The sequence below is a fragment of the Trichosurus vulpecula genome, chromosome 4, assembly GCF_011100635.1.
Source record: "Trichosurus vulpecula isolate mTriVul1 chromosome 4, mTriVul1.pri, whole genome shotgun sequence".
Taxonomy (NCBI): domain Eukaryota; kingdom Metazoa; phylum Chordata; class Mammalia; order Diprotodontia; family Phalangeridae; genus Trichosurus; species Trichosurus vulpecula.
The window spans coordinates 442182415-442465765 of record NC_050576.1 but is presented as its reverse complement, the minus strand read 5'-3'; the positions used below and the strand labels follow the sequence as shown (position 1 = coordinate 442465765).

Sequence of the window (283351 nt, the reverse complement as noted above, 5' to 3'; positions counted from 1 at the left end):
GAAAGCCAACCCCTGGTTTTATACCTTTTTCAGGGTCAAGAGTGAGTCACACATGCAACTCACCCATGTGACCTAAAATCATCACAAAGATGTGACTTAAACCCACGTGGTCTAAAAGACTCTGATATCACAAACATGTCACTCAAACCCATGTAAACTAGGCTTTCCCTTGAGTCAAGGAGGTCATCCAGGACTCCTCATTTAATCAAGGAAATAAAGGCCAAACTCTTCAAGGGCACTTGGTTGAACTAAGTGCTAAGAACCCATTTTGATTGCCAATACACAATTACAGTTTTGTGGTATAGTTTGAGATCTCATATCGCCACGTCTCCTTACTGCCCTTTTTTCATCTATTCCTTTGATATTCTTGACCTTTTTGTTCCTCTAGATTAATTTTGTTAGTATTGTTTCAGGTGTATAAAGTAATTCTTTGATAATTTCATTGGTATGAAACTGAATAAGTAAATTGATTGATGTAGTACTGCCATTTTTATTCCATTGGCTTCGCCTACCCATGAGCCTACATGGAAAAGTGTTTCGTAATTGTGTTCATATAGGTGCTACTATTATCCCCATTTTACAGTGGAGGAATCTGAAGCAGAAGTACAATGACTTATCCAGGACCACACAGCTAATAAATGACTAAGGTCAGACTGGATTTCAGGTCTTCTGGACTCCAAGAACAGTGCTCTGTCCACTGCACCACCTCAACTACCAAGCTTTCTCTAGCCTGACTTCTAAGCCTAAAATCCCAGTACCTTTTGGAGTCTCTTACCTCACACAGCTGATTCCTATTAAGATTAAGTATTGAGACCCCTAGGTTTGACCTCTATCCTCCAGCTGGGCTAATCTCTTCATTCCAAGATGCACCCCAACCCCAGTTCATGCTCATGCACAGTCCACCTGGAATGTCCTCTCACACTTTCATCCCAAGACTAGAGCTTCCCAGACAGGCTTCTTTTCTTGGTGTCCAAGTATTTTTGAAGAGATGGCCTCTGGCAGAGGCTCAGAACAGAGGCAGAATAATTCCTCCACTCCCTCACCCCTCTCCAAGGAACGCTCCATGACTCCTAGCCATGTCCTCCCATGCTACGGCTATTGCTGACAAAGAGCACACACCTCATGACCCACTGTCTTTATTTTGACTCAATCTGGTGCTCAAGCAGGGGGTCTCCAGGTTCTGTCTTGGCAGCCCCCCAATCTGTGCCAGACCAGAAACATCAGTGTCCCCAGGGTGAGGAGCACTAGTCCAGAGAGGCCTATTTGAATGAAGTAGTTTGGTGGAATCCTGGGGGGTGAATTCTAGAGGGACAGATAGGACTCTTCAAATCATTGAGTACTGGAGAAACTAGGAGGCTGGCTATATGAATCTTTAGAGGATATAGGTGGCTGGGAGAAGGAGAGGGTACATTTCTGGTTCTGTTTCAATCTTAGAGAGAATCGAATACGAGGATGTTTTTTAAATATTCAGAGCTAGAAAGAGTGCCAGGTTCCCAAAACACTTGTGGGCTAGGATAGCTGGCTATAGGAGAGATAGGGAAGGAAATGAAGGGCTAGAGGCTAAGATGCCTAAATACCAAAGGAGGTCGAAGGCCAGGGGATGGGGTGCTAGGTACCCTGAGAAGTCTATGGAACAGCAAACATGGTTTCATGAGGGGTTAAGAGGGATACCATTCCAGTTCCTGGGGCCCCTTACCTGACCAGCTGATGAGCAAAGGGTCACTTTTCTGACACAGGAGCTATGGAGCAGAAGTGATATGATAGCAGCACCTGGAAGTGCCAGGCTGAGGGGCCCTGAAGGGGAAAGTCAGCCCAGGGCTGGGTAGAGCTGAGGGACTAAAAGGGGCCTTTGGGAAGCTCCCAGGTTAAAGAACAAAACTCCCTCCCAGCTGGCCATCATAGTGCAGGCTTACATTGGTGCCTGTTACCATGACAGGACTTGGCATTGCCTGTAGCCAGGGCTTAGGCAAGACTGCTGGAGAAGGAAAGCAGGGCTGGGTCCTCCTCCACCCCTGCCCCTTTGTCCCTCAATCCCAAATTGTTTGATTCTTTTCTTCCTCAATATCTTTATGTCCCAATGTGGGGTGATAGAAAAAGCCTGACTTAGGAATGAAAAGACTGAGCCTCCAGTCCCAGCCCTGATCCTGACCTGCGGGGTGACCTCAGACAAATGACTTTCCCTCCCTTGGAACATAAGTTCTTCATCTGTAAAACAAGTGGCTTAGCCTAGATCTCTGTAGCCCCTTCCAACTGGAACATCTGGGACTCGATCATTCTGTGTATGTCTCTGCCTTGGTCTCTGACTCCTTGATTGTCTTCCTGTTTCTCGAGCCTCAATTTACACATTAAGAGATGACAGAGTTGGGTTCCATTTCTAAGGGTCCTTCCAGCTCTGAAGTTCTGACATTTTTAAGTAGTAACAGGAGCCACTGTGAATGTGAAATCCCCTCTTTCCCATAAAAGCCCCTTGTGGAAAACTGCAACCATTGCTGGCCTGCCCTACCACGGTCTCCACAGGTCTCTTCCGTATCCTAAAGATCACCTTTCCTGGAGCTTGGTTTCCAATACTATCCCCACTTGGGTCAACCCCTTTGGGACATAGCTCAGCTTGTCCATGTCCATACTCATGTCCGTGTGGAACTAAAATCCAGGCTTCTTGATCCTGAGGGAAGTCAGAGCTCCTCCCTCCATCTCTCCTACATATGACCCCTCCCCTAAATGAACACTTTCCTCTACATGTGGTCTGAGCAAGGCAGAGACTCAGTTTGCTTCGTGATTAAATAGAACATGGTACAGCTCTGTACTCTTACTAGGTCCCTGAATCTCTGCTCTGGGACTGTCCTCAGGCATAAAGTCCTTCCTGGGAGGGAATTAACCCTTGCTATGATTGAAGTCACCCCACCATACCTAGGGGAGGGGTGGCTGTCAATAAGCTAAGTCCTTTCCAGGTACCCAAGTGATGTCTAGGGAGAGGCCCCTGGGCAGCCAGAGACTTCAAACAACTTTTCCATGAGTTCCAGTGCTGAGAATAGCAGGTAAAACAATAGCAATCTATTTGATGCCAAGCTTTATTGGCAAATGGGGGAGAGGGATAACAAGGCAAGGGGAAGAGGCCCCCATTTCTAACTCAGATGTACACAATGACATGGAGGATAAGTCACATAGGAGCAGCACTGCACCAGGGAGCACAGAGACCTGGGCTCATTCTGCAGGAAGGGGGAGCTCCAGGGGGAAGGTGTGTTCCTGCTGGGAGGGGGGTGCTCCAGGGGGAAGGTATGTTCCTTGGGGAGGGGGGTGCTCCAGGGGGAAGGTATGTTCCTTGGGGAGGGGTGCTCCAGGGAGAAAGTGTGTTCCTGCTGAGGGGGGAGTGCTCCAGGGGGAAGGTGTGTTCCTTCTGAGGGGGGAGTGAGTGCTCCAGGGCAAAGGTGTGTTCCTTCTGGGGGGAGCTCCAGAGGGAAGGTGTGTTCCTGCTGGAGGGGAGGGGGTGCTCCAAATGCTCCTCTGAGAGTGCGATTCTTATACAGATAATTCTTGCTTTACATAAAATCAAATTATACAAATTGGACTTTTAGAATTCTGAAATTCACCTTCCATAAAACCACATCTGTTACCTGCATTGTACAGTACTGAGCACTTTCTCTCTGTACTTCTTCCCTAGGCTTGGCTCAGTGCTTCATACCCTCCCACCCCCAACAAAAACAACACCCCCCCCCAAAAAAAAGACTTTTAAAACCCTCCAAGTGAAAGCAGAAGAATTGCAGAGAGACCAGGTCTGCTGCTGATGCCTGCTCTGGACTGTGGGCTTCGCTTGATTCCTCAGGTGCAGAGAGAGGAGACCTTTGTCCCACTCTAGCACATCTATCCATTCACTCCAGGGTCCACATGTCTGTCTCCAGCCCTGCGTGTTTCTCCTCCTGCTCTTACTTCTCCATCTCAGCCTCCATGTGTAAACCATGTTCAGACCCCTTCCCTCCAAGGATGGGCAGGTCCCCTTCCTAACACCCTTCCTCCCTCACCTAAGCAGTGTTAGGCAGAGATCTGCAGAACAGGGTCCACTTTTGCTTAAATAAATGCAGAAGGGTCTGTACAGTGGTCTGATTTGGGGTGCTTCCCCTGCTGGTTAATTAGCATATCAACGATCAGAGCAAAATATTATTTGGAGGGTTTGTCATCAGAGAGAAAAACAAGCTGGTGGCAGACAAAATATTCTTTGGAGCAATGGGGCACACAGCTGTACTAACCTTCAAAAATATTATTGTCCATGACATTATTTTCCATGAGTATGAGTATGTTCTACAAGTTTACAGCCGCCCTTTAGGAGAGACCATCATGATGGCCACAAGACCAGTAGGTCTAATCTTATAACAATAGTTTTCAGGGATAGATTCTATAAGCTCCAGCCTCCCTTAAGAAGAGACTACCATGGGGGAGTCTCAAGCCTGCCAAGCTCAATGTTACAACAATCTCCTTTCCCATTCCCCTGCTTCACCTGTCACCCACTCCTCCAGGGAGTCACTAAGAAGAGACCACCATGGGGGTCTCAAGCCTGCCAAGCTCAATGTTACAACAATCTCCTTTCCCATTCCCCTGCTTCACCTGTCACCCACTCCTCCAGGGAGTCACTAAGAGGCATGGGTCTGGTAGCAGCAGCTACCAGCTAGCAGCAGCATCTCATGCCTCCATGAGCAGAGGTCAGTCACCTTTTCAAAGAAGAACTTAGCTCCCACCTCTGAGCATTCCTGGATTTCCCACTTTGTACGAGAAGAATCTGGTGCCTGGAACTAAAGCTCAGCACCCCAAAGTTGTGATCCCACCTGGATCCTATATAGTCTCTGGCCTAGCACCGAGGGTATATTTGGAGTAAGAGATCTCCCCTAGGAAAGAAAAGAATTTGGAGGAATGCCATCAGTGATCCTCAGTCCCCTAGGCCTCAGGGAGCCTGAGTTTGGAGTGAGAGGACCTCTTTGTACCTCAGTTTCCCCATCTGTAAAGTGGGTCAGTTGAAATCAATGATCTCTTTGTCCCCTCCTCATAGGTAGGAACTTGAAGTGAGGAGGGAAAGGAATAGGGAAAATTTCCCGTGGGGTAAGGGTAAGAAATGGAGAATGGAATCCAAGGACAGGCTGAATACCTGGTTCCTAGATGGTATCAGAGACTGAAAAGATCCAAGGGAGAGTCAGGGACAGAGGAGGAAGAGGGATGGGGTGAATACAGTTACTCATCAGGGGATGTGCCCCTATATTCTACAGTGAGCATAAAAGGTCACCTCCCAGTCTTCAGCCCTTGGCCCCCCATCAAACCAGGCAGCTGGCACTTGGTTGGCACCCCCTGAATGACCTACATGTCTTCCTTGCAATCTGAGGCTCTCTTATGGATCTGGGCATCTGGCCCCCTACCTCTATTGCCCCAGAGACCCAGATGTCCATCCTCCCAACTGTCTAATTAGGAGCCAGCTCTCCTGGCCCCTGCTTCCTTCACTCCTTGGGAACTAGACTAGAGGAAACCACAGAGGACTAGAGAGGCAGTAAGAATGAAGAGGATGTCTAGATGGACTCATATAGGCTCCATAGTAGGAGAGGGGACAAGACCAGGGCCATGGTTGGTGAATGGAAATAGTTGGACAGACTCGAAGAATAGTAGGCAGGGAGAGGCCCCTTGATGACCCCTCCCTTCCTGTCCCCTAAGAAATGAGCCATTGGAAGAGTATAGCCTGGCCTGGCCCAGGTTTCCTATGGGTCAGGTTCCTGGGAGCTTAGAGATCATCCCACTATACTCCTTCATTTTTCAAAGAAAGAACCTCAGCCCCAGAGAAGGAGAGAAGCTTGCTCAAGGCTATACAGAGATGCAGAGGTCAGAAGGAGAAGAATCACAAGATGTCAGAGTCAGAAGGGATAACAGTGGCCATTTAGTCTGGTCCAGACCTGAAAAGGCAGCTGGCAGCTCAGTGGATCGCACACCGGGCCTGAAGTTAGGAAGTTGTTGTTGTTCAGTCCTGTCCCACTCTTCCTGGCCCTATCTGGGGTTTTCTTGGCAAAGATTTGCCCTTTCCTTCTTCAGCTCATTTCACAGATGAGGAAACTGAGGAAAACAGGGTTAAATGATTTACCAGGTTTAGTGTCTGAGGCCAGATTTGAACTCATGAAGAGGAGTCTTCCTGACTCCACGTCAGGGGCTCTATACACTGCACCACCTAGCTGAGTTTAGGGTCCTTCAAATTAAATTGAATGTTTATACTTACCTGCTGATATACTTTGCTCTACTCTGGAAACTCCCTACTGCCTACCTGTAGCCAATCAGGTCAATGTTCTTATGCCCTTCTCTGAACTCCATGCAGTGTAACCTCACGAAGAGTTGAGGAGGGAGCCACATCTTTTTCCAGCCTTCTCCTTTGCCAAACAAGCTAATAAAGTGCTTTCTAAAACTACTTCAGGTTTGGGGGGTTGTTCTGAACTAATAACATTCACACACATGCACACACACAACACACATATACATACACAAACACACATTACCACAACCACCAAAAGGATGGTCCCTTCAAGGCCCCAAAGTCCCAGGCTTTGTGTGACTTCCCCCCACAGAGCAGCTCCCAGATCTCGGGGATCTCCTCCATAGGGTGGGGCTGGGGGATGTCAAGGTCAGTTACAGGGCATCTCCATATGAAAAGTAGTGATGAGGGGCAGGAGGAGCATCAGGGTCATGGTGCTGAGAAAAGCAGGACCTTGGAACATGTAGGTAGCACACCAAGGTTGGCAAAGAGTTTTTACCAATATTGGCTCCTTTATCTCCATGCAAACCTGGGAGGGAAGTGTCATTATTATCCCCATTTTAAAGCTGAAGAAATTGAGGCTAAAAAAGATGACTTGCCCTGGATCAAGCAGCCAGTAAGTTCCCAAGGCAGGATTCAAACACAGGCCCTTCTTGACTCCAAGCCCAGCACTCTGGGCACTGTCTGATGCTTCTGGTACAGTGGCATGTGCTCATTATATTTCAGGATTATCTCCAATAAGAAGGTCACAGTGCTAAGAAGTCGTGGTGCCCTCAAAGACAACACAGACACACCTGAAACACACCTGATTGGCTGTGAAAATTGGCCACATCCCACCATCCCTGTGGTGTTCTTGGCCCACCAGCCAGTACTGGCCTCTCCCTGAAAGTCTCAACAGGGATGTGAAGGAGGTCAATGGAGCTAGGATTAAAACCAAGAATCACCTGCCCAGCAAAACTGAGTATCATGCTCCAAGGCAAAATATGGATTTTCAATAAAATAGAGGACTTTCAAACTTTCTCAATGAAAAGACCAGAGCTGAATAGAAAATTTGACTTTCAAATACAAGAATCAAGAGAAGCATGAAAAGGTAAACAAGAAAGAGAAATCATAAGGGACTTACTGTGTTGGCAACCAAAAATGGGCTCCTTAGCACTTAGTCAACAAGTGGCCTTGACTAGTTTGGCTTTTTCCCCTGAACTGAATGCTGTTTGTATGTTGGACTGGAGTAAGCTTGTCGGCCCCTTCACCTTGCTTCCCTTGCTTAAGCTGATGGAAAGAACCTGTGCTTTCCCGGTCAACCCCTTCACCTTGCTTAAGCAGATTGAAAGAACCTGTGCTTTCCCCGGCGTACCTTACACCCCCGCAGAAGCTGGATGGTTAAAAGCAGCTCCCGTTGGAGCCAGAGGCTACAGCTACAGCCGCAGCCGCAGCCGCAGCCACAGCCGAAGCAGGAGCTGCCAGTAGCAGAGCTGGCCTACGGGAGGAAGCTGAACAAAGACTTCAGGCCAGTGGGTAATCTTTTTACCATAGAGGGGGAAGCATGATTTTGCTTTACGCAATCATGCTTCTCTGTAGCCTCCTGGTTACTCTTTCAAGGCGTACTTATTGGGCCTGGAAACTTTTCATTAATATGTCAAAATGGGGATGCTGGTTCATGGGTTGGTTACTGTGGAGCCTAAATATATGTTTTGATTCTTCTGCCTTCTACTTTGAGAGTTTCTTATATCCGGCGGTTCCGAACCTTTCAGACATGTTTATGATCCTCTTTGAGATTATAAACTCTGCCCTCCTAATACACTTACTAAAGTGGAACTGTTTTGCTTACATTCCTACATGGAAAAATGATGTGTATGATTCATGAGACCTCAGTATTGGGGTAGCTGAAGGGAATATACATATATACATACATACATACATATATAATATATACATATACATATATATGTATGTATAGACAGAGGGCACAGGGTGAGTTGAAAATGAAGGGATGATGTCTTAAAAAATAAAATAAAATTAAGGGATAAAAGGAATATATTGAGAGAGGGAGAAAGGGAGAGATAGAATGGAGTAAATTATCTCACATAAAAGTGGCAAGAAAAAGCAGTTCATTGGAAGGGAAGAGGGGTCAAGTGAGGGGGAGTGAGTGAATCTTGCTCTCATCGGATTTGACTTGAGGAGGGAATAACATACACACTCAATTGGGTATCTTACCCCACATGAAAGCAGGGGGAAGGGGATAAGAAAGGGGAGATGATAGAAGGAAAGGCAGATAGGGGGAAGAAGTAATCAAAAGCAGACACTTTTGAAAAGGGACAGGGCCAAGGGAGAAAATTGAATAAAGGGGGACAGGATAGGATGGAGGGAAATACAGTCTTTCACAACATGACTATTTATGGGAGTGTTTTGCATGATGATACATGTGTGGCCTTTGTTGAATTGCTTGCCTTCTTAGGGAGAGTGGGTGGGGAGGGAAGAGGGGAGAGAATTTGGAACTCAAAGTTTTAAAAGCAGATGCTCAAAAAGAAGTTGTTTTTTGCATGCACCTGGAAACAAGATATATAGGCAATGGGGCATAGAAATCTATCTTGCCCTACAAGAAAGTAAGGGGAAAAGGGATGGGGGGAGGGGAAGTGGGGTTACAGAAAGGAGGGCTGACTGGGGAATGGGGCAATCAGAATATATGCGATCTTGAAGTGAGGGGAGGGTAGAAATGGGGAGAAAATTTGTAACCCAAAATCTTGTGGAAATCAATGCTGAAAACTAAAAAATATTAAATAATAAAGTATGGAATTCAAAAAGAAAAAAAAGTTGTTACCATTGATCCTAGTGACAATAAAAAAAGATGAAGGAAATTAACTTCAAAAAAAAAACAAAAAAAGGTTTGCAAATCCCTTTACATATGTATTTTATTGATTAGCCAGTAACTAAACATTTATTAAGTGCCTACTACATGCCAGGCACTGGGGACATAAAGATCAATATGACCGTCCCTGCCCTCAAGAAACTCCTGACATATAGAAACAACATATAAAAAGAAGCTCAAAGTATGTGAAGGAGGGTAGTCAGTGAGGGGTCATGATGAAACTGAGACGGGAAATTATCTGAAGAGTTGCAAGTGTCAGAGCTGATTTCATCTTGCTGAATGGTGAGTTTCTAGGGGTTATGAAATCAAGAAAGTTAGCAGGGTAGGAAATGATGAGCTCAATTCCCCGAGTGTCCTCACTAAATGCTGGATGATCAGGGAGGATCATAATAGAGATCACTTGATCTCTACTTCCTAAGGCAGCCCATCCCACTTTTGGACAGCTCTTACTGTTAAGAAGTTTTTCCTGACTTAAAAAGCATCTCTCTCTATCATGAACTTTTCTTCTTAGTTCAGTCTGTGGTCAAGCAAAACAAGTCTAACTCACGCAAATAAAGTCAGATCTAAATAAATGGAAAAATATCAGTTGCTCATGGTTAGGCCGAGCTAATATAATAAAAATGACAATTTTACCTAAATTAATCTATCTATTCAGTGCCATACCAATTGAACTACCAAAAAATTATTTTACTGAGCTGGACAAAATAATAACAAAATTCATCTGGAAAAGAAAGAGGTCTAGAATATCTAGGGTACTAATGAAAAGAAAAGCTAGAGAAGGTGGCCTAGCCATACCAGATATGATGACCAGCAGTCATCAAAACTACCTGGTACTGGCTAAGAAACAGAGGTGTGGATCAGTGGAATAGGATAGGAATACAAGATGGAGAAGTCAACAACTATAGCAATCTACTCTCTGATAAACCCAAAGAGGCCAGCTTCTGGGCTAATAATTCACTATTTCACAAAAACTGTTGGGAAAATTGGAAAATGGTAGGGCAGAAACTGGGCATAGACCAGTATCTTACACCATATACCAAAATAAAGTCAAAATGCATTCATGATTTAGGAGTAAAGGCTGATACTATAAGTAATTTGGGAGAGCAAGGAATAGTTTACTTATCAGATTTATGGAAAAGAAAAGAATTCATGACCCAACAAGAGATAGAGAGCATTACAAAATGCAAAATGGATAATTTTGATTATGTTAAATTGAAATGTTTTTGTTCAAAAAAAGCCAATGAAACAAAAATTAGGAGGGAAGCAGAAAATTGGGAGAAAATCTTTACAACTAGTATCTCTGATAAAGGTCTCATTTCTAAAACATACAGGGAACTGAGCCAAATATATAGGAATACAAGCCATTCCCCAATTGAGAAATGGTCAAAGGATATGAACAGGCAGTTTTCAGAGGAAGAAATTAAAGATATCTATAAGCATATGAAAAAATGCTCTAAATCACTACTGATTAGAGAAATGCAAATCAAAACAACTCTTAGATACCACATCTCTCCTGTCAGATTGGCTAAAATAACAAATCAGGAGAATGATAAATGCTGGAAAGGATGTGGGGAAATTGGAACATTGTTGCATTGCTGGTGGAGTTGTGAGCTGATCCAGCCATTTTGGAGAGTAATTTGGAACTATGCCCAAAGGGCCATAGGAATGTTCATACCCTTTGACCCAGCAATACCACTTCTAGGGTTGTATCCCAAAGAAATCACACAAGCGGGAAAGGGACCCATATGTACAAAAATATTTATAGCAGCTCTCTTTGTGGTAGCCAAGAATTGGAAATCAAAGGGATGCCCATCAATTGGGGAATGGCTGAACAAGCTGTGGTATATGAAGGTAATGGAATACTATTGTGCCATAAGAAATCGGGATGATACGGACTTCATAACAACCTGGAAAAACCTACACAACATAATGCTGAGTGAGCGGAGCAGAGCCAGGAAAACATTGTACACAACCACAGATATATGGATTCTGTGAGGACTAACCCTGACAGACTTCGCTCCTCTCAGCAACACAAGGTACAAGGACAACTCCAAAGGACTCACGATGGAGAATGCTATCTACATCCAGAGAAAGAACTATGAAGTTTGAATGCAGATTGAGGCACACTTCATGCTTGCCTTTTTTTCTTCTCTTTTGTTTTTGTTTTTGGGTTTGTTTGGTTTTTTTTGGTTCTGTTTCTTCTTTCTCATGATTCATTCCATTGGTCATAATTCTTCTCCACAACTTGACTAGTGTATAAATTAATTCAATGCGAAGTTAAACGTGGTAGTTATATGAGATTCCATGCCATCTTGGGGAGGGAGGGGGGAGGGAAGGGAGAAAATCTGGAACTCAAAATTATGTAGAACCATGTGTTGTAAACTAAAAATAAAAATTAAAAAAAACCCAGAAGTAAACAATAAAAAAAAACAAGTCTAGCTCTTCCATCTGACACCCCTTTGGATACTTGAAAACAACCATCAGGTCTCCCCCAGACAAGAGATCCCAGAATCCTTTAACTAACTTTCTCATGGCATAATCTGAAGGCATGTGTTCACCTCTATCTGGATGCTCTCCAGCTTATCACTGTTCTTTCAAAAAATGTGGTACTCAGAACTTAACATCAGCTGCCACCATGCACTGGTGACTTGAGATCATAGATCATTTGTCTTGAGTTTCAACTGTTTAATAAAGTTTGTTTATTAAAAGCTAAGTTTATAAATACTATATAAAGTTTATGTTGTATATAATACATTAATATATAAAATACATGTTACATATAAAAATTATATAAAGTTTATTGAAACTAAAATGGTTATTTTATTGATAGATTTTGCATAAATATAATCAGTGAAGATAAAATAAGAGTAAAATGAGTATAGGAAAAGTGTATCAAATATCGCTAGTGAAAATATGATGCAATTGATTAGAAAAGAAAATCAACTTTTGTTATCTTGAGAAAAAAAAGGATTTTTTTTTCTTTTTGCCGAGGTGGTGGGGGGCAACGTTGGAAATGGAGCTCCCTTAGAAGGAAAAGAAGCATTCCTTATCCTGGGTTGCCACACCTCTGATTCACTTTTCTAAATCACGACAATCACCAATGATCAGGCAAAATCTGGGAGGGACTTGCGTTGGCCTTGGGGGAGAGGAAGGGGAGGCCATATAGGAAAGGCCACAATCTGGAGGTTTAGTTGAAGCTGGAGTCGGGGCAGGGGAGATAGCAAGCTGCGGAACTGGAGATCTCCCAAATGGGGCGAGGGGACCTCAATCCTCTACCTACCCCCCACCCCTGGTACAGATGCACAATCCAATATCTAGTGAAGAAATGCCAGTCCCTCTACTCTCCCCCCAGCTCCGTTTCTCTTCTCCCCCTCCCCTCCACCGACTCCACAAATTAAAGATGGGATGCCTCAGCCTTGTGGATAGGGAGGTAGCCACCTGCATGATCAGAGAGCTCCCTCTGCTACCTCCGGCTCTTCTCAATGCCATACTACCTAGGCTAGCTCTCAGAATACGGAGGGAGTGACAACAGTTTCCACAAGAGCATTGCCTTTGGGTTAGTTGGTTGTATTACCAGGCAGGTCACCAGGCATTGGCCCCTCCGAGAAATGGGCATATTTGGGTGGATGATTTCAGGAAAGCCAGTGAATTAAGAGACAAAAAATCAGTCAAGGGACTAGTAGAGAAAGGGACTGGAGGAAGACCAGTAGAGCCCCGCCCCCTATGGCCCCTCCAGAGAAAGATCTCATGGGGGCTAAATGCAGATGGAAACACAGTAATTTAAAACAAACAAAAAACTCTTTTTTCCCCACCCCACCCCCAAATGAGACTGTTATACCCTGCCCCCCTCAGTTTCTCCATCTTGCCCCAGCTCACCCCACTGTTTTTACTCCCATCTCCACGGACCCCACTGTTTGTACTCCCATCTCCACAGAAATAATCCTGCCTCAGCTTGTTGCACTGTTTGTGTTCCCATCTCCACAGAAATCAAATTATGTTCTTTCCCTTTAAGTACCCTGTCTCTACCCCTGCTGGGGCTGTTGGATTTGAGTCTTTACTCTGAACAGTCTCACACTTGAATAAATCCACATCCAAATTTATATCCGGGGTCTCACTCATTTTTTCAGCACATTTCTGGAGGCCCCAGCGAGATTTGGGGGTGGCCTGTGGCACCCCCCGAGACCTGGGCCAGGTAGGGTCTCGTCCTCAGGTAGTGGGTGTCTCCTCCTCCCGACCTTAAGGGGAACTGGCCTCTGAGATGTTAATAATTGGCTTTTAGGCCAGACGTCCCAGAGCCCCAAAGCTCAAGAGGGAGGAGAACTAACCCACCCCCTGATGCCGATCTGCCCTCTATTCAGACTTTTGTGGATCCAGACCTCTAGGGAAACCGGTCTCGATGTTCCAGAGCCCCAGGAGGTAAGTTAGGTTTCTGGTTTCTGGTTTCTGTTGGGAATTCCCTTCTGGTTCTGGTGGAGATTCGGGGCCGGACGAAGCTTAAGTGGTCAGTAAGGGTGGGGGGGGGGGCGGAGAAGACAGACCTAATTACTCTGACAGACCCTCCCCTCTGAAAAAACACCAATCTCCCAGGCATGCACTAAGACATTAGGCCTCTGCCCATTTCTGGTTTCTGGTATCTGTCCCGAGGAGTGTCTCTGTTTTGTGTTTGTGTGTTTTTGTCTGTTTGTGCCTGTGCGTGTGCGTGTGTGCGCGTGTGTGTGTGTGTGTGTGTGTGTGTCTGTGTGTCTGTGTGTCTGTGTGTCTGTCTGTCTGTGAATGAGTGAGAGTAGCCTGTTAGCCGCTGCAGCAGCAGGCAGTAAACTCCCCCTTGCCCCTCTCTATCACACTGGCATTCCTGAGGAGGGAGCAGAGCAGGCTATGTGTCCATAGTCTGGTTAAAATTTACCATCGTTAGGAGAAATACTCACAAGTTAAAGTCAAGTTGTGGGGGGAGATTGATTTATGTTGAAGATGGGAGAAAACAGGGTATGTGAGAAAAGAAAGCCTGAGAAGTGTTAAGACCGAGTTCTCATGGCTCTGGCATAACTTCCGCTCAAAAAGGCAGAGTTATCTGAGCAGGAGGAAGACTTAAAGGTAACCGAGTTCTCAGGGCTCAGGAGGAAGACTTAAAGGTACATGGGAAAAGTTCCTTTGAACTTCTCTGCACTAAAAAAGTTTCAGGATAAGGAAGGGTTAACTGTTCCCTAAGATCAAAAGGGAAACAGCTACAGAAGTATTTTAACCCTTTTTCTGCCTACATAAAGGAGAAAAAGTTTTTGTGTAATGGGACCCAACCAGAAAAAGAATTGAACTAAATGTGAAAAGTGAAGATGTAACATTCCTAATTTAATGCTTAAGATAAATTAGAGTTCATTTTACTGCTTGTCACTAAAGTTTATGGGAAAAGGAAAGGAGAGACTGTGATAAAAGTGGAAGATTAGTAAATTAAAATCTTGAGCAAGCAGCTTAGGGTAAAAGGCTTGATAGCCTGAGTTAAAAACCCAATAGATGAAGTTATAGAGACATGGAAGGGATTATGCCCACCCACCCTTTTTGGACTAGATCTGTGAGTAGGTTCTATTAAATTTAACATGAATATTGGTTCAGTATGTCACTTTAAACTAACCTGGTTATAACAGGTGATTCCAAATTGTAATAGTATTCTTAATTGTAAAAGAATTTAGTATATTGATTGGCAAAAAAAAACAAACGTTCAAGTTAAATAGAATTGCTTCATATGTGAATTTTCTAAGATGTGAAGTTTATGTCAATGGTGATAAGATGAAGGTGAAAATACATCCAGCCAGATTGGAAATCAATTATTATGATTTTAAAGGTTTAAATACACGACATCTCTTTATGGTATTGTTGTATTTCTAAAATTAAGTTCATATTACTTGGTAACAACTGTTAAGTTCATCTGTGTTGTTAGAGAAACAATTTCTCTAAGTGTTGTTAGATTGACAATTGTACTGTTAAAATAATGAAGGGATTAGAAAACTGTCAAGTTATTTTATATGACCATGTCTTTTAAAGAAGTTTAATTTCAGAAGTTATAAACTTCCAGGTTTTGTAGCAGAAGTACTGGGATCCCTATTTGTACAATAAGTTGGGAAAAGCCTGGAAGTGGAATTTTTACTGAAAGGAAGAGAACAGTGGAGTCAGAAACTAGCCGACCTCTGAACCTGGCTTTTAAAATAAGTAGGACTAATTTTTAATAATTGGCTTTTAGGATATTCTTTTAAAAATTAAAATTTGATTCTGAGCTCCTGGTAAAAGTTTTAAAAAGAAAAGGTATTTGTCAGAAAATGCTATTATTGTCAAGTTGTGATACCCGAAGACCATGGTGAGTCAGCCTCCCAGGACCTAGCCCCGACATCCCCTCCTGATGCCCTCCCCTCCCCACCTGCCCTTCTTGTGCTGAATTCCTCCTTCATGAGCCAACCGAGTCAGCTTCTGCCAGCCCCCACCTGGACCACTTTTTTCCCTGGTCCCTGGGGTTTGGGCCGAATCTAACCCTCCGGGCTTCTAGCCACAGCCTCTCCGGTTTCTAATCGTCAGTATCCCATGTCTTCTGAAGCCCACAAGGGCATAGCTCTCCACTTTTCTCTCCTCCAGTGACCCTCGCCCAGAACCCGAAACTGCTTTTCTAGCCTCCAGACAGATTCGTTCTCTTTCCTCAGTAGCTCTCCATATTTCCCGCCTCAAGGAAGCTGGCATCCTTGTCCCGTGCCAGTCCCCCTGGAACACCCCTCTGTTTCCTGCTAAAAAGCCTGGCACTTCTGACTTTCGGCCAGTGCAAGACTTCGGGAGGTCAATAAGCCATCCTTACACCCTCCTCAGCCTCTTGCCACCCACCCACACTGTGTGCACTGTCTTGGACCTTAAGGACGCTTTCTTCTCCATTCCTTTGGCTCCTGCAAGTTAGCCCCTTTCGCTTTTACCTGGGTCGACCCTTCTTCAAGCTTCTCCGGCCAGCCGACCTGGACAAGGTTGCCTCAGGGTTTCAAAAATTCCCCCACCCTCTTTGATGAAGCCCTCCACCGGAATCTCTTGTCTTTCCTGGAATCTAACCCTTCTTGCTCCCTCATTCAGTATGTTAATGATCTCTTCTTAGCTACATACACTTAGGACGGTTCCTTTCAAGCTACTCACTCTGCTTCCTGACTCCAACGATTTTTCTACCTATTTACAAAGAACGGGGCCTCCTCTGACGATTTTTCTTCCGGTAAGACAATCAGAAACAAAGGGGAGATCCTCACCCTCCTAGACTCTATTTGGCTCCCCTCTCAAGTTTCTCTTATCCACTGCCTGGGCCATCAGCCCAGCAACTCCCCTGAAACAATTGGCAACCGTGCAGCTGATGCCACTGCCGGGGCAGCATCCCTCTAGGAAGCCGCTGCTCTTCTTCTTGTTTCAGACCCCCTCCCCTCTGCCACCCCTCCTCCTGCCTATTCACCCTCGGATGATTCCTTCGCGGCAAAAGAAAAAAGTGGTGGGTTTTGGGAGATGGCCAAACTTTTGTTCCTGAGGTCTTGGGGAGGGATTGGGTGGGAAGACTCCATCAGATCACACCCCTGGAGGGGAGCTACTCAGGGACATCCTTACCAGCGCAGTCACCAGATGCAGTCCTGCCCCCAAGTGAACGAAAAACAGGCAGAGACAGCTCCACTGGGGGTAAGGCTGCGGGGAGCACAACCAGGGGAACATTGGGAAGTAGATTTTACTGAAGTCAAACCACCAGCAGCAGGTTTCAAATGTCTCTTGGTCTTTGCTGAAGAAAGAGACAGCCCCAGTGGTTGTAAAGAAACTCTTGAATGAATTGATCCCCGTTTCCCCTTAGCATTGGCTCAGATAATGGTGCTAGCTTTGTTGTCAAAATTTCTCAGGGTGAGGCCAGAGCTTTAGGGGAGGAAAGGAAATTGTATTGTGCCCACGGCTCCAGAGCTCCGGTTAGGTTGAACGAGCAAACTGCACCCTTAAAGAGTTTCAGGAGAACTGGGTCACTCTGCTCCCTCTGGCCCTGCTCCGCAGCTGATGCACCCCTAATAAACTAGGTTTGACCCCTTTCAAATTCTTTTTGGGCGGCCCCCTCCTATTAACGCTTTCCTCATTAAGTTCCTACAGGGTCTACAACATACCCAGTCTCAGCTTCATAAATCTGTCCGGGAAGTCCTGCCTACTCCAACTTCTGACCACCTCCACCGCTTCCAGCCTGGGGACTCTATCATAGTCCAAAAACATACAGCCTCTGGTCTCGAGCCTAAGTGGAAGGGCCCTTACACTGTCATCCTGACCACCCCATCTGCAATCAAGGTTAACTCAATTCCTGTCTGACTCCACCACAGCCACGTGAAAGCAGCTACATCCACACAATGGAAGGCAGAGCCCCTCGACGACCCTCAAAGGCTAAGATTGTTCTGACCCCCTTCTTGATCCTCCTATTATCCCCTTATGCCAAGCTCTACTTGGGCAATCACTACAGGGAACAAATAGTCCTGGACTTTCCAAAATCCTGAAGTCATACATCTCCCCCTCCCCCTTTCTCCCCAGCCGTGCTCGTTTGAGGGCCCACCAGTAGGCGCAGGCTACCTGCTCTGCTCTACTTCAGGATGCCCAACCACATGCACCTGCCCTTGTGTCACAGCCTACAACCTCCCCCCAACTGACCCTAGTGACTCCCTGTGTGTCCCAGTGGGCAGCATTGGGGGCTCAGACCCGTTACTCCATATCCGTACAATCAGGTCAACCCCGGGCACCCCAAACTCAATCTTATTGTCCTAAACCCTTTCGACCCTGCCTGGAGAGGTCAGGTCTCTTGGGTCCTGGATCTCATCATTATCCCTTGGGATCACATAGGGTTTCCAGGAGAAACGGTGACCCTGACTGTGACCAAGAAGCCTTTACCAGGTCCCCATCCCATTGGCCCAATAGGGAACCTAGCCATCCCTGCCCCAACACCTATTACTCAGGAACCCCATACCTATCAGGTTTCCCTACTTGTCCTTTTATTGGCTGTTCATAAGACACTTAACAGTTCTAACCACATACTGGGCAAGAATTTTGGGATCTGTGTTAAGCCCCAGCCTCCTTACTATGTATGTAGTGGTAGCACTAAAGGCCTCCGTCACCCCTACCTCCAACGTGGAGAACTCAAGTGGAACTAACCACAGCTCACCCTTGGGGATGTGCAGGGAACAGGCCTTTGCCTTACATCATCTAACACCACTTTATCCAGTTCTCAGTATGGCTCCATTTGCAAACAAACTCAGGAGATTCAGGCCTCCAGCTCAGACTACTTCCTGGCCTCTCCAGGAGCCTGGTGGGCATGCCACAATGGCCTTACCCAGTGTGTCTCTGCTACTGTGTTCCTCAGACACCAACAACACCCGGAGGGCCCCCTGTGCATCTTGGTGGCCATAATTCCCCGGGTTTCCCTCCTCCCGGGTGAGGAAGGCTGGTGCTATTTTTCCCCCCAAGGGCAACTGAGTTACCATCAAAGGCGAGCAATACTACTCCTCATCCCCATCTTAGTGGGCCTGGGGCTTGTGGGCTCCGCTGCCACTGGAACAGCAGCCCTAGTCAAAGGGGATCTCAACTATAAGGCCTTAAGTGCACAGGTAAACACTGACCTCTCCCACATAGAGCAGTCCATCTCAGTCCTAGAAAAATAAGTGGACTCGTTGACGGAGGTGGCCCTCCAGAACTGCAGAGGCCTTGACCCTCTTTTTCTCAAGCAGTGTGGCCTATGTGTGGCCCTGGGAGAGGCTTGTTGTTTCTATGCTAACAACCCTGGGCTGGTGCAGGAAAGCCTGAGGTTGGTACACCAAAATAATGCCAATAGACAAAGGGAGCTGGAAAACTCTGAGAATCGGTATCAGTCCCTGTTCTGTACATCTCTTTGGCTCACTACCCTGGTGTTGACCCTGGCTGCACCACCCCCCCTCCTCATTATAGCTCTGGTTGTGGGCCCCTGCCTCATTAATTGTTTTCTGCAATTTGTCAAGTTCCACACAAACTCTGTTTAACTCCTATTGATTGGGAATCTCCATTACCAATTTGCAAATCCCTGTCCCCCTGATTCTTGTAACAAATCCCCTGAAAATGTATCAAGGAATTGAAACACTTTGAAAAAAAGGTGGGGAATGTTATGCCCTGCCCCCCCCTCAGTTTCTCCATCTTGCCCCAGCTCACCCCATTGTTTTTACTCCCATCTCCAGGGACCCCACTGTTTGTGTTCCCATCTCCACGGAAATCAAATTGTGTTCTTTCCCTTTAAGTACCCTGTCTCTACCCCTACTGGGGCTGTTCGATTTGAGTCTTTACTCTGAACAGTCCCAGGCTTGAATAAATCCACATGCAAATTTATATCCGGTCTCGTTAGCTTTTTTTCGGCACAACAAGACCAGGGAGTTCGGGGTGGGAGGAGAGGAGAGGAGAGAAGCCCCTCAAAGTTCTGGGCTGGGGCGATCCACGGGAAGCCACCGCTTTGTGGCCAGAGTCGCAGCCGCCTCCAGGTTCCAGGCGCACTCCGGGTGGACCACCCTGCTGGACTTGGAACCCCCTGGTGACAGCCTCCCCCTGCCCGCTCCCGCTGCTGTTTGGCCGGTGGCCGGGGTCGCGAGTGGGAAGGCCACGGGTGCCGCGGTGAAGAGCCCGAGCTGGGATACCACAGGGAGGCGAGGCGGGAACCGAGACGGGAGCGAGGCCGCCTTGTCTAGCTATGCCTCTCTCCTAGGGTGGGGAAAGCCCGGCGATGGTCATCTTCCTCGACACCTGTGGGGCGACAGCTACTGCCGGGGACTACATCGAATTTATTTCATTCAGGGGGATTGGGCCGGGAAGGTGTAGAGGATGACAAAGAATCCTTTTGCCATAGATACGTGACGCCCACCGGGCCTGAGCCCCGGACCCGACCGCATCGAGGGACGACCTCAGGACTTGAGAAGCACTGGCACGATTCCCCCTCACCTGCCGCGGGTTATGGGGCGGTGAGGGAGGGGAAAGGCCAGCAGAGTTGCGGGTAAGAGCCCAGGCGGCGAGCACACTGGCGGAGGGGGACTATGGGGAGGGGTGTGGGGACAGAGCCTTGTCCAGCCGCGGGTCATCTTCCTGATACCCAGGATGACGCGACGAGAGCTACTGCAGGGGATGCGAGGGGCGCTATATGCGACACTGGGGGCTACAGCAGGGGAAGACCCACGAGGGGCAAGCGCCCAGCGAAGACAAGGTCAGACAAGGGGGAAGAGCCAGGGAGAGGACGCCAGCACCCCTCCCGCCGCCCCCCGCACGGCGATCAGAGCTCCCTCTGGCCCCCGCCATCCCCGAGCCACCTTCCCCGGGTAAAGCCCAGCCGTCCCCGACAGAGATGGTCGCGGCACACAGCCTCGGTGGAATCAAAATGATCCATATGACTTCGCTTAACGCCCTCTCTTCTTTGTTCACGAATTCTTCTGCCGTAGACCTGACAACTATACTTTTTCATGATCCCCTAATTTATATTACGCTTTATATCTAAATCAGGGACCCATTTTGATCTTATTTCGGTATAAGGTATGAGCTATTGGCCTATACCTAGGTTTGTCAAAATTGTTTTCCAGTATTCCCAGCAATTTTGGTCATATAGGGGAAGGAAGGAAGGAAGGAAGGAAGGGAGGGAGGGAGGGTGGGTGGGTCCCTTGGATGAGATAAAATGGTCATGTGGGAGTGGGCACCTTTTGTTCGGCCCTTAGGCACTGCAGAGGTTGGCCCTTCCTCCCCTTGACCTTGTTAAGGGGTCCAGGCCATCATTTCACCACTTTCTGGGAGCTAAACCTTAGGAGGTAGAGGACAGGTGCTAGGAGGATGTGAAGGTGTGGGGAGAAGGGGTGTGGAATGCCCTTGTGAAGATTCCTGTCAACTAATGTGAAACGCCATTCATTCTTTCCTACCCTCCAGAGCAGCCAGAGAGGCATGAAGGGTCATATCATAAGCCAATGAAAGGAATTTTTAAAAATGTACCTGTCAGACCTATGAATAAGTGAAAAGTTGAATGACCAAACGAGAAAGAGGGGCTCATGGGAAGTAAAACAGATCATGTTAATTCTATGAAATTTAAGAGTTTTTGCACTTGGCACATGCAATATAACCAAAATGAGAAGAGATCTTTTTTTTGTTCTGGTTCCCCCCCCAACACACACACACACACATCCTCTCCCTCTATCTCTTATAACAAGGATAAAGTGTAAATACATTTAGCACAACTTCTTATGTAAAATGGAGTATCATTTTTTTTTTCTTGCCTTCTCAATAGGTGTGAGGAGGGCAGTCAGAGCATTAGAGTTATTGGAATTTAAACATACGTTTTACTGAGGGATGTAGCACCTTACTGTAGTTTCTCTTTACTATGGATTCTCTAACAAAATTTAAGACTTTTCTCACCAAAATCCTTCCTAATATCATTATATTTCTGAGATTTCTCTCCAGCACTGTGACAAGAAACAAGGGACAGCCTGTAGTTGAGTACCTTCCTGTATTCATTTTAATCATATTCTCCAATATGAATTATCTGTTGTTTAGTTCTAGGCTAGAGCAAAATAACTTCTCACAACTACATTTCTATCCATCATGAAAGATTAACAGCTTGGATTCTCTGAGGGGCTCTATACATTGATTATATTAATAATTCCAATATGAATTTTCTAATACTGTATAAAATTACTTTCTTATGCATTTTTCTGGTGTTGCCAGAAGGTCTGGTCTCTACCAAAGGACTGCTCACATTCAGTACATTAATAAGGTTTACCTCCACTGTGAATCCTCTGATGTTGAGTAAACTGGGAGCTCAGGCGAAAAGATTTCCCACATTCATTACATTTATGAGGCTTTTTTCCAGTATGAATCATCTGGTGTCGAGTGAGTCCGGCCCTCAGACGGAAAGCCTTTCCACATTCACTGCATTCATAAGGTTTCTCTCCAGTGTGAACTGTCTGGTGTCTGGTAACTTCTGCCCTTAGGCGGAAGGCCTTCCCACATTCATTACACTCATAAGGTTTCTCACCTGTATGGATCATCTGGTGTCCAGCAAGGTGTACACTCTGGCGAAAGGCCTTCCCACATTCATCACACTTATATGGTTTTTCTCCAGTATGAATCCTCTGATGTAGAGTAAGCTCTGTACTATGGTAAAAGGCCTTCCCACAGTCTTTACATTCATAAGGCTTCTCTCCAGTATGAATTGTCTGATGGCGAATAAGATGTGCACTGAGGCGGAAGACCTTTCCACATTCATAACATTCATAAGGTTTCTCTCCTGTATGAATTCTCTGATGTTGGGTAAGCTTTCCACTCACATGGAAGGCCTTCCCGCACTCATTACATTTATAAGGTTTTTCTCCTGTATGAATTCTCTGATGCCGGGCAAGCTGGGCGCTCAGACGGAAGGCCTTTCCACAATCATTACATTCATAAGGTTTCTCACCAGTATGAATCCTCTGATGCTGAGTAAACTGGGAACTCAGAAGGAAGGCTTTTCCACATTCGTTACATTCATAAGGTTTTTCTCCAGTATGAACTGTCTGATGTCGAGTAAGTTCTGCCCTCAGACGGAAGGCCTTCCCACATTCATTACATTCATAAGGCTTCTCTCCAGTGTGAACTGTCTGATGTCGAGTGACTTCTGCCCTCAGACGGAAGGCCTTCCCACATTCGTTACATTCATAAGGTTTCTCTCCAGTATGAATCATCTGATGTCCAATAAGGTGCACACTCTGGCGAAAAGCCTTCCCACAAACATTACATTCATAAGGTTTCTCTCCAGTGTGAATCATCTGATGTCCAATAAGGTGTACGCTCAGGCGGAACCCCTTCCCACATTCACGACATTCATAAGGTTTCTCCCCAGTATGGATCATCTGATGGCCAATCAGGTGCACACTCTGGCGAAAGGCCTTCCCACATACATTGCATTCATAAGGTTTCTCACCAGTATGAATCATCTGATGCCCAATAAGGTGCACACTCTGGCGAAAGGCCTTCCCACATACATTACATTCATAAGGTTTCTCGCCAGTATGAATAGTCTGATGACGAGTGACTTCAGCCCTCAGGCGGAAAGCCTTCCCACATTCATTACATTTAAAAGGTTTCTCTCCAGTATGAATTTTCTGATGCCGGGTAAGCTTCCCAAGTACAAGAAAGGTCTTCCCACATATGTTACATTCATAAGGTTTCTCTCCAGAATGCATTCTCTGAGGTTGTGAAAACTGTGAACTCAGGTGGATGGCCTTCTCAAATTCATTACACTCATAAGGTTTCCCTCCAGTACAAAATCTCTGGTGGTAATTTAGTCCTGTGATCTGGCAGAAGATCTTTCCACAGTCATGGCATTTATAAGGTTTCTCTCTAGGATGAACTGTCTGGTGGCAAATAAGATGTGCATTCTGATAGAAGATCTTTCCACATTCATTACATTCGTAAGTTTTCTCCTCACTATGAATCTGTTCTTTGGGTGTAACAGCTGGATTGTCCTTAGGCTTTCCACATTCACTGTGTTCATGAAATCTCTCTTCACTGTGAGTTCCTTTATATTCAATAAGTTGTGGAATCTGGGAAGAAGCATTCTCATGCTCATTGCATTTATAGGGTTTCTTTCCAGTATCTATTATTTGATGGGAATTAATAGATGAGCTGGGTTTGTAGATGAAGTCTTTCCTGCTTTCTTTGTATTCACATAAATTCTCTCTAGGGCATAGTCTCTTGTATTTGATGTATTCTAATTTGGAGCTCAAAGATTTCTCACTTTCATTGCACTTTGGAAACATTTTCTCTGAACAGATTCTGTTACATTTATTTACGTCTGGACATAGAATAAAGTTCTTTTTCTGGGCATCATATGCACAAAGATTCTCTCCCACAGACACTTTCTGTTGTGAAAAAAAGACTGGCCCCATATGGAGATTTCTTCCATACTTACTACATTCAAGGCCTCTCAATTTATTCTGAGTCTTTCTTTTGGTAATTCTGACATTATCAGAATGTACCTCTTTATTATTCTTCTGCATCTCTAACCTAGCCTCACATTCCCAGACTTTTCTCAAGCAGGAGACACAGAAATCATTCCTTACTGATCTTTTATGGTATAATGTTTCCATAGAAATTCCCTGATTTGGAGTTGGCACCTCAACTTCAGGCCTAGCCTCCCAATCTGGAAGAAATAAAAAATGTAAGTATCCCCTGTATCCATCTGCTATTTACTTAGGCCTGTCTTTTGTCTGCACCAAAAAGAAATATTGTCAAATATTAAAGGGCAAAACAAATAATGATTATGGTTGCACAGTCATTTCTAGTTCTTGCGATGTGGGGAAGTTAATAAATTTTCTAAATGGCAAAAGAAGTGGCTAGATGGCCACCTGGATAGAGGTCTCAAGAAGGAGTGAAGAAAACTCTTGGCTTAGGTGCTTACTAGCAGTGTGACCCTGAAAAATTCATTTAACTTCTTCATGTCCCAGTTCTCTCATTTACAAAAGGAGGAAGTTGATTCTAGAAAGCAATTTTAAACTGTACAAATAAAGTGGCTAAAATACCTATATCCTTTGACTCAGGGATTCATTTGTTAAGCTTGTGCTGAAAGGAGAAGAGGGGACAGAAGAAGAGAAAGAGAGGAATGAAGAGGAGGAGGAGGAAACTCTAGATAATAAATGTAATGGAAAATTACCATGCTGTGAGAAATGACAGACATGATGAATGCAGAGAAGCATGGAAACACACACTTGAGCTGATACAGAGTAAAGTGAATCAAACCAATAAAATACACACAAATTTAGGGTTAGAGTTGGAGGCAATGACTGAACCAACAGAAATGAAAAGAACAACCATCACAAAACAATAAAAAATTAAAAATGAGAGTTACCTAACGAATGTTGCCAAATTTAAAAGAAACTTGTATCCAAATATATACATATATATGTATATGAGAAGACAAACTTTCCCCCACTCCGCTCACTTTAGTATTCAATCTATCTTCATCTATTCATCCAGTGGTCCCTACCCTCCTGTCTATTAACATGGCTAGATCATTGCTATCTTTAAAAAAAAAATTATAACTCTCTCTTTTCATCAGGATCCTATCCTACACATCTCCTCTTTTCTCAAAAAAATTCCTAGAAAAAGACATCTACATTAATTGCCTGCACTTTCACATCTCTTACTCCTCTCCAAACTTTGCAATCTGGATTCCAATCCCACTCAACAAAACCTCTTATCCCACGGCAACCAACAAATTCTACTGATATCATTGCCTCTGAAACATCTGAGACTTCTGACCACCCCATGGGTTTTCTTTTCTTTTCCTTCCTTTATTAAAAGAGGGTTTTATTGAGATCATAGTCCCATCAAACACAGGAACAAACCCTTCTTAGGACAGACTACTCAAAGGTACCTCAGTCAAGGGAACCAGACCAAAACTCAATTCAAAAACTGCCTCTTTATTTGGTCAGCTTCTTGGGATGCAGATTGATGGAATAACCATAGTTCACCAAGCAAGTGCTCAGTGCAGGTATTACAGAGACAAAAAACCAAGTTCTTGACCTCAAGGTGGGGTGGAGGGAGAAGGGGGAGAATGATATGTATGGACATAAGTAAATAACAAATATGAGTAGTTAATACATCATTTCCAAATGTAGCCACGAGAAACTCAGAACATCAAGAAAGGCTCTGTTTAAAGTGTCACCTGAGCTGAGACTTGAAAAGAGGCAGAGGGGGCAGAAGGGAGGAAGGATGGGGCCCAGCTGGTATAAAAACACGGCATATCTTTCCTTTCTCCTACTACACAAAGGGCCCAGGGCACTGAGCTTTACCTGCCGGTCCTTCCCTTTTTACTGCCACCTTTCCTACAATAGGGACGAGCATATCCTCTCTATTTCCTGCAGCAACTGGTACTTCTAAAAGTGATGCACTATAGAAAATGAGAGCTGGGGATAGGATCTATTAGACAACATAAACTGTTTAGAAGAGGGAACTCAAAATAGGTATGTTAGAAACTTTAATTTCATGGGGAATCCAGTGACAAAAGAAGGAATAATTAAGTATGAGGAACATGAATCAAAGAAGAGAAGTCCAGAATAAACAAAAAGGGAAGAGAACAAGAGAATCCTTTTTTAGAAAAAGATGGAGGAAATGAAAGTTTTAAAACTAACCAAAAAAAGTTGGAAAAGGGCAGAGGAAGAGGTATTATACTAGACTCCTTAACTCAGAGATAAAAACGAAAAAAGGGAAGAATTAGGTAATTAGATAAAAGGAACAAAGAAAAAGGAAGAAAGAAGAAAAACTAAGAAAAGGGGTAACAAATGGGGAGAAGTAACAGTATAGGAAAGAAGAAAATGAATTGCCTGAATAGACATTAAAGAAAACTACTAAACCAACAAATAAATAACACTCAAAATAAACACAAAAGAGGAGATGATAATAATTAGAGGAGAAAAAGACAAACTGGAAACCCCTTCTCCACTCCCCCACAAAAAACTATAAAAATTATAAAGCTAAAAGATGGCTCTTTGAAAATATAAAATTGATAAACCTTTAGATGATCTGATTAGAAAGAGAGTATAGAAAATTAAATCAAGCAAATAGCAAATGAAGGTAAAAATCACAACAAAACAAGAATAAAAAGAATAATTCAAACTCACTATGTATATGCTAACAAAATTGAGAGAAAAAAAGAAATGAATACCCTCAAAAATATAAAATACTCAAGCTATAAGACCAAATAGATCTTTTAAATAATGCATTCTCAGGAAATAGAACTAGATGTAAAGGAAATACCAAAGGAAAAAAACTTCTGATCTTGAAGGATTTTCAGGAGAATTCTATCAAACTTTTAAAGAACAATTAATACCAATACATATTATTCTCAAAAACTAAGAAAGAAAGCACCCTACTGGGTTCTTTTTGTGAGATAAAATATATACTATGTAATATACACATAAAATTAAACTAAGGAAGAATAGTGAACAGAACTAAAAACCATAATTATTAATATCAATCCAACAACTTTAAATAAAATCCCGTCAGACCACAGTAATTCATCCAAGAAACCATCCATTATGACCAATTTGAATACATAACAAGACTACAAGGATGGTTCAACATTAGGAAAACAATCAACATAATCATATTAGAAATAAAAAACATGTAAAACCACATGATGATTTCAGATGTGGGAAAAGTCTTTGACAAAGTGTAATATTTATGAAAAACATAGGCAGTGAGTGACCATAAAGAGTATTATGATAAAATAAAAAAGTCACATAAAGTATCTAAAACCAAAAGCAAGCACCATATACAATGGGGATACACTAGAAGTGGCTGTTGTTCAGTCGTGTCAAACTCGTTGTGACCCCATCTGGGTCTTCTGTATCTGGATACTGGAGTGGTTCGCCATTTCCTTCTCCAGCTCCTTTTACAAATGAGGAAACTGAGACAAACAGGATGAAGTGACTTGCCCAGGGTCACACAGCCAGTGAGTGTCTGTGGCCACATTTGAACTCAGGAAGAGCAATCTTCCTGACACCAGGCTACGCACCTTATTCACTGCATCACCTAAATGCCCCATACACTAGAAATTTTCCCAATATATGAGTAAAGCAAGGATGGCCCACTCTCTCAACTATTATTTTATATAGTTCTAGAAATGTCTCAATAGCATAACTTAAAGGTGCAAAGACAGACAAAGAGGAGACAAAACTATTTGCTGATGGTTTGCATAGAAAATCCTAGGAAACTGGTAAAGATGCTGAGATACTTAATGGTTTCAGCAGCTTTCCAGGCTAGAAACTAAGCCCATAAAAATCAAAAGCATTTCTATATAATAACAAAATCCATGAGGCCATAAAAGAAAGAGAAATTCCACTGCAAATAATTACCAAATGCATAAAACATTTGGAAATCGATATATCAAAGCACCCAAAATATTTGCATATATTCCATTACAAAGTGATCGTTAAAGAAATAAAGGACAACTTAAATAGCTGAAGGAATATTCAGTGCACATGGCTGGACCATGTCAATAAAATAAAAATGACAATACGACCAAAGTTCCTCTACAGTTTAAATGTTAGACCAATCAAATTATCAAAGGTATATTTTATAATATTCAATAAAATAATAATAAAATTCAATGGAAAAAAGTAAAAGAACTAAAATATAAAGAGAAATAATGAAAAGAGGTAGATATAAAGGAAAAGGAGCACTCAGTAATCAGAACTAGCTGGTATTGGTTTAAAAATAGAGAAGCAGATTAATGGAACACAGTAGACAATAGAGACAACGGAAGCCAACAAACCAGTTTTTGTTAAACCTGAAAACATTAACTTAGAAAAGAACTTACTTGATAAGAACTGCTGGGAAAATTGAAAATCAGTTAGGCTTAGACTTGCGCAATTTTCCATAATATACTTTAAATGTGTATCTTAAGATTAAATATCATATTATTTAAAAATTTAGAAGAGATTATACAATTTTCATGTATCTTTCAAAGCTATAAATAGGAGATCTACTCTTAACCAAACAAGGGATAGAGACAACTGAGTGAGTGAGTGAGTGAATGAATGAATAAATTATTTATTAAGTGCTTACAACGTACAAAGCCCCATGATAAGCACTGGAGATACAAACAGAAAAGCAAGACTGTGTCTGATCTCAAAGACCTCACATTCTAATGGGGGAGACAATCCATATGGAAAGTTTCAGCCACAAGTAGGATGGATATTATGACTTTGATTACATCAAACGAAAATCTGCACAAACATAATTAATGCACTTATGATAAGGGAAATGTTCTACTGGAAAAAACAACTTTGTAACAAAATTGCTGATAAACCTAAAAGATATATAAACAATTAGTGGGGAAATACTTTTATTCATATGTATGTATGTATAAATATATATACACACAATTATTCATATATGTGTGTATATATATATATATATGTTGCTACATCTATATATCTACATATATAGAACTAAAAGCTATTCCCCACTAGATAAGTGGTCAAAGGATATAAAGAAGCAGTTCCACAAGGAAGAATTGCAAGCTATTAACAACCACATGAACAAATGTTCCAAATCGCCAATTTTTAAAAAATGCAAATTAAAACAACCCTGAGGTCTCACCTGACACCCCACAAACTGGCAAAAATGGGAATTACTCATGTGGTGGGTTTGTGGGAAGATAGATGCATGCATTGCTGGTGGAGCTGTGAAATGGTACAACCATTTTGGAAAGCAATTTGGAATTATGCAAATGAAGTGAGTAAAGTGTCCATGCCCTTGGACCCAGAGATTTCACTACTAAGATTATGCTCCGAGGAAGACATTGATAAGAATAAAATCCCCATATACAACAAAATATTTACAGTAGTACTTTTTGCAATAGCAATGAATTAGAAAAACTGTGGTCCGTGAATATATTGCAATATTACTATACTGTAAGAAATGATCAATGAGATGAATAGAGAAGCATGGAAAGGTTGATATGAACTGATATAAGCAGAGCCAAGAAAAGAACAGACACAACAACCACAACAATATAAAGAACCACCATGAAAAAAAGATTTAGACAACATCTTGCAATTATAAAGAACAAGCCCAACTTCAAGGAAGAGATGGGAGAAGTCCTGACCCTCTATCCCTATGCAGCAGTTGGAGGTCTACAAGTACTTTACACTGAATATATTTTTGAGACATTTCCAATGTGTTGATTAGTTTGTCTGATATTTCCCCTTTCTTTGCTTTATTTTTGGCTTTAAAAAAATACTATTTGTTACATGAGATGGCTCTTTTGGAGGGGAAGGGAAGCTGGAAAGAATTAGTGGAGATAAAAATAAAAGACATCCATAATTTTTTTTTAAATTTGAATGAATGTTTTAAAATTACAAAGAAAAAGCATAGCTCCAAAACATGTCCACCCACAGGGGTGAGAGTCCTTTGAGTGTCACACGTTACAAATATTTATAGACTCTGCTGATGAATCAGCCAGTTATGTCGGTTTTTTCCTTTTTATTATTTGTATACAAGGTGGCTCTCCAAGAGGGGGAGGGATAATGGGGAAAGTATGATGATAAAACAATAAAATTAATAATAAATAATAAAAAATTAATAAAACCTTGTTAAGGAGGAGAAAAAAGTAAGAGGCTATCACAGTTTAATGACCAAAGCTTGTGCTGAAAGAGAACAGATGAGAATCTCAGCAGAGGTGGCACTGCACAGAATGGTGGCCTTTGTGGATGTGTGGGTTAGCTTTTCTGAGCTCTTTCTTCCTCTCAAAAAAAAATTCTCTATTATCAGTTTTTCCAGCCCATCTTGTCTTCACTCTGACAACACTGAGAAGTGTGTCCCAGAGGCAGATATCCAAGACACGTCCAAAACACAACTAATTCCCTTTCCCACCCCCCCACCCCCGACCCTCCCTTCCTGTCCCCAGCACTGCCGCTGCTCTCAGCTCAGTAACCTGGGCACTGTCCTCCACTCCTTCCTCTCCCTTTCTCCACATCTGGCTGTCATTTTTACCTCTGCATCTCCTTCATCTGACTCCTTCTCAACCCTGACAAATACAACCTTCGTTCAAGTCCTCATTGCCTCTCACTGGATTACTCCAGCAGCAGTCTCAGGGGTCTCCCTGCTTTGAGGTTCCCACCACAACAATCCCTTCACCTTGCCTTAAGTTCAGATCTGCCCATCTCACTCTAAATCCCAAGGATTCCTTATCATCTCTAGACTCAATTATAAACTCCTCTGTTTGGCTTATAATGCCTTTCAAGGTAGACTGGATATCACTTCTCTTTCTGGCCATTTTTCTGCTTCCACACAACACTCAGTCTCACATTACAAGAATTTGGAATTGATTCTTATTTCAAAATATGACATGAACAAAAATATTTTGAAGAGAAAAAAATTCTCATCAGAATGAGAGCTAGAAGTGATACAGAATAAAGATGGCAGAAATAGACTCTGCATAAGCCCCACAACTAAAGAGGAAGACAAGGTGGCACATCACTAAACCCTGAGAGAACCAAGAGCTTGGAGAGTGATACACAAAGATGTAAGTTTATTCTAATTTTGTTTGAGTGAGGAAATGATGAAGAGAGGTGAAGCAGAGGATGAGCAGTAATAACTTGCAGGGGAGAAAGAGAGAAACAGAAATAGAGAGAGACAGAGGGCACAGATAGGATGAGAAAGGGGACAGAGGGCCAGATTTAAATCCTGGCTCTGCCATTTACTGTTCACCAGTAAAACCTTGGCTAAGTCATTACATTCTATTGGTTTCAGTTTTCCTCATCTGTAGAATGTGGACATCAGACTAGATGATCTAAATTAGGCCTGCACAACCTGTGGCCTGTGGGCCGCTGACAGCCTTCAGGTCACTTGCAACATGCCAAAGGATTTCCTCTACTTACACAGGATGTTTTCCTCTACATTTTTCGCTGGCAACCTGAAATCCTTTGGCATGCGGTGCATAGGCTGCAGGTTGTGCAGGCCTGATCTAAATCTATGACCCTGTGCTCTGTTCCCTACTGTGGGTCCCATTTTTTCTGAGGCTGAAGGGACAAGTAAGTCAAGAGTTGAGGAACCAAATTTGTCCTGGGAAAAGACCAGGCTCCCCAAAGGAGCTCATCCTACACTGCCTTAGCTCTTCTCCACAGGCCAGGGACCTTAGAGGATGGCTCCCTGTCTAATACTTTAAGAGTTTCTTTTGCACTAAGTGGTACAGTGGGTAGAAAGCACTGGACCTGGGAGTCAGGAAGACCCAAATTCAAATCCAGCATCAGACATTTACTAACCATCAGATACTTCTCTAATCCTAGGCAAGTGACTTAACCTCCATCAGTATGTGGATATAACTGCATCTCCCAGGATTGTGAAGATGAGAATGAGATTAACACCGGTAAAGTGCTTTAAAAGCCTTAAAACACTATACAAACGCTATCATTATGATCATTAAGGACCCAAAGAACTGTTTTTTTTGCAATGACTAATCTGCCCGGAGGTCACTCACTCACCTGTACAGTGGCCTCCTGGGACTTCTCTCTGAGACGTCCAAGGTGCTTCCCCTCGCTCCAACTGATGGATCACATCTGGCTTGGAAATGGCAAGTCCTGCTCATTGGAAATGGAAAAGTGCTGGGGACAGAGAGCCCCCTCTGAAAAAAGTGAGATCCATCCCAGCCCCTCTGAGAAAAGGTGGGCCTGCTTGGAAGGTCCAGATCACTACCAAGGCCCACTGAAGGGGGCTCTGTACTACATCCCTAGGAATCATGGGAAATTTGCCTCATGCCCTCTAAGCGGCAGGATTCTTCTCTTGTTTCATGTTCATCTTCACATTGGGACTCTAGGGGACAATCTTGGACCTGAGGAAATAAGAGACTGGGGGAACCAGAGCCTCAGGTCTAACATTATCAAGCTCCCAGTTTCCCTCCTATAGAATGTCAGCTCCTTGAGGGCAGCCCCTATGTCTTTCTCTCTTTGTATCCCCAGTGCCTCGCACAGAGGAGGTGTGCCTTTCCCCTGGGGCATGGAGGTGGAGGGTTGGGGGGGACCGGTGGCACAAGGCACACCAGATAGTAACAGCTCAAGAACCTCACCCAGGCAGACCAGGTTCCTGTAGTTCTCCAGCATTACCTCCCTGTAGAGCTCCTTCTGGGAAGGGTCCAGCTGCCCCCATTCCTCCCAGGTGAAGTCAACAGCCACGTCCCTAAATGTCACTGATTCCTGAAACACCAAATGCATATCCACTTACCCAGAGATCATTCCTCCAACGGAGCTCAGGAAGGAACAGAGCTGGCAGAAACTAGAGAGGGTTCTCCTTGTGGTGCTGAGCCTTCAGTGTGCGCCAAGTTGGTAACAAGCCAAGTAAAAACACAGTTAGCTGAAGCTACCCAGTGTGCCAGAAAGAGCGCACAGCCCAGCCCGCCTCTGCCCCAGGCCAGTCAGATGAGGGAGTCAGACCCTCTGAGAAGCTTTGGTTTGTGGTCCTGGGCACAACAAGGTGGGCAGGAAGGACAAGTCTTCCTTTTTCCTGGAAGCTGCAAGAGCCCCTTTGCCTTGGAGCCTGTTTTCTTCAGGAGCTGCTGAATTTCACAGGAGCACACCCTGCCTCTCTGTGTCTCCTGCTGACTTGTCCCTGAGGCTCCTGGGTAGCATTCCCAATCTATCAGTGGGGCCCCTTTCTGTCTTTTCTTCTTGTTGTCTGTTGATTCCTTGCATTTCTTCTTTTGAGACCTGCCTGCTCCTATGTGCTGGGGAAGGAGCCAGTTACAGGTGAGAAAGGCTGAGTGCCACACTCCCAAGCACAAGACTGTGCATCTCAGAGCTGAGATTGAATCCTGTCTTCTGATTTCCGGGCCCAGCTTCCTCTGTTCTACCAACCTCCCTCTTGCTCTAGAGGTTAAGTACACAAGTGAGCATTATTTGCCTTTGAGTTCTTCAGTTTGCACCTTGTCTTTAACTTTTCATCTTAGAAAGCTGGGAGTATAGGAGGGGGTGGTAAAAAGTGCTCAGCATCCCTTAGCCAGGGTCAAAGGGGAGACGAAGAGGCCAATTATCTGAGCTTCTATCCATTATGCTGCACGAGAATCATCCAATCATAGGTCCCTCAGTCCAACTTCCTAGCTTTACAGATCAGGGTCAGAGACCAGCAACTCACTGGAGGTCACAGGAGAACCACCTGATCTGAGACACAGCCTAGATGCAGCCTGACCCTAATCAGATAGGGGTCCCCCAGGTAAGTGTTCACAGAGCCCCCAATGAGGGGGACCCCATTCACCTCATTCTAGGGTCTCCTTCAAAGACATGGAGATGGTTCCTCATAAAGAACACATTCAAGGTTTTTCTGGACTTCCACATGTCTGTTCCAGGAAATCAGCTTGCTTCAAGCCTAGGAGATGACATCATATACCCCTCCTATCCAGGGTTAGTTCCAGACTTTATTTTAGATGCAGCTATCATTTCGCTAAGCCCCTGGGCGGGAAAAGTCCTAACATACAGACAGGACCTTCTTTCTCCAGGTCAGTTCTGGACCCCACTTGCGATCCGACAGCAGCATCTGATCCAGATGCACAGACAGATGCTTTAACTCAATGCTGGCTTTTTTCATGACCTAGGTGAGCCAAGTACCTCAGAGGCATCACAGAGGGGGCTGCATGTTAGGGGCCCTGATACAAACAGGACAATGCCTGGGCAAACACAACATCTGGAAGACCCCAGAGAGGATTCTGGGAAGACGGCATAGGTTAGAAAACTTGCCACTCTCCAAATCTCCTCCACAGAAAAAGAGAGAATGTTGCCTCAGAAGGGATGTAGAGCAGCAGAAATAAACAAAGGTCAGGGAAAAGCAGTTGTTCTCCCAAGATAACTGAAGAAGGCTCCAGAAAAGACCCGACCTCTAGGGGCAGAGGCTCAGCAAATTCTGCAGAATCAACAACAAGCCTTGGAGGCCTCAGGGGTTGGGAGGCAGCCTCAGCCTTAGATGCTTTCATCTCATGAGTAGAAGACTGAAGGATCTTCCACTGTTGAGGGATGACCTGGGCCAGCTTCAGCTGCAGAGGCCAAGGTGTTAGCACACACCTGGTGAGTGCAGGAGCAGAGAGGCGAGGACCTTGCAGGCTGTGCCATTTGGGGGACCTCAGGGAGTTAAGATCATTGCAGGACACTGTGACTGGGGGCTCTGCCCTGGCCCCCCCCCCACCGTGGCTTAGGAGTGGAAAGGAGAACCCAAGGTTGGGCCCCAAGACAGACCTCAGGAAATAACAGTAAGAAGGGCCTGAGGCTTGGGACACTATTCCCCATACCTCGGAACTGGAGTTTGAGCACACTAATAACTGCTAAAAATAAAACAGAAAAAAAATGATTAAGCAAAGAAGAAAGAACTCAACTGTAGATAACCATTATGGGGATAGAGAAGATCTGGGTTCACATTCAGAGGAAGATAACGAAGCTAAAAAAAAGCCACTCCTTTTTCTATGAGAAACGTCAAATGATCTCAAGCACAAAAAAAGTTCTTAGAAGAACTTAAAAAGTACTTTAAAAATCAAGAGACATTGAGGAAAAAGAATAAGAACAATCCAAGAAAATCAAGAAAAAAACATGAAAAGAAAGTCAACCAATTTAAAATAAAGAACAAAAAACCTAAGGAAGAAAATAATTCCTTGAACAAAGGACAAACAACAACAGAACTGGGGAAAGGGAAGGTAATGATGTTCTAAGACACAAAGAAATAATAAAACAAAAATCAAAAGAATGAAAAAAGAGAATTTGAAACATCTCATCAGAAAAACGACTCATCTGGAGAAGAGACTGAGGAGAAATAGTATTAAGAATAGTCAGACTGCCTGAAAATTATGATTAAAAAAAGAATACTGATACACTATTACAAGAAATTATCAAGGAAAAATGCCCTGAAGTTCTACAACAAGAAGGCAAAGCAGAAATAGAAAAAATCCTCCGATCACCACCTGAAAGAGATCTCAGGAGGAAAACCTACAGGAATATCATAGCCAAGTTTCAAAGCCTCCAGGTTAAAGAGAAAATATTGGAAGTAACAGGAAAAAAACAATTTAAATTTCATGAATCTACAATGAAGGATTACACAAGACCAAGCAGCTACTATACTGAAGGACCATAGATCTTAGAATACTATATTTCATAGAGCAAAAGAGCTGGAGTTACAAGCAAGGGTAACTTACCCAGCAAAGTTAAGTATAACCCTGAATGAAAAAAAAATGGACATTTAACAAACTGAAACACTTTCAGGTAATTGTGACAAAAACAGCAGAACTTAAGGGAAAATTTGACATACAACACACAGGAGAAATATAAAATAAACATTAAGGACCAATTATAAGGGACACAATACTTCTTATATACAAAAATATTGTCAGTTGTTTTAGGATTGTCATTTTTATTTGGGCAGTTTGAAAGAAAGGTTTGGGCTGAGCTGAGTATGATGGGGGGGTTAAAAAAAATAAAACTAAGGAGAGATAAAAAGGAGCAATAATCTATTACAAATGAGGCAAAAAAGGAAAAAGTGATACAAAAGAAGCTAGTGGGGAGGAGGGTGTGTAGTGCTGGAACCTTACTCTCATCGGGAATGGGTTAAAGAGGGAACAACATAATATCTAGAAGGGTACAAAAGTCTTCTAAACTCAGAAAGAATTAAGAGAGCAAGGAGATAGGGTGGGGAGACAGGATTCTTGGAGGGGTGGGTAGGTTAAAGAAAAGGAGGGCAAGGTAATGGGTAGAAATAAAACAGTGGAGTGAGGAGGGTTAGGAATGAGGGATGGGGTGAGGAGGATAGTGAGGAAAAATAGGATGGAGGAAAATATTCAACGAATAATTATAGCTTGAAATGCGAATGGGATGAATTTACCCATAAGATGGAAACTGACAGCAGATTGAAAGTTTGAATTTAACAATATGTTGCTTTCAGGAAATGCTATAAAAATGAAAGATAAACATAAAATAAAGGGCAGGAGTAGAATTTATTGTGTTACAAAAGCAGGGTTAGTGATTACGATTTCAGACAAAGTTAAATCTAAAATAGATTTAATCAAAAGAGAAAAACAGGGAAACTATGCATCAGCCATATTATTCAATACAGTACTTAAAATACCTAGACAGTATAAAAAACCTGAGAGTGTGCTTGCCAAAACAGACACAGGAACCATACGAATATAAACATAAGATACTTTTTATACAAATAAAGTTAGATCTAAATAACTGAAATAATAGTTATTGTTCATGGGTAGGTAAAGCCAATACTTAAAAAATAACAATTTTACCTAACTAATCTATTTATGTAACGCCATCCCCATTAAATTACTAAAAAATTATCTGAGTTAGGAAAAAAAATAACAAAGTTCATTGGAAGAACAAAAAGTCAGGAACTTCAAAGAAACGGGCGGTGGGAGGGGTGGGGAAGGTATAAAGGAAGCAGATTCCATAGTATCAGATGTTAAACTATGTTGTAAGAGCATTGTTGAGGTGTAAAATAGATAATTCTGATTAAGTTAAAATATTCTTGTAAAAATAAAACCTATGCAGCCAAGAACAGAAGGAATGCAGAAAGTTGGGGAAAAGAGACGATCTCTCCAACAGAATGTGACTGGGTTAGAATATTGTGGTGGCATAGGAAATGACATGCTGGCTGATTTAGAAAAACATGGAAAGATCTGAACTTACGAAAGACGATAATATCTACCTTCAGAGAAACAAATGACAAGTGGAAATAGGCACAGTACGGTCTCACATATATGTGAATGAGTGTGTACATGTAGGTTTATCTACATACATATGTGTGTGTATGTATCTGTACTTCATTGTGGGGGAGGTGTTGGTAATTAAGTAAGAAGTGCACAACAGAGAACAAAAGAAAACCTACAAGGAAGCAAAGAAAAGCTGTACGGCTTTGAAAACAGTGTATAGTATTTATGATAAACGTTTTCTTGAAATGCAAATTTGTTGCTTTATATTGGATGCTCTATTAGGTTCTGCTGTGTACATGGCAATGTTTCTTACTTCTTTTATTATTTTGTACTTAAATTTAAAATAAATTTTAAAACTCCAAAAAAAATTTTAAAAATTAATAAAAAATAAAATAAAATGATCCCATAGAATCCTTGTCCATTTAGACCTTCCCAAAAGGGGCCAGCACTTCTAGCGGGCACACACCACCCTGTTTTATGCCTCACTTGACCCTGACAGTCATGTATTCGAGGGACAAACCTCACCTACTCTGTCTCTCTCTGTAGGTCTATCAAGAAACTTGGCATCATCTTAACCTGTGTCTGAAAGAACCATTGGGAAGTTCCCTAAATACTGACTTTCCATCTTCCAAGTCATTTCCTTTTTTTCTGGGGAGAAGAAACAGCTGCTTTTACAAGAAAATGTCAATGGTAAAAGGTGGCACGTCTCTGGATGTGAGCTGACCCCACAACTAAGCTATCGATTCCTCCCTCACGCCTGGGCCTAAGGCAGCAGAGGCTTTGAGTTTCTGGTCAGGTCACAATCAGCCTGTCTTTGAGCTAAATGTGTAAGGCAGTTGATGTGTCTTAAACCTTGGTGTTCTGGCCCTGCCAAGTCAGACTCATCTACATGTCTACTCTCAAAGGCTTCCAATACCTCCTGTTGGTGTCTCAGCAGCTCAGCGTTTTCATCAGCAGAAACAGGGGCAGCGTTCCTTATAAGGCTTACTAGGTTTTCCGAGGAAAGTGTGTTGTAGACTAAAAAGCTTTCTTTCTGTGGCTTCCTTTGGCATTTCTAGTAGCACAATTAGCACCCAGAAGAGGCCCAGACCTCTTGGTAAATGAAGGGGTGAATGTTGGGTGGAGAAGGGAGGTGCATTCCTATGAAGTCTCTCGAATACAGAGGCAGGGAAGGGAGTCTGAGCACAAAAAGAAGCTACCTTTGGAGTCCACAGACCTGGATCCAAAACTCAGCTCAGCTCTTCTCTAGCTGAGTGCCTTCTGGCAAGGAGCACTTGGCCCAGTGCCTGGCACCAAGTAAGAACTTGATGAATTGTCCATCAAGTGGATGATTGTCTGACAGGTCCAGTTCCTTCTGCTACAGGATATGTGATAGATGTGTAAGTGCATTGTGGACAGAGATGCCCTTCCAGGAAACATAGATTTCCCACTCACCTGGGGGGTCCTGGCTGTCAGGAGCACAGGGGCCATTTCTGCCTCTGGAGGAGAGGCAGAGTGCTCCAAGGCAGATCTGCGGAGGAAAGGGGAGCCGTCAGAAAGGAAAGAACAGCCTGCTCTGCAGGTGCCTGGAATACTTATCATCCAGAGTCGCCAGCCCCACCACCCACTGCCCCTGCCCACTCATTCACTGCCTGCTGCGGGCGGGGGAGAGACAACCTAGGACAAAGCGACAGCTTCAGAGCCACGGAGACCAAGGGTCAAGCCTGACATTTGGCACATGCTGGCTTTGTGACCCTGGGCAAGTCCTTGAACACCTCCTGGGGATGATAAGATTGATTCCTCTGTCCTGACTCAGGGGAAGGTGAAATCCTCAACACTGGGGCCCAAAGAGGAAAAGGAAATAGTCCCTGGCCCAGAGGAGCTCAGAATGGGGGGGGGGGGGATGGAGCAGGAGGGAGAGGGGGGCACAAAGAAAAAGCAGGAAGAGAATGAAGAGAAAGGATGGGAGCAGGAGAGGGGGGAAAGGGGATAAAAATTATAGATAGGAAGGAGGAAGAGGGGAGAGGAGGAGGCTGAAGAGGAGGAAGGAGGAAGAGGAGAAAGAAGAGGAAGAGTGATGAAGAGGAGGATGGGGAGGAGGAAGAGGGCAGAAAAACAAGGAAGAAGAGGAGAGGAAGAGAAGAAAGGACCGGAGAGGAAGAAGGGGGAGGGGTGAAGATTATGGGGAGGTAAAGAGGAGGAAGAAGAGGATGAGGAGGGCAGCTCTGGGGGGCGGGGAGGGGCTCGGGGCGTCAGTTCTCGGGCCCCGCCCCCACCCTCTGGGGCCACCTCTGGGAGTAGGCGAAGGGGCGCGTCGGACGCCGTGGGGGGGGCGGTTCCCTGTGACCGTTAGGGACCAGCTCCCGAAGGCTGACCCCACGCTGACCCCGCGCTGACCTCCGCACAGACCTAGGCCTCCGGGAGAGCGCCCGCCCCCGGGGCCGAAGCCGATGACGTCAGAGTACCCTGCCGAGGTCTCGTGAGCCAAGCCGGCGGGGACTCGTCCGTCGTCTGCAGGCTCTGGAGGAAGCGGAAATGCCCCCCCACCCCAGGAGCGCGGGACCTCGGAGGCGCGCGCTGGAGCCCCCTGCTGGTGGAGGCCGGAGGCGACCTCCACAGTGCTTCTGGGCGAACCGCAGCGGGGGCGACCCAAAGACGCCTCTGACACAGCCTAGGGGCCCCTGGCAGATGGAGCAGGGGGGGGCCTGACGGTCCCCAAGGGGAAGAGCGCACCCTGCCAGCCCCTCGGATGGACAACGTCGAGGCCGCCACGGAGAATTAGAGCTGGAGGCCCTGCGAGGCTGAGGCCGTGCAGAGGCTCCTGGGGCTGTCAGTGGGCCGCACCCTGTGAGGAGTCACGTGGCCAGAAGAACAGCCGGACTTTGGCTGAAAAGAGGCTCACTGGATGGAAAGGTGTGGGCATAGTGAGGTCCTTCGTAAGGACCAGGAACCGGAGCGCCTTGGGAGTGAAGATCATGGCTTCCAGCCCAGGACCATTCACCTGAGACCCACCTGCCCAGCAGCTGCTACTGAAGACTGGGGAAGGCTCTTGTCGTCAAAGCCCATGGACCTGCCAGCTGATCAATGTCAGAGACTGGCACCCTTGTATAGATGAGATGGAAGACGCATCTGGGCCCTAAGCACCATGGGACCTTTCCATTTGACTCACGGCTGGAACTTCCCATTTATGTTGTTTCCTCTGTTAGAATGGGAGAGCCCTTCAAGTGTGGACTTCTGTATTGGCAATCAAAATGGGCTCTTAGCACTCAGTTCAACCAAGTGCCCTTGAAGAATTTGGCCTTGGTTTCCTTGATTAGATTGGGAGACCTTGATGACCTCCTTGCCTCAGGGGAGGGCCTAGTTTACATGGGTTTGAGTGGCATGTTTGGGATATCAGAGGCTTTTAGACCACTGTGGGTTTAAGTCGCCTCTTTGTGACATGTGTGACTCACCCTTGACCCTGAAAAAGATATAAAACCCAGGGGTTGGCTTTCTCTTTTTAGGGGCTCTTACCCACAGTCTTGGTGGCATGCGTGATTTTGGGCCAGCCCTTGCTATGAGCTCCCGGGCTGAACCTAGATGTTGGTAACTATGAATTGTATTTGGTCTGTCTGTTGATGTTTGTAATTTGTATTTGCTCTGAAGTCCAGGATGCTGGCTTTTTTTCCCCTGAACTAAGTGAATGGTATTTGTATGCTGAATTAAAATAAGCTTGTTAACCCCTTAACGTTGCTTTCCTTAGTAAAGCAGATCAAAAAAATCTGGGCTTTGGCAGTATTCTTGTTGTTGGGCTTGTGTTGGTCTTTCACCCCCACAACATCTACTAGCCAGATTGTTGAAACAACTGCCTTTTCTTTTTGTATCCCCATCACCTATCATGTTGTTGTTCAGCCATTTCAGCAGGGGGCCTACTCTTCCTGCCTCATTTGGGTTTTCTTGGCAAAGACAGAGGACTGGTTTGCCCTTTCCTTCTCCAGCTTATTTTACAGATGAGGAAACTGAGGCAAACAAGGTGAAATGACTTACCCAGGGTCACACATCTGGTCAGAGGCCAGATTTGAACCCAGGAACATGAGTCTTCACTCCAGGCCCAGTGCTCTGTGCACTATGGGGCCATCTAGCTGCTCTCTTCTCATATAGTAAGTGCCTAATAACATTTCATTAATGCAAGTGTGAAGGGAATTATGATTTTCATGTTAATCAATAAGATATGTGTAATGCATATACTAATAATTTAGATTTCTCAAAGCTGCTTCTTCTGGCTTGGGAGTCAGAAACTCAGGATGTAGCTCGAAATGATCCATCAAACCCTTGACAACACTCTCACAATCACTGAGTTCTTGCGCTGTATTGTACCTGTATTCGACAAGTGAAGCAGAACCTATTCCTGTCACAGAACTCTGGTTCTGGGGGGTGGGGAGTCCCCTAACCCTAACTGCACTGGACCCTCAAGATTTGAAACAATCCACCTAAGAATTGTTGTATTGTCCTCCACTGGTGGGCTTGCGAGCCCTAGGGATGACTGTATTGTAACCCACCTTCCCCACTCGTGATTTATGTATATAACCTGTGCCTATCGGGCATTCCTCACTCTGAGAGTAATGAATTAAATGGACACTTGTTTCCTGGCCCTCCTGTCTCTGGCCTGGGTTTAAAATTCTGTTAACTGAAGCAAATACTGCTATGTCAATTTCAAATCAAATCCTACAATAACATAGAGCCTTTTTGATGAGGTCCACAACCCCAAAAGACAGAAGCTTATTACAACAAGAAGAAAAGAAGATGGGGAGGGCTGTCATCCAGATTCTACTAAGCGGTTGGATTGATGGTCCAACAGTACCTCTGTCTTGAACGGACACTGCAAATACACAAAGATCTAGGCCCAAAACTGATGTAGAAAAAGGAAGGCATTTAGATAATTCTGGGTGATTTCGATCATCCCAAGCTATTCCATGATCCAAAAGTCTTTTTGTAACATCAGTACTCTTTGATGGATAAAATACAGCTCTGGAATATAAAACACAAAAATCGCTGAAAAATCAAAATTGAGAGTAACCCAAAGGTCAAAAGGAAGGGCATGTGATGGCCTTCGAAACATTGCAGAATATTCTCAGTAGTGGACTGACTTGCAAGAAGCAAGGGGAAAGATATTGACCAGGAAACTACCATTAGAAAAGGAGGCAGGTGCCTGTGATAACAGGCCAAGTGTCCCACTAATATCCACAGAATGTTAATAAATATCAGGAAAGGCTTCCAACACGTTAGGCAAGTGCCCTAGAAGAGGTTGAAGTTCAGCAGGGTGCCAAGGACCTTTCCAGGAGGTCAGCTGATGCTTCATACTCAGAGCCAGGGTGCACCTAAGCTTCAGGTGGGTCAGAGGACGTCCCAGGGCAGGACTCCTTCAGGATCCCAGAAGCCCAGCTTGGAAGGCAACGCCCTCCCCACCCCTAGGTCAGGAGTCCTGGAAAGGTGGGGGTGATCAGCAGGGGCCAGGTGTCAATATGCAGAGCTAAGGCACACCTGGGTACCTAGAGCATCTCTGCAGCTGGAAGGCAGAGGGCATCCACAGGCTGTGGGAAGCGGGGAGGGGGTGATCTCTGGAGCCCAGCACGCGCGAACAAGCAGCCCCTGATTCTAGACTACGATTCCCAGCAGGCCTTGCACTCCAGGGCAGCGGTTTCCTTTCGTTACTGGCTGGTTGTCATGGAAACAGTAGCACGCACCTCCCGAGAGAGAGGGAAAGAAGTGCGCTATTATGTAACGTCCGCTTCCGCCTCCTCAGACTCGTGGGCTGTGGTCCTACACCTGCGTTTTGCGTTTGCTCCTGCCACTAGTGGCTCCCGGGGCCGAGCCCTGCGGAGGGGTCGGTTGGACCCCTCCCACTTTCTCCCTTGGCCCCCCTCCCCCACCTGACCTCCCACCTCGTGCCCCGAGTCCCGAGGCTCGCCCGCTTGCTCCTCCCCTGCCCCCACCCCGGGCTCTGCCCGGCATCGCGCCCCTCCCCCTTCCACGACCCTCCTCGTTTGACCTTTTCCTTCCCCCACCTTTGACCCCCATTTGGTTCGTCTCTTTCCCTTATTTTCCTCTTGTCTCCTGCCCTTTGCACCCCCGCCTCCCCCCTTCCCTCTTCCATCTCCCCTTCCTCGCTTCTCTTCCCTCCCCCAGCATCTCCTCACCTCTCTTGCCGCCTCCTGTGCCCATTCTCCGCGTGTCCCTTCCCCTGTTTGGCGGCTCGCTCTCGCCTAGCTCCATGGACCTCCCTTCCTTTCCCTCTCTTCTTTCCTCCCCGTTCAGAGGTTGTGTAGCCACCACCTGGACCGATGGAGTTACCAAGTCCTAGCTAGTTGGCCGAGATCGCCAGGTCAGGAGTCAGGAAGACCAAGTTCAGATGTGGCCTCGCCCCTCTTTGCCCGAGTGTCCTCCTCTGTAAAATGGGATAATAGCAGCGCCTACCTCCTGTGTCTGCTGTGAGGAGCAAACGAGGTAATGACCATAAAGCCCTTAGCCCCGTGCAGGCACACAGTAAGCGCCGTGTGGATGTTAGCTATTGTTAAGTCCCCTTCGTTTTCTCTCCCCAGTATTCTTCGTCCATCTCTTCTATCTCCACTCCCAATAGGATCACCCTGGCTTGGGTCCTAATTCGATACCTGCATAAAATACGGATTTCCTAGCTTGTGTTAAATGACCTCCACAGTCCACCCGTTGCCTAACCCTTCCAGCCCTGTTGGATGCTCTTCCCTGTCGGGCAGTTCACATTCCACCCACACTGCAGTACCAGCTGTTTGTTCCCATCTACGTACCGCCTCCTTGCATCTTCCCAGGCCACTTCTGGTGCTTGAAATGGGTTTTCTTCAGATCTGCCTTTTGGAGCCTTTCTGACCTTCACACCTCAATCTCAGCAAAAGCTGTATCTGAGGACCCTTCCTTGTCTTCCCTGTGTATTAGTGGTTTTTCCTTTCTCAGTGATTTTGTCTTGCTGTATTTGTACGTAGTAATAACAGCTGGTTTTAGGCACCAACGCCTTCATTTCCTGGCTCACAGTAATCCTGGGTGCCAGAGGCCCTGGGGGAGGTTAAGTGACCGCAAGGGACATAGATCCATTTTGCTGAGGGACCGCAGGTCAGGGGTCTTTAGGCTACACAGTGCTGATGTTCCCTCAGTGTGTTTCTTAGCAGACCTAGGCTTCTCGAGGGCAGGGACTTTGTGCCTCGGCATCTAGTCTAGGGCTTGTCCCTATTGGGTGCTAAATAAGTGGGGAAGAGGCTTGGGGGGCAAGGGACTTAGTGTCCCAGACCAGGTGTCAGGGAGCTGCAAGATAGGCCCAGCCCTGCTCATGGTCTGTTTTTCCTCCCCAGCTCTGCCTGACACTCTGCCCTTCCCTGAGAAGTACATTCTGGAAGTAGGAATGGCCCCCATGCTCCTGACAGCCAGGACCCCCCAGGTGAGTGGGAAGTCCCATCTCCTGCAATCGGTATCGCAACTTTGTAATATCTCCTCATCATCACCACCACCCCCACCACCACACACAGACATACGCACGGGGCCATCAGAGAACTTAGGGCTGGAAAAACCTGAGAATTCAGATCACCCATTTTATACCCCAGGAAACTTGAGTCCCTGACCACACTGGTAAGAAGGAGCAGAGCCAGGATTTGGATCCCCAGGAGCACTTTGCTCACAACCACTTGGAGTCTGGACCATTCTGCAGCAAGGGGGAAGGGCATTCCCCTACCAGTCCTACCAGTGACAAGTATAGGAGCCAGAATATCAGGAGGGCTTTAAATGAGGTCTCAGTAACCTAGAGAATGGCACCAAGTCTTATTGGATGAGAGGTATCAGGTAAAGTCTCACTCTTGGGTTCAGAAAGTCCACTTCCTGATGCAGGGTGTACTAAAAGCACGCTGCCAGAGCTGACTGCCACCCTAAGACTTTTGGGACACCCTGTCTGAAAAAGACCCAGGAGTTTCTGTGACCCACCAGCTCCTGGGACTCAGATCATGAGGCAGGCCCAAAGCTGGTGGGCTCTGGGGCTCTGGACTTGGGTCAGTCACATTGGGAATATTGGCCAGCAGGTGTTGGTCCTCTGGTAGATGGAAGTATACGTGGCCTCATGTGTTCCCCTTCAACAAGGAGTATGTTGTGTACAGGGTCCAGCCACATGGACTTCTTGATCCAGGCAGAGAAAAGAGAACTTTTTAAGAAGGGAAGCTGGGCCCTGGCCACTCTGGAGAAGAAACACTTCCCCAAGGGATTCTCTGGGACTGCTCACACCAGGCCCTTCCATGAGATCCAGGATGATGCAAGCTTGGCCTGAGTCCTTGGATTATAGCAGTCAGATGGGTCTGTGGTCCCAGCGGTGAGTGTTTCTCCTGGGCCACAGGGGTTCGTCCCTCAAGCTGTGGAGGACATGGGCATCCATCACATCTCCTGGTCTCCTGGCATGTGGTCAGCTCACTTTCTATTTCTAACATACGTTGTTAAGTGGAGCCAGCTTCCCCATATAAATCCACACTTGTATTGGACTGCTCACACCCATCACACACCTTCAACTCCCTTGGGGAGACTTGCTGTTCACAGTCCCCAGAAGAACATCCCCATTGGAAAGATGAGCCTGCGTGTAATTTTAAGAAAAGTTCGGGGCCAGTGAAACACATGTTCTGTTCCCCTTCCATTCAGTCTTGGGCCAAACTAATGGTCCTTTTGCATTGATGATCCAAAACAAATACACGTGGAGGAGATCCCCAGGTAGCTGCCCACCCTCATGCATTATTTCACGTCTGGAGCATAAGTGCTCTGCATTGCCTTGGGCTGAAGTCTGGAGGGTGGTCGTGGGTCTAAGAGGCTCTGCCGTGGTCTGGAGTGTGACACTGTCAGCGCCCCTCCGCCCCCCTTCCACCATGAGTCCTCTTTGGATTGTGAAAGTTAAAGTTAATGTTGTATATCTAAAGATGAGATATAATCTGATGAAAGCTAAGGTACAACCTGGGCATGTCAGAGTCCCATTGCAACTTGGTGGAGCTCCTAGGGAGAGAAGGTGTAGACTGGCAGCATTGAGCTTTGCAGTGAGAAGAAGCATGAAGCCAAGGGAAGAGGATCTAATGGTGTGACCGCAAGCTTGCCGACTAGCCTTTGCTAAACTCAGTTTTCCCCTTTGTACAATGGGGATACCACATCCTGACAGTAACTGTCTTACAGCATCGGTAGGAGAGAAGCTTTTCCCAGAGCAGGTATGGGTCATAGGACCTTTACAACAGCTCTGGAGAGGCCTTAGAAACCACGGTGTCTGACACCTCATGCTGCAGATGAGAAGGTAAGGGACTTGCCCAAGGTCACGGCAATAAATAGCAGATAGGCAGGATTTGAACCCAGATCTTCTGGCTTCAGATCAAGCCCTGTTTCTGTGACATGCTGATTCCCTGACAATAACTGCTGTTTGATGACATGATTCAGTGTCCTAAGATTCTGGTACATATTTCTCTGCATCACAGTGAAGCCAGAATACTGAGAACTACTCCCTCACCCTTCCTCTCCCCCTCTACCACTAGGGCCATTGGAGGGCTGGTCCCTGGCTCATCACAAATAAATTCATTTGGCATTTTAGGGGCCAGTGACCTTCCAGGATGTGGCAGTGGTCTTCACGCGAGAGGAGTGGCATTACCTGGACCTTTCTCAGAAGGAGCTGTACCGAGATGTGATGCTGGAGAACTATAGAAACCTTCTTTACCTGGGTGAGGACGGCCCCACGGGCTTCAGGCCCGGCATCCTGACCCCCCTCCTTCGAGTGTTTCCTCTTCTGGCCAGGGGATTCAGTCGGTCAGTCAGCAAACATTGATCAGGCAGGTGACGCGGAGGCTAAGCCTTACAGGAACCTCCAGATTCTGCCAGGGACATGTGAGGAGAGAGAGCAAGCCAAGCAAAGGCATGGAGGTGGGAAGAGCAGCCTTTAAAGCCTGCGAGTGACGGCACTGTGCTCAAAGATCTCTGGAAGCAGTGCGAAGGACATAGGTTCTGCTCTTTTAGCCCCTTTAGATGTATTTTCAGCCTTCTTTTGCCCAGTTTAGAAAAGATTAAGGCTCATGACAAGCCTGATTTTCCCCCAGCACCATCTCACTGTTTGATTACTCTTTTCTGGCCTGCCTCAGTTATGAGAAAGAGTCGATTCCTTCCTCTTCCCTGTTTCTCATCCTTTGAGCAGGACTTGTCGTTTCCAAGCCAGATGTGATTTGCCAGTTTGAACAAGGAGAAGCTCTCTGGAGGCCAGACAGGAGAGTCCCAGGAAGCTTCTGCCCAGGTGAGTGAGTGACCACCAGGCAGATGAGTCCTTGAGAACAGTCTCTCTACTGGTCAGTAAGGGAAGGCTCCTTTACAGTGTTGGAGCTTCCCAGGGTGCCAGGTGCCATCTCCCTGCCCAGAGGCGCCTCTGGTCTCAGAGGAGAAGAAGCTACTCTCACCCTCTTTGAGAGCTGGAAGAAAAGCTAGGGAGAGAAGGAGGGAGAGCATTCCAGGCATGGGGGACAGCCGGAGGAAATGCCCAGAGGCAAGAGCTGGAGGGTCTTGTTCGTGGAACAGCCAGGAGGCCCAGGTCTTTGGGTCAAAGGTATGAGAAGACTGGAAAGGGCTTAGGGGGTGAGGATACAAAAGACTTGAAAGGCCAAACAGAGCGTTTTGGTTTTGCTTCTGGAGGCCATAGGGAGCCACTGAAGTTTACTGAGTGGGGGTGACATGGTCAGACTTGTGCTTTAGGAAAATCCCATCGGTGGCTGAATGGATGATGAACTGGATTAGGGAGAGACTGGAGGCAGGCTGACCCCCCAGCAGCTACTGCAACAGTCCAAGTGTGAGGTAATGAGGAGAGAAGGTGGAATCAACAGGCCTTGGCACCATATTGAATGGGGTGGGGGAGGAGAGACAGAGAGGAGTGAGGGAAGACTCCTAGGTGGGGAGCCTGAGGGTCTGGGAGGAGGGCATTGCCTCCACAATAATAGGGAAAGCAGGAGTAGGGGAAGGGTTGGGGGAAAGACAATGACATGTTGAGTTCAAGATGTCTGAAAGACAATTGGAAATCAAAGATTGGAGGTCAGTAGAGATAATGGGACAGGAAACATAGATTTGAAAATTGTCGGCATGGTAATTAAAACCATGGGAGCTGAGGAGATCATCTGGGGAAGTGGTATAGAAAGAGTAGAGGAGGGGGCCCAGGACAGAGCCCTGCGGGACACCTGTGGTCTGGAGGAAGATCTGGCACAGGCTCCTGAGAATGGATGGTCAGAGAGGTCAGAGGAGAACCAGGAGAAAATAGTGTCGAAAATGTAGAGGGAAGAGAGTAGGAAGAAGAAAAGTGATCAGCAGTATCAGAGGAGAGGCTGAGGAGAATGAGGAGTGAGTCATTGGCTTTGGACACTAAGAAATCATTGGTAACTTTGAAGAGGACAGTTATGGTGGAATAATGAGGTCAGAAGCCAAGAGTGTAAGGGGTTAAGAAGAGAGTCAGAGGAGAGGAAATGGGGGCATTCCTTGTCAGCAGCCTTTGGAGGAGTTCAGAGATAGAAGAGAGATGTAGGATGAGAGTGGGGATGGATCACATGAAAGTTCTTTGAGGATGGAGGAGACAAGGGCATGTTTACAGACAGAAGGGAAGGAGGCAGAGGACAGGGAAAGGTGGAAAACGAGAGTGGGGATGGCAGAGGCAGTTGTCTGGAAGAGATGGGATAGAATGGGATCACTTGTGGAAGGCGAGGAGTTGACCTTGGTCGGGAGTGAGGCTGCCTTAGCATGTGAGACAGGAGAGAAGGGCAGAAGGCACCTGAGGAAGAGAAAAGGGGGAGCTTATGGCAAATGACTTCAGAATTTTCTGTAAAATCTGAGGCAGGGTTCACAGCTGAGAGGGTGGGGGAGGGAAAGCCCTGAAAGGTTGGAGGAGTCTGTGGAGAATGGGACAGGGAGTTGATAAGGAAGGTATAGTAGGATTGCCTGGCATCAGAGAGGGTCCAGGTGAGGTTGTATTCTGTAGGGGACCAAATCAGAATGGTTGAGAGATTTTCTCCAGCAGGTATATGAGAGCAAAGGTGGAGGATGTGGATGGGATCCAAGGCTGAGGTTTGGCAGAGTATAATCAATGAGATGATCAGAGGACAGTATAGAGTTGGATTGTTTCACCAAGGGGTCAAGATGGGGAACAGGGGAAAGAGAGGGCCTGGGAGAGAGTTGAGGGGTCAAGAGATTGGAAGTCACAGTGAGGATGAAGGAGTAGGGCTATGTAAGGGAGGGCCGAGGAAGAGGTGGGATGCCGGTAGATTGTGTTCAGATAAGGGGATTTTGGAATTCTTGAATGTAAAGGTAGTACATCTGTGGTTAATGGCGCAATCCATCTTTGACTACCTTTCTGTGAGGTTGAGGTAGGGTGGAAGAGTAGGTTATGGGAAGTGAGTAGGGTGAGAAACTGAGTGGTGGTTAGGGTTTCTGGGAGAGGATCAGTAAAGTACCGTGGTAGGAAGAAAGAAACATGGCAAGCCATGTACCATGTAGTTTCCTCATTGAGGAAGGAAAGGAAGTGACTTGGGGATCTGATGACAATAGGCACCTGGATTTTGATTGAGTGCCAGAACCTCAAAGGAAGAGAGGTTGCTGAGTGAGGAAAAGAGGGGTAAGTGGAGGTGGCAGTGGGCAGCCAGGGGATTCCAGCTCCCCTGCCTTGACCTTTGGACTGAGGAAAGTGAGTGAAGGTGCAGCCAGTACTGGAGGGGGTGGTCAGAGAAGCTGGGTCATCAGGGAAGGAGCCATTTCAGTGAGAGCTTGGAGATGGAAGGAGTGGGAGAAAAAGAGGTTTAGGATGAAGGGACATTTATTGCTATGGAAAAGGCATTCCGGAAGGCACAGTGACAGTGGCAGGTGATGTTTGGGTGGAACTTTGGCATGGGAGAGTTGAGGGGGTTGGGAATAAGGAATTGGGTGGTGGGGACTGGGGAGGAGGGTTTGATTGATGATCCCCAGGGGTTCAGAATTTCTAGGATGTGGAAAGTATGGCCTGATATAAGAGTAGAAGGCAACCCTCTTCTCAGAGGATAGTGGAGATCGGGCTGTAGACAAGTGCAGTGTGAGATGGAAGGCATGATGAGAAGTCAGATGGGAAGCCCCCTTTAGCTACAATTTGTTCCTTCTGAAGCTTAAGGAGGAAACAGTAGTGGAAGCAAATCTCCCCCCCCCCCCCCGCCCCCGCCCCAACTCTTTTCTTCCTTTTCTTCAAGAGACAGACACAGCAGAAGAGGGAGGGTAAGCAGGAAGGTTACTTCTCTTTACACCAAAGGTTCTCCACATTGAGGTTAGGAGATCAGAAGGTGGACGTTGCCCTGTGTTGGCACAGGTGGAGGTCACTCTGCCAGCCCCTACCTCCTTCCTTCAGAGGACATGGCAGCAGGAAGTGGAAGGCAGAAGAGGGTCTCACTATTCTCCCCTTGGCCTGAGGGGAGTGGTCTCCCAGCACATAGGGAAGGTGCTTTGGGACATGTAGAGGTCCCTCAGTCTAACCCCTACATGCTATGCCATACTATAATAAAGCTTTATCTTTTCAATAGAACTAAACTACACTTTCATCCATGTCTCTTAAAATAGCCTGTTGTTAGGGTGTGGTGCCTCCCTTAGTTAATTCCCTTTTTCCTGTACATAATATATGTGGAAAAGAACTAGTGTTAATCAACTCCTTGTTCCTCTTTTTCTGTTCTAAGCATAAAAAAGATTTAGAATCAGAATCTTATCTATGATGAATTGCAGAGCAACCCAGTCAGGTTAATTCAGGAGGTTCTCCCTAACTGACAGTTTCCAGCTCCTAATTAAATTTTTTCAGATACCATAAGCTGTCCCTGTCAAAGCAGAGCACAGTGTGGCAAGAAGACCTTGAGGATGGAAGGGAGCAGCCTCACGTTCTGGTTGTGTGCTACGAAAGTCATTCAATTGTTCGGAGTCTCAGTGTTCTCTTGTAAAATGTAATGACTATCCTGTCTCCCTCACAATGTGGTCGTGAATCTCACTATGAAAGTTGTTTTTCTTTTATTAACTAAAAGACTGAAAACAAGATTTTATCATTCTGTTGTTTAAGGTTTGACGGTACTTATTTCTGGAAGATATACAAAAACAATACTAATTGTTTAGCAGGTGAGTAAAGGGTCTGCTTCTGTTTTATTTCTTTCAGATGGGGACACTGGGCCTGAATGCAAGGAGTCAGTTCCAAAGCAGAACATTTCTGTGGAGCCTTCATCCCCAAACAGACTCACAAGCTCTGGTCTTTGTGTCGTCAACCTGAAAGAACCCTGGGCATTTGATGTCAGGCTAGGGGAACAGAAGAACATTGAAGAGAAAAATTCCCAGGAAGAAAAGAAAACTTTCAAACAAATGATAATCAGCGAATGTAATAAATATAGCCAAAGCTTCAATCTAGAACCAAAACTTTTTCCACAAGAAGTATCTATAGAAAAGAATCTTTACAGATGTAATGTTCACAGAAAGAGCTTCATTCTGTCTTCAGACTCAAGGAAATATAATAGAATTTGCCCAAAGGAGACATTTTCTCAGTATGATGAATGTGGGAAATACTTTGACTCTAAATTAGATTTTATTGAATATCATAGACTGTATCCTGGAGAGAAACCTAATGATTATAATGAACATGGAAAAGCCATCAATCTCAGTACATTTACTCATTCCTATCAGTCAATTGATGTTGGAGAGAAAATCCCTAAATGCAGTAAGTTTGAAGAGGCTTCCCCCCAAACTATAAAACTTATTGAACAGAGAATTCACACTGAAGAAAAACCTTATGAATGTAATGACTGTGGGAAGGCCTTCCGCCTGAAGGAGTCCCTTCTTCAACATCAGAGAATTCATACTGGAGAGAAACCTCACAAGTGTAATGACTGTGGGAAGGCCTTCAGCCAAAGAGGACATCTTACTCTACATCAGAGAATTCATACTGGAGAAAAACCTTATAAATGTAAAGACTGTGGAAAGGCCTTCCGACTGAGAGATCCACTTATTCAGCATCAGCGAATTCATACTGGAGAGAAGCCTCATAAATGTAATGAATGTGGAAAGGCTTTCTCTGTGAAGACAGATCTTACCAGACATCAGAGAATTCATACTGGAGAAAAGCCTTATGAGTGTAATGAATGTGGAAAGGCATTCCGTGTGAGGGCAGAGCTTACTCGACATCAGAGAGTTCACACTGGAGAAAAACCTTATGAATGTAATCAATGTGGGAAGGCCTTTCGCCTGAGCAAAGACCGTACCCGCCATCAGAGAATTCATACTGGAGAGAAACCTTATGAATGTAATGATTGTGGGAAGGCCTTCTGCCGGAGAGAACCTCTCATACAACATCAGAGAATTCATACTGGAGAGAAACCTCATAAATGTAGTGAATGTGGGAAGGCCTTTGGCCTCAGAAGACAGCTTATGGAACATCAGAGAATTCATAGTGGAGAAAAGCCTCATAAATGTAATGAATGTGGGAAGGCTTTCTTTGTGAGGACAGATCTTACCAGACATCAGAGAATCCATACTGGGGAAAAACCTTATGAATGTAATGAATGTCAAAAAGCCTTCCATGTGAAAACAGAGCTTACTAGACATCAGAGACTTCATACTGGAGAAAAACCATATGAATGTAATCATTGTGGGAAGACCTTCCGCCTGAGCAAAGAATGTAGCCGACATCAGAGAATTCATACTGGTGACAAACCTTACAAGTGTAATCAGTGTGGGAAGGCCTTCTGTGTGAAGACAGAGCTTACACTCCATCAGAGAATTCATACTGGAGAGAAACCTTATAAATGTAGTCAATGTGGGAAGGCCTTCCGCCTAAGCACACAGCTTACTCAACATCAGAGAATTCATACTGGAGAGAAACCTTATAAATGTAATCAGTGTGGGAAGACATTTCGCCTGAGTACACAGCTTACCCAGCATCAGAGAATTCACATTGGAAAGGAGCTTTATGAATAACTAATTGGAAATACTAATGATATGAAAAGCAAACATTTTACCTAACAATTATATTCATGCCTGATAGGAATATCATCTTTAATGAGTGTGAGAAGGCCTGCCTGGATGTATATATGGCCTAATATAAGCTCATAGTTTTAAAGGTCATCAAATCTAATCTCTTCATTTTGTAATTAAAGAAACTGGGCCCTAGGGAGATAAGTGACTTGGGGGGAATATGAACTCAGGCCTCATGACACACTTCTACTGAATCATGCTGTCTCATCCTAAACATAATGGAGAGAAACCATTTCAGTAGCATGAATGTGAAAAGACTTTCTTCCAAAGTATAGAACTTTCTTACACCAGAGAAGGCTTCTACATTAAATGATTTGGTAAGACCTTCTGCCTCATGTATCTGATCCAGAATCAGAGAATTTATCCTGAAGAGAAATTTTATTAATGTAATTAATATGGGAAGGTCTACCTGAGAGAACAGTTTACTCAGCCCTGGAGAATTTATGAGAGAGAAAACTTAGGAATAAATGAGTGTGGGACAGTGTTCCCTATGAATGCAGAGCTTACTTGACATCACAGAATTCATACTAGAGAAATTTTATTCTAAAGAACATAGGACTCTTAATGCAGTAGAGAGTTTTATCAGAGCATAAGACTGCATGTGGGAAGGTTTTGTCCATGCAAGCTTATGCTGCATCAAAGAATCTGCTCTGGAGAAGAACCTTATGGATGAAATAAACCATAGGCCTTCTGCCAGGGTAAATAGTCTACTCAACCATTAGTTTATACTGGAGAAATAAATATGATAAACTTCAATCAAAAGGTACACCTTTATTCAAAAGATACAATTTGCTCTTAAAAAGGCTTTTTTGCAATCATTGGGTTCAGAATGACTTTTTTTCCTGCTCTATGAAATCATCCATGAGGGTTTTTCAAAACTCCTCCAGCTATATCACATCAGCTTAAACACTTATACAGTTCTAGGGTGTTTATGTAATTATTGAGGCTTTAAGGGGGAAAAAAACCATTGTCATTTCCCAATAAGTGGATGAATAAAAAACATTTATTAAATTCTTAATAGGTGGGTATCAATACAAAAAGCAATCAGGGTTAGAGTTAGAAGACTGACTTCAAACTGCTTACATTCTAAGAGGAGGAGACAATGCAGACAGAGGTGAGAGGGGTTTTGGTCTGGAGAGCGGAGCCATAGGGCCATTGATCACACATCTTTTTCTAAAAAGCAGTGTTGGTTTGATTGCCATGTACCTAGGCTTATCTGGGACAATGCTGCAAATACACAAATAGATAACTAAGTGGGGCCAGAATCAATGTAGCCTGTCATATGACCAATTATGAAATATACATAAAAGCAATTTTGTGGTACCCCTGAACTGTACACATGGTATATCATTGGTTGGACTAAGTAACGTGTTAATGTAATTGAATGTTTTTGTCCTGTTACGAATGTGAGAAATTTTGTGATTAGGGAAAGGGGTACGAAAGAATCACTGATAATGACCACTATGATGTAAAGGGAAACAGCCCTAAAAAGGTTCAGAATTCCTCCTGGTGGCTTCCAACATTAGTAAGGTAGTGGACTGTGGTTGCATTTTCAGATGTGGCCACTGTGTTAACTTTCACCGAACTGTACTTTGTTACAAAGGAAGCTCCCATTGGTGGAGGAAGGTAATTAACCATATTGACTCTCTATTAATGGACAGATTATAGGCTGTCTATATAACTCCAATTAATAATCTGGATAATAGTTACTGTGCATATGTGGGATTTTCCTATGTCGATGCCTGGGGTATACTCTTCTGAGAGATTATGGTTCTTGTCCAAGAGGTCCTGCAGGGACAGTTCTGGGCTTAATTTGAAAAGCACAGTGTCATTCACAAATGGAAGCAGCAGAGGACCTCCTCCTCAATGGGAAGTCCCTCTTCATCTTTTTGTGAAAAGTTGCTTCCATTTTTGCCTTTGCTGATAATAATAGAGGGTCATTGAACATATTATATAACAAGAAAGAAAAATCTAAAAGCCAATAAGGAAGAGAAACGGGGTCTATAGGGGTATCACACCTCCAGGAATGTCAGAAGCCAGATATAGGACAGACAAAAGGGATAGCTGAGCTCTCTGGGCCCTGTGGCTACCAACAACGACAAATACTGAATATTATTATTAGGGTAAGTTTTCAAAGCACTTTGCATAGAGTTTTCCTTTGAACCTCTTCCAAAAGTCTGGGAAGCAGATGACACTATTATTCCCATTTTACAGATAGGGAACTGGGGCAAACAGGTTAAGTGACTAAGTGTCTAAGGCCAGATTTAAATTCAGTCTCTGTCTCTAGGCTCAGCTCTCTAAACACTGTGCCACCTAACTGCCTGATTTGCCATAGTGCATGAACTTAAGTAGTTGCCTTGTGCAACTCTCCAGCTTCTCAATGACCTTCCTAAAACATGGTGACCAGAATTGAGCACCACACTTCAGATGAAATCTGATGAAATTGGGAATGCTCTAATGAGGTCAATACAGCCTGAGATCATTTGAACTTTCCTGGCTGCCATCTCATACTTATCATGGAGCTGAGATGCTTGTGGCCTTTGTAGTCCACCCAATGCCCCAGACCTTTGTCAGTCTAGCTATGCCTCTCCCATCTTGCACTTGGGAAGCAAGTTTCTTGTTCCTGTGTGTGTGTGTGTGCGCGCGCACGCGCGCGTGTGCACATGCGTTGAATGGAAGGATGAGATGTGACATTTCTCCTGATTGAACAGCATCTTATTGACATTTGTCCTGTGTCCAATCCTCTCAAGGTCTTTCTGAATCCTGACTCTGTCATTCAGTGTGTAAGCTATTTCTTCCCTAAAACCCTAACCTCAGTTTTGTGTCATCTGCAAAATTTGATAAAGATGCCTGTGAGGCACACTCCTCTGCTGTCTTCTTTGAACTTGACATTAACCAGTAAAACTGAGTGTTTAGGGTGACTAGGTGGTAAAGTGGATAGAGTGCCAGCCCTAGAATCAGGAGGACCTGAGTTCAAATGTGGCCTTAGTTACTAGCTGTGTGACCCTGGGCAAATCAATTAACCCTATCTGCCTCAGTTTTTTCATCTGTAAAAGGAGCTGGAGATGGAAATGGCAAACTACCCCAGTATCTTTGCCAAGAAAACCCCAAATGGGTTCCCAAAGAGTCTGGCACAACTAATTGACTAAACAACAAAAGATGAGTCTTTGGATCTAGTCATTCAGCCAGTTACCAATCTATCTTATTGTTGTATGGTCTAACAAACATTTTTTTTAATCTTAGGACTCCTTAAAATCAAATATTATTGAGTAGCCCTCCCCAAACACCATTTTGTTTATAATGGATATTTACTATAGTAGAAATTGAAACATCTTAGTACTTTTCTTATGAAAATGTTTTTGACATTGCAGACATTCTGAAAGAGGGTTAAATCAATCAATAAACATTAAGCACCTACTGTGTGTCAGGCCCTGTGCTAAGTACTGGGACAACAAAGAAAAGTAAAACAGTTCTTATCATTGAGGAGCTCACAATCTAATGGGGAGGGGGAAGAAAATTCAAATAGAGATTCCTAGCCCACGCTTCGAGAACCAATAATCTAGCCTGTATCTCTCTACTTTTTTCCATAATAGCATGAAAGACTATCAAAATTTGCTAAAACCTAGGCCAACATCTCTGCAGTCTGTCCAAGAAGATTGATCCAACATGCCCTGTTCTTGATGAAACCACATTTGCTATTTGACATCACTGATTCTGTTTCTAGGAATTCAGTAACCAATCTTTTAATTTTGACAGAAAACAACGTCAAGCTCAACAGACTATCAGTTGCAAATTCTGTTCTTTCCATTAAATTAGGACAAATTTCTTTCCTTAGCCTGAGATTCCTCTCCCATCCTCCAAGGTCATTTTTTCAAAGTCCCTTTCCCTCCCCCTGAATCAGTGGCCCATGCCCAGGGAAATTTGTCTCTGAATCAAGGATTTAGGATGAGGGAGGAAAAGGGTCTAAGACAGGCACGAGAGTTTCTTAGTGACCTAATGGGTATGTGTGGAGAGGGATATAAATATGAGTTGGACCTGGTGGGGTTTTGGTGTAAGAGGGTCTGGGAGCAGGCTTAGATTTATTTGACTTGAGTATAGCAACAATTTGGCTAGCAGCAGCTGTTGAGGTGTAAGACCTAACAAGACTAAGACCAAGAGCTGCCAGCACAGGTTCTTTGATCTGCTTTGGTAAGGAAAGCAATGTTAAGGGGTTAACAATCTTATTTTAATCCAACATACAAATATCATTCACTAAGTTCAGGAGGAAAAGGCCAGCAACCTGAACTCCAGAGCAAATACAAACAAATTACAAACACATGCAATATAAACAGATCAAATCACAAGTCATAGTTACCAAAAAGCATCAACATCTGGGTTCGCAAGCCAGGAGTCTCTTAGAGCAGCTGCCCACAGTCCCATGCCACTCTTCCAGTGGCTGAGAGTCCCAAGGGAGAACATCAACCTCTGGGTTTATATATCTTGTTCAGGGTCAAAGGTGAGTCACACATGCGACTCACTGTGACCTAAAAGCAGCACAAACATGCATCTAAACCCACATGATCTAGGCTTTCCCCTGAGGCAAGGAGGTCATCAAAGACTCCTGATTTAATTAAAGAAACAAAGGTCAGACTCATCAAAGGCACTTGATTAAATAAGTGCTAAAAGAGAAAACAGTAGAAAGATCCCACCTTAATTAATATTACAATGAGTCATACAGAATATGAGCCAACATTCTCTGCCTGCTTCCAATTGACCACTTAGGAGGTTGAAGGAGCCATTTCATGACCCTGATACAGAAAGAATGGGGCTTGTCTGGGGCTTTAGGTGAATGTGGGAGATCAGGAATGTGAGGAAAGGTTGTCCTGGGGTCAAAGAGGCTAGGACCCAGGACCTGAGTGTGTCCTTTCTTCCTAGCATCTCATTAGCTTCACTATGACATCTGTGACTTCATTTTGGCATATAAGAATGTCTTCATGCTCTCGATCCAGTCCTTGGCGGCTGGCTGATTCACTGAATCTTTGTGAGATACTCCAGCAGAGGTCCTAGATTGGTACCCCAGGAAACCTGGAGTAAGACAGAGAATGGGACACAGGATTCTGATGTTGTTACAGTAATTAAGGTGGGACTTTTTTTACTGTTTTCTCTTTTGGAGCCTTGAAGAGTCTGGCCTTTGTTTCTTTAATTAAATCAGGAGTCTTTGATGACCTCCTTGCCTCAAGGGAAAGCCTAGTTTATATGGGTTTGAGTCACATGTTTGTGGCACTTTTAGGTCACAGTCGCATGTTGTGACGCCCTTTGACCCTGAACAGGGTATATAAACCCAAAGGTTGGCATTTTTTCCTTTGGGGCTCTCACTCACTGGAAGAGTGGCATGTGACTCTGGGCAAGCCATTGTAACTGCCCCCCCACCCCATCCCGGCTTTGCTAACCCAGACCCCTTGGTTCTTTGGTAACTATGAATTGTGATTTGGTCAGTTTATTTTGTCTCTGTAATTCGTTTGTATTTGCTCTGAAGTTCAGGGTGCTGGCTTTTCCTCCTGAACTAAGTGAATAATATTTGTATGTTGTATTAAAGTGAGATTGTTAACCCCTTAAAGTTACTTTTCTTAGTAAAGCAGATCAAAGAACCTGTGCTGGCAGCTCTTGTTGGGTCTTATGCCCCTACAATAGCTGCTGCTAGCCGAATTGTTGCTACAGAGGTCCGGGAGAAGGAGCCTTAGTCCTTAGGAAACAAGGAGCAAGAATTCAGGGGAGACCCTTCAGAAGATAGTGAGCCAGCCCAGTATAATGTTAATGGGGGTGGGGGTGGGGGTGTAAGATCTTTCCTGCCCGTTAATAGGCCTCACGTGAAGCCCATTAAGGGAAGCTTGCTTGCCTGTAGGAAGGCTTGCACACCTTTTTAAAATAAGCTAATTAGGCTTTGAGTCTATTAGCTGAAAGAGTATATATTGTGAGAGGTGAGCTTTTGCTTTGGGGGCTCATTTATGAGGAAGATGTTGTGATTCCTTGGTCAAGACTCTGAGGGGCCATATGTTCAGAACACCCCAATTGCTCAGAGGTAAAGGCTCTCTCGATTCAATAGATGTAAAGCTTTGATTCAGGCAGTAGAGCCCTATGTGTTGGTCTTTATTTCTCTTCTCTAGTTCCTGTGTTTGCATTTTATGTGATTAAAAAAGATCATTGACCCCATTTTAAGTTGCTTTCCTTAGTAAAGCAGATCAAAGAACCTGCACTAGCAGCCATGCTGGGTATGCCAGTGTGATTGCCATTACACCCAGCCAGAGCCAGGGTAAGTGTGGGCTGGGAAAATATCGCTAAGCAGAGCCTGGGGCCCTAGGTGTGAAGGACAGAGCACTGACCTTAAAGGGTTTGAGGCTCAGGGTCTCACCTCCTCCAGGTCAGGCTGGGCTGGGAACTCCAAGAGGATAGCAGCCCCAAGGGCTTCTGGTGCTATGATGACAATGGATAGGACTTCCTTACCTTCCACCCTGAGACCCTGAGCCTGACAGTAGCTCATCCAGAAGCCCAGAGATTGAGAGAGGCAGGGAAAGGAACAGGATGGAAATGAAGCCAATGCAGAACTGCTGCTCGTTTCCAAAGGCTCCTAGAAACCTGGATGGGGATGATCAAATGACCGGCCTTGCCCAGCTCCCCGGGATGTCCAACACTGCACCTCCCTGTCACTCTCTCTTGCCTGTGAATCACAGTGGAAGAGGAGTCTAGCTCCTCATGGTGCTGTCCATGGTCCAGGGTTCCTTTAGGGACCAACATTTGCCCTTCCCCTCTGGGGGACTGGACTCTTGGTAATGGTGGGTTATTTGAATTTGGGTGTAGATTTTGGGAGACATCAGGAAGCCGAGGCGAGAGGCTTGTCCAGGGCCAGCTCTGAGAAAGTCCATTCTGGGATAAGATACAGGCCAGAGGCCTGTTCTTGCCCTTGGGCTGCTAACTCAACACATGGGCTCTCCGCCCCTCGCACCACCGTGCCCCCCCCCCCCGCCCCCACCCCCACCCCCCAGCATACACATGCTGCTCAGAATGAAGGCTCTGCAAGCCTCCTTGGTACACACGTGCTCTCTCAAAAACTCCCACAGCACACACTGCTAAATACCACCTGTGGGCTATTAACACAATATTGTTTACGGCAAAAGGGGAACAAAAGCAGGAGGAAGTCATGCAAAGGGGAACTAAGCATGAGGAAGTCATGCGTTATGCAAATGCCTCACACATGGATTTGTTGATTCTGCTTGCCTAAAAGGTATATAAGCCCTGTCCCTCAGTTAAATAAACAGAGCTGTTCTTTACTCTTCTGCCTGGCTCGTGCTTTTGTTTTCATTCTCCATGCATTCGGCAGTCTCTGGCCATTTCAACGCCACAGCCACTGGTGGCAACTGGCACTGGAAAGAGGGACCCTGAGGCAAGGACACCCGAAGCAGACAAAACAAACAGACCCGAGGGGGACACTCGGAGCAAATACAGATGAACCTGGAGCAGAGAGGTTGGGAGGACAGAGACTCTGAAAGAGTTGAGTCTCCCGCCGTAGAGGTCCTAGAAGAAAAAAAAAAAAGGAGGGAGGTTCTGGTTGACATACACAGTCGATAAAGGTATAAGGGCAGTAATCTTTTCTCCAGTACTAAAAACTTTCACTTTCCTTTTCACTTTCCTTTTTTGTTTTTTCACCAGGCTTATACGAGGATTAAGGAGATGGGAGGGCCGATAATCTTTCCTCTCCTTTACTTTCACTTTCCTATTCTAAGGTAATCACCAGGCTTATACCAGATCGCAGAGATGGGGCAGACGTATTCAATGGATCTTAAAGAATGGAAGGAGGTAGGAAACCAAATGAGTGAATATTTCAGAGAAGTAGGACCTGCAGCCTTTCCAGTAATAGTTTTGTTTTTTTTTTTTAATTTGGAACATACTAAAAATTTGCCTACAAAAACCAGAAGTTGTACTTGTAACTACAAAAATGTTAAAGATAGATGTAGCCACAGGAACATCTGAGGAAGAGCAGTCAGTCGATATGTTAGAACATCACTGCAAAATCACAAAAACACTTGATTCACAGCAGAAACAAGTCATTCCATCTGCCCCCCTGCCCAAGTATAACTCAAGATCACAAATCGTGGGTATCCCGTGAACCTGAGGGAGTAGTAGAAAGAATATTTAGGATTGCTTGAGAAGGGGGAGAAGACTTGCCCATAGAAATGACACTCGCTTTACCAGTATCTGAAAGACCTAATCCTCAAAATGCTCAACAGGTCATTCGAGAGCATACAATGATAGATTTAAAAATACTTAAAGAACTGAAACAGGGGGCCTCCAGCTACGGAGCCAAGAGCCCCTATATGCAATCTATCATAGAAAACATAGCCAGACAAGCCATGTGCCCCCAAGACTGGTACACACTAGCAAAAACCACACTTGACGGAGGAGATTACTTAGTCTGGAAATCAGAATTTTTTGAAAAGTGCCTAGAGCAATCAAAAAGAAACCAACTAACAAATGTAAACATTTCGTTTGAACAACTTACGGGCACAGGGCAATTCATTGATCTGAGAGATTGGATCACATATGAATTACACGCCTATGAACAGATAATGAACTGTGCCAAGGCAGCTTGGCAGAGAATACCCAGCAAAACTGACCGGAACTTTTCATTTACTAAGATATTACGGGGGGCAACAGAAACATTCCCAGATTTTCTTAATAGACTCACACAAGCCATCCTAAGGAGTGTAGGGGGGATACTGAAGCTGCCAATATATTGTGACAAAAATTGGCAGTTGAAAATTGTAATGCAGATTGTAAGAGCCCTGTTAGATGGGGGAACCTCATATAACCTTCTCTGAGATGAGTCAAAGATGCCAAAAAGTGGGCACACTGGCATACCACGCTGAGGTAGTAGCCACTGCTTTTAATCAATAGCTGACAAAAACCACTTTAAAATGCCATAACTGTGGAAAGTTCGGACACGTGAAAAAGGAACGTAGAGTGCCACATAAAGGGATACATAAAAATTCTGCCTCCCGACCAACCACACAGTACCCTAGGTGTAGAAAAAGGGAACCACTGGGCATTCAGAATGCCATTTGAATTCGGGAAACCGCCCTTGGGCCAGCCCTGGCCCCAGCAAACAATAGGGGCTGCCCTTTCCCTAGTTCCCCCTCAGATGGTTAGAAATCAAAACTTTATTATATGCAACCTTGCCACATCCCATACATATAGGAAAGGGGGAGAGAATAGCACAATTGGTTTTCATAAAATATGAAACCACAGGGAATTATTTTCAGAAGGTTCAGGGCTCACAAGGATTTGGAAGCACAGGAAGAGAGGCTTTCTGGGTACAAGATATTACAGAAAAAAGACCAACTTTGAAAATAAAAAAATAGAAGGCATAGAATTTGAAGGATTGATACATACTGGAGCACACAAATCAATCACTGCAGACTGACTCTGGCCAAAAGCCTGGCTACTAGTAACAAGTGATATGTCACTGCAAGGAGTAGGGATGGTTACCATGCCAAAACAAAGTGCAGGATGATTAAGTTGGGAGGTAGAGAAACAGAGGAAAATTCAGACCGTATGTTTTATCACATCTACCTATAAATCTATGGGGGAGAGACCTCTTAGGTATATATGAAGGTCACTATACAATCTCACTCCCCCCCCCACCTCCCCAGATTTTTAGGAAGGGCCACTGTCATAAATTCTAAGAATAGGATGCCTAAGATAACCTGGAAGGATGGGCTCCCGGTATGGGTCAAACAATGGCTTTTAACATCAGAAAAACTACAGGCCCTTGTTAATGAACAGTTAAAGGCGGGGCACATTGAAAGCTCCAACGGTCCTTGGAATTCCCCTATTTTTGCTATAAGAAAGAAATCTGGAAAATGGAGAATGCTTACTGTAGCCAGAATGGCCTTTGTTTTCTTTGAATGACTCAGCTTACCTCATTGAGCCTCTGGACACTGTGGCTTGCTCTTCCGGGGCAGGAAGCCCAAAGAGCATTCCAGGAAGCAGACAACTTCCTGTGTGATGAGTCATGGGGCTGGCTGAGGGGAGGTGTTAACGGCTACGCTAGGGGGAGGGGCCAAGTCAAGAACCAATCGGCCCTGGTCGTTCAGGCAGTGCTTGATGATGTCAAAAAACTCTATAAGAGGGGAGAGGACAGCTTGAAGATCCTCTTTTCCTTTTCCGGTTGGAGCCAGCGACAGTTACAGCGACAGTTACAGCGACAGTTACAGCGACAGTTACAGTTGCAGTCACAGTTACAGCCACAGCCACAGCTGAAGCAGGAGCTGCCAGTAGCAGAGCTGACCTACGGGAGAAAGCTGAACAAAGACTTCAGGCCAGTGGGTAATCTTATTACCATAGAGGGGGAAACATGATTTTGCTTTACGCAATCATGCTTCTCTGTAGCCTCCTGGTTACTCTTTCAAGGCGTACTTATTGGGCCTGGAAGCTTTTGATCAATATATCAAAATGGGGTTGCTGGTTCATGGGTTGGTTACTGTGGAGCCTAAATAAATGTTTTGATTCTTCTGCCTTCTACTTTGAGAGTTTCTTATATCCGGCGGTTCCGAACGTTTCAGACATGTTTATGATCCTCTTTGAGATTATAAACTCTGCCCTCCTATTACATTTGGCGACCAGGATGGGATCGCTAGGTATAAGATCTCTATTTAGAAGCAGAACAATTCCAGAGGAAGAGATGAATATCCCAGGATGGGAGGATCCATTTTATTCCACCCTAGCAAAAGAATTGGCTAAAAAAGCTGGACCCTGTGAAAACTGGGAACCAAGGCTACGGAGAGGAGATCCTAGGGATTTGGAAAAGTGTTTACGAGAAGTTGGGATTCAGTCAGGGGCATCACTATCTAGGCAAAGCTGGATGGTGTTATCAGCCTATCGGCTAGTATACGAAAGATTGAGATTAAGTGAAAGACATGGGGGCACTCCTACCCCACAGGAAGAAGGGGAATCTCAGATAGCAGGAGACCAAACTGACTCAAATGAGAACTTTTCTATTAATGTGGCTAAGAGCAACAGGAGACCAAAAAAGCCCAGAGTGCATTTCAACCCAGCCCAGAAAGAGCCTGACTGCCTGCTTCGTCCTAGCCATGGTGGCAGAGGAAGTGAGTGGGGAGAGAATGAGACAATGTTAGGGGCTGAGGCACAAAACACTACTGGGGTTCAGGATGTGCCTCACACAGAGAATAGGAGATGGTTAAATGATCAGACAAGGGCTCGACCCATACAAAGGAGGAAGACAGAAACCCGAGGTGAAGATTCAGTTACAAGGGAAATTCAGGAAGATTTCTCACCGCAAGAGGTCACAGATATTTTGAGTAGATTCAGCCAAAGAATAGGAGAACCATTGATATCTTGGATGGTAAGACTCAGTGATCAAGGGGCCAGTGGAATATCAGTAGATAGGACAGACTGCATGAGATTCATAGGTATCAGCCATGATCCTCTAGTTCAACAAGCTTTTAGGGAACATCATCAGCAAGGAGATGGTGATAGCAGGACTACTCTGTTGGCATTAGCCGCTGTGGGATGCAATAAGAGATATGCTACTGATTCTATGTGGCCCACTGAGCACAGACCCTGGTATTCACTTAGAGATTGTATCATGAGACTAAAGGAGGAGGTAATGAAGACTGCCATTATGATAGGAACTGCAGACAAATATTACAATGATCCAATGGAACTGCCTCATAGGAATTTAATAATTAGGACAGCTCCCCCTGCTTATAAACAACTAATTTTGAATTTATTACTTGGAGAAGTAGGGAGCCGTCTTACAACAGTGATAAATAAGATTTTACAGTTACATGACTTAGGTGACTGGGGAAGGGATAGATCTCCTCGAGAGAGAAGGGTGAATAACCAGCAAACTTGGCGCCAAAGGAGAGTAACAAGGAAAGAAATGTTTACTGCTTTATTGAGAGCAGGGGTAGGTTTTGAAATGATAGATGGAATTCCAACCAATGAATTATACAGAATGTATAGAGGACTTGATAACACGAGAAATAGGGAAATAAGAACTGCTCCTGCAAGCCCACAAGCCACTCAGACTGAAGGTGACCTTGTGTGATTAACGGATGAAAACTTGTACATTTGGGGAAAGGCTGGGAGGACAATCTTAGTCTCTATCTAGGGTGGGATCCTCTTGGCTTCCTCATTATGTTCCTTTTGAAAAGAAACATTTCCCACCTGAGTTTGGCTCTGATGTTGGATCTTTGCATAACTGAAATCTCAACCAAACTTGAGATGATTTTATTTGAAGAATTATAGTCCATCCTTGTCTATTCTTTTTGTCCTTTGTTTTGGCTAACCTTGTTGCTAGTTTTGTTTCCTTCAGGCTTAAGCACCCTGCACTTTCCGGTGACTGCCTAAGCATGTAGCATTCTTGGAATTCCTGCCAGCTTGTTAAAGAAATGACTTCTGGAATGGGACTTTTTGGGGGCAGGGCCATCTCTACATCCAATTTCAGCATGAAGAAGCTATGGAAAATGAGACCTTCACCCCTCACCCCAAGATTTTGAGCCCCAATCGTTCAAGGGGGGTGGAAATGATGATAGTGTTCTGTTTACTTATTTTGTGTTATCCTTGCTGTGTTGTTTTATTGTTATGATATTATTGATCCTATGTAATGGATACAAGGATTTAGGGGTGGACATTTGAATTATTAATAATTATTTTGGGGATGATTGATTGAAGAGATTATCTTGCTGGGACCTAGGGGTGGATCACATTTGAATCGTAAACCAATATTTAGGAATGTCACCAAATGATATGTTTTGCTTTATAATGAATGATATGTTTTAGTTTCCTTTGTAATTGGATCACAATGTATGTTCTAGGATACATGGCTGATTAGATTATGTATCCTATAACAAGGGGTGGAGTGTAGCCAGAATGGCCTTTGTTTTCTTTGAATGACTCAGCTTACCTCATTGAGCCTCTGGACACTGTGGCTTGCTCTTCCGGGGCAGGAAGCCCAAAGAGCATTCCAGGAAGCAGACAACTTCCTGTGTGATGAGTCATGGGGCTGGCTGAGGGGAGGTGTTAACGGCTACGCTAGGGGGAGGGGCCAAGTCAAGAACCAATCGGCCCTGGTCGTTCAGGCAGTGCTTGATGATGTCAAAAAACTCTATAAGAGGGGAGAGGACAGCTTGAAGATCCTCTTTTCCTTTTCCGGTTGGAGCCAGCGACAGTTACAGCGACAGTTACAGCGACAGTTACAGCGACAGTTACAGTTGCAGTCACAGTTACAGCCACAGCCACAGCTGAAGCAGGAGCTGCCAGTAGCAGAGCTGACCTACGGGAGAAAGCTGAACAAAGACTTCAGGCCAGTGGGTAATCTTATTACCATAGAGGGGGAAACATGATTTTGCTTTACGCAATCATGCTTCTCTGTAGCCTCCTGGTTACTCTTTCAAGGCGTACTTATTGGGCCTGGAAGCTTTTGATCAATATATCAAAATGGGGTTGCTGGTTCATGGGTTGGTTACTGTGGAGCCTAAATAAATGTTTTGATGCTTCTGCCTTCTACTTTGAGAGTTTCTTATATCCGGCGGTTCCGAACGTTTCAGACATGTTTATGATCCTCTTTGAGATTATAAACTCTGCCCTCCTAATACACTTACCTATTTGAGAAAAATTAATGATATAATGGAAACTATGGGAAATCTTCAACCGGGACTCCCCACACCTAACATGATACCTAAAAAAAGATTATTTCTATATATTCTATTACATCCCACAGATTCTGTTAATCTCAAGGAACCTCACAAGGGATTCCAATGGAAAGTCCTGCCACAAGGGATGAAAAATATTCCCACCATGTGTCAACAATATGTTGCACAAGGTTTTTTAACCTGTGAGAGAAATATCCCAAAGCTTATCTCATTCATTATTGGATGACATACTGTGCTCATATCCACAGGCAGAGATTTTGAGCTTCATTTTACAGGAAACTGAGGCACAAGTTAAAAATTTCAGACTTGTCGTTGACCGAGACAAACTACAACTTGCTCATATTTAGGGCAGACACTGAGTCCCACATCAGTAACACCTACGAAAATCTCCATTTGTAGACAAAAGCTTAAGACATTCAATGATTTTCAAAAGCTGCTTGGAGATATTAATTGGGTTTGTCCTCACCTACAAATAAGTACCCAAAAGTTGGGAGAACTATTCAAGATCTTAAAGGGAGATCCACACCCCAGTTCTCCTTGACAATTGACCCCACAAGCCTCACAGCACCTGACAAAAGTTGAAGAGGCTCTCCAAAAGTGCCAAACATATAGGATTGATCCCAAGCACCTGCTAGAAGTTACTATCCTCCCTACACCAAAAATTCCTTTTGGGGCTTTACACCAACAAAATGATATCATAGAATGGATTTATTTGCCATTTCAAGCCTCAAGAAGCATTTCTCCTTACCCTCAAATGGTTGCTCAACTCCTTCAGAAAAGCATAAGTAAGAGTCACATTGTTGACAGGGAATAGACCACATGCTGTTCATCATCCATATACTAAAGAACAGGTTGAAATTCTGCTAGCTAATGACCTTGACTGGCAAGTTTTCCTAGTGATGTGTCAAGGTCCCATTGATTCAATAATTAAACACCCCATATTCCAATTCTTAACACCTTACCAGTGGATATTTCCCACAGTTGTTAAGTCCTACCCTGTATTCCATGCTAGGACAGTATTCACTGATGCAACTCAGCACCACCGAGCATGCTGTTTCTCCCCACCAAATGTAAAGCAAATAATTACTACACCATTTTCCTCTACACAGCAAAATGAGCTGTGTACTCTAATAGCTGCATTAAAGGACTTTTCTGAACCACTTAACATTATCTCTGATAGCAAATATGCTGTCTACATAATCCAATATATTGAGACTGCCCAAATAAAATTTGCTGCAGGCCATCGTAGCTTCGAAAAACAAAAGAAAGGGGGAGGTAGGCAGGAAAAAAAGGATAAGAAGAAGGTTGATTCTGCCCATTCAGAAGAGCCCTCCTGTATGGAGGGCAGCAGGCAAAGGGCACCAGTATTAACCCCTTCCTGGAATCCATGTTAATTGCCAAGGCCCCTGGAAACTATCTGCACGGGCAAGGTCATCAGCCCTGGGAAAAGAACTTGTTTGAGTTATGTAAATTCTAACAATGAACTTGGCTTACTGAGAAATTGCAGATTTATGTTCAAATAGATAGAAAAGATTCTAATGATTAGCTTTTATCACCAGGACAAGTTTAAATTTAGATGTTTAATTAAATATGTGAGTCCTGGTAAATCTTTATTGCTTATTGCATCTAAAAGCAATTGTACCTGGCTCTAAGCTGTGACTGGTTGTGTTGGCAATCAAAATGGGCTCTTAGCACTCAGTTCAACCAAGTGCCCTTGAAGAGTTTGGCCTTTGTTTCCTTGATTAGATTGGGAATCCTGGGTGACCTCCTTGTCTCAGGGGAAAGGCTAGTTTACATGGGTTTGAGTGGCATGCTTGGGACATCAGAAGCTTTTAGACCACGTGGGTTTAAGTCACCTCTTTGTGACTATTTCAGGTCACGTAGGTGAGTCACCTGTGTGACTCACCCTTGACCCTGAAAAAGATGTAAAACTAGGGGTTGGCTTTCTCTTTTTCGGAACTCTTACCCACAGCCGTGGTGGCTCGAGTGACGCTGGGCCAGCCCTTGTTATGAGCTCCCTGGCTGAACTTAGATGTTGGTAACTATGAATTGTATTTGGCCTGTCGATGTTTGTAATTTGTATTTGCTCTGAAGTTCAGGGTGCTGGCTTTTTCCCTTGAACTAAGTGAATGGTATTTGTATGGTGGATTAAAGTGAGATTGTCAACCCCTTAACATTGCTTTCCTTAGTAAAGCAGATCAACAAAATCTGGGCTTTGGCAGCATGCTTGTTGTTGGGCTTGTGTTTGTCTTTTACCCCCACAACAACTGCTAGCCAGATTGTTGAAACACTGGTGAATAGGGGCAGCTAGGTGGTGCAGTGAGTAAAGCACCGGCCCTGGAGTCAGGAGTACCTGAGTTCAAATCCGGGCTCAGACACTTGACACATTTACTAGCTGTGTGACCTTGGGCAAGTCATTTAACCCCAACTACCCTGCCTTCCCCCTGCAAAAAAAAAAAAAAGAAAAAAAGAAGAAACACTGGTGAAACTTGCTGTTTAGGGCAAAAGGCACTTGGGACCATAACTAATTTTGCTTTGAGTTTGAATTTGGGTCTACATTAAATCAGTATCTGAGAGAAATGCCACAAGCTACTCAGAGGGAATGTGATCCTGTACTGTTAACAGGTGCAGGTCTGATGAGCTCTTTTGGTTATCCTACTGGGCAATATCTAGAACTAGAACCTGTGCAAAAAATTATACAACCTGCTTAAAACTCACCTTAAGATGTCCTACTGTTACCAATGTGACATTCCATTACAACACCTTTTTGACTAGGAAACTTTGTGACATCTAGGAATTCTGCAGTAACTAGAAACTTTGTTATTACCAACTTAGCAAAACTTTATAAACAATGGTAGAAATGCATGTGAGCCACTTAGTGCTCACTTTGTAAATATTCCTTAAGCAATGTGAGAATGTTATGCATTGTGCTAAGATCACTTTTGTAGGAGAATGTACAGAAAGCTGGTTCCTACAGGAAGAGAAGAAGAGGATGCTGGGATGCAGTGCTGAAGATGGCTGGAGCAGATGCTAAGGACCAGAGGATTTCACTGACAATGTTCCTTGCCAGACAGCTGTGTAAGTGAATCTGAAAGAGACAATTGCTTTTTTACTTTCTGTATCTATATTCATAAAGGGGACTGCCCCCTTTGATTTGTCGATGTGTCGATCAATCCTTTTCATATTTACTTAAAAGGGGTATTACTATGTACAAACTTGTCTCTCATATCCCTATTTCTTTGTATCTACAAATTTATGGCATAATCATAATGTGACACAAGATATATGTGACTTAGAATTTATCACCCACAGCAAAGCCCCAGAAATTGATCCTGAGGGCATCACCAATGAGTTATTGCAGCTCCTAAAACAAGTCAACCCATTAAGCAACATTTGTTGCCACTTTCTTCCCTTGTTTGCTTTCCTAACACTATTGTGTCTCATAAGGCCCTGTCTTCTACAGGTCATTATTTGACTCATCATTAGCTTAAGCTCCATCTTAGTTAATAGGGGGGAGATGTAGAGGGCCAGCTCTGAGAAATTCCATTCTGGGATTAGAGGCCTATTCTTGCCCTTGGGATATTAACTCGGCACATGGGCTCTCCATCCCCACCCTCGGCATACACGTGCTTCTCAGGATGAAGGCTCTTCAAGCCTCTTTGGTACACACGTGCTCTCTCAAAAACTCCCACAGCACACGTGTGCTAAATACCACCTGTGGGCTATTGACATAATATTGTTTACGGCAAAAGGGGAACTAAGCATGAGGAAGTCAGGCATTATGCAAATGCCTCACACATGGATTTGTTGATTCTGCTTGCCTAAAAGGTATGTAAGCCCTGTCTCTCAGTTAAATAAACAGAGTTATTCTTTACTCTTCCACCTTGCCCATGTTTTTCTTTTCACTCTCCATGCATTCGACCATCTCTGGCCATTTCACCACCACAGCCACTGGCAGCAGAGGCTGTGGTTTCTTTTATGCTCTTGTGTCCCCTGGAATGGAGGGGATGGAAGGGGTGCTTATTCTCTCAGCCCTCTCCCCTTTCTCCCCATCACTGCAACCATGAATGTGACTTGGAGAAAGGGTCAAATTGGGGAGATGCTCAGCTTTTGGCTTCTCCTCCAAGAACATCAGACTGTTCTTGCTGCAGGAGAGTTGGGTCCCCCAGAATGGTGGGGAGGTGCTGCCTCAGGGAGATGGGTCATACCAGGCTTGGGTGGCTATAAGAATCCCTCTGGAATTTACTTTACAAACTATTACTTTGCTAAAATTATTCATTGTTTCAACTAACTTTTTAGTTGAGTCTTTGGTATTTTCCAAGTATATCATATTGCCTGCAATTACTTCATTCCCTATTCTAATTCTTTTTCTTCTTTTATTGCTACTGGTAATATTTCCCATACAATATTGAATAATATTGGTGACAGTGGACATCCTTGTTTCACTCCTGATCTTACTGGTAAAGCTTCTAGCTTATCCCCATCACAAATAATGCTTGCTGATGGTTTAGGTAAGTGCTTTTTATTAATTTAAGGACAAATCCACTTATACCTATACTTTCAAGTATTTTTTTAATAAAAATGACTGTTGTGCTTTCTCAAAAGCTTTTTCTGCATCTGTTCATATAATAATATGATTTAAAATTTTTTATTATTAATATAATCAATTATGTTAATAGTTTTCTTTATGTTAATCCATCCCTGCAATCCTGGTATAATCAACCAAAACTCCTCTATATTTGAGGGGTGGGTTTTTCTGGTGTCAGAGGTAGGATTTGACAGGAATGGAGTAGACCACTGACCTTATTCTGAAGATGAGGCTAGGTACCACCAGCAAGGACCCTTTGTGTCACATTCATCTCCAGGATATTTTTGGTTGATGAGTATTGTTTCCTTGCTCAAATACCCCTCTCTCTTTCTGGTCAAGTTTTTATTAAAAGGGGAACCTATAAAGTCCCATGGGCAGTGCAGAAGAAAAATCCCCATCTCTGAAAATTTATAAACCCTTCAGGCAGTGAGGAAGAAATTAATAAGCCCCGGGTGCGGTGAGGAAGAAAAATCCTCATCTCTGGAAATTTAGAGAGCTCTCAGGTGATCCAAGCCCTGTGCTTGAAGCAAGGACCAGTGCCTAGCTGGGCTTTTCAGCTTTCATTGACCTGGAGGTTACTTTTGTTTCCTTGGAATATCTTTGTCCCAGATAGCCTATCCCATATTTACAGAAGGAAATTTTTCTCAGGTTCCTTGGTTTCTCCCATGGGGACAGCTATAGACCACATGTCACTACAATTTGGTCCAGAAAATGTGCAGGTATTTAATTGGCAGAAATTAGCCAAAGACAACACTCATCACTGTTGGCCAACCTGGAGTAATCTTGATCAGGACAAAATTAATTACATTAAGTAAATAAATAAATTAAGAAACCATTTGATGAAGCTGGCAAGAAAATCAAATATCTTGAGTGAGATGCTTTTTATTAGTGGCTACTCAAAACCACCAAGCAAGAAGCTGAAAGTAATTTGGCCTCTGTTAAAGAAACATCAAACAAATTAAAACAGAAAGAGACAGAAGATCCAATTTGTGCATTCCAAAGCTATGTCCAAACTCTTTCCCTAGACAAGCAGAAGTGTATAACTCAGTTAAAATGGATCAGGAACTTGCATGTTTGACAGACCAAGCTACCTCTCCCAGAAAAGATTTATCCACTCCTCCATGGAAAAGATTCACCCCTTCACTCTGAGGATAAGGAAGGTAAAGAGCCTGGGGTCAACGCTTCAGCTTATTCTGATGGGGTGCTTGGGAGCTTGTGCTTGGACCCCAATTCCAAGATCACATTTCTCCCTGGCTTCAAAACACTATCCCTGATGGTTTTCTCCCCAGCCCAAAGACATTATGTCTATCAGTGGCTCATGAGTGGGCCCCAGTAAGAAAAACTAACTTTCCCCACAATTCCTCATAAGCAGATCCCCAGTAAAATAAACTAGCCCCCTCACAAGAACAAGCTGACCTCTGAAGAAATTCTCTTGCAAAAACAGGACTATCTTGTAAACACAGAATTATCGTGTATTGATTCCCAAACTTATCATATTCAATCCAGAGGTCAAGCCACAGTCATCAACTCTCGAAACTATCTTGCTACAGACAGACCAAAAGTACAGCCCTGAGAAACCGCTTCATCTGTTTCCAGTAGTGAATGAGGCCAGTGACCAAGGTTGAATGTTATCACCTAATTAGCATATCTGTCAGATAATCCACTACTCTTCCTATATAAGCTTTAGCATCATTCCTGTCAAGTTGAAAGTTCCTTAAGGAATGAAAGTTTCCTAAGGTGCTCTGCCCACTATGTTGGCAATACAATAAACTTTTGCCACCTTGGCCACCAAACAGTCACTTTGTTTGGAGTTTTCTTTTGTTCCTGATTTTTATTGTTTGCCTTGGGCTCTGTTGCCTATCTGTTTTGTGGACCCTTCCAATTCCATCATAGCTCCACCCCTCCTCACAATCCCCGCCACCCCTTTCTGCCTTCCTCAGTGCTAAAGAAGGGGAAGGAACTCAACACCCCTTCAGGAGTCCCCTTCTTGGATATATGCAAGGGGAAACCACACAGGGTAACAAAACTGTGTTTCAACAGATTATGCCGCCTTGGTCAGCAGTGGGCCCTGTGGCCACCCTGACCAAAATGGGGATGTGAAAATACTCTTGAGACTAACATGTCTGTTTTCCATGAGCTATCTTACTATACAGATGTAGTGGACCCAAAGTCAGCCTATTTGCCAAAAGGAGCCAATCTGCAGCGAGTCAAAAGTCTTGTTCACTTCCAGATGCCTTTGCTGGTGCTGAACCATGTACTTCAAATCAGCTTAAGCCAGCCCTGTGGTCAACTGTTGCTGCAAAACATCCTACTTCTATGACCCACCTGTTCCTGGGAAAGTCTGTCCATCCTCTACCCTAAACCCTCCTTAAATGTCACCTTTGTGGTTTTCAAGCACAAACAGCCCCTGCCTCTCCTGGGCTGTGCGATCCATCACCTAGCCCTGGGTGCATGTCTAATTTCTCTTTTTTAAATAAATAATTCTGTTCTGACTCCACCAGAACTCTTCTCTATTTGGGAGGTGTGTTTTTCCACAGTTTACAACAACTACCTCCATGATCTTCTAGGCCCTCAGACCTGGCCCTGTTTCCCCTGCATAGAAAGTTCCAGTGCCTTGCTAGGCCTTCTAAGCTGACTACAAAGTCTTCTTTTTGGCATTCACAGCCCCATTGTCACCAGGACACATACGGGCCATGATGCTCACTTGCCTGCCCTTTTTTTGTTTTCCTTTTAAAATTTATTTATTTTTAGTTTACAACATTCACTTCCAGAAGTTTTTGAGTTCCAAATTTTCTCTCCCTCCCTCTCCTCCCCCCTCCCCCCCAAGATGGCATGTAATCCAACATAGGTTCTACATATACCTTCACATTCAACTTATTTTCATTAGTCAAGTTGTAAAGAAGAATTATAACCAATGGAATGAACCATGAGAAAGAAGAAGAAGGAGAAGAGAGAGAGGGGGGGGGAGAGAGAGAGAGATAGCACAAATAAGTTTGCTTCCTTTCAGACTCTAATTCTTTCTCTGGATGTTGATAGTTTTTTTCATCATAAGTCTTTTGGAGTTGTCCTAGAGCTCTGCATTGCTGAGAAGTTAGTCATCACAGGCACAATGTATCTGTAATTGTGTACAATGTTCTCCTGGTTCTGCTCCCCTCACTCAGCATCAATCCACGTAAGTCTTTCCAGGTTATTATGAAGTCCTTCTGCTCCTCGTTTCCTATAGCACAATAGTATTCCATTGCATTCATATACCACAACTTGTTTAGTCATTCCCCAATTGATGGGCATCCCCTTGATTTCCAATTCTTTGCCGTTACAAAAAGAGCTGCTATAAATATTTTTGTACATACGGGTCCTTTTCCCACTTGTGTGATCTCTTTGGGATACAGCCCTAGAAGCAGTATTTGCCTACCCTTCTTAAAGTAAGAGGCAATGTACCCATGGCAACAGCATGATACCCTTAAACAGGGGGTCCCTACCTCTGATGCTTCTCAGTTGCCCAGGTAAGGACCAATGAGGAAGTCAGGGGAGGAAGCCCCATTCAGCCCATCCCTTTCTTTGGGTTCATTAAGCTTGACAGTGCCCGTTTGGATTGGGGTGGAGAGGGGGACAGGTGTGGGGGATAAGGCCTGAAGTAGAGAGCAGTCACAAGAGACAAGGTGCTGGGAGAGTCTGTGGTCCATGGGAGGAAGGGCCACAGATCAGGTCCTTTTTCTCTTCTTCAAAGTCCCCATTTCCCTCTCCCATTGTGCTTGCTACCCAGATCCTAGAAAGGAATAAAGATTAACTCAAGAAGGTTCTCTCCCTGAAGTACTGGTTACAAGGGCAAGTGTTCTCTCCAGGAGATGCTGGCTGCTTCTTCTCTGAGTCCTCTTGTGATGAGTGAAATCTGAAATAACTGAGGAAACAAAGGTTCAAGCTTCCAAGCATATCGCTGTATTAAGCAATGTGTGCCAACTACCTGACACATGGGAGCAGGCCTACTCAGCTTGGCACTGGACCCCAAATATGGGGGAGATCGATTTTTATACATTAAAAGAAAACAATTAACAGAATATTTACCAGAATACAAGATTAGATGATCTGATTTCTAACTGGAGGAAAAATGATGGATTTCCCAATTTGGCAGGGGGGAAGAGTGAGTTTTGGTCATGTTGGAAGGGGGCAACTGGGTTTTTTGAGTCTTTCTTTTCTCCTGGAATTGGGAGATCCTGATTAATTATATTCATCTATGAAACAATAGATGACTTCTATCATCTAATTTCCCATGAATAATTGGCAGAAAAACAATAGGACAGATTGGTAATACATGTGGCAGCACACGATAGAATCAGATGCCGTAGAATCTGATTGGTTCTCTTGATTCCACCCCAAACCAGCCTCACTTGATCTCAACAATTTCCCCACTTTGATTAATGTGGGAGTGGCCAGCCCACTTCCCCATGAATCACTTACCTGTAAGTGAAATCTATAAGGTTTTTTTATAATGATAATCAGAATTACATATCAAGAAAAGACCACTAGGAAGTATCCTCTCACATAGCTTGGTACAGCTAACAGAGAATCTAAAACCAATGATGATCATGTACAGACCTTGTTAAATAGACTCTAGAGGTAAACTAAGTCAGGCTACAGATCAGACTACTTGGAACGCTCACAATGGATTAATTTTGAGAGGGGAGATTTACATGTCACCAATATAACTGAAAAGGCCAAAGCTATACAATGATGATCATCAGTAGTAAATAACATGAAGTCTCTTTGTATCTTAGGAACCCACTCCTGGTGTCTATTTAATCAGCAAATTTGGAGTCCAGATGTCCCATGTATTCATCTGGTGCCCGGAAATATCTTCTCTTGGGCATTCTGGAATGGGCCTCATTCTTGGGGCATCTGCAAAAGGAGCTCTGCTTCTCTGGTTCCAAATCACTTGTAGAGATTCCTGGATAAACCTGCTAAAATCTTCCAGTAACAAGACTTAGTACAGTTTAATACAACCTACTACATTTGGTTTTCCAGTAAGTAGTTCATGTGGTAAAACCCAGCTCAAGCCTTATGGAGCTGATCGTATTAATAACAGAGCTAGAAGGACACCAAATTAGGAACCCAAAATTCTCTTTGAGACTTCAGAGAATTTCGGTTTTTATGTACCATTTGCTGTTTCTATCTTACCTAAACCTTGTACCTGATATAGGAATCCAAAAAATAAAAAATCATGAGGGTCTAACTTGTAAAATGAAGCCTTCTGTCTTTTAACATTAGCACCCAAATACTTTAAAATGGAAACATAGTTTCACTTTCTTTACAATTATCAATACAATGTTACATATTAAATCCTTAATGTAGTTGTGAGAACTTATTACTAAAACACAAGCAAAGCCCAAATTTTCATACCAAGTGCTTTAGGAAGTCAATCATATATGTATGCATACAGTGCTTATACAAAATAGTCTAATTCTGCTGGTTTCTCAAAATTTATTATTCCATTTAATTAGAAAACTTTCACATTCCATCTTTGTCTTATTAGTTTGTCTCAGATTCCCCCTTTAGGAGGATATCATCTATATATTATAATTGACCCACAAATACAGATTAAAATTGTAAGATTTTTCATACTTGCATCCTATTATAGAAATGTCATAGTATCAATCTATTAATTAATAGATTTAGTATTGTACTTACAAAACGTCTACTACTCACCTGTTCTGATTATAGAACTTTGCTATAAAAGGAAAAGGTTATGTTTTAGGTATGGTTATATAATGAAGTTTAAGAACCTAGACGGGCAAAAATAGGATCCTCTCCTCCACTCCTTGTCCAAAGTTTGCTATGAGAAAGAGTGAGTTTTCATTTGAAAATATTTGGTTCTCACTTATAAAAATTATAAAAACGTATAGGGTGGTTTAAAGATGTAACTTCTATATATTAATATGAGTCAACTCTCAGGTGTTTGCTGTATGTCTGAAACCCCAGAATATGGTTTATTTTCATTTATAAGTAAAGGATAAATGAAATGTAATTATTAGGGAAATATGAAGGAAATTAACAACATTCAAGCTCTAAGCTATGATTAATGAAAATTTTCTATTTGAGGTAAAAACTCTTGGGACTATGATTTAATACTGTTTTGAATTTTGATTACAGGGATGGTTTATCTGAATTGTAATGAAACCAATAATAGAAAAATGGCATGACAGCAGTCTGAGAACTGAAATAAATGGATGTCTGTCCCTGGGAAAAGCTGAAGGGACACCTTGTCATGACCTAAGGTAGGATCTTCTCTCAGTTTCTTCATTGTGCTATTTCCTTTCTAAATAGGAAATTTCCCCTCATTCATCCTGAGCCTGGCTTTTGATACTGTATGAATAATGTGGGATTTTGGGACAGAACTCCTGAGACTGTAAAATCCCTCCAGGAGCTCACTCTTGCTAAAACACTCTCCCAATGCTGATCACTTAGGTAAAGTTTACTTGAGTTAAAATCATTGAGATCTTTCACCATTGTCATGTCTCTGACCGAGCCAGAGCTGCAGTAAAAGTCAAAGCAGCTAAAACAAACTCCTTTCCTCCCAGATCAGATTAGGAGAAGATAATGCAGGAGAACCGTAGGGAAAACTTAAATCATCCTTCCCCACCTGGCAAAAAGGAAGAGAAGGACAGAAATTCACAGACTGACAGTATCATGACAGTCCTGTGCCCCATGGGTACCTTTGTGGCCCATCCTTTTGGGCAAAGTTTGGAATTGTCACACAGGTCCTATGCATTCTGCCCACTCTGTCCTCAGCAGCTGCAAACTGCCCTAGGCTCAGTAACTTCTGCAGTTGTGGGGGAAGGGTGAGGTAGATGGATTTGGACTTTCTGACTCCCAGAATTGTCACCACTGGGATACTAGCTTCTGCTCTAGGTAACTTCACACTTCTTTGTTCCAATTGCAAAACTGTATTTTAATCTCTGTTTGACCTGTTTCCTGATTTGTAAAGGGAAAGTAATAATGATGGTTGTTACGGGATCAAAATGATAATGATTATAAAATGCGTAACATAAAGTCTGGTATGTGATAGATACAACATTATTATTATTATCTCTCTCTGATTTAATGTAATTGTTAACTTTTGAAGTGGTTTTTAAAATACCAGAAGTAATAAGCTGAATAATTTCTATATGTGGTAATCTGGAAATGCAATAGATGTCATCTGAAAATTATTGTTTCTGTATTTCTAAACTTGCATTGTGTTCCCAAAATTCTCTTAGATTGTGGAATTTGAGAAGACCATTGTGTGGTAAGAAATGATATTATAGCAATTTTAATCTGATTTTGATATATGTGAATTGGGTTTCCAAAGGGATGTGATAAAATTTGGAACTGTTATATGTGGGTATAACAAGTAAATAATTAATAATACTAATCTTTAACCATAAGAACAGACTTTCTGTGTGAAAAAGTTTTCTATTATGAGAATATATGTGGTGATTTAAAGTTATAGTTTCAAATGATGAGATGAAAGATTCTCTGTGCATGGAGATTTAGAAATGTATTCACCTAAATTGATAAATGGGTTGTTTCAAGTTTTAAAATGCATAATTATGTTTAGGGCGCTGTTACATTTCTAAATTGTGTAATTTGACAAACAGATGTATCAGCAATATTGAAAAATGTGGTAATCTTTTACAATGCTAAGAGTATTGGGCCTTAGAAATTAAAATGTTACCACTAGTGATTAAAATAATTCCTCTTATAATCTGGATGTTGTTAGATTAAGAATTGTAGTTAATTAAGAAATTGAGGTTATTAACTGAAACAAGAACTTTTGAAACCATCTAGTCATGAATTCTTATCAATCTTGTGTGGTTTTCTGTGTAGAGGAATTCTTATGGAAAAAAGTTTTTAAAGTCCTGGTAAATGTTATTATGTGATAAAGCTAATTAATTGGGTATGTAATTTATAGAAACTAAGTGTCCTCCCGTTATAACACTTTTTGACTAAGGAACTTTGTAATATCTAGGAATTCTGGGCAATATTTGAGAATGAGGACATTTGGCACCAACTTAGTTAATGAATTCCAGCATTTAATGGTTAATTTGCTTTAAGGAAAAAGAAGGAGATGTCTATCATTTTAAAACCTTCTAAATAATTGTCTTCAGGAAAGTTTAGTGAGCATTCCTTTTAACATCAGGATAAAAACAAATTTAAATTGTTTTTTGAGAAAGGCAAATAATTCTAGAAATGTTTTGGAAAATGTGTTGTGATTTTAAGCAAAAGTTAGAACTTATCAATGTGTATAAGATTTGATTCCTGAAGTGTCCCTTTCCTCAACCTGTGAGGTTGGTCATTAACCTCTTTGCTTTGTTTAAGCTGGAATGGATTCCAGTACAGACAGTTATGTCAGTAAAAACCACTAATTTATGAGCTATTTTGTCTTATGGTTGAAATGTAAAGGGAGACTGAGTAATAGGTTTGAAAGATTTGGAAAGGTAAATAAAAGCTTGAGGGGATACGAAAGGCAGATAAGAAAGTTTGGGGACAAACGGGAGTTAGCTAAGCCTCCCCTGTCCTGGGAATGATAGTTTCAGATGGTTTTAGCAAGTTGAGAAAGAGTGTGAGAAAGTATTTAGAAGATGGAAAAGTTATGTAGCTTGATTTGATAATTACTAGCTCAATAAAATTTGGGCAGTCTTATCTGAAGGATATTTATTTGCTATTTAAGATTTTTTTGGGACTACAATTTAATATTGTCTTAAGCTCTGATTACAGGACTAGGTCACATGAAGCCAGTAATGGCATGGCAGGCATTACAAGCTGAGAATTTTTTAGGTGGGTCTGCCTGGGAGCAGTCGTGAAGATGACCTTGGACACAACCTAGGTAGGATCTTCCTGACTCTATTTCCTAATTCTGCTATTTCCTTTCTGAAAAGGAAAATCCCCACCTGGTTACTCCTAAGCCCTGCTTTCAGCACCTAGTGACTACATGATTGACTATCAGATATGACTCATGCCTGGATTCAGACAGAGCTAAGGAAGTTCTTTCCTTCTGTTAAGATATATGACATAGTCCCTCGTTTCTTTCATAGCAAATTTATATTATCAAGAAGTTCTGTAAGCACTATTCTAGATCTATTAGGTAATAGATGAATATTGGAATATCTCTGAGTTATTATAATAGGATACAGGAATGAATAGCTTACAATTTTAACCAATGTTCATGACCAAATAAAGATTAGAAGGATATAGAGATAACATCCTCCAAAAGGAGGAAATGATTAGACAAAGTAATAAGACAAAGATGTAATGTGATAAATGTCTAATTAAATAGGATAGCAAATTTTGAGAAAAAGCAATAGGATCAGATTGATTCCTCTAAGAATTATATACAGATGTGTATGACTGGCTCCAAAATTTATCAGTCATGGAAATTTAAGCTAATAAGTGTGTTTTGGTAATAAGATCTTAAATTTGGATTTTTGCACAAGAAAATTGTATAAGATAGTGGTACAAGTGAAATTGTATCTCCTTTATTAAAGTATCTGTCTGATGATTTTAAAAGGAAGATGAGTTCAATTTATGGTTGGACCTTCACACTTTCAAGGTCTCTTATACCAGGTACAAAATTTAGGTAAGTACAGAAACAGTAGATGATATATGAACTGAAATACTCTGAAGTTAAAAGAAGAGAGCCAAATTTAAGTGATTGTACTAAGTTATATTAAGTTAGAATTGTCTGAGAATTTCTAGATCTGAACCAGAGAAGCAGAACTCTCTTTTACTATCTAGGAACCAGATAACTACAATCAGGCATCTGAAACTTTATTGTAATTGTTTAAACTCAGCCCTGTGTGGCTGGGATACTGAACCATTTATTGTATTTGTTTGAACTTAGCCCTGCGTGGCTGGGACCTATGTTGTGCTGTTTTTCTCTCAATTATCAAATTATATGTGTTCTGGGAGCGCCTGTCAGATATGACTACTTCTACAGCGGCCAACTTGTGGATATGGACTCCTTGGTCCTTCTATCACATCTGATGATTGCCTGTGCTCCTGAGTGGATATCTGAGCCCATAGGACGCCTTGCCCTCCAGTTTCAAAGAGCCTGATGGGGACAGCATCAGACTCAGGCAACCTTCCCAAGAGCCCGGACCAGAACCTGAACGAAGAACTGCTCTTTCCCTTTCTGAGTCCGTTGCGTTCCCAAGACTGTTTACTTGTACCTTTGGTGTCTTTAGCTTATTTTACTTAAGTGCTCTAGTTTCCCCATTGTGCTCCCTACTGATCCCCCTTGCAACTTGCTCCCCTTGCTTGTTTACAAGTAGTTTACAATTACTGTCCATCTCTGGGGATGTCCAAACACAGAAAAAGAAAAAAAAAAACCTGAATCCACCTAGATAAGGATTTTTAGAACTTTTAAGGTAGAGGTTTTTCCATACCTTAATTGGTCTTCAGGTGAAGCTTTCAGCTTACCTTTGACCAAAAGGAGGAAATGTGAAAAATATTATACTATTTTATATCATTTTCTAATTTCAACCAGACCCAGAGCCTGAATTAATGAGTAACTGGATGAAGATCCAGGACCTGGGCTTCTTTGTCCTCTCTAAAAGTTTGCTCAGGAAATACCCTTACCTCTGTCAACAGGGCCAGATCATTCAGGACATTACCCTAACCCCAAGAGAGATTACCTTGCTTAATATTCTACAGGTATATACTATGTTATGGAATGTAATGAGACACAGAGATGCTGGGCTGTAGTTTCAACTGACTTTTGTCAACATCCTTTACAACTCTATTCCATTAAGGAAAATCCTCTTCTTGTATCATGGTTAAACATACATGAGGGTCATAAAAAATGAGGTAATACAGGCTTGCTAGCTCTGCTAAAATAACATATATAAGTTTTCTCATTGCTTTGTTCAGCCAGCCAGAGTTTATACTCTGACTCCTTGTACGTACAAGTAAGCTAGCTTCGCTATGCTTTAAGGGGAAAATAATAAACAACATGGATTTTTCTATCACCTAGCTCTGTTGTTTCCTTCAACCAAATTTTCAGGTTTAACAGTTATCAAATAGGACAGAGAAGGGGACGAGTTCCTGGAACTCCCCCAGCAGTTCTCCCTACAATCTTAAAATGATTCATCTCCAAACATCCAAAATCCAAGATGTTTTTTAGCAGTTAGCCTCTGAAAACCTAAAGTGGGGTTTCCTCCTGCTTATTGGGACAATGTTTAGCATCCGATTACAAGCTTCAATGATGGAAGTCATTCAGCTTCCCCAGCATGCTCAACTCTTGGACTGCATCTTTTCAATAGTCCTTCTGGCTGGCTGCATTTTCCCCTCAGAAATCTTTCAAGATAGAAGAATCTACAAACAATAATAAACCCTACACAAGACAAAGACTTTCCTACATTTTACAGACATAAAACACATACTTGTTAGCCTCCTCATCTCCTACTGAAAGTCTAATCTTAAAGCCTTTCATTTGCCACCAAATTTGGGGCCTATTTAGCATAATTTGAGAATTCTACCTTTTAGTCACCCCTGTATGGAAGTTCCAAGCCAATAAGAATTTTCTTGAGTGGGGGAGGGGTCAATTTAACAACAAGTTCTTTCCCTGGTTTCATTCAAAAAAGACTTTTTTTTCCCAAAGGGAATCCTTCTGTATTTTATTATTACCAGAGTCTATCCTTCCATTAAAGGAAGTATCTCTTAACTCAGAGTTCCCTTAAAGGGACTATCTTTTCCCCAGCAGGGTGGAGGTAAACCATCACCAGCAGTATAGGGTAAACTTTGCCTTAGCTCAGAAGAATCTGAAGTTGAGAGTGAGTTCCACCACCAGGGGGAGGCTTCCATTAAAAATTCTCATGGAGAGAGTGCTCCAGAGAGTTTTTCTGAAAGGTTGTCACCCCGGATCAGAGTCCTGACTCAGCCTAGCTTGGCTCACCAAAAACTGTGATGGGTGAAATCTGAAATAACTGAGGAAACAAAGGATCAAGCTTCCAAGCATATTGATTCATTAAGCAATGTGTGCCAACTGCCTGACACATGGGAGCAGGCCTCCTCAGCTTGGCACTGGACCCCAAATACAGGGGGAGATAAATTTTTATAAAAGAAAACAAATAACAGGATATCAACCAGAATACAAGATTAGGTCATCTGATTTCTAATTGAAGGAAAGATGGTGGATTTCCCAATTGGCAGGGGGGAAAAATGAGTTTTGGTCTTGTTGGAAGGGGGCAACTAGGTTTCAAGGTCTTTCTTTTCCCAGAGTTGCTGATTAATTCCATTTGTCTGCATTTATGAAACAGCAGATGATGTATACCATCTAGTTTCCCCTGAACAGTTTTAGAAAAAAAACAAGACAGAGGATAATACACGTGGCAGCTGTATGTGAGCAGGCCAGAGCAGAAATGTGACCTATGACTCCACAGGAAAATGTCAACTACCTGGAGTAAATGTAGACAGCAAAAGAAACTCCAACTAGCCCATGGGAAAGTTTGCACATGACCCTGGGACATCCCTGGCAATATCCCTTCTTTGTTGTGTTTCTATATCACGTCTGACGCGGCCTGGGGTTGGTGCAGGGATCCATAATGTTACTTTGTCTTGCTGCCATTCAGGACAACTAGCCTCTTATGAGTAAACTCCCTTGAGAAAACCAATCAACTCAATTAACCCTAATAGAATCTATTAATTTTCTTGGAGGCTATGCCACCTACAAAGGGCATAATTCGGGCAAAACAGAATAGTCTGCCCCTTACATTTGGCATAGTGGGAATGATAGTCTGCCTCCTTACACAGCACAACATGGGGTCAGTGTTCATGGGAAAGAATCTGAATGGTTCTCTTGATTTCCACCAAACCAACTCCACGTTGTAACTAGCCATCATTCTTTCTTGTCACGCTTGTATCAGTCAGTCTGTTAGCCAACAAGCATTTTTTAAACACCTGCTGTGTGTCAGGCACTGCTAAGCACTGAGAGAATGAAGAAAAGAAAACAAGGTCCCTGGATATGGGCTTAAGAGGGCCAGAGGATAACCATTCTGAGCTATCCAACAGACAGGTGGAGATGTGAGATCATCAGTGTTGATTGGATAATTGAAAACATGGAGTTCATGAGATCAGCAAGTGACATAGTATAGAGAGGAAAAAAAGGGGAGGGCCTGCAGGTCACCCATGGTCAGCAGGCATGACCCTGGTGAGGATTGGTGAAGAACACTAGACAGAGGTAGAGCAGTCAGGCAAGCGGGAGGAGACCCTGGAGAGAGCAGTGCCACAAAAACCCAGAGTGGAGAGAGTGGCAATGGGAAGGGGGTGATCAAGAGATGTCCAAAAGGGTGAGCTCTGAGAAAAGGCCAGAGTTTGGCAATGAGGAGATCATTGGTAACTTGGGAAAGAGCAATCTGGGTGGAAGGGGGAGGTTGGAAAAGTGACTGGGGAGAACAGTGAGAGGAGCGGAAGCAGAGGGTCATATTGTAGACAGTCTTCTCAAGGCGGTTAGCCAAAAAAGGGAGGAGAGATGTGACATCATGGCTAACAGGGATAGAGGAACCAAGGGAGGTTTTCTGAGGATGTTGGGATCCCATGAACTGTTTGAGGGTAGAAGGAAGCAGCCAGTAGGTGAGAGAGATTGTAGATAAGTGAAAGGGCGATCTACTGGAATGGGCTCACTTGTGAATGCAGAGGGGTTTGCCTTGACAAGGGGAAGGGTCACTCTTCATATGAAACAGGGGTGAAGGCAAAGACAGTGGCTAAAACCACGTAGGAGGCATAAGATGAGGAGGAGAGCATTAGAGGGAGCTCTCATGGGGAAGTTTCTCAGCTGAGAGGACCTCCTAGCTGTTCCTCTCTCTACCAATTCCAGGCATTTTCCTGGGCTGTTCCTCATGCCTCAGAATTAGGGTTAGGTTTCCAAGTTCCAGATAAAGTTCTGCCTTCTACAGGAAGCTTTTCCTGATCCATTCTCAATCCCAGCGTCTTCTCTCTGCTGATTATTTCTGATTTATCTTGTACATAATCTGTTTGTACACGGTGGTTTGCGTGTTGTCTCCCCCATCAGACTCTGAACTACTTGGAAGCAGGGACTGTCTTTTGTCTTCCTTTGCATCCCCAGCACTCAGCACAGTGCCTTGCATACAGTAGGCACATAATAAATGTTTATGACTAACAGATTGACTGAATGACTGTGGGAAGGGTGGCTATGGGGGAGGGGTCTGAGGGGGGAATGAAACTGTGTGGGACGAGTGAAGACCTCTCATAAAAGGGAACAAATTAAATAAATAGAAATAAGTAGGATAGTGAGTCCCATTTCTCTACTTAGATATTTTCCCCTCCACAAGCCTAGCTAGTGACCATAAGGCCCCCGAGGTTAAGAACAGGTCCTGTGTATTTACCTAATGGCGAGAGGCCTGAAAGAAAGAAGGGTTGAGGTGAATAAGTCAGCAACCATAAAATTCTCTGAGGATAAGGATAAGACACAGGATACTCACCCCCTGTACATTGACCCCAAGATAAGAGAACCTCTGTTTGGGGAAGAATGGATGGAAAGCCGAAAAGCCAGGTGCAATATAGATGTGCAGGATTAGGTAACTAACAACTAATTCCTGCTGTCACCGATAACCAAACTGTTTGTTTAATCATCATTGTCATTGTTATTAAGACAGATTTACTACCTTGAGATTGATAGTAGAATGAAACAAGGATGGTGGGAAGTTTATGACTGTCTCCTGCTTGTAAAAATAACCATACTGTTTGTTCCTTGCCATTGTCCCTGGGTAGATTTATCGCGTCTAGATTGTACCCTCAAAGCTTACGTCTGCAAGCTGAGAGGAAGGAGGTTGGGAGGGGGAATTGCGGTTAGGGACCTATATAAACACCCCAATTTTCTGTGTCCAGTGCGCTCTGACACTGAGAGGACCCCCAGTCCTTTCAATGTCCGGGTTGCCCTTTTCTGCAGGATCGTAATAAATTTTCCTTTCTACTTTCACCTTGAGATGCCTCTGTTGTTAATTTTTGGATTCGTAAAATCCATCCCACACAAAACGGTTTAGAAATGAGTGGGATAGCAAGCCTTGCTGCAGTGAGTGCCCAGAGTTTGAGGGAGTGTCACAATGTTTGTTAAAGTCCCCTAGAGTGAGGGCAGCAGCTGGGGAGGTGTGGACTCATTGAGAAGAGGAGAATGTTGTGGAGGTCTGTAGACTCCAGCTACAAGAATTTTGATTGGATGGTAAATATGGCTTGTGTAAACCTCTAAGGTGGAGAGGTTACTGAGTTATGGTGGTCGAAAAGAAGCCATTGACTTGGTAATGGGGAATAAGAAATATTACAACCTCTCTGCCGATGCTACAGTGGATAGAACCCTAAGCCTGCAGAGGAAGATCTGAGCTCATTTTAGGTCTCAGACACTTCCTAGCTGTGGGACCATAGACAAATCACTCGAGCACTGTCTGCCTCAGTTTACTCATCTGTAAAATGGGAATAATACTAGCACCTCCTTCTCAGGGTGGCTGTGAGGCTGAAGCAATACAATATTTGTGAAGCGCTTAGCCCAGTACCTGGCACATAGTAGGTGCTATGTACATGTTTACTCTCTTCCTCTTCCCTACCTTAACTCTAAGCCAAGGGAATGAGTGAAAGCTCAGCAGTTGCCTAAGGGCAGTCAGGGGAGCTGGGTCCTTAGGAGAGAGTCGAGGCTCAGAGAGAACCAGAAGATGGAAGGAGTGGGAAAGGAACAGATTTAAGGTGAGAACAAGTTTGTCAAGTTTGTTACCTGTGGAGCCACTGTGACCTTAGAGGGTGTTGGTGTGAGACATTGGGAGCGAGGGGGGGGGTTGGATCAAAAAGAATGGAAATGAGGCAGGGCGGGAGGAAGAACAGGGTTTGAATAATGACACAGCCCAGGGGTTCAGAATCACTGGGTTGAGGAAGATATAACCATGTGGGAATTTGTTAATCACTGATAAATTAGTTCATGTGGGTTATTAATAGCACTTAGGGATTCAGCTTTGAGGATGGAGTCTTCCCAGAGGGTTGGGCAGCTCAGGCAGGGGAGCAATGGGCCGGTGGGATGGGGACCTGATGGAATATTTCTCTGTTCTCCTGCAGTAAGGCCAGGTCAGGATTTAGGAAGAAGCAATGGTGTCTCTGTTGCCTGCAGGCAGGAAGAACAACCAGTATGCCTGGTGCTACTCGATCTCAGATCTCAAATATACAACAAAGCAAAACCATTTGGTATTGATTAAGAAATTGTGACGTTGATCAGTGAAACAGGTTAGGTACACAGTATACAAAAGGAAATGAGGATTTGATAAACCACACTCATCAAAATTAAATGCTGCTGGCTAATGTGGAGATATGTTTTGCATGACTTCACATATATAATCCATATCAAATCACTTGCCTTCTCAAGGAGCGGGAAGGACAGGAGGGAAAGAGAGAATTTGGAACTCAAAATTTAAAAACAAAGTTGCAATTTGTTTACAAGTTATTGGAAAATATTTAACTATATATACACATATATTTAAAAGAAAGAAATTCAACGTTTCAAAATTATGAAGAACAAGCATGTCTTGAAAGAAGACATAGGAAAGGAAGCCCCCAGCCCAGCCCTGTGGAAGTGGAAGGTCCACCAGCGTTACTACACATTGCACGAGATTCGGACTGCATCGTCTGGATGGCCTCCCCTCCCTCCCTTCTTAGCCTCCCTTTTTGGGTTATCACGGCTGAGAGGGTGGAAGCAGGTCTAGGGGCTCGAGGGTACCCCCATTTCCAAGATTCTAGGGTTCAGAGTCCTGGGCTGCCTCCAGCGGGGCCTGAAGGAAATTGGTGTACGAGGTGTGGGCCGGAGTCCGACCTGCCGGATCACATGATTTTTATCCTGACATCCCCTGCTCTCACAAGGAACGTTTAACTTCAAGACTTAAAATATCTGGCGCAATGAATACCACTCGACCTCTTGGTAATCGGAAAGCAAAAGGAGCCAGGATCGCTTTACAATGGCCGTCTTCCAAAGGGAGAGTTCCAGAGGTGGTAAGAAGTACAGGTGAACAGTGGGTGGGAAGGGAAAAGGAGCCACCTGGCAGGCCCCAGGAACACTTCTAAGAGGTGAAGCTCCTCCCCCACCCGCCCTTCCCACAGGCCCCGCCCCTCTCCCATGGCCTCGCCCCCAACCTGCCCCTCTCCCGACTCTCCCACACTCCTCCCTCCTTCTCTAGCCCCGCCTTTTCCCTGCGTCTAGTACGGTCAGCCTGTCCCCTTTCCTAGGGGTCCCTCCCTCCCGCCCCCTCTCCCTCTCTCAGCTGTCGCTCTTCTCTATCCCCGCCTCTTTTCGTATAGCTCCGCCCCTTGCTTCTCCCACGTTGCCTCCCCAGTAGTCTGTCTTCTGTCCCCGCCCCTTCTCCTCCCACTTTGCATTTTCCTGCTGTCGCTCTCCTCTATCCCCGCTCGCTCACATGTAGCCTGCCCTCTCTCTGCTCGCTCTGCTTCTCCCAGCTGTCGTTCTCTTCTATCCCCGCCTCTCGAGCGCTCGTCCCTCCCTCCCTTCTCCCCGTCCCCCCCTCGCCCCCGTGGGGCTGGGTCACGTGCTCCGGCGGCGGCGCCTGCGCAAAGCGCGCCCCGGCGGCTGTCAGGATGAGGAGGCGGCGGCTGCCGGCGGCCTGGCCCCACGGTTCCCGCGGCGGCCCCGGCGCCCGCTGAGGCCACGCTGTCCCGGCTGTCCCGGCCCCGGCCCCGCTGTCCGTTCGGGCCGCTCATGGCGCAGCCAGGCCCTGGAGGAGGAGAGGCCGCTTCCGATGGTGAGACCGGCGGCGGCGGCGGCCAGGCTAGGAGGGACGGAGGGAGGCCCGGGCCGGGCCCGAGCTGGAGCCGGAGCCGGAGGCGGGGCGGGGCACCGGGATTCCCTCCGTCCGTGCGGGCGGCATTCAAGGCCCTGCCCGAGTTGGGGGTGGCGGGGGGAGGGAGGAGGGAGGCCGAGCCTCGTGGCGTTTCCCGCCCCCTGGCCTATGACCTTGTCGCCGCCAGAGCCTCCCCTTCCCTCGCTCCGGCCGCTGCAGGACGTGCTGTGGCTCCCAGGGGCCGGGCGAGCCCCTCCGGTGGTCCTGTGGGTCTTTTCTAGCGCGGGCTGGGCAGCCTGAGGCTCACCCCCTGCTTCCCCCTGGGAACCACTTGTTCTCTTCTGCTCCCTCTGGGAAGCCTTCCCGGATTGCCCCTGGGCCCAGAGGGGTGCCCGGGAGCAGTTTAAGTGCTTGGCCCGGGGCTGTAATCTGCATCCTTAGAGTAATTGGATCCTGGTATAAAGGAGGAGAGCCGCGTCTCCCGATGCTTTTGATGCTTTTAGCCTATCTGTGCCTGCTTGAGCACGGAAGGCTGGGGACGTGGGTTCGAGTCCCACGCGGGGGAAATGAGGTGGCCGAGCTGCCTTGCTCCCTTTGCGCAGCCCACTGGGTGCCTTGTTGTGTAAATGTCACTTTGTTCCAGCCTCCGGGACTGGAAACAATGTTATCAGATCTGCAGGCCGGCCCCCTGGGGAGGCGTTGGCTTGCTTTGGCGTCTACCTCCCCTGGGACTGGGGGAGCAGCTGTCACCTCCCGTCCTGTGGAGGGGGGTGGGGGAGAGCAGGATGGCATCTCCTGGGTCCAAAAAGGACTTGATGGCGCTGAAGGCAAGCTTGGCCGTCCTCCTTCAGTGCCCTTTGATGCCTTGTCCTGGGGGACCCAGGGGCCGCTTGGGTGCAGTTAAAGGGCTGACTCTGGATGGGAGGGTTGTTCGTTGTTGTTTTTAAATTCAGTCTTAAACTTCATTGTGCAGTTACATTCGGAGATCCAAAAATGCAGTTACACATAGAATTACAACTCCACACTTAAATGAGATTCTGTATCTAGTATATTCCCAACAGCTTGGGCTGTATCCCCTTCCATTCATTTATGTATTCGTGTCTATATTTAGAGCATAGCTTTGTGGCTGGAGGGAACCTTTGATCTAGTGTAGTCTACCAGCCTCATTTTACAGATGAGGGAACTGAGGCTCCCAGGGGCCAAGTAGTACATTGCAGAATGATATTGGTCCAGGCTTGTTTTTACCGGCACATGCTGAATTTTTACTTATATAGCCTAACAGCGCCCTAGTTATCCTTCATTGACCAGTCATCTGTTGCTATTTGTAGGTACGGTTGTCCTTTCACATAGCTCCAGCCTGCACCCTTGGCTGCTGGGTTCTCAGGTTGGCAAATACCTCAAGTGTTTGTGGCTAAACTGCCTTTTTTTTTTTTTAAAGCTCTTTTGGTCTCTTCATTGTGCAGGCTTATCCATGGGAGTCAAACTTGTGTGTGGAATTATCCTAGTTGGTGTAGATGTCCTTTCTTCTGTCCGTATCCTATTTTCTGGCAGTAGTAACTTAATAGGTTAGACCAGAAGTATTTTAATTGCATGTCATCACTTTTTTTTTTCCATTTTTATGGTAATTTTGATTTTTGTTCAAACAGGTGGTTTGACTGTTATAGCCAGTTGACTCTCATATCAATAAGAACTCATTTTCTAGCTATTCAAATATAATCAATCCCATCTTTTGTGAAATTACTTGGTGCCTTCTGATTCTTTTCTAGAAGAGAGGGAGACTTGTTTGGTTGTTTATAAATCTTTGGCTTTTCTTATTCATTATTTCTTAGCCATATTTTCTGTCCAACATATACATATACATACATACATACATATCATATATGTTTGTGCATATATATATGTATTATATATATTATGTGTATACACACACACATATATATTTGCAATTCTCAACCATTCTTACTGGGGCATTGTATACATCGATTTAACTTGGGTTAGGGTCTTCTCAAACTCTTCCTTCTGTACCTCTGTGTCATCTGCAGATGATGCTGGTGACCATTTGCAGTTATTTTCATGGTGGTCTCTGCAGAAGCATTGTAGTGAAAGATAACTGAGGGCTCCAGAAATTGTATTTTCTGTTGCCTTTGGACACAGGAGAAATCCAACTCTGTCAGCTCTGTTATTTGCCTCAGAGGAGAACCTATGAGCTCTCAAATAGAAACATTGTTGTAAAGAGCTATGGAGGAGGCTGATGGAAGAACACGAGCAGTATTTTCAGATTAAGGAAGAGAAGCTAGACATTAAACCGGTTTAGAGAAAGCTAGTGAGAGACCCAGCTAAACAAAAACACACTGAGGCCATTGAAGGTTGAAACTGGAAAGATGGCAGAAAAAAAGGGGAAACATCTGCCAATCTCTGTATACATGTGTGTGCACATACATGTGGATGTATGTATGCCCACTTAACATATTTATACACATGCATATTTGTGGATGCAAAAACCCATGTGTACATAGATACACATGTACCCTGTGTACATAAACACACATATGCTGTGTGTACATAGATATACATATACTGTGTGTACATAGACACACATATACCAGGCATCTCAAGTGTCTTAGTGAGATTGAAGCTTTAATAGTTTAACTCTCCACTAAGACTTGAAACACCTTCTGTTTATTTATAGCATATTAATAATGAAGATGATAGTGCTCATTCATAGGGCACTTTGACATTCAAAAAGTACTTTACAACTGTGACCTCATTTGATTTCCAGACAACCCTGGGAGATAGATCCTCTCAGTATCAGTATTTTACAGATGAGGAAACTGAGGCAGTCAGGGGTTAAGTGACTTGTCCAGGGTCACACAGCTCAGGTCCAGGCTCTAGACCCTGTGCCACACAGCTCTTTGTCCTCAAGGACAGTGCACCTGCTACGTTTGGACTCCACCATCATGATCCTTTTAATGCTTAGACAGAGAAAACAATGGAAAAAGCAGCTCCAGCCCAAATGTTTCAAAGAGGAGGTCCAGTGCTGGAAGCCACAATTGGAGAGTGATGAGAGGTTGCTTTTTAAAGTTTCTGATTCTGGGAAAGACAACAAAGTTTTGGAAAAACATCTCAGCCTTTCCTAATGGGGAAAAGGTGCATAGAAAGCATCAGCCGCTAAACTCCAGGTGCTGACTTCCCCATCCATCTTTACTGTCAACTCTTCAGGAGAATAATCCACCCAAGCATTGATTAGCAGCCTCCCTCAGGAGAGAGTCAGAAAGGCAACAGTAGCCTTTCTCATCTCAGGGGATATTCCAAAGCAGAGCATCACACGATTAACTGGAACATGGAGAAAGTACAGGTCCCAGGGCGTTTCTTATTTGTAGATTGTAAAAAGCATTTGGTTTGATGGATCGCTCTCACACCCCCCTCTCTACTGCCCATAAACAGGCCTGAGTCTCCTCCATCCTTCCATCTCAGTCCTTCTGGCGCCCTAACAATCGTCCTAGGTCCCTTCTGCTCTTTGTGGGTAAACTCCTCAAAAAGCTGGTTACAATTGGTGCCTCCGCCTTTTCTTTTTTCTTTGTTGTTCAGTTGTTTTTTAGTTGTGTTTGACTTTTTGTGACCCTGTTGGGGGTTTTCTTGCAAAGATATTGGAGATATCCGCCATTCCCTTCTCCATCTCCTTGGGGTTAAATGATTTGCCCAGGGTCACACAGCTAGTAAGTGTCTGAGGCCAGATTTTTTTTCTTAAGCCCTTACAATCTAGCTTTGGACTTCATTCCACCAAAACTGCCCTCTCCAAAGATCTCTCAATTGGCAAATCCAATGGCCTTTTCTCAATCCTCATTCTTCTTGACTTCTCTGGAGCCTTTGACACTGTTGATCACGTTCTCTTCTCTCTAGGTTTTCAGGACACCACTTTCTCCAGGTTTTCCTCCTACCTGTCTGACTGTGCCTTCTCTGTCTCCTGTGCAGGATCCTTGTTCAGGTCATGGTTTCTGTTCTGGGCCTTTCTCCTTCCTCTCTATACTGTCTCACTTGGTGATCTCATGAGAAGCCTTGGATTTAATGACTGTCTCTATGCTGACTGTCAAATCTACCTTTCCTGCCCTAGTGTTCCTGCTGACCTCCAGTCTTGGATCTCCAACTGCCTCTCAGACATTTGTCTTAAATTCATAATGTCTAAAATGGAACTCATCCTTCCCCCAGACCCTTTCCTATCATACAGGCCAACACCATCTTCTCCACCCCCCCCCCTTGAAATCTTGGAGTTACCCTAGATATCCCACATTGCCAAGACCTATTAATCTCACCTTCCTCTGCAGTGTCTCTTTGGACCCTGCCCCTGCCCTGGTGCAGACTCTTTTCTCCTCAAACTTGGACTGTTGCAGTAGCTGCTGGGAGTTCTGCCAGCTTTGGGTCTCTCCCCACGCCAGTCACCCTCCATTCAGTCACTGAAATGATTTTCCAAAAGCATAGGTCTGACCATGTCACCCTCTGCTCTATAGACCCCATTGATTCTGTATTGCCCCCTGCAGCAAATACGAAATGCCCTCTTTGGAGTTCAAAGCCCTTTATAATCTAGCCCCCTCCTACCTTCCTTATTCCTCAGCGCCCATGCTCTTCCATCAAGTGACCCTAGCGTCCAGGCCACAAATAAGACTCTCCATTTCTGGACTCCAGGCCTGGAATGCCCTCCCCCCTCATCACTACTGTCTGCCTTCCCTGACTTCCTTTAAGGGCCAACTAAAATCCCATCCTGTAGAGGAAGACTTTCCCAACTCCTCTTAATTCAATTGCCTTCTCTCTCTTAATTACTTCCAACTTGTTGGTGCATATTTGTTTGCTTGTTGTCTTCCCCATTAGATTATAAGCTCCTTGAGGACAGGGACTGTCTTTTGCCCCTTTTTGTAACACCAGCTCCTAGCACAGTGCCTGGCATATAGTAAGTAGGCACTTAATAAATGTTTATTGATCGACTGACTAAACTTGGGAGATATTTAAGCTGCCTTGAGGAGCTTGCGGTCTAATGAGGAAGAAAACAAACAAATATGTACAGGAGAAATAGTAAATAATAAACAGAGAACATACCCTAGAATTAAGATCAATTGGGAAAGAATTCTTGTAAAAGATTTTTAACTGGGACTTAAAGGAAGCCAGGAAAACCAGAAGGTAGAGATGTTTCCATCAGATTTTATCCAACAGATAGAGAGAACCTCATTCAGTGCTCTGATCATTATTAATCTGTCTGGCATAAAACTGGGAGATGGAAGCTCGCCAAAGGCTTTAATCCTGCCCCTGAGATCTAGAGCATTGTCCAAGTCAAGGTACGGTTTCCTACTGATGGGGTGGTCCTTCAGGTGCTCAGTTTTGCAGATCTTGTTGTGCTGGATGCACCAAGCTGAGAAGTTTCCAGAGTTTCCTGGATGAGATCTAAAACATTCTAGTAGTTGGGCCTAACCATCTAAAGGGAAAAACCAAGTGGATGAAGAGATGCCTGTAGTTTTGGTTTTGATTTGCAGTTAGATGGGTAATCTGTAAAAGTTGTCCATTTGTGTGTGATTACACACCTGCATGTGATGAACTTTCCAGTTACCCAAAGGCAGTCAGACCTACCCCCACCCCCTCCACCCATGCTGGATTGCCTTTGGGAAACTGCATCATTTTTTAGTGACCCCAAACTAATGTTATATGGCTAAGAGTCACAGGATATTAAGCTTCTTGGTGGAGACAACTTAGCACTTAGAGCCCAAGAGCCTGGGAATAGCAGTATCCAGGAGACTACCTGTCCTACTTTGAGTTTGGCCCCCACAGAAGGGACCCATCAATACCGACCCCTGACCAACTGCCTCCGATTTTAGCCCAAGAGTCCCCACCCTCACGCTCTGCTTTCAACTTGGCCCTGGCAGCCCTCATCCAGGGGAGGGACCCTTGGCTCTGGCCCGTCCAGTTTTTGTATCTGAGCTGGCCTACCTAGGTGTGGCATCTGATGATTTAACAGGGTTGTCACCATGCCTTAATTCAAATCATAAATCAAATACAGGTGGATTCCTGAGCACCTTTTTGGAAACCACCTTCCAGGCTGTGAATGAAAGTAGCCTGAGCATCTTTGTTATGTGCTTTGCCAAAACATAGTGTAATGGCAAGCAAAGCGGGACTTTTCCCTATTTTTTTCTTTTGGAATGCTTTTCAGCACTAAGGCAATCAAGTGCCTTTGATTGAGTCTTCCCTTTGTTTCAATCAAGAGTCTTTGATTGAATCAAGAGTCTTTGATGACCTGCTTAAGTCACAAGAAAGCCTGAGTCACATGGTTGTGATGCCCTCTGACCCCGAAGAAGTGTATATATATGCTGAGGTTAGCATTTTACTTCTGGGGCTCACTCATTGGAAGACTGTTTGTATGATTTGGCCAGATGAAACTCTGGGTAGCCATTAAGGAGCCCCCTCCCCATTTGAAAACCCAGATGTTGGTGCTTCGCTCTCTGGTAATTATGTATGTATTGCTATGATCAGAGAGAAACCTGCCTGTTGATTTGTGTTATTTTACCTGTGATTTCTGTTTGTATTTGCTCTGAAGTCCAGGGTGCCGACTTTCCCCCCAAACTAAGTGAATGATATATGTATGTTTAATTAAAGTAAGATTGTTAATCCCTTAAAGTTGCTTTCTTTAGAAAAGCAGACCAAAGAACCTGTGCTAGCAGCCCTCCTGTGTGCTGGTGTTATTGGCCTTATACCACCACAGCAGCTGCAAGCAACATTGTTGTTACACATAGTAAAATGATTCCTATGAGATTCCCCCAGTGACTGATAGAATAGCTAGCTGTCTGCCAAACCGTGGAGGGGAGTCTAATATTTGATGCCTGGCTGATTCGGTTGCAGGTGCTGCTTTCTTCCCAGCCTTTAGGGTTTGGACAATATCAGCCCTAGAGATCCAGGTAGCTGGTTCTGTCAGTATCCTGGGGGAAGAGAAATTCAACTAGAGGCATCTGGGAGGTGACTTAGCAGACCACACCCAGGACTGGGAAGCCAAGGTGGCTCAGTCATCTTTTCCCCTAGGTCTCTTGGGACTTTGGCATAAAGTTCATCTGTGTCTGGTGACACGGCCTCATCCAAGGCAGCCAGGTCCTCTTACCGTCTTTGTCTTATCTTGGATATTGACTCCTTATTAGTCATTCAGGTTCTGACCTTTACAGTCCAAAGGTCACTTGGCTAAGCAGACGGAAGCACAGTGAGGTGGTCATTTGCTCTCCACTCCAGAAGCAGGCCTCTCCCTTCCTGGAGCCTCAGTTTTGTCCCTCAGTAGAGATTTTCAAGAACAAATTTGCGTTTCCCTTGACTTTCCTCGTGACCTCAGCTCCTTTGGGCCCTTGGAGATGCTGTGCCATGCCTCAGCACGATCCTCCATCAGGCCTTCTTTGATCAGGGATCTTTTCCTGTGTAATTTCTTTCATTCTCCTCTAACTTGACTATGGTGGGATTTATCATAGCCACATCATCCATCCATTTGTCTTACGGTCTGCAGAATGAGACGCTGCCCTCTGCCTCGGCTTTGTGAGGCTCCTCCACTGTGTTCGGTTGTTTCTGGGTCCTACATCCTTTCTTTAGCTGGGCCCAAATTGTTTTGATTGTCGCTCTGCAGCACAGTTTGGGCTCTGGTACAGGGAGACAAATTCCTCTGTGCTTTTTCTTGTTGTTGTTTCCTTGAGATATTCTACCTTTGTCTCTTCCAGATGTATTTCGTTACTATTTTCCCTATAAAGTTAGCCTTTGTTGTTGGGCATGCTGTTGATGAGGTACACTAATTTGGGTAGGGTTGTCACTTTTACATTAGTATGGCCCAGCCCATGAACAACTAATTCCTCTAGTCTTTGCCACTCTGGTGGAAATCCAGGAAGTTCAGCAAGGACCTCACACTGCAGAGTGTGGATTAAAGAATGGAGGGTATTTTTTTTCCATTTAAACAGTGCCACAATTTGTGATGTTGGATCCTAGTAGAACCATCCAGCTTTTTGGGCTTCAAGGATGAGTTGAGTATATTCCAGGTCACGGAAATTCCAACAATAGTCATCTTGTGAGTACAGGGTGCCTTTTATCTTGTCCCATAAAATGGTGAGGATATTCTGATCTCTTCTGGTGTGTGCCCACATTTGCTCATAGATTGTAAACGCTTTCTCCGTGGCAGCGCGATGGGACTTGGAGTCAGGAAGACATGAGTGGGAGCCCTTTCTCACACGCTGATGAGCTCTGTGACCGTGGGCCAGTTATTTAATGTCAGTCTCAGCTTCCTCACTCGTAAAATGGGATCAAGACACGCCCACACCTCTGGGGACGCAACCCTGCACAGAGCTTGGCAAACCTTGAGGGTTATTATTGCTGTTAATATTGTCATTAGTCGATTGTTGTAGTAGTGCTATTGTTCTTCTTAATGTTATTATGACTAGCTAAGTCTTATTCATTCCTTAATTCCAGCTGTCTGTAAGTTTGAGACAGAGTTGGAGTTGGAGAGCTTCCTCTCCCTCTCAGGCTGACCTGCCCAATTAGATAATTAGTTCATGGCACCTTACTGAATGTTTTTCTGAACTCGTTGAAATTCATTCTTCCAAAATTGGAATGTATGTCTGATTATGCCGAGAGTGCTCTCCTCTATTACAAATTCTGAGATGGAGTGGTTGCTTCTTTTCTATGAGATTCTTAATCCAAGACCATCAGCCCACATAGTTTCTGATCTTTGGTAAGAATCAGAACCTGACAGATTTTTCTCTCATCGACTGGTTCTCCCCACTCTTGAAAGATGAAGTTATCATGAAGACAAGATAGGAAGTCATTAAGATTATAGTCAAAATCTATTTTTCATGAATTTTCTAGGAGACATCTGAGGCTTTGTTTCTTATTACAGGCTCCTTTCTTGGCTTTTGTATCTTTTAAATTTGAGTGTCTTTACTGCAGTTCTATATTTATTTGCTCTGTATGGTATCTTTGTTTTCTTGGATTAGAGTAGATAGTTTTCCCTCTCCCCCTTATTTTTCAATTTAAAGCCTTTTTGCTTGAATTTGTTAGATTTGGGGCATATTCCTTAATTTTTTAAATGATTTTTATTAATGTCTTTTGCTATTACATTCGCTTCTAAAGATATCTTTCTTGCTTCCCTCTAAACCCACAAGCCCTCCCTTATAACAAAGATTTTTAAAAAGGGAAAAAATGCAGTTCAATGAAGCCAATGTATCAGCTGTGTTTCATAGTATATACATATTCCATTCACCTAGTGGGCTCCTCCCCCTCTATCTGCAAAGGGGAAAGGGAGGAGCAGTTTCTCTGTTCTTCTTTGGGGCAAAGCTTTTTGGTCATGATAGCATTCACAATTTTTTTCTTTCTTGTTCTCTCCAATTATTTTGTTTTTGTGTATATTACTTTTCTGGTTCTGCTTATTTTGTTCTCTTTCAGTACATTTAAATCTTTCCATATTTCTCTTAAGTTAATGGATTCATTGATTGTTATGAGGTAGTGGTATTTCTTCAGAGGAAGAAATATAAGTTATCAATTGTCATATAAAAATGCTCTAAATCACTATTAGAAAAATGCTAAATTAATATAATTCTGAAATACCACCTCACACCCATCAGATTGACTAAGATGAAACAAAATGGAAATGACAAATGCTGGAGGGGATGTGGGGAAATATTCCACTGTTAGTGGAACTGTGAACTAGTCCAAACATTCTGGAGAACAATATGAAACTATGCCCAAAGGGCCATAAAACTGGATTCCCTGTGACTCAGCAACATTTCCATTAGCACTATACACCAAAGAGATCAGAGAAAAGAACCTGTATATACAAAAATATTTATAACTGCCCCTTTTGTGCCCTATTTCTAGTTAAAAAAAATGGAGGGGATACCCATCATTTGGGGAGTGTCTGAGCAAGTTATGACCCGTATATGTGTTGGAGTACTATTGTGCTGAAGAAAATGACAAAGGAGACAGTTTCAGAAAAACCTCAGAAGACTTGTAGGAACTGATACAAAGTAAAATGAGCAGAACCATGAAAATAATCATGGTAGTAAGGAAAATCAACTGTGAAAAACTTAGTAACTCTGGTCAATACAATGTCCTACCACAAATCCAAAGGACTCGTGATATAAAATGCTATCCACTTCCAGAGACAGAAGCGCTGGACTTGGCTTGCTAATTGAAGCATAATTTTTTTTACTTTATTTTTCTTTTTGTTGTATAATGGGTATCAGACTAGTTCACAGTTTCACTAACAGTGGAATATTTCCCCACATCCCCTCCAGCATTTGTCATTTCCATTTTGTTTCATCTTAGTCAATCTGATGGGTGTGAGGTGGTATTTCAGAATTATATTAATTTAGCATTTTTCTAATAGTGATTTAGAGCATTTTTATATGACAATTGATAACTTCTATTTCTTCCTCTGAAAACTGCCTGTTCATAACCTTTGACCATTTATCAGCTGGGGAATGGGTGCCTATTTTTTATAAATTTAACTCAGTTCCTTATTTGAGAAATGAGACCTTTATCAGAAAAACTTGCTGCAAATCTCCACCCCTCCTCCCCAACCTGCACCATGGGGGTTGGGGTTGGCGTTTCCTACTTCTAATTGTGGCTGCATCAGTTTTAATTGTGCAAAAACTTTTAAATTTTATGCATTCAATGTATTTTACTTCTTGTGAACCTCTCTAACTCTTGCTTGGTCATAAACTCTACATTTATCCATAGATCTGACAGGTAAATGTTTCCATGCTCCCTTGATTTACTTATGATATAATTTTACCCATTTTGACCTTTCTTGGTATACAGTGTGAGGTATTGGTCTGTGCCTAGTTTCTGCCAGGCTGCTTTCCAGTTTTTGCAGAAGTTTTTGTCTAATAGTTTGTTCTTGCCCCCAAATCTGTGATCTTTGGGTTAAACACTAGTTTACTGTGATCATTTGCTTCTGTATATTTAACCCTAAACTTGATTTGTTCCATTGATCAGCCACTCTATTTCTTAGCCAGTATCAGATCATTTTGATGATTACCGTATTTCCCCATGTATAAGACACACCCTTTTTGAAAAATTTGGGGTCTAAAAGCTGGGTGCGTCTCATACAGTGGTTGTAGATTTGTTTTACTTGCATTTTGCGCTTTATTGCGCTTGTTGTCTTTGCGCTCATTGTTTCGCATTTGTTACTGGTATACTAGGTTATGTTTTGCCACATTCTGCCCACAAATGGCTCAGAAAAGTTTTTTGTACAGTGCTGAATTCAAGTGAAAAGTGATCCAGTTAGCAAAAGTGAATGGAAATTGTGCTGCTGAATGTGTTTGGTCCTCCTCCAACTGAGAAAACAGTCCTACTGAAAATGCCATGGCAAGAAGAAGGCCATGAGAGGCAAGTCAGCAAAATGGCCTGATTTAGAGAGGAAATTGAAGAGATGGATTGAAGAGCAAAGGGCAATTGGAATGCCTGTGTCCACAAAGATGGTTCAGCATGAGGCAAGAAGAATCACTGATGAAAAAGAAGTTACTTATTTCAAAGGAGGACACAGTTGGTGCTTCAGGTTCATGAAACGAAATGGACTAAGCATGCATACAGGCACCAGGCTTGCCCAAAAGATGCCTGAAAGCTATGAGCAGATGAATAAAACTTGAGTTCAATAACTTCATGTAATACTTTTTTTTCCCCAAATTTCGGGCCCCAAAATTAAGATGTGTCTTATACATGGGGAAATACAGTATTACTTTGTAATATTGTTTGAGATCTACCACTGCTCAGCCCACTTCCTTCACATTAAAAAAAAAAACTTGATTCCTTTGATGGTCTTGACATTTTATTCCTCCAGGTAGATTGTTATTTTTTTCTAGCTCTATAAAATAATTCTTTGATAGGCTGATAGGTGTGGCACTAAATAGGTACATTAATTTAGGTAGCATTGTCCTTTTTAATTATATTAGCTTGGTCTACTCACGAGCAGTTAATATTTCTCCAGTTATTTAGAAAGGTCTTTGCGTGAAGAATGTTTGGTAATTGTGTTCATATAGTTCCTGGCTGTATCTCGGCAGGGAGACTCCCAAGTATTTAATATTGTCTGCAGTTCTATTAAATGGAATTTCTCTTTCTGTCTCTTCCTACTGGTTTTTGTTGGTAATATATAGAAATGCTGATGATTTATGTGGATTTATTTTATATCCTACAACTTTGCCAAAGTTGTTAAGTGTTTAGACTATTTTTTAGTTGACTCTAGAGCTCTCTAAGTGCACCATAATATCAGCAGCAAAAAAGTGATAGTTTAGGCCTAGTTTCCTCCTAACCTCTGCTAATCCCTTGATTTCTTGTTCTTGTCTTGTTGCTCTAGCACACATTTCTAATACAATATTGAGTGGTGATGATGGATAGCCTTGTTTTACTCCTGCTGTTATTGGAAAAGCTTCTGCTTTATCCCCATTACAAATAATATGTGTCCTTGGTTTTAGGTAAATAACACTTGTTTTTTTTTTTAAAGCTCCATTTATTCCTCTGCTTTCTGTGGTTTGTATTTTGTCAAAAGCTTTTTCTGCATCTGTTGATAGAATCGTGTGATTTTTGTTGTTTTTGTTATTGATGTGGTCACTTATGCTTATCGTTTTCCTTATATTGAACCAGTCCTTCACTCCTGGTATAAATTGTACCAGGTCATAGTGTAAGATCTTTGTCATATATTACTGTAATTTTCTAATTAGGATTTTTTTTTAAATTTCGCATCAATATTTTTTAGGAAAATGATCTGTAGTGTTTTTTTCCCTCTGTTTTGGCTCTCGCTGGTTTAGGTATCAAAACTATATTTGTGTCATAGAAGATATTTAGTGGGGCTCCTTTACCTATTTTTCTAAATAGTTTATACAACATTGGATTAATTGTTCTCTAAATGTTTGGTAGATTCACTTGTAAATTCATCTATCTGGACCTGGATTTTTTTTTTCCCTTAGGGAGCTCATTTATGGCTTCAATTTCTTTTTCTAAGATAGGGTTATTTAAATATTCTATTTCTTCTTCTGTTAATCTGGGCAAATTATATTTTTATAAAAATCCTGTGTTTTAAAACGTGACCCAGAAATTCAAATCCTTTTCTTATACATCGTTTGTGATTTGCTTGGGTCACAAAGCCAGTATGTATTTGAGACTGGTTGAATTCGAACCTTCTTGACTCCAGGCCTAGTGTTCTAACCTCTGTGGTTCCATCTAGAGAAATAAAGGGTGGTAGAAGGGTTGGAATGGATGTACTTGGTGTGAGCATGGTTTTGAAGTCATCAGAACCAGGAGGGGGAATGAAGGTTGCCCAGCCTGGGCCCTTCCACACAATGGAGGCTCCTGAAAGAACTCACCAGTGGAAGAAGAGGGTGGGCCTGGTAGAGGCATTCTAGTGGGAAAGCCCATGGGGCTGTTGGATATTCCAAGAGGAGAAGGGCCCAGGAGCTGAGGGAAGTTCCAGGGTGAGAAAGCAGCTTCCATGTGGTTTGGAAGTCAAGAAGTTGACATCAGAGCTGGGAAGGGAATAGAATTTACCTTTATTTAGCCTTTTCCCAATGCATTGGCATCTGTTTTGTTTCCAGTTCTTTGCTGCTACAGATTTTGGTGTATAGGAGGCAATAAGCTTTTCAATTGCATCTGTAACTTCAGCATAAAACAAAATAAAGCCCAAAGAAATTTAAAAGTCTGGTACTCCTCTAGATTTTTGTCATGATCTTGATTGAGATATTCAGGCTGGGTGAAAAAGTAAGGCAGTAATAACAATGTAGATGATAATTCTCAAAATGCCTTTGTAGTTCTGTATGGCAAAGTAGACGAGACTCTCCACATAGAAGGCAGAAGAAGTAAGCCATTGATTCAGACACCAGAGAACCACATCCCACAAGCCATTCATCCAGCCTATCGCAGTAGTAAAACATTCTACACACAATATAACAACCTTGAGACTCACCATCCCCAGACCTCTCTGACCCCCTGCTGGGGTCTTCCTCAAAACAAACTCATAGCACAGATAAGTCAGCCTGTTCAGTTCTAACAATCAGGAGGGTGACCATTAGCAGCCATAACATCTTTCTCTCTCTCTCAGTACTTCCTGTGACATAACTTCCTTTTCCTGTCAGGAAGCTCCTCCTCCCACATATGTCTTAGGCTTCCTATGATGTAAGCAGGTCACCTGGCCTATGAATGGGTGGGAAAGATCTTCAAATCCACATTGCTACTACATTTGGCCCCAAGATTTCTTATCCATTACATAGGGCAGTGGGAATTCTGGGATAACTGGTGTCAACAGACCTTTATACGACAGTATAACAGGGATGAACACAATGTCATCATTCCCCCCTCGATTGAATGGGGCTCAAAATCTTGGGGTAAGGGGTGAAGGTCTCATCCTCCAAAGCTTCTTCCTGCCGAAATTGGACATAGAGCTGTCCCTACCACAAGAGATAAAGAGTCCTATTCGAAAGGTCAGTTCTTTAGCAAGCTGGCATCTGGAACTCAGTTGATGCCAGGTTCAGGGATGACACATCACAGTTGTGGACAGGTCCAGAGATGACACATCATAGTTGTGGACAGGTCCAGAGGTGACATCCAAACACATCAGAGGGTGACATCTGGGTTAAGTGATCAGGCATCTGCAGGGGGATGGTACTAAGCCTGCAGGAAACAAATCTCACAAACAAATTTTGCAGACGAAAATCCAAAAAGAAACAAAGAGACTATCATACCCTCATTTAAAATAGAATACACCTAAATTCTGGAGTGTCACAATAATTTCTCCTTGATAACTAGAATCTATCACTCCAGCCAATACATGTATTCCTTAAGCTGCTAATCTTGATTTAGGTAATACCCATCCAAAATGATTCTGAGGGATTCTCATACGTATGCCAGTAGAGATTTTTCTTATCTTTTTTCTATCCAACCAAAAGTTCTATAAACAATGTAAATCATATCTTACCAAACCAGGTATTCCTGGATACGGTGGTGGGATATCTTCCCTGACAGTCCAATACTCAGTATTTTGGATCTTATGTGTTTGCTGTTTTCTAATTTGCAGATTAGGGGTCATCATTCTGGCTAGTGGTGTACTTCCTCCTAATGGTCTGTTATTCCAAATATGTAAAGCAGTGACCAAATTATCCTTCCAATGTTGATATGAATTATTAAAACTTAACTTTCTTAACTGTTCTTTCAGTAATCCATTCATTCGTTCTATCAATCCAGAGGCTTGTGGATGATATGGAATATGATATATCTACTCCATATTGTTCAGTACACAATATCTCTTCATCTCATTACCTTTGAAATGTGACCCATTGTCACTTTGAATCTGCATTGGGGTTCCATAGTATAGACTTATAATATCTAGAGTTTTACAGGTGTTTTTTCTGGGTTGCATTCTTATAAGGCCAAGCCACTAGAGCACCTGAATAGGTGTCAACACAAGTACATATAAATTTGCATCCTTTATCTTGGGGTAATGGTCCAATATAATCTGTCTGCCATATCTGGGCTGGAACTTTTCCTGTTGCTATTTTGCCAGTTACTAGCCAAGGAACAGTTTGTTCCTTTTCCAGTTGACATATATGACATTCTTCTGCTACTTGCTTTAACATGAATAAGAGATACTAATACTGTGATCTTGTGCCCACCAGTGTGTGACCTGGACCCCTAATTGGCCGGCCGTTTGGTGGACCCATTTTGCTAATACTGGATTATCAGTTGGTGTTGAAGTAGGGACAATATGTTCAGTAGCAATCTTGGCTAGTCTATCAGCATGTGCATTGTACTCACGTTCTGGCATAGTGAGGGGCACCTGAGCATCTACACGAAAAACTGACAAATTAGTAACCAAAGACATGTCCCGTATATCTTTCCATAGTCCTTTGCTCCAAACTTGTCTACCATGAATTTCCCAATTTTGATTTTTCCACATGGGCATCCATGTAGCTAACCCATTAGCTACTGCCCACGAATCAGTAAATATATGACATTGTTTTCCTTTCTCTGTTTTAATAGCTTGATGTACTGCCATAAGTTCAGCATGTTGACTACTTCCACGTATCCCAGTACTTTCCAAAGTTCTCTTGCTTTCCAATGTCTTTTATGGCCCAAATATTTTGCTGTCCCATCTGTAAACCATGCATGTTTCTTCTTTTCTTCCATCAGTCCATTATATCCATCATTCCATTTTACCAAGGATTGTACCAACTGTTGCCTTGGTTCAGGTCGTTTTTCATTTCCGTCAGTGACTATGCTTGAGATAGATTCATGTAGAGCAGGAACTCCACTTTTGCCTTTCTTTGATCTATTCTCAATGTATCATTTCCATTTACTTATGCTAGCCTCTTGCGCATGTCCAATTCTGAGATACTGGGGTACTCATTACCCAAGTCATAATCAGCATTCCAGGCCTGAATATCACTTCATGGCCCAGAGTCAGTTGTTCAGTCTCTACCAAAGCCCAATATGCAGCTTTTCAAACTGTGTATTCACTGCTTTTTGAAAGGTGTATATTATAATCCAGATGAAGGTAGTTTCCTTGACCAAAATCCTTAGGGTACATTTCAGCTTTGTTGTTTCTGCCATAAACTCCAATTCACATAGTCATCTTATGCAGTCATTTATAATTCTACCGGTCCACTTTGCATAGGCCATAAATCTAGAGCCAATTGTATAGCAGCTTTTGCTTCAAAAGCTTTACTCTGTTCCAGTCCCCAATCAAATTCATATTTTTTCCTGGTAACTTTATATAAGGGTTTCAAAATTTGTCTAAGGTGTGGTGCCTCCAATATCCAAACAGCCCTATGAACTTTTGTGCCTCCTTCTTATTGGTGGGGATAGGAAAATCTTGAATCTTTTGTTGAGCTCATAGGAGAATTTCTTGCAGTCCTTTATTCCACTGTATACCCAAAAACTTTACAGTTTGAGCTGGCCCTTGAATCTTTGCAGGGTTAATTTCCCATCCTTTACTTTTCATATGCTCCATTAAAAGTATCAAATTCTTCTCCACTTCTTTTATGTTTTCTCCCTATATAAACATATCATCTATGTAGTGGGTAAGCTGCACACCAGGTAACTTTAATTCATCCAAATGTTCAGCCACAATACCATGACAAATAGTTGGGCTATGAAGACATCTTTGTGGCAGTCCTGTAAAAGTATATTGTCGGCCCTGCTACGTGAAAGCAAACTGGTCCCATTTTTTGGAGTCTATTGGGATCATAAAGAAAGCATTGGCCAAATAACTAACTGCGTACCAAGTCCCATCCTATTTCTGGATCCTTTCTATTAAGGTAACAGTATCTAGAACAGCAGCATACAAGGGTAGAGTCACTTTATTCAACTGTCTATAATCCACTGTCATTCTCCACATTCCATCTGACTTTCGTACTGGCTGTACAGGATTATTCCATTGAGTGGTTGTAGGAACTAACACTCCTGCTTCAACATTCCTTTATAGTATTGGCGGTTTCATCTTGCCCACCTGGCACACGATACTGCTTCAAATCAATTACTTTAGAAGGTTCAGGTAAAGTGATTGGGTCCATCTTTACTTTTCCCACCAAAACTGTATTAATTCCTATCTTCCTTACTGCAAATTGATATCTCCCCTCAGGCAAATTCAGTCATGCCTTTCAACATATCTATTCCAGTGATGTATTCAGGAATGGATACAGTGACCACGGTATATTCTTTCTTAGGCAATTGTCCAATTTTCATCATCAATTTGACTTGTTTGGCTGATAATTCAGCCCCTCCTAGTCCTGTGATGGTAATAGGAGTTCCATACTTAAATTTGTCAGAATTTCCATAAATCAGGCTGGCTTCTGCCCCAGTGACTGTCAATGCCCTAGTTACATTATTTGATGCATTTTTCCAATATGTAGTCAGATTAATATCAGATCTGTAATCCTGTCTGTGTGTTTCTTTAATCTGAGCTGGGGCTCAGCCTATTCCCTAGTTTCCTTGAAAGTGTGACTCACTTGGATACAAGGGTTCAAGATCTGTAGGAATTTTTTTTTTTTAGGAGTTATGAGAATGAATTTATTGAATTATTTTTCCAAGAGACTGACAGCATCAAAGACTGACTTTCAAAAGCACATAGATCTATGTGATCACAACCTGCACATATCTTATGATTAGTTGTGTTTCACTAGGTTACCCCTGACCCAGACAGGCCAGATCACTCCCAGGGGGCTGCAAACTTCTTTTATACAATATTTCCTATTAAAATGAACCCCCCAAAAAGAAAAAAAATTCATCTCCCTTGCATCAAATCTGGGAACTCCAGAAAAGAGATAGGGAAGGTATTTGGGAGATCAGAATCTTACTTTTTAAAGGAAAAGTTGTATGTTTGGAATTAGCTATAAATACCCACTTTCCACATAAGCAAGATTGTCTGGCCAATTGCTACAGAAGACAATGGAGTAACTAACATACAGGGGTAAAGCAAGAAAATTACTGGTGTGCAGTGGCCTAATATTTTTTTTTTAATGCAATTTATTTATTTAACATATTTGGTTTTCAACATTGATTTTCACAACAGTTTGAATTACAAATTTTCTCCCCATTTCTGCCCCCCCCCCCCCACTCCAAGATGGCTTATATTCTGGTTGCCCTGTTCCCCAGTCAGCCCTCCCCTCTATCACCCCCCTCCCCTCTCATCCCCTTTTCCCTTCCTTTCTTGTAGGGCAAGATAAATTTCTACGCCCCATTGCCTGTGTATCTTATTTTTTAGTTGCATACAAAAACTTTTTTTGTTTTTGAACATCTGATTTTAAAACTTTGAGTTCCAAATTCCCTTCCCTCTTCCCTTCCCACCCACCCTCCCTAAGAAGTTGAGCAATTCAACCTAGGCCACACATGTATTATTATGTATAACCCTTCCACAATATTCATGTTGTGAAAGGCTAACTACATTTTGCTCCTTCCCAACCCATCCCGCTTTATTGAATTTTCTCCCTTGACCCTGTCCCCTTTCCAAAGTGTTTGTTTTTGATTCCCTTCACCCCCATCTGCCCTCCCCTCCATCATCCCCCCCCTTTTATTTTTTTTTATCTTCCTCCCTCTTCTTTCCTGTGGGGTAAGATACCCAACTGAGTATGTATGGTATTCCCTCCTCAGGCCAAATCTGATGAGAGCAAGGTTCACTCATTCCCCCCTCACCTGCCCTCTCCCCTCCTCCCACAAAACTGCTTCCTCTTGCCACCTTTATGCGAGATAATCCACCCCATTCTATCTCTCCCTATCTCCCTCTCTCAGTATGTTGCTCCCTCATCCATTAATTTCATTTTATTTCTTTTAGATATCTTCCCTTCATCTTCAACTCACCCTGTGTCCCTGTGTCTGCTCTCTCTCTTTTACATATATATATATATATATATATATATATATATATATGTATATGTATATGTATATATACACATACATATATACATATACACACACATATATATACATACATACACATACACTTATATATATATATACATAAACATATATATATATATGCATATTCCCTTCAGTTACCCTAATACTGAGGTCTCATGAATCATACTCATCATCTTTCCATGTAGGAATGTAAACAAAACAGTTCAACTTTAGTAAGTCCCTTGCAATTTCCGTTTCTTGATTACCTTTTCATGCTTCTCTTGATTCTTGTGTTTGAAAGTCAAATTTTCTATTCAGTTCTGGTCTTTTCACTGAGAAAGCTTGAAAGTCCTCTATTGTATTGAAAGTCCATATTTTGCCTTGGAACATGATACTCAGTTTTGCTGGGTAGGTGATTCTAGGTTTTAATCCTAGCTCCATTGACCTCCGGAATATCACATTCCAAGCCCTTCGATCTCTTAATGTAGAAGCTGCCAGATCTTGGGTTATTCTGATTGGGTTTCCACAATACTCAAATTGTTTCTTTCTGGCTGCTTGCAGTATTTTCTCCTTGATCTGGGAGCTCTGGAATTTGGCAACAATATTCCTAGGAGATTTCTTTTTGGGATCTATTTGAGGAGGCGATCGATGGATTCTTTCAATTTCTATTTTGCCCTGTGGCTCTAGAATATCAGGGCAGTTCTCCTTGATAATTTCCTGAAAGATGGTATCTAGGCTCTTTTTTTGATCATGGCTTTCAGGTAGTCCAATAATTTTTAAATTATCTCTCCTGGATCTATTTTCCAGGTCAGTGGTTTTTCCAAGGAGATATTTCACATTGTCTTCCATTTTTTCATTCCTCTGGTTCTGTTTTATAATATCCTGATTTCTCATAAAGTCACTAGCTTCCACTTGCTCCAATCTAATTTTTAAAGTAGTATTTTCTTCAGTGGTCTTTTGGACCTCCTTTTCCATTTGGCTAATTCTGCCTTTCAAGGCATTCTTCTCCTCATTGGCTTTTTGGAGCTCTTTTGCCATTTGAGTTAGTCTATTTTTTAAGGTGTTGTTTTCTTCAGTGTATTTTTCAGTATTTTTTTGGGTCTCCTTTAGCAAGTCATTGACTTGTTTTTCATGGTTTTCTCGCATCCTTCTTATTTGTCTTCCCAATTTTTCCTCTACTTCTCTAACTTGCTTTTCCAAATCCTTTTTGAGTTCTTCTATGGCCTGGGGCCAGTTCATGTTTTTCTTGGAGGCTTTGGTTGTAGGCTCTATGACTGTTGTCTTCTTTAGGCTGTATGTTTTGGTCTTCTTTGTCACCAAAGAAAGAATCCAAAGTCTGAGACTGAATCTGGGCGCATTTTCGCTGCCTGGCCATATTCCCAACCAACTAACTTGACTCTTGAGTTTTTCAGTGGGGTATGACTGCTTGTAGATTACAGAGTTCTATGTTCTACGTTTGGGGGGGAGGTGCCAGCTCTGTCAGAGCCGCACTCCTCCTTCCCCAAGGACCCCCAGTCCAGACTGGGCTCAGATCTTCGGCAGGCTGTGCACCCCTGCTGTGATCCGCCACTTAATTCCTCCCACCAGGTGGGCCTGGAGCCGGAAGTAACAACAGCTGTAGCTGCCCCACCTCCGCTGCCCCCGGGGCTGGAAGCCGATCCGCGGAACTCCTTCCACTCCCGCAGCTTTTCCCACTAACCTTCTCCGCAGTCTTTGGTGTTTGTGGGTCGAGGGGTCTGGTAACTGCCGCAGCTCACATATTCAGGGTGCTAGGGCCCCCTCCGCCCGGCTTCTGGTCTGGATCGTCCACGCCGCTCAGGCTGGGCTCTGCTCCACTCCGTTCCCAGCTCCCAGCTCCGTGTGGAATAGAGCTCACCCAGAGACCATCCGGGCTGTCCTGGGCTGGAGCCCTGCTTCCCTCTGCTGTTCTGTGGGTTCTGCCGTTCTAGAATTGGTTCAGAGCCATTTTTATAGGTTTTTGGAGGGACTCGGGTACGGAGCTCACTCTAGTCCGTGCTTACCAGCCGCCATCTTGGCTCCGCCCGATCTGTAGGAATTTTAGGAGCAGTTCTTACCTCTCTATTATTTGCTACTAAGCGCCTTATCTTGGTACATTTTTTGTAGCTCATTAGTTGGAATACCTTCTAGTCTTCTAAAATCTACCCCTGCTTTCAATAGAGCAGTAAACATTTCTTTCCTTGTCATTCTATTCTGATGTTGAAACTGTTGGTTATGTACCTTTCTTTCCCAAGGAAACTTATCCCTTCCCCAGTCTCCTAAGTCACTTAACTGTGAAATCTTATCCAGCACCTCTGAAAGAAGGTTCCCTACTTCTGCAATTAGCAGAGTCTGAATCACATGTTTATAAGTGGGGGGTGCTATCTTAATGATCAAATTCCTATGAGAAACGCCCAAGGGAGTTTCATAATAAACTTTGGCATTCCCCAACATAGTAGCATTCTTCATTAACTCCTCCTTTAATTTTCTTGTACAGCCCCTAATTGAATACCAGGGTCTATCTGCAGTAGGCCACATAGTATCAGCAGGATATTCCTCTTTACAGCCTGTGGCAGCCAAAGCCAACAAATTGGTTGCTTGGTTAGTTTTTTTTGCAAATGATAATCCCTAAAAGCTTGCTGTACAAAAGAGTTCTGACTAATACTTATGAATCTCGTATAATCCACGGAATCTACAGACACTCCTGCGGCCCCTTCATCATTGATTCTCACCATCCAAGATATTAACGGTTCTCCCATTCTCTGGATGAACCTGCTCAAGATATCTGTGATTTCCTGCTGTGTAGAATCCTCCAAAATCTCTCTAAACTGAGTAGTATGATCTTGCATTTCCTGTCTCCTCTGCTGTAGGGGGCACACTTCTCTTTGAGGAGTCTGGTGTGACACTGTCTCACTCTATGTGAGCAGTACCGTGGGACAAAGTATCGCCTTGTGCCAGAGGTTCTGACAATTGTATCCTCCTGTCTAGATTCTCTGCCCGTATTACCATGGTAACCAGACTGACTGCTAGGCTCAGCTTGACCTCAGCTGAACTGAGGTGCACTCTTGACCTCCTTGGCTCCCTCTGCCTTCTAGCTGAATTTACAACAAGGCTGTTAGCTTCCTGCTGTTCTGCCACCTGAGTTTCTCCATCTTGCTGCGATATAGAAGTATTCTCAGATGTTTCAGTAACTGTCTGAGCCTGACGTCTCTCTCCTAATAGTCTTTTTCTGTGTTCACATACAATACGATAGACTGTGAGTAAAATCCAGCCTCGTCTCGAGGTAGCTCTTGGGATCCCCATTCCTGGCTCAACAGTAATCTCTCTGAGGCATGGCTCCAAATCTCTAGGTCCTCCACCCTGTAGCTTCTGCTTCCAGTCTTCACAAAGACCTAACCCTAACCCTTAGACCATTCCCTTGCCAGGGAGCAATATACTGTCAGCTTGTTCAGTTCTAACAATCACAAGGGTGGCCATTAGCAGCCATAACATCCATCTCTCTCTCTCTCAGCATTTCCTGTGACATAACTTCCTTTTCCTGTGAGGAAGCTCCTCCCACCACATATATGTGAGGCTTCCTGTGACGTAAGCAGGTCAGTGTATTGGGGATCAAGATGGGCCCTTAGCACTTATTCAACCAAGTGCCTGTGAAGAGTTTGGCCTTTGTTTCCTTTAATTAATTCAGTGTCTTTGAGTCTTATTAGGTGCTAAGCCCCAGGCCCAAACCCCTATCTATTAGGTGCTAAGTCTATGTGGGTGTGAATTGGTAACTAAGGTGGGGCTCCAGGTGGGGTCAATGAAGGGAGGTGCTAAGACCAGAGCCAATAGTAAGAGCTTATGTTCTGGTCGCCCAGATGACATTTGATGACGGGTAAAGAGCGCATAAAAAGGGAAGACAGAGGTATTTGCTTAGTGCTCTCACTCTTGGTGGTATGCTGATGTGGAGACTCTGGGCAGCTGTAGTTAAGAGCACTCCAGCTTGTTAAACTCTGGTAACTATGAATTGAGATTTGAATCAGACAAGGTCTGTCTGTTGATGTTTGTAATTTGTTTGTATTTGCTCTGAAGTTCAGGGTGCTGGTTTTTTCCCCTGAACTAAGTGAATGATAGTTGTACGCTGGATTAAAGTGGGATTGTTAACCCCTTAACATTGCTTTCCTTAGTAAAGCAGATCAAAAGAGCCTGGGCTTGCAGCATTCTGTGAGCTGATTGTTGTTGGTTTTACACCCCCACAGCAGCTGCTAGTGGGATTGTTGAAACAGTTACATGGCCTATTAGCGAGTGGGAAAGAGCTAAATTGCTGCTATACTGGGCAACTCCTTGGCCTCATCCTAGGGGTAGGACACTTGTCCATCGGAATCTGGGTCCCCTGATTTGGTTCCTGCTACTGTCAGATCTTCATCTGGCACCTGAGACAGTGTTTTCATGTGCCAAGTTGGAACTTTGTCTCTGAGGTCTAGCATCTTCTCCCAAAGCAGAGAGACAGGCCAGTGCCAAAGGGTAGGAGTTTTTAATAGGTTCCTGCAGAGAATCTGAGTTCTGTGTCCTTTGAGTATCTGAGTGCCCTCAGCCAAAGACAAGGGCTCAGGCCCTTTTTAGCTCACAGTTAAGAGGGAGAAACCCTTTCCTAGGTTGTGAGACCTGGATTGATGAGCCTTGAGGTTCGTGGGTCTGGAACGTTTCCGTAGCTTAGCTTCTGGGTCGTGAAATCCTATAGCCTTGGCTGGCAGTGAGGGCCCTTGGAAGGATCTAGGAATGCAGTCCATCCAATTGCAATTCAAGCTGTGCATTCTTCCCTCTTGCTGGATCAGCTCTAAGTCCTTGAGCCATGGGCTTTTCTGGAGCCAGGCTCTGGCTTTGTTCTTTTTTGGCTCAGTCTTTTCCCTGCTCCAATTCTCCCAGTCCTTCAGCCTCCCAGCCGAGGAGTCATCCTGGACTTCTCCCTTTCTCTCTCACAGCCGTATTCTGTCCATTTCTAACAGCTCTCCTGTATGCCTCCTTCTCTCCTCTTACCTTGCCACCCCTCCTGGAGTGGGCCCTCATCACCTGGACTGTGGCAGTAGCTGTTGGTGGGCCTGCCCATCTCAAGTTTCTCCCATTCCAGTCCATCCTTCATTCAGCAACTAAGGTGATTTCCTAAAGTGCAGATGTGACCATGTCATACCCCCTCCCCACAACTCGATCAACTGCAGTGGTGCCCTGTTGCCTTCAGGAGCAAATACATAATGCTCTGTTGGGCATTCAGAGTCCTTCATAACCTACCCTACTCCTACCTTTCTGGTCATCTTACATCTTACTCCCCTCCATGTACTCTTCAGTTCAGTGACCCTGGCCTCCTGCCTGCTCTATGAAAAAGACCCTCCATTTCTCTGGTACTCTTACCACCATCCCCCTGCTCTGACTATTGGCCTCCTTGGCTTCCTTTAATTCCCAACCAAAATCCCACCTTCTACCGGAAGCTTTCCCTAATCCCTCTTAATCTCAGTGCCAGTGCCTTCTCTTTGTTAATTATTTTCTATTTTTTTATTAGTTAATTGTTTTTAGTTTTCAACATTCACTTCTGTAAGCTTTAAATTTTTCTCCCCCTCCCTCCCCAAGATGGCCTGCAATCTGATACAGGGTCTACATATACATTCCTATTAAACATTTTCATATTGGTCATGTAGTATAGAAGAATTATAATGAATGGGAGAAAGCATGAGAAAGAAAAAACAAGACAAAACAAAACAAAAAAAAAGGAAAATTGTTTTTTTTTCTACTCTGCATTCAGACTCCGTAGTGCTTTCTCTGGATATGGATGGCATTTTCCATCATGAGTCCTTTGAAATTGTTTTAGGTCCTTGCGTTGCTGAGAAGGGCCAAGTCTATCAAAATCAGTCATCACATATTGAAGTCCTCCTGTTCATCATTTCTTATAGCACAATAGTATTCCATTACATCCATATACTACAACTCATTCAGCCATTCCCCAATTGATGGGCATCCCCTCAATTTCCAGTTCTTTGCCACCACAGAGAGAGCTGCTATATTTTTGTACATGCGGGTCCTTTTCCCATTTTTATGATCTCTTTGGGATGCAGCTCTAGGTCAAAGGGTATGCACATTTTTATAGACCTTGGGGCACAGTTCCAAACTGGTCTTCAGAATGGTTGGCTCAGCTCACAGCTCTACCAACGATGAATTAGTGCTCCAACTTTCCCGCATCTTCTCCAACATTTATCATTTTCCTGTTTTGTCATGTTAGCCAATCAGGTGTGATGTGGTACTTCAGTTGTTTTGATTTGCATCTCTAATTAGTAGTGATTTAGAGCATCTTTTCATATGACTATAGATAGCTTTAACTTCTTCCTCTGAAAACTGCCTATTCATATCCTTTAACCATTTATCAATTGGGGAATTACTTGTATTCTTGTAAATTTGACTCAGTTCTCTATATATTTTAGAAATGAGGCCTTTATCAGATACACTAGTTGTAAAAATTCTTTCCCAGTTTTCTGCTTCCCTCCTAATCTTGATTGCATTGGCTTTGTGCAAAAACTTTTCAATTTAATGTAATTAAAATTATCCATTTTGCATTTCATAATGTTCTCTATCTCTTGTTTGGTCATAAATTCCTCCATTCTCCATAAATCTGACAGATGAACTATTCTTTGTGACCCTAATTTGTTTATAACATCAGCCTTTGTATCTAAATCGTGTACCCATTTGGACTTTATTTTGATATACGGGGTCAGACATTGGTCTATGCCCAGTTTCTGCCATACTATTTTTCAGTTTTCCCAACAGTTTTTCTCAAATAGTGAGTTCTTATCCCAGAAGCTGAGATCTTTGGGTTTATCAAACAATAGATTGCTATAATCGTTGACTACTGTGTCTTATGTACCTAACGTATTCCACTGATCTACCCCTCTATTTCTTAGCCAGTACCAAGTAGTTTAGATGATTGCTGCTTTATGATACAATTTAAGATCTAGTATGGCTAGGGCGCCTTCCCTAACGTTTCGTTTTATTAATTGCCTTTTGTTCTTCCAGATGAATTTTGATATTATTTTTTCTAGCTTTATAAAATAATTTTTTGGTAGTTTGATTGGTATGGCACTGAATAAGTAAATTAATTTAGGTAGAATTGTCATTTTTATTATATTAGCTCAGCTTATCCATGAGCAATTGATGTTTTTCCAATTATTTAGATCTGACTTTATTTGTGTGAAAAGTGTTTTGTAATTGTGTTCATATAGTTCCTGGGTTTGTTTTGACAGGTAGACTCCCAAATATTTTATAATGTCTACAGTAACTTTGAATAGAATTTCTCTTTCTATCTCTTGCTATTAGGGTTTGTAAGTAATATACAGAAATGCTGATGATTTGTGTGGGTTAGTTTTACATGCTGCAACTTTGCTAAAGTTGTTTATTATTTCAAGTAGTTTTTTACTTGATTCTCTAGGTATGTCATGATATCATCTGCAAAGAATGATAACTTAGTTTCTTCTTTGCATATTCTAATACCTTCAATTTCATTTTCTTCCCTTATTGCTAAAGCTAACATTTCTAGTACCATATTGAATAACAGTGGTGATAATGGACATCCTTGTTTCACCCCCCACCCCCATCTTATTAGAACTTATCCCCATTACATACAATGCTTACTGATGGCATTAGGTAGATGCTACTTGTCATTTTAAGGAAGTTTCCATTTATTCCTATGGTCTCTAGTGTTTTTAATAGGGATGGATGTTATATTTTGGCAAAAGCTTTTTCTGTATCTATCGAGATGTGAGAAACGTGGTTTTGGGGATCACTGGACTTCCTAGGCAGGGCCAAAGTCCTGAGGAAGAACCCTGTGATAATTCCTAGGGAAGGCTGTACAGACCACAGGACTCCCAGAGGAAGACCAAGTGGTAGCCATCCCTTAATCTGTGGGGATCACAGGGCCTCCTAGTGGTCAGACCCTAAGGAAGACCCAAGTGATGGCCCCTTAGGATGGCGGTAAGATCACAAGGCTCCCGAGACAGGGCCGGAAGTCCCAAGTGATGTCCCCTTAAGAAGGCCGTGCAGACCACAGGGTTCCCCAAGGGAATCCAGAGTGGTAGCCCTCTTAACACCGCAGTGGGGATCACAGGACACCCCAAGATGAGATCCAGGAGTAAGCCTGGCGAGCTTCCGCTGCCTGTTGCTTCCCTTCACTTGACCCTAGGAAAATCTATGTGATTTGCCCATTCACACCCAAAGAACTCAGGACCAGAGTGGGCAGAGGAAGGCATTTTATTACGCTCCCCGAGAGAGCGGGTGTAGTGCTCATGGGAACACTCACACAGATACAGCTGCAGGAGCAGGGGTAACCATTCCCTCCACTCCTGCTAGAGTCATGGTTAGTTTACAGGTTTTGTTTTTTTTACATAGTTTTCCTAGGTTATACAGTTTATATAAATAGGATAATAAGGATACAGAAGCAAAAGTGAAGTTAATTAGATTTTCCTTGTCTTAGTTTAGGATTAAACTATATTCTTTTACTTCCCCTACTTTCCCTCTTTAACATATGCAAATCAGTAGGCCTGGATTCTTGATCAAGACCAGACCCTAGATAAGCTTGAACAGGTTCAAGTGGGTTTGGCCTCTCTAATTCCCTAGACTGCCTTCTCAAAAAGTATGCACATTAGTACAAGCCTCTAACCTCTCACCTGACCGACCTTGAGGCCTGGTCTCTGCTAAAGCTGGGGTGGGAGAGGGCAGGGAAGCACACCTTTACTTCTGTGGAAACAAAACTCCTCCTCCCATTTCTTACAGAGATAATCATATGATTTCTCTTAGTTTTGTTGTTGATATGATCAATTATGGTGATAGTTTTCCAATATTGAGCCATCCCTGCATTCCTGGTATAAATCCTATCTAACCAAAGTGCATTATTCTCATGATAAGTTGCTGTAATCTTTTTGCTAATATTTTATTTAAAAATTTTTTATCTATATTCATCAGGGAAATTGGTCTATAATTTTCTTTCTCTGTTTTGGCTTTTCCTAGTTTAGGCATCAGTACCATGTTTGTATCATAAAAAGAATTTGGTAGGACTCCTTTTTTGCCAGTTTTCCCACATAGTCTATATAGTATTGGAATTAGTTGTTCTTTAAATGTTTGATAGAATTTGCTTGTAAATCCATCTGGCCCTGTGGATTTTTTCCTAGGGAGTTCATTGATGGCTTGTTCAATTTCTTTTTCTGAGATGGGGTTACTTAAGTATTTTACTTCCTCTTCTGTCAATCTGGGCAATTTATATTTTTTCAAATATTCATCCATTTCACTAAGATTGTCGAATTTATGGGCTTAGAATTGGGCTAAATAATTCCTAGTTATTGTTTTAATTTCCTCTTCATTAGTGGTGAATTAATTTTTGATACTGGTAATTTGGTTTTCTTCTTTCTTTTTTAAAATCAAATTAACCAAAGGTTTATCAATTTTACTGTTTTTTTTTTCATAAAACTAGTTCTTAGTTTTACCTATTAGTTCAATAGTTTTCTTAATTTCAATATCTCCTTTGGTTTTCGGTATTTCTAATTTGGTATTTAATTGGAGACTGTTAATTTGTTCTTTTTCTAGCTTTTTCAGTTGCATGCTCAGTTCATTGATCTCCTCTTTCTCTATTTTATTCATGTAAGCATTCAGAGATTTAAAACATCCTCCAAGAACCACCTTTGTTGCATCCCATAAGTTTTGGTATGTTGTCTCATTATTGTCATTCTCTTGAATGAAGTTATTGATTGTTTCTATGATTTGTTGTTTAACCCACTCATTCTTTAGAATTAGATTATTCAGTTTCTAATTAATTTTTAGTCTTATCTTTCCATCGCCCTTTATTATATATAATTTTTATTGTATTATGATCTGAAAAGGATGCCTTTAATATTTCTGCCTTTCTGCACTGGATTGTGACGTTTTTATGCCCTAGTACATGGTTAATTTTTGTGTATATGCCATGTACCACTGAGAAAAAGGTATATTCTTTTCTATCCCCATTCAGTTTTCTCCAGAGGTCTATCATATCTACCTTTTCTAAAATTCTATTCACCTTCTTAAATTCCTTCTTGTTTATTTTGAGGTTAGATTTATCAAGCTCAGAGACAGGGAGGTTGTGGTCCCCCATTAGTATAGTTTCGCTGTCTATTTCTTCCTGTAACTCCCTTAACTTCTCCTCTAAGAATTTGAATACTATACTATTCGGTGCATATATGTTTAGTAATGATATTACTTCATTGTCTTATGGTACCTTTTAGCAGGATATAGTTTCTGTTCTTATCTCTTTCTGATTAGATTTATTTTTGCTTTTGCTTTGTCTGAGATTAGGATTGCTACTCCTGCTTTTTTTAAACTTTAGCTGAAGCATAATATATTCTACTCCCCCCTTTTACCTTTACCCTGTTTGTATCCCCCTGTTTGAGATGTGTTTCTTGTAAACAGCATATTGTAGGATTATGGTTTTTAATCCATTCTTCTATCTGCCTCCTTTTTATGGGAGAGTTCATCTTATTCACAGTTATGATTACTATCTGTGTCTTTCCATCCTATTTCCCACCCTCCCCCCCATTTATGCTTTTATTTCTTCCCTCTCCCTTCCACTCCTCAAAAGAGTTTTGCTTTTCACCACTGCCTCCCTCTTCCCTCCCTTCTATCAGCCCCCTCCTTTTCTTTCCCTTTTCCATTACTACTCCTTCCCTCCCTTCTAACCACCCCCTCCCTTTTCTTTCCCCTTTCCCCACCTACTGCCTGTAGGGTAAATTAGATTTCTATACTTAACTGAGTATGCTGTTCCCTCCTTGAACCAAATCCAATGAGAGTAAAGTTCAAACAATACTCATCTCCCTCCCATCTTTCCCTCTACTATAATGTTTTTGTTCCTCTTCATGTGATATAGTTTACCTTTTTCTGCCACCTCCTTCCTTGTTCTCCCATTACAGTCCCTTTGCACCCCTTAATTAGTTTTTTTTATTATCATATCAGTTAATTTATACCCATACCCTCTGTCTATGTATATGCCTTTTAAATGTCATAATAAAGATACAATTCTCAAGATTTACAAGTTATCACCCTCCCATGTAGAGATGTAAACAAGTTGACTTCATTGAATAACATTTTTTTTCTTTCTTTTTTTCCTATTTACCTTTTTATGCCTCTCTTGAGTCTTGTATTTGAAGATCAAATTTTCCATTGAGCTCTGGCCTTTTCATCAGGAAGGTCTGGAAGTCCCTTATTTCATTGACTGTCTATCTCCTTGCCTGAAAGATTATGTTTAATTTTGCTAAGTAGTTGATTCTTGGTTTTAGTCCAAGCTCCTTTGCCTTACAGAATATCATTCCAGTCCCTCCGATCTTTTAATGTAGAAGCTTCAAGGTCCTGACTGTATTTGAATTGTTTATTTCTGGCTGCTTGCAGTATTTTCTCCTTGACCTGATAATTCTGGAATTTGGCTACAATATTCCTTGGAGTTTTCAATTTGAGATGTCTTTCAGGAGGTCATCGTGGATTCTTTTGATGACTATTTTACCCTCTGGTCCTAGGGGTGGGTAGTTTTTGGGGCAGTATTCCTTGATGATTTCTTGGAAGATACTGTCCAGGCTCTTTTTTTTTCATCATGACTTTGCAGTAGACCAATAATTCTTAAATTATCTCTCCTGGATCTATTTTCCAGGTCAGTTGTTTTTCCAATGAGTTATTTTATGTTTTCTTCTGTTTTTTCATTCTTTTGATTTTGTTTGACTTATTCTTGATGCCTCATAGAATCATTACCTTTTACTTGCTCAATTCTAATTTTTAACAAATTGTTTTCTTCAGTTAGCTTTTGTATCTCCTTTTCCATTTGGCCAGTTTCACTTTCAGTGAATTTTTTCCATTTGGTCTATTGTATTTTTAAAAGAATCGATCAGTTTTTCTTTTATCTCTCTAATTTGACTTTTAAAATCCTTATTGAGCTCTTCCAAGAGTGCTTTCTGAACTTGACTCCAGTTCATATTCCCTTTTGAGGTTTCGGATGTGGGTATAGTGTCAGTGCTGTCCACTTTTGAATTTATATTCTGATCTTCCTTGTTCCCGTAGTGAGAATCTATGGTCTTTGCTTTTCTAATCTGATTTTTGCTCATTGTGATTGTCTTTTTCCTGACTTTTAAAGTGGATCTCTCCTTCTGGGGCACAGGAGGCTCTGTCTCACACTTCTTGTGCTGGGGACTAGGGGCTTTGTTACTGGCTGTGTACTATGGCCTCTGGTTCTGGCAACTGGAAGCTATATAATGTTGTAACTTACCTGTTTATGAGCTGCAGCTGGCTGGTGTGCGCTGAGACCAAGTGAGATCTTTCTGCGTTTCCCTGGTGTTACACTGAAATTGTGGCATGAGGTGTGGGGGAGGGGCAGTCTGGCCTGCTGGAGGTCTCCTCCTCCCCTAGGGCCGTGTTAGAGCAGGCTAGGCTCATCCACACTGATATCTGCCAATTCTTCTGGCTGTGCCAAAGCATGCCTGAGGTCCTGGTGTTGGTGCTTGCTGGCTCTACTACCCTGGGGGCTCAGGATCTCCTGCTGGTCTGCTGCTTGCTGGGATGCCTCCCATCCTGTGCTGATTCCCTTCAGCCACAGCAAGAGAGACCTTTTCTGTTAATCCCCCTAGCCTCCTGAGATAAAAGATTGCCACACCCTGTCTTTCTGCTGGCTCCACTATTTCAGGATTTTTCCTGGGGCAATATTCTGTGGGCTATTCACGGTCAACAAGGGAGGGTGAGAGCTACTTACTGTTTACTCTGCCATCTTGGCTCCCAGAAGTTTAAATAGATGACTTTCAAACATTCAGTCTGTGGGCTGATAGTTCCAGGAGTAGCTGTTGCTGCTGCCACAGGCTCTGCACAGGACTGCGCTTCTCTCTCCCCCCAGTTCCGGCAGATCTCCCTCCTGTGCTGGGAGGTCTGGGAGTCACCACTGCTGCCAGTGCTTCAGTCTGCTGGGATCTGCTCTGGCCTTGCTATAATTATTTCCTATTTAGCCTGTATGTAGCTTGTTTTGTTTGTGTCTGAGTCTGTATGTTTGCATATTTTCTCCCACGTTAGATTATAATTGCCTTGAAGGCAGGGACTGCCTTCTGCCTCTTTTTGTATATTCATGCGTGGCACATAGTAGGTGTTGAATAAATGTTTATTGACTGATTATTCCAGAGTGCCTGAGAAGCAGGACCTGTGGTACCCGGTGAGAGGAGATTGAAGTCATGGATGTGGAGTAGTGGCTGGTCCCACCGTGTTCCAACCTTGGTCTATGTTTGTAGAAGAATCTTGGGAAACTGAGCATTGTTGAGCAGAGAGGTCTTCTCTTTGCTGACATGAAAGACTTTTGGGAGGAGGGAGAGGTCATTCTAGTTGCGTAGTGTGATGGTGTGTCCATGGGTAAATTAGATGTGGGTACTTGGGATTCTTCCTCTTTGCCATGTGTAAGCTGATTTGCATTCTGGAAATATTTCTCTTAAAATTTCCTGCAATTTATTGAGTGATGAACTTCTTTTCTTCTTTCACTGGGAAGCTTCTAGTCTCTAAGTCAGTGTGTTGGCTCAGCATTTCTTCCCAGTCCGGTTTTAGCTCTTTCCATCTGTCATGTACCCTCTGTATTCTCCTTGTGGCTGCTTTTCTTGTGTTCTTCACATTTCCAGATGATGTCATGATAAGTCTCGTTTCCCTCTGATGTGATTCTTTCAGCTTTCGTCACTTGCATCCTTGGATTTCTCCCAGGACCATCAGGGTTTCTCTACTTGCTCAGCATGCTCAATTTTATGATTTTTTTCATTGTGCTATAGCTTCTCTTCAGTCTTCCTATTGTGAGGATTTTCTTATACGAATTTCTGGCAATTTTGTTATTTTCAGGTATTTTTATTCTTTCCTCTCCAGCCCTAACCTCTCTGCTGATCTCCAGTCTCTCCTCTCAGACATCTCAAACTGGATGCCGGTAGACATCTGAAACTCAACGTGTCCAAAACAGAACTTCTTTTTCCCTGTAAACTCTCCCTCCATTCTACCTTCCCTATTACTGTTGAGAGCACCACCAGCCTCCCAGACCCTCAGGCTCCCAACCTGGGAGTTCTACTGGACTCCTCACTACCACTCCCCCTGCCCCCCACTCTCCTCTAGATCCAGGGACTCCTCACTACCACTCCTCCCCCACCCCACTCCAGATCCAGGGACTCTGCACTACCACTCCCCTCCCCATCCACAGATCCAAGCTGGTGCCAAGGCTTGTCATTTCTGCCCTAACCCCAGCTTATGTGATGCCTCCTTCTCCTGACACTGCCCCCACCCTGGTACACATCCTCATGGCCTCACACCTGGACTATTACAGTAGCATGGGACAGGGTGGGGTGGGGTGGGGGTCTGCCTCAAGGCTCTCCAGTCCATTCTCTATTCAGCCACCAAAGTGATTTTCTTAAAGTGCAGGTCTGATCATGTCACCCTCTACTCAGGAAACTCCTGTGGCTCCCTATTGCCTCCAGGAACAAATACAGAATGCTCAGTTTGGCCTTCAAGGCCCCTCTTAGCTCTCCAGTCTTCTTCTACCTAACCCTCTTCAGGCCAGTGACACTGGCCTCCTTGGTCCATCTCTTCGCTCTCTGGTATTTTCTGTGGTTGCCCCTCCTGCCTCGCTTGCTCTCCCTTATCTCTGCCTCCTACCTTCCTTGGCTTCCTTCAAGTCCTGATTAAAATTCCACCTTTGTATTGGCAACCAAAAATGGGCTCCTTAGCACTTAGTCAACAAGTGCCCTTCACTAGTTTGGCTTTTTCCCCTGAACTGAATGCTGTTTGTATGTTGGACTGGAGTAAGCTTGTCGGCCCCTTCACCTTGCTTCCCTTGCTTAAGCTGATGGAAAGAACCTGTGCTTTCCCGGTCAACCCCTTCACCTTGCTTAAGCAGATTGAAAGAACCTGTGTTTTCCCCGGCGTACCTTACCCCCCCCCCCCCCCCCCCCCCCCGCAGAAGCTGGATGGTTAAAAGCAGCTCCCGTTGGAGCCAGAGGCTGCTACAGCCACAGCCACAGCCACAGCCACAGCCACAGCCATAGCCATAGCCATAGCCATAGCCGCAGCCACAGCTGAAGCAGGAGCTGCCAGTAGCAGAGCTGACCTACAGGAGGAAGCTGAACAAAGACTTCAGGCCAGTGGGTAATCTTTTTACCATAGAGGGGGAAGCATGATTTTGCTTTACGCAATCATGCTTCTCTGTAGCCTCCTGGTTACTCTTTCAAGGCGTACTTATTGGGCCTGGAAGCTTTTGATCAATATATCAAAATGGGGTTGCTGGTTCATGGGTTGGTTACTGTGGAGCCTAAATATATGTTTTGATTCTTCTGCCTTCTACTTTGAGAGTTTCTTATATCCGGCGGTTCTGAACCTTTCAGACATGTTTATGATCCTCTTTGAGATTATAAACTCTGCCCTCCTAATACAACCTTCCATAAGATGCCTTTCCCAACCCTGGGATTTTGTTCTAGTGCCTTTCCTCTCAATTATTTCTTATTTATCTTGGACATAGCTTGTTTGTACATATTTATTTGTTGTTTTCCATTGGATTAGGAGCCCCTTGAGGTCAGGCACTGTCTTTTGCCTTCTTCTATGTCCCCAGCACTTAGCTCAGTACCTGGCCTTATTAAACAGTAATTTGCTCGACTGATTGCTGCAGAGGATCATGAGATGCCAAGTGTCATTATCTGTCTGCCATCGTCTTGGAAGTCTCCTTTTCATGTGCTCTGATGTCAAGAAGCTGAACCCATTTATCTTGGTTTAAATTTTATCTGGTTTGTTTTGATTCCATTTGTTTCAATAGATTGAGATTCTTTGGTCTTCTGACACATTAGTTATTTTCCTAGTTTTGTATCATCTGTAAATCTGATAAATGGGCAGCTAGGTGGCACAGTGGATAGAGCACTGGGCCTGGAGTGAGGAAGACTACTCATCTTCCTGAGTTCAAATCTGGCATTAGACACACACTAGCTGTGTGACCCTGGGCAACTCTCTTAACCTTGTCTGCCTCAGTTTCCCATACAATGAGCTGGAGAAGGAAATGGCAAACCATTCTAGTATCCTTGCCAAGAAAATCCCAAATGGGATTACAAAGAGTCAGACATGACTGAAACAACTGAACAGCAGCACAATTTGATAAGCAAATGACTCAGGGTGCAGAATGAAGCATGCTCTGGGGATGTGGCCAGTGCCAAAATTTACTTTGCTTGACTGTGCATGTTTGTTACAGGGGCTTTGGTTATTTCTTTTATTATTATTATTGATGGGGATGTAAGAGGGAGAGAAAATCAATTTTTCTTCATTAAATTTTTTTTTTAAATTGAGGAACGTGACCTCTAGGGTTTCATTCATCAACCGGTGTCAAAAAGAAGAGAAGCTTCCTTATTAGAAGCCGCTGTGAGAGATCTGGATTGTGATCTGAAGGTGCCCGAGGAGTGAACAAAAGCCCAAATCTCCTTTGTGCCTCCGTGCTGTTCAGGGAGGTGTCTAGCTTCCCCCTCTCTATTCTTAATAGCTGGTGCTGAGTAAATGCTTGTTTCTTCTGGGGCTGCCACCCGCTTTGGAAATATTACTTACTGCATTAGTCAGTTTTGTTTGTTAAGCATTTCTTGTGGGCCAGGCAGGTGCTAAGCTGTGGGGGTACAGAGGTGATCCTTATTCTCAGGGAACCTATGTCACAATGAAGGACACCATCATCAGGCAACTCGGTACATACCAGGCATCTGCAGAAGAGACAGGGTTATCTCAGGAAAGGCCCTGGAGCGAGGGCCCCTTTGGAGAATGCTGGGTTTCCAGTTGAGTCTTGAAGCGGGACAGGGAAAGGCAGGAGGCCAAAATGAGGTGGGATGGCATCCCAGGCATGGGGGACACAGTCTGTAGGGGGAGCATCTGTGTAGACCAGAGCAAGAAGGCTGGAGGGTGGGGGTGGGAGTAGAACGGAAGACTCTGAAAGGTAGGTTAGCAGAGGCTCTGTTTGATCCTAGAGGTAATAGGGAGACACTGAGGTTACTGGTTGGAGAGGGGTGTGCCAGGGCTGGACTTATGTTTAGGAAAGTCATTTTGGCAGAAAGTCAGCCAATTTTTTAAGTGCCTACTATGTACTAAGCATTCTTGTAAGCCCTGGGGGACACCAAAAATGGCAGAAGGCAGTCCTTGGTCCCAAAGAGCTCACAGAAACAGCACGTAAACAAATAGGTACAAGTAGGCCATAGACAGGATAAAGTAGAGATAATCAGAGGAAGTGACTGGGGAAGGCCGGATTCTAACAGGGACTTGGAGGAAGCTGGGGAAGTCCAGAGCCAGAGAGGAGGAAGAAGAGCATTTTGGGCCTGGGGGACAGCCAGGGCATAAGTCCAGAGTTGGGAGATGGAGGGTCTTGTTCCATGAATAGCCAGGAAGCTCAGAGAGCACATGGGGGGAGTAAGGTGAGAAGGTTGGAAAGGTGGGAGCAGGCAGAGGTGATAGGGAGCCACTGGAGTTTACTGAGTAAGGGGTGACATGCTTGGACCTCCATTTTAGTGGAGGCTGAATGGAGGATGGACTGGAGTGGGGAGAAACTCAGCCCTCCAACAGCTATTCCAGTAGTCAGGCATGCAGTGAGTCAGTCTCAGGGTGGGGGCAGTGGCAGAGGAGAGAAGGGGGTGTAAATGTCACCAAGGTAGAAACAGCAGCTTGGCTGTTGGAGTGGATATGGTGTGAATAATCTGGGAGACTGGTAGGATCCAGCACCGCTAGGAATGGAGGACAGCTTGAGCTGTCCACATCTAGAGGAGATGTCCAGTAGGCAGCTGGTGCTAGGTGACTGTAGCTCATCCATTGTCATGATCATGGGAGGTGAGTGAGCGTAGAACGGTGGTCCTCGGCTGTATTGTATCATGGGCCCCTTTGTCAGTCTGACTGAACCCCTTCTCAGAATAAAGCTTTTAAATGGATGAAGACAAAATACACAGGGTTACAGAGGAAACAAATTCTATTGAGACACTGATCAAAACGGAGAAATAAGAGAAGCCCATGGACCCTGGTACAGAGGGAGAAGAGAAGAGGTCCCAGGCTTGGGGGACAGTCTGGGACATGCCCTTGGGGCACTCCCCAGGTTAGCAGGTGCAGCCTGAAGGGAGCAGGAGAGGTAGGAGCCCTGGCAGCCCCAGAGCCTCAGATACGTCCATGATAGGATTTTAGTCCCTCACTCTTCTGACTGCTGGCCTGTGGTCCTTCCAGTGGAGAGCTGCTTCCCCTCCCAAGAGCTGGGCAGGCCCAACTCCAGCTGGCTCCATCAGCAATTCGGTCCCAAGTGCCTGGTTGTTCCCCATTGGTTTTCTGGACGTTCGTCCCCTGGATATTTGGGAAGCTCTTTGATGCCGTGGCCTGGCCTTTCACTTTTTGTCTGCCCTCCAGAGGGGCATCCTGGGCAGGGCTGGTTGTGCAGTGGCTTATTTTCTGAGCATTGCTTTGTGTGTTTTTGTATAAAGTCCACAGGAAAGTGAGCCTTTGATTTTGTTCCCTAGATCACTGATTGTCCTGTTGTTTTGTCAGATAGATCATTGGCCTCAATGTGAGAGATGAAAAGTGGTTTTCTATGTAAACCAAAGAGAGAGCGTTTCTTTCTTTCCTGTTCTGCCTCCTGGTGTTTTTGTCTGTTCCACTCCATCCACTTGTCAAATGGGTACCCCTAAAGTGCAAGTTGACCATGTGAAGCCCCTGCTCCAGGAGTTTCTTTTAGTGGTTTACTTTTGCCTCCAGGATAAAATATCAGTTCCTGGGGCCTTTAAGGCCCTTTTGACTCTAGCCCCAGCCTGGCTTTCCAGGCTAATTTCACACACCTCCCCCTCATTTGCTCTGTGTGCAGCCCCCCTGGCCTTCTGCCTCTCCTGTCTCCCTACTCTGCTTTTGCCCTGGCTGGCCCCCTTTGCCTGAAATCCTGTCCTCTCCCTGGGGAGAAGGGAGGAGCCCTTTTTGTGGTCCTTGGCCTCCCATGCTAGCCTCCCCTCGCTCTGAGCTTTAGCACCACTGACCATGTTTTTACAGGATCCTGTTATATACCCTTAGGTTCATTTGTCTTCTTTTACCTGGCCTGGCTTCCATCTTTTGTTCATTTCTTTTAAAAAATCCTTGGGGGAGGGGAGGAGAGGGGATGGGAGTTGCTTGTGTGTGCACATTGGTCTCATCAGACTGATCTCATTTTTCTCCTCATTGCAATTATTTTCCTTTGTTTCTTCAGGATTTCCTTTTTGCGTATCTGTCATTGCTCCTGGGCTGACTTCCTCTGAAGCATTTTAGTTCCTAGGATCCCCTCTGATCCCTTTGAAATGTGCTCTTCCCAAACCTAAGTGCATATCAGACTACATTCAATTTCCTCTCCTCCTCTGTCACAAACTCCAGGATGCAGGGAGGGATCACTCCTCCTCAGGGTTCCTGTCCTTCTCATTGTGACAAATGAAAAACCCAAGAGACAGAATTTCTGGGTAATTAATAGCTAATAGCTAGCTATTAATAAATTGATGGCCAGTGGTTTTTCTCGGAAAAACAAAAGCAGACAGCCTGAAAGCCTTAAATATTTTTTGAAGGAGAATGTCCCTAACAAGTGAAAATCAACCCTTATTGATGGACATTTAATGAGGAGAAAGGCTAGAAGTCTTCAGCTCCTCCTGCTGAGAAGTGTCTTGATCATGAGCCTTAGCTGCCTCCAGCAATCTGGGCCAGGGAATCCATCTCTATCCAGTCCACTGTGGTTGGTTTTTTCCTTCATGAGCTGGGTCACCCTGAATTCTAATAGAGGTGTGCCAGGGGCTGTATCCAGAGGATCCTGTTTATACTCTAAACAGAAGTAAGGTCTCCTAGTTGTGTGGGGTCTGGCTCAGCAGTCCCATCAATAGGCCATATCCTTTAGAGACTGATTTTTTTACAGAGGCTGGACCCTAAGTGGGGAAATAAAAGGAGGAATGCCTGGATCCTGATTTAGTACTTGGTTATTAATATAATAGCCAAATAATCATTTCTCTCACTACTCCAGAAACCAGTTTCTCCTGGTTGGTGAGAAACAGGTCCAGAATAGGATCCCCTTTTGAAGGATGAAATTCTCCTTAAGGCAATCTAACAGGAATGAGTTGCCCTGTGCCTGAGCAGATGTCTAGATCACCAGCTCCTCTCTCCCTGCTCTGCTGGGCCTCTGTGGTCTGCTCCCCAAACTCTCCGTCTTCTTCTTTCTGTTTGGTGATCTGTAGAACAATCCAGTGTCAAACTTCTTTTCTCTTTCTCTCACCATTGGTCTTCACCCACTTGCTCTCTAGCCTTTCATCTGCAGGGCTGCCCAGTTTGGAGCTGTGTCCAGAAAGTCACTAAAATGACCTAGCAATGCCACCATTAGGCCTATACCCCAGAGAGCGAAGAAAGAAGAAAGTCACATGTGCAACAATATTTAGAGTGGCTTTTGTGGTGGCAAAACTGCCACCAAAGGCAGTGCTCATTAATTGAGAAGTGGCCAAACAGATGATCAGCAGTGACTCGGTGGGTAGACTGAGGGCTCAGGAGTCTGAAAAGCCACTGAGTAGGCTGTATGACCCTGGGCTAGGTAGTCTCCCTTGACCTCAGTTTCCCTGTCTGGTAATAGTCCCGACCAAACATCCCAGGGCTCTTAGGAGGGTCTGGTGAAGTAGTGTACGCAGTGAGCTTTGCCCATGTTCAGGTACAGTATAAATGCCAGCTACTCTTGTTATATGTCGTGGTGATTATTTTGTTTCTGGATATTGGCTGGTGATGTATTGAGGAAGGAAGGCAACTCGTGAAGGCCAAGGAAGGTCTGTTTCATAGGAATTTAGTCGACCTAAGGCCAATGTCGCCTCTCTGCCGGATCTGGCCCATTGCACACTGGCAGCCCTGCTCTTTCTCTCCAGAGCCAAGCAGAAGACAAGTCTGATGCTCCGCCACAGGCTCAGCCATTCCCATGGGGAAGACAGCTCCCTCAGTCCTTTTCTGTCCCCTCGAGTTGCTTTGGGAGCCTTCCCAGAGCTCATTCTCCCTTTGCCACTTGGACACTCTCTTCTGGACATGCTTCCACTGTCTATGTCTTTCCTAAATCATGGTGCCCATGATCAAACATGGAGTTCCAGATGTGGCCTGACCAGCAGGGAATACACGAGAATGTGCCTAAGGTGGCATTGACTTTGCTGTCATGTCACACTGTTTATTATCAGTAGTAATAACAATAATGAAAGAGAGAGAGAGTGTGTAACTTTAAAGGGATCTCATTTGATCCTCATAACAACCCTGGAAGATAGGTGCTGTTTTTATCCTCATTTTTACAAATAGGGAAACTGAGGATAAGAGGGGTTCAGTGACTGGCCCAGGGTCACACAGCTAGTCAGAGTCTGAAGCCAAATGGACTCAGATTCCATTCAATTTACCAAAAATTAATTAAGCGGCAATGAGGTACAAGGCACAGCCAAGCCAAAGCCCTGCCAAGCACCAGGGATACAAAGGGGAAAACAAAACCAAAATGGCCCTGCCCTCAGTAAGCTTATTTTTTGCTGGGGAATGTGTTTTCCATTGGCAACTCTTTGCTTGGTTTCTACTCCACAAAACACTATCTGGAGACTCCCGGACTTGTCCCTCACTTTCTGACTTCCTCTTGTGTGTTGTCTTCCTCCACTAGCTTGTAAGCCTCTCCAGGGCAGGGACCTTTCTCGTTTGCATCCTAGCACTCAGCCCAACATTGAATTAAACAGAGAAGTGGAGAGCATGATTCGGCACTTTGTTCTCTTTGGTCACGTGTCCTCCCTCCCACCATTTGGGGCTACTCTTTCTCATGAACGTCCCTGTGTGGCCACAGGGATCTCTTCACAAGATTCCCCCATTTCCTCTGGAAAGGCAGTGTCATGAAGGTATAATGAAAAACGCTACATTTGTGGTCAAGAGAAACCTGTTTTTGAATTCTCTTTCAGAGCTTTGAGCTCTGGGCAACCCTGACCAAGCCAGCTTGCCTGTCAAATACGGATCCAATGAGATCATTCTTGTTAAGTCTCTGGCACTTCTAGAGTTTGAATCCCTTTGAAAAAGCCTGGCTGTCAATGCTTAGCTAGACTTTCTTTGACCTTTTTTCAAACTCTTGGCCTGGTATTCCTTTCCCTGGATTTTTGCAAACTTTAAATTTACAACATGGTATTTATTCTGTGCCCATTAGGTGATAACAGACTACACAGGGCCTGAGGTCAGGAAGACTAGTCTTCCTGAGTTCAAATCTGGCCTCGGACACTTAGTAGCTGTGTGACCCTGGGTAAATCACTTAACCTCTCTTTGCCTGTTTCCTCATCTGTAAAATGAGCTGGAGAAGGAAAAGGCAAACTGCTCTAATATCTTTACCAAGGAAACCCTAAATGGGGTCACAGAGAGTCAAACTCAACGAAAAACTTACTGAACAACAAGAAGACTAGCTTAGGCCAGCCCAGTGATTCAGACTGGGAATTAGAATGCAGGGAGGTACTCAGGGCAACAAAATATCTTTTTGTCCGATTCTTTGTGACCCCGTTTGGGGTTTTCTTGGCAAAGATACTGGAGTGGTTTGCCATTTCCTTCTCTAGCTCATGTGATAGATGAGGAAACTGAGGCAGACAGGGTTAAGTGACTCCTCCAGGGTCACAGAGCCACATTTGAACTCAAGTCTTCCTGACTCCAGGCACTGTATCCACTGTGCCACAAAACTGCCCCAAAGGATACCAGTCTTAATAAAATTCCTGCCTATTCATATCCTTTGACCATTTATCAATGACTTGTATTCGCGTAAATTTGACTCACTTCTCTTTATGTTTTAGAAATGAGGCCTTTATCGAGAGACACTGGTTGTAAAAATTCCATCCCAATTTTCTGCTTCTCTCCTAATTTTGATTGTATTGGCTTTGTTTGTGTGAAACCTTTTCAATCTAACATCAAAATTACCCATTTTGCATTTCATAATGTTCTCTAACTCTTGCTTGGTCATAAATTCCTCTGTTCTCCACAAATCTGACATTAAACCAATCTTGCTCTCCTAATTTGTTTATAGTATCAGCCTTTATATCTAAATCGTGTACCCATTTGGACTTTATTTTGGCATGTGGTGTAAGATGTTGGTCTATGCCATTTTCTGCCATACTGTTTTCCAGTTTTCACAGCAGTTTTTGTCAAATAGTGACATCTTGTCCCAGAAGCTGAAGTCTTTGGGTTTATCAAAAAAGACAAACTTATTAGGATAAAATGTTTACCGTTTCTGTCATGAAGTATGACATGTAAGTAAGTAGTAAGCATGCTTGTCCATGGGTGGACTGAGATATGGGTCACCTGTATGTATCAGTGTTGGTTGCCACTGATCCCATGTCAGGGAGGATGTTAGAAGTAATCATTTTATGTTGTCGAAGAAAAAGTATTAGTACTAGGACTGCATTCTACATTTAGCTACCAGTTTGCCAGAAATAGTTTTATTTAATATGACATTATTCTATATTCAAAACATTTCCAGCTTGGTGAGAGTGATATCCAAACTGGCACAGTCCTCCCCCCACCCCCACCCCCTCACCCTCTGACATGACTGCCCAACAAGGAAAGATATCTTAAAATTACAATCTCCAGGAGCATTCCAGGCTTTGTTGAGTGACCAGCCAATAGCTTCCCATTCTTCCTGGACACTCCCCTGGAGAAATCCAAAGATACTTTCCAGAGATCTGTATCTAGAATTGTGACTCCTGTAGAATGGAAGAGGGGAGTTGTGCTGAAGAGACCCAATTCTGATCCCTTGATGGACCACAGGGAGAAGATTGCCCTTCCACAGGGCCTTAGTTGTATTCTTGGTTAAGTTTCAGCTCATGAAAGGCCTTTGTAAGCTGACCTATTACCCCTGCTGTCCCGCTGTTCCAAAGGCTGTCCTCCCCACACTCTGGAAAGAACTTTAGAGAGAAATATTATTTCTTAATATTTCTGGAGAAGAAAAGGAGACGTTTAATTAGCTTCCATAGCATTAACTTTTCTCACAGGAAAGGGCCCAGCATGATTGTTACCTTTGCCCTCCTGAGTTTTTGGCAGGAGAGAGAAAAAGAGGAGCGACATTGCCTGTCTTTGGTTATTATCTGATACAGTCAAGGGTGTCCGCTTGGGAAACTGTCTCATTTTGTTAACGCTCCAGAATTTGGGTGATAAAAGGATCCGTTCAGAGAAACAGTTGTGTTGGAGCTACAGTAAATGGAGTCCTTGCCTGCCTGGAGGACTTTGGGAACAGAGAGGCTGCTCCTCATTGGCCATCACTGACTCTGTTCTCATAAGGTTATCAAATATTCAACTGACCAAGCTAAAGCTCTGACCCAATAGTGGCCCTAATCACTGTATCCAGTATGCACCTACTATGTGCTAGACAGTGAGGATAGGAAGACAAAGAATGAAACCAGCCCTGTTCACATTCTAATGGGAGAGATAACATATGCAGATGAAACAATATAGACAGCATTAATGTATATACAAAGTAGTTAAATACAGCACAGTTTGGGAGGGAGGGCATGGCTATGTGGGGACTTGGTGAGGAAGCCTGCATTCCAAGCATGGTGGGTGTTGGATACAAAGACATAGAGGTGGGAGATGAAGTGATGCATGTAAGGAGCAGAGAGCAGGCTTGTTGGGCTGGGTGCCAGAGAATGAGAAAGAAGCAATGTCCAGCGAGACTGGGAAGGCAGGCTGGGGCCCAGGATACATTGGGCTGTAAAACTCTAGCCCAGAATCCTGTAGCAGGATTTTAAATCAGATCTGTGAACTTAAAAAATGATCAATGTATTTCAGTATAATTGGTTTCCTTTGCAATGTCATATATTTTAATTCTGAAAAGAGCTCCATGACTCCAGAAAGTTGATTGAGGGAGGGTCTCTGTTTAAGAACAGTTCGTTTGGCAAGAGGAGATAGGATTGTCTGGAGCTCAGTGCTGAGGGTTGGGTGCCACTCTGCTCTCTGTATCGGTGGGGAGAAGTGGCTGGATGAGAGATCCTGTGAAGGGAGAAATGGCAAGATGTGGGATGGAGGAGAGTGGTGAGTTCGGGATGAGCCAGGTAACTGACCTGGGAGGTTGGAAAGATGGTGGCGCCTTTGACAGAAGCGAGGAAGTCTGGAAAAGGAGAAAGTGAGTTAGAAATGTCCACTAGGCAGCTGGTGCTGCAGAGGTGAAACCCAGAGGAGGAAGCTGGGCAGGATCTAGCAATCTGGGAGTCATCTGCATAAAGACGGTGAGAGCTGACCTTTACACAGACACTGACTACGTGCCAGGCACTGGGTCAGGGGAGATAATCATTATTTCTTTTGATCCTCACGGCAACCTTGGGAGGGAGGTGCTACTGTTATCCACATTTTACAGATGAGGAAACTGAGGCAAACAGGTGAAGTGACTAGCCCAGGGTCACACATCCAGTAAGTGTTTGAGACCAGATTTGAATTTAGGTCTTTCTGGCTCCAGGCCCATCACCCTCTGTCCATTGCACCACCTAGCTGCTCCTAAAATATGGGAGCTGATGAGGTTACTAGGAGAGAGGATATAGAAGAAGAAGAAGGCCTAGCACAGAACCCTGGGGAACACCCACAATTAGCGCAGTATGGATTATGAGCTGGTAACAGAGACCTAGAAGGAGGGGTAATGTCATGAAAACCCAGAGAGGAGGGAGGTAGAAGAGAAGAGCAGAGTGGCCAGCTGTGTCAGCTCACAGATGAGGCTGTGAGAGGTGGTCAGATTTCACAATGAAGAGATCACTGCTAATTCTGGAGAGAGCAGGTTCGGGTAGGAAGCGAGACTGCAAAGGGTTAAGGAGGCAGGGAGGGAGAGGAGAGGAAAGGAAGTGGAGGCTTTTTCAAGGAATTTGGCTAAGGGTGAGGTTGAGAGATGTGAGAGCTTGAGGGGAGGAAGGTAGTGTCTAGTGGATAATTTGAGACTCGATTAGAAACCAGCAAAGAAGGAACCTTTTGATAGGGAGTAGAGGCTTAAGGGTAGGTGCATTTTGCTGGAGAAGATGGAAGGGCTGGGACCTTAACAGAATAATCATTTCCGTTTCCAAAGTTGTGTGGGGCTTTCCTTGTCATCGCTCTTAGAACCAGAGGGGTCTTGGCTGCCCCCTACATTGCAGACATGAGAGTCAGAGCTTACTCGTGTGCACATAGTACCCCGAGTGCCCATCAGTGTGGTGCATGATCTGACCAAAGGAGTAGATAGCTAGTAATGCTCCCAAGGCCCCCAGAGATGGGGAGGGGATGACAGAGGAGCAGCAGGAGGGGGGCCACATGGAATTAATGAGGCCCTGGGTCCCACCCTATTTAGATAACTGAATGAAACAGGTGTTTTTCGAGAATTTGAATGAAGGAAAGAGGTGGTAGTGTTTTTTTTTTTTTTTAATGAGAGCGGAATATTCTTAAGTTGTCTTGGTAGCAAAGTAGATTAGATCAGACTAGTAATTGATATGTCCTGTTGTGTCCTGGGGGAGGGGACAGAGATCAAGATTTTGATCTGACCCAAGAATAAGAAGCAGGAGTAAAGGATATTGGTGAGATGGCTTACGGAATGGTAGAGCCAAGGGTTTGTGGTTTTTAAATTAATATTTTTTTTCAATGAACAATCATTTCTTTCTCTCACTGTCCTCTCCCCGCCCCCTGCCCCAACAAAAAGACAAACAAAACCCTTGTGACAAATATGCAGAGTCAAGCAGAACCACTTCCCACATTGAGTTGAGAGCCCAAGAATCTCGTCCAGTTTGGGTGAACCAAAGGCTCCCTGTGGGACTTAGCTGCCCTCTGGGAAAAGACTTGTACTCCCCTCAGACTTTTCTAGGCGGGATCTGGACCTGTGGTGGCCTCAGGAATGCTTGACTCTAGTTGGGAATGGTCTCTGACTTTGCTTGGCTTATAGACAAGTTTAAAGCAGTGAGCCTCTTGTTTTTTTTTTTTTTTCTTTTTTTTTTCAGTTTCTCTCCAGCAACGGGTGGCAGAACTGGAAAAAGTCAACGCAGAGTTTTTACGCACAAAGCAGCAGCTGGAGCAAGAATTTAATCAGAAGAGAGCCAAATTTAAAGAGTTGTATTTGGCCAAAGAAGGTAAGTCCCCCAGGTGTGTAACCCCCCAAGGTGTGCTCCTTGGGCAGCTCCTCCTCCTCCCCCTCTGCAGAGAGGTGGCCTGGTGGAACCCCCAGCTGTCAGTGTCTGTGGCTGGGAGCCCCAGAGATAAAAAGTGGGGCCTCTCCATCCCCCTTAGTCCCATCACACCCAGAGTAGGGTGCCTTTGGAAGTGACCTCTCTTCACAATTGTCAGCACTTCAGTATTTTGTCCTTGAAAAACATTTTTATTGATATCATTTGTTTTTACATGACCTTCATTTTTCAGCATAGCTTTTCCCCCTCCCCAGCCCAGAGGGCCATACCTTATAGCAAAAAATAAAAATGAAAGAGGAAAAAAAACCCACTTCACCCAGTCTAAGCAATGCGCCATCAAATGTTGTGAAGTGTGGCAGTGTGAGCTTGGTTCCACTTCCAGAGTCCTCTACCTTCTGCAAAGAAAGGAGAAGGGATAGTTTCTTTTCTCTTCTTTAGTGCCAAGCTTGGTAGCTATTGTGAATATTTTTCTGATTCTTGGCATGAGTTCGCATCTTCCTGTACCTTTCTCTAAACCTCCTCTTTCCCCCCTTGACCAGCCACCCCAGAGGAGGAGGAGAGCAAGGCCACCTGCTCTGCACCTCGCTGGCCTGAGGCCAAACCCGGATCCAGGCTTGGCTGCAGCCCAAGGGGAGGCATATGCCCCCACAACACCTCACTCCTCTTACACTCGCCTCTCAGGTCTGGCCAGGCTCTCTGGGGAACATCCCTAGGTATCCTAACCCTAACCCTAATGTGCTCTGGACTTCTCTCCTTCTCTGCCACTGATTGTTAGCCTCATGGGTTCTGTTCCTGTCTTCATCTCTGTAATAGTCAGCAGTCTTTTAGGAGAAAGCTACCCTCTGCTTCTTCCTCTTGTTCTCTCGGTCCCTTCCCCTTCCTGCTGACCCTGTGCACTTCTCCCTCCAGAATTCCCAGTCTCCCCTTCATCCTGGGTCTCCTCTTACGAGTTTTCCATCTCTCAGCCTCACTGAGACTTGGTGCTCTCTCTGGTCCCAGTGCATCCTCAGCTTTTTTCTCCCCTCCAGAGGCACCTTAACTCACACACCGCATTACACTGGCTCTGGAACTAGAATCAGAATATCTGAGCATCCCATCTTGCCTTCAGAGTCTTCTTCAGGATCTTTTCCTCCTTTGAAGCCAACTCTGTTAAAAGTTCCTAGCCAGTCCAAATTATGGGGCTACAGTATCTGGACCTCTGGGTCATTCTTTCTCTGCTTTCTTGAGGCAGATCCTCTTCCTCTCCTTCTCAACTCCTGTCTTTATGCTGGGGGAATTTAACATCCAAACACCTCTCAGCCTCCTCATGTCTCCCTAGGACTTACACCTTTGTTGGCCCTCAGCCACACAGGGGGCAGTCACACCCTAGAGCTTGACATTGACTACAGGTGTCCCCCTTCCTCTGTCTGAGTGCACTGCCATCCCATCCCGTCCTGTCCCATCCCACCCTCTTCTGGGACCTTACTGATTCCTCCATCAGCTGCAGTGATCCCATCCCATCTTCTCTGGCACACAGCCCCTCTGTCATCCTCACTCTTGGACTTATCTTCAGTCTTTCCTTGTCTCCTGCCTGCAGACGTAGCCTTGTCTCCTCCATCCTCAAGAAGCGCTTACTTAATCGATTTCTTCATCCACAGCAAGGGGGCGCCATAATGTCCAGAGCACCCAGTCAGGAGTCGGGAGGACCTGGGTTCCAATTTCATTGCAGACACTTACTAGCTGTGTGACCCTGGGCAAGTCACTAAACTTCTGTCTGCCTCAGTTTCCTCATCTGTAAAAATGGGGATCATGGTAGCACCTCCCAGGCTTGTTGTGAGGATCAAATGAGATGATATTTATAAAGTGCTTAGCTCATTGCCCGGCACATAGTAGGTTCTTGTTACTTCTCCCTCCTCCCTATCTCTCGTACTCTGTAGCCCCACAGTGACAGTGGCCCCAAAGCCAGGCATCCCCCATGCCTGGAATGTGCTCCCTCATTTCTGCCTCTTGGTTTCCCTGGTTTGTTCAAGGCAAGTCAAAACACCCCCGTCTCTTCTCAGACCCTTTGATGGGGACAACTCAGGACCCTGAACCTAAGAGCTTTGGGAATAATATTGCCCCCCAAACCACCAATCCTGCCTCTAGCCCAGTCCTCATAGCCATCATCTGGGGAAGTAATTCCTGTTCCTAAATTTGCCACAGCTACTGAAGACCCAGAAAATAGAATTCTAGTCCCCATGACCCTTATTCCTGTCCAGTGGTTCCATGTCAGACACTGAAAGGATTTGATCAGTGGAAATGACATTAGAGACTAAGAAGCAGAACCATCTGCTTTGCTGCTGCCTGCCAAGGACCCAGGGACCTGAAACCTTCCTATCATGGGGTCTCCCCCATTAGACTGTGAAGCCCTTGAGAACAGAGACCACTCAGCGGTTGTATCTGAATCCCCAGGGCTTAGCACAGGACTTGGCCCACAGTGCATGTGGAGTAAAGGCTTCATTCATCCATTCATCCATAGGTAAAGGGATAGCTATAAGCAAAAGAAACTCCAGGAGTGAAGAGAGGAATGTCAAGGGGGGAGTAAGAGGAGTAAACAAAAATAGCCTAGGACCAGGGTGGGCAACAGGAAGGGGAGGACAGGAGCCTCAGGACAGCTCCCTCCCTTTCACTGTCCTCCTCTTAGTGAAGGAGGAGTTGGGATCCAAGAGGGAGAAGCAGGAAAGGACCAGGATGGAGGGAACTGGTTCACAACCATGACTGAAAACCTGAAGGAAGTGAAGATACCTATAGGATGGAGGAGGGCACAGATGACCAGATGACCAAACTGTGGCCTTTGGGCTAACTCTAGTCCTTCATCTCTTTTCTACATTTTTGTTTGTTTTGTTTGTTACTCCAGCATTAGAAAACTGAATTCAACAATATGTTGTTTTTAGGAAACACCCTTGAAATGCAAAGATTCATTTAGAGTAGCCACATGTGGTGGCCTTCTAGATCCTTAAGTGTGGCCTTTTGACTATATCTTAATTTTAGAGAACATGTGGCCTCAAGGCCACAGGTTCCTCATCCCTGACTTCGAGTTAAAATGAGAGGCTGGAGCAAAGGGTACTAATCGTGATTTCAGAGGCTGCTGTAGTTAGAGACAAGATAAAAAAGATAATCATGCCTAAAGAAACCAGAGATAACAATCACTATCAATATTTAATATATACATACCTAATAGTATAGAATCTACATACTTCAAGGCAAAGTTAATCCAATTGGTGGGAGAAATAGAGGGCAAAATCATCTCATAGTGGGTCACTTTAATCTGCTCCTTCTAGACTTAGACAAATCTAACTAAAAGATAAACAGAACTTGTGAAAGATTAGAGATGCTAGCTCTTTGGCAGTTTTTGAATGGGAAGAGAAAGTAATTTACATATGTTTCAACTATACCAGGGTTGAAACATGGCTTTATAGCATAAAGACCTCACCAAAAAAAGTAGGAAAGACAGAAATACTGAACACATCATTTATTAGAGACTCTAAAGCAATAAAAACATATTCAATTAAGGCCATCCGAAAAATTAAAAAGTAATTGGAGGCTAAATAACATAATAACTGCAGAAGTGGTGGATCAAAGAACAAATCATGTAAATAGTGGAAAATTTCATTAAAAAAATGACAGACAACATAGCAAAACTTGGGATATATCTGAAGCAGTTCTCTTCAGAAAATTTATATTTTTATACATTTTCATCAACAAGAGAAAAAGAACAAATCAGTAAATTGGGCACATGACAAAAAAACTCAAATGGCAATAAAAAGCCTCCAACTGAATTACAAGGTAGAAATTATGAAAATTGAAAGAGAGATTAGAAAAATTGAGAGCAAAGGAACTATTGAATTAATAAAACTGGGTTCTAATTTTTTTTTTTGAAAAACAGTTAAATAGTTGATGTGACTTAAAGAAGAGAGGGAAATAACATTTTTTTCTGTCAACTTGAAAAAGAATTCACAGCAGTTGCAGGGGAAGTAAAGGGAATAATCAGAAAGTGTTGTGTCCAATTATATGCTAACAAAACTGATAATCTAGAGCAACTAGGTTAATTCTTTAAAAATATAAAGTTCTCCGATTAGTAAAAAAAGAAGGAGACTATTTGAATAACTGAGTATCCAAAAGCAATTGGAAAGGCCATAAATGAACTCTTGAAGGAAAAAATCATGATTATTTGGCTTTACAAGTGAAATCTGTCACACGTAAAAAGAATAGTTAACTCCAATTATAAAGTTACAGTATTAGGAAAATAAGGCATCCTTCAGATCTCTCTATCCGATGCAAACATGATCTTGATGTCTAAACCACAAAGAGATAAAGCAGAGAAGGAAAATATTGCTAATGAACGTGCTAGAAAGTTTACATACTATGACAAAGTTGTATCTGTACCAGAAACGCAGAGTTGGTTCCAAATAGAGATTATATACATAATAAATCATATTTAAATAATAATGTATCCATACATATATATGTGTACATACACATACATGTATATGTTCATGCACGTAGACCCATGTGTGTAATACCTTATGATTCTATCAGTAGATGCTGAAAACATAGTTGACAAAACCCAATGCTTATTTTGGTTGAAACCCTAGAAAACATAGGAATGAATGGACTTTTCTTAATTTGGTAAATAATCCAAATCTAAGAGCGAATCTGAAATGTACTGGAGAAAAGTTGTGAAGGCCTTTCCAGTCAGATCGGGGTAGATCAAGGATGCCCATTATCACCACAACTATTCAGTCAGTAAATCAAGAAACATTTATTAAGCACCTGCTATATGCCAGGGATACAAAAAGAGGCCAAAATTATGATAATGATATTAGTTATAATAACAGGGAACATTTATATAGCGCTTCTGTGCCGGGCTCTGAGCCAAACAGGTTACGTGACCTTGCCTAGGTCACATAGCTGTTATGTGTCTGTGGCTGGATTGAACTCGGGTTTTCCTGTCTCCAGCCTGGCACTCTCTGCGCTCTGCTCCCTATCTGTCTAAAGATAGTCCCTGCCCTCAAGTAGCTCGTGGCCTAATGATTTACTTCTGTTACTGCTGTTTGAAATAATTCAGAAATAGCAGTTCTATCAAGAACATAAGAAAGAAATTGAGGCAATGAGCATAGTCATAAAGGGGAAAGTTTCCCCCAAATCAACAGTATTCTTGCATGTTATCAAGAACACCAGCAAGAAGAGCTAGAAAGAGAGAAACTGGATTCAAAATGCCTGCAGAAACTATAAAACATTTGGGAGTCTTATCTACCAAGACCCACTCGGGAGCCATCTGAGTCAGTGGGACAGATTTCAGCTTGTAACCTATGGAAGCAAATGAACCTAGTAGCCTAGTGTTCATTAAACCCAAAGACACCAGCTACTGGGTTAGGCCTCACTCTTTGACAATAATTCCTGAGAAAATTGCAAAGCAGTTGGGTAGAAATTAGGTACAGGCCAACGTCTCACACTGTATACCAAGACAAGGTCCAAATGGACAGGCGGCATAGACATAAAAAGTGATATCATGAGCACATTGGAGGAGCAAAGGAGAAATTACCTTTTAGATCTTTGATGGGGAATGATCAAACAAGAGACAGGCGGGTGTCAACAGGCAATCACAACTTCATGAAACTTGTATGAAAACTAGGTTTATTACAAAAGAAATGAACGTGCATGTGGAGCCCAAAAGTTCAGAATCCATACAGAAGTTTGCATATTTGTAACAGCAGGACAAAGGAAGGAGGAGATACCAGAAATCTCTACCTAGAGAGACGTGGCATAGGAAGGGGACAAGGACAAGGACGAAACCCCTCCCGAAGGGAAGGGGCAAGGCCATGGCAAAAGCAGTCTCCTTTTCCCTTGGGAAAAGACCATGAAGTTAGGGTGGGCTGCTTGTCTACATGGGTCCCAGCCTGGCACAGACTGACTTCTAAAGACATACAGGGAGTCCAGTTTGGGATGCAAACAACAATATGTATCGGCTGGGGGGGTGAGTGAGTGTTTGTGAGCATGTATGAGAACGCAAAACCCTGTCTGGACCTAGAATGTCATGAGGGCGTCTGCAGCTCACCAGTACCTAGGGCTGAAAGAAATACCTGTGACTCAGCAGGACATTGTCCAAAAGGAGCCCCCCCCCCCAATTCTACCAGGGGGCGTGGTCCGTCCTTGAATGGACCCTGTAGGATGAGACACCTTCCAGAGCAACTCCCAAACACTTGCATGCCCATGCCTACTCATGCCCACCTGCCCACCCTAACACAAAATCTCTCGTCTTCAGAGGACCTGAAAAGACAGAATGCCGTCCTGCAGGCAGCGCAAGACGACCTTGGGCACCTCCGGACACAGCTGTGGGAAGCCCAGGCCGAGATGGAGAACATCAAGGCCATCGCCACTGTGTCAGAGAACACCAAGCAGGAAGCGATTGATGAGGTGAAGAGGCAGTGGCAAGAAGAGGTTGCCTCCCTGCAGGCTGTCATGAAAGGTATGCTGGGGTGGGGTGGGGATGCTGCTGGCATTTGGTCTGACGGGGAAGGAGGCAGCCTCTGGCATGCCCAACAGCTCCAAAGGAGACTAAAGATGGCATCCAGATAAAGGAGAATGGGCATCTTTGGTACGTGTGATCTGAGCCTGGCTTTGAGAACGTCACAAAACATCTTAATGGTGACTCTCAGTTTAAATCACTCTTTACAGAAATAAAGGCAGGTGGAATGATTGGAGAATCTTAATTGCTTCTGAGTAGGCCAGGTTAATAGAATAAAAATGATGCTACTGTCTTAACTAATTTACTTATTCAGTGTCATGCCAATCAATCTACCAAAGGGTTTCTTTATACACCTAGAAAAAATAATAACCAAACTTCTACGGAGGAGCAAAACCTCAAGAATCTCAAGAGAAATCATGAAAAAGAAGGCAAGGGGGGCAAGACACTAGGCAGCGCCAGACCTCAGACTAAATGACAAAGCAGTGACCCTCAAAACCATTTGGCATTTAGGATTTGGAATAGATGTCACTCAGGGGAACAGGGGAACCCAGTAGCCTGGTGTTGGCTAAACCCAAAGACTTCAGCTGCTGGGCTAAGGACTCATTGTATGACAAAAACAGTCAGGAAAGCTGGAAAGCAGTCTGGCAGAAACTAGGGGTCAACCAGCATCTTACACTCTATAAAAAGATAAAGTCCAAATGGACACACGACCTCAAGGGTGAGGAACTCTGAAATCACCTGTCAGATCTGATGGGGAAGAGTGCAGGACCAGACGGGTTAGAGAGGATCACAGATGTTAAAGTGGACACTTTTGATCATATAAAATTTAAAAGTTTTTGTAGAAATGAAACCAATGTAGCTAAGGGGAAGCCAGTAAGGACGATTTGCAGTGAGTTTATTTGGTAAAAGTCTCACTTCTAAGATATTTATAGGGAACTGTTTCAGATTTGTAAGAATAAGAATTATTTGCCAACTGATAAATATTCAAAAGATACGAACTAGTAGTTTTCAAAGGAAGAAATGTGTGCTATCCACAGTCATGGAAAAAGTGCTCTAAATCACTAATTATTAGAGAAATACTGACGTTTCGCCTCACTCCTATTAGACTAGCAAAGATGCTGGAGGAGGTATGAGAAAATTGGTACGGGAGGCTTTGATGGTGGAGCACTCCAGACGTTCTGGAAAGCAGCTTGGAACTCAGTCCCCAGAGTTGTTAAGCCCTGTGCACTCTGACCTAGCAATGCCACTATGAAGACCACGCCTAGAAAGGAGGGAGAGGACCCACAGGCAGCAGCAGTATTGGGTGCAGCTTTGTCTGGAGTAGCAAGAGCTGGAAAGTTAGAGGGCGCCTCTCCATTGGGGAGTGGTTAAGCAGCATTTTACAAGTGACATCCCATTCGATCCTCACAACAACCCTGGGAGGTAGGTGCTGTTACTGTCCCCATTTTACAGTGGAAGAAACTGAAGCAGACAGATTCAGTAACTTGCTCAGGGTCACACGGCTAGGAATGTCCGCAGCCAAATTTGAACTTAGGTCTTCCTGACTCCAGACCCAGCACTCTGTGCACGGTGGCGCTCTCTAGCTGCATGGATATTCTTGTGCCCTCGAAGATGAGGAGGCCCCACCTCGTCTGAGGCTGAGTGAACCTGGACAGAAGTGTGGATGTAGGCCACCCTGTGGCCATGACTGAAGAGCCTGAGAGACACGGTCCTTCCGAGGCAGGGTCGGGGGCACCGGGGTGAAGGGAAAGAACATCAATGTTTGTTTACCGAGAAAAATAAAATTTACTTTAAGAATCATCATGTAATAGTGAAAAGGGCCCAACTTTTGATTCCATTGCTATAGGGTACTCCTGTGTGAGAAAAATCCCTCCCCTAGTGTAGGTCTGCACTGGGCAGTCAGAAGGGTGGCTCCAGTACTGGCCTTCCTGGATCTGAGGTCAGCTCTCTGTCCTTTCTCTTTGTGATGCTGTCTTGTCCTGTTAGGAGCCCCACTGGGCATGGCTGGCTTCCGGCGGTGGTGGTGGTGGGGGGGGTGAGGCAGGCTACATGAGAGGCACTGCTGTCACAGATGGGTTAGGGTCAGAGTCGGAAGTATCCTAGCCCTAAATGCGCACGGGCCTTGGCCAGATCCACATTGGACAGTGTTGGTCCTCAGGAGGCTGTCATGTTGTTGTAGCAACAATTTGGCTAGCAGCAGCTGTTGAGGTGTAAGACCCAACAAGACCAGCAACAAGGGCTGCCAGCTTTGATCTGCTTTACTAAGGAAAGCAACTTTAAGGGGAAACTCAGTTCAGGAAGAAAAGCCAGCACCCTAAACTTCGAGGCAAATACAAACAGAAATTATAAACATCAACAGACAGACCTTGTCTGATTAAAATCACAATTCATAGTTACCAGAGAATCACCAACATCTATCTGGGTTACAAAGCCGGTGGGGTGAGGGGTAGCAGCAGTTACCAGTTGCCCAGAGTCTCAGTGCTCCTTCCATGAGTGTGCCCCAAAAGTCACAGGCCAGCCTTGGATCTTATACACCGTGGGGCACTTGATTGCCTCAGTGCTGAGAAGCACTCAAACAAAGAACAGTGAAAAATCCCACTTTGCTGGCCATTGCATTTGAAAGGTCATCAAAGGTACTTGACAACAAAAAGTCCTGCCCCATTACCATTACATTGTCTTGGTGCTGAGAAAACACTCCAAGACAAAAAGATCCCATTTTACCTGCCCCATTCAAGCAAAGGCCAGAATTTTAAAGGCACTTAAGAACAGCAAAAAGCCCCGCCCTGATTACTGTAACACTTACAAAGCTGATGTCTGGTGGCCTTGGCTTGGGCCACCTGGGACCAAGTAGGACCAGGCTCTTTCCCCTTACAGTCTTTGCAGACAGTGACCCCGTTTTCCTAAAGTTCTTTTCTCCTCAGGGTAAACGCCCAGTTCTGTCCTCAGTGCACCCCAAGTGAATGCAGTGCTTGCTGGGTTGTCAGACTGGGAAAGGCCACAGTGCAGTTCCCACCTTGGGCCAGTGGTTCACCAAGACCTTCTTAGTGTTTTAGATGAACCTCCTGCTGGTTAGGCCTCCCTTCCCTCTTACTGCACAATAGCATTCCCTTGGCCATACCCCACAGTTGGTTCAACTAGTTCCCAAGAGAGCATCTCTGGAAAGAGCTTTGTGGAATCAATGAAAGTCGTTTGGCCAGGGAAGCACAGGACTTTGTTCTCTTGGTCTGCTCTTGGTATGACCTGGAAACAAGACATGATGATGAGCCCCAGGTTGGGACCTGCATCCTTTTTTTCATATCTAAAGTTTGGCCTGCATGTGCCCATGATGCAGATCCTTCTGCTGGACTCTGCTGGGGAGGAAACCCTAAATGTGCCTAGGGCATACATGCTCCTGCAAGTCCCTCTAGGTCAGGAAGGCTCTAAATGTTGTTCTGGGGAGCAGCTGAGCTGAGCGCCCCTTGTCTGTGGCTTTGTAGAGTCAAGGAGGCACCCATCCCTCCAAGACCCTCTCCTGGTCTGTACCAGTGGAGCCTCCTTACCCCTGCCACTGTCAGTGACGGCAAGCATTCTGAGGTTTCCTAGGAAAAAGGGAAGCCAAAGCCATCCTGTTGGGTGTTTTGGTTTCTTGGAATTGCTTGTGATTTCAAAGAGGTCTCTGCTCAGTCTCTGCTTGCTTATTGTGACCTGTGTGTCACCTGACCCCTCATTTCAGAGAACTCTTAGGCAGGATTGAAGTGTACATGACAGGGAGACCGGTCCTGGAAGTGCTGCCCTTGGGCTTTTCTGCCCATGGTCCAGGCACCCCCAGGGCACACCGGCAGGGATGGGGGAGGGGGGGCATCATATACTCTGATCCTTGACTCTTCAGGCTCACAGTTTCCATGGTTTTGTTCCTGTCCCTAACAGCAGCACAGATCCCTCTTAGGAGGAAGCATCTGCCACCCCCAGGTCCAACAAATACTAAGTGCCAGCTGCCTGTCCTTCAGTGGAGGACCACACATGGGCATGGACGGTGGCAGTGGGGGCAGTGTCAGCGGAGAAGAGGTAGAGCAGAGAGGAAACTGATAGGCCTTGGCACCAGATGGAATGGCGGGGGGTGTAGTGTGTGAGACAGAGTATGGAGTCCAGAGTGACCCCTCATCTCGGGGGCTCCAGATCATGTGTGCCCCAGGTAGCCTGCCCTGGACTGTGATTGGAAAGGTGGGAATGGGAGGAAGAGAATGAGTTCTGCTTTGGACACATTGAGCTTAAGTTTACAGAATATCCCTTTGGAGAGAGAAAATAGGCTGTTGGAAATGAGAGACTTTCGTCAACAGAGGTTAGGGGCAAGATAGCTAAATGTGATCATTGAGCTGATGAGATCCCCCAGTGAAGTTAGGCCAGAGGGAGGAAAGAAGAGGGCCCAGGACAGAAGCTGATGAACAAAGGAGACAGAGAAGGAGGAGGGAGGAGAACCAGGAGCACTGGGGCCCTGCAAACCCAGAGACAAGAGGGTCAGGGAGAATGAGCACGGAGAAGAGGCCATTGGATTTGGCCCCAAAGAGCATCGGTAACTTTGGAGAGAACAGTTTGGGTGGAAGGGTGAGGTCAGAAGTCAGACTGCAGGATGTCAGAAGAGAGTGAGGGGAGGTATCCGTGGGAGAGGCCTCCTCGAGGACTTGGAGAGGCAGAGGACGACAGCTAGTAGGGATGGAAGGGTCAGCAGGGTGATGGGGAGGGGGCAGTCTGCAGGAGGACATGGGATGGCATAGGTCGCTTGTGCAGCACTTACTATGTGCCTGTCCCTGCCCTCAAGGAGCTGAATGTCTGACCACCCATAAAGGAAGGCCAGAAGGAGTGGGGAGAGATTGAGGTAGCAAGTGTGGCAGTGGCTCAAGGAAAGTCTGGGGAGTATCTGGGAGGTTCTGAGAGGAGCTGTCCAGTCTGAGGAGGGAGAGTCCAGTGCACAAGTCAGAACAAAGTGGTCTGAGGAGGCTGAAAGAGGGGACAGCTGGGGAGCCAGGCTCAAGACCCCTGGGCTGACTAAGTTTTGAAGGGTGGGCCAGAGAGATCTGGGAGGAGAAGGCTTCTGTCGTCAGCTTCACAATTGGGTTTTTTGGTGAGAAAATTATGACACTTTTGCAAGAAAAGTTCCTTTCTTGTGTTTTCTGATTGAGACCTCTGACCCTTCTCAGTGATTATGTTTATTGGATAAGGTAGGAATGGTAGTTTTGTGAAATTCGCTGGTGTCAGAACCTTTATTTACAGTGTTTTAAAATTGTGTCCAAAGGAGATGACACTTTATCGAGGCCTTCTAGAATTGGGAGTTTATTTTAGGGTGTAGTGGATTTCAATGGGCTAAAAATATATGTCTTCTGTCAAATCATTCTATAGTTGATCTTGGTCATACCATATCCTCTTCACTTTCTCAGTGAATACAGCCTAGAACCTGGGCGTCCACTCTGTAAAGGTCAGTGTGTGTGCCAGTGTGGCTGGACAGAATGCTTAGAAGGGTTTTCTCTCTGTCTCCCCACCCCCCTCTCTCCCTTCCCCTCCCCCTTTCCCCCATCCCTTTCTCTCCCCTCTCCCTCCTCCTTTCTCTTCCTCCCCTCCCTCTTTCTGTCCCCCTCCCCCATCTTTCTCTCCCTGCTGTCCCCCTTTCTCTCTCTCATGACATTTTGTAGAGACAGTTCGCGACTATGAGCACCAGTTTCACCACCGGCTAGAGCAGGAGCGAACACAGTGGGCTCAGTACAGAGAAGCTGCAGAGAGGGAGATCGCTGATTTACGCAGGCGGCTGTCTGAAGAGCAGGAGGAGGAGAATCTGGAGAATGAGATGAAGAAGGTACGGCGCCCGTCCTGTGTGTGTTGGTGGAGGTGGGGGGTAGGGTGCTGCCCATTGGCGTTAGGCCCAGAACAGAGATTGCACCATCTCTTGCCTCCGTTTGAAAGGTGGCCTCCTTGAAGGTCACCCCCTGATCACAGGAGAGCAGCTGGCTGGCAGATGTGTGTCCCTTCCCCCCATTTGCATCCTGTTATTTTCTCCCAATGTCCTAACTCCTCATCTGTAGATTAAGTTGTGAGAAGCCATCTAACTGGCTGGCCAACTGCCCCTTGACAATCACACATATGACTGAGAGGGCCAGAGAAGGCAAGATTGCTGGTTTGTGGGTCCCTTACACTGTGGAGCAGCCATGTTTGACACTCTGTGGGTCATTATCAGGCGAGGCCTCCCTCTAGGATCTGGTGGGGGGAGGCATGCCCTGAAGAGGTGCCAAGGCCAGTGGGAAGAGTCACTAGAGGGACAGGCTTCTGGGAGGGGGCCCCTGCAGAGCACATGAACTCACTCTCCTCCTCTGGAGCTGAGGTCACCTCACGGGGGGAGCATAAAAGAGATGAAAGGGGCCATTATTGCTGGAAGGAGAGGGGTGTTCAGCTTCCTGCCTCAGGGGAGCCTGTAAGCAGCAGTTTGCTGCATGATTGAGGGTGAATTTTGTGCTGGAGAGAAGTGTGATCATTCAAAAATTCATGGCCTGAAGTGAAGTTCATGGCCAGTGGAAGGTGGGGCATGAAGACCGGACCCATGTCCAGCCCTCCAGTCAGATGGGACTGACAAGGTCTCCAAGACGACGAGCCCGGAGTGTGAACACAGCAGGGTAGCTGAGGGGAAATGAGGTGACTTGGACAAAGTCAGTGATGGGTAGTCACACACACACATACACATACCAAAGACTGAAGGGTCCAAATGATAAACCTTGAGCCTGGCTGGGAAGAAGATATAGCGCAGGCGCTCCCAAGCCAGCCCTTGGCTTGGGTGGGTGGTCCACCAGTGTGACACAGGGCACACCTTTTCAGACCTTTCCGAAGTATTGAGCACTCATGCTAATGCTTTCCCTCTTCTTTGGCTTTTTATGTCTTAATGAATACCATTTGTTTTATGGGGTTGCTCTCTGGGAAGGGAAATCCAGAGTGACGTAAAAAACAAAACTAGGAATAGCACATTATTTCAACAAATAGAACAAAAATGTTACCCGGGAGGCCTTTTTGAGACTAGAAAATCAGATCATTTTTAAAGATAATTAACCAAGAATTTCTCTTTTCTTTCTCACCCTAAGAAATAAATCTTGATTGTTTTCACTATAATGATGGGTACACGTTTATCTCACAGAAATGCTGCTTCTACAGACATTTCTTTATACATGGTAAAAAAGATGCATTCTGTTGACTACACACTGAAATTCTTTCTGGCTCCACCCCCGTTTCCCCAAATTTTAAATGGAAATGAAGTTTCTCTTTGCGCCTTGGTGTGATGCTAGGGAAGCCTGAACGTGCAGGAATGAAAGTGGGATATTGTTCTGGCCACTGTTTTTTAATGACTCCAAAGCATCCCAAGAGATTTTTATACCCTGTTTCTGCTTTCCTGCCTTCCTGCTTGGAGGTGGAGGCCAATGGCAGTGATCTCGGGGTTGTCTGGGAGGAGAAGAGAGATTGGTGACAGTGAATTTTGGGGAGGTCATTGTCATTTTAGTTGTGATTCCTTCTCCACCCCTCCCCCGTCAGTAATTTCATTAGTTCCAAGTTTTATGCACCTGGAGAACCTTGTGTAAAATAGCATTTTACATTCCCAGGTCCTACTAATAAGCAATGTGATGTTTCCTACTTAATTTAAGGTGCTGGCCTTGTCTTTCAATTCAGAGTCATTTAAGAGGTTCTTACTACAGGACGCTAAATATTCCAAAATGCCCCAGTCTCTAACCTTGGAGTTTGCAATCCAGTGGGCCTGGGAATGTCCTAACCCAAATGGATGAAGGGTTCATACAGGCAGAGGCTAGATTTCAATTTAAGGATATTCTGGAGCCCTTCTGTCCTTTTGGAGTTACTCTATGGATTCAAAATCAAATGATCACATGGTGACATTTCAGAAACTAGTCATTTCCTTTTGAGAAAGAGGGTGTCTACAGTGTGGCATATTTGTTCATATGAACTCTGCTGACTAGGTTTTAGTGTGACATTCTGAAGTCTTCAGTAACAGCTAAGACACTGAGTAGAACTTCTGCTTACCTTCCATTCACCTTAGGCCCAAGAGGATGCGGAAAAACTGCGTTCTGTGGTGATGCCCATGGAGAAAGAGATAGCGGTTCTGAAGGATAAACTGATGGAGGCAGAGGAGAAGATTAAGGAACTGGAAGCCTCCAAGGTGGGCTCTTGGTCTGTTGGGCCTGTGAGGGAAGGTTGAGGCGCCTGTAGTGATGCATGCTTCTGTATCCTCAGGTGGCCTGAGGGTTCCTGACCTCCCAGAATCCCAGGCGTGGTGGATGGGCTCAGATCTCCTATTTATTTCAGAAAATGCATCTGTAACAGAATGGGGACATGAAGTGCCTACTGTGTGCCTGGTACTGTGCTAAGCCCTGAGGATACAAAGAGAGACAAGAGACCTCAGACAGCTTAGCTACAGACACAGCTGAGGTGGGCAGTGGTGGAAGGCACTGAAATAAGAATGATGATGATACCAGCTGCTGCTTCAGTAGTACACACTGTGTGCCGGGCAGCGTGCTGAGCGCTTTATGGTCTTTGTCTCATCTGATTCTTGTGACAACCCTGGGGGGGAGGGGCTGCTGTTATCCTCATTTTGTACATGAGGGAACTGAAGCAGATGGGGACAGTGTCCCAGGGTCATACAGTTAGGAAGTCTCCGAGGCTGGATATGAACTTCTTGATTTTGGACCCAGCGCTCTATCCAGGCTTCCCCTAGGAGTTGGGCTTTTAGATGGGACTGTTCCCTGGCCAGGAAAGCCAGGAAGAAGATAGGAGGAAGGAGAGTGATCCAGGCATGGGGGGCAGCCGAGAGATGGAATGTCTTGTTTGTGAAGAGCCAGGAGGCCGGGGTCACTGGATTGAAGGGGACGGAGGGAGGGGGGTGTGAGAAGGCTGGAAAAGGAGCAGTGAAGGGCATGGGATGCCAAGCATTGTTCCTGGAGGCTGGGAAGCTCCTAGGGGGGAGTGGGGGCATAGGATCAGACCTGGACTTTAGGAAAATCCCTTTTGGCTTCTGAATGAGGGCGGGCTGGAGCTGGAGAGCCTGAGGAATAACTAGTAATGAAAGTGTATAACCATTATAAAGAAAGACCTTCAAGATAGGCCAGGAGAGATAGAAATCTGGTCTTTGTGAGGAAATTTGGCCCCCTGCACCAGTTTTTTAAGAAGAAGGTGAATAAGAAAAGGGTTTTATTTCCATGGCCTATAGCGTGCCCATACTGTCCATGAGGTTTTCTTGGCAAACATACTGGCTCGGTTTGCATAGATTAAGGCAGAGGTAAAGTGACTTGCCCAGGGTCACACATCTAGTGAGTGTCTGGGTCCGAATTTGAACTCCGGTCTTCCTGACTACAGGCCTGGTGCTCCATCCATTGCAGTGCCCCCAGCTACCTTTCCCCATCACAAGAACAAGCTGACCTCTGAAGAAATTCTCTTGTAACCACAGAATTATTGTGTATTGATTCCCAAAATTAGCATGTTCAATCCAGAGGTCAAGCTATAAGATCTCAGTTCTCAAAGCTGTGTTGCTACACACAGACCCAAAATAGACCTCTCAGAATGACCATCCTGGAAGGAGGGAGAGAGCAGAACTGGCCCCTTCCCCTTGGCCCCCACCTGTATGGGAGTTGTGTGGGATGAAAGACCCTCACCAATTAAATTTATAGTAAGGAGCCTTCTCAGGGTGGGAACAGAAACAAATTTTATCAGTTCTCGAGAATAGGGTATCCTCTGCTAGAGCAGGGAGGCAAAGCACCAATAATTATACCTAACCCAAGAGAATTCCCGCCCACCTCTGACCCTTCTCACCATTGGCTGGGAGGTGGTGTTTTAACCATCTGGCTAGCAGCTGTTGTGGGGGTGAAAGACCAACACAAGCCCAACAACAAGCACGCTACCAGCATGCTGCAAAAGCCCAGCTTCTTTTGATCTGCTTTACTAAGGAAAGCAACGTTAAGGGGTTGACAAGTTTACTTTAATCCAGCATACAAATACTTAGTTCACTTAGTTCAGGGGGAAAAGCCAGCACCCTGAACTTCGGAGCAAATACAAATTACAAACATCAACAGACAGACCAAATACAATTCATAGTTACCAACATCTAAGTTCAGCCCAGGGGGCTCATGACAAGGGCTGGCCCAGAGTCACTCGAGCCACCATGGCTGTGGGTCAGAGCTCCAGAAAAAGAGAAAGCCAACCCCTGGTTTTATATCTTTTTCAGGGTCAAGGGTGAGTCACACATGCAACTCACCCACGTGACCTAGAATCGTCACAAAGAGGAGACTTTAACCCAGGAGGTCTAAAAGCCTCTGATGTTGTGTCACTCAAATTCATATGTAAACTAGGCCCTCCCCTGAGGCAAGGAGGTCATCAAGGACTCCCAAATCTAATCAAGGAAACAAAATCTGAACTCTTCAAGGGCACTTGATTGAACTGAGTGTTAAGAGCCCATTTTGTTTACCAACACAGGTGGGCTTGCAATCTGAGCAGGAAAGTTAGGCAAAGAACTGGGAAATTGAGGGACAGAAACTCCAATTCCCATTCCCTTAATGATTACATTAATGATTACAACTGAGGTGACATCTATAAATCTAAAGGAGGAGAATAGGATAAAGGGAGGGGGAGACCCTCTCCATTCTCTCTCTTTTTTTTTCTAATTTACTGTATTTAATATATTTAGTTTTCAGCATTGATTTTCACAAGAATTTGAATTACAAATTTTCTCCCCATTTCTACCCTCCCACCCACTCCAAGATGGTGTATATTCTGGTTGCCCCGTTCCCCAGTCAGGCCTCCCTTCTGTCACCCCACTCCCCTCCCATCCCCTTTTCCCTTACTTTCTTGTAGGGCAAGATAAATTTCTATGCCCCATTGCCTGTGTATCTCATTTCCTAGTTGCATGCAAAAACTTTTTTTGTTTTTGAACATCTGTTTTTAAAACTTTGAGTTCCAAATTCTCTCTCCTCTTTCCTCCCCACCCACCCTCCCAAGAAAGCAAGCAATTCAACATAGGCCCCATGCGTATTATTATGTAAAACCTTTCCACAATACTCATGTTGTGAAAGACTAACTATATTTTGCTCCTTCCTAACCTATCCCCCTTTATTCAGTTTTCTCCCTTGACCCTGTCAAGTGTTTGTTTTTAATTACCTCCTCCCCCTATCTGCCCTCCCTTCTATCATCCCCCCTTTTTTATCTTCTTCCTCCTTCTTTCCTGTGGGGTAAGATACCCAATTGAGTGTGTATGGTATTCCCTCCTCAGGTCTAATCTGATGAGAGCAAGATTCACTCATTCCCCTCACCTGCCCCCTCTTCCCTTCCTACAGAACTGCTTTTTCTTGCCACTTTTATGTGAGATAATTTACCCCATTCTATCTCTCCCTTTCATCCTCTCTCAATATATTCCTCTCTCATTCCTTAATTTGATTTTTTTTATACCATCCCTTCATATTCAACTCACCCTGTGCCCCCCCGTCTCTCTCTCTCTCTGTATGTATATGTTTGTGTATATATATCTGCGTATTCCCTTCAGCTACCCTAATACTGAGGTCTCATAAATCATACACATCACCTTTCCATGTAGGAATGTAAACAAAACAGTTCAACTTTAGTAAGTCCCTTGTGATTTCTTTTTCTTGTTTGCCTTTTCATGCTTCTCTTGATTCTTGTGTTTGAAAGTCAGATTTTCTATTCAGCTCTGGTCTTTTCACTGAGAAAGCTTGAAAGTCCTCTATTTTATTGAAAGTCCATATTTTGCCTTGGAGCATGATACTCAGTTTTGCTGGGTAGGTGATTCTTGGTTTTAATCCTAGCTCCACTGACCTCCGGAATATCATATTCCAAGCCCTTCAATCCCTTAATGTAGAAGCTGCTAGATCTTGTATTATTCTGATTGTGTTTCCACAATACTCAAATTGTTTCTTTCTGGCTGCATGCAGTATTTTCTCCTTGATCTGGGAGCTCTGGAATTTGGCGACAATACTCCTGGGAGATTTCATTTTGGGATCTATTTGAGGAGGCGATTGATGGATCCTTTCAATTTCTATTTTACCCTCTGGCTCTAGAATATCAGGGCAGTTCTCCTTAATAATTTTTTTAAAGATGATATCTAGGCTCTTTTTTGATCATGGCTTTCAGGTAGTCCAATAATTTTAAAATTATCTCTCCTGGATCTGTTTTCCAGGTCAGTGGTTTTTTCAATGAGCTATTTCACATTGTCTTCCACCTTTTTATTCCTTTGGTTCTGTTTTATAATATCTTGATTTCTCATCAAGTCACTAGCTTCCACTTACTCCAGTCTAATTTTTAAGGTGGTATTTTCTTCAGTGGTCTTTTGGACCTCCTTTTCCATTTGGCTAATTCTGCCTTTCAAGGCATTCTTCTCCTCATTGGCTTTTTGGAGCTCTTTTGCCATTTGAGTTAGTCTGTTTTTTAAGGTGTTGTTTTCTTCAGTATATTTTTCAGTATTTTTTTGGGTCTCCTTTAGCAAGTCATTGACTTGTTTTTCATGGTTTGCTCGCATCCTTCTCATTTCTCTTCCCAATTTTTCCTCTACTTCTCTAACTTGCTTTTCCAAATCCTTTTTGAGCTCTTCCATGGCCTGAGACCAGTTCATGTTTTTCTTGGAGGCTTTTGTTGTAGGCTCTTTGACTTTGTTGACTTCTTCTGGCTGTATGTTTTGGTCTTCTTTGTCACCAAAGAAAGATTCCAAAGTCTGAGACTGAATCTGAGTGTGTTTTTGCTGCCTGGCCATGTTCCCAGCCAACTTACTTGACCCTTGAGTTTTTCAGTGGGGTATGACTGCTTGTAGAGTAAAGAGTACTTTGTTCCAAGCTTGAGGGGATATGCTGTTGTTTTCAGAACTATTTCTTGTTAAACCTGAAAGTTTGGTTGAAGGAGGCAAACAAGCTAGGTGGTAGAAAAATCCATGTTGTTTATTATTTTCCCTTAAAGCATAGCTAAGGTAGTTTACTTGTGTGTACAAAGAGTCAGAGCATAAGCTCTGGCTGCCTGAACAAAGGAATGAGAAAACTTATATATGTTATTTTAGCAGACCCAGCAAGCCTGTGTTACCTCACTTGTATGGCCCCCATGTATGTTTAACCATGATACAAGAAGAGGATTTTCCTTAATGCAATAGGTTTGTAAAGACAAGAGTGTTGACAAAGGTCAGTTAATATTAAGCGAGGTAGTCTCTCTTGGGTTAGGGTCTCATCCTTTAATGGCTAACAGGGGTAGGAATGTCCTTAGGTCAGTCTGCTGTGGCCTTGTTGACAGTAGTAAGGGTATTTCCTGAGCAAACTCTACAGAACAAAGAAGCCCAGGTCCTGGATCTTCTTCTAGTTACTCATTAATTCAGGCTCTGGGTCTGGTTGAAATTAAAAATAATACAAAATAGTATAATATTTTTCACATTCTATATAGCCAGCTCTGCCACACCAGCACTCCTCCTTCCCCAAGAACCACCAACCCGGAAGGGACTCAAATCTTAAGCAGGCTCTGCACTCCTGCTCTGATCTGCCACTTAATTCGTCCCACCAGGTGGGTCTGGGACCAGAAGCAACTGCAAATGTAATTCTGTAGCTGCACCACCTCCTCTGTCCCCGGTGTGGTGGCTGAACCGCGAACTCCTTCACTCTGTCCCTGCAGCTTTTCCCACTAGCCTTGTCTTTGGTGTTTGTGGGTTGAGAAGTCTGGTATTTGCCACAGCTCACTGATTCAGGACGCTAGGGCCTGTTCCGCCTGGCTCCTGGTCTGGTTGGTCCTGCCGCTGCCCACGCTGGGCTCCTCTCCCCTCTGCTCCCCTCTACTCCCAGCTCCGTGCACGATAGACTTCGCCCAGCCACCATCCAGGCTGTCCTGGGCTGGAGCCTGCTTCCCTGTGCTATTTTGTGGGTTCTGCAGTTCTAGAATTTGTTCAGAGCCTTTTTTATAGGTTTTTGGAGGGACCTGGCAGGGAACTCATGCAAGTTCCTGCTTTTCAGCTGCCATCTTGGCTCCGTCTCCCTCTCCATTCTCTTACAGTACTTTTACAGTAAAGGAAAGCAGGTTACAGTGATCCTATTCTTACTGAGCAAATCTTTAAACCAGAACCAGAAGAAAGAACAAAAAGTTTCAGGGTAAACTCCCAGAGGCTGAGCCATCAGACTCTCATGGACTCAGAATTTTTTTTCACTTTCCTAGTTCCCTATTTCTTGATTTTTAAACATTTCTTTATATATATTTATTTATACATGTCTTCTCTGTGAAGTCTTCACATTTTATTTACCTCACACAGAATAAATACAGAGGAAGAGAGAAAAAAAAATCATTTGTAATGCAGTAGCTAAAACCTGGTTGTATATGTAGAAAATACTGAGACTTAGCCAAAAAAAATGCTAACTGATAATGTTTGATAAGTGACTTAATCAGGGAAGAGGAACAATGGGCATGAAGCCCTGCATCCCTGCCCTGGGGGGATTTGTCCTAGTAAAGGTGAAGGAGACCTGAACTCTCAGGGAGGGGAGTGGCCACTAGCCCCAGGGATCCAGAAGGGCCACACAGCAGTGCACTGCATTCCCATTACAGTTGGAGTTTGCTGCTTTGTCCCAAGGTCTCCAGGGTGGGAGGTGGATGCCTCTGGGGAGCCTCAAAGAGATGGCTTTGGCCAGAATGAAGGTGAGTGAGACACTGTAAACCTGGAAAGTCAGGGCTTTGAATGCTGAGGTGATGGAATCCAGGGTTCTCCTAGGGAATCCCTAAAGCTTCATGGGCAGGGTGGGCTTTACAAAGATTAGTGGCTATTGGAGTAGTCCTGGGGTGCCTCCCTTAAACTGGTGATTTTGTAGTGAGCGGCTGAGCCAGAGAAATGGGAAACGGTCTGTCTGGAGCCCAAGCTTTTGAAGGGCCTGGCTGGTTGTCTGGGGGTCTGCCTGTCTCTGGGAGGGGTGCTCCTCTGGCCTGCAGGGTGATGGTAGCCAAATGGTTTAATCCCCTTTTCCATCAGCTTCCCCTGATTTTCAGGCAGTGGTTGGTGGTCAGGGAACTTTGCTGTGACTAAGGCTGTGGGGGGAGCCCTGGGGGGATGGGAATCTGCAAACCTGATTGCAAGGGGTTGGAAAGTGACCGGGGAGGAAGGCAGAGGAGGACATGGGCACTGGTGGCTTTTTCTAGGGGGCATTTAAGTGTAATACAAGGAAAATTAGGAACCCCTGAGTAACCCCTAGCTACTGACGAGCCCCCTAGGATCCGGTGACTCCTTCCTGGAATGTCAATAGATAGGACCATCCCCACTGAGAGATAACCTGGCTGATCCTGTCTAGCAGATATCCCTGAGACTCCTTGGTTCCTTCCTGGAATGTCAATAAATAGGACCATCCCACTGAGAGATAACTTGATAGACCCTTCCTGGGAGATATCCCTGGGACTCTGGGACTCCACCAAGGAATGTAAATGAGATTATCCCACTAGTACGATAACCTGACTGAATCTTTTGATCAGCCAGGACCTTTGTTCCTCTTCCCCCCTACTCTGTACCCCTATATCCTATATAAACCAAGCCATCACCCCAACACATTTGCCATTGATTTGTGGTGCCGTACCCCGATGGCCGCCGGCTAATAAATTCTCCACTTAAAACTTATACTCTGTGGTGTGTCTCGCTCGCTTCTGGTACAACATAAGGTCTGACTGGGAAGACAGTGTTGTAGCGACAGCGAGCAAGACACGTCACAGAGTATAAGTTTTAATTGGAGAATTTGTTAGCTGGCGACCATCCGGGGCACAAGCAGTTCAAATCAGAACGGCCCCGCATAGAGCTCAAAGGGAGACATTTATACAGAAATCAAGGTGCAGTGGTTAATTATATCTTGAAACTTATGGGCCAGGTCACAAAGTGGTCCGGGGAATAGGATCAAAGACCCAGACAGATCAAAGACCCTGACAGGTTGTCTTTTGTGGGATAATCTTATCTATTGACATTCCTTGGAGCAGTCAAGGAGCCCTAGGGACATTTGCTAAATGCCAAATGGCAAGGTCTTAGTCCATTCTTTCTTATGCAAACTGGGGGTTTTATCAGGGGGCTGTGGGGCAGGGGTCTTCTGGTAGTTAGCAATAACTGGTTTCTCAAGTATCACAACAGGACATATGGGAGCTTGAATGGGGTAGCCATGAGGCCCCTGGATGAGCAAAGATGGAAGAGAAAAGAGACTGAGGCTGAAAAGGGGCTGAGAGTAAGAGTCCAAGGAGAAGCCGTGGCCCTAGCAAGGAGGATTATTTTATGGATTATATGTATGTCCTTACTTCCTTTTTTTCTTCTTTCTTTCTCTTTCCTTTTCTCTCTTCCTCCTTTCCTCCCTTCATCTTAATGTTTAAATTAACAAGCATTTAAAAAAAAAATCTGTCCCTTCCACTATTCCCTGCCCACCCCACTGTGAGCCAGAAAAGAAAGTCCAGAGCTCTGTGATCTAGCAAAACAAGTTCTCAGCTTGGTGGTCTCTGTATTTTAGTCTTACACTCTCTGTCAGCAGCAGGTCATGTTTTCATCTTCAGGCCTCTGGACTCATTTTTGATTCAGTTTGGGATTGCTGGGAACCCCGAAATGTCAAGGTACAGTACAGGGTGGTGTCTAACTGGAATGAATTCACACACTCAAAACTTCTTCCAGTCAAGGGGCACGTGACTTAATGGGGATGAGACTGAGGCTTAAATACAAAAGGGACAGTGAAAGAATCTGGTTGGTAAGTAGTCTGGGGTAGGCTTGGGGCTACTGTGGTAGTAGGCCAATTAGGTGATCTAGGTGGGATTAAGGAGTGCCTGGGGCAGGCTGAGAGCCACAGAAAGGAATCTAAAGTAAGCTAATTAGGTGATGTAGGTGGGCTGGGCTGGGCTGCTTTCAAAGACTTGGTCTTTTCCTTTTGGGGGTCCAAGCCCCATCACCCCATCAGTTTGTCATTTCCATGGTCAGTTGTAAGGTCTTTCAAGGTTGTTTTCATTATTTTGTATAAATTCTTCAGACTCTGCTTACTTTGCTCTATATCAGTTCTTAGGGGTCTCCCAGTTTCCTCTGAAACTGACCATTATGTTCACGTTGCCCAGTAGGAGGCCACCTCCTTTGTGCCTGGTTGTAGGTTACCATGAAAAGTGCTTCCTTGAGTGTTTTTGTACCTAGAGATGCTTTTCCTCTTTCTTGATGTCTTGGGGGACATAGGCTTTGTAGTAGTATCACTGGGTCATAGGCTAGGCATAGTTTGGACAGTTCCAAAGTCCCTTCCAGAATGGCTATACCAGCCCACAGATCCACCAACAGTGCATCAGCGTGCCTTTTTTCCCAGCCCCTTCAGCAGTGCATATTTTCCTCTTTTTGGTCAGCTTTGTGATGAACTTTGTGATGACATTTAGAGATGAAATGGCTTGTCCAGGGTGTCTGGAATAGGGTTTGAGGCTCAGGAATTCCCCTGTGACTCTAGATGCTGGAGAGTGCATGGGGACAGCCTCTGTTTGGGGGGCAAAGTAGGAGCTAAGGGCCTCTGCTGAGAGGGAAGGAGGGGTGGGGATGAAAAGTCGGAAGTTGAAGGCTTGGTGCAGCCCATGTGGGGTGTGCGAGAGAGAGTCCATCAGAGAGGGCCCAGCTGAAGAAATAGAACATGCTTGAGTGGCAGGTGCCGAGGTGCTGGGAAGAGAAGGATGTGTGGTTGAGATGGTGTCTGAAGTGAGTCCCAAGCACTCTGGGTGAGAGGGCCGGGGATATGGGAGCTCTACATGTCAAGACTTCCTAGATAAACTGATGGTCTTCACGCCATGCCACTGAAGATGCCGGCTGGCTAGTGGGGTATTCTCAGCGTGGGGAGCCTTTCAATGGGATTATTTTAATTTGAAGCCACTTTCGCCGTGACCCAAGTCATGATGGGCCTTGGGTCCAAGTCTTCGCAGGGCACGTGTACATGTACAGAGTGGGGCCTCTCTTTCAGGTTAGAGAGCTGAATCACTATTTGGAAGCAGAGAAGTCTTGTAGGACTGATCTGGAGATGTATGTGGCTGTCCTGAACACCCAGAAGTCTGTCTTACAGGAAGATGCAGAGAAGCTTCGGAAAGAGCTGCATGAAGGTAAGGACACTTGGCTCAGTGTTCAAATCCTGCTCAGAGAGGGTATCTTTCACGCATTCAGCTTGTTACTTTGACATCTCCCTTGTCTCCTGCTGACCCTAGAACAGCTCCCCACTCCAACCTGGTCTTGTGGGCTTGCTTCTCAAAGTCAAACCTGATTTCTGGAGCTGGGCCAAGGAAGCCCCCAGCTTCTTCTGGGTCTACTTCCTGCACTGAATCAGCTACTTAGCTCAGGCGGCAGTTTCTGGGTCTTTGTCTATTTGATAGTGGGCCCAGTAGTCCAAAATGCTGTGCGGACAGGCATTCCTTGGTAATTGGGGGGATTTTGTTGTTTCCCCTTTTCCAGGGGTCAAAGGGAGGATTCCTTTGAGTGGTCTGTAGGTAAAAGTAACCAGGTAACCCTGGTGCTCTCTTGGCTGGGGCCTGGGGCTGTCTTTGGGCTGAGGTGGCAAGGAGGGGCCTGGAGCCAGCCCACCCATCTGCAGTAAAGGCTGCTTCCCCTGCCCTCCTGCCCCAGGCTGAGCTTCCTGAGCCACCAGCCCTGCGTCCGTCCCCCTTTAGGTCATTTGGAATTCTGAGGAAGAGAAGAGCTCGGATTCCTTCCTCCCTCCTGTTCCTTCTGGCTCATTGCCACTGCCCTTCTGCAGGGCATAGTTGGGGTCTCCTGGCCTGCAGAGAATGCCCTTCCTGTATAGGCCAAACCCATTGTAGGCCTTGCTTGGGGCTCCTCCTTGGGGGTCATTGAACAAAGTTTCTTGTGTCTTCATGTCTGCAAGGACTCATGGGGCATCCTGACACAGGTCTGGGAGGCTGTGGTGGAGCCCAGAGGCCTTTAGGTCGCCACTAGACTCTGAGCCCGTTGGGAGCTCGTTACTGAGGGTCTTTTGCTCAGTTCACTCTGAGTGTCTTCCCAGTGGGGACCTGAGAGGTGGGGGTGGGGGAGGTAATCACAGTGGCCTTTTTGTCGTCTTTGTTGGGCCTTCTTGTTGTGGGATTTCTAGTCTTGGTGGATCTTTTGCTGCCTTTCTTGTCTCTGGGAACATCTTTCTCTCGTGTGTGTGTGTGTGTGTGTGTGTGTGTGTGTGTGTGTGTGTGTGTGTCACAGTGTCCTGACCAGTCCCTTGGAGCAGTAGAGCCCCTGCTTTCTGCTCCCTGTTAGCCCTGCGCCTGCCCCAGAGCCCAGCCTTACAGGGTGGGGGTGGGGGGAATTGAACTCTGGCTCCCTGGCCATGGGGGTCCCAGCTCTCCGGGGCTCACGCCTGGCCTCGGTTTCCCTAGTTTGCCACCTGCTGGAGCAGGAGCGGCAGCAGCACAACCAACTCAAACATACCTGGCAGAGGGCCAACGACCAGTTCCTGGAGTCCCAGCGGTTGCTTATGAGAGATATGCAGCGCCTGGAGGTGGTGCTCACCTCGGAGCAGCTGCGGCAAGTGGAGGAGAGCAAGAAGAGAGATCAGGTATGGCCCATCCAGACCTGGTGCTTGCAGAGCCCTAGACTTGGATCTTGCCCCACACAGCCTGGGCAAGTCCCTGCACTGCTGCCTGCCTCAGTCTCCACATCTGTAAAATGGGGATAATCCTAGCACCTTCTCAGTCCTGTTCATAAAGTGCTTCACAAGCCTTGAGTGCCCTCTAAGTATTAGCAGCGAGGGGCTTGGTCACCATTACACCTGACTGGAACATCTTGGGGTGTGTGGGGTGAGATAAGGTTCACTGGAGCCCAACCCACTTCTGTGGGGCAGACAGAGCCTGCTGAGCCCAGCCTGTGGTGGATGCTTGGCCGAGCTCCCGAGGGAGGATCACTGGCTGGCCAAGGACAGGCCAGGGTCCAACTCAGCTGCTCAGTCTCTGTGGGTCTCTCCTTGCGGCACACAGCAGGTGCTTCATGAGGCCTCACAGAGGGTGCTCAGGTCACACTTTGGCGTCTTGTTGGTTTCAGGAGGAAGATGAACAGGAAAGAGTGAACCAGAGGAAGGAGCCTGAGAAGACGGACACGGAAGAGGAGGTCAAGGTTCCCATGGTCTTTGCTCTGACACAGGATGAGGTGTTCCCTCACTCTGAGGAGGTAAAGTCCAGGCCCCTCATCCTGGCCAGGCACTAGGGGTTGCCTCCGCCCCTTGTGTGAGGTATCGGAGCCCCGAGCTCGCCTCTTGGGGATTTGTTTTCCTTGCTTGGCCAGTTGTTTTACAGTAATGTTCTAACACCATTTAATAGGCCACAAAACGCGTGTCCTTCTTTGCTGCCAGTGTTGAAACCGTCATGTACCAGAGGCCACAGGAAGTCCTGTCAACTTTCTCATTTGTACTTTTCTGCAGCCTGGTTTCTTCTTGTGCTGGGCCTCCACCGATCCATGCGTGTTCAGTCATCATGGTGGGGTGGCCCAGGCACAGTGCCTGTAGGAAGGAGGCCTGGGCTTGGAGCCTTCTCATTTCATCATCCACTGACCTTGTTAGGATTATTATGAAGCATGAATTGGTTAAGGGAAAATGCACTGTCCGGAAATGCAAAATGCTTTTAATAAGGGTTCATGTTTCCTCAGGGAGAGAAGGGTGTTTTTGTTCATGTTATGTTTTCTTTTGAATTTTCAGGAACATTTAGATAGTATGCATGGCTCAGTCCATTCATTAGACGCTGACTTGCTGCTACCAGCGGGCGATCCGTTCAGCAAACCAGACAGCGACATGTTTAAAGATGGACTTCGGAGGGCACAGTCCACAGACAGCCTGGGAACCTCGGGATCATTACAGTCCAAAACTTTGGGGTATAACAACAAAGCAAAGTCTGCTGGGAACCTTGATGAATCTGATTTCGGACCACTGGTGGGAGCAGATTCAGTGTCAGAGAACTTTGATACAGCCTCTCTGGGATCCCTGCAGATGCCAAGTGGGTTTATGTTGACCAAAGATCAAGAAAAGGCCATCAAGGCCATGACTCCTGAACAGGAAGAGACGGCCTCGCTCCTCTCCAGCGTCACCCAAGGGGTTGAGAGTGCATATGTGTCTCCGAGTGGCTACCGCCTCGTCAGTGAGACAGAATGGAATCTCTTGCAGAAGGAGGTGAGCGGTCTCTTTCTTGCTCTTGAAGGCATAACTTTTCATTCTGCTTAGATCTGCTATATGGAAGCCTTTTGCCAATGCAGCCAGCTCATCCTAACCAGGTGTTTTTTGAAGATTCCCTGGGTGCTCCCTGAGAGGGGAACTGGCTTATCCCAGCACAGGCATCCACTTCTCTGCCTAAAGCTGAAAATGAAGTTTTGCACCTCACGGGGAAAGAACCAGCTTTTATAGTAGGATGGCCAAGTTCTATTTTAGAATGTTCTCCAAGTGGCCTTCCCTAGGTCCGCCTCCTCTAGGGTCTAGAGTGAGTGAGTGAGTGAGTGTGTGTGTGTGTGTGTGTGTGTTTGTGTGCGCTTGAATTCATGCATGTGTGCATTGGGGGTGGGGTAGGGGTGAATGGTGACCTGAGAATTCATGGGACGGGAAGGGGGTGTTATTTATTGAGGATGAGTAGAGGCAGCTCAAATGGTCATGGCTCACTTTTCAATTCTTCCTTTCAAAATGATTTTAAATTCAGCCACTGCCCAGCTCAGGGAAAAGTGACATTGTTCAGGATTTTGTAAGGTCACTGTTAAGGTGCGGGGGGGAGCCCGGCCAGCGGGGGGCCTGAGGTGAAGGCTCTTTGTGGCTTCCTGCTCCCGTGGAGGAGAATGCTTGCCTCCCCTCCCACGCTATGGGAAAGCTCAGGGTGTGGCTGTTCATGGCATGATGAATTTGTGGGAAAGGCTCCTGGTTTTGTATTTTTAAGAGGAGTTACTGCCATTTGCGTAGCTGGTGGGTGTTTTCGTGGTGTTGTCAGGTCATTGCTCTTTTCCTCTCCCAACTTTGTGAGCATCCTTGTAGCATTTCCTATCTTACAACTTCCTGGTGGTTTTCCTTGAAGAATTAGGGTTAGGATCCTCCTGAGGGGTCCTAGAGAGAAGCCTCCTCTCCCAGGAGGGTCTTGGCTGTGAGCAGGCCCCTTCCCATGGAAGGCTGTCTCCTCTGCCTTGGCCCTTAGGTACAGAACGCTGGGAACAAGCTTGGCCGGCGTTGTGACATGTGTTCCAACTATGAAAAGCAGCTGCAAGGCATCCAGACCCAGGAGGCAGAGACCAGAGACCAGGTGAGCGCCTCTGGACCAGCCCAGGTAGGGCCCTTTCCTTGGATTCATTAGTAAATCTGTTGATAATTCAAGAATGCTGCCTGTCCCCATCCTCGCTTGGCCATATGCCAGGCACTTCATCCACTCTTGGCCTCACATCAGCTGCATCTTTGGCCATCTTGACTAGCTTGGGTAGCAAACATAGGAGCTGGGGAGGTTCTAGAAGAGGCTGTGAGTTACTCTGCCTAGCAGGGCTTGGAGACCCAGCCTCTGTTCCCAAGAGAGATCTGCCTCCTTGGACTGAAGTCAGAAGGTGTGGGAGGGATCCCTGAGGTTTGCTGGGTGCAGAGAAGGAAATGGAGGCTCTGTGCCTTAGACCAGTGACAGAACTGAGATTTGAACCCGAGGCTTTGGAACTTGCCCTGGACTCTCGGAGTCTGACTGACCCATATCGTCACAGTCCCTGGGTTTGAACCTGAGCTCATGTAGGACCTTTGTGGCCTTGGAGAAGTCCCTCCAGCAGGGCCTCATCTGTACAAGGAAGGGCTTGAGCTTGGGGGGCTGCCACTGCCCAGGTCCCAACCCCCTTTTGTACTGACTAATCACTAGCTAAGCGATTGGTGGTGGGGTGCAGTGCAGGGGGTGAACTGCTTGTCCTTAGCTCAGTTCCAGCCAGTAGTCAGTAAGTACTAAGTGCCTACTATGTGCTCTAGGCACTGTGCCCAGCACCAGGGATGAAAAAAGCCTTTCCCTGCCCACAGTCTAAGGAGGGAAGAAAACACAGAAAAAGAACCTGAAAAGTGAGGGGGGTGGGGGAGGGTGAGGCCTCTCCTTCAGTGGAGATGGAATCATTGCTGTCCTGTGTCCCTGTGAACACCAAGGAACTTCCTGGGGGCAGGGGGACACCTGCAGGTGTGTGTCGGGGGGACTGAGAAGGAGCAGTCAGATAAGTGGGGAGAAGAAAGGAGAGCCCAGAGCCAAGGGATGAGAGTGTCAGCGAGAAGGAGCGTGTCAGACGTGGCAGAGGCCGAAAAGAACAGTGACTGAGTGGAGACCTTCCGATGTGGCAGTTTTGGCGAGGACAGATCCCAGGGCAAGTGTAGACAGCCTTTTCCAGGAGTTGGGTGGGGTGAAGGCCCTCTAAGGGTGGCCCCCCAACGTGACTGGGATGGCACAGAGCTTTCAGGAAGTAGCCTCTCCCATTCCGAAGGTCCAGAGCTGCTTTCAGAAGTGGGAGGAAATCACAGAGCGGACTGGCCAGGAATTAGGTCAGTGGAGCAAAGGAGCAAAGAATGTCTGGTTCATCTTGGTCCCAGCTGCCCTGGGGGTCCAGTAGAGCTCAGAAAGGCTTGTGGGCAAGGAATGCCCTGAGTTCAGATTCAGCCTCAGACGTGAGCTACGTGCTAACCTCTGTCTGCCTCAGCTTCTCTCTCTGTATAATGGGGAGAATAACAGCCCTTAGCTCCCAGGTAGTTGTGAAAAGCTCTGCAGGACTTAAAGCTGAATAAATAAATGGACACTGTTATTCTTATTTCTAGAATAGCAGAGCCCAAATTAAGCAGTTTGGTCCATGCCTGGTAAGAGACTGCTTCAGCCGCTGCAGACAGCGTAGGCTTGGTTCACAGAGTTCTCTCTGGTTTCTCAGAGAGCACGTGCTTGGGGGGCAAAGGGGGGCCCTGTGGTCTCGGCTGTGTTGAAGCTTCTCTGTCAATGCTGCTGCAGGTGAAAAAGCTTCAGGTGATGCTCAGGCAAGCCAATGACCAGCTGGAGAAGACAGCCAAGGACAAGCGAGAGCTGGAAGAGCTGATGAGGCAAAGCTCGGAGGAGTCGGGGCGTCAGGTGCGTACCACCCCCCAATCTGGGCTGCCTCCCCCAGAGGCCTTGGGGACCTAACAGATGGATGAGAGAGAGATCTGGGTACAGGTAGGCTTTGGGAAGTTGGGCCTGTGCTCACAGGGAGGGAGGTCAGCCTTATACACTGGCAGCCTTCTCACAGCTGGCTGGTCCTGGGAGCCATGTCCAGAAAGTGTCTGTTGTGGGGGGCCACCTGAGGCTGCCCCTTGTTCTACCCTGTTCTCCCAAAGGGTGGCGTCCTGGGGGTGCTGGGATGGTCAGAGACTCGGTGCATTGGGAGGAGAAGGGCCATCGAGGCCACGACCTGTCTTTGCTCTGTCACAGATCTCGGCCCTGGCACTCAGAACCCACGAGTCAGAGCTTGTGCTGGGTGAGCTTCAGCAAGCATTGTCACAGGCGCAGAGGAGTGCACAAGAACAGATGGTAAATGGTGCTTTTTGGTGTCTGGTGTCTGAGAGGCACACATGCCCCTGAAGTGATTCCTGACCCCCAAGCCCAACCTGCCTTCCCTGCCCTCCCTCCCAGTGTCCAAGGGGCCTGGGCCTTCCTGTGGTCTTGGCTGCCCCATCTCAGGAACATGGTGCTCCCATGGAGAGTGTGGGGGTGATGGCCAGCACAAGGCAGGGTCCTCACGGTGCACTCAGCTCTGGGCATCATCCTTCCCTCCAAAAGGGTGTCCCCAGTCTGTGGGTACCCTTCTGTTTTAACAACCCAGCTAGCAGCTTCGGTGGGGGCATAAGATGCACCCAGGACGCTGCCGGGAAGCTGGAAAAGCACAGGTTCTTTTTATCTGCTTAAACAAGGAAAGCACGGTGAAGGGGTTGACCAGCTTACTTTAATCCAGCATTCAGTTAGCATACAGACAACATCCATTTAGTTCAGGGGTAAAAACGCCAGCATTCAGTTAGCATTCAGTTAGTTCAGGGGAGCATACAGACAAGCATCAAGAGACAGACCAAATACAGATTCATTGACTTACTTCAGGGGAAAAAACCAGCACCCTGAGGTTCAAAACATTCATTTAGTTTGGGGGAAAAAACAAACCAGCATCCCGAACCTCAAAACCGAAATACAAACAAGTTACAAATATCAACAGACAGACCCAATACAATTCATAGTTACCAACATCTGGGCTTGGCCCAAGAGCAAGGGCTGGCCCAGAGTCACGCTTGCTTGCCGCTGCTTCCCACACCAACCAGAAAAGGAAAGAGAGCGCTTCAAGCTGTCCTCTCCCCTCTTATAGAGTTTTTAACATCATCAAGCAGTGCCTGAATGACCAGTGCCGATTGGTTCTTGACTTGGCCCCTCCCCCTAGCGTAGACGTTAACACCTCCCCTCAGCCAGCCCCATGACTCATCACACAGGAAGTTTTCTGCTTCCTGACATGCTCTCTGGGCTTCCTGCCCCGGAAGAGCAAGCCACAGCATCCAGAGGCTCAATGTTGTAAGCTGAGTCATTCAAAGAAAACAAAGGCCATTCTGGTTACACCTTCATTTGCACCACATCCCCTCCAGAGCAAGATAGGCAGCATGGGACCAGGGGTGGGGGCTGGTCCTTTCTGTTCTCCCTGCCCTCTCCCACTGCCTGTCCACTCTCTCCTCTTGGCCAGGAAGTCAGGTATGGACCAGGCTTGGGCCGGGTCTGGAATCAGATCCTGCCTCCGAGCCTGAGTAGCTGGGGTGACTTCACCTCTACTGCCGGTTTCCTCAGGGTTGTTGTGAAGATCAGAGCTATTCTGAGATGTTTATAAAGCACCAAGGGCCATGCCTGGCACCCAGATAAATGCTCCTTCTCCCCATTGCCTTCCTCTTTACCTTGTGTGATGCATTTCAATGTGCAACCACTGTAAGCACATGTACTTTCCTTCATCCACTCCCCATTTCTGGGCACCTGGAATCTGCTTAAAGGATCCGGTGCTGGAAGGTCTTTGCTCCTTTTTGTTCTCCCAGATTTGCATTGGTTTACAAGCTCCTGGTCATTGTCCCCAGACTGCTGGCTCAGCACAGTCAGTGTCATATTTTGGGGGTGCATTCGCTGCTGTGCAGGCCTTGGGCTTTGGGGCTCTGGGGTTCCCGCCTCCCTCTCACCCCACTTTCCTCTGGGCAGCATCTCTCATGGATGGTGAGGCCCCACAGCGGAAAGAAGGGTGGGCACCCGGTGAGACACATAAAGGAGAAACTGGGCTCAGAGCCCTAGACAGACCCAGGAAGTGTGGGAGGCCCTAAGGAAGATACAGCAGAGGTTCCTGGGGAGGCCGCAGAGAGGGAAACTGGAGGAGCCCGGGAGACCCAGAGAGCTGTGAACAGTGTCCGGGCACCTGAGGAGCCAGATCCTCGGGGCAGAGCAGATTTCAGAGGAGACACCGTGAAGGGGCTTTGAAAACCTGGAGAATTAAATTGTGAATGGGAAAGGAGAAATATATTCAGGGAGGGGTAGAAGCCCTCCTTGCGGGAGGCCAGAGAGATTTAGGAGGAAAGCTTCTTTGCCTCCACAGACTGTCTAAGGGTCGACTTTCCGAAGGGACTCCTCTGACTGCTCAGGTCCATGGTGGTTTCTGCCCCCACCTTACCCCACTTCTCTCAGCTAGGAAAGGGAAGGGCCAGAGGAACTGGCCCCGGGGGCATTGTGCCCCTCCATCATGAAAGGGGCCGGCTCACGGTCAGAGGAGCCCGTGCCCCCCACCTAGCTGCCCCAGGCCACAACGGGCCTTCCTTCTGTTTGAGGGGGTGCTCATGCAGTCGCGGGAGCAGGTGTCAGAGGAGCTGGCCAGGTTGCAGAAGGAGAATGAAAGCCTGCAGGGGAAACATGGCCTCCACCTGGCCTTGCAGCAGGCTGAGGATTTTGTCCTCCCGGAGTCTGCAGAGGTAACTGAGAAGGGACATTGGGCGGCCATCAGCTGTTCAGCTCCTTCTGTGGGAGGGCAGGGTGGTAGGGGGTGGGGCAGGTGCTGGGATGGTGAGGGGTGGGTGCTGTGGGTGCCCCAGCCCAGTTTCTGGCCCTGCCTGAGAGCCCCGAGGCAGCATTGGTCAGGGCCTGGGCTCCAAGCGCTTGCATGGCGGCATCCCCAGACCTTAGTGTGCCTGGCACATAGTAGGTGTTTAAGACCTGCTGGAGGACTGACTGCGGACTGAATCTCTGAATCTAGGATCTGCAGGAGCTGGTGCTGAAGTACCGGGAGAACATGATCAGCGTGAGGACGGCCGCCGACCATGTGGAAGAAAAACTGAAGGCAGAAATCCTCTTTTTAAAGGAACAGATACAAGCTGAGCAATGTTTAAAGGAAAACCTGGAGGAGACTCTGCAGCTGGAGATAGAGACTTGCAAGGAGGAAATTGGTAGGTGGGGGCGGGGCCTGGGACTGGTCAGCCAGGCTGTGGGGGAGGGGTGGGGCCTGAGACTGTGGTCAGCCAGGCCCTGGGGGTTGGGGTGGGGTGGAGGCCAGGCCAGGACCTCCTTCCCGCCCTTGGGCATTAGGGAAGACTTGTGTAGAGTCCACTGGCAGCCCTCACTTTTTAACCCAAAATCACATACATGTATTCCCTTCTAGCTTCCATCTCTAGCCTGAAAGCGGAGTTGGAGAGGACCAAGGCAGACAAGGAGCAGGTGGGCGCTTCTTTGGGGGATGGGGGGGGCACTCCCAATGATCCACTTAGAATTAAAGACGGTCCAAGGTCTCTGGGGAGCACCCATGGTGGGCTGGCCCTTCTTCTAAGCCTCAGGGGCCACCTCTTTGTCTTCATGACCCTTCCAGGGTGGGGGGAGTGTGGCTGCCCTACAGGGAGGTCTGGCACCTTTTGCCCTGACTCCTCTCCCCCTCCTTCCACCTCACAGCTGGAATCCACCTTACGAGAGAGTACAGAGCAGCTCGCGAGCCTTCGGGAAATGGAGATGAATTTGGGGGAGCAGCTGAAGAGAGAAACTGTGGCCAAGGTGACTAGGGGGCGTTTGGGGGATCCCCTTAATTAGTCTCCTTTTTAATTAGTTAATTGGTGCTGCAGATGTGAATGCGGCCATGGTCTCAGTCACCAGAGGATGGCTTTGGGGCAGTAGACAGTGTAGACACAGCTCTCACCTGCTGCCTGAGAGTGCTCAGTGTCTGTTTCCTCATCTTTAAAGGGCTGATGGTTGCACCGCCTGGTGGCCTTGGAAAGCTTGGGCGTGGAATCCCTGCCTACCTTTGGCCATAGGTTATAATCAGGTCCATTAACTACTCTGTACCTCAGTTCTGCCTCCCTTAAAACTGGGGGTGGTTTCTGTTCTGCCTCCCTTATTAGCCCTTCAGCATCAAATGAGACAAATTGCTTTGCAAGTCCCAAACTGGCATTCAGCCTGATTATTGGGTGGGTGATTATAGGAACAGGGTTAGGACAAACCCAGAGCTGATGTGCCTTGTTAGGGAAATTTCCAAGGGGGAAATGTTGTACCAGAAGCGAGCGAGACACACCACAGAGTATAAGTTTTAAGTGGAGAATTAATAGCCGGTGGCCATTGGGGTACTGCACCACAAATCAATGGCAATGTGTTGGGGTGATGGCTTGGCTTATATAGGATATGGGGGTACAGGGCAGCGGGGAACAGGAACAAAGGTCCTGGCTGATCAAAAGATTCAGTCAGGCTATCGTACTAGTGGGATAATCTCATTTACATTCCTTGGTGGAGTCACTGAGCCCCAGGGGGTTTGCTAAATGCCAAAGATATCTGAGTCCATTCTTTCTGGGGTTGCTTGTCAGTAGCTAGGGGTTTCTAATTTTCCTTGTATTACAGTTAGGGAAATTCCCAAGGGGGAAACACACTCCTCCAGTGTAGGTGCGCCCCGTGGGGGCTTGGAGCTGCCCAGGAGCATCAGGTTGGTGAGGCTTGTCCAGGGTCGCTTGAACCCTGCTCTTCCTGATGTCCTGGCCAGCTTTCTCTGCGCTGCTCCCTCCGTGGTGGCAGATCCAGGCACTTTAAGGGGCCCATTGTACAGATGAGGGCATAAAGCCTCCCCCCCCAGGGGTCCAGAAGTCCCAGGCCCTTGACTCCCAGCGCCACCCCGCCCCCCCAACCAAGAGCCCCTTCTGACTCCACATCTTTTCTAGACAAATGTGGAGCAGCTGATGTTTGAGGAAAAGAACAAAGCTCAGCGTCTGCAGACAGAATTGGATGTTAGTGAACAGGTGCAGAGAGACTTTGTCAAACTGTCCCAGACTCTGCAGGTAAGGCATTTATCAAGCAAGCACCTACTGTGTGCCGGCCCCAAACCTGTCCTGAGCATTTGCTATGTGCTAGGGGTTGTGGGTGGGGGACCTGCCATTCTCCTGGTAAGGGCTGGGGCTTCAGCCTGGTGTGTGAGTGGGCCTGGAGGCTGGAGGGATAAGAGCTGACCCCCAGGTGAGGGGGTAGGAGGGACTGAACCCCAGGAGGGTGGCATGAAATATGGAAGATTTGGTGGGGCTGGGGAGCTGGGGGGTTGGGCAGGGTACAGTGAGAGGAGAAGGGGGTCGGAGTTCATCGTACCACGGATGTGTTAAACGCAGCATGCCAGGTGGACACTGTACAACCAGAGTCGAGAGATTAGCCATCATAACTGAGCCCATAGGAGCCAAGTTGGTTACCAGTGTGGGGTGAGCAGGGAGCAAGAAGTGGGTACTTCTCCCTCCCCTCCTCACATTGGAGCTACAGTGGTGCCCCTGGGGGGAGGGGTCTGCTGGCCCAAGTGATTGTCCTCAACTGCAGGCTGGCCTGGATCAGAGTCCTCTGTTCTATACCCAGCTCTTCCTAGTCACTGCCCCCACCCCCTTATTTATGTTGTGTGTATCATGTCTTTGTATGTATGTGTACCTGTCGGCTCCCCTGAGGGCAGGGAACGTTTGTCTACCTGGGATCTTTCTATCCCGGGGCCTCACACACAGTGAGCCCTTAGGACCTAGCCCTAGGGGAAGCTGATGGAGCTGGATCAGTGGGCAGAGAGGTCCAAAGAGAGCCAGCAAAGAGAAGGGGGACAGAAGCGAAGAGATCCCAGCTTGGGGGGGTGTCTAGGCTCCCCCCATTCTCCCAGTGGCTCCTGGGGTACCTAAGTGCTGACAGAGCAGTACTTAGAAGGGGCTCCCTGCCCTCATCCCACTGGTCTCCTCCCAGGTCCAGCTAGAGCGGATCCGGCAGGCAGACTCCTTGGAGAGAATCCGGGCCATCTTGAATGACACAAAACTGACAGACATTAACCAGCTTCCTGAGACATGACAGCCTGATTCCGGGACTCCCAGACTGCAGTTGGGGTTTTTAACTCATCTTTATAGCAATGTTAATTATTATTTAACTCTTAATGGAAGGAGCTGAAGAGGACAGGGAAGGAGCAAAGACTTTGTTGGCCGGCCAGGCGGGAGAGGACACCTTCATGGGAACCAGGTGATGTTCCCAAGGTTGTCAGCCTCCCTTCAGGAGGCCCTGGCTCATGGAGGCTCGTGGAACATTCCCCCAAGTGGCTTAGTGGCTTCTGGAATTCCTATTGACATTCACAAGAAAGTGGGAGAACAAACAGCACCCCTTGTTTTTCTGTTGGAATAGGGCTAGTCCATAACAGTATTCGGCTAGGAGACAGGGTAGGTCTGCTGTATGAATATTTTATATTAAAATATGAATTTGTGAGCAGGTCATTGGGTAGTGATTGTATTTCCAAGCCCAGTTTATGCTGTTTTGTCTTGTCGGGAAGACGAAGACCCCCACGGAAAACTCCCCAAGCGAACCTGCCTAGGTGAGTGTGTAAGTGGGCTCTGGAAACCCAAAGTGGAGGTTTGAGAAAAGCACAAACACATGTGACCAGGAATCCCTTTTCCACAAATTGCCCACAGCTGCCCCCCATCAAGTACCCCCCCCCCCCCCATTCCATTTCAAAAGACTTGGAGCCACCATTGTAGTTCTCTTCCTGTTGTTTGGAGTGGGACTGGCTGGGGAAAACAGCCAACTGTTAATAATTGCTGGAGGGCCTTCTTTCTGGTAGCTTTATGGAATCACCTGCATTAATTGGGGGGAGGGGCCCTGCACCAGCTTATCATGGTGAGGGCATCTGGAGCATTCATGAGGAGGGAGCTGCCACATGGGGCAGGCCTGGCCATTACCACACCTTTCTGACTATTGGGACCTTCTGCCAGCCCCTCCCTCTTTGGAACTGGTGTTATTCAAGGTATTTTGAAGAGTCAAATCCCACCTCCTGAAGGCCTCCTAGCTCCCTCATGAGCTGGCCATGAGCTAGAGAGCACCCCAGAGAAAGCTGCTCCCTTTTTCTTGGGTGTGGCCGGTGCATCCCCTTCCCTAGGGCAGCCTGGCTCCCCTTCTGTTGGGGGCCAGGACCATGCTCTGAACGCCCGCTTTCTTAACCCCTTTTCCTGCTCCCCAGACAGAAGTCAAGCGCGCTGTTGATGTCTTGTGCGATCGTGGCTATCAATCAACTGTAACCATTGTTAACTGTACTGAAGGTGTGTCCTTACGCGTGTTCACATTAAAAACAAAAGCTGCTGCCCAGTGGGACTGTGTGGGTCACTGTGTCCATGCAGGGAGCGCGTCCCAGCCAGCCTGGAAGCCAAGCCGGCCCAGTCACTCCTTCCTTATAAAACGTATTTATTTGGTATTTATAAAATCCAGTGGGCAGACACTCCCAGAGGCCTCCTCCCCAGGGGTCCACTTGAAGCTCTCTGTTGCTTGCTCCGGCCTTGGTCAGAAGTTGACATGATTGCGGATGTCGTTAATTTGCTTCACCATCTCTCGTATGTGTTCACCCCTAAAAAGCTGGACCATGAGGCCTTTCCTCTTCCCCACCAAGTGCCCCCCCCCTTTCTCCCCCTCCCCTCCAGCTTCACTCACTCTTCCTTCAGAACAGTCCGGATGCACTTGCGCTGGTAGGCGCTGAGCGTAATGGTGGGCTTCTGGGGACTCGTCCCCCTTTCCATCTTTCTCTGCTGGTAGTCCTTCTTCATTGTGACCTGGGCACAGCAGATAGAAATGCCATGAACCATTTGGGCACTGCTGCCCTGGGCACCAGCTCTCAGACAGCTGCCCCACACCTCACCTGCTTGATGGCATTGCCCAGGTGCCGAAGCTGGTCGGGGATCATCTGCAGCTCCTTCTTCATCTCCCTCTCACTGTCAGAGAGGACTGGCAGCTGGGAGTGGAAGCTTCGCAGAAGCTGCTTCATCCTTTCCCAGGAAAGAAATGGCAGCTTGCCTCGGGCTGGGGGCTTCCCTTGCCGCCCGTCCTCCCCCTTCCCCCAAGCCTGGCACTGCCCCTGCACCTGTTCATGAGATCTTCCTGGCGCTCCTTGGCCTCCTCGTATTTGTCCGCCAAGCGCTCAGCCATCTCTCGGAGACTTTTCCTGAGGAGAGATGGGGGACAGCCCCGTGCTGGGCATGTGTCCCTTCTCTCCTGAGGGTGCTGGACCCCCTTGGCCCCCAGAGACTCACCTCTCCTCTCGGCAGTAGTTGAGATCTTCAAGTTGCTTCTTCTTCTGGCCACATAACAACTTCACCCTTTAAGAACAAGAGAAAGGACAAACAGGCTGGGACACTGGGCTCTCGGGCCACCTGAGCCGCCTTCAGGGCAAGCCTCACCTCCGCTGGATCTCCTCTTTGGCCAGGTCCTGCTTCAGGATGTACTCATCTCGGAATACCTGCGTGGCCCGACTGAGCAGCTGGAGGCATTCTTCAGGGGGAGGCGCCACATCCTTGTCAGAGGATCTTGGGGGCAAGGGGGAGAGGGTGTTAGGCATGCTTCCCCCCTTACAATCTCTTTTGAGCCTCAGCTTCTGCCCGATCAAGATAAAACACTGATGCCCATTTTCTAAGAATAAGCATTTATTAAGCACCTACTATAAGCCAGGCAAGATGCTAAGTATTTTATAGGCAAACAGCCTTGGGAGGTGGATAAGGAATACAAGCTGATCAGAGGATGGATCTGAATTCGGGTCTTCCTGATTCTAGGGCTATCCAGTTCTCTATCCACTGTGGTGTCACCAGGGGCGCTCCACATGCCTGAGAACTGCTACTGGGGGACACCTAAGCTCCTAGCTTTGTGCCCAGCATGTCAGCCATGACCAATCTCTCTGCCCCGCCTCCCACCATACTTCAGAAACACAGGATTGGCTGCACTGCGCTGCAGGGTACTCCGAATGTGTTTCTCAAAGGAGTCCTGGGTCTCTGCCAGGATGCGCAGGGGAGACTGTGCCATGCCGACGTCCTCGCGGGCACAGAGCAGAGGAGGAGATGTGGGGTGGACTGTACTTCTGCCGTGGTCCGCACCATAAATACAAGCAGATTAGAACAAGAACAGAGACGCTGGTTGGTGTAGATGGCATAGGACGGAGCCTCCCTCCCTGCTGCCCACCCAGAGAAGTACTTACAGCAGAGGCCTGGTGAGGCACTCATAGGTGTTGGTGACACACACCATTGTGGGCCCCAAAACATCAGACACGATCCAGAAACCTCGGATGGGAGCCGGCTGCCTGGGGAAACATCTCTCAATTGCATTACGGAGAAAAGGGGCCAGATGACGGTGTCCAACCCGGGGGGCGGGGGACACGGCTCACCGACACACAGCCAGGCCAACCTGTCCATCAGGAGATGGAGGTAGAGACAACCCTGGGTTGGGCGCGACATGCCTTTCCCCAGATGGAGGCCAAGGAAATTGGGGAAGCTGATTCCCTGGTGGCTACAGGGCTGGCAGTCCTTACCTGCAGGGCAGGGGCTTTGTACAGAGGATGTGTTCTACGAAGCATTTCTGTTCAGCAGCGAGTTCTTGCAAACTGTCTTTATCTTCCTCATCTACCAAGAGACCAGCAGAGTCCATGGGTCTGTCCTTGGCCAGCTCTGTCCCCATGTCCCCTCCTGACACTGTGCCAACCCCGCCCCACAATACTAGAACATCCCCGGGGGGTTTCAATGGCGGAACTCACCCGACCCAAGAAATCTGTGAAGTTTGTGGATCCAAGTCAGCCCCACACTGTGGACACCGGCCTCATGGGTACAATGATATCGGGAGGGACATTTGGGATCTGCAACGGGGAGAGTTGAAGGATCTCCTGAGGCAGGTCTGATAGGAAGTTGGAAAGCCGAAGGCTGAGGTCGCTGTGCCCACAAGGGCCTCGATGACCACCACGGACAGCGCTCTCATTCCCCACGTCCCAACTCTGCCCTGGCCACTAAGAAGCGCATGGAGACCAGGGAAGATCGGGGGCTCCTTTTCTACCAGGTTAACCCTCTTCCTGTCCTTATAGCCTGAGAGCTGCTCACTCCAACCTGAACCACCCTGCACCACTTCCTCATTTCAATGAAAATCTTCTGTCGTTCAACTACAATCCACAAAAGTGGGCTCTTCCTATCTCAAAACTGGCATCATTCCTCACTCATCCTCCCAGTTCCCACCCCTGGTTAATCTCCAATTTCTCCCTTTTTACTGCCTCATTCACCACTTTCTACAAACACACCCATGTCTCTCCAACCTTACAAACCCCGTATTCAGATCTCCAAGCTGCCCTCCTATTTGTCTCAAACTCCTAGAGAAATTGCCTATATTCGGTGGCTCCACTCCCTCATTCCCTTCTCTCCTCAGGACACACCCTTCTTGGCCTCTCTGACAATAAAGGCTACTCTTCTCCTTAGCGCTTTCTTGGCAGAGAGAGCTGTCAAGTACTTGGCACAGTGCCTGGAAGAGGAGCTGCAGAAGTGCCTATTCCCATTCCCTTGGTTCTCCTCTTCCAGACCACACCCTGCAACCACGGGTGTCCTACCTCTAGATGCCTTCCTTTGTCATGAATTTCATGACCATCTGTGCTGATGGTTCTCAGGTCCACCTTCCTGCCCCAGCCTGTCCTCCAATCTCACACCTCCAGCTGCCTTTCAGACATCTCAAATGGCAGGTCCAGCAGACATCTGAACCTCAACAGGACTGGTTACCTTTCCCCCTAAATGCCGCCCCCCTTCCCTATTACCGTAGAGGGCAATGCCCTCCTCCCAGACCCTCAGACTTACCACTGGGTCACCCTGGGCCCAGATCCAATATGGTGCCAAGGCCTGTCAGTTTCAGCTCTTTACCATCTCTCATCAATTTCACCTCTGCAGCATCTCTCAAACATGCCCCTGCCCCCAGCCACCCTGGTGCAGGCCCTCCTCACCCCATGCTGCTGGGGGGGGGGTTGGGTTCCTGCCTCAAGTCTCCCCATCCCACTCTTATCTTCTATTTGGTCACCAAAGTGATCTTCCTCAGGTGCAGAGCTGATCCTGTCCTCCCCCCATCCCTATTCAATAAGCTCCAGGGTCTTCCTGTTGCCTTTAGGATCCAACACAAAATGCTGTTTGGCATCCGAAGCCAAAGCCCTTGCTAACCAGGCCCACTCACTAAGCCTCCACCATGACATCTCCACGCCTAGCACATATTCCCTCTTGGCCCTGGAGAACTCTTGGCTTGCTTCCTTTCCCGTGTGTGTGTGTGTGTGTGTGTGTGTGTGTGTGTGTGTGTGTGTGTGTTGGGATGAGCCAGGAGGGGAGGAGGAGGAAGTGGAGGAGTGCCCCCCAGCATCTCCCAGGATAATCCTGGAGGATGTACGGCAGAAGGGCAGCCCCTCACCTCGGTGCAGCTTAATGGGACAAGAGAAGTCCGACTCGAAGGGGTCATCGTCCTCTTCTCCAGAGGCCAGTCTGAGAGCGAGCTCCAACTCCACACACTCGAACACGTAGAGAGAAGGGATGAGGTCGGCCCGGGAATCCCAGGATTTCTCTGACTGCAGAAAGGCATGTGGGCCTTGAATTATGGAGGAGGCCCAACAGGAAGGTAATAATGGGGAGGGTTGGGGGTTTCCATGTGGCTGCTCCCCCTCCCCTGCCCATGGCCTCCTTGTCAAGGGTCCGACCTCAACCTATCCTTGTAGCCCCTGGTGCCCAACAGGCAGCTCCCTGCTTCTGAACCCCTCTGCGTCTAAGCTGTGACTCTGATTCCCTCGCTGGTGCCCCATCCTGACTCGTCTCTTATGGTCCTCTGGGTCTGGCCCTTTGACTGAATCCAAACTTCACATGAATCCCTTGCATAAAAGGGTTTGTTCTGTAAAACTTGGACTCAAAGGGCCGCACCTGAGGACCCAGAGGGTCACATGTGGACTGAAGGATGCAGGTTCCCCACCCCTGGTCCAGAAGATGATCTTTTTAAACACTGGCCAAAGGCAGGGTGTCAGCTCCCACTGGACCGTTTTGGGTCCTTGAGCCCCCTCTGGATTTACTCTGGCTGTGCCACTAGCCCCACCACAACCCTAAAAACATCATCTGGCCCAGCCAGAGTACTGAGGGCTAAGAGCTACTGGCCCCCTGGCTACAACGCCCGGCGCACAGTAGGTGCTGTGGAACTGAGGTTTCCCTTCCATACTCGCCACTGGCCTGGTCCTGACCCTGAGGGCACCTGCATCGGGGCACTTACATGCTGCTCGTCCTCCTCCTCCCCTTCCAGCACCACACAGTGGTACAGCATCCCTGACTCAGTGGCAATGACGAGAATGTTGGGCACGCAGGGCAGGCAGAGGATGGCGCAGGCGTCATAGCCGTAGTTGTCCTCGGCAGCTGGATGCATGGGCAGGGGTCCCAAGAGCTTCCCCAGGGATGCAATGCTGGGGAAACAAAAAAGGAGACCCAGAGGTGGTCAAGGCTGGACTGTGGGGACCGCCTCCCCTGACCCTACCTCCAGCTGGGGCCTTAGGTTCACCAAAAGGAAACTGAGGCAGACCTCAGGGCCCTGCTCTAACACCACCAGGGACTCCCCATCTCCTCCAGGGCAAAAACAACCTGTAAGACCCTTCATGACCTGGTGTCCTTTCAAGCCTGATTTTTCTGTCCTTCCATTCCACCTGGACGCCCCCTCCCCACACTCGTGATGGCCCAAGCTCTCCCTCTCCTCAGCCTGCCCTGTCCTGGCCCTCCTTGGTGGATGCACCAGAGCACAGTGCCTGGAGCACACAGTAGGTGCTTCATAAAGGTCTGAACTGAACCAGTTGCCATCCAACATATCCATGTTATAAGTGAGGACATTGGAGGCCCCAAAAGTATAGGCCTTTCCTCATTCCTTTGGAGTCACCCTCGCCCCTAAAGCTAGGGGCATCGTGAGCTGTCCTCATAATGAAGTAAAAATGCTGAGCCTTTTAAAAAATACTAATCACTGGTGTCTGTCCTTTGTTTCTGAAGAGCGGGCCACTGACATCATGGGATCACGTTCTGACTTGGCTGCAAACTGAAGTGAGGTGGCTGCATGAAGTCATCAGCCTTGCTCTCTTGCAGGGTCTCAGAGTGCAGAGGCAGGACAAAAGTCAAAATGACTGTCGACGGCCCCGGATGCAGTGGATGGCCTTGGTGTCTTCCATGTTTGACCAAGCTCTAAGCTCCACAGCGCCTGCTTTAGCAGCCTTCAGGGCCTTGGAACAGTGTTCTCATCCACCTCTTCTGGAGGGGGACGTCTTCACATGCTCAGGGAGTCTAACTCCCCTCCCTCCCCAATGCCCCTCGGTCAGCCTCAGCCTGCTTCAGCCTGTCAGCTGAGATGCTTTATTGGGTTGTGGCTGCTACAGCTTCTGGAGCCACAGGTGAGAGCTGGGTAGGTGAGCAGCCCTCACCCCAGAGGGGCTCGTCCTCCCTGAAAACCTCTACACCCCAACCTTTTTAAACACAATAAGCAGCACCTGTTAAGCACTTTACCAATGTAATCTCATCTGATTCTCACCACCCTGTAAGCAGGTGCTATCACTGTTCCCATTTAACATACACAGAAACTGAGGCAGACATCAGTGGCATGACTGCCCAGAGTCACACAGCTAATCTCTGAGGCAGGATTTGAGCTTAGGTCTTCCTGGGCAGCTCAGCAGTGCAGTGGATATAGCACAGACCTGGAGTGGGGAGGATCTGAGTTCAAATCCGGCCTCAGACACTTATTAGCAAGTCACTTAACCCTGTTTACCTCAGTTTCCTTGTCCGTAAAATGAGCTGGAGAAGGAAATGGCAAACTACTCCCATATCTGCCAAGAAAACCCCAAAGGGGTCACACCAAGAGTCACACTACTAAAAAAAAAACAAAACGATAAAAACAACTTCCTGTCTGCAGGCTTAGCATGTAACAGCTGTAAGTGACTTGACTGTGTGCACACTTAGGGTTGGGTTAGCACACCTCTCATCCTCTCTTCTCCAAGAACAAAACTGCCATTATATTACTCAGTATTCCCTTCCATAACCCCAGCCCCTCCCCTGCCCCAAGCTCCAATTCGCCATTTCTTTTCTTTTTTTTCTCCCAATTTTTAACATCTTTATTAAAAGTTGTGAGTTCTAAATTCTTTCTCTCTCTTCCTGAGATGGTAAGCAATCAGATGTAGGTTGTATCTGTGCAGTTATGTAAAACATTTCTGTATTCGTTATTTTGTACAAGAAAACTCGACTAAAAGAAAAAAATGAAAAAAAAGTGAAAAATAGCCTGTTCAGTCTGTATTCAATCAGCATCAGTTCTTTCTCTGGAGGCAGATAGTCGGCTTCACCATTAGTCCTTTGGGATTGTCTTGGATCACTGCATTGCTGAGAATCTCCAAGTCATTCACAGTTCTTCATCGAACAATGTGGCTGTTACTGTGTACAACATTCTCCTGGTTCTGTTCACTTCACTCTGCATCAGTTCATGTAAATCTTTTCAGGGTTTTCTGAAATCATCCTGCTTATCATTTCTTACAGCTCAGTAGTATTCCATGACAATCATATACCATAGCTTGTTCAGCCATTCCCCAATTGATGGGCATTCTTTTGATTTCCAATTCTTTGCCACCACAAAAAGAACTGCTATAAATATTTCTGCACATGTGGGTCCTTTTCTCTTTTTTATGATCTCTTTGGGATACAGACTTGAAGTGGTATTGCTGGATCAAAGGATATGCACGGTTTTATAGCCCTTTGGGCATGTTTCCAAACTGCTCTCCAGAATGGTTGGATCAGTTCACAATTCCACCAACAGCAAACTGGTCATTTCTTACAGCCATCACATTGAGAGTACAGTTTGCTGAGGCTGCCATCCAGCAGCTTCTTCCTCCTCCATAACCGACCTCTCCTTTTGGCCAAGAAGCTTGCCATCTACTTCCCTATTTCCAGGACCTTCCCTCTCCCTCAACCAATGAGCAAGACCTGAACAAATACCTAGTATGTGCCAGGCACAGGGGCTACAATCCCTGCCTTCAAAGAGCATATATTCCTCCCAGAGGAGCCGTGTACACAGCCCAGAACTGGACTGAGACCTCCTGTTTAGGGCTGTGGGGAGTGGATTCATCTTCCATCTGATGAGTCAATCTTCAATGTTTGTGACTTCATGAATCTGTGTCATTAGTGACCTCATCTTCACTTTGCGTTGGCAGTCATGGGTATTCTTGGCTGTGCACAGTGGAGAAACGACGAGAAGTGCCATGATCCATAAAAAAGATGACTGAGGGGTACAAGTGTTTGTGAATCTGCCACAGAAAGGGCTCAAGTCACCTGTCCAATGTGTGATGAGGGAGTGTGTTGGTAAGCAAAATGGGCTCCTTAGCATTTAGTTCAACAAGTGCCCTTGAAGAGTTTGGCTTTTGTTTGAGTAATTCAGTGTATTTCATTGGTCTTACTAAGTGCTAAGCCCTAGGCCCAAACCCCCATCTAGGTGTAAAACCTATGTGGGTGTGGATTGGCAACTAAGGTGGGGCCCAAGGTGGGGCTAACTCCAGGGAGGGCCTAGTTTACATGTCTGGGACAGCAGAGGCTTTTAGACCACGTGGGTTTAAGTTGCCTCTTTGTGATGATTCTAGGTCACTTGGGTGAGTCCCATGTGTGACTCACCCCTGACCTGAAAAAGATATAAAACCAGGGGTTGGCCTCCTCTTCCTTGGAGCTCCTACCTACAGCTGTGGTGGCGCGTGACTCTGGGCCAGCCCTTGTTCTGAGCTCCTGGGCTGAAGCTAGATGTTGGTAACTATGAATCTGTATTTGGTCTGTCTGTTGATGTTTGTAATTTGTATTTTGCTCTGAAGTTCAGTGTGCTGGTCTGTTCCCCTGAACTAAGTGAATGACATTTGTGTGCTGAATTAAAGTAAGCTTGTCAACCCCTTCACCTTGCTTTCCTTAGTTAAGCACATCAAAAGAACCTGTGCTGTTGGCAGCTTTCTGGGTGCTGGCTGTGGGTGGATCTTACACCCCCACAGAAGCTGCTGGCCGAATTGTGGAAACAGGGAGGTAAAAAAAGGAAAAGCAGCAAAGTTTGTGGGTAAGTGGGGAGCAGTCCCCCGTTCTCTTGCACATGTCTGTGACTTCTGTGTCCAGGGCTGGCACTCATCCAGAGGCGGGAGACTAGAGATGGCAGCTGCCCCTTTTCTCTTTTTACCTGGGGTCTCTCTGACATCACTATCACTGCCCCTGCCCCTCCCCAGTACTGGATGGTTATTTCATGGTTACTATGTTAAGAAAATGCATAGAATCAGAATTAATGTTTGGACACAAAGTATGGTGAGCAGAAAAATGTCTTTCTGGCAATCTCTAGTGAAGCATCAGTTTTGGCCGGTTGTGGGAAACTAACTCCCTATTTCCCATAGGCTCACTGTATCAGCATCCATATCTTTGACTTTTGTGCTGTTTTCTACAAGCACTACCCCGCCAAAGTCAAGGACTGAGCGCTCCAGAGCCCTCAGCTCCCCAGTACCTGCAGAGCTGTGATTCTTCCACCAGGCATGCTTGCCCATTTACACATGGAGTTTACCCTGGCCAGAGCATGCAGCTACAGAAAGCCTCCAGAATTTGGGAGGTGGGAGCAGCTCCAGGGCAGCGGGATCCTAGTGCCACAACACTGGGAGAGCACCCAGTCAGCAGCCCAGGCCCTGCGAGGACAGGTGGCTCCTTCCTTCCACTCTGGGCCGGCTCTTTGGTATAGAAGGGCTCCTGATGTGCCTTCTGCTCCTGTCTAGTCCTTCTGTCTCCGGGCAGGGCTTCAAACCTCGGATGACCAGTCCCTTAACCTCCCTCGTCCAGTGTCTTGCACCCATCCAGCCCCTCCCCATCCTGGCTGCCTCCTCTAGGGGCTCTCCAGGATTTCAGTGTCCTTCCTAAGCCACAAATCTGACATCTGACTCCTCATTCCTGGAATCTGTGCCCCCCTTGAGGGAGTCCCAGGAGGAAGGCTCGCCCAGAGCTTGTGGTCCACTACCCTCTCCCCATCTTTTTCAGATAAGAGTCACTGGTTAACGAGGCCCCCTGCATCCCATGTGGGAGACCAGCATGGCTCACCTTTGCATCAGACTCACATACGTAAGGAAGGTCTCCCCATTCTCATACAGGATGTACAGGGGGTAGGCCAGCACCTCCTCTTGGCCTCGTTGTCCAAAGACATTTTTGGGCACTGTTGCCAGAGGCCCAAAGTCAAATGCGACGGCCGTCTCTCCAAGGGATGCCGTGTACGCCCTCCTACAAAGTGGACCAAACAAGAGAGAGAACATCTCAGAGGAGTCATGCCTGCCATAAATGGGCAGATGGGAGTTCCTGCAGCCAGTGCTGGTGGACTCAGAGACTGCCAGATGCGATCAGCGAGCCTTTATTAAGTGCTCACTAGATACCAGGCACAAAGATGGAATGGCTCCTGCCCCAGAGAGCAGACAGTCTAAACAGGAGATGAGGCACAGACAAAATTAAAGGCAGGCTCTTTTTTGTTCTGGGGTGAAGGCCATTGAGGGAAGCTCCGTGTAGGGGCAGAGGTAAGCATTGTGGAACACCTAAAGGCCAGTTTGGCCGCACCTGAAAATGTGGGGGAAGGAAAGGTTCAGGCTGACTCATAAAGGGCAGCAGGAAGTCACTGGGGTTTACTGAAGAGGAGAGTGACTTGGTGGGGAAAGAAAGCAGAAGGAAACAGAATAAGGCCACCAGAGTAGTCTAGTGAGAGTGGCGGTCACATTCTCCTTGGTAATACAGGTTTCTTGTTCTTTGTCCTGCTATTTTCCATCTTCAGCCCTGCCAGAGAAGGCAAAGCACTGGGGCGAGGTGCCAGCACAGGCGGCTGCACCGGCCCTGAAGCAAAGGGGACTGGAACATAGCTGGAGCCACCAACAAAACACCCAATGGGGGTCGCGTCCCAAAAGGACGGGGTGGGGGTGGGGAGTCACAAAGCTCTGGGAAGCTTCTCTGGCTGTCCCTCAGGCCTGGAACACCCTCCGTTCTGTGCTCTGACCTTCAAGTTTTATCCCAGCTAAAATCTCAGTACCTTTTCCAAGCCCTCTTAATTACAATGCCTTGCCTCTGCTAATCATCTCCTAGTTATCCATTTGTATATTTCTGTCTGTTGGTTGTCTCCCCCACTAGAAAGGGAGCCCCTTGGGGGCAGGGGCTGTCTTGAGCCACAGCACAGTGTCTGGCACATGATAGGCACTGATTAAATGTTGACTGATTGAATATAGGGAAAAAAGTCTGAAACATGACACATTTCTAGAGGAAGAAAACTCAACAAAAACCCAGAGTACAAGCAGCAAGAAAAGGGGGCGGAGCCAAGATGGCAGCTGGTAAGCAGGAACTAGTGTGAGCTCAGTACTGAGTCCCTCCAAAAACCTATAAAAAATGGCTCTGAACCAATTCTAGAATGGCAGAACCCACAAAACAGCAGAGGGAAGCAGGGCTCCAGCCCAGGACAGCCTGGATGGTCTCTGGGTGAGGTCTATTCCACATGGAGCTGGGAGCTGGGAGCTGGGAATGGAGTGGAGCAGAACCCAGCCTGAATAGCGTGGACCATCCAGACCAGAAGCCGGGCAGAGGGGCCCTAGCGCCCTGAATCAGTGAGTTGCGGCAGTTACCAGACTCCTTAACCCACAAACACCAAAGACTGCGGAGAAGGTTAGTGGGAAAAGCTGTGGGAGTAGAAGGAGTTCACGGTTAGGCTTCCAGCCCCGGGGGCAGCTACAGCTGTTGTTACTTCCGGCTCCAGGCCCACCTGGTGGGAGGAATTAAGTGGTGGATCAGAGCAGGAGTGCACGGCCTGCTGAAGATCTAAGCCCAGTTCGGGTTGGGGGTTGGGGAAGGAGCAGTGCTGGTGTGGCAGAGGTGGCACCTCCCCCCCAAACGTGGAACATAGAACTCTGTAGTCTATAAAAGCAGTCATACCCCACTGAAAAACTCAAAGGTCAAGTTAGTTGGTTGGGAATATGGCCAGGCAGCGAAAACGCACCGAGATTCAGTCTCAGACTTTGCATTCTTTCTTTGCTGACAAAGAAGACCAAAACATACAGCCTAAAGAATTCAACAAAGTCATAGAGCCTACACCAAAAGCCTCCAAGAAAAGGATGAACTGGTCCCAGGCCATGGAAGAGCTCAAAAAGGAGTTGGAAAAGCAAGTTAGAGAAGTAGAGGAAAAATTGGGAAAAGAAATGAGAAGGGTGTGGGAAAACCATGAAAAACAAGTCAATGACTTGCTAAAGGAGACCCAAAAAAATACTGAAAAATACACTGAAGAAAACAACACCTTAAAAAATAGACTAACTCAAATGGCAAAAGAACTCCAAAAAGCCAATGAGGAGAAGAATGCCTTGAAAGGCAGAATTAGCCAAATGGAAAAGGAGGTCCAAAAGACCACTGAAGAAAATACCACCTTAAAAATTAGACTGGAGTAAGTGGAAGCTAGTGACTTGATGAGAAATCAAGATATTATAAAACAGAACCAAAGGAATAAAAAGGTGGAAGACAATGTGAAATAGCTCATTGGAAAAACCACTGACCTGAAAAATAGATCCAGGAGAGATAATTTAAAAATTATTGGACTACCTGAAAGCCATGATCAAAAAAGAGCCTAGATATCATCTTTAAAAAAATTATTAAGGAGAACTGCCCTGATATTCTAGAGCCACAGGGCAAAATAGAAATTGAAAGAATCCATCAATCGCCTCCTCAAATAGATCCCAAAAAGAAATCTCCCAGGAATATTGTCGCCAAATTCCAGAGCTCCCAGATCAAGGAGAAAATACTGCAAGCAGCCAGAAAGAAACAATTTGAGTATTGTGGAAACACAATCAGAATAATACAAGATCTAGCAGCTTCTACATTAAGGGATTGAAGGGCTTGGAATATGATATTCCGGAGGTCAGTGGAGCTAGGATTAAAACCAAGAATCACCTACCCAGCAAAACTGAGTATCATGCTCCAAGGCAAAATATGGACTTTCAATAAAATAGAGGACTTTCAAGCTTTCTCAGTGAAAAGACCAGAGCTGAATAGAAAATCTGACTTTCAAACACAAGAATCAAGAGAAGCATGAAAAGGTAATCAAGAAAAAGAACAAGAAAAAGAAATTGCAAGTGACTTACCAAAGGTGAACTGTTTTGTTGACATTCCTACATGGAAAGATGACATGTATGACTCATGAGACCTCAGTATTAGGGTAGCTGAAGGGAATATGCATACATATATGTTTATATATATATATGGGTGAATGTGTATGTATGTATATATCTATGTGTGTATGTATGTGTGTATATATATATATATATATATATATATATATATATATATAGAGAGAGAGAGAGAGAGAGAGAGAGAGAGAGAGAGGGGGGGGGGGGGGGGGGGGAGGGAGGGAGGGAGAGAGGGAGAGAGCAGACACAGGGTGAGTTGAAGATGAAGGGAAGATATCTAAAAGAAATAAAATCAAATTAAGGGATGAGAGAGGAACATACCGAGAGAGGGAGATAAGGAGAGATAGAATGGGATGGATTATCTCCCATAAAGGTGGCAAGAGGAAGCAGTTCTGTGGGAGGAGGGGAGAGGGCGGATGAGGGGGGAATGAGTGAACATTGCTCTCATCAGATTTGGCCTAAGGAGGGAATACCATACATACCCAATTGGGAATCTTACCCCACAGGAAAGAAGAGGGAAGAAGATAAAAAAAAATGGGGGTGATGATGGGAGGGGAGGGCAGATGGGGGTGGAGGTAGTCAAAAACAAACACTTTCGAAAGGGGACAGGGTCAAGGGGGAAAATTCAATAAAGGGGGATGGGTTGGGAAGGAGCAAAATATAGTTAGTCTTTCACAACATGAGTATTGTGGAAGGGTTATACATAATGATACACATGTGGCCTATGTTGAATTGCTTGACTTCTTAGGGAGGGTGGGTGGGAAGGGAAGAGGGAAGAGAATTTGGAACTCAAAGTTTTAAAAACAGATGTTTAAAAACAAACAAAAATGTTTTTGCATGCAACAAGAAAATAAGATACACAGGCAATGGGGCGTAAAAATTTATCTTGCCCTACAAGAAAGGAAGGGAAAAGGGGATGGGAGGGGAGTGCGGTGACAGAGGGGAGCGCTGACTGGGGAACAGGGCAACCAGAATATATGCCATCTTAGAGTGGGGGGGAGGGTAGAAATGGGGAGAAAATTTGTAATCCAAACTCTTGTGAAAATCAATGCTGAAAACTAAATATGTTAAATAAATTAAAAAAAAATAAAAAAAAAAAGTAGCAAGAAAGAGAAGGAAGGATGAAGCCAACCCCAAAAATCCAGAGGGAATACAAAGCTCCTTTAACAAAGACTATAAAGCAAAGGAAAATGAACCAAGGACCCAGGAAACACAGGACCCTGTGGAATCGCAAGAAAGGACACAAGAAAATAAATCTTGGACAGGTTCAAAAGAGGGGGGAAAAGGGAGGAACCAGTCAGAATGTATAGCTCTCAAAGAAGAAATTTTTAAAAAGTTATCATATTAGAAAGAAAAATTCACAGTGGAAGGCTGTCCCAAGGAATGAGAGACTAAGAGATTCTGAAAACAAATATAGGCCACGAAGGACAACCTGGAAGAAGAGAAGATGTCTACACACGTCAAAGCTATGGCCTGACCTGGAGGATGAGGCAACCCCCTAAGAACAGTCAAACCAGTGACACAAGAGAATGACCCAGACTTCTGAATACAGAAAATGCGCCACAAAAGGAAATCTACACATCAACTCAGACAAAAACCTTACCTACACACAGCAAACTCTAAAACAGTCGTTAGATTGAATATCTCCAATGACAAAGCCATTCTGCAAGCAGCCAAGAGGCCTTCACATATAAGGAAAGGAGAGCCAGGCATGGGGGACAGCCGATGCAAAGACAAAGAACATGGAGAAGTAGTGGAGGAGCAGAGAGAAAGCCAGTTTAGTTGGACTACAGTAGGCAAGAAGGGCCGCAATGGATGACAAAAATTAAGTCCAATAGGAACTTGTATTTTATGGACTTACTGGCAGTTGGCCAGCCAGGGTCTATCACGTGCTAGGCACTGTGCAGAGCCATGACTGAGGGCGACACTCACATGGTCGGGCTGTGCTTAAGGAAAATCCCTCCCAAGAATTAGAAACGTGTCTGTGTCCGGGAGGGTGCAGAGCCACAGTGTCAAAGGCCACAGAGAGGACAAGGGTGAGGGCTGAGCAAAGGCCACGGGAGTGGGCCATGCAGAGAGACAGCAGCTTCAGTCAGACCGTGAAGTGCCAACAAAATGTTGGAAAACATAGCCAACATATTCATGAAGCAGCATCCTGAGGATGGAAGCCAGACAGCAGAGGGCCTAGGAGGGGCCCTGACGTACCCCGCTGGTAGTGGGGGTTCACTCAGAGCCGCAGCCAGGGCTGGTGAGCCTGCGGCCTTGGGGCTACACAGAGTCCCATAGGTCCTCAAGGGTGGCAGGCCCTTTGACTGAATCCAATCTTCACAGAACAGATCCCCTTAACAAAAGAATTTGTTCTGTAAAACTTGGACTTGGTCAAAAGGCTGTACCCAAGGACCTTGAGGGCCACATATGGCACACAATCACTTTTGATCATCTTAATGGGATACATAAAGACATCCCTAAATACCCCAATACAGGTAAAGGTGGCAGCGAAGGCTCCACTAGGGCCTACCCCCCAGCCTCGCTAGGATCCCACCCATCCTCACTCTTCAATGTCAGACCATCCTGAGGCAGGTCAGTGGCAAAAAGCTTTTTTCTTTTTTTTAAATCTAAGTGTAATAACCATCAACAAAAGCATTCAAAACAAAAATTGATCAAAGAAAAAACTGCCAACCCTAAAAGACTCCAAATGCTTTAAGCGCAGACAGACTCTAAGGTTAGACAAAGCCAAAAGCACCAGTTTGTTTCTGTGGCCTCTGCAATACCAGGATCTCCACATTTAAGGTCCCTTAGTCCTAAGTGAGAGGTGGAGTCAAAGGACCCAGGCCGCAGTTTCCTGAGGGGCTGCCCTCAGAGTCTAGAAGAAGAGGGAACGGATGTGCCAGGCCCTGTGTGTTGAGTGTTCTTTTTACAAGCATTATCTCATTCGATCTCAAACTCTGCTTAAAAGTTCCCTCAAGAGTGTCCACTCACACCGGGCAGTGGTCAGCCTCTGCCTGGGCCAGTAAAGACCAAGCTGTCCTGGCCAGCCATGCCAGGAAGGCTCCAATGATAGGGCCAGTGATGAACACTTTTGTGCAGAGACTATCGCCACCACTTGGCCACAGGAACTCAGACACTGTCTCTTAAAGGATGGGGTGGGGGGCCCCAAAGTATTCCGATGCCCCACAAGCTCAGAAGGGCTGCCCAGATCTCCCTGCAGCCAGAGAATCTCACTCAGTAACATCTCAAGTCTTTGTCTCTTGGCCCTGAGCCCCTAGACCAGGGGTGAGGAACCTGTAGTGAGTCTAAACAATAAATTTGGATTCAATCAAAGGATCAAACTTGAGGACCTAGAGGGCCACATGTAGCCTCAAGGCCGCAGGTTCCCCATCCCTCCCCTAGACAGGCAAAAGGAATAGGTCTCCCTGTGGAAGAGTAAGAGAGCCCTCAGGATCACTAGTTGTTGGTGTGTGGGCGGGGGGGGGGTGGGGGGAGGGGCATACAATATGAGCCTGCCACACTCCAGAGTCAGATACCAAACCTGTGGGGCCCCTCAAGGTTCTACCCAGAAGATGAGGATCAGCTTGGGCAGGCAGCTGACTGGCCCCACTGCCTTGGCCCTGCCCCAGAGGCATCACGATGTGGGCATTCCTGGAAGGTGCCCTAAAAGACACCCCTCAGACTCACCCTCTGTTGAGGATCAAGTTTTCTTCCTCGGCATCAGAAAGGGGGATCACCTTCACTGGGATCTGGGGCTCCCGCAGACAATAGATCCTGGAAGCCCCCCAAAAGGAGAAAACCAAGCATAAGACACAATAACACGAGATCCTCCCCCACATCAACATCTCCCAACGTCCTCCTCCATTTCCCCTCCTCCCCAGTCTTTTGTCCAGCCTTGGTACTACCATCTCCCCCTTGACAGGCTAACAGGTTCTCCAGGTGTGGTCTAATGCAGGAATGACTGGAAAGATGGGGGTGGGAGAGGAGGAAAGGCACCAAGGAACCTCCCTTCTGTGCCTTTTACTGGCAGGGCCACTTATCCACACCTCAGGGACCAGGACTTTGGACAAACAAGATGATCTCAAAAAGAATGGCTTCTCTCCATCCATTTCACCTCCTTTCCTGGGGTATCCTCCACCCTCTAAAAACAGGCTCAGGCCTGTCCAAGCCATTTAAAAAATTAAAAATCTCTAACCTCTCCCACTCTTCAAAATGGACCTCCTTCCCTTCACAGTGAAACTTAATTTTATAAAAATTCTATAGATAACTTATTTTTTTTCACTATCTTCAGTTCCAAATGTATCTTCCTCTCCCCCATCAACCCTTGTGACAAAGAATAGAAAGAAAACAAGCAGTTTGAGGCATGCAACATGCCTTGCCCATGATCCCCCAACTCGGCAAAACAAGGGAGGATCCTTCCTCCTACGCCAAGTTCAGTCACTACTGAACACTCAGGGTCCAGTCTATTCTTTCTGTTTTAAGTTCTAATCACCATTGAGTCCTTGCGTTTCCCTAGTCCCGAGCTGATTGTCACCTTTCTATGTCTGTTTGTAAGAAGTGGGATTTTAGCCAAGACTTGAAGGAATCCAGGAGGCAGAGATAAGGAACAAGTGCAGGCACAGGGAAGAGCCAATGAGAGAGATGGGAGTGTAATGTAGGAAGAAGAGCCAGAAGGCTGGTGCCATTGGATTAAAGAGTATGCGTCAAGGAGTAAAGTATTAAGAAGACTGACAAGGAGGAAAGGGCCACGTTATGAAGGGCTTTGCAAAGGAAACAGAAGATTTTGTATTTGATCCTGGAGGAGACAGATAATCAATAGAGTAAAGGCAAGCTGACCCCCAGTAGCTATTGCAAGTCCATATATAAGGAGATGAGGGCCTACACCTGCAGAGTTGAAACGGACAGGCCTTGGCACCATATTTGGATGTTGGGTGGGGAGGGGTGGTGGTGAGAGAAAGGAGTCCAGGATGATTCCTAGGGTTGTGAGCCTGGGGGCCTTGGGGGGTGGGTGGGGTTAGGGAAAGTAGGAAGGGGAAAGGATTTATAGAGGGAATGAGGACAAGTTCCATTTTGGACATGCTGAATTAAAGATAGTCTACTGGACATCCAGTTTGATATGTCTGAGGGGCAGCTGGAGATGTGATTGGAGGTCAGCAGAGTCTGGGGCAGAAAACATAGATCTGAAAATCATCAGCATGGAGATGGTGATTGAATATCTGGGAGCTGAGGAGATTACCCAGTGAGGTAGGATAGAGGGCGAAGGAGGTTAAAAGGCATGATCTGGAGGAAGATTCAGTAAAGGAGACAGACAGACAAGGAGGATGAGGACTGAGAAAAGCCCATTGGATCTGGTGATTAAGAGATCACTGATGACTTTGCAGAGTGCAGTCTCCAAAGAAGTAACAGCGCAATGTCAATTTGGAAGTTTCCAGTGGAGTGCTCCAGGGCTCTACGCTCAGTGCTGTGTTGTTTTAACATTTTTACCAATGACTTGGGTAAAGGAAATAATGAAATGCTTTTATGACTTACATATGATTCAAAGCTAGGAAGAGAGCTCTCTCACAATGAAGAACAAGTTAAAACTCTGGGTCAACTCAAATAACAAGGAAAGTTGATAGGAATAAACTTTGGCTATACGTTAATTCCTCTAACAAAGACCTGGAGATGCCAGTGGCCTTTAAGCCCCACGAAGCTCTTCTCTAAGCCTCCCTGTGGACTGGAGATGACGTTGGCCCTCAAAGGCTCTGTTAGTGAAACATAAGCTCCAGAAGGTTCTGCCAGCCTGAAAAAACTTTGAATACCATGGCTCCAAACTCACAAGTGGCCTATACTCTTCTACTCCTGCAGGGCCGGAGCAATTTTAAGGCCCTCTGTAAGCCCAGTTCTAGTTATTTTATAGGTGAGATGTCCTTCCAGCTTCAGATGAATCATCCAGGGCTGGATCCCAGGCACTGATCAACATGTTCAACAGCTTCCAATCTCCTTCCAGAGGGACATGGGACCATCCATGTCCCTTCTTCAAGTCTGACCATTCAGCCAGTTCTAGGAGGGCCCACACTGAAGGAGGAATCCAACTTCACAATGTTGACTCTCACTACCAGTGAAGCCCAGAGACAAAGGAAGCTTAGGGTGAGGGTTAGGGGAAGGACAGCTCACAGGTAAGCCTTAGAGAGGCAAAGGGAGGAGTTGGTTGACCTTATCCTTTGTTCAAAGGCAACAATGAACATCATTTCATGGTTTGATGAGAGGGAGGGACTGTTAGAAACTAAATGGACACAACCAACTCCTTTTTCTCATCTCCCAGGCTTCTGGGAGGGCTCAGTGATGCTGGATTCTATCATGCCCTCATCTACAGGTCTGAACCGACCCCTTCCCTTCCCTTCCCTCTACAGCTGGGTCCTGAGGAGAGCCAAAGAGCAGCCTCTTTAGGCATTACCAGCCCATACCGTATCACGTTGTCTGACGTCAGCAGTACCACATGCGGGTCTAGCACTTCACTTGGGTACCAGGCAGCGTGCTTCAGGCTCAGGGAGGGGGAGCTGCTGAAGAACCTCTCAGCAACAGGAGTCGTGCTACAAGACAGAGTGCGTCATTTTTTCTAGCGCTCTTAGTAAATTTGTATCCCAAACACTGGATCACTACAAATTCTTAATTCTACAACAGGCCCAGAGTTTGTCAATTTTTTGTCTGTGGATTCCTTTTCTGGGGCAAATGACCTCAATCTGTTCACTGCTGTTGGGGGGGGAACATCAAAGCCTCAAAGTAATGGGACAGATAACTCTGCTTTTGATGGGCCTCTAAAGATAGACACCTGAACTTTAGAGAATAAAACATATTTGCTATATTTAAATCACAAATTCTGCCAGAAACACAAGCAAGAACTTTCCCACAATAAACAAAACTGCTCACCACACATGTATGCACACACCCACACCACTCACCTACATCACATACCACAAACCACCCAGACCAGGACCCAACGGAAGACCCAACTTACCTACAGTTCACCGTTGATTTCCCACCTTCAAATTCAGAATTCTTCCCCCATCGTTTTGGAAGCTCTAAGATGGTTAGTCCCCTGGTGCCAATAAGAGCCACATGATGGTGAGTCGGGCTCAACAGGACTTGGTAGACTTCAAATAGGGGTGGATTTATACAAAGCAATCTCTGGAAATTAAAGCAAGCTGGAATTAATGTTGATGGGAAAAAGTTATTTGGAAGGGGGGAAAGTCCATACAGTACTGCTCTAGTTAATTGGAATGCTGTGAAGTTAACATAATACAATCTTTTATTTTAACCACTTGTAAAGGAAATCCCTTTCTCCCATTTGTTAGTCAATAGGAGGTAATGAAGTTCCTCTTGCAGAACACAGAGGGGAAACCTGCTCCTGCAGGCCCAGCCAGGCCAGAGTTCTCTGTTCCCTGTGGTCTCCCCCTGCAGCCTCTACCTGCCTTCTCTCACTTCTGGCCATGACCAGTGATAAGAACGAGCTTCCTGTGGCAAGCCAGCAGGCAAGAAGGCTTCTCCTCAATTACACATAGGAATCAAATTTATAATTAACTGGGCATTTGCAGTGGATTTTGATTCATGTATGTGAGGGAAAGAAATATGATTTAGGAGAAAAAGCAACAAAACAACACTACAGCCACTCTGACTGCACAGAGATGAGCCTCAGGAAGGGCTAGATTCAGTTCCACCTGTGGGACCCATAGCCAAATCCCTTCACCTCCTCTGTGCCTCACACTCTTCCTCAATAGAGTGTGGGGGGGCAGAAGGTGGCCTCTAAAGCTCTAAATCTAAGATCCTACGGCAATGGACTTTTAAAAAACATTTCATTTATTTTTTAGCATTTAAAAAAAAAATTGAGTTCCAAATTTTTTCCCCTTCCCCCATACAAGAAATGTGATATTAGGTGAAACCATGCAAAACATATTTCCATATTAGCCATGTTGCAAAAGAGCAAGAAAAATAAAGTTAAACATGATGTTTCAATCTACATTAAGACTCTATCCATTCTTTCTCTGGAGACTGTTAACCAAAAGTCACAACTCCATAAGACATGAGTAGTAATATGATTTATTACAAGAGATATATACACGCATGTGGGAACTTCTAATACCAAGGAGCCTGTCCTATAGACACAGCTTGGAATATTTATGGGTACAACAAAAAGGGGAGGTCTCATGGGAAGAGTGGAGGACAATCCCCTCCCAACAGGACTGGCATGGGAGTAGGAAGGGGGCAGTAGGGGAGAGGGATGGAGCGGGAATATTCTGCTTATCTGAAAGGGTCTCAGCTGCACAATTTATCAGTCTGGGCTAGACTGGCCAGAATCAGGCTTGTAGCTGACTCAGCTTTCAAGATCACTGAAAGTTTCAAAGAGTTCAGTTGCACATAACTCACTGGTGTGCTAGTTTAAGGGCGCTTCATCTCTGAAAACCAGGGCTGCGAATATCTAAGTCGTTCATAGTTGAGCACTGTACAGCACTGCTTTTACCATGCGATGTTCTCCTGGTTCTGCTTGCCTCACTCTACATCAGTTCATATCAGTCTTTCCAGATTTTCTGAAACCGTCCCCTTTTGTTATTTCTTACAAGAATATTCCATCACAATCATATACCACAACTTGCTCAGCCATCCCCTATTTGACAGTCATCCCCTCAGTTTCCAATTCTTTGGCACCACAAAGAAGAGCTGCTATAAATATTTTTGTATCTATGGACCCCTGTCCTTTCTCTTTGATCTGTTTGGATACAGACCTCATAGCAGTATTGGTGGGTCAAAGGGTACGCACAGTTTTATAACCTCTTGGGGCAGAGTTCCAAATTGTTCACCAGAATGGCTGAATCGCCCCACAACTCCAGCAACAATGCATTAGCGCCCCTATTTTTCCACATGCCCTCCAGCTACTGTAATTTTCCTTTTATGCCATCTTAGCCAATCTGAGAAGTGGGACCTACAGAAATGTTTAAAGGCAGTGACACAGTAAAGAAGAGTGCTGGAGTCCAGAAGACCTGGGTCCAAATCCTGCCCCATTAGTGACCCCCCCCCCAACCTCTTTGAAGGTCAAGGAATTTTCTACAACTCTAACAGACCTGAAAAACCAATTAGCAGGTCACAGCTTTAGAGCTGGCAGGGACCTTAATGAAGGTCTTTACTAGCCAGGGACGAGATCCAAGTCAGTCAATCAACAAGCATTGATAAGCTAAGCACTCCCAGGAGCCCTAGGGCCCAAACACTATTTCAAGATGCCACTTCTTGCCCCTTCCCATCACCCCAGTTCAGGAACGCTGAACCATCATCTCATCGACTGCCCCTGTTCATGGATGGGGCGTGTCAAGCTATTCTAAGACACCTTCAAGGCCAGGAGGCAGCCTCCAACACTTGCCACTTGACCAAGAGCTTGGTGCTGGGTCAGGTCCCGAACACAAGAGGCACTAGATAAGCATTGGTCCAGACTAGGGACCCTCAGGATGGTTTCCTGGGCATCAAGTTTTATTTGCCTCAGGAAGACCTGAGTTCAAATCAGACCTCAGACACGTACTAGCTGCGTGACCCTGGGCAAGTCACCTAATTAACCCTGTCTGCCTCAGTTTCCTCATCTGTAAAATGAGCGGGAGAAAGAAAGGGCCAAACACTCCAAACGGGGTCAAGAAGTCGGACACGACGGAACAACGACACGTAAAAACGACGAGCTGCCTGAAGAGAGGAAAAGAAGGGCTCCAGAAAGGCTTCTCATTCCTCCTTCTCCCAGCCCCAGGCACGCCTCGCACAGGTGAGCCCTAGCAAGCAGCCTCGGCCGGCACGCCCCCGCGCAAGGGCAGTCTGGCACCGCCGTTACCTGATAGCGGCTCAGGGCGGGGCCCTCGCCGCCGCCGCCGCCGCCGCCGCCGCCGCCGCCGCCGCCCCGGCTCCCGTCGCCAGGGGCGGGGCCTGGGCCGCGCAGGCGCACTGCCAAGAAAGCGCCGGCCGCCCCGTCCCACAGGAAGAGCTCCGCGCCGAGCCCGAAGAGAAGGTTCCTGGTGAGACTGGGCGAGCTTGGCTGCCCGGCGCCCGGCGCAGGAGGGCTCAGGTCCCGCAGGCTCTCTCGTAGCCGCACGAACACAACATGCTGGGGCAGCCACAGCCTCCACTGCTCGCCGTCGCCGCCGGCCTCCTCGGCCGCCGCCATCTTTCCCCACGCTGCGCGCCTGGGTCCCTCCCCCCTCTGTTGTCCAATCAATGCCCACCAGCCTCTGCTCCAGCCCATGAACGCCCGTTCCGGTGCCCGTCCAATCGGCGCTCCCTCCTCTCCGACCAATCAGTGATCTCCGCTCTTCTGCCCAATCCGAACCCCAGGCTCCCAGGGGCGGGGCTACTGGATGAATTGGCAGCCAAGGCTGTGAACTCTGACCTACTGGCGTCACTATGGAGGGCGCGGTCCTTGGGGCTGGCCGCTTCTCCCATCTCACTTTATTGAGGCGGCTCCGCCTGTATGTCCAAAAGATCCTTTATCCCCACAGGCGAACTGAAGCCCGGGTGGGCAAAGCCTGCCCCGAGCTTGCAGTCCGCCAAGGACCCCAAAGAAATCGGGTCCTCGTGATGTTGCCTTCTGGGGCTTGTGGAACTAGGATAGGCCCTTCGCGCCCAGGGCCTCCGCGTCTGTCGGATGGGGATCCAGGGGGAGGGGCCTAAAAGAGCGGGAAAGTTGGACTACCGTTCCCAACCTGCGCCGGAGGGACGCAAACATGCGCAGTCTCTGATCGGACTACCATTCCCAGTATGCAGTGCGGTGGGGGGGAGGGGCGCCGAGAGGCGGAAGTAGTGGCCTCGGCCGCCCGGCCTCGCTGGGGCTGCGGGCGTCATGGAGGAGGCAGTGGCGGGGCATGGACGACGTGGACTTCACAAGCGCCCTGGGGGTCCGCCCTGGAAGGAGACGTACCGGCAGGTGAGTGCGGTCCAGTTCAGGGTACATTGCCCCTCCCATTGTGCCCCGCGGGCACACCTCCTCCTGCGGCCTACCGTGTCTAGGCCCCGCCCCTTCCCGCCCACTCTCCTGGCTCGCCGCCTGCTGCACCAGTGCATTGTTGGTGGAGCTGTGCTTAGTTCTAAGTCTTCGGGGAGACTGTTGGGAACACTCGTAACACCTTGTTCACGCTGCCTTCGAACTGGCCCGGGATGATTGTGAGGCCCAGCCTTGGCTCCTTCCGGACTAACTGTGGCTGTGGGTAGGTGGTAGACTAGACTGCAGAGGTTGCTGGACATTCTCTGCCGCGCATTTAGAGTTAGAGTTGTGTTTGTTCCTGGGGGAAGGGAGGGGGGTTAGCCACGAATTTAGGGTAGTTCTTCCCCCTCCCAAATGTCCGAGGCGTCTTCCAGAAGCAAAGACCCATCTTTAAAAATCAAAGGATCCCAGAAATCGGTAAGACATGAATGCAAAGCAAGGAAGCTTCAGCTCATTTCCCAGTCTGGAACCCCGCCCTTCCCTCCGGTCCTTCTCTAGAATGGCACCCTGGGACAGAATCGTCTCACACCCACCCTTTAAAATAAGCGTAGCAGTTAGAGTGTCTAGGATACAAAAATGTTCCCACGTTGGATCGCCTTCCTCCTGTGCGCCTCCAGGACGGTCCAGGGACAGCAGACCAGGGCCACAGCGGTAATGCTTAGGACTCTGCTTTCCCTCCAGCCCCCAGTGTGGATGATGAAGTTATGCGCTAGGCACTTGGGGTTCTCCAGTAACCCTTCTCTTCATTTATTTCCTTTGCATTCCATTTTTTCCCCTTTTCACAGTTGTTGACTCGAAAGCTACTTTTGGTTGTCTGTGCGCAGAGCTTATCCCTCTTCCCTGCTGCGGTTTGCCTGCCCTCTCCCATATTTCTTTGGATATAATTAAATTGTTAACTAAATGGGTTTCGTTTTCTACTTATCCACCCTCTTTGGCAGTCTCTTTCGGTTCCCTCTTAAGCAAACAGCCCTAAAGAACTCTTTTCTAGGAAGTTTTCCTTTGCTTCCTTCTCCTCATTTCTTTTCCTTTCCAATCTAAATTTATTCTGAATTTTATTTTTTGATGTTCCCTCTTTATTCTCTCTGTATCCTCCGTGAGATTATACTTTTGAAGCCCCTGGTTTGAGCTCCTTCTCCTAGCCACTTTCTCTGTCTAATTCCATTTTTCCCCCTGTGCCTCACTCACTCTTAGAAATATCACTTCATGAATGGAGGGGCAGAAATGTTGGATGGAGGCGGCACTGTATGAGAGGTGCTACCCAGTGCCTCTGCTGTTGTAGGTGAGGCCTGCCTCTACTCCATCCTAAGGTCAGGCCCTTCTCCCCCAACCCCCTCTCCTGTAGTTAGCCTGCAGCTTGGCCCTGACAGGAAAGGGCCTGAAGCATCACTGTCTGACCCATACTTTGTGTTGCTCATTTTTTTGCATTTTACACTCACTTATCTCTCTCCTCCCAGCGATGCATCCTGAGAATGAAAAACAGCCGGGCCCGACTCCTGGACAAGTATCGCCGAGTGGGAGAAGCCCCTCGAGGCCTCATGGCCCAGGAGGTGATGGAGGCAGAGTGGCTGGCCTTGCAGTCTACACATGAGAGCCCGTCGGCCCAGAGGTGCAGCGAGATCTTTGCACAGGTTTGTTTTCCCTCAGGTGGTGAGTGAGGGGAACAGGGACCATCACCCATCTTCCAGGGATGGAGGCCCGAGACTGAGACCAGGAAGCATGGGGCCCCTCTTATTTCTTTAGCATCAGTGGGGAAAAGGCCGGTGCACCAGGACAACATGAAAGGGCTGTTTCCTCCCTCCCTCTTGCGGGCTCCCTCGAGGGGTCTTGACTCCACACCGAGCCGGTTGGGGTCCTTTGGATGAGGAGAGCACAAACCCACATACTTCCTCTCCCTTGTAGGTGGAGGACCCTGAAGAACTCACTGTCTTGGAGGAAATCCAGCAGGAGCTGATGAGCCAAGGTGACCTGGAGTGTGGGCTTTGGATGCTCCAGCTCCCTGGGGGCAGGCTGGCCACAGACTCCCCCTGTGTCTCAGTGTCCTTTTGTGCCTGTTCTCTGAAAAAGATTCACTAACCTAGGCATCAGGAGGCCTGGGTCCTAGGACAGACCCAGCTGGGCAATCTTGGGCAGATCCCTCCGCTCTCTGAGCTTAGGGGAATGCCTGAGGATCTGCTCCATGGGCGGCCTCTGGGAGAGCGGTAAGTGTGGACTACAAATGAGGAGACTGAATCTGGGGCTAGAAGCCACTCCCACACCAGCGTGCTCCAGACAGCCCTGACCCCAGAGAACTTTGAAGGAAAAAATGGGCTGGGTTGTCTTCATGAAGCCATGGCCTCTGGGGGCAGAGCAGACTCTCTGCCACTCTTCCATGTAGGAGCCTGCCCTGGCTCTTTCACAGGGCTAGAGCACTGTTCCTAGAGCCAGGGAGGCTTGAGTTCTAATCCTGCTCCTCACGTAGCAGCTGGGGGATCCTGGGCAAATCCCCTCAGTTTCCTTATCTGTAAAAGGGCAGGTGACAGTAGTCCCCGCCTCGTAGCATTGGGTGAGGATCTAATGAGGTACCATGCACAGCTGGTGTTCTGCAAGCCTTTGGTGCTTTATATACACTCATTGCTACCCTTGTTGGTTCCATGTGTTCTAGACTCCCTTCCACAGCCCACAGGCCAACTATGTGCCCCTCCCTTGCTCTCTCCCTCTCTTCCTGTCTTGTATTTATTTGAATCTCCCCATTCTGTGTCTGTGGGTATGTGTGGGTGGAGGGGGCGCGGTATGGGTCACTGTGGACCATGCACACACACACTCTCATGGCTCCCACCTTGACAGGAGGAATTGTTCCCCTCAGTATATTTACACTCTTAGTGCCTGGTACTGAGTGTGTATCTTCATCAGCCCCAGGATTGTCTGATGCCCCTCCCTATGTCCAGGCTGGCTCAGAGCCCTTGTGGCAATGTTTTAGGGTCTCAAAGGGAGGTTCTGGGGCCTCTCCCCAAGCTATCCCTGTGCCCTTGCTGCATTACTCCTCCATGTCCTCCCACACAGAGGCCTGGGCTCCAGGAGCACGGCCATCCCATCATCCCATGTCCTCCCTAAGCTGTGATCAAGGGCTTGACCCTTGTCCTTCAGAGTGCTTTGTGATATGTTACAGCCTGGTCACGCCCTTTGCCTCTCTGTGTGATGCCCATCTTTCATTCTTGCTCTGGAGGCAGCAACAGCAGTAAAATATTTGTATGGGTCTTTGCTGTAGGCAAGCTCCTGTCAGTAGAGGAGGTTGGCAGTGTCTTAGTGTGATCTAGCCTGTTCTCTGCCTCCTCTTCAACCCTGCCCAGCTCATAGTCCCCTTGTACTGGGTCTTAGAAATACATATGAAGGTCTGGCTCTGTAGGATGTCCATTCAAATGCAGGTGGAAATCTGGGCCATGGGCATTCTTCATCCATTTGGTGTTCCTTGTGTGAATGGAAAATCTGAACTCCGGGAAATTCCAGATCTCTTCCAGGAGGCTCTTTAGTGCCTTGGGGCTTCATACAACCCCCACAGAAGTGTCTCTTGTCCCCAGGGAAGCTGTCCCTCCTTGACCTGGACTTTGAGCCAGATGGTGACCAGCACCTCTGGGGAATGTCCAGCCCCTCATTTTGTGCCTCATTATTGGGGGGTGGGGGATGCAGTGTTGTTTCCATTACTCCCTCTTCCCAGGAGTCTTGAATGATCTTGATGTGTGGGTGGGAGCACCTTGGGATGAGAGCCATTGAACAAGCCCAGGGGAGCTTGTTTTCCCTCTGTCTCCCAGGTCATTGTGAGACACAGATGTCTTCCACTGGTTCAGCACTTGCTGAAGCCTCCTGGCCAGTTCCTTGGGTTGGTTGGTTCTAGATGAGTCCGTCAACACCTTTTCCATGCCCTGGCATCTTCGTCTCTTTCAGATACCTCATGTCCAAGCTCACCCTCACAGTTGTGCAGATCCTCCCACCAGAATCTGCTCTGAGACCCCAAGATGTTTTTCTGTCCTCGTGGGTGCCCCTTTGCCTCCTCTGCAGACAAGATTAGTTAGCCCTGGGTGGAGAAAGAAGGATTTTCTTTTCTGTTTTCTTTCTTTGCTTGTGCTGCCCTTTTGTCCTTTGAGCACCCATGGGATGGCCTTGCCTCATAGGGTCTAATTGATAAATGGCCAAAGGATATGAACAAGCCATTCTTGGGAGAAGAAATTTAAACTACAAACATCCATATGAAGAAATCCGCCAGATCACTCAAGGAAAACGGCAGATGCTGGAAGGATACAGGCCTGTTAAGGAAGTGTTGTGGAGCTGTGACCTGGTCTAACCATCCTGGAGAGAAGCTGAGACCTAGAGCCCAAAGTCACTCAGCTGGGCCTACCCATGGACCTGTCAGTGCAGCTACTAGGCCTATGCCACCAAGACATCAAAGCAAGAAGGGAAGGAACCACATGTACAATATTTATAGCAGCTCTTTGTGGTGGTACCAGACTGAGAACTAAAGAGGTGATTGTATTGGCAAATGGCTGAACAAATTCCTCACTTGAATTGAATGGAATCTTAAGTGATGAAGGAGATGGTGTCAGAGAAATCTGGGAAGATCTGTATGACTTGATGCAGAGTGAAGTGAGCAGAACCAGGAGAACAATGGACCTGGAAAGCCTCAGCATTCCGAATAATGCCGTGACCATCCCATGGTCAGGATGTAAGAAGGCACCCTTTTTTGGACATGGTTTGGCTATGTGGTACAAGAGGGGTTCTTTTTTGTTGTTGTTGGGGGTGGGTGGGAGGGTTTTGGGGCATAGAAATTAAATCTAAGTAATCTAAGTGTTTTTGATGAGATTCTGTTCTGTTCAGTTTGCCAGAAGCAATCTAGCCTACTTTCTGGCTCATTTCTGGGCTAGGTTACTAGCTATAGCCATCCATGATTTAAGTATCAGTGGGCTTGCCAGACAGTGGCTGGTCCAATGGTATAACCATTTGGGCATGGGGCATGCTAGGCTCATCCTACTGTTTGAAGGCATGTACATTATTGGTAGCATGAGTTCAGTTTGCTCACCATGGCAGTCTGCATAGGATATCATGACCGTGGCAAATGCGTTAGGGGAGCACCCATTTCCCTGCCTGACATCTCCCCTGCTTCTGTTGTCATTCCATGGATTGTGGAAAAAGTTTTTGCTGTGGTTTCATCTCTTGGATGGTTGGGGCTGGAACTTTGTTGGAAGGCCTCCTGTACAGCTGCATATTGCTCTACCAAGTCTGGCATTTCTGTGGAATCACCCATGGACCACAGTTGGGTCTGCACTGGCAGTGATTGTCGCTTCTGAAGGGCTGAAGGCTCATCACACATACCCAGGATGCCTCTGTACATGAAGCTTCTAAAGTTTGTATAGAGATGAGAACACGTAGATGGGCCCAGAGCTGCTCATGTCAGCTTGGTCATCTTTGGCAATATGATGGTCATTTATTTATTGTTGACTGAAGCTGATGTCATGGGGAAACGACCCAAATGGTCCAGCTAGTCTGGAACATAAACCGGAAGACTCGCCGTGACCTTTCCCTCAACAAGGTAGCCAACGTGGTTGAGATGCCAAATGAGCCTCTCCACACTGTGCTGATGCTTGACTTGACTTGCCTCTCAGGATGGGCCAGGATCTCACCCATTCCTTTAGAATCTTCCCTCCTTTGAAAAACCGTGTAAATCATAAATGACATCTTCAGGATGGGTTTCTCTTTTATCCCTTTGCTTAAAGTCAGGCATTCTCCTGAATGCCATCTGTTCACCTGCCATTGCTGGCTCCCGACATCCTTACTGTTAGAACTGTCCTAGAAACAGCTAACCCTGTCCACTTCATGTCTAGTTGTCATCATCTCCATTTCATCCCCAGACACCCTTTTCAGACCAGTAAAATATTGTAGGAACCCTTCACCACCATGCTCTTTATGACCTAGGAGTAGAACTGGGGTCCCACATGAAGAACTAGGTGGCTTCAGTGCCAGTCAGAGAACTGAAAAACAACTTTAATATTGAACAATAATAGAACTCATTGAATGTGCTGTTCCTTTTTAAATTTCAGTCCACAAAATCCCTTCATGCCTCAGTCTCTTCCTCTCAGGATTCTTTGTCTTTTCATTCATTTTTCCTTTTAAGTGGTCTTAGTATGTATTTTATTCTGGTTTTGCTTTAAATTTTGCCCAGATTACTTTATATTCCTCCTACTTGTAGGTCTTAATTACATTATAGTAGTCTGTGATGTAAACGTAGCGAATTTTCTCTCATTACCCCCTCTTATCAGGCATTTTAAGGGGGCTTTGCAGCCCCATATGATGTTGTGGAGATATCTGAATGAGCATTTCCCACCCATGAAGTTACTGGGTCCAAGAGGGTGATTATTTTTGTAGTGCCCTACCCATTGCCTCATTTTCCTTCAGGCAGTCAGTGAACGTGCCTGATTTTTCACAGCCCCACTAACATTGAGTCTCATTGCTCTTTTCCATAGCCCATGCAGCAGCCCAGCGGTGGGATGAGGCTTCCTAATTATATTCCTCCTGTCCCTGGACACTTGGAGGTTTCTTCATTGCCTTTTTTTCTGTGTCAGGAGAAGAGAATAGTGGTTTTGCCCTCAGTGCCATAGCTTTCCTCTCCCTTCCAGAACAAGCCTTCATTGAGGAGTATGAAAGGAGTCTGCAGTTTGATGACAGGTGTCTCAGGGCCCTGCTGGAGGGGCTGCAGACAGACAGGCTCGTTTGTCCAGTGTGTTCAAGGTAAGGGTTTCAGTCTTTGGGGCAGCAGCTGAGTTGGGGCCTTTAGCATTTCAACCAAACCAAAGTATTTTTCTAGCTGGATTCTGAAAACGGGTGTACTTTTAGGTACAACCTGACTGTGGTGAGAGGCACGGTCCTGTGTCAGTGTGGTCTTCATCTCTTCTCTCAGGTGAGTCACCCCCCCTTGCTATCAGTTAGCTTTTATACAACTGTCCATTTGTAGTCAGTCAGCCCCCATTTATTAAGTGCTGACTGTGTACTAAGTGCTAGAGTCGAGTCCCTGCCCTCTAGGACTTTATGTTCTAATGGGGGAAGACATACAAAGAGGAAGCTCAAGGGAGGTGGGGGAAGAGCACAGGTTGTGGTCCCTTCTGAAAGAGGTTCTGGGAGACACTGTCCAGTCAGAGGGAGGGGGCCTCTAGGAGAACCACAGCAGGGGGGATTACTTTCCTTGACTGTGTTCCTCCTCAGGCTCCAGAGCTGACAGAACAGACCTTCCGGGCCCTGTTAGAGGAGAGTGTGAACAGACACAGTGAGTTCTGTGCCCATAGGCCCGAGTTTTCCGTCACCAGTGGAACAGAAGAAAATGCCAGTCTTCTCCTGAGCTGTGTGGTAGGCTTAGTGCGCATCCAGGGTGCTGGAGCCTTCTGGCTCCTGAGGGAGACTCAGTGGGGCTGCTGTCTGGGGAATGTTTCTGTCCCAAATACTGCATCACCCTCTGACCCCGAATCCTTCATTGTCAGATGCCAGGAAGCTGATGGCCTTTCAGTGGGCAGAGAGAAACTAAAACTACACATGTAACCAGAAGGGAGACAAGGCTAGGACAGTTCCTAGGAGAAGAGCTGGAGTTGTTAGTGGACCACCAGCTCAGAGTGAGTCAGTGTCCAAGAGAACAGCATGTATGTTGGGGGAGGTGAGTCACCATGTCAGAGGCCTTCAGGCTGTCCTACACTTAAGGATCCCTTTGACTAACCACCTGACCTCACAAGGGTCAGCCTGTATGCTGCGACAGTGGTGAGGACAGGAGCCAGAAGGAGATTGCAGCTGGTTTGGGGTTTGAAGGGCTGCCCCCTTCTCATTACTAAAGGCCTGAGAGAAGCCTATCAGGGAGGCTGCTCAGGACAAGGCAGTGACCCTTGGGGCTGCTGACCAGTCAGGCAGGGTTAGCTCCCACCTCCATCCCCAACCCTGTTCCTGCTCTAGGCCTCCCTAATAACCACAGACTATTCTCTTCTGTGTGCAGGTGTGTGACACTTTGACAGTGCTCCTCTGATGGCCTTGGGAGGATGTCCTTCTGAATCTTGGAGTCGTGTTTCTATTTATTCCTGAGTGTGGGGAGGGGACTGAGGGAAGACAGGACTGACACTGTGCGCTGGAGAGATCCAAGGGTTTTATTTCTCGGCATTCTGTGGTAGTGTACAAAAGCCAGCAGAGGAAGGAAATAAAGGGTTAGGCAACATAATTTACACCTGGCAGTATTTTCTCCATGATAGCTTCTAGATAACATTCTCTTGGAAGGAAGGGCTCTGGGTGTCCTGCACGGCTCGCAGCCTCAGGCCTTCCTACTGACACTTGACAAACCCTTTCAGATCTTCCAGAAAGTTGATGTACTCCTGGTGCTCTAGGGCTGTGCTGAGCTCGATCAGTTCATCTGCAAACGTGTTGTCCACCCCTCGGTCAGCCAGGAAGTCCATCAAGTGGTCGTACAGGGCCTGTAAGGAGACAGCTGTTGGTGCCTGCTTCTCTCTGCCTGCTGTGTTCTTCTGTATGGGTCAGGCAAAGCGCCAGACCACACCCTGCAGACACTGACCCTGGACTTTTGTCCTGGTCATTCTTCATTTCAGCAGCTGTCTGACCACTTGACTGCCCTGAAGACCCCTCAATTCTGTCCATGGGTTAGGAGTTTCACTGTTACTCCTGGGCAGAGGGAAGGGGCCTGGGTCCCCCTTCCTTCTGACTCACTGCCAGTAGCCACAGGAGAGATGATTGTACACATGACACTTAGAGAAGAGACCCTGCCTCAGGCTCCCAGGGCACCTGACACGCACAAGAGGCAGCAAGAATGAAGGATACGGTTTCATGTCCATCACCCACAGGTGCGATAAGAGGAAATGCAGAAGTGCCATTTGCACCAAAGTCTAAAGGTCTAGACTGTTAGGGACTGACTGGGGAAGCTGAATTACATCACGATAAAAGGAACTGAGAAGCAAACCCCCAAACTAGGAAAGGGGGCATCTCAAACAAGTACAAAGACTGTCTTAAGAGAGGGGAGGAGACAAGTGAGGAAGAAGTGAAACCTTCTGAAAAGAAGCACCAGCACCTGGGAAATGACAAGCCTGCAAAGGGGCAGAGTGGTCTGAGGCCCAGTGGGCAGGCCAGGGCAGAGGTGTCTGGGACTGCGGAACAGGACCCCCTTTAAGGTTCTTGTTCCTGTCGCTCTAACCTCAGGCCTCTGCTACTACTCTGGGTGCCCTTAGTAGAAATAACGTTGGGGGTCTAGGCATCCTCAGGTGTTTGGCCAGTGTTCTCTCTGCGTGGGGGCTCAGAGCTAACAAGGATATTCTAAGCCCTTGGATACAGATACCCAGAGTAGGAAGGCTTTAACAGTGGGGGGTTCTTCTGAGCTCTCAGGTAGCAGGGGAGGGGACATGGGCAAAGCACCCCAAGCAGGGTTGGCTTGTGGAAGGAGGAGGGCCCCTACCCTGGCTAAGACCCCCAGCACCTACCCAGTCCAGCGAATCTGTGTTGAGTGTGTAGTTTGTATCCTTCCAGTCGGATTCAGTAGCGGGCTGAAAGCTAACTTCCCGGATGGAGAAGATGTCACTCTCATCCTCTTCTTCCTGTCCAACCTAAGTTTTCGGAAAAAAATGGAGGCTGGGCCCTAGCCAAGGGTCTGGAGCTGTGGAAAGAGCTGCTTGTTTGGAGTCATAAGGCCTGGGCTTGAGAAGCTCTGAGCCTCACCTTAACTGTAAAATGGGTGACGTTGCCAGGACCACCACCTGCCAGTAAAGTTTCCCCTAGCTCAGAAGTCTTGGCAGAGGCTGACCTCACAGCATTTCCCACCCAACCTCACATTGCCCCTCCACAAAGAGCCCAGGAGGAAGTAGCAGGAGCAGGCCCCGCCCCATGGGAAACTCTACCTCATCCTCTGGATAGTGGCAGTCCAGCACAAGGGCCTTCTTGGTATCATCCTTCACAACCTCCACCACAAAGTTCGGGGTTGATGTAAGTTCAGGCTGGACCCAAGGAAAAGTCAGTTAGCTAGGCTTCTATCGGTCCAGGGACCAGCTTCCTCCCCTTGAGGCATGATGGGATCACTCCCTGCCAACAGCTTCTCTTCCACACCTGCCAGCTGCTTCCAGGACCAAGTATGAATCTGTCCCTTGATACCTGGTACCTTCCAAAATGGCGCTCCAAACTGCTTGACCAACATGGCCCCTTTCTTACACACGTTTCTCAGACTTGGTACTCTATCTCCTGCGCATGCTGTGGACCCTGGGAACATGGCTCACACTGGACTGGGGCTCAGCCTGGTTGCTGCCTCTTATGGGAAGCCTCCACTGATGCCCCAGTAGCTAGGGCCCTCTCTTTCCTCAGTTACCCTGCACTGATCTGTTTTGAGGGGGGCTCTGCACACAGTCCAACCAGAACTGAATTAACCTGCTGGACCCTGAGAAGCTGTTTGGTGAGCCCAGCTCTAGGATGCGAAAGCCCTCAGTTTCCTGTGCTCAGCACCCTCCCTCCTGGGCCAATGGAGCCCCAAGCCGAGCTCACCTCTTGCTGTTCTTGGGTTTTCTGTCCCTCTGGTGGCTCGTCATCAAATGTCGGTGGGATACTGTTGTTAATATTGAATGTGACTGTGATCCTGAAGCAGAAAAAGAAGAGCCAGTGGGTCCCATATCTGGTGCAATCCCCTCCTCTGACCCTTCCCCCACCAATGCACACCAGTAGCCTCTCCAGGCCAAGGGATGGAAGGATGGAAGCAGAGGCCCAAAGTGCAGCTGTGTTCCAGGCCCCCCCCCCACCTTCCACAGCTAGTTTCTCAAGCTCAGCCCTTTGCCTCCTACCCTTAGGAGACACAGCAGGTTTTAGGGGTCCCTCTTTGTACCCCTTTCTCCATAACTCCCCTTAGAAACACCCCCTTGAAAGTACCATTGTATAGGGTTGTCTCAGTGACTCAGGAGTGTGGGGTTTGGTGACCCCAGACAGATTCCACCGTGTGATGATCACCAAGGTCCTTTCCCAGCTCTCACTCTGTGGTCGTAGGCCCAGCAGTGAGTGCCCAGGGCATAAACCCAACAGTCCCAGACCAGGCCAGGCTCACCTCTCACCAGCTAATCTCCGGACTAACTTGGCTTCTGTCCCTTGCACACCCAGTTCCCAATCCCCAGACATCTTGGGGAGGGATTTGTGTTTCTGGATCTTCCTCTCCTCTTTAATTTCATCTGTCAAGAATTCAGCAAAGGCCTTGTCCCCTGAAATAAAAATGGAGACATGGGAATGCCACTGTTTAAATTCTCTCATGGGCTCATGTTAAGGACAGATGCAGAGACCCTGGGCATGGCCAGCCATGGATTGTCAAGGTTGAGCTGGGTGGGGCAGCTTAGACCATCCATCATAAGGACAGTATGGCCACATACCTCCTGCTTGCCCCTCCCCCTGCGTGTCATAGGGAATGGGAACTATGAGCGGGCCTGGACTCTCTCTCCCCAACAGCTGTGAACTTGAATCTGGAGTTGAGGCTGGCAACCCCAGCCAGGAATAAATGACAGACAAGTAACAGGTGCCCTCAGTGCCTCTGCAGAAGAGTCCTCCCAGAGTGGGCACAGCATGGTCCCCTCCCAAGAAGGAAGCTCCTCGAGGGCAGGGCCTGCCTCCTCCAGACCCAAATACCCATCCAGTGCCAAGACGGAAATGTAGCAGTCCCTAGAGAGGGGCATCCCTTCAAAGGAGGGGAACCAGACTGACACAAATGGAAAGCATACAGCGATGGGGGGAGGGAGATGTGGGAATCAGCCCTTCGAGAGGGGAGGCATCAGAAGCTAGGCAAATCCAGAAGGGGCTGAGCCTCCGAGAAACCTGCAAAGAGAACGTCCCAGCCTGAGCCTGAGGAGAACGGCAGAGCTCAGGATGGACCCCAAGCCATGGGTAAAAGGGGCGTGTGGGAAACCGACCCCAAGAAAAGTCTTTTCTGAAATCTGGAGTCCAGCGCAGATGAAGAGAAGGGATCCACACACTAATGTTTTGGCAATTCACACACTGCAGGAGAAAACAATTTGCTTCTCCGGACACCTGTTGAATGGGTACCAAATAACAGAACCAGCGGGGGTGGGGGGGAAGGAAGCTTTTTTACTGGAGACGTTGAGTGCAATGATACTGAACCCAACTTTTCTTAGGAATCTTGCTGTCTGGACTGGGGAAATCACAGATTACCAAGCTACCTTCCTTTCCCTCCATAGTTGTGACACATGACAACCATTCACTCCCCTCTTGATTTTGCTCACAGGGGAGGCAACATCTATAATATCCACCCCTGGTCACCCGCTGTGGTGAAATCTGCTCTGAGATGGCAGTGTCTGCCTCAGTGTCTGCTGGACCATTTCCCAATGTTCACAGTGAATTTGCCAGTCTTTCCTGAGGAGTTTGTGTTAAGGATTCATCCATCCCTGTGCACACTTGTGGTAGGCCTAGGCCCCATTCCAGAGGCCATAAACTGGATAAAGCAGAGTGACTCACTGGGACCCGATGCTGTGGCTCTCCTACCCACAGAGATGGTGCTGCTCGGAGGGGAGAGAACAGCATTGGTAACTGAACACAACACCCTCATTTGAGAGATGAGGAAAGCCAGACCCAGAGAAGTCAGGGGGCCACAGTCAAGGCTGGGCAGGTGACAGAGGCAGAAGCCTCATTTAAGACACCCTGAAATCCTGTCTCTGCAAGTCTGCCCTGACTAAACAGAGGACCTGGGACAAATCACCCTGTGCCCACCCTACCCAAACAGGGACACTCTAAGAGGAAGCTGGTCCATTTAGGATTAGGGTCAGACGGTTCAGATTTGTTTCCTTGGGCAGTTCTGGGTCAGACGTCCCAGTGTCTAAGGTCCAGGGAAATAAGCCGTAATCCCTTTGCCTCTGCTAAGTTATGGACGAGGTACTGCTTGCAATATTGCCACTAATAACCCTCATCCTCTACCCTGATGAAATCCCAAATCTGGCAGATCCCCCGACCCAGGCCAAGAACAGAGATGCCATGTTGAGGGGGCAGGGCATCACGTGGCAGACCAATAACCTGATAGGGTCCCGATCCAGCTTCTGCTTGAAGATCGCCCACAAGGGAGGCCACCTTCACTTGGGGAAGGTTCCTTTGTCACTTCTCCCCCATGGCTGCTCCTGGCCCTGCCCATTATCCCCCACGGTCCTCATCCAAGACCTTTCTTCTTCCAGTCAAACAGCCCCAATCCCTTCATCCATGAGGGTGACCTCAGGCTGCTGAGGTCCTTTATCACCATGGCTGCCCTCTGCTGGACACTTCAGCTCACCAAGGCCCCTCCTAAAGCGGGCAGCTGGTTAGAAGCACTAGGTAAGTTTAGCTAGGACGAGAGAATCCTGGAGAGGAATATAGTAATGTGGGCCTTTCAGTGTCTGTTGTGGCCTAGGACACAGACCGCAGTGGTCATAATGGGGTAGCCAACAAGAGAAGAGGCCACTGGGAGAGGGAGGACAGAGAGGACAGAGGTGTGTGTATCAGTAATTAAGGTGGGACTTTCTTTATCAAGTGCCCTTCTAGACTCTGGCCTTCATTTCTTTAATTCAGGAGTCTTTGATCATCTCTTTGCCTCAAGGGAAAGCCTAGTTTACATGGGTTTAAGTCACATGTGATGCCCTTTGACCCTGAATAGAATATGTAAACTCAAGAGGTTGGTGTTTTTCTTGGGACTCTCACTCACTGGAAGAGTGGCATGTGACTTGAAGAGACTCTGGGCAGCCACTGTTAAGGCTCCCCCCCCCCCCAAACCCAGATGTTGGTGCTTTCCTGGTAACTCTGAATTGTGATTTGATGTTTGTTATTTGTTTGTATTTACTCTGAAGTTCAGGGTGCTGGCTTTTTCCCCTGAACTAAGTGAATGATAGTTGTATGCTGGATTAAAGCGGGATTGTTAACCCCTTAACGTTGCTTTCCTTAGTAAAGCAGATCAAAAGAACCCGGGCTAGCAGCGATGATTGTTAACCTTGTTGGGTCTTACAGCTCAGCTACTGATACAGTGTGACAGGGGCCAGGGTGGATAACTCTTGCCCTTTCTACTCCCCTCCTCCAAAACACTGAGGTCACTTCAAGTTCTTCAGAGGAAGAGGAGGACCCTCAGCCTCTGGTAAAGATGCATATGGCGCTGCACCTTCTCCTCTACTGCCAGCTTTGGGCCCCAGGAGGGCTTCTTAATCCATAGCCCTCACTGGATAGAGCACTGGGCCTGGAACCAGGTAGAGCTGAGTTCAAATCCACCCACTTGCTGGGTGACCCTGGGCAAGACCTTTCCACTGCTGTCTGCCAGGATAGTTTTCCCAACAGTAAAATGGGGAACAGCCCTAATCTCCCAGGGTTGTTGAGAGGCTCAGACAATATTTGTAAAGTACACAGTGCCCGGCACATAGTAGGTATGCAATAAATGCTTCTTCCTCCCTTCCCATACCCACCAACTACACTAATGCCAAGTGCCAGATTTCACATTAATCAACGAGCTCTGAACTGAAAGAATCTCTGAGCCTCTCTGGCTCTCTCCAGAGAAATAGTAATCCGGTCATTGACTAAGCAACTTTAACAATGCAACAAACAAAACAATTGAAATAAAATCAATGTACAGGGTCCTAGTATTCATCAGGGAATGTGGCTACCAAGCCACTCTCCACCAATTAAGGGGTTTTTCCTCAGCATTTCTCTTCAAGAGTTAATTTAAGAGAAAAGTTCTTAGCCCAGCTCCACTGCCGCCACACCCTGCCCCCCCAGCCTCTTAAAGGCACTAAGTAGCAGCGTCCAGTCTGGGGGAGCTGCCATCACGTGGGCAAACTTTCGGGGCGCCAATTGCAAAGGCAGAACTGCCCACTGAGGAAGGCACTGGGGCTGGACGCCCAATGCACTGTGGATCGTCAGAAACCACAGAATTAGCGAACCAGACAGAGCCGGAACCACGAGAGCCCGACAAAGAGCGTCTTGGAGAGAGGGACAGAGGCAGAGCCGGGATGGCGAGGGAACTGCGGGGACCCCCACAGAAAGCAGGTCAGGGGGTTAGGGTTTGAGCCACATGGGGCCCACTCCCTCCGTACCCATGACCACCGCGCCAAGCACCGGCCGCTCCTATGGGGGGGCGGGAGCCCCAATTCCAAACCCAGCACCCCAGTCTGCACAATCAGCGCCCCGGACGCCACTTGACCGCCTGGGAGGGGGGTGCGGGTGCACGTGCGCGCCCCTCCCTGGGTCCCGGCCACGCGCGCGCTCACCCTCGGTGTGGAGTCCTCCGCACGTGCACGAGCATAGACCGGGCGCGCTCCGGAGCGGCTGCAGGAGGCGGGGGCGCGCGGGCCCCGGCCCGCTGGCGATTCCTCCTCCCAGGAAGCCTCCGAAGGCGCGGGTGGCGGCGGCCACGGCGGGGCGCAGCGTCGGGAGGGCTGTGGGGCGCAGGGCCCGGGCTGCAGGGCGCAGCAGCAGGGGCAGCAGCAACGGGGCCATGACCGAAACACGCGGATGACGGTGGTAGCGACAGCGGAAAGACAGCGGAAAGCGCAGAGCACGCCTGACTATCCCCAGGCCGGAAGGGCACAGGATTGCCCCGCCCCGGAAGTTCCTGCACCGCCTCGGAGGGTCACAGCGCCCCTCGCCGTGAGGCGTTGATAGCGTTTGTTTTGCGCGTGCCCCAGGGAAGATGTTCAAGGTCGGCGCGATGATTGGCTGGTTGGCGATGATTGGACACCACCACTGAAGTCACTTCCGGCTCTAGAGCCGGGATTACCCGGGATTACCCGGAATTCCCCAGAGTGGCTTGGGGCAGCGTATTCTCCAGACAGCCGCCGATGGCCCGGCACGCACGCGCAGTGCGCTTCCCCGTCTAACTGCGCTCTTTCCACAGTCCTTTTCTCCGACCCTCCCCCGAAGGAGGCCTGGCTCCCCTTCGGGCCAGTTTCCTCCAGAGACCTTCTCTCCTTGTCACTGACAGCGGGCGCCCAGGTTACGTTGTACCCAAGCTGCACGCGACCGCAGTGTCTGCGCTCCAGGCTAAGGTTACATTGTATCCGACGAGCCCAGACGGCGTCTTCCGCCCAGGGAGAAAAGGCGGGGGCGCGCCTAGCCTAGGTTACCTTGTATCTAAGCGACCTCGGGCAGAGCATACATTGTATCCAGCCTGCCCGGAATCCCGCGCCTCGGAAGGAGAGATCGTACGCACATCGTGTCCAAGCAGGCAACCGTGAGACCTACACGGCCATCTCCCACGGACTGGACGCGTCCCAGCCTGGTTTAAAGAACAGCACTGTACGGGCGTTGTCTGTGCTGAGTGGCCAGCAAAGATCCTGAAATTCTGGCCACCCAAGCTCTCCCAATTGCAGAGGCCTCAGGAGGAAACCCGCTGCCCACCACGAGACAGGGATGCTGGGCTCAGCGTAAATGGACACACTATTTTTAGACGTGGCCAGAACAGACTTTGGTTTGCTTGACTTGTGTTTGTAACTTTTTTTTTGCTTTCTCTATTGTCAAGGGAAGGGAGGTGGGAGGGAATTTGGAAATTAAAAAAATTGAATTTTAAAGATATTCGACAGCTAGATGGCACAGTGGATAAAACACCGGCCCTGGAGACAGGGACCCGAGTTCAAATTCGGCCTCAGACACTGGGCAAGTCACTTAACCGCGATTGCGGGAGGACAAATTCTATGGCTGGAAGAGTCGGACACGACTGAACATGATGCTCCCAAGGAATTCATCCTATAAAAACAACTGTACAAGCAAGAAATATAAATATATGGGGATAGTTGGATATGTATACACAGACACATACACACTTGTCGTTTGGTTGTGTCTGACTCTGTTACCCCATTTGGGATTTTCTTGGCAGAGATACCGGAGAGGTTTGCCATTTCCTTCTCCAGCTCATTTCACAGATGAGAAAACTGAGGCAATTGTCCAGGGTCACACAGCTAGCAACTGGGACCAGCTACTTCTATCCACTGTGCCACTTAGCTGCCCTGATTTTACACACACACACACACACACACACACACAAGATATATATATATATATAATATGTACATGCGATGATTTGGAGATAACGAATAGAGGAAAGGCACAAAGATTAAGGAGGGCCCCGAAAGGCTTCCTGTAGAAAAGGGAATTCTAGTCAAAGGAAGGCAGGAGACAGAGCAAAGGAGGAAGAGCATTCCAGGCACGCTGGTGGGGAGCAGCCAGAGAAAAGGTCTGAGAGATGGAGGAACAGCCAGGAGCCTGGGGTCACTGGATCCACAACTGCAAGCTGGGGAGTAAGGTACAAGAAGAGTGGAAAGGAGGAAGGGGGCAGGTAATGTAGGGCTTTGAACACCAAGCAGAGGATTTTGTGTTTGATCCTAGAAGCACTAGGGAGCCCCGGAATCTGTTAGAGGGGGAGGGGTGTGTGTGTGGGAGAGCATACATGGTCAAACCTGCACTGAGCTTTAGGAAAACCACTTTAGTGACTGAGGGGAGGATGGACTGGAGGGGGGAGGACACTTGAAGCCTGAAGACACCCCCCCCCACTGGCTCCTGGACAGTCCAGCTGTGAGGTGAAGGCTTGCACCAGGGTGGGGCCAGTATTGGGGCGGGGGGCATATCCTAGAGATGTTATCCAGGTGCAAGTGACCACTGATTTACACATGGCAAGAGAGAGTAAAGCGCCGAGTGTGACACCTAGATTGTGGTTCCATTTTGGACCCTCAGAGTAATACAGAAGTTAGAATGGGAGGAGAAAGATGAACTCACTTTTGGACATCTGAGATTAAGACGTGCGCGAGACATCTGCTTCAAGATGTCGAGGAGGCAGCTGGGATGGGAGACTGGAGGTCAGCAGAGAGGCCAGGGCAGGACGGGGAGATGGGAGAATCATCGGCACAGAGATGGTTATTCAGTGGGAGCTGCTGAGGTCACCCAGTGAGGTGGCAGAGGTGGAGAGGGGAGGGCCCAGGACAGAACCCTGAGGGACACCTAGACAGCAGATGTGACACGGATGACCAAAGTAGAGAAAGTGTGGTCAGACAGGGAGAACCAGGAGATGCAAACCTAGAGAGAATCCCGGGGACGGTGATGGGCAGTGTCTGGGCAGTGTCCAAGGCTGCAGAGCTTGAGAAGAGGCCATTGGATTTGGATGGTTAAGAGGTCAGCAGTAACTTTGGAGAGAGCAGTTTGGGTGGAATGGTAAGGCTGGAAGCCAGACTGTGAGGGCTGAAGAAGAGAAGGGAAGAGGCATTTTGTAGATGCCTTTTCTAAGAGTTTTGGTACAATGGGCAGAAGAGACTTAGAACGATAGTTAGCAGGGATGGAAAGATCCAAGAGAGGGTTTTATCAGGATGGGGGAGACTTGGGCCTGTTTGTGGGCAGGAGGGAAGGAGCTGGCAGAGAGGAAGAGGTTGGGGAAAACAGAAGGGGACGATCTGTTGGAGGAGACAGGCTAGTGCAGGTAGAGGTTGGCCTTGATCAGGAGTGAGGCTGCTTCATCCTGTGACCCGGAAGGAGGAGAGAGGGGGGCAGAAGGTGTCTGAGTGCTGGATGATGAGGGAGAGGCAGAAGGGGGAGCTCATGGGAAATGGCCTCAGTTTTTTCTGCAAAATATGAGGCAAGGGTCTGAGCTGAGAGGATGAGCGGAGAGCGAGCACAGGTGGACGGATGAAGGTGACATGGGAGGAAGGCTGAGGCTTGGCTGGGCATAGGAATGTGATGACGAGGCGAGGGATTCAAGAAGGAAGGGCAGTGTAGAGATGGACTGGGGTCAAGGGGTCAAGGTGAGCAGAAGACAGGGGCTGAGATTCGGGAGGTCACAGGGGTGACACAGGGAAGCCAGCCAGCAGATTATGGTCTGACAGGGGAGGCAGCACATCTGTGGCTGAGCTAAGGTCCCAGGGAGGCCCGTCCACATGTGGCTGAGTTGGGGCGGAGGAGCCCCTTGTATGAAGATTCAAGTTGGGTGTCTGGGACCCTCCACATAAGGAAGTGGCCACAGCTACCATCTTCATTGTGACTCTGACTCTTCCTCCTCTCCTTCCCCCTTTTCAGTTTACATTCATGTGCTGTCTGCCCCCATTAGAATGGAAGTCCCTCAAAGGCCAGGGCTGTCTTGGCTTGAATCTGTACTCCCAGGGCTTAGCACAGAGAATAGCTCAGGGTAGGTACTCAAACAATACTCTATTCCTCAGATGCCCAGAGACTTGCTGGGCAAAAAGCCCAATGAGGGCATGGGCCAAACAAGGAGTGCCCACTGACTGGTAATGAAGATGACCACAAAGGGGCTGCTCATCAAGACCTCTGCATCCTCCACTGCCCAGCAGGGCCACAAGCTGTAACCCACACAATAAACAGAGTCAGACGGGGGACACTGGGTCTGCTCAGTTTTCCTTCTTTTTTTTGTATTTCTCTAAGTGGATACATGACCTCAGGGCTGGCAATCCTACTATAAAAAAAATCTGAAGAGAAACAGACCATGTGCCTCAAGAGATTCCCAGTCAGAGGCGGAAGGAGAGAGGGGGAAGGGCGGGAATGAGTTAGGTGGATGGGAGGGTACAATTAGAAAAGAAGAAATGCATAAGACAATTTGATTACATAGGCAACATTAACGCACCTGGCACAAGGAGGGAATGGTCAGGTGGGAAGTCTTTGTATCAAATATCTCTGACAGGGGTTTGGTGTCCAAGACACCAAACAATGAATACATAGGCATAAGACCGATGACCATTCCCCAAAGGATATGAACCAACAGTAAGAGCAAAGAGCACAAGCACATGGAAAAATGCTCACTGGTAACGAGAAGAATGCAAACTCAAACAAGCCTGAGGTTTCGCCTAATACACACCCGGCAAACTGGCCCAAATGACCAAAAAGGGCCCGGTCTATGTTGGAGGAGGGATGGGAAGACAGGCATACTAATGCATTGTTGGTGGAGCTGTGGAACTATTTGGTAAAGAACTGATGTGGGTGACTGAAAGGGAAGCCTGAGAAAATCTCTGTGAACTGATGCAGAGGTGAAAAAGTGTTATACAAGCCAACCACTGCCCTCTAAGCTTGATGAAAGCATGGGTTATGTTTGATCTGAATTCTGCAGCTTCCCCTGCGAGAGGGCAAGGCTCTCACACACTGAGCTTGGTCCTGAAGCCTGGCACAGGGCTGCGTGGGTTGGGTACCTCACGCCAATTGTGCTGGACAAGGAGAAGGGCAGCTGCCAGGGACTGAGCAGAGACTGGGGAAGTGCCTGGTGGAAGGGGTGGGGCAGTGTGTGCACCCATTTCTTTTTGTTTGTTTGGCTTTGGAGGGGGGAAGGCAGGGCAATTGGGGTTAAGCGACTTGCCTAAGGTCACACAACTAGTAAGTGTGTCAAGTGTCTGAGGCCAGACTTGAACTCAGGTCCTGCTGACTCTAGGGCCGGTGCTCTACTCACTGTGCCACCTAGCTGCCCATGTGTGTGTGCCCACTTCTACTGGGGGATGGCTGCCACTTCCAAATATTTGAAAGGTCATCTGTGTAAGAATCATCTTAGTTAGGAGCAGCTGTTTGGTGATGTGGAAAGTGCTGGATTGTAAGGAAATGCCGAGTCCGGGACCTGCCTCATTCCCTGCTAAAGTCACATCGACTCCACTCGCCTCAGCTTCCATAGCACAGAAATGGGCATGATAATGGCACCTAGCCTAGGGTAGTTGGAAGGCTCGAATGATAAGGTGGATAGATAAAAAGAACTCTGCCACCTGTCACTGTCACCACCAGCAGCTGGAAAGCGGCAGACAGACCGAAGAATTCCCTCAAGCTCCATGGCTCCTGGCAGGGAGGGGTTCGCAGCCACAACCCCAAGACCTCTCTCTCCACCCCTCATCTCCTCACACCTGTCCTAATGGACAGAGGAACGGACATCTGGCAATGCCACTGGATGAGCCCAGGCTAAATAGATGAGGCCATGTAGCTGCAGCATCTCCTTCCTAAAAATGTTACAAAAGTAAATTTATTGCATTTTCAATTGAAAAACTATATGGATAAAAACTTTAGCCAACCACGACAGATTCCTGCCCACCAGCCAGTGATGAGCGCAGCTCAAACCTTCACTGCAGTTTCCAAAGCCATGACAGTTTTGGAGCTCTGACCTTCCCTTTCTGCCCCGCAGTCTAAGGCTGCTGGCCACCTCTCCCATCCCGGTCAAACGTTGGCCCAGGACTCAAGGCTCAGCTGCGGGCGGCCCGCATCTTCCTACGGAAGTACTCGGGGGCGGCATCATAGAGCCAGTCCGGATCGACCACGCAAAGGTCCCTCATGTAGCACTTATTAGTGGACAGCAGCTCATTGTAGGTGACACAGGCTGGTTTGCAGTGGAACAGCACAGAGGATGGGTGGATGGACACTGGTTGGCGGGTGTCCACGGTGACATAGGTCCCGTCAGGCTGAAGCTCAGCCGTGTTCATGAAAAGGCCGTGCGCCAGGCATCGGCGAATGTTCCCCGTATCTGCTCGTGAAGACTCGATTGGCATCGACATCTGTCCAGAAAGAGGAGGGGAAAGATCACTCTTGATCCCCCAATTCTCCCCCACAGACTGGGGTTCTGGCCAGGACCCTGAGCCCCAGCTGGCTGGTGCATGGTGGGGAAGCTTAGGTCCTCTTCCTCCTCATGCCAGAATCTCTCAACTAAATCAAGGTGCTAACCCCAGGAGTGACCCTGGGGAGCAGGAGACGGCCCCCTGTTGTGCCGCTAATAAGAGACACACCCCACCAGGAAGCTGACTCTTCAGAGGAACCATCAGCAAGTTCAGTTGAGGGGTAGAGACTCTGATAATTTTAGCCAAGAATAGTCTAAAATTCTGTAGAGAAAGTCATTCTGGGAAACTCACAAGACTGAAATTCTGAAGATGCAAAAAAAAGAAACAACCCTGATAAGGAAAAGTGGTCTAAAGAGCTCTCCCTAAATGGGCATGCTGAGACTATAGACATGGACAGGAAGGGGAGGCAAGGAGAGGAGAGGTGCTAGAGAGGACGGTGCTGAGCCTGCCCAGCATCGGGAATGCCAAGGCTCTACCATGAGCCTGGCCTCAAGAGGAGCGGGAATGTGAGCAACTCCACTGAAGAACGAGGTGCACAGAAAGTGGGAGAGGGCCGCTGGCTGGCAGGAGTGGGATGGTCAGAGTGATGGTCAGAGAAGTCGGGTCTGGTCAACTGTTATTCCCTGCCCTCACCTCCCCAGCAGGGAGAGCAACCTTCACCCTTGGAGAGTCAGAGGGAGCCAACACACGTGACTAGGAGATTTAGGGTGTATCTTGGCTGCTCTTCGTGAATTCTAATCATCCTCAGGCTGATAAGGTGAGGGTGGGCTGACATCAGTGACCTCCAAAAGATGATACAAAATGGCATCAGGAAGCCTGGCAGAGCTGGATGGGTATGGTGACCCCCCGCCCCCCCACCTCTCCTGGCTGAAGCTGCTCTGAAATCTGCTGGACCAGCTTCATTCTTTAGGGTCACAGTCTAATGGAAGGTGCGAGGGACGAGGACGGCCCATTCTGGTGGGCTGACTCGTTTACTTCTGAAGGAAAGGAATCCATTGCTATGCACCCCCTTTGCTAATCTTGCTGAACTGGCTTCCTCCCATCCCACAGGATTTCTCAAGGTGCTTCCTGATTACAAATGGAGGGATACAAGAATCACTTGCTCCAAGGGGATGAGCAGGCTCATGTTCCAAAGGCCTTGCTCTCGACTTCCCAGTCTGCAGGACTAAGTGCTCACCATGTCTGTACAAAGCTCCCTCCCTTGCCCATGGGGTTGGAGCTCCTGCATGAAGGCGCCCCTCCGTGCCCATGGTATCTCTGGGATCAATTACTCACCCCAGAGAGCTCCTCACCCAGCTGCTGCTGCTGGGGACCAGCTGGGAACAATCTGCCAGTTCAACAGAGAGCATGTGGTCTTGTGTGTCAAGACTGTGACCACTAGGTTCACTGATATCCCCACTGGAAGCTAACCTAACCCAAGAGAGGAACAGCATAGGGGACAGTCTGCCCCAATTTAAACAAACTCGAGGCCAAGTGTCATACTCTTCTTAGCAAAACCAGAGAAAGACACAGGCTAAAAGTTATCATAGCTATGGATGGGCTCAGAATTGGCACAAAGGCCAGAGCCCAAGAGTGGTCCTTGGTGGCTGAGCATCAGCCTGAAGAGGCAAGAGTCCCACAGGGGTCTGTGATGGCCCCTTGTCCAATTTCCAAGTCCTACAAGCCTGGGAAGAGAGCTGACTCACAGACCTTGACAGCTGAGAACACTGAACCTTCTCTAAGAGTTTTGGTAAAACACAAAGCCTGAGCTTGCCCGCCCCCCCTCCCCCCCCCCCACCGCCCCGGCAAGATTCAAGGCTTTCACAGACAACAGAAGCACAGACATCGGGACCTAGGATGATGATGATGCCTCCCTAGTCAGGCGCAGGGCACAGAGCTGTGCTCAGTACTGGGTCCACAGGTTAGGAAGGGTGAAGGTCAGTAGGAATGTCCAAAGGAGGGCCCAGGACTGGCCAGAAGAACTCGGGGTATCCTGTCTGCCAAAGCCTTAGGAGGAGCCCTGAGTACATGAAGAGCTGAGACATGGACTATTTTGGCCAAACCAGAGCTGCCCCCAAACAGGAGGGACTGCCTGAGGGGTGGCACCTGAGGAGCTGCCAACTCACAGCTAACCCTGATTTCCACAAGACCATCATGGTTAAGCTACACAAAGGTCCTCTGGCCCTAAGAGTGAGCAGGCAGAGAAGGAACAAGGGACTGACCTTGGATGAAGGCTCCAATCAACAAGACAAAATGAACCAAAGGAATGTCCACTCTGATGCGTGGCTTGGGAAGGAGCATGTGCTCCAGAGAATGACTGGCATCAATCCTGGCCGGCTGGCTTCACTGATGGAGCTCCTGCCGTGAGGGGAGGCTGGTGGCTGCGGCTGGCAGCGGCTGTGCTGCACCCACCTGCCTGCCTGCCAGAGGGCAGGGCCTGGGGCCACTTGGGCACTCAGAGGAGCTGCTTTCTCAGGGGGCCGTGCCCTCACATGCCAGAGAAAGCCCCACGTTACCTTGATACAGATGTCCCGCAGCTGGGCTCGGACTTCTGCCACTAGCATCATGTTCTTGCTGTTAACAAAATTCTCTCGGCACCATTCCTGGGGATGAGAAAAAGTGTGTGCACGTCCCTTAGTCTCCTGGAAGCAGGGTCTACTTCGGGCAGGGTATGACCCACTGGGGCTGGAGGGTGGCCTGCTCCAGTGGCTGACCTGCCCAGGCCACTGGGGAGCAGGTGAAGCTGGCAGACAGAGCCCTGGCTCTCTGGACACTCTGAGGCTATCCTCCCTCAGGATGCTACCCCTGGCAAGGGCAGTTAGGACATGGTGTCATGTCTTTATATGGGGTGGAGGCAGTCAGGATCAGTGCCAGGGCTCCAATCCTGTAAACAACATACACTAATGTCCCATCACAGTGACTGGCCTTAGCAAAGAGCCTGGCACCCAGTGAGCACCTGATAAATGTGTATTGTCTGCCTGGCTGGCCTTGCATGCATGCGCATGGACTTTAAACTGTGACCGACATGAAAAGGGAATGAAACATAACTCCCCTCCTCCCTCACAGAAGAGAGGTGGGAGATGACCAGGGCAGTGTGTTGTATACAAGGCCATGGCACAGTGGCTGGTTTGTTTTCAGTCACAAAGTCAAGTCTGGAATTGGGCTGGAAAAAGGGTAAAGATGGGACCGGGGCTGTGCTAGTCAGTTAGTGCCTGGTCTGGGGCCCCGAGTGATCAGGGTCTGGCCAAGACCTCCTCGAGGTCTGGGTTCCAGGTCCACGCCAAGGGAAGCCAGAGCTGAGGGGACCAGGTTCTCCACTTACCCTGTTCCCGCCAACGTTTCTGAAGGCTCGGTACACATTTAGCAGGGTCAGGTGGTCCCCCTCGCTGGAGACAAACTTCTTTCTGACGCACTGCACCTCATCCCGCCGGGAGGGAGGGTTGTACAGGACGCTGTCCACAGACAGCAGCGAAACAATGGTCAGTATCTCCTCAGTGCAGTGGAATTTGGGGGAGAGAAGGATGGTCTGCAAAGGACAAACGGGCAGCTGCTGAGACCCAGATTGTGGGCCTCCGCAGGGCCAGAGGCTCTGGAGAGGAAAGGCACACAGAACCATCTGTCTCCGTCCCAGGCCAACGGCAGGGACTTACTTTGGCAAACTTGGGCTCCAAGGGGAAGGCTGCCATCTTCCTTCCAGTCGGGGTCAGCACCAGTGGCTCGTCTTTCTTCTGCTGGAGGGCCCCCAGCAGCTCCAGTTGCTCTAGAGCTGCTTGGAGATGATCTGCAGGGGACACAGCACAGAGAGGAGCCCGAAGCCTCCCCAGAACAGCCCCCACCTTGGTCCATGAGCCCTGCAAAGGCACCCCACTCACCTGGAGATGGTTTAGACATGAAATCAAAAGTGAGGACGTTGGGCACGCGCAAGGCCAAGAGCTGCAGGATGACACTGGCCAGGTTACACCTAGGAAGAGCCCGGGCAGGGCAAGGGCACAGTCACTGACCCCTCTCTGACTCAGTCAATACACAAGGAAGGGGTGCCAGGAGCAGGAGGCTGGAAATCCCAACCCAAGCCAAGAAAAAGGCCCATGAGGAGAAGGGGGGACCCTTCACACCTCTGGATCTCTGGGATCGTCATCTTATCGAATTTCTCAAACTCGTCCTCCGTGTACAGGCGGTAACAAGCCCCGCTGTCCTCGCGGCCAGCCCGCCCCGTCCGCTGCCATGCTTGGGTCTTTGATACACGCTGGACAGCCAACACCTCAAGGCCACTGTCTGGGAAGAACAGAGCCGGTGCAGTCAAAATCTCCAACACTCCACAAATAGAAGCTGGGTTCTTTCTGGCCCTGTTGGGCCTCGAGCCCCCTGAGGGCCAGCCAGCCCTGCCTTGCTCTGCCCTCTTCTGACCACACCATAGCGAGGGATGTTGGGAAGCTGGAGAGCAGCTGGAGGAAGACCACGAAGGTGAAGAAGTGACCTGAACCAGTGTCTGAAGGAGCTAGCTTAGAGAAGAGAGGGCGAGAGGGGGTATGCGTGTGGAGGGGAGAGGGACGACAGGAGTCCCTAAGGATCTGAGGGGATACAATTGGGTTCACCTTGGTCTGCTTGACCCAAGAGGGTGAGGAGCAGAGATGGGGTGCAGTGGGAAAGAGGAAGGCTTGGGGTGAATGTCTGGAGAGTGTCCCAAAGTACAGGGGGCAGTTTCCCAAGTCTGGGATTCTAGGAGCCAGAGGGCCCAGGCACATGCCGAGTCTGGGAACCACAGCAGAAATGGAAGGGAGAGGAGCCCTGAGCTACTGACCCTGAGGGTCCGGGCTATGGAGCTGAAGTCATGGGCAGGGGAACAAGATGGGCAAACACTTCTCTCAGCTCGCCATACAAACAGCTTCCAGGAATGTACATGATCTGTGCAACCACGATGACAAAGTTCCCAAGTCTTCCACATCCCCCATCTCTCTCGGGTGTGTGGGTGTGGTGTGGTGTGGTGTGGTGTGGTGTGGTGTGGTGTGGTGTGGTGTGGTGTGGTGTGGTGTGTGTGTGTGTGTGTGTGTGTGTCTGTGTGTGTGTGTGTGTGTGTGTGTGTCTCTCTCTCTCTCTCTCTCTCTCTCTCTCTCATCCTCCAGCCTGCCCTGCTTAGGAAAAGCACCATCTGGGAGTGCCCCTCTCCCCAGCGCTGGACACTCACCAGGACTGTACCTCTTGGCCTTCACCATGCCAGTGTCAATCACGTGCTTTATGCCTGTGATGGTAATGGAGGTTTCTGCAATGTTGGTTGAAATGATCACTTTGCGAGAACCCTGAAGGGTAAAGACAGCCCCAAAGCCCTGTGAGTGATGGCCAAAATGTATTTAAACACCCCTGTGTGTTGGCCTGGTCTCTCCCTGGACAGATCTAAGGCAGGAGGGGACCATGGGAAGGGGGAGAACCTCTTCAGGCACCTTCCCTGGGGCATGGCTGCCATTCTCGGGCCAGGATGGCTCAGTGAAACGGCTGTCTCTGACCACAGCTGCAGAAAGTCAAGGGGGAAGAGAGAAGCAGTCAAGCTGCTGGGAGGCCTCCCTCCTTGTGTCATGACCCCTCTGATGACCTCCCCTGATTCTGGGGTCCCTGGACAGAACAAACCAAGCCAAGTCTCTAGGCCTCCCCTCAGCACCACAACCAGGAGATGATGGTTCAGGGTCCAGGTCACTGACCCAACAACCATATGAATTAACATGGAGGCACACATAGTGCCCAGAAGCGAGGGAGGGCCAATGCTTTCTGCAGGACTGACCTTGGGGGCCCCCTGGAAGACCCTGAGCTGCTGGGAGCTGGGGAGGGAGGCATACAGCGGCAGCACCAGCAGTGGTGGGCAGCCTTCGGGCAGGTGCCGGGCGATGTCTCGGCAGGCTTTGCAAAGGGCCTCAATTTCCTCCTGACCCGTGAGAAACACCAGGATGTGCTGAGAAGAAGGTGCTTCCTGCATGGGGGCAGAGCCAAAGATAGGCCTCTGATTAGGCACCTAGAGCACCCTGATCAGAACACAGCCCCTGCCCTCAAGAAGCTTCCAGTCTAGTAGAGAAGAATCACCTGAGAACACAGAACCACAGGGTCAGGGGTGCTGGAGAATCTTCCTAGGACAGTCCCAGGGCAGGGGGGTGGGGGAGGAAGCACAGAGTTCCTGAACCCCACTGGATCTGCAGCTGGATGAGAGCTGGGCCAACTTCACCTGGCTGGGGCCTCACCACTGCTGTGAATCTCCCAGGGAAATTTGGGCATTTAGGGTTAAGGTGTGAGGATGGAGCACAGAAAACGGGGGTGTATGAGGTTCTCATAACTCTCCATCCCACTGGAGGAGGGAATATTACACCAGGCCAGTTGAGGGGCATCTTTCTCTGCCTGGTCACATGTTCTGAACTCAGTCACTCCTCACCCAACCCCTCAGGGTCCCACGGCCAAGATCCAGCCCTGCCAGGCCCACAGGGGCCTCCTCTGCTCCTCACTGAAGCTCACCTGGTGAATCTGGAAGATGGACACCAGCGCAGCATGGAGGTAATCACTCTGCGGCTGTTTGGTGTAGTAAACCTGGATGGGGTGCTGCCGACCTTCCACGTAGAGGACGGGGGCACCGTCAAAGTACCGGGAGAAGAGGTCCACATCCATGGTGGCTGACATGACGAGGACCTACAGAGACAGTCCAGCTCAGGGGAGGGAGGGACACAGCACATGGTGGGCCAGGGTCCCACTTGGCCACTGCCAAACTCACTCTGAGCAGAGGCTTCCTTAGCTCCTTCCGCCTGCGCTGGGCAGCTTTCACCACCCCCAAGAGCACATCCGTATGGATGGTCCGCTCATGGGCCTCGTCCAAAATGACAAAGCTATACTTTCGCAGCAGAGTGTCAGCCATGGCTTCCCGGAGCAGCATCCCATCCGTAAGAAACAGGATTCTGGTGTCCTCAGAAGTGACGTCATCAAAGCGGACAGTGTAGCCCACCTGCAAGAAGTAGGTGAAGCTGAGCCAAAGGCCAAAGGCCCTGTGAACATAGGCTGGGTCGCCCCTTGGGGAGCCATGGATTCTGACTGACAGGGGGTGGGGGTTAGTTGGGACCTCAGTTTCCCCATCTGTAACAGGAAGGGCCGGTCCAGTTCATCTCTAACTCCAGAGCTTCCAACCCTGAAAATGTACTTCCTCGATCATTTAGCCAGAAAGGGGTCAAAGCATCATGACCTAGCTGGAGTCCAGACCCGTCTGGAGAAGAGTAGCCCATCTCAGGATGCCGTTCCAGACAAACTACCCACCAGCTTGCCTAGTTCTGTCCCCTTTTCATCCGAGACTCTGGCAGCCAGGGAGATGGCAGCAACTCGGCGAGGCTGTGTCACAGCGATGATGCCTTGGCAGCCCAGGCCCGCCTCGTAAAGGTACTGGGGGATCTGCGTCGTCTTCCCTGAGCCGGTCTCCCCTGGGTAATGAACACGGGAGAGAGAATGCCTTTCATGAACCCCTGCCCATGTCCAGAATGTGGAGACTCCAGAGTTAGGGCAATGCACTCCAACATGTCGGAGGACAGAGAAAGACTGGGTTGGATGTGCCCAAGCGCTGGCCAGGGCTCTGGTCCTCCAGCTCAGGGGCTGCAGAGGGATTGGCCAAGGGTCTCTGAAGCCACAAAGAAGCACACTGACCTTTGGAGGAAACACTGAAACCCAAGGGTCTTCCAGACACTGAACACACATCTTAGACATGGAGATGACTGAGTTTTGAGAGTGTGTGCTCTTACTTCCCTAGGACCTCCAGGATCAGACATGAACTCCTCTGTGGCTTTTAAATCCTGGCCTGCTCTTTCCAGTCATCTTATCCTTTACTTGCCTCCACTTAGGCTAGCGCCACAGAGCACAAAACGCCAGGCCTGGAGTCCGGAAGACTCATCTTCGGATCTCAAATCCAGCCTCAGACGCTTCCTAGCTGTGTGACCCTGGGCAAGTCACTTCAGCCTGTTTGCCTCAATTTCCTCATCTATAAAGTGAGCTGGAGAAGGAAATGGCAAACCATTCCAGTGCCTTTGCCAAGAAAACTCCAAATGAGGTCCCAAAAAGTCAGACACAACTGAACAAAAACTCACACTACAGTCAGCCACACTGGCCAGCTTGCTGTCCCATCTCTTTCTCACAGCCTCTCAGCATCCCTGGTGTCCTTCAAAACAAAAGAACCTCGACCCCTGAAAGACGGAGGTAAAAGAGGGGCCGATGCACAAGGTGGAGCCTCTGAAGATCCTCCCAGGCCCCTCTTTTCATCACATCAGAATGACTCATTTGTCTTGGGACTCTGCAGGCCTCCTCAGGCGCCCCAGGCCAGTGGTGGAGCTTGGGATGTTCCCAGAAGCAATCCAAGCTTGAAGTGTGGAGAAGCATTTTTACCCACTCCCTCTTCCTTCTTTCCTTTCAGACCGAGTCTGTTTTGCTGGCCCATTACCCATAGAACATGCCCTAATGGTGAATATACCCCAGGATTCTAGGCTGGATTCTCTTTTCTCTATACTCTGAGGTAGCTTTGAGGCTCAGTGGACAGAATTCAGGGCCTAGAGTCAGGAAGTTGTGTAACCCTGGTCACACAACCTTGAATAGTCTCAGTTTCTTCACCTGTAAAAATGGAATAATCACAACGCCTACTTCCCAGGGATTTATAAAGGTTAAGAAAACTCATGCAAATAGCTTTGCAAACCCTAAGTCAATATAGAAATGCTATATCAGCTCCCACAGGTTCAACTACCACCTCTAAGCCTCTACATCGAGCCCAGATTCCTTTCCTCTTCAACATAGCCCTGCATCTGCAGCTGCCCACTGGACATCTCAAGCTGGATGGCCCAAGCAGAACTCATCATCTTTCCTTCAAGTCCCCCAGGTTCACAACCCAGGAATCATCCTGGACTCTTCACTTTCTCACCGCCCAGATCCAATCTGGTGCCAAGGCCTGTCGATTTCACCTTGGCTGCATCTCATCTATTTCTCCTTGGCAACATTTCTCCTGATTTCACAAGAACATCTCTAGTCAGTTTCCCCTCTGCACCATCTCTGCGATAGCCCCCTTCTCTCCCTGGATCCTGTCCCTACTCCGGTACAGACCCTGGTCACCTCGGCTATTACAATAGCTGCTGGGGAGGGGGAGGTGTCCTCCTGCTTCACTCCAGTCCACCCTCCATTCAATCACCAAAGGGATTTTCCTAAAGCTCAGGTCTGACCATGTCACCCTACCCCCGTCCCCCTAATAAACTCCACTGGCTCCCTGTGGCCTCCGTAATGTAATACAAAATGCTCAGATTGGCATTCGAAGCCCTGCATAACATGGTCCCTGGCGCCTTTCAGAAGGCCCAGGGCTTCAGTGATCTCAGTGAGCATGCGCACCGTGCACTCCCTGCCTCAAGTGACGCAGCGGCCATGTTCTGCACGCCATGTGTCCCACTCGCGCGTGCGCACCTCCTTTTCCCTCCGCCCGCTCGCCTCTCCCGGCCCAGAGTGTCCTGCTCTTCGCCCTCCTGCCAGCAGAGGGCGCCCCGCCCGCTCCCGGACCTCACCAATGAGCACGGCGCACTCGACGCTCCGCAGGCGGGCCAACAGCGGCCCGCGCGCCGTGAAGATGGGCAGACTCCGGCGCTGACGCTCCAGGGCCTCGGCTCCCAGTGGTGGCCGGCGGCCCCCAGGCAGCATAGCGCCGCGGCTCCCGGGGACCCCGGGCCCGGCCCGGAAGCGCTTGGCCGGAGGAGGGCCGCACTCCTCCGGCATTGCGGGGTAGCAGCGTGCGGGGACTTAGAGCGCCTGCGCACAGGGGTTGGCCCGGAAATGCTCCTGCGCACGAGGGCCCGGGGGAGGTGGGGGCGGGACGACGAACTCAAGGTGGGTCCGCTGCGCGCGAAGGAGGGACGCGAGGGTTGCTGGGATTTGTAGTTCCGGCGGGCCTAGAGGCCGGCTCAAGCTCTCACTGTGGGTCACGGGTGGGCGGGGAGCGAAAGGCCGAGGGTGGAGCCGTTCGGGGGAAGGGGCCGAAGGAGCCACTGCGTGGGACCCTTCCAGGATGGGCACCCCCGTCTTATCCCCAGCACCAGTAACATCCCCTTCGGGACTGAAGTGGGCCGGACAAGGCTGTGCACCAGGGGTCTTGGACCCTGATCTTCAACAATGATTCCCTCATTCTTTTCTGTGGGAGAGAGAAAACTTCAACAAACATTAAGCGCTTACTGTGTGCTAGGCGCTTTACAACTGAGGCAAAGAGACTGAAGTGACTTGCCCAAGGGTCTCTCAGCTATATGTGTCTGAGGGTAGATTTGAACTCGGGTCCTCCTGACTCCGGGGCCCTGTTCCCTATCCACTGCATCACCTAGCCCCACGCCACTTCCTCCCCCAAACAAAAACAAAACCAGCTTTTGGGGTCAAGGAGGGCCAGACCCAATGGGAGAAAGCACATGCAAATACCTGCTCTGTACAAACAAGCAATATACAGGATTGGTTGGAGGAAATTGGGATTGCAGGGCGCATATGGGGAGTGGGCTGTAAGAAGGGGCTAGGGTAGGAAAGGCTTTGAATGCCAGACAAAGGGCTCTAGATTTGCTCCTGGAGGTGTTGGGGAGCTGGTGGGGTTTATTGAATGGGGTGGGGGGAGGTGACTTGGTTGGACACACCTTTAGTAAGATCACTTTGGTGGCTGAATGGGGGATGATGGATTGGGGAGGGGGGGGGGACCTGAAGCAGGAAGACTCCTCCCCTCCCCCCCCCCCAGCAGCTAGTACAGTAGTTCTGGTGTGAGGTGGTGAGGGTCTGCACCAAGGTCCCAACTACTTGAGAGAAATATGGGGGAGGGGTGAGAGGAAAGAGTCCAAAATGAGAGCTCAGTGATGGGGGTTGGGGCAGGGAAGGCTGGGACACACTGAGTTTTCAATGTCTTCAGGACGTTTGGGAAGACAAGCCTGACAGGCAGCTGGAGGTCAGGACAAAGGTTAGGGCTGGGTAGGAATGAACATTGAAATCATGGGGACAGCTAGCTTCCTGTAAAAGGTGAGATTTTAGCTGAGACTTCAGGGAGAGAGAGAATTCCAGGCAGAGAAGCAGCTTGGTGTCACTGATCACAGAGTAGGTGGGGGGGGGGTGCGGGGGGGGGGGGTGGGGGGCGGAGACGTGTAAGAAGATGAGAACGGTGGGAAGGAGCCAAGGTCATGACAGGATGTTTTATTTTCAGGTCTGAATTTTCTCTTCCCTTCCTCCCTTCCCACCACGCAGTGAACAAGAAAAAACAAAAACCATTAGACACGTATAGTCAAGCACATTAGCCACATTCACGAATGAGACAGGGTTTGGGCTTGCAAGGCAGAGGGAGAAGTGAAAGATGGGGATAAGGGAATCTCATGGTGTAGTTGTGGGGAAGGCAAGACGGAGGGTATGACTATCTAGGGGTGGCTGAGGTGGGCTGGAGCGGGAGACAGTTGGAAAGAAAGACTGTGAGCTAAGCACTGAACTCACTGAGGAGGGAAGGAAAGCATCCTGGGGTGGAAAACAAAAGCCACCAGGATGAGCTTCATGAACCCCCTGGGAGGAAAGGTCACTGAGTAATGGATTAGGGGGATGGGGATGAGGGCATTCCCACTCCTCCCCTCCCCTTCTGGAGGGTCAGGGAGATGGTTCTGGGCTTGGGGTGAAGAAGTGAGTCTGGACTGGGGCAGTCTGGCTTTCATCCAGATAGGTTGTAATTATCCTTGGGTGGAGATATACCAGGGAGTCAGGCAGCTTTGTGTGGCTGGGAAGACAGGACAGAGCCAAACTGTCAGGAGCTGGGAGGGATGGATGGTCAGCTGTTTGGTTCAACTGTTTGGTGGTTTGGTTCAACTTTTTTTCAGGAGGATGAGGGAGATGAAGAAAGACCACCAGAGTTGGGGCTGGATGGAACTGGAGCCTGAGCCCCTATCTCCCCAGCTCCCCAGGTGTGCCTCCACAGCGGTGGGGAGGATCCAGGGGAAGTTCTGTGGGCATATCGAGCATCCAGGCAGAGCTCAGCCTGCACCTGTGCACAGGTGGGTAGTCACCCAGGCACAGCTCAGAGACTGCCAGTGGGACCTCCTATCCTCCAGTGATCCTCACCAAGGCCAAGGAGGCCAACCCAAGACTGAAATCTGGCCCCTTAATCCACAAACACTTATGCATACCTGGAGAGGTGCCAGGCACCTGGCCAAATGCCAGGAACACAAACCACCTGCCCTCAAGGAACTTCTGGTCTAATGAGGGATATAGCAAATATGGAAGTATATAGTGTTGGGTTAAATAAGTCAGATCTACTAAGTCATGAAATGCTGGTGCCTTTAGGGGGGAAAACAGGTGTCAATCAGTCCATCTCAGGGAGTCCAATTCAGGGTACTGGAACCTTCAGGAAGGCCTCGTGGACAGATGTTGGAGGAAAGTGGAGGGCCAGAGGAGGGAGGACCTTTCACTAATGATCTGGTCTGGCCTGGGAGCCAAGGGCACACTGGGTAGGTGCACACATCTCCACCGGGGCCCAGCAAAGGAGCTCATCTAAGCTGCAGGGGAAGGAATTCCATCCCCCGAGAGCTGAAAGTGACTGCTTGGCCACCTGGGCCACCTGAGCCACCTCTCCCCAGAGTTTGTAGCAGCTTTTCTTAATGTCCTGTCTTACTGAGTGTCCTTTTTAAACACTGACCCAGATGCTAACCAGCCCATAATCAGGGCAGGAGTAACAGCACTAAAAAGACCCTGCACCGCCCCACCTCCAAAAGAGCCTTGGGAGGGAGGTGAAGCATGCTCCGAGCACCCAAGGAGGTCCAGGCAAAGTAAAGGACAGGTCGCCTGCAAGGGAGGCCTGGAGAAGGTGCTTTCAGAGGCTGGGGTGGGCTAGGGAGCCAGTACAAAAGCATAAAGTGGAAGATGGAGGAGAAGGCAGAAGCCTGGAGAGGCAGGATGGGGCTAGGAGGTAATGCACTCACTTAATAAGCATACTGTTGGCCTTTGGTAGAGGAGCAGGGTCACACTTAGTGGGGAAAATAAAAGGATGCTCCCTTACTCAAATTGGGAGAGAGAAGGAGGGAGGGAGAGAGAGAGAGAGAGAGACCCTGCCCCCACAGGCTCTTTGCCACCATTTTTCCCCTGGTTTTTGGCAGGGCAATTGGGGTTAAGTGACTTGCCCAAGGTCACACAGCTAGTACATGTGTCAAGTGTCTGAGGCTGGATTTGAACTCAGGTCCTCCTGACTCCAGGGCCGGGGCTCTACTCACTGCGCCACTTAGCTGCCCCCTGCCACCATTTTTAATTACCCAGATAGAGTCATATTCCAACTCTGAAACATACCTACGAGGTCAAATTTGTTTCCTTGTGTTAGGGCCTAAACTTGAGGTTATTTGTGTATAAATGGCTTTTGAGGACCTGTGAAATTCTGCCTATTTCCACAGTTCCTCTTCTGGCACTGTCCCTGATCTCTGTGGACCCTCAAGGGGTTGGTCTGCTTGTCCAGGTTTTTCCTTTTTCATCTTTTCAGCTCATGGCCCTTAGGATTAGATCTGAAAGATGCAAGACAAACATTCTTACCCGTTTTTGCTGGGTGCATTCCGCCCCTGGCTAGCGCCCGTCATTGCTCTAGTTCTAAACCATGGTTCTCAGGCACTATCTTCTTAACTGGCTGTTCACTCCCATAGCACTAGAAGCTGCAGAGAGGTCGTCAGAAAAAGGCCATCAAATTCAGCTACTAAAACCTCATTGGGGACCACAGAGACCATTTCCAGCCAAGCAATGGCATTTAAGCCATAAGCGTTTAAAGAGGGAGTGGGCAACGAGGAAGAGAAAACAGAGAATGTTGCAGATCATTTCCAGTTTATCAGTGAGAGGGAGAGAACTGTGGGTGATGGCATGAGAAGCTGGTTGAGCCTTGTGCTGGGTGTTTGGGTTTTTAAAGGACTAGTAAGACTCCCAAATTTGGAGAAAGTGGGGGGGGGGAAAGCCAGTCAGAAAGGTGAAACAGGGAAGGGATGACTGACCAGGCGAGCTCTTGGGGAAGACTCGCCTGGGTCAAGAGAAAGGTTGTCTCTTCCTCAGAGACAGGAATCAGGACAGAATGGGTGACCTTGTAGAGAAGTGCTGGTGTCCAGAACAGCCCAGCCGCTGACGTCTGGTTTGCCGAGAAGGCTGTTGAGGGGAATGGAGGCATTGGTCAAGGGAGAATTAAGGCTTTGCACTCCAGCCATGAGGCTCAGATGAGAACAGATGGCATGAGGTAGTGGATTTGGCCAGCACAGTGGTGTGCCTTTCTCTAGTGGATCATGGAGGGCCAAAAGCAGCAGAGGACTGAGCCAACACATCAGCAGAAACAGCATCTACTGGAAGGTCAAGACTGAGAAGAGAGGAAGTGAGGCCACGGCAGGGAAAACTGGGAGAACAAGGAAGGATCTGGCCAGGGTGCAGAAGAGCGAGGCAAAGGGGGAGATAGAAGGATGAGAGGATGGACAGAGGGAGATGTCCAACTTTAGGTCATGAAGGGAGAACATTTACAAGTGATGGCTTGTTCTAAGGGTGTGACCACACCTGCCTGTGTGCAAGTGAGGTGGCACTGCAGGTCCTGATCGTGGGAGGTCAGGCAGCTTTCATGGGGATGTTACTACATGTGTACACGCCCACAAATACGAGGGCAGGGTCTGGGGTGCAGAGGAAAACTGAAGTTCTGGTGGCATATACACCAAAATGTGTTTCAGAAGACGGAGAAAGAGAGAAATCTGTAACAAGTGGAGGTAGGAACTCTGCTAAGACCTTCCATAGCTAGGCTTGGATCTGCAGAGGGGCTGGGAGCCAGGCTGACTACTTGGGAGGTTGGCACAGCTGGAAATAGCCCCAGTTGCCTTTGAAACCCCAATTTTGGAATTCCATGCTTGCTAAAGAATTGACCTAAGAAGGATGGATGGTGGCTCAGGGAACAGCATGGCTGTGTGAGGGGGAGGAAGAGGAAAGCCTCCTAGACTGCACTGGTGTCCACAGACAGAGATCCTGAAGGAGGCTGTACATATGCATATGTACATATGTACATATACTGCTCATGCAACAGGCTAAAGTCTGTGGGGCTTAAAAAACCAATGGCCCCAGCTCAGGTTGGTGGAAGGGAGGCCAGGCAGCTGTTGGATGAGCAGTGTGTATTCGTGGGAGCCTTGTGTCCCAAACCAGAGAATTTGCCCCTAGATGGGCAGAAACCAAAGGAAACGATGAAAGGTGAAGAACCAACAGGTATGTGGGGGGCAGGAGGGGTTGGGATGCAAGGCAGGGAAGAAGAGCTTTCACATGGGACCCTAGGGGCTTACGCTTCAGGTCTGCAATGACATTGGTTCCCCCAAAGACCTGCCAAGTAAACCCAGCTGTGTGTAACTTGAAGGGGAGGGAGGAGGATCCAGCAGCAGTAATTCCTTAAGAGGATTTCAGGCTGGCAGGGTTGCAGGGAGCATCCAGGTCAGTGGAATTTTGGAGATAAACAGGCCCAGAGCGGGTCAGAGATTCGCTCAAGGTTGCACAGACAGTAATGGGGCCGGTGACTCCAAATGCCAGACTTCTGACAGGCTGAGGTTCTCCAGGGAATGTTCTATAGCCCCACCTTCACCCTGGTGGCAGACAGGAAAATAAGCCAAATGCTACCATGCCTCCTGAGCCTCCATCCCAATTAAGAGTTGATATTCCGGTCTCTAGGCTGCCCTAGGACAGAGTACGGCACTGAGGAGAGAATGCCAGACCCAGGACCAAATCCCACCTGTTTTCTCCTCTGTCCATCAGGGATGAAAATATCGGGCATGGAGGGCGGTCTTGAGGCACTGTTGAAATGTCTGTTATTGCTGTGGTTCTTAGGAGTCTTTCACTTAGCCCATTCCTCCAATGCCTCCTTGTAGCGTGGTCCCAGCCGGGCTTACCTGGGACCAATGAGGGGACAAAGCCCTGGTGGAATGGAATCTTACCCATTTCCTGCTCTACACAAAACCAGGAGAAAGCTGGGAGGGGGAGCTAATGCACTGGATGAAAGAGTCTGAATCTAAAAATATCTTCATAGGCAAGACCATCAGGCTGAGTGTACGATGTTCAATGGGGATGAGGAAGCAATGGGAGAGGGGAGAGGGTGGGCGGGGACTAGAAGCTCAACATGATGTGGCTGCCAAGAAAGTGAATAGGATCTTGGGCTGCATCAGCTGGGGCAGAGCTCCCAGGAATAGTCAGGTGAGGCTCCCACCCTACTCTGCCTTCATCAGACCTGTCTGATCTGGGGAGTGTCTGGAACAGGACAGCTGGGAGGGTCATGGCCTGGAATCCACGTCACAGGAGGATCATGGTCCTGGGTCTCAGTAGCTGTCCTCAAGCACTTGATGGACAGTCAAATGGTAGAGATGTTAGATTCATGCTCTTTGGCCCCAGAGGGTACAATCAGGAGGTTAGTTCCTGCTAAGTGTAGGAAAAACTTCCCCAAAGTGAAATCATTGCTTCTGGGGGTGGCAGGTTCCCCCTCACTGGGTCTTCAGGCAGAAGCTGGCCAACCACCCACCATGAGGCAGTGAGGACTCCTTTCAGGTATGGGCTGGATGAGGGGCTGCTGAAATTTTATGATGGCACAACACACTTAAATTGTGGTCCTAAACCCAGCCAGATGGAGTGAGGGGGTGGTATGTGACACCCTCCCCCCCCCACCCCCTGCCCCACCCCGAGAACTTCTGCAAGGACAGCAGGACCTCTGTCCCTTCCCTGCTACCAAGGCTCAGTCACTGGCAATCCCATAGGAAGCCCAGTGGATCCACCTCAAGACAAGGATGCTCTAGTGAAGAGGGCTAGATCTGTGATCAGGGAGCCCAGCCCTGCTCCCTGTGTGGACTGTGAATTTCAGAGCTGATCAAGATGGCCTTCCAGAACCCTTCTGACCCTGAGAACTGAACAAAAGAAGGAAAGAAGGTAAGTGCTGGGTCTTGTGGATAGAGAGTGAGCTAGGAGTGGAGCGTGGAGTGGGAGGGAAGGGGCTGAGTCTGGGGGGTGCTCAGGCAGCCTTTTCAAAAGCCACATTTCTCAGCAAACTCTTTATCCAGCTGAGACAGCAGTCCAAAACCGGATGGCTTGAGGAATCGGTCTATCAATGAGCATTTATTAAGAGCCTATGCTAAGCACTGGGGAAACAGAGGGAAAAAACCCAACACCAAAACAGTCCCTGCCCCAAGAAGCTCATGATCTGGTGAGAGAGACAAAACCTAAACCACTGACAAGATAAATTGGGAGAAGGTACTAATGCTAAGAGGAGCCGTGAAGGTGTGATTTTAGCTGGGACTCGAAGGAAGCCAGGTGGAGATGAGGGGGGAAGAGTGTTCTAGGCATGGAGGACAGTTTGGGCCCCCGTGTCCTTCCAGAGAGAAGGGTGGGATGTGTCTAAGGAACCACACAAACCCCAGTGCCCCACTGGGCCCAGGGAGAGAGGTCCACCAAAGCAGGGTGTGCTCAACAGGCTGGGTCTGGAAGCTGGAAGAGACAGGCCTGCTACCCCACTGACTGTTCCCCTCCCTCTCACCAGCACAGACATAAAGATTACTCTTTGGGCACTCCAATAAGATGATGATGCAGGATGCCCCTTAGCCCGGCTCTTGGGCATCTAGGATGCCACTTCTCAAGGCCAATACCCTATGTTTGGGACTGAAGGAATAGCCTTACCTTAAGGCTGGATGTGTCCTGGGAGGGGGATGGATGGTCGCCAGGGCTTACACGTTTCCCTGGTCAGGAGAGGCTAATAGGGTTTGGGTGGAAGCATTTCTGGCCGTTTTCTGTGGGCACTGGAACATGATAGGGGTGATGGACCCAAAGGCCACGAGAGCCTTCATTTTAGGGGACATTTGGTTCTCTCATACCAGAGTGCTCCAGCTAAGTCTTTGCAAAAAAAACCACCAGGAAATTAATTGCAGGAAGTTATGTGCCAAGACCAACATTAAACCCTACTACTTCCCCCAACATTAAAAGTGAGAGAATATAAAGAAACGATTAACCCTAAATGCCTAAATCTCCCATGGGCATAAAATGTGAGAATCATCTACACACACCTACACGCACACACGACACGTGAAGGGCTTTCACAAGCTGGGTTCCACAGCCTTCCACATCTACTGTCATGCAACTGATGTAGGATTCTGGAGAACTTGTATTACAGTGTAGAGTACACAGAGGATGCCAGCTACAGGGCATCACATTCTGTGGCACCTGGTGGGAGGGGAGTCATGAAACAACAAGGTGTTGGCACACACTGGATATGAGTTGTCTACCACTCATGATTCAATTCAGGATTTAGACAAGCATTTATTGAATGCCTGTTCTGTGCCAGGCACTGTGATGGGCCCATATAAAATGAAACCAACAGTTCCTTGCTCCCACAAGCTTACATTGTACTGGGGTGAGAAGCAGGAGAGGGGAGCCACATGCTTACAAGTAAGCACAAACTATGTTAAAACTTAATACAAATCCATTCCCAGGGTGGGTGGAAGCAAGAATGGCTCCTGACAAGGGAGGGAGTCTTGAACAAGGGCCAAGGTTTTTCTACATGGCAAAGGTCAGAAGGGGAGGGGCAGCTTGTGGGGAGAGATGAAATGGGCGGGGCCTGGTGGGTCAAAGCCAAACAAAAGTCAGAGTGTTCAAGGAACCTCCACAAGAACAGTGGCATGGCTTTAAGAACAGAAGTGCAATGGAGGAAGCTGACTTTCACGATTATCGCTGCTGAAGAAGCAACTCTAAACAATACATGGAATGGGGAGATCAGAAGAGACGGAACCACTTTGTTACAAGGACCGAGTGAGCCGAGCAAGCAGGAGACAGCTGGAGAGACTGAACACCTTGGATAGAGGTCTTATCACCACCCTAGAGAAGCGCCACACAAGTGCAAGATCAAGAGGCATTCTCCAAGAGATCAGTAGTCAAAGCTACTAATAGCCACATGAAGGAAGGCTTCCAATCCCTAACAAAGAAACGACAAAATGAAGAACAGTTCAGAATTTCCCCCTCCCCCTGCAGATGAGCAGAGACAACACAGGAAGGGAATCCTCAGTGCTGGGAGGGATGTGGCTTGGCCTGCCTATTGCGGGAGTGACTAAAAGGTCCATTAAGTGACACAGACATCCCACTGCTGGGCATAAACCCCAAGTGATCACAGAGAGAAAAAAAGGCCCCCACACCCCTGAACATACCTTGTATGGTAGTGAAGCCGCGAACAGAGCAAGTCCCCATCTGTTGGGGGTGAGCTAACCACGTGGTGAGCTGTAAAGGCTAGGGGCTATCATTATGCCCTAAGAAACGACACAGGAGGGGCTCAGGGAAACCTGGGAAGACTTCTGAGAACCCAGGAGGCAATCGAGTAAGCGGGGGCTGGAGCTCGAGAGCAATGACCGAAGTGCGTGTGGCAAGGGCAGACTGCTCAGAAGCCAGCCTGGTGAGCATGCCGGGTCACCTCCTGCCTCCCTTGAGGGTTTGAGGAAATGGGGAGCGGGGTAGAAACGCTACATACACCGTGGGACAGGATCAGTGCACCCGCTGCTTTGCTGCACCGTTTTATCTATGTTTAACCTTTGTTAAACTGGGTAGGGGCCACAGAAAGGGTATATTTGGAAGTGAATTTCAGTTGTTTGGACTACCTCAAAATCACCACAAGACAACAGTGGCAAAATTCCTTCCTCCTTCCCTTCCTGGTAGTAGGCTGCAAGTCTTCAAACAAAGCCTAAATACTGGCCACTTGTCAGACAGACACACGCACTAAGTATCCTGAGCGATGTGGCTCTGGTTGGGGTCTGAATGGGGACGGGGCAGACGGTGTAGACCACTTCTGAGCCAAGCATTCTGGGATATGCATTTCAGCTGCTGGGCACAGAGGTTCCGAGGGATTCTGAACCAACAACAGCATGATCAACATGAGGATGTAAATAAAAACATTATCTGTGTTGACGGGGTGCTGGGGAACATTCCAAACCTTGGTGAACAAGGGGAAGGCTGGCGTGTTTGTGGCAAACCAGAGACAGTCAAAGACAAGAGAGACGCGGCACAGACAGCTTTCTGCCTAAGAACATTCCAGAAGCAGGAGGCTCACTGGCTGGCCAGCCCTGCCTCACCTCGGGCCTCCTCGCTCAGAGCTCTCTTTCCAGAAAGAAAGAACACTCGGGAGAAGGCCTGAAGATGTGGAGACACAAAAGGACAGAGTGTGTGACAAAGTCGAACATGCCCAGAGTACATTCCATGACAGCGTCCTTCTGAAACAAGCCAAATACTGAGTTGGGGCACACTGATTAAAGGAGCTGGAGCTCAGAAAGCTGGCGTGATGGTGAAACCCTGCCAAATGTCCTTCCCAAACTGGAGAGAAGACCCCAGGGTGGGGGGGTGGTGCTGGCACAAGGCACTGAGGGACCTCTGCGGTGGTATGTGCCCCTCACTGCCCAGGGCATCCCAGTCACTTGCTGTCGATGTTCATGATGCAAAGGGCCCAGAATTCCATCAGTATCTGTCTTCAGGAGCCCAGAGCAACGCGTCGCTGTCTGTTAATGTTATTCCCCAGCAAAGTCAAATCGTGCCATTGACACAGGGAATTAAATACTTGCTAAAGTGAGGAACTCATGAGGTGGGTCACAGATGTAATGATGACCATGAGCATGATTCCTCAAGAAGCCACGCTCTTGGGGGGAGAGGGGATAATGCTTTTTAAGATTCAGAGCTTGTGAGCAAACAGGAAGCTTCATTAAAAGCAGGAGGCACTGTGCTGAGGTGGGGTTAGGGGGAGGGATGAGGGGATGGGGGGATGGCACACAGAGGCAGAATGACTAGGACCTGTCCTTGAGAAGCTTACATTCCATAACTTCTACGTGGCAAATACAAGGTCTATAGAAAATTACCCAGAGAATAACCTGAGGGATCCAGAGCAATGGTTGGGAGAAGGGAGATGGAGGCCCACACCCAGGATGTGTGCATGAGGGACAGTGCCACAGGCTGCCTGGAAAGGAGGGGCCTCCAGTGCCCAGCTGCGGCAAACGAGCACTGCTTTTGGAGACTTGGGGAGAAAATGGTGCTCAGCCCCGTGCTTTAGAAAAAATCACTGGCAGCTGTGGAGAGCCTAAAGTGGGAAAGGAAGAGACTGGAGGAGGGGCAGAAAGACACCCCCCCCCCCATTAGGAGGCTGCAACAGCAGACCAGATGAGGAGATGAGGGCCTGGAAACGGCAGGGTGTACGCTACTGGGTGAAATCGATGAAGATGAACCCATGTATAGAATTCCACAAACCGAAGCAGGGAGGTCCAGGGGAGGTCAACAGAGAAAACAGAAGCAGTGCTCCAGGGGCCATAAGTCACAGAGGCCTTGAGCTCATTAGTACCCTGGACTCTGGAAGGGCCAATTTCCAACAATTTAGGGAAAGGAAAGTTAAGACCCCCTGGCTCCTGAGGTTAAGACCCTAAGCACGTTGGTCCCAATGATGAAGTCTAAGCTATCTCCAGAGACTGGGGCTGGCTCAGTGAGGAAACGCCCCTGCTGTACAGAAGAGTCAAGGTGCCCCAAGGACCAGAGGATGCAGGACACACATTGTGGGGGCAATGAGCTGAGGTGGCTTGCCCAAGGTGACCCAGGGAGTAAACTGGGGGTCTGATATTTGGGCCCCATGCTGCTCCTCAGGTATGAGGCCAGAACAAGCCAAGTCTCTCACTGGAAGTTAAGAACAATGGTTTCTTTTTTTAAAGCTTTGCTAAGGGCAGGGGACAGCAAAGGAAGAAGAGGAGCAAGGTTGGCGGGCCCAGCCAGAACCAGCAGTGGCCACAAGCACCTAAGGGCAGGTACTGAAGAAGCTTCAAGAATGTGCTGGGCTGACTTCACATGACAGGCTGGCAAGATTCTCGAGTTCTCTCTTAAAAGGCCAACTTCAGAGCGGATGCATCGCTCCTCCAGAACAAGGCTTGTCTTCTCCTGCTCGCAGATGACACAGAACGTGGCAGGGACTTTGACAAGCAAGTAGATTCACAAAGGACTGATGTCAGCCTCCAGGTATAGTCTCTAGTGGAGAGCCACAGGGATCTGCCTGGGGCCCCATTCTGAATGCCTCTTATCAGCGACTTAGATGGGCAGAGATGACATGCTGAGCAAACCTATAAGGCTGGGGAGTGGCAGCTAACAAAACCAAGATTCAAGAAAGGGTCCTTTTAACAGAATCTTGCAAAATGCTATTTAATATGGATAAAATGTGCAGTCTTCCATTTGAAATTTTAAAAATCTGCTTCACCAATATCCAATGGGGAAGATGTAGCCAGTGAACCACCAAGTCAGTGAATTGGCCTAGCGTGAGCCTTCGAATCCTGAAAGGGGGGGAGTCAGGACCACTGTGGAGCCCTCTGGTCAGCCCCAGTGAGGAGTTCTGTGGCCAGCACAGAGACAGAAGACAAACTGAGGCAGATCCTAAGGTCAGCAGGGAAACAAGAAACCAAACCACACCACACCAGGATGGGCTGAACAAATGAACGCCATTCCTCAACAACCAAAGTTACGTCCAGTGCCACTTTAATGTGTCCATCAGGCACTGTCACTTCAATAAAACCCAGAAACCATCTTGACTTTTTATGGAACTAGTGGGTGAAGATCTGAGCCTTAGAAGCAACTCCACGAGCACATCTGGAGGAGTGGCTTTCTGTGGAAGGAATATTCTGAGAGGCTTGCCCAGAAGGGCCCAGACTTTGCCCTTTGTTCACCTTCACCCCACACTTCCATTTCACCAACTACATGCTCCCAGGCCCAAATCCAGTCTACTCAGAAATGGGGGAAGTTAATATTCTGACATTTTGTCAAATGCACACATTTCAAGCCTCTATCCAGTTTCTAATTACTGTCTGAAACATGAGCAGAGCGTGTAAGGCATCTGTGGCCCATAGAAACAAGTCAGACTGACCCCAGAAGGTCGGTATCCCAAAACAGAGAGGAATGAAACCACTTGTTCAGTATGGGGGACCCCAGCACCTGGATCCCTCTGGGGCTTCTCCCTAGTCAGTAAGTCAGTTTATTTTCCAGGTATTTAGAAAAATGTCATTTATTGTTCCTTGTGTAGTAGGTAACCACGATTAATCCTGTCCTAGACTTTCTTGAAAGGGATAAAGGGTGACAAAGATCCCATTTTTCCATCAACAGCCTTGACTGCCTGAGTGCTTGGCTCTGTGGCCCTGCCTTGGAGGAGCTTGCCCTCTCCATGGGGTAACGTGTACCAAAGTAAGGGAATGTAACAAACCTGCAAAGTGATTCAGGGAAATACCATGGGGGGCACTGGGGGAGGGTCAGGAACGGCAGGAAGGCGACAGGCATTGCTTAGAGCTTCTACTGGGCTCCCTGCCCTCCAGCTCATGCTCTAACAGGAGCTGGGGCAGAAAAGGAGAATGCCATGGTATGGAGGGGAAGAGCCAGAAGCCAGGCCGGCTTGGGCAGAAAGGCCTTATGGGGCTGGCCTCCATGCTAGGGATTCCAAAAGGCACTGGGACAAAGGTGTTTTGGCAACAGATTGACTAGTTTACTATGCAATCAGCCTGAAGCCTGAGCAGGGAGGTGTACGGAGGCCTGCACCAGTTGCGGCTGGGGGGCATGGGACAGGCTGCCTCCTAGTGGAGGTAATGACGTGGAAGCCATGTACCCTGGTGCCAAAGGGTGGGGGAGATCTGGACAGAAACCATTGAGGTGGGAGTGGGGTGAGGTCTGGGGGAAAGTAAAGGAGTCCTGTGTTGGACACGCTGAGGAAATGCAAAACAGGGCTCAGGAGACAGATGAAGGTGGGTACCTGGAGTCGACAGTCTCCTGAGAAGTGAACTTACCAAGAAAGCACTGAGCGAGATGAGAAGGGAGTCCTTGAAAGCGCACTCATACATAGGACGTAGACTGTGGAGGAATGGAGATCCCACAAAGAAGGCAGAAGGAGCAGGTAGGCAGGTAGGAGAAGCTGGAAAGGCAGGGCCCCCAAGACCCAGGGAGGAGAGCAGAGGCTTGCCAGCACCGTCAAGAAGGCTGAGGGGGAAGAAGAGGCCAGTGAGAGATGCCTGGCGACCCTGGCCAGGCAGTGTCAGGGGGGCTGGGACACGCCAGCCAGGCTCCACGATGACCTGTCCCAAAGCTTCATACCAGCACCACCTCCTCCCCCCAGAGCGAAGCTCTCGCTCCGCTGGGCAGCAGGCCCCAGGCTGGCCGGCTATGTGTTCCGGCCGTCCACAACAGAACACACAATCCACTTTAAAAGACCACACATAAAGGCTTCAGTCCAGTGAGAGAGAATGAACTGAGTTTTATTTTGTCCTCTCTAGACCGTCCGTGCACCAAAGAACGGAGGGGGAAGAGTTCTGCTTTACGCTTTCTCTCCCAGGTGAGCGTGTCCTTGGTACAGAGCTGGCAGCAAGCTTCTCTTCCGTGTTTTTGGCTCCAGTAGGTTACACCTTCAGTACCAGTGTAAGTAATGGTCAAGTGAAGAAACACGGGCAGGCTGCTGGAGAGGTCTCCGGGATTTACCATGGATGTACCATCGCATAAAGTGCTTCTGAATTTAAAAGCTGGAAAGCCGGCAAGTGTGTCCACACTTCTGAAACAGAGTAAAAGCATCCCAGAGGAAATCTCCTTGGAGTCCTTCCTTCCCAGGCGGATTTCTCACTTGGCACTGCACTCCTAGCCTCCGAGGCGCTGGCCTTCGCCCCACGCGAAGCCTCCTGGTCGCTCTTCAGGTAAGGGGTTGTAATTGGGATCATCATCTGGCATATCAAAAATTGCCTTCCTAAAAACAGATGACAGAAGTAATCTATTTCCCAGCACTTTAACCCTTTAGTCTCAGGTACCTGGGGGGCAGTTCTAAGGGACTGGACTGGCAGACAACTATGGCAACTACTTGGCACCGAGTGGTATTTTTACCTTGGATCATAATCAAGCAAACATTACTTTTAAAAGTTAAAATATAACAAAAATAGCACTTGGAAAGACACAGTACTGTAAACAAAAAAGCCAACTCCTTTTTTCCTTTGAATGTGCGGATAAGACAAGTACGTAACCTACACAAATCCATCAAACAGACCAGCCAGACGACATTCCTCACCGCAGTCCCCCAGAATCCAGCAAAGTTCATCATCACACCTGGACAGCTCCAAGTCCCAAGCCATGTGGACAGAACCGTGGCATTTCTGGGACAAGCCACCACAGCCCCAAATGAGCCCCTGCCCAACACGCTTCACCACTGGTCCTCCAGGCTCTCCAAGGAGAGGCAGCCCAGCCCACTCTGGAGGCAAGACTTTCTTGACATCAAACCCTGACCACTACCCCTGGCTCTGCCCTCCAAGGTCAAGGAGAAAAAGAATAATCCTTTCAAGTAATTAAAGGCATCCTCGGTCATTTTCATGTACCTAGATGTATACCTCATCGCCGCTCCCCGCCCCCCCCACCCCGGGGCAGGTACTTGTCCTTTTTATTCCCAGTGGCCAACTCAGCACCTGGCATAAAGCTGACCCTTTCCCCATCCTGGCCACCCACCCTGGACTCTGGCTGGTTCAGCAACATCCTTCCTAAAATGGTCACACATGACTGAGACCTGAGGAAGGCAGAGGTCAGCAGTGTGGACCATCACCTCTGTGTTCCTGGAAACTATGCCCACATCTCTACTATACATATGAGTACAAATATATATATATTAAGCCAATATGCCAAGACAGCATCAGCATTTTCAACAGCCACAATTCCATAGCTGACTGAGAATGAGCTACAGGCCCCTAATACCCTTGGGACTTTTCCCCCCAAAAACATGTTTAGCTACACTCTCCCTCTGACCTGCCCCAACTCAGGAGATATACAGACACTTTTTAATTCACATTTAAGACTACATTTTTCCCTAATTAAATTTCATTTTGTTAGATGTGATTCTAAGTTCTAGACTGTCAAAATACCTTGAACTATCTCTCTCACACCATTCATCAGCTCTCTTCCTCCCAGCTCTATCTCACCTTCAGATCTATGCCTTCCCAAGTCACTGATAAAGACATCACAGGGCGTGTGCTACCAAAGCCTCCCTCTGAGAGGCCACTGAGCCCTTAGTGACAGCTCTTCCCCAACCTCCACAGGGCTCTTACCAACCCTGCCATAACTACCTGGCTCTTGGGGGTTAGTCTCTACAGATGGCATTTCCCCAGGAAGCCAAGCTCAGCTCCCTGGCCTATTCCAGCTTCAATCTTCCCTTCTGACCCTTCTCTGATTTTGTTGGACCTCTCCCCTTCTCTAAGACCTTTTGAACATCATGGACAAAGGCCTGCACTGTGGGGGGAAGGGACCCCCAATTTATAACAATGCTCAGTGTCACCCTAAACTCCTTGCTCACACATCTAACACCCTAATTCAGGGCCTCACGATTTCTCACCTAGATCAAAGTGTCCCTGCCTCAGTCTCCCCACTCCAGGCCTTCCTATTGCCCCTAGTCTAAGTGAAGGAGAAGGCAGGAAGCATTTCCATAGTACTTACTATGGACTAGGAACTGTGTGAGTGCTTTGTTACCTCATGTGATGTATCTGGATAAAACGTAAATTCCTCTGCCTGGCTTTCAAAGCCCCAATTCCCCTTTCCAGTTCCTGGGACATGGCTCCTCCCAGCCAATGCTCTTCCACCCACCTGCAGGTCCCACAGGCCTAAGGACTGTCTTCAGGACCACTTCCCTGACTTCCACCACTCCTGTACATTTCTGTCCCAAACTGCTTTGCCTTCATTTTTATTTTTTTCATGTTATATTTCGGAGGGTTACATTTACAGACTTTCTCAATGGAGCACACACTCCTCATGAGCAGAGATCACTTCTATCCCCTGGCACACAGTAGGAGCTTATGATGACCCCAAGAGAGGATTCGGAGCCCATCATGATTGGGTGTTATTCCCCCTCCCGCACTCATGGTTCAGCCAAGGGGCCTTCCTTTCTCCTGGTTTTCCTTCCTTCCATATCTCCTCTCCCATGTGAGGGTCTGAGTCTGGAATGCACTCCCTCCTTCCCTGCCCCCATCAGGACCCCAGCTCAAAGGCCAAACCCTAAGCAAGGGCTTTCCCCAGGGCCCACCCCCACTTCCCACTATGCCAGCATCGCCACCATCATCAACATTTACTTCAGTCACTGGTGAAGGGAAGTCCCAGTAAGAAGCCCCACTCTTGACAATGAAAAGTTAGGGCCTCCCAGCCAGGGTGTCTCAAAGGGAGGGAGGCCTTGGCTCCTGCACCACACCAACAGAGCTTGGGACATCAGCATATCATATGCCCTGGACTGTCTCCGGTCATTTGACATTGTCTAAATGGGGATGACTGATGTGACACTGTCCATAAAAACCCCACAATCCAGCATGAGAGAATACTCACAAAATAGCAGGTGTTTTCAGAATCCTTGCTCCCCCTGGCTGATTGGGAAATACATCTTCCAAGAAAAAATATATGTGTCCAACTGCAATTCCTAGAATCAACCATAAAACAGAGGAAGAATAGGAGGGAGGAGATCAAAGGTGGGGCCTGGGCTGCCTGGGAGCCTAGCCTTCACAGGGCAGGCCACTAGCAGACCAGAAGGGCTTCCCACTGAGCCCTTCTGGCAGGCATAGTGATCTAAACCCTCTGGAAGAGAACAGGGAGAGAGCAATGGTGATCCCTTACCCAGGAGGTCCACGATGATGGAGTTGCCCAGTAACAAGGAGAAGCCCATGAGGACCCAGGGCAGAAAGGGGGCCTGGAAGTTGAGAAGGCCAAAGAAGTTCATGCGAACATATGGATTCCTTCGGCTCCACACATAGACAAGCATGATAGTGAAGGCCTGCCCCAAGAAAACTAAGCTCACGAACAAACCAAAAAGCTAGCAGTGGGCGTCAAGGAAAATCATCAAAGACACTGCTGACGATCTAGGGGGAAAGGCAGCTGGCCAGGGAGAATCCAGAGCACAGTTGCTGCTCTGGGGAGCAGGAGGAACTGCTGCCCTGCCCAGGGAGCACCAGGGTTGGCCTGGGGATCAGCAGCTCCTTGGCAGAATGAGGGTCTGGCCGAGTCGTCCCTCTCTCCTTCCCCCATCCACCGCTTTCACAGCCACAATGCCACATTCCAGCGCTCAGTGGGAGGAAGGGCATCTTGAGGGGACCTTCTCTTCCCTGTGATGCCCCTCCCCACCCAGGCGCAGACTTTTCTCCATGTTGGTCTGCATCTTTTATGATGCAAACACAGCACATGCTACCCATGTTTTCACATGACAGGCTTTTCCTCTGGGCAGACTCGTGGGGTGCTTTGTATCACCCTGGGACAAAGGAGCCTAGTTTAAGAACTTGGAGCACGGCGGCCAGATCATTAACACCAGTAACCAAGAGTGTGTTTCGTAGCGATGTGCCTCAGAAGCAGCCCACCTAAACTGGGGGGGTCCCAAAGGGCTGAGAAGCCTGGAGCAGCCAGCATGGGCTGGGTCTTTACAACTTCTCAGGGGGCCTTCCAGCTACTGAAGGATACAGTCATTAAGAGTCCCCCAAAAAGGAACATAAATACAAAGTCTGCTGTCCGGCCTCGGAAAGAGCCTTCTTCGAGCATTCGGCAGTAACGGTATCTGAAGGTGGAGTCAGGAAAAAAGAAATCGTCCAAGAACAAAAACGTGAGGAACACATTCCATCAGTGTGGCACACACAGAGCTCCTTGCCTGGCTGCTCCCTTCCTAGACCCTCAAATAAGCCTGAAAGCACAGCTCTCCCCCCATGAGAACAACTGGCCCGAGGCAGGGAGGGTAGCTCCATTCTGTCCTGGTCTCGATCCCCGGCATGTGGCACCAGCCCTGGGCCTGGTGTGCTGCAGGCCAGCCCAGGCATTCCTAGGGACCCATGGTGCTGTCCTGTCCCTTCCATCCCAAAGATCGTCTCCTCTGGTAGGAAAAGCTCAATGAGGTGAGTGTCCAGCCCCTCACCAACCACCCCAGCTGGAACACAGTTGTGGCCCGAATTCTTCATGACCCTCTTTCCCTCAACAGATGGAAGAAAACAAGCCCTCAGACCTTCCTGTTGCTCTTCCTCCAGTTCTGTCTCATTTTCACCTTAATTCCTCATTACCTGCTCTGGCCTGGTTTCTCTATGGCCTCCCCTCCTCCCCAGGGGACAGGCCCAGCTCACCCCCCTGCTTTGCTCCTTTTGAGGTATTGTTCTGGAGCCCCCAACCTTGGCGGGGGTGGAGTGGGGCAGGACCTCCCTGTGATTGAGTTTGATGACCCCACCCATCCCTTTGCTGACCCTTCAATGCTCCTGGCACCCTCTCTGAGACAGAGGAGGTGGGATGGGGGTCTCATCACTTCAGACAATCAGACCCAGAGCAGAAATGGCCCTTTTTCTGAAGCCTCTAACTATCAAGTCAAGAATGAAATGCTCTGCTTTTGAGTGCTCTCCAGGAGTCACTAATTCCTCTCCAAAGACAAGGTCACTTTTTGTCTCCAGCCCCCAGCCTCTCTTTACCCACCCTGCAAGAGGGGAGAGGGGCAGAACAAGCATTCATTAAGCACCCACTGCATGCCAGGCACTGAGCCAAGTGCTTTTTACAAATATCTCATTTGACTCACAACAACCCTGGAGAAGGACATGGCTATCATTCTATCTTACAGATGAGGGAACCAAAGCTGAGAGGGTGACCTGGCCAGGTCACAAAGACAGTGAGCACCTTCCAGATCTGAACCCAGGCCTCCAGCATTCTACCCCATGCCTCAATGGGCCACCTATGATATAAACTCACTGTGTAAACATCTCTCAGATATGGCCCTATCCTGCAGGCCCTCATCACCTCGCACCTGGATCAGTGCTGGGGTTCTGCCCCAAGGCTCCCCCCACTCTAGTCCATCCTCTACTCAGCCCCAAAGAGATCTTCCCAAAGCTCAGGCCTGATCCTGTCACTCCCCGCTCCATAAACTCCAGGAGCAAATTCAAAATGCCCCCCTGGCCGGAAGGTTCTCCCTCCACTGCCCTAACTACTGACATTCCTGGCTTCCTTTGTCTCAACTAAAATCCCATCTCTTACAGGAAGCCTTCCCCCACCTGCCCTCCTTCTAATAATTTCCTTTTAATCCTGTCTATGGCTTGTTTGTACTCCTTGGTAGGAACTGGCTTTTGCCTCTTTTTGTATCCCCAGTTCTTAGCACAGTGCATGGCACACAGTAGGTGCTTAATTAATGTTTACTGCCATGGTACCATAAACAAGTCAAAACAGCAAAATGACAGCCAAAATATTGGATTTCTGACAGTCCTTGGCAGTCATGCATCTGACAAAGGATACAAGAAAATCATATTAAATAAAAAATTGAATCCAACTGGTCCAAAGAACAAGAAATTGGTGATTAATCTCCATATCTGTAAAATTAGAAAAAGATGAATTAACTCAGATACAATTATCAGAAGTGTTTTAGTAAGGAGCCAGAGAGAAAATGCTCTAATTGGGACTTTTCAACTGTATTCCAGATCCTTCTTACATTCCTTTTCTGGGAGTAACTGTGTGAAAAAGCAGGTTAACATTTTTATAATTTACCTGATCCTTCGAACCATAAAAGGAAAAATGATCATGGGAAGTAGAAATTAAACACTTAACCTGCCCCTACAGACTAAGCTTGCACACTTGGTAGCAGGAGGGAGGAAAGTCACACAAACTAAAGCTGTTCCTTTGGAGACTTTGCAGGCCCTTGAGGGTGCCCACCTGTTCTGCGATCTACAGCATTTTATACGGGGTGGTTTATTTTTTTCCATTGAGAACATCTCAACAACACTGGCAGCCTAAAAGCTTGTAGCTTGATAACCGCATTTTAACATGCTTTTGGTGGTACCCTACGTATTCCACTATACACCCGCAGAAAAATGCTTTTGAGGACTTTCCTCACTGGGGTCACAAGGTAAAGAGCCCAGACCTAGACGCTAGCCCGGAGGATGTCCGCCCCGCCCCGCCCCCCCAACCAGATTCCTGAGAACATACGAAGTCGGCCCCAGCTTTGCACCAGCTGGGCATCTGGCCTCCACCCCCACTGGATGGAACACAACGTGATACAATGTAACACAACACAAGGCGTAACAAAGTATACCGGCTGAGCCGGACTCAGGACCCAGAGGCAAGGCCAGCTGCTTGCGCGGCTCCTCACAAGGCTAGGACGGACACGAGGTCCGGGACCGCGACCCAAGAAGAAGGCATTCGGAAGCAGGGGCAGAGCCTGATCAGCCCCACCTGGGGCGGGAGAGGAAGAAGCCCAGGGATAGCAGGCGCTTATTATGTGTAGGAGCACACAACAAGCGCTTAATAAGTGCAGGTCAGCCAAAACGAAACTATGGCAACCGTGCTCCCTGCCTCGCTCACCTGGAAGTGCCGGAAGATGAGCTCGGGGTTGAAGTAGAGCTGGAAAGGAGTGATCAGCTCCAATTGCTGGAGGGGAAGAAGAGACGGCAGGTCAGGCAGGCTCCCCGGTTCTAACCCTAACCCTAGCCCTCGGCGGCCTTCGGGGCCAAGCCTGGCCGCGGCTCCGCCCGGCCTCCCCTTCCAGGCCCCGGCCCCGCCCCGCCCTCCGCCGGGCCTCCCCCTCACCACGGCGGCCGTGGTGAGCACGCAGGCCGTAGTGTACGCGCGGCTCACTGGCGGGATCTGCAGGTACTCCAGCCTCAGGCTCTGGTACGCCATCTTCCCCGCCCGCCCCGCCCCGCCCCGCGCGCCCGCGGCGCCGCCGCCGCCGCCGCCACTGCCACCGCCGCCGCTGCTGCTTCCGCTTCCGCCGCGGGGGAAGGAATACGGGAGCCTCTTTCCGGGCCGCGGGCCCACCGACTTTGCCAATGGGAGGCCTCGGACGGACAGCGCGCCCCTCCCAATCCCAGAATGCTACACCCGAGCGCAGGCGCACTAGGCCGAGCGCCACTTGGACAGGCCAATCAGTGCCCGCCACTGTTCGCCGTCCCGTCTCAACCCCGCGGGCCACCAATCAGCGTGGCCCAACTGGAACACAACCTCATCCAACCGGCATAACGCTCTCCTCCCACCTGGGTCTTATTAGCGGAGCGAAACGTCCGTCAGGAATAGCTCTCGTTCATTGGCCGGTCGCCGCTCTCCAGGGGGCGGGGCAGAACGCGGCGAGCGGAATCACTGCCCGAAGTTTGAAGGCGGCTGCGGGAGCAAACGCGCGGGATTCCCCTTCGGGGCGGATCCGGATGTGGACGGCGGCTGGGTCGGCGTCGCTGCACTCGAGCTGTCACGGTACGTTCGGAGGGTGCGGGTGCTGTCCCGGGGGCGGCGAAGGATCGGGGCAGCGGGGGCTGGGTGGTCCAGGTGACCCTGGGTGCGAGCTGGGGCGTCTGGGCTGCGCTCCCAGGATGCACTAGGCGGCGCGCACAGGTCCCTGGGACTTGGAGTCCGCGACCCCTCCCCAGGAGGGAGCCAGTCACTTCTCTTTCAGCTCTGCTTCCCACTGACGGCTGAGGAAACTGAGGCCAGATCCAGCGCCGCTACCTTGGGAGGGGACTGCGCTGGCTCGGAGCAGGGGGGGCGGGGCGGGTTTGCTTTTTAGGAGGATCACCTTTCCCCACTCCAGACGGGAGGCTGGTGGGCTCATCCTCACTGTGGGTGGGCGATGAGGGAGATTGAGGGCGTCTACTGAAGCCCCCACCTCACCTTGGGCAGGGGGTCGGGGTCTTTTGGACCGCCAGGCTCACTATGGACAGGTGAGCGAGGAGGGGAGGTTAAGGGGCTTGGGAGGGTCTGTTAGAACCCCCATCACCTTGGGGTGTGGGGGGCTGGGGAGATCTCTTGGAACCCCAAGTTCACTGTTGGGTGCGCGATGGGAGGTGGGGTCGAGGGTGTCTATTGGCGCCGCCACCTCACTTTAGGTAGGCAAGGGGAGTCTTTTGGACCCCAGGCTCACTGTGGGTGAATGGGAGATGGGGGGCACAGTCAAGGGACCTTGGGAGGCCCCAAAGAAAAGGTGGTCGTGATGCAGTGTGTCGTGTAAAAACAGAATGGCCGTGGCAGAGCAGCCCCTTCCCTTTCTTTTCTAACTTCTGTTCCATGGCAGTTAATTCCCGGCCAGTCTCAGGATGTTTTCCACACAATGTCACTGCGCCTGCAGATAGATCAGGGATGCTGCTCAGCCAGACTTTGACCGAGTCTTTGGCAAAGTCTCCTGAAATCCTCCCTGCTGAGATGAATCATTCAGGACTTCAGCAATAGCATCAAGTAGGTTTGAGAGTTGCATGGATGGCCAACCCTTTTAATGAGTCATCTTCCCTTGGAGTGACGCCTCCTGCTCTCTGCTGTTGAGGCTTTTTGGCTGGGGGTGTGGAGTCAGCAGACCTGAGCCCTGCTGGGACCATGGGCCTGTCAGGTCCTGCTGGCTAGGTTCTGTGACTGGATCAACTCCACAGATCCCTGGAGTGCCACTGAAAGACAGTCCTGACCTTTGCCTTCAGAACTCCTGGGGCATTGTGGGTGATGCCAGCCTTGGCACCGAGAGCCAAGGAGCCCTGACTCCACAGCCTTTGGAGATGGGTAGTCTAAGGGAAGGGAAGGCTGAGGCAGGGCTGGAGAAGAATGTAACAGAAAAGGCTCTCATCCTGGAGAAAGTTGTTTGACTCTGGGTTGTGAGAAAAGTGCTTTGTGACTCTTAACACCCTGTGGTGAGGGGAGTTGCTGCCTGAGGTGCTGCCAGGTACCACATATACCAGCCTCAGAGTCAGGCTTTTGCTCCATGTACAGCATGCAATGGTTGGCTTTCCTCTGTGTGATGCCATCTTGTGCCCATGTCTCTTTGTCTTTCCCCCAGGTCAGTAGATCCATTGGTCAATGGTCAGCACCTCCTGGCGGAGAGGCCTCTGCGGTAGCCAAGATGTCCATCAACCCCATGCTGTACGAGACTCAGTTTTTCGGGTTCACACCCCAGACATGCATGCTCCGGATCTACATCGCCTTCCAGGACTACCTGTTTGAGGTGATGGTGGCTGTGGAAAAGGTCATCTTGAAGAAGGCCAGCAGCCTTCCCGGCTGCAACCTGAGCGCCGTCCAGGTCCGCGGCAGCACCGAAACCTTCCTCCGCTTCATGAGGGAGCGCTTTAACCGCCTCTTTGTCAAGATGGAACAGGTGCTGCTGCAGCTGGTGCTGAATGTCCCCCCAAACATCCTTCTCCCCGAAGATAGGAGCCATGAGAAATACCCCCAGAGCCGGGAGGACTTCCATCTCCTCCAGCAGCAAGTGGAGCAGCTGCAGCTTCGGTACAAGGCGGAACTAGGGGCCAAGCACGCTCTTCTGGCAGAGCTCGAGGTTCAGAAGGTGGTGCAGGCCCGCCTGAAAAAGACTCTGCACTGGTTTGATGGGCTCGGAGACGCCCACGGGCCCCTCGGCCTTGGAGAGATGATGGCCTTCCTGATCCAGCACTCGGGCCGACTGCGCAGCATCACAGAGGATGTGACCCAGAGGAGCGGGAAGGTGACGATGCAGTAAGTGGCAACCACGCAGTGTGAGAATGACCTGATTCGGCAGGGGTGGGGTGGGGTGGGAGGGTCGAGGGCCTTAGCTTCGGTGAGAGAACGTGGCTATTGAAATGGTTCCAGGGTTGCCTGGCCCTTCCCATTGATTCTCCAAGTCAGGACCGCTGAGCACATGGAAGGAGAGCCTTCTTTCATCCAGTTACCCGCGTTTGCAAAAACTGCAACTCAGAAACTTTTTGCTCTGAATCCTGCCCGAAATGGGTCTTTCCCAGCAGAGGTGGCCAAACTATCGGAAGGGTTCAGAGACTGTCCATCTCCCAGGCAGCTGGTCAGCAAGAAGCAAACAAATCGGTGCTGTGTCCTCACATGGGAGCTTCTGATTCTCATTGGCCTCGAGAGCAAATGCACACTTAGAGCTTTGGGGCCAGAGAAGGGAAAGACGGTCCAGTCTGAGGACAGTCTTGCTTTACATCAGATACCTAGACTGTAAGAACTTTACCTGGTCAGTAATTACTCCTTCTGTAACAGCTGAGACCCAGGTGAGCTGCCCGGGATTTGCAGGTCGGTTTAGCTAAAAAAAAAATTAACCCAAGTTCCATCTACTCAAAGGGATGGCCCTTTGGTCTGACACCAAACACTAGATTTGACTGGATTGTTATAGACATCTTGAATTTGTGGGAATAAGAGTGTTCCTGACTTAAGAAGATGCATCTGTCTGTGCCTACCTACAGGCTTTTTTTTTCTTTTCCATTTAGCATTATGCTTTTTAAAAAACTATTCGCGCAGACCATAATACAAAACGGGGCTAGATATGGCAAGCCTGCCAGTTTTACTCAAGACAACTTCAGAAACAAAGGGCAGAGAAATAAATTGGGCGCACAACTTGTAAGTGAGGAAATTGTGCTAGATTTCCAGGGTTGAGCAATGGGCAGGAGGGTAGAAGGTCTAATGACACATTGTCCTGATTTTTGTCCATTTCTAAACATTTTGTTGTTCAGAGGATTACGGTGAATCGGACTTGTAAGACACTTGGCAGTTTCTGTAATATTCAAGTGGAGGTGTTATTGTTGAACTAGGAATGCTTATAACAAGCAGTCATAACAAAATATGCAAAATGGAGTGAAAATCATCAAACCTTTGAGAAACAAAACCCCCTTTGAAAATCAGGCTGATAAAAGAAGCACTGTAGGGAGACCTGCTTGTTTCCAACGTGCACAATCTCATCCGCCTGTGAATCCTATAAGCTGTTTAAAACCCTATAAGGTGTTTGCTGGGAAGGGAAGATTTTGCGCATCTAAAAGCTGAACTGGCTTCCTAACTAGCTCTAGGTGAGTCACCGGGGTTTGAGTCATTGATTGAGGTCATCACAAAACAGTCCCCTTGGAGTCTTTCATATGAAATGCTTTTTCTTTTAGGCTGGCTGAATACCATGACATACACTTAGGGCAACCCACCCACCCACCTCTGGATACACACACACACACACACACACACACACACACACACACACACACACAATCACACACCCCCACCTATCCCTGGATAGATCCAAAATATACAAGAGAGTTTGGGCAGGAGCAGCTCAGAGCTGGGAAAGCCCCCTATAGAAAGCAGTGTTTGAGCTAAGGCTTGGAGAACTTGGCAGAGATGAGAGGGCCTTCCAAGGAGGAGGCAAAGGCAGAGATGGGGGTTCCACATAGGGAGAAGGCAGGTGTGGCTGTAGGGAAATAGTGGGGAATATTAGTGAATGACTGGTGAAGTAGCCGGAGGCAGAGTTTGACCTTTGGTGAGGGAAGTGAGAAGAGGCAGCTGGATACTCAACTCATAGATGGAGTTGAGACAAAGGTGAGGGACTCAAAAGATAACCTATCCACACTCTAGCTTGTTGGGGAGAAGAGAGAGAATAAAGGGATGAGACATAGGCTTCCAGGGGAGAGAAAGGGGTCTAAGGTCCAGGAGGAGGGTTTCACCCTTGCTGGGATGAAGGAGAATGGACGAAAGTTACCAAGAGGAGAAAGGGAAGGGAGAGGACCAGAGAGGGCTGGATGATCTGAGGAGGAGGCAGCTGCTTGTCCTGAATGTCTCCTGGAGCCGTCAGGCAGGCAGGTGCTTGCCTGGTATGCATCAGAGGAAGAGGAGCCTGGCGGGTGGTCATTCCCTGCTGAAGGACACAGATATAGCCTCTCTCTGACTTGCTGACAGGACTAGAGAGCTCTCTTGTCCTCTTGAGATACATACCCAGGACCTAACAGAATCTCCCAAGACATGAAAGCCTCACAGCTGCCCATTTCTGGTGATTGCTAGCACTTCCAGAAGGAACCCCTAGAGTGTGGCCAGTGATTAGGAAATGTTGGTTGTGGCTTCACGGTGGTCCACTGAGGTCAAGGAATGTGTAAGAGAGTAATTAATTTGCAAAATGGCCAGCTGGCTAAAGAGATGATGTCAGAGAACAGGATTTGTATTTCTGAATGGCAGCTTACAGTGAAGGGTTGACAGATTCTTGACCAGAGACAGAGTACACCAACTTAAAAATGAGTTTGCCAGTGTGTTGGGACGGCTCTCAGGTCTGGCACATCTAATGAAAAAGACTTTCAGTTAGGAAGGTTGAGGTGTTTTGGGTGGGCATGAGGAAGAAGACTGCTTTTGTATGTCCCAATCACAAAGAAGGACAACTAGCTCCTGAAACACCCAGAATTGAAAGGAAACAAGATCCAAGAATGGAATGGTAGTAAAGCTTGTGGGTGCTAACGTCCATACACAAAGGCACATGATGTGGGCATTGAATAGCAAACTAAAGGCCTGAATGCAGCAAGGAAATTTTGGCCTCTAAGTATGGAGACAGTAGCTCTGGGTGGGCATGCTGGAGGGGGAAAGCACCCTTTCACAACTGAGCTGACTTCATGTATGCCCCACTGGGGATATATCATGGTGCCCATTCTCTTCACAGACTGTAAATCCTTTTTCTAAAATTTAGTGAGTCTGGCCGACTGCTTGTCGATGGGAGACTCGCCAGTGGGGGCTCAGGAGCAGCAGGTCTAGAAGAGGGACAGTCAGCCCCCTCTGGAGACCACTAACCATTGAGTCTGAGTGCTGGCTCGGGGGAGTGGCCTGCAGGAGGACATGGGGGAAGGGCAAGGTGCCGCTCTCTCCCCAGTAGCAGGTCTAGTGCTGCACACGTGGCTGTTTAATAAATGCATTTGTTGACTCGCTGTCACTCTCATGTTTCTGTTTCCTTTTCTCATTCCCTCTCTTCTGCCCCTGCCACACAGAGCCTTGAGATTAATAAGCATTCTCATCTTCCGTTTCCTCATGTGTAGAATGGAGATGATTACAGCCCCACCTCAGAGTGGTTGTGGGGATGAAATGAAATAACATGGGAAGTGCTTTTCCTGCCTTAAAGCACTGTGTATGTGCTTGTCACTAGAGGCAGCTGGGCAGTGCAGCGCCCTGGAATTGGAAAGAACCAAGTTCCAAGCCAGCCTCAGACTCTTAGTAGCAGTTTGACCCTGGGCAAGACATTTAACCTGTTTTCCTCATTGTCACCTCTAAAATGGGGGTAGTAATGGTGTCTGCTTCCTGGAGTTGTGAGAATAAAATACCTGAGTCGGCCTGCCAAGACATGCACAGGAAGTATATGAGCACAATGACAAAAACTCAAATAAGTGGAGAAGTAATTGTGGTAGGCTGAGCCGACAGAACAAAAAGGACACCGCATAGAATGGCTTATTCAACGCTCTAAACTACCAAACGAAAAGAGCCGAAGGGAGATGATGGAAAAGAACGGGGAAGAAGGAAGGGGGCTGCCACCGCGCTCTAAAGCCATGGTTGCTGAAGTGGGCTGGGACGGGTAAGAAATGGGCACGTTAGGTACATGTTATACAGGAGCAGCGCGCATAGTGGCCTAGTGTCTGACAAACACAAAGATCTCAGCTGCTGGAGCATGAATTCACTATTTGATGGGAAACTGGAAAGCAGTCTGGCAGAAGCTAGGCATAGACAGCATTTCACAATGTAACCCAAAACAAGCTACGAACTGGTATGTGGCTTGACAAAGGATGACATCACGAACAAATTGGAGGAGCATGGGAAAGATTGGCCATTGGATCTATGGATGGGGTAAGAGCCCATCACCAAACAACGTGTAGAGAGGGTCATAGGAGGTAAAGTGGACGATTTTGATGACAAAATCAGTTTTTGCGCATACAAAGCCAATACTGCCAAAATGAGAAGTACGTAAATGGAAAAATATTGACAGCAAGAAAGGTCTTGTTTCTAAGCTGTATAGGAAAAAGATTCAAATGTATAAGAATAAGTCACTTGCTAATTGATAAAAGGTCAAAGGCAGTTTGCAGAAGAAATCCAAGCTATCAATAGCCATGCTAAAAAATGTTCTAAACTAGCTATAATTAGAGAAATTCAGATTAAACAACTGACGTTCTACCTCGTGCCCATCATACTGGCAAAACAGACCAAAAAGCAAGAATGATGTGCTGGAGGTCTGTGGGAAGTAGGCACACAGTGCACCACTAGGGCAGCTGCGGACTGGTCTAGCCATTCTGTAAAACTCTTAACTGTGTACACTAAGTCTGTCCCCGAAAAAGATCAAAGAAAAGGACACCTACGTACAAGGGTATTTATAGCAGCTCTTTTTGTGGTGGCAAAGAATTGGAAATTGAAGGGATGCCTATAAACTGGGGAATGATTGAACAGGTTGTGGCATATGACTGTGACAGAATACTATTGTGCCGTAAGAAATGGGGAGCAGGATGGTTTTAGAAAAACCTGGGAAGACTTACATGAACTGATGCTGAGTGAAGTGAGCAGAACCAGGAGACTAATTTATACAATAAAAACAACATTGTAAAGTCAGACAACCAACTTAGAATCTGATCGACATAGTGACCAACCACAATTCCAGAGGACTCGGTATGAAACCTCCCACCCCCTGATAGAACAGTGAAGGAATACAGATTGAGACTTTTTTAAAGACATGATCAATGTGGGAAATTTGTTTTGACTATGCAAATCTGTAACAAGAGTTTTGTTTTTCTCAGTGGTGGTGAGGAAGCAGGAGGGAGAAAATGAGAAAATAGAGATCTGAAAATAAAATTGTTTTTGTCACATCCTAATTAAAGAGAAAAGAGGTACATAAACCAGCATGTTCAAAGTACAAACAGAGTAAAAGGGTGACCTTGGAGGCGAACGCCCTAGAGATCAGGGAGCTGGGCAAAGGCCTCCTATTGAAGGTGATGCTTGAACCAAGTCTGGAAGGAAGTCAGGGATTCTTAGAGGCTGAGGTGAGGAGAGCACTGAGGCTTGGCTCAAAGAAAGCACTGAGCAACAGGCATGGCAGAGTGGACTTGACCAAGCTCACTTCCTGACTTTCCCTTCTTGTCCCATTCAGACAAATGAGGTAACAACCATGCTTGTGTCACATGGTGGTCAGTGCTCTGGGCTAGGCTCCCTGTTGTGGTTCATTGCTCCTTCCCTGCAGAATCCCGTGGAGCACTCTCAGGAGGACACAGGGAGGATCTTCCTAAAATGACCATCTATTCTTTTCCCTCTGTGTTCATTCTCAGGCTTTGCACATGTAACCCCCAAGGACAGATCAGCTAGATGAAAGTGCTTGTCTCCACTCAGTTTTCTATCATTTAGACAGTCAGAATGCTAGACAAGATTTGAGTCATTGATTTTCCTCCTGGGCCTCTTCCCAGTGCAAGGTGCCAGGAAACCTGGAATTCTACCTGGTTTCTGAGATATGGAAGTTTTTTAGCGTTCACACCTATGCTCTATGGCCACCAGACCTACAAGAGGATCTGGATGGAGGGGAAGATTCCCCTGGACTGTGCCAGGTTACACTTTTGGGGTGAGTGTTAGGTTCTCTCTGTTGGCCTGACATCCTAAGGTCAGAAGAATCTGCAGTGGGCAGATTGTCCTTGGAGCAGGGATGGACATGAGGCCTGAGTGCAGCCACAACGTCCAGTGAGAAGCCAAGCTTATTGCTGGAGTATCCCCACCTTCCAGGAACCTACAGTAGAGCCAAAGGATTAGGTAGGACTCTACTGTTGGGAAAGATTGGAGCCCAGAAAATTTCACAGAATCTTGGGGTGGGGGAGGCCTCAGCAGCCACCTGAGATACAGAAGGAAACTACCTTAGAACCCACATAATGTGTTGTAATCCAGCCTCTGCCTGGGGCCTCAGGGAGAGACCACCCACTCCCTGCCAAGGCAGCTCGAGCCACCTGGGGATGGCTCTCATGGGTAGGGAGTTTTCCCAGTCATGAGCCTCCATCAGCCTCTCTGCATCTTTCCCCCTGCTGCTCCTGGCTCTGGGGCAGAACAGCAGCACTCAGCCTTCCTCCACTGGAAAGACAGCCCTGCCAACAATCCGAGATAGCAACTGGGACCTCCCAAGTCTTCTCCCATCTACACATTTCCAGTTCTTTCAGCTCACCTTCCTGTGTCGCAGACTCAGGCCCTCGACTATCTTGACTGTCCTCCCTAGCCTGCTCCCCAACTTAACAGTGTTCTTAAGTCCCGGTGGCCAGACCGAAGGCCCTACTCCAGATGTTCCTGGAAGTTCTGCCCTCTCTCTTAGGAAGATCAGAGTTCAAATCCAGGTGCTTCCAGGATATGTGACCCTGGGCAAGTCACTTCCAGACCTCTGCCTGCCCCAGTCTCCTCAGCTGTAAACGGGGCATCATCATTGCACCTACCTTGCAGGGATGTTGAGCAATGAGATAACACATGTCAAGAGCTTAGCCTGGCATACAGTAGGCACCATGCAAATGCTCATTCCTGCCCACCCAAGATTGCATTAGCTTTTTTGACTGCTCATACCGAGCTTGGGGTCCACTAAGGTACCCAGCTCTCTTTCTAAGCATTTATTTCCTCTCCCATCCTGTATATGTGAGGTTATTTTTCATATCCAAGCCTACGGCTTCATGTTCCTGATAAGTTTCGTCTCCTCATATGCCTGACAGTGGTCTAGCCCATCAAAGGGTCCTTTTGGATCTTGATTCTGTCACCCAAGCCCCTCATTCATCTCCCTGTCAATATGAGTGGGCCATCGGTACCTTTATCCCTGTCACAGGTAGAAACACTGAATAGCCCAGGGCCAGGCACAGATCCCTGCGGCACTACACTGGAAACCTCCCACTAGATGTAGATTAAACCACTCATGACACTTTTTTCAGTCTGGTCCCTTAGTGATTCCACTGTCATCTGATTGGATGATTGTCTGGTCCTTATCATTCCCCATTCTCCACAAGAATGGCATGGACACTTTATTGGGTTCCTTGCCTGCGGCACCTTTCAAGGCAAGGGGTAAGATTAGCCTGGCATGACCTGGTCTTGGGGAAGCCTCACTGGTCCCTGGCTTCTTCTTCTAGATGGTCACTCAGCATCTCTATTGATCTCATCTGGAATTTGCTGAGCGCAGTGTTTGGTCCACAGGAGACACTTAATGCTTCTCATGCTAGAGAGGCTCAGTACCTCTTGTTAGCCTTTGGTCCCCCTTCCTGAGGTGGGAGATGGAGGCGGGATTTGAGCAGAGTTCTCCATTGCTGGCGGTTAGCTTGTCTGGGCTAATGTGGAGGGGATTGCTGCCAAAGCAGGGAAGATGAGATGCCTCAGAAGTCTCATTGACTCCACATTTCTGGGATTCTGGAACAGGATGAAAAGAGAATTGAGGTTAGTAATGGAGTTGTCTGGAATCTTGAGTTTGGGAAGGGCATAGCATGAAATGGGGTGGGGAGGAGGGGTGGGAGCCAGACTGTGCAAGGACTTTACATCTTTGTGCTTCATGCTACTGGGTATCCAGTACACTGAGGAGGGGAGGATGAGGCTGAAGCCCATCAGGCCACAATCTAAGGCACCTCGGAGGTCATCTAGGCGACTTCCTTGGGGAGACTCGGGCCCAGGAAGATGAAGTGACTGGCCCACTCAGGTCACAGAGGCCAAGTCTGAGTGAGTGTGCTTCCACCTCCATGAGAATATGTGGGCATCAGGGTGACAGGTAGAGGGAGGAGAAGCTGGTGGGCTGATGGTGGGGCCTGTCAGGATCAGAGAAGGATTTGGGCTCAGTTTGCTCTGGCTCCATCTTCCTCCTTGTGCCTAGATCCTCGGTGGGCACTAGGGAGTGCTGATCACGAAGAAATGAAGACCTTTGCTCGAGGTGTGTCCTACAGGTAGTTGGATGAGGACATCAGGGTCTTTGGAAGTCCTGAGGGTCCTGGGGTGGAAGGCCCACAGGCACAGGGCTGGGCAGAGGCCAGGAAGATGAAAGCCATAGCAGTCATGGCAGGGCCCCTGAACCGCCCTACAGCTGGCCCTGGGATCCAGGCATGGATCCCCAGTCTCAGTTCATCAGTCCTGGTCTATGTGTGAGTGGGGACACGCAGAAAGGCAAGAACAGTGGGTCCCAAGGTGGCTCCAAGTGTCTGGAGGGAGGCTGTCATGATTGGAGACTTGAGGTTGACTTGGCTGCCGATCTCCAGGGATCTGTGCTTGGCCCTGTAGAGGGGAGACTTCTTACAACTGATCTGAACTGGGCACAGGTGCCCTGCCCATCCATGGTTCCAACAGCACAAAGCCAAGAGAGGCAGAGAACACGCCAGAACAGCCACTACCCAGGAAAGGACAGGCTTGTACAATGCACTGAATCAGAGAAAATGAAATTCGTAGAGATATGTGGGAAATCATACCTTTGGATTTTGAAAATCAACTTCACGGGATTTGGCCCGGCCAGACTGCTGTTTGTCTGAAGAAGATAGGGGGTGTTAGTGGGCTGCAGCCTCTATGACAGTCAGCCATGTGATGTGGCAGCTGAGAAGGGGATGTACCTTTGGAGAGAGAGTGCTGGATCCAGGAGGAGGGAGGTGCCTGTGCTGTGTCCTCTGCCTGTCACACATCTTCTGAGCTGTGGTTCTGAAAGGCACATCAGGAATACAGTGATAAAGTGATCAAGCGGAGAGTGTCCAGGCTGGTTTGTTCTGCTCATCCCAGGCTCCATGGTCATTGCTGAGCTCTCCCTTCTGTTTCTGGGCAAAGGGACAATGGGCTCTAGCTTCCTGACCTGGTGTCACATCAAGGATCAAGGGTCTGTGTACAAAGGAGGCATTTCTTTACAGCCAAATTCCTTATTAACTTAATGAGGAAGGCAACCAGGAGAGGGAAGGGCCTTGAATTCATGACATTTGAAGACTGGCTCAAAGAATGGAGATGTTCACCCTGGAGTGAAGGGTTGGGAAATGGTAACTATGTCTGAAGAATTGCCATGTGGAAGAAGGTTGGACTTGCTCTGTTTGGTCCCAGAAGGCAGAACTGGAAGCAATGGATGAAATCTGCAAAAAGGAAGGAGAGGACTAAGCATTTATTAAACACTATCTGTGTGCCAGGCACCATGATAAGTACTGGAGCTGGCGGCTTCAGGTCAGAAAAAGCTTCCTAATGAGGGGAGCTGTCCAAAGGGGGATGGCTGCCTTGAAAGATGGCGGGCTTTTCCCTCCCTGGAGGCCATCAAACAGAGGGTAGGCATCCACTTACCAGATGTTTTGGAGAAGGGATTCTTGCCTAGGTGCTTGATGGACAAGATGTCCCTGACTTCATTGCCAGCACTGAGTCTGTGATTTGAAGTTGGTGTCCTTGCCTTTCACAAGTTGTCATCTTCGGGGGGAGTGTCCATCTCTTGTTTGAATGTATCAGGCTAGAGCTGATGATGACTTACCAACATCTTCTCTTCTCTTATCTTCTTCTCTTTCTCTTTTCTCTAGTCCAGGTGCCCCCACACCTCTGGTCCAGGAAGTACCCCTCTGCAGGTTGCCGTTTGTGTCCAGAATCAGGTTCATGTTTTGTGATGCCATTGGGTTTTCATCATGTCCAATATCATCTGGGTGGGAAAGTATGAGGCTTCTGAAGGAACCTGGTGTTTTGTATTTTGTTACATATATTTTATCTTTTTATAACCCTTCAATCCTATTTCCGCCCTGGTTGTCCCTATGCCCACCTTTGCTCATTGCTCCCTTTGTTTGGACAGTTTTGTTGGGTTTTTGTAGGGTGGATTGACTTTATCTTCTGAGACACCATGTTTTCATAAAAGTCACAATTGTTGATCATCCGGAGGAAAAGAAGGCATGGATATGTAGCTATTGTTACCTCCAGTGGTGAAGGGTATGACTACCCTTGGGAAATGGTAGATCCATCTGAGGATTGAAGTCTCCACAAGGATGTTAGGAAAGCTCTAGTCCATGTCCATGCCTTGGCCCTTGCCCTGGTGATTCAGGGCTAGAGTGGATTTGGTGTTCTCTCCTTCAGTGTAGACCATCACTCACCCATGCCTTCCAATCCTCTAATCCAGAGGTTTTGGCTCTGGTTCTTCCACAGATTCTCCAGGGAATCTCTACCCACTGAGCCAGAGGCCTTTCTCAGGCCACCCATCTATTGTCCCTTGCTCCTGGGATGTGATGCTCCCACCTTGTTTTCTGATCACACATTTCTTGTTCGTGGCTCATTGGTTGAATAGGAGGACTCCCTTCTTGTGCCTGTCTCTTGGGTTGCTGGCAACTTGAATGCTTTTGCAGCCAGGCACCATTGCTAAGAGAACATTATTTTCTCTGTGTGTGGGTTGGAATCCCTAGAAATTCAGGGCTGTTTCCTAAATCCAAGCTAGACTGTTCTCGGCCCTGCTCCTGGCCATCCATCTGCACAGCACAGTTTGGACAAGAGGCACTTTTCATCCGTTTTCTTTCCCTCTACAGGTTATTAGGCCAATCTCTTCTGAGCAGTCACATTAGTAGTAGGTTGGTCAGTGGGGTGCTGGATTTAAAGTTGGGGACCCAAGTTGAATCCCAACTATTCCACTCACAGAAGGGCTTGGCCACATCCGTGCATCAGGAATCTCCCCCTCCACTTGGGGGGCCCTCCACTAAAGTGCTTTGGACCTGCCTCATCATGGCAGGGTGCTGACCCAGACCAGAAGAGCTCAATTCCTAGCTGGTTTTACCAAACTAGAAGGTTTTGAGGTCAGACCTGGCTTCTGAAGACCAGTCAGGCTCAGAGAGGCTCATTACTGGGGGTGGCAGGTGATTAATCCTTTTTAAATTTTTTTACTCTAATGACTCATGAAGACAGACAGCCATAGCTGAGGAGTTGCAAGGGAAAGGGAGGGCTTGCTGAGTGTGCAAGGAGAGGGCTCTGACAGCCCCTCCCACTCTTCCCTCCCTCATCCTGGGCCCTGGGCCCCATGGCCAAGGTTGCTGGTGTGGAAAAGTCAGCCTTGTCTTGTACAAAGGGGGTGCAGTATCCTGGAGGTTGTTGCCCCAAAGCCCAGGCAGCCACCACATCAGCAGTCATGGGGCCCCTAGCCCCAGCCCCGTCATCTTCCCTGTTAACCCTGACGCTCCCACTTCTCTTCATCTCCAGGAGGTCGAAAGCACCCACTTTCCCTGGGCTGGGGGTGGGGAGAGGCAGAGGCAGAGGAGAGGCTAGGGGTTGTCCTGACTCTCCTCCACCCTCTCTGACCTCTCCTCTGTCTCCTTCCTTAGGTGGCTCTTCCTTTGAATGTTTCACTCTCCTCCATTTCTCTGTCTGTTTGCTTTTATTATTCCCTAGTTGAATGTAAATGCCTTGAGGTCATCATGTTAAAGAGCTGTGATCCACAGGGAGGCTGTGGGTGACCAGAGGGTGGGAGGGTGACCAAAGAAGGCCCTGCTGAGTGTCAGTTGGAGGGCCTCACCACCAGTGCCAGGGAAGGGCTGGAGACAGATGCTGGCTGGGTAAAGCCCTGTGTCCCATGGGGACCCAAGAGGTCAGAGGCTTACAGAGCTGCAGCTACCCCTTCTGTGAAACAAGGCTAGCGCTCCTTGTGCGTCTCCCTCATGGGGGTTTTGTGAGGAATTAGCATTTTGCAAACCTTGGAGTTCTGTGAGTGAGCCTCCATTATCCTCCTCTCTCCTTGACTTTCCTCTCCTTCCTTCTCACTCCTCTTTGAGTGTCTAAGGCAGATAGCCAGCTCAGGAGCAGAGGCAGAGACAGTGCTGCATGCCCAGGTATCCAGCCCACCTCCTGATGGTGGCTCCTGGGAGCTTCACTGCCTGCTCCATGTGTCTGTCCCTGTCCAAAACCCATCTTCCCCAGAGACCATCTCATGGTCTGATGGGAGGTCTTGGAACCAGTCATACACCTCCAGCATCACCACCCTCCAACACCAGAACACTCTTAAACACTGACCAGAAGGACCCAGCACGGAAGGCCAGCCACATTGACCGGCTCTGTGTGTGTACCAGAGACAAGGTGTCCAGGGTACTGAGTGTCTAGCCTGGACTGAATGCACACACTTCCAAGATACCCCACCCAAGAGCTTTGTGTCAGTGACCCTCCCTCTAAACAGGATGTGTTCTTGAGGCCTCCTCCCCCCCTCCCACTTCCTGCCCCAAACCTCACAAGAGCAGACCTTTTCTCTTCCCTGTTACCAAGTTCCTTGGAGAAGTCTTCATCTTTCCCTCATCTACAAAACTGGCTAGCCAGAAGCAGCAGCTATTGTGTCTGGTCCCCAGATGGGGGTGCCCTCTCCCCACTTGTTGGAGGGTCCCTAATGTTGGGGCTGCTACAGGAAACAGAATCTCCAAGTTGGAGGGGACTTTGGATGTCTCTGCTCCAATCAGCGCTTGATAGAGACTCCCCTCCCCAACAAAGGGGCTCTAGCCTCTATCTGAGTACCCCCAGGGAAGGGGAACCAGCTTCCAAAGCAGCCTAAGCCACGTGGAGGTAGCTCTCACCATCACATCACGAGACTTCCAGCCTCAGCTTGCTCTTCTCACTGGGGCCAAGCAGATGAAGGGGATCCCCCTTTTAGGTGTTAGCCTGTCAGCACACATGCCCTCCCCAAGTCTTCTCTTCTCTTCTCCAGGCTAAATGTCCAAGTCCCTTCAACTGAACCCCATCTGTGATAGTCATTGGCACTTCCCCATTAGGGTCACCCTCCTCTGGATACTCTCTGGTCAAATAGGGTCCTTCCTAACATATGGCCCCTATAATTGGCCACAGTACTCCAGATGAAGTCTGGCCAAGGCAGAGGACAGTGGGAGTTCCACCCCCTGTCCCAGACAAGGCCAACCTTGTCCTGCCTTTCCTTCATGGAATTTGAGGTTATAATAGCTCTCAGGACTCATCTTGGGCTTCTGGTCACTGTGTCACCCTTTATAATTAGGGTTAGGGTTAATTAACATCCCCTCCTTGATTAGGGACCCATTCATAGTCTAAGACAGTCTTTCTCAATTAATTTTGGATGGTCTTGAGGCAATAAAGCCTAACGGAAGAAGGAGAGGAAGGAAGGAGCCCCAGAACCAAAAGGGCCTCACTGCCCACCTCCCGTTATGTCTCTTTCTGTCCCCTCCTTCGGCAACAGGGAAGAACCTGGGAGAGCAAGGAAGGGAAGATCTTTTTGAACCCTGACTCCACCTCCAAAAGACCAAGAGGAAAGCTGGCCCCTTTGGAACATATAATGATGGAAAAGGCCTTCACAGGGATGGGTCATCCTTCGTGATACAGAGGGAGGCAGGTCACCTCTGTGCTTTACCTATGGACGTGGTCCTGGGGAGTTCCATGGGTGTTGACAATCTATGCTAACATGATCTTGGGCTGCATTAAAAGAGATGAGGAAATGTCCAAGAGCAGGGAAGGGGTGGTCCTGCAGCTCCTGCCCTGATCAGACCTCCCCTGGGGTCTTGTGTGTGGTTCTGGGCATTGCTGTTTATGAAGGGCCCTGATAAGCCAGGGGATGTCTTGTAGGGGATCCTGGAGGTCCTTCCTCCTTGGGTGTCTCTGAAGGTTCATGGGGTCAGGGGCCTTGGAAGACACTAGTGACCACCCGGGAGGGATGTTTGAGAAGGGATTCATGTTCAAGTGTGGCTGATGAATCTGAGAAAAATAGCATAATGCCCCTAAGATCCCACAGCCAAGAGCTGAGGGAGCCAGGCCTTGAGTCCCATCTCCAGACTCCCATGTGGCCCAAGGCTCCTTTCAGATGCCTCTGTCCCCAACACTCTCCCTCCATCCTCCATCCCCATCATTTTTGTCCTAGATGAGAGGCTCTGGGTTCAAGCCCCAGACCCCAAGGAGAGACTCTGCTCTCCATTCCTCAGCCATCACTGGGTGGGTGATCTTCCCATGACGTAGAGCAGCCTCCAAGCTGTCCAGATAACAGTGCTTGGCCTCTTGACCTCCAGTGTATGGGCTTCCCTCCCCAACTTCCTCTACTGGAGGCCTGCTAGACAGACTCCCTGTCTGTTCCTGATGTGGCGCCTGCTCCCAAGCTTTATGAAGGCCTCTAGGCCACATCCCCAGCCTTCCAGAATGACCCATGGGCACCAGAAGAGCTGAGCTAGAGCCGGTTGTGCAAGCTCTACAATGGTCAGTATGTGGACACCCATATGGGAGTGGGGTGCAGGGCCCATTGGGGGTTCCTCTGGTATCCACTTCATCTATATCACTCTTCTCAGGATTCTACTATTAGACTTTCATTCCTTTGGATCGTCCCTGGCCTCCTGAAGCTCTTCTGGGGAGCTATGGGTCACATATAGCCTTTCACAGCCAAGTGTAAGTGAGGCTCTCAATCTCTGGTCTGGCCAATAGAGATGGGTAGGTGCCTGGCAGAGAGCAGTCCTGGGAAGGTAGAGAGGGCAGGGACTGAGGCCCCTGATGCTCACTCAAGGCAGACCTGGGGGTGGTCAGTCAGCCTATAATGCCTGTCTGTTGACCCTTCGGAATCCTAACTTGGTCTTGCAGTGTGTGTGTGTGTGTGTGTGTGTGTGTGTGTGTGTGTGTGTGTGTATGTGTGTGTGTATGTGTGTGTGTGTGTGTGTGTATTAGCCACTTCTTACAGTTTTGTCCATCTGCAGATTTGACGAACTTACCATGTAGGCCTTTATCCAAGGTGATACCCGATGATGCATTGATTAGGATGTTAGCATTGTCAAGTCAGTCAGTAACTGTTTATTAAAGCCCTACTGTGGCAGGCTCTGTGCTAAGCTGTGGGGATGGCAAGAGAGGCAAAAGCCAGTCCCTGCCCTTGAGAAGCTCACAGTCTAATGGGGGTCAGGGAGGGGGAGGACAACAAGCAAACGAACAGGTACAGACAAGTGATAGACAGGATGAATAGGAGATAATTAGCAGAGGAAAGGCTCTGGAGTTGAAGGCTGGGAGAGGCTTCCTAGAAATGAGATTACAGCTGGCATTTAAAGAAAGCTGAGGAAGCCATGCAACAGAGATGAGGAGAGAGAGCACTCCAGGTAGGGGGCACAGCCAGAGGAAATGTCTGGAGTCGGGAAATGGGTTCTGAGTATTTCCTACCCACAGAACACTCACAAGCACATGTGACAGATGCAAAGTAACCAAGCTCTTCTGGGGAGCTACAGGCACACACGGCCTTTCCCAGCCAAGCATGCGTGAGATTACCAGCCCCTGCTCTGGACAGTAGAGAGGAGCAAGCTGGGAGCAGCCCAGGGAAGGGGAGAGGCCCCACATGGGGGCTAATGCTAACCACACTACAGCCACACTGTGTCAGGAGGTTGGTATTTAGAAGCCTCTAAACAGGAGGCGTTGGGCAGGATGACTGAGGAGGAGTCTTACATTTCACCTCAGCTCCACACTGTCCCTCTCAATGTCCATGTGTCCACTCCAGGGCAGGTCCCAGTATCCTCTGATGCAAGATATTCCCCTGCCCAGTGGTCAGCTCTTCTGGATAGACCAAGGTCATTTAGGCCTCTTGAATTCACAATGTCCCCTCCAAGCCTGAGCACACACACTCCAAGATCCATGGTCAGTCCCTTGGATATCCAGGAAAGAAAACACAAAACCTAAGAGATGAAGCCAGCCTCTTGGAGTACCCTGGTACATGCTCCCACCCTGGGGTCATGACTGGGAAGGAGTGCCACCCATTTCTTCACTCCCTGAAGGGGGATGTACTGACAGAGGAGAGTCAAAGGAAAAGAGAGACTGCAGGGTAGTGTCACTCCCTTTTTAAGGTCTCCTGGATCACTGGCTTGCTCAGTGGTCAACAAGGGAGCGGGTTTATCATCTCCCCCAAAGGGCCAGGTCCCCACATCAATGAGTCATGCCTATGTGGTTAGCCAGAGTTAGGCAGATCAGAAAGGGGATCTCCATCTGGCCCTTGTATGTCTTCCCTGTGGACACAGAGGTAGTAAGTGTCCTAGGCAGGATTTGAACCCAGGCCTTCCTGATTCCAAGGCTAGCACTCTATTTAGTACAGCATCCTGCCTCTCTGGGTGAATGTGTTAAAAAGAATAATTTCTATGTTGAAGAGCATCCCATTTCCAGTGCTGCAGCCCCTCCCCTTTAGCAGTCCTACCCCCCAATTCTTTTTGTCTCTTTGTCAGTCATACTTCCCCTCCTCCAGCTCTTAGGACTCTAGGTGGGCGTGGCTCTCTCCTGAATGACAATTCTGGGTTACTGGCTGTTGCGCTGTATGAGACAGGACTCCTGACTGGCTGCTGCACTCTTGAGATTGGTGGAGGGCACGCAGAGAAGAGACCAGAGAAGGAGAGAAGAAGGTGGGGCTTGGATTTGTGGAAGGCCACCCCGGGAGCCGCCTTCAGAGTCACAGACACAGAGAAACCTGGCCCCTGAGCATGTTCCTTGACTGCTAGAGCTAGTAGCTCTAGAGACGCTAAGAGCGGTCTTCTCCTTGGAGAGGGCTCTCTCTCCTGGTTTGAATGAGAACTTGTTTTGCTCCCAGCCCAAGAGCTCACTACTTCTGAGTCTGTTCTTATCCGTGTGACTTCTCCAGTTTTTGTCACCTTGATGAAGACTTGTCATCATCATTAGCATTTGTCTTCGTTTCCTTTGGTCCTCACAACAACCCTATGAAGTGCTACCCCCATTTTATAGAGGGGGAACAGGCTGAGAGAGATTATGTGATTTGCCGAATGCCTGAGACAGGATTTAAAATTGGACTTTTCTTTCTGACTCCAAGTTCAAGGGCATCTGCTGAATCATCTCTCTCCCTTGGCTGACTGTACCAGCGATGGTCTGGGGGTCTTTTGTGTCACTATTACTTGTTGGGAGGGAGGTCGCTGGTAAGTGTAAGCTAAGGATTACCCTCCCCTTGTAAGTGATCGGGGAAAAGTGTCTTTATCATGAACCTCTATAACGCTCCAGTGGGGGGAGGGTGTCTATGGCATAGACTATAAATATTTGAGTGGGGGGCAGATAGATGGGATTCTAGCCCAAATGCTCTTGAAGACGGGTGAGGGAAGATGCGTGTGTCAGGTCACTGCCCTCCTCCCAGTCCCTATGAAGGTGAAACGTTTCCTCATCTCCCTTGGAGAGGGCTGGGCCGGATCATCACAGGCCATATGCCGGCCAGGTTGGGTGTATGAATCAAACAGATCCCACACTTACCTAGGTCCATCTCTTCTTTAGCAGGCTGGCAGCACTTTGTGCAGGGCTCACCCTTCCAGAGCCACTGCACAGTCATAGACCTCATCCCAGAAAATCTCAGTAATCCTGACCCACCATGGACACTTTGTTTATTTGTAGATGGGCAGCAGTTTGGCTGGCTGCTTCCTTGGACTGTGACTTCCTGCCTCTCTTCTCCCAGTTTCATCCTTGCTAATCTCCAAGGCTCAACTGATGAGTGATGGGAGTGTTCTCAGTCCCTTGCCCTCTCCCCCGCTTCGATTCAATCCTTCTTTATCTGATTTACTTGACTCCAGCAGGTGCACTTAGTGCACTTAAGGCACTTCATCCCTGGCCATGAGCCCTCACATCTATATTTCATCCTCATACAATAGCTTCCTTCGACATCTCCTGAAGGCCCTTTTGCCTGTGGAGCCCCTGAATGGAGTCTGGGAGCATCATCTGTGTCCCCAGGTTTCTGGGTTCATCACCTTAAGCACTTTGAGCACCTTCTCTGTGCCGATGACCTCCCACACACCCTGCCTCTATCTTGTTTGTACATGGTCATGTTCGGGTTGTGTCCCGTAGGAGGTTGTGAACCCCATTGAGATCAGAGACTGCTTTTACTTTCCCTTCTTCTCCAGGAGGGAGGCATGTTGGACATCCACAGCTGCTCCTTGTCCCCAGCAGAAGCACAAACATAGGATGTCTTTAGCCCCGCCTTCAGGAAATCCTTTGCAGGAAGCAAAGTGGTAGCCACTTGCTCTCAAATCAGTCTGTCTGCCAGGACAAGCTGCCCACTGCTGTACTGAGGGTCCCTGAGCCCAGCTTGATTTGTGTATTTGTAAGGGGAAAGCTGGCTGCTGACCAGCTGATTTTCCGGCCTCAGAATGTCATCATGGACATTGAGATGGCACAACCAAAGTAACATATGGTAAGTGTTAACAAGGTATTAACACTGCCGCAGTAGATGGTGGTCCCTCCCCTGGGGCCTTTGGGAAGCTGCCCTTCTAAGCAGCTTTGTGCATGTTGGCCACTAAGCCTGCCAACCTCCCATAGTCACACCAGCCCCTTGAGGCAGCCAGTCCTCCCTCCCTCAGAGACATCATCAGAATTTGGGGAGAGCTTCCCACCCCTTCTGGACTGACGCCCCCCCTCCACCCCAGCATCTAGGAGATGGGTCCTATAGAGGCTGGTGTTCCCCCAGCTCTGAGATGGAGTAGCCCTGAGCTTGGGGCTTCAGAGGTTCAATTCAATGTGAAGTGCCGCATATATTCAGGGGCTGGGCCAATGAAGCTGTCCCTGCCCTCACATCAATCCGATGCATAGAATCACAGCCTTCAGAGCTAAGAGGGACACCAGAGGGTGTTGGCATTGAGCCCAGCCCAGACCTGCAATCCAATTCCATTCAATTCAGTTGAAATACAGCATGGTGAATTTCAACGCCCATTTATTAAGTTCCTACTAGAGGCAAGGCAGCCTGGCATAACTGATTGAATGAAGGGGCTTAGAGTGAGGCATACCTCAGTTCACCTGAGTTTGCCGTTTACCATTGGTGTGACCCTGGGCAAATCTGTTAAACTCTATATACTTAATATCCCGGCTAACTCCCTGTGAGGGAGCCATTAAGTGTCAGTATCTGCTTAGGTCAGTCAACAAGTGTTCATTTGATTAGGGGTCTACTATGTGCCAGGCACCGTGTAGCACCTGAGGTGGAGACAGCCCCCACCCTTGTGGTTTCCAAAGCTGACAAAACTGCCATTCCCAGGTAAAAACTAAAGGAGCCTCTAGTCTATTGTGGAAGACAGAGTAGCATCAAAAAGGAGGAATGGTAACCAATGGATGGTGAGAAAAGGCTTCCTGGAAGAGATGTCATCAGAGCTGATCCTTGAAGGGTGAGGAGGGAGGGCAGTGGAGGCTGTGGAGGCCACTTGGACAAAAGAGATAAAATGTCACATACAGGGAAGAACAAGCAAATCAGTGTGATGGCAAGAGAGACCATGTAGAGGGGCAATATGTAATTGCATTGGGAAGGGAGTGGAAGCCAGACTGTTAGGGTTAGGGTTATAAAGGGCTTGCTTTCTTGTTATTATTATTATTATTAATTATTATTATTATTAATTTATTTTTAACATCTATTTTAAGAAATTGAATTCCAAATTCTCTCCCTCCCCCAACCTTTGCCTCACCCACTGAGAAGATAAGCAATACGATACAGTTATATGTGAGAAATCATGCAAAATATATTTCCATATTAGCCATGTTGGAAAAAAGCAAGAAAAATAAAGTGGAAAAAAGTATGCTTCATATTGCATTGAGTCTGGAGGTGGAGAGCATTTTTCATCGTGGTTCTTTGGAATTGTCTTAGATCATTGTCTTGATCAGAGTAGCTAAGTCCTTCACAGTTGATCATTGGACAATATCGCTGTCACTGTGAACAGTGTTCTCCCAGTCCTGCTCACTTCCCTTTGCATCAGTTCGTGTAAACATTCCCAGGTTTTTCTGAAAACATCCTGCTTGTCATTTCTCATAGCACAATAACATTCCATCACAATCATATACCACATCTTGTTCAGCCATTGCCTAATGATGATCATCAGTTTCCAATTCTTTGCCCTCCTCCCAAAAAAGAGCTGCTATAAACATTTTTTGTGCACTTAGATTCTTCTAGCAGTAGTATTGCTGGGTCAAAGGGTATAGCCCTTTGGGCGTCATTCCAAATTTCTCTCCAGAATGGTTGAATCAGTTCATAACTACACCAACTGTGCATTTGTGTCCCTGTTTTTGACATCAGGGTTTGTATCTTAAGGAGACATTGAAGACTCTTGAGCTGAATGGTGACATAATATTTGTATTTTAGGAATATTAATTTGCCACCTGTGGAGGAGAGAGGCTGGAGTCAGGAAGACCATGTCAGAGGTCATTGCAATAGTCAAAGCAAGAGATGACAAGGGTCTGAGCCTGGGTAAAGCACATGCAAACAAAGAGAGAATAGGAGACAGATGTGAAGGGTGCTGTAGTGGTAGGACCAACACATTTTGCCCCTAACTGGATTTTGGGAGCTGGGTAGAAGGAAGAGTTAAGGATCAATTAGTTCAGCATTCAACAAGCATTTATGAAGCACCTACTGTATGCTAGGTGCTGTTCTAGGTGCTAGGGATACAAGGATGTACACATATGAAATACATACAAGATAATGGGGGGGGGAAGGCACTGACAGCTGGGCAGGGCATCAGGAAAGGCTTCCTGTAAAAGCCTTTCCCCTGAGCTTTGAAGACAAGGAGGGATTCTGAGAGGTCGTGGTAATTTGCCTGGGAGATCCCCGAAAGCAAGGACTAGACTTTTGTCTCTCTTTGTATCCCCTGCGTTTAATACAGTGCCTGGCACATAGAAGGTGCTTCATAAATACTCGTTGATGAGCACGAAGAGGGCACATTCCAGGCAGGGGCCAGTCTGTGCAAAGGCACATGACCAGTTTGGCAGGAGTGAACAATAGAGTGAAGGAAGAAAGAGTGACCAGTTTGGAAAGGTGGGCTGGAGCCAGGCAGTGACGGCTTTAAACAGGAAACAGAGAAAACGCCTGTGGAATATGCAGGTGGAGGTGTTCATTCATTCAGGGGTGAAGTTCTGAGGAGAATGGAAAATGTCTGAAGAGCAGATTTGCATGGAGCTGTTAATGGACCCAAGGATGTTGATGAGGTCACCAAGAGATCAAATGAACATTTTTCAAACAATAGAACTCCATATGAATGCTGTCATTATCATTATTATTATTCCTAAGACTGTGGAGACAGAAAAAAGAAGAGGGCATAATATGGCCAAAGATCCAGGAGAAGAATCGGTCAGACAGGTGGGAGGAGAAGCAGGAGAGAGGAGAGAGTGGTCATCAGTGCCAGAGGCAGCAGAGTGGTCTAGGAGAATGAGGACTGAGAAAATGCCATCGGGTTTGGCAGCTTCAGTGGAGTGATGAGGTCAGCAGCCCAACTGCAGAGAGTGGGGGAATAAATGAGAGGCGATGTGGAGCCGATGATAGTCCACAGATTGTTCTAGGAGTTAAAGAAAGGGACAGGAGATGTGAGATGGTAACTTGGAGAGACAAAAGGGCCTAGTGGGGGGGTGGTATTCAGCATGTTTGTAGATGCCAACAAAAAATCCTTTAGATAAGAAAAGATTGAAGATTAAGAGGATTAAGAGCACTAACAATCACACTCTTTGAGTAGATGAGAGGGGATGGATTAGAGAGCCAGAAGAGTTGGCCTCGGCAAGGAGAAGGGCTACTTCTTCATCAGACTAGAGAATGGGACATGGTGTCAAAGGCTTTTGAGATGTAGAGGAAGGGAGAGGAGTGAGCTCCACATTCTTGGTAAAGGAGGAGGGGAGATCTCCTGCTGAGAGGGAGGGGAGAAGGGGAGTATGGTGTGGGAGGCCTGAGAAGAGGAGAGCAGGCTTAGGGAGTGAGATGGAAAATTGATCAAGAAGGAATAAGGGGCTCACTGCTCAACAGTGAGAGGCCTACTCAGAATGTAGATTTATAATGAATTCCTTTAAGTTGGGTTGCACAAATTCTTCCAGTGAGGTTTGTTGGCATCTGTTGGCACAGAGGAGGCAATTGGTAGGGGGCACCCAGGGATATGGTCTGGCCAGGCATGAGTGGCAATAGGACCAAGGAGCATGGAGTTCTGTAACAACAATGCTGCTTGCAGCTGCTGCTAAGGTGTAAGACCCAACAAGACCAGCAACAAGAGCTGCCAGCACAAGTTCTTTGATCTGCTTTTCTAAGGAAGGGGTTAACAATCTCACTTTAATCAAACATACATATATCATTCATTTAGTTGGGTGGGGGGAAACAGCACCCTTAAATAGTTACCAAAAAGAGAAGCACCAACATTTGAGTTTCTTCAAGGCCGGGGGGAGGGGTGGTGGCTCCTTATCAGCTACCCACAGTCTCCACACCAACACTCTTCCAATGAGTAAGAGCCCAAAACAAAATGCTAACCTCTGAGTTTATATACCCTTATTAGGGCCCAAAGGCTTCATACCTAATCAGCAAAAGGGTGTGGGCCTGGGGCTTAGCACCTAGCAATTACTTCAGCGTTCTAAAAAAGAAAACAGTAAAAAAAAAAAAAGTCCCACCTTAATTAATATTACAAGTTCAAGAGAGGAGGATGGGAGAGTCAGGCTGGTTAACTAGGGGCAAAGGTTTCCAAGTGAGGAAGATGAGGTTGGCCAGAGCAGGGGTGATGCCCTAGGAGGAGAGGGGCTGGGGGGGACCCGTGAGGATGAAGAATGAACTTATGAGGATCCAGGCATGGGGAAAGGGGAAAGAAAAGATTGTGGTTGGCAGAATTTTAGAATTCTGGATCGTGGATGGAGAACTAAACATGGTGAAATTGTGAGTGTGGCCATTTTGAAGTGTGGCTGAGGTAGGTCATGAGCTAAAGTGGTGGATGGTCTGGGAGCTGAGAGTGCTTGGGTATTTTGGAGTATCTAAGCATGAGGGCAGGGCTTGTGGGGAGGGGAGGCCTGAGATTCTGGGACTGGATTCCTCAAGGAAGGAAAGAAAATAACTTAGGGTCTGGCTCTGCATTGAATCATAAAGGTGAATGGAATGAACATCATGACAAGGAGAAGGCACTGAGGGATGTTGGCAGCCTGACTGTGGGATCATCCTCCAGTAACGAATACAGAGAGCGCATTTAGGGTTAGTCCAGAACAAACTGCCTCTGAAACTGTGATCCCTTCATCTGGCTGAATCTGGATGTCCTTGGGGGATGTAAGAGAGGAGGCCTCCAGGTTCCCTCTATCCCATGTCCCTGGCAAATCCCGCCCTCCCACCAAGCTCACGGTTGAGACTGGGAGCCACCTTCATAAAGGAGGCTGGTATGGTCTCTGTCTGTCCTGACTGCCTGATAAAGTGATCAACTCCCCACCCATGGCTGGTCTCCTTCAGTCTATGACTTCTGAACAGAGGCCACATTGATACGTCCATTGACAAAGTGATTTCTTCCCTGCAATCCTGGGAGGTAGGTGCTACATAGATTAGTATAGCCATTTGATAGCTGAGTCTCAGAAAGGCAAACTAACTTGCCTAGGATCACACAGCTAGGACATCTCCCAATGCAGAGACCAGCAGTGCTGTGACACACAGGATCCAGGTAGTACTGCTGAGTGAGAGGCTGCAGATGAGGACCATTAATTCATAAAAGAAGGTGATCGAGTAAGATTTATAAGAATTTAAAGGGAAGCCAGGAAATACCCATTCCTTGTGAAAGGCTGGGACAAGGCGACCCCTCTTGAGTGTTTTTGGGGTGAAGACTCCTATTTTCTTCCCCCGACTACTCAGACACTTAGTCACCCTGTGATGCTGCTATCAGGATCACATGAGACCATATTTGTGAAGCACTTTGCAAACCTTAGAGCGCCCTATATGTGCTGGCGATGAACAATATTACAACAACCTTGTGAGATAAACGCTACTGTCATCCCCATATATGAGGAGACTGAGGCAGACAGGTGAAGTGACTTGCCCAGGGTCACACAGTTAGTAAACGTCCAAAGCAGGATTTGAATCCATGTCTTCTGGATTCCAGGGTGTCCCTGAGTAATTACTGCTGTTTTTATATCATTGGATCTGACCTCCCAATGAGTTGGAAGGGCCTGCAAGCCCCTAGGAGAAGGTCAGGAGCTTTCCTCTGGTGACTCTGCTCTCCCTGGGTCCTCTGGCTTCTTCTGGGAGCTCTTTCCTTTTGGGCTGTCTGGGAAGCTTGGTACCCTCTTGACCTTAAAGGGCCAGTCCCGTAGGAGGGTTGCAGAATTGTGGGCCTTGGGGAAGAAGGAGCCTTTGGAGACCACCTCATTTAACCTTTCATTTTGTGAAAGAAGTCCGAATGCTGGAAACTGGACACACCCAGCCACCCTGGGTCTCTTAGACAGCCCCCCTGGAGGCTGGCCCCTCTGCCTTGAACCAGCATTGGAACTGGGGTTAGGGGCAGTGTGCCCAGCAGGGGGCCATCCAATCTCTAGACAGCGGAGAGCTCTCTCCCTCCAGAAGCTGGGGCAGTGCTGAGCCTGCGCCTGAGCCTTGGCAGCTTCTCTGGGGCAAACGGAAGACATCAAATCCCTCCTCCATGGGATAGTCTCCCCAAAACTCAAAGCCAGCTCTCCCATCCCTCTAGACTCTTCTCCAGGCTAAATACCCCCAGTTCTTCCAATGGCTCTCTCAGGTCCATGGACTCCAAGGTGGGTAGTCAGGCCCTTGGGTTCCAGCCCTCCCTCAGAGCTGGAAAGAGGCCCTTCCTCCCAGCAGGGTCCTCAGACTACCCCCCCTACCAACACACCTGATTCTTTGTGGTTTCAGACAAGGGCAGAGATTTGGGTGAAAAATAGGGCAGGTAGAAAAATGTGACCTCCTAGTGCTTACAGAATCACTGCATTTTTCATGATTCACTTTGAGCTTGAGGTTTGAACGTGGGAGCCTGTGAGCAGAACACTTCCATTCTTACCTGACAGAAGCAATGGAGATATTCGTTCTGCCTGGTAGCATCATGCCTCTCATTAATCTGAGTTTTATGGAAAGTTTAAATAACGGACAGGCACAACGCGATCAATTAACGGGGTAATTCCACTGAGGTGTCCCGCCAAATTGGATCTGGAGCCCATGGCAGCCAGTGATGCTGGGACGTTCCCACCAGCTCCCCTTGTCAGCAACAATGTTGGTGTTCTGCGTTTCTTCACCTGTGCGTCTCCTCCTGGATTTTGACATATCCTTGTTCAGAGAGGGTGGCATTTCACAGGCGGGTGAGGGGTCCTGCCACCTCTGGGCAGCCTGGGCACCTCCCATTCCACCCCAACTTGACCCCTCTTGTACTTAGGAAAGGAGCCAGGGAAAATGAGGGGAGGCCAGGAATGGAAGAGAAAGAGGTAGGGATAGGAGCCCAAGGAGGGCACCATGGAAGCAAGGAAGCAGGCATTTACATAGTGCCTACTGTGTACCGGGCACTGTGCATCTCCTCTGACCCTCGCAACACCCCTGCAAGGTGGGTGCTGTGATTATCTTCATGTTTACAGTTGAGGAAACAAGCACAGAGGAGCAGAGAGATTTGCTCAGGGTCACACAGTTGGTAAGTGTCAGAGGCCAGATTTGAACTCAAGTCTTCCTGACTCCAGTCCCAATGTCCTATCCATTGTGGTGTCTCCTCCCTCTCATCTCCCTCTCGTTCTTCTCCCAGTGTCCCCTATGGCTGCTCCCTCCTCCTCCTCAAAACTGCAGGAGGTGCTCCCAACTCGCCCTTCTCCCTGCCCTCCCTGTGCCCAATGGGCCCTTTCCTCTGATCATTGTCCAGGCTTTTTTCTTCTTCCTCCTCATTCCTTTTTCTCTGTTCTCCCAAAGGTCACTTTATTCTCCCCAATTACTTGTTTTCTAGGACAGAGGCTGAATAACAAATAAAAATGTAATGTCCCCCTCCCCTCTTTCTTCCCCTTTCCATTCCTTCTCCTCCTCAGCCAGCTGAAACCAGGAGACTCACCCTGGTCTGACAGGTGCAGAATGACAGGGAAGGGACAAAGTCAAAAGCTCACAGTGGTTGGACTGGCCTTGAAGCCTAATGTACCTCTTGGTGCTATAAATGTGAGAGCCTTGTCCAGTGGCCAACGAGTGGACAAGTGACTCTCCTGACTTTCATAGCCCAAGCAGAGGCCAAAGTCAACAGGAAGAAAGGGAGACACGGCACAGAGGAAGGATGAGGGTGGTGGGCTCTCTGCCGTGGGGGTGTCAGCAGAGTGGGAGCTTTGGTGAGTGTCCAAAGACAAGAAGGACTGTGCTCAAGGCAAGCATTTGCTTCCCCGCCTCCCCAAAATTGCAGTTTACACACCAACACTTGTTGCAGAAGATGAGAGATGGAAAAATTCTTGGCATACCCACACCAAGGCTCATCTGAAAAAGGCCTCCTCAAGACCTCGCTGGCCCCAGTCTCAGTATAAGACAAAGTCCAGGACCAGTGACGGGCCGATCTTGCTGTGCTGTGCTGTGGCCACAGCTTTGGAAAGATACCGATTAGCTAGAGTGGCCAGAGGAGGGAAACCAGAATGTGGATCAGTGGCTTGGGGAACAGGCAACTCAGATGGGTTGGGTGGTCCTGCACTTGAAGGCTGGTGCTGGAGAAGTGGCATCATCTGCTTGGGTCCAGGGGTATAGCAGATGTTCCAATGATCCCATCAAGCCCCACCCAGAATGTTGTAAAGCCTTCTAAGGGAGACCCATAATTCAGTTCAACTCAATAAACATTTGTTAATTGCCCACTGTGTGCCAGGCACTGCCCTAAGTGCTGGACCATAACTACTCCAAAGAGTCTGGTACAGCCATTTAGGCAGAAAATACCAAGTGGATGAAGAAGGCCACACTTTTACCTGTCATTGGAGGGACAACCCATCAAAGTGTGGATCTGGGACAGACACTGTGAATGGCCAAGGGGCTGGGCCCAGAATCAAACAGGAGGGAGAAGACAGGCTGGATTGCATTTGGCAAAGAGGGCAGCACTTTTAGCAATAATAAATGATGCCCTTGTAGTGCTTTAGAGCATACAAAGCACTTTGCATACATCGTTTCATTTGAGCCTCATCACAAGCTCTGGAGGTAGGTGCTATTATTCTCCCTATGTTGCAGAGGAGAGAACTGACTTGTCCACCCGTGGTCACACAGCCAGGAAGTGTCACAAGTAGCACTTGAACCCAGGGCTCATAACCTGCCTGCATCATCTCACAGCTTTTCCTATTATGCATCCTAGCTGAAGATGGTGGGCCATCCATAGGCCAAAAGGGATGGGTGGGCATGAAGTGAAGGATATCATCGAAGAAAGAGCAGGGGAAGGGGGAGAGAAAGAGGGAGGGCCTGAGAGAGGAAGGCTCTATGCAAGCTAAGTGGGCCTTCTGAGAGAATTTATGGAAGTCCTTCCCACGGGGTGGGAGGACACAGAGAGGCTGGAATCAGCACCATGGAGAGAATGTCCAATCTGTGAGGGCTGAAATCAGCACTATGGAGAGAGTGTCTATCTGCAGGGCACAGCACCACGGCCTCTCCCTGCCAAGTGTCAAAGTGTTGAAGGCTGCATTATTGGCTATTGGCACACGCACCCACCAAAGCACACAGTGATACTAAGAGTGTGTTTGTGTGTCTCTGTGTGTGCACATGTATGTGTGTGTGTCTGTGTGTACTTGCACACGTGGATGTCTGTATATACCTATACGTATATGTGTGTGCATGTGTCTGTGTGTGTTTATGGAAGGGACTTTGTAGAAAAATGTGGGGTTGGGGCAGCTAGGTGGTGCAGTGAGTAGAGCACCGGCCCTGGAGTCAGGAGGACCTGAGTTCAAATCTGGCCTCAGATACTTGACACACTTACTAGCTGTGTGACCTTGGGCAAGTCAACCCCAATTGCCCTGCCTTCCCCCCTTCCAAAAAAAAAGGGGGGTAAGTGATGCCAACCAGAGAGGTAGGAGAATTCTATGATTGTTTCAGGCTATTATTAGTCCTTTATGTGTTTTCTGCATTTGTTTCTGGGCTTCTTTTTTTCATCTGCATTTTTTGTGGCCTGAAAGAAAGGCTGTCCCATTCCTCATGAATGGATTCATTACCCTGAATGCTTACATGGGATCCTGGGGGCTTGTTATTCACATTTGTGAAGACAGGTGTGAGCTACGTTTGGCATTTTCTTAGAGTCAACAAACCCCGGGTGTGGTCTATGTGAGCCCAAGAGATATTACTATGTTAAGAACAATCTTTCAGACCTGACCTGGTCCACATGAGCACAGAGGAAGAGACGAGTGGCCTGTGAGGTCACAGATTTGGAACAGAAAGCTCTGGGGAATACAGGACACTCTTGCTGGGGCTTAACTTTATTCTATTTGCTCTGGATTTAGTGGGAGGAGTAGAGGGGTGATACAGAAAATTACCTTCTTTTGGACTGCATGAGGAAATAGAAGCTCTGGGTCAGAGCTGGCCGCTGGAGGGAAGCCCAGGCTCACCCTCCCTACAGTGGTCAAGGGAGGAGGGAGGGGGCCCAGGCTTGGGAGTCAAGGACTCTAGGCCTTAGTTGCCACACCTGCCAAGTGTGAGGGGTGGAATGAGGTGGTCCCAACATCCCTCTTGGCTCCACCGTCTCCACCCTCACTCTGGAGACTTTGAAGGTGAGAGTAAGGAGCCAGAGTGTGTGCAAGAGAAGGACCTGGGGGACTGGAGATGGGAGATCGCTAGACCAGAAACCTGCTGGGTGCTTCTGTTAATAACTAATATCTGTGGGGAATGGGAGAGAGAAGTCAGGAGGAGATTGATGGAGTCTCAAAGCATCCAGTTGAAATTAAATGTGGTGAGAAAAGTGGGTTTCCACATTTAATTGTCTTTTCCACAGTAACCATGTGTCAGCCTCGTCTAAAAGCCTATTAATGCTGTAATTTAGTGCTGGCGGCAGGTGAGGGATGGACAGCGCCTGGGCTGCTTCTCCTCCCTTCATTGACAAGCTGTCAGGGGGTGTCAGGATTAGCGCTGCTCTCTCCTTGAACACTCCAAACACCCCAAATTAAGGAGGTTTTATAGTCGATTTAATAAAAACCTGCTTGCACATCAGTTAGCAAAAATGGATTCGGTGACATTGTATGTAATTGTATGGATTCTAATTACAGCCAAAAATAACCTGACACATTAGGAGGAGGGTGGCGCACGATGGATGACTCAGGTGACTTGGGTGGTAGAGCTGAAAGCTGCTAAGGAGTGTGATTGATGAGCACAGAGCTCAAACCCACCGGGCTGAGCATGAGCACCCCATGGGGAACCACACCCTCCCCGATGCCAATTAAGCCCAAAGCCCCCGAGACAGTGCCACAGAGGGCACTGTGTCCATTGTCCCACCTGAGAGGGAGGCTCTCTGGTCCCACATCCATGCCCTCTATGTAGAACTCATCCTCAGCTCAGGAGCAGCCAAGTGACTTTGGAACCGGTTGGCTGGCCCAGCTTTGTAAAGATGTCAGTGAA

At 47.3% G+C, this 283351-nt stretch overlaps 9 protein-coding genes across 16 annotated transcripts; 4 read left to right on the top strand and 5 right to left on the bottom strand.

Annotated features, from left to right (window-relative positions):
• Positions 1-21189: 21189 nt before the first annotated feature.
• LOC118845384 (zinc finger protein 420-like) lies at positions 21190-39799 on the bottom strand. 3 transcript variants are annotated; one of them, XM_036753286.1, is made up of 5 exons: positions 39739-39799; positions 38797-38872; positions 32783-32872; positions 32165-32260; positions 21190-24315 (listed from the first exon to the last, which is right to left on the bottom strand). In XM_036753286.1, the coding sequence occupies exons 3-5, from the start codon at positions 32823-32825 to the stop codon at positions 21902-21904; spliced, it is 2553 nt and encodes an 850-aa protein (XP_036609181.1). In that variant the 5' UTR covers positions 32826-32872; positions 38797-38872; positions 39739-39799; the 3' UTR covers positions 21190-21901. The 3 variants fall into 3 exon arrangements, with proteins under 3 accessions (XP_036609181.1, XP_036609180.1, XP_036609182.1); XM_036753285.1 differs by having other exon boundaries at positions 21340-24315; positions 32746-32872; positions 39631-39770; XM_036753287.1 differs by lacking the exons at positions 32783-32872; positions 38797-38872; positions 39739-39799 and adding an exon at positions 32901-32964 and having other exon boundaries at positions 21340-24315.
• Positions 39800-43651: 3852 nt separating this feature from the next.
• On the top strand, positions 43652-69113 carry LOC118847405 (zinc finger protein 883-like). Its single transcript, XM_036755853.1, has 7 exons — positions 43652-43824; positions 44697-44782; positions 46943-47069; positions 47537-47632; positions 51527-53329; positions 62339-62380; positions 69073-69113. Exons 2-7 carry the CDS (start codon positions 44747-44749, stop codon positions 69111-69113), a joined length of 2145 nt encoding a protein of 714 aa, XP_036611748.1. The 5' UTR covers positions 43652-43824; positions 44697-44746.
• Positions 69114-89269: 20156 nt separating this feature from the next.
• RABEP1 (rabaptin, RAB GTPase binding effector protein 1) lies at positions 89270-174104 on the top strand. Of its 2 annotated transcripts, none has more exons than XM_036754374.1 (18): positions 89270-89462; positions 135845-135973; positions 142311-142514; positions 148178-148338; positions 150571-150690; positions 160475-160610; positions 161889-162067; positions 162550-162675; positions 163199-163666; positions 164667-164771; positions 166473-166589; positions 166929-167027; positions 169328-169468; positions 169750-169939; positions 170152-170207; positions 170436-170534; positions 171683-171799; positions 172722-174104. In XM_036754374.1, exons 1-18 carry the CDS (start codon positions 89420-89422, stop codon positions 172821-172823), a joined length of 2592 nt encoding a protein of 863 aa, XP_036610269.1. In that variant the 5' UTR covers positions 89270-89419; the 3' UTR covers positions 172824-174104. The 2 variants fall into 2 exon arrangements, with proteins under 2 accessions (XP_036610269.1, XP_036610270.1); XM_036754375.1 differs by having other exon boundaries at positions 89292-89462; positions 169343-169468.
• NUP88 (nucleoporin 88) lies at positions 173188-197151 on the bottom strand. The gene is made up of 17 exons (XM_036754376.1): positions 196805-197151; positions 193961-194130; positions 193410-193535; positions 190651-190737; positions 183878-184054; positions 179034-179220; positions 178194-178347; positions 176524-176622; positions 176302-176392; positions 175972-176073; positions 175696-175854; positions 175184-175309; positions 175037-175102; positions 174868-174948; positions 174646-174772; positions 174441-174559; positions 173188-174357 (listed from the first exon to the last, which is right to left on the bottom strand). Exons 1-17 carry the CDS (start codon positions 197132-197134, stop codon positions 174294-174296), a joined length of 2265 nt encoding a protein of 754 aa, XP_036610271.1. The 5' UTR covers positions 197135-197151; the 3' UTR covers positions 173188-174293.
• Positions 197152-197733: 582 nt separating this feature from the next.
• Positions 197734-206162, top strand: RPAIN (RPA interacting protein). 3 transcript variants are annotated; one of them, XM_036756819.1, is made up of 7 exons: positions 197734-197890; positions 199402-199575; positions 199847-199907; positions 204589-204700; positions 204806-204869; positions 205172-205312; positions 205944-206162. In XM_036756819.1, the coding sequence occupies exons 1-7, from the start codon at positions 197807-197809 to the stop codon at positions 205971-205973; spliced, it is 666 nt and encodes a 221-aa protein (XP_036612714.1). In that variant the 5' UTR covers positions 197734-197806; the 3' UTR covers positions 205974-206162. The 3 variants fall into 3 exon arrangements, with proteins under 3 accessions (XP_036612714.1, XP_036612717.1, XP_036612715.1); XM_036756820.1 differs by lacking the exon at positions 197734-197890 and adding an exon at positions 197904-198170; XM_036756822.1 differs by lacking the exon at positions 205172-205312 and having other exon boundaries at positions 197740-197890.
• Positions 206072-213625, bottom strand: LOC118848085 (complement C1q binding protein). Its single transcript, XM_036756818.1, has 6 exons — positions 213193-213625; positions 209025-209175; positions 208475-208565; positions 207841-207936; positions 207427-207549; positions 206072-206412 (listed from the first exon to the last, which is right to left on the bottom strand). Exons 1-6 carry the CDS (start codon positions 213419-213421, stop codon positions 206263-206265), a joined length of 840 nt encoding a protein of 279 aa, XP_036612713.1. The 5' UTR covers positions 213422-213625; the 3' UTR covers positions 206072-206262.
• A 5246-nt stretch (positions 213626-218871) lies between these two features.
• Positions 218872-229233, bottom strand: DHX33 (DEAH-box helicase 33). Its single transcript, XM_036758166.1, has 12 exons — positions 229017-229233; positions 226750-226910; positions 226217-226444; positions 225964-226134; positions 225245-225430; positions 224657-224768; positions 223587-223746; positions 223347-223435; positions 223125-223255; positions 222797-223000; positions 221991-222077; positions 218872-219435 (listed from the first exon to the last, which is right to left on the bottom strand). The coding sequence occupies exons 1-12, from the start codon at positions 229222-229224 to the stop codon at positions 219127-219129; spliced, it is 2046 nt and encodes a 681-aa protein (XP_036614061.1). The 5' UTR covers positions 229225-229233; the 3' UTR covers positions 218872-219126.
• Positions 229234-236329: 7096 nt separating this feature from the next.
• MIS12 (MIS12 kinetochore complex component) lies at positions 236330-257125 on the top strand. 3 transcript variants are annotated; one of them, XM_036754679.1, is made up of 2 exons: positions 236330-236397; positions 253253-253949. In XM_036754679.1, the coding sequence occupies exon 2, from the start codon at positions 253316-253318 to the stop codon at positions 253925-253927; it is 612 nt and encodes a 203-aa protein (XP_036610574.1). In that variant the 5' UTR covers positions 236330-236397; positions 253253-253315; the 3' UTR covers positions 253928-253949. The 3 variants fall into 3 exon arrangements, with proteins under 3 accessions (XP_036610574.1, XP_036610573.1, XP_036610575.1); XM_036754678.1 differs by lacking the exon at positions 236330-236397 and adding an exon at positions 251556-251691 and having other exon boundaries at positions 253253-257125; XM_036754680.1 differs by lacking the exon at positions 236330-236397 and adding an exon at positions 252597-252666.
• Positions 243727-251154, bottom strand: DERL2 (derlin 2). The gene is made up of 7 exons (XM_036754677.1): positions 251032-251154; positions 250807-250872; positions 249745-249818; positions 247951-248044; positions 247117-247312; positions 246832-246922; positions 243727-244231 (listed from the first exon to the last, which is right to left on the bottom strand). The coding sequence occupies exons 1-7, from the start codon at positions 251122-251124 to the stop codon at positions 244126-244128; spliced, it is 720 nt and encodes a 239-aa protein (XP_036610572.1). The 5' UTR covers positions 251125-251154; the 3' UTR covers positions 243727-244125.
• Positions 257126-283351: the final 26226 nt, after the last annotated feature.

Bases quoted from the DNA above. Each gene is read 5' to 3' on its own strand.
- LOC118845384 (XM_036753285.1), bottom strand. From the start codon at position 38,832: ATGGCCCCTGTGCTCCTGACAGCCAGGACCCCCCAG. The intron at 32,261-32,745 runs GTGAGGTTCTTG...TCCAATGAGCAG, and splicing joins CAGGAACCTGGTCTGCCTGG to GACTTGCCATTTCCAAGCCA. The intron at 24,316-32,164 runs GTGAGTGAGTGA...TATTTCTTCCAG, and splicing joins CCCAGGAGGCCACTGTACAG to ATTGGGAGGCTAGGCCTGAA.
- LOC118847405 (XM_036755853.1), top strand. From the start codon at position 44,747: ATGGCCCCCATGCTCCTGACAGCCAGGACCCCCCAG. The intron at 47,070-47,536 runs GTGAGGACGGCC...TCCTTTGAGCAG, and splicing joins TAGAAACCTTCTTTACCTGG to GACTTGTCGTTTCCAAGCCA. The intron at 47,633-51,526 runs GTGAGTGAGTGA...TATTTCTTTCAG, and splicing joins CCCAGGAAGCTTCTGCCCAG to ATGGGGACACTGGGCCTGAA.
- RABEP1 (XM_036754374.1), top strand. From the start codon at position 89,420: ATGGCGCAGCCAGGCCCTGGAGGAGGAGAGGCCGCTTCCGATG. The intron at 166,590-166,928 runs GTGCGTACCACC...GCTCTGTCACAG, and splicing joins CGGAGGAGTCGGGGCGTCAG to ATCTCGGCCCTGGCACTCAG. The intron at 171,800-172,721 runs GTAAGGCATTTA...GTCTCCTCCCAG, and splicing joins AACTGTCCCAGACTCTGCAG to GTCCAGCTAGAGCGGATCCG.
- NUP88 (XM_036754376.1), bottom strand. From the start codon at position 197,134: ATGGCGGCGGCCGAGGAGGCCGGCGGCGACGGCGAGCAGTGGAGGCTG. The intron at 176,074-176,301 runs GTAAGGACTGCC...ATGTTTCCCCAG, and splicing joins ACAAAGCCCCTGCCCTGCAG to GCAGCCGGCTCCCATCCGAG. The intron at 175,855-175,971 runs GTAAGTACTTCT...GGACCACGGCAG, and splicing joins TGCCTCACCAGGCCTCTGCT to AAGTACAGTCCACCCCACAT.
- RPAIN (XM_036756819.1), top strand. From the start codon at position 197,807: ATGGAGGAGGCAGTGGCGGGGCATGGACGACGTGGACTTCACAAGCGC. The intron at 199,908-204,588 runs GTGACCTGGAGT...TCTCCCTTCCAG, and splicing joins GCAGGAGCTGATGAGCCAAG to AACAAGCCTTCATTGAGGAG. The intron at 205,313-205,943 runs GTAGGCTTAGTG...TTCTGTGTGCAG, and splicing joins GTCTTCTCCTGAGCTGTGTG to GTGTGTGACACTTTGACAGT.
- LOC118848085 (XM_036756818.1), bottom strand. From the start codon at position 213,421: ATGGCCCCGTTGCTGCTGCCCCTGCTGCTGCGCCCTGCAGCCCGGGCC. The intron at 209,176-213,192 runs GTGAGCGCGCGC...TTTTTATTTCAG, and splicing joins CGGAGGACTCCACACCGAGG to GGGACAAGGCCTTTGCTGAA. The intron at 207,937-208,474 runs GTGAGCTCGGCT...CCTTGGGTCCAG, and splicing joins AAACCCAAGAACAGCAAGAG to CCTGAACTTACATCAACCCC.
- DHX33 (XM_036758166.1), bottom strand. From the start codon at position 229,224: ATGCCGGAGGAGTGCGGCCCTCCTCCGGCCAAGCGCTTCCGGGCCGGG. The intron at 226,445-226,749 runs GTGGGTAGTTTG...TACTTCTTGCAG, and splicing joins GGACAGAACTAGGCAAGCTG to GTGGGCTACACTGTCCGCTT. The intron at 219,436-221,990 runs GTAACGTGGGGC...CTTTCTGGACAG, and splicing joins TGCGGGACATCTGTATCAAG to ATGTCGATGCCAATCGAGTC.
- DERL2 (XM_036754677.1), bottom strand. From the start codon at position 251,124: ATGGCGTACCAGAGCCTGAGGCTGGAGTACCTGCAGATCCCGCCAGTG. The intron at 250,873-251,031 runs GTGAGGGGGAGG...CTTCCCCTCCAG, and splicing joins TGCTCACCACGGCCGCCGTG to CAATTGGAGCTGATCACTCC. The intron at 247,313-247,950 runs GTATCCTTCAGT...GCCCACTGCTAG, and splicing joins TTGGGGGACTCTTAATGACT to CTTTTTGGTTTGTTCGTGAG.
- MIS12 (XM_036754678.1), top strand. From the start codon at position 253,316: ATGTCCATCAACCCCATGCTGTACGAGACTCAGTTTTTCGGGTTCACA.